This window comes from Manis pentadactyla, chromosome 5, assembly GCF_030020395.1.
Source record: "Manis pentadactyla isolate mManPen7 chromosome 5, mManPen7.hap1, whole genome shotgun sequence".
NCBI lineage: Eukaryota > Metazoa > Chordata > Mammalia > Pholidota > Manidae > Manis > Manis pentadactyla.
The window spans coordinates 22,645,374-22,933,731 of record NC_080023.1 but is presented as its reverse complement, the minus strand read 5'-3'; positions in this window follow the sequence as shown (position 1 = coordinate 22,933,731).

Sequence of the window (288,358 nt, the reverse complement as noted above, 5' to 3'; positions counted from 1 at the left end):
ATTTTTTTCAGCACTTCTTTCCACAGTCTAGGGAGACTACATATAATACATTTTTTAATGAATTTACCAACAGTATAAGATTCGACTGGCCTGTTTGCATTATATATACATTATGTATTATATATATTATATATGTATATGTGAAAAATGGTCAATACTTGCAAATTTTAATCCAGATTGCACTGTGAGCATTTTTAAGGAAAGTATCTCCATATGACTGTCTCTGCTTATCCACACAAATAAAATTATTTTGAAGTCATAACTTAATTGAATACTGTTTTAATAAATTATGTGCCCCTTTTCTCCTTTTCACAACAACCATCTCCAAATAATCCCTAGGTATTAATTTCCTAGGGCTACCATAATAAAGTATGACAAACTGGGTGGCTTAAAATGACAGAACTGTATTCTCTCATAGCTCTGGAGGTTAGTAATGAGAAATCGTGGAATCAGAAGAATTGGTTCTTTATGAAGGTTCTGAGGGAGAATCAATTCCTTGCTTCTAGCTTCTGGCAATGGCTGGCAATCTTGGTGTTTCTTGGCTTGGAGACACATCACTCCAATCTCTGTCTCCATCTTCACCAGCATTCCCCCCATGTCTTTACTTCATTTTCCTCTTGTGTGTTTGTGTGGTTGCATGGTACTTCACTCTCTTGTAAGGAATCCAGCCATATTGGGTTAGAGAAACATCCTACTCCAATCATTTTAACTTTACTAATTACATGAACCTGTTTCCTAATAGTCACATTTGGAGGTACTGGTAGTAAGGGCCTTAATATATACTTTTGGGAGGTTGCAATTCAACCAACAACACCCTAATAAGAAGAAACCTTCCTTCCTAAATGGCTCCTCTGAAGAATGAACTAGTGAGTTTCTTCCCACTCTAACCTCAAACCACACAGTTTCACCAGCCACCTGTCTCCATTTGTTACATGGAGACCATTTAAAACTATTGGGTCAACAAATTATTCTAATAGACCTATGCCATACAACATATTACCTCATATACTGATTTTATTTCTCCTGTGGCCAAACACATTGCATAGAAACAGAGAAGTTCCTAACATATAAGACTATCCAATCACACATCATGCCAGTGTCTTCTTATACAGTGAACAGAGGCTATGATGCTCTTATCCATGACTAATCCTCCTTTAAAAATCACCTGTAGACATCCATTAGCCAATATTTTGAGAGAAACAAGCAAGAGGAGATAGCTCTATCAATACTAAAGGGACTGCTTTCAAAAATGACCTTGCTTATTGAATACTCAGCATTGTAAAAGAGTAGCATTTTATAGACACACACACACTCATTCATATACACATGCTCTGGAAAATGCTGTGCAGAGAAGGAAGCTCTAGAGAATGATAACATGACTGTTAGCAGAAATGAAACTTGTTAAAATGTGACCTAGACTGACTTGCCATCAAGTCAGTGGAGCAAAATCCTCTGTGAGCCAACAGAAAGCATCGTGCCAGCATTGTACAAGACATCACCTGGTTATATGCCTCTCTAAGTATTCTTCATAACCCATGCTTAGAATCCTTATGTTTGCAATCCTTTGGTGAGAAACTTGCAACCTGATTAAGAATTTAAAAATCTAAGATGTTAAAATAAAACATACTGAATCTGCCTCCCTCAAATTGATTCCATTAAAAGATAAACATGTTAACAGTGAGCAAAAATAGAATATCATATTGTTTTAAAATCAGATCATTTTACCAACAAAATCCTTTTAATTTGCTAATATTTAACTAAGTGAAAGTATGTTGCATTCATGTTTGATAAAGTAGTTATGTAAATCCTGTATCAATTTGTTGTCTGTGCTCAGACAATTTCATTCTGCCTTGTAATCAGGTTGATGTGGAATAATTGCCTTTTCATACCCACAGTGAATCTAAATATCAATATAATCCAGCAATGAAATTCATGTAGTGTACATATTAGTTCACAAAATCCATGCAAATTTACAGGTACCAGTCTTGCTATCAGACCAATTAAACATTTTTGAACGAGGGTATATGAGTTATATCCATATAATGCAATATCTTTCTATATTACTGTATAAATTTACATTTATATATATTCATATCTAGCTAAATTATATCTACTTAGTAGTTACTATATATAAAATAGTGAGGGCCAATTAGGTGTCAGAATTTTCTCACTTTTAACAGAGGAGCTTCACACTCTTTCATTTGTTGCCATTTCAAGAAAGATTGTATTTTGAAGAAAAAAACAGACTTCAAAGGAGTTTTAAAACTATTGCTGTAGACAAGTGTTCTCATGCATTCTGTTTTCAGGAACTTTCACATTCTTTAAAATTACTGAGGACCTCAAAGAGCTTTATTTATATGTATTATATTTATTGACATTTACCAGATTAAAAATTAAAATTGATTTAAAATTAAAAATATTTAAATGATAAAATTAAAATTAAAAATATTAAAATTTAAAAATACATATTTAGCATTTAAAACTAATGATAATAAACCCACTAGATGCTAATATAAATAATATACATTCATTTTATGAAATATAACTTTATTTTCCAAAGCAAAATCTGTGAGAAGAGTGACACTGGTCTATGTTTCTTTAAATCCTCACAATTACTGGCTTAATAGAGAAAAGCTGAATGTTTATATCTGTATCTGCATTCAACATAGAGTGAGATGTTGTCTGGATTGAAGAATATAAAGAAAATGAAGCCTCACATAGGTAAGTATTTTGGAAACAGATGGAAGTCTTAAGAGCATTTTTAGATAATTATGGGTGCTCTTTTTGATACTAAACTAAAACTATCCAACAACATTTTCTTAAAGGTATGTGTATTAGAAGATAAACTGAGGCATATTAAAAATTTAAGAGTTTGAGCAAAAATCTATTCAAATCAGGCAGCATCCCATCTGGCATATGGAAAGGAGCCTTGAGTTGCTGTACAAAAGAAGACTTAAAGGCAGGAGGGAGCAGGAACAAAGAAGCTATACCAGGTATGAACTTGGGTTGTTATGACAAGGTTGCTTCAATTTAGGGGATGGTAGGGGCCAGTCAGGCAGATAACTAACTAGTGCTGATCAGGTGATTCCTGATTGGTTTAAGATTCCATTTCCGAGGGAGTTGAAACTGTAATGAAGTCCCAGTTTGATGACGTGGGACTTAGCATAAGCAACTCTGTGATTGTCTTGGTTTTAGCACTTGTGTAACATGCTAAATCTGAAATTCTGAAACCACATGAAAAAATTTCTCATGCCATGTGACATTAAAATCTATGGATTTACCTTAAAATTAAAATAGATATTTTACCCATGCATAAATTTGTGACATTATTCATTGTCACTGACTTACATAGCTTTTCAAAAAGACATTTTATTATAAAACACAAAAATTATTCATATCCACCAATAGCCTCTGGGTGTTAGGAAGTTGTCAAGTCCAGACAGGAAAATACATGTTTTCCAAAATTCTAATTATTGCTTTAAATCTTGAGTTTTATTATTGGCAACTGTAATATAATTATATGTATATTATGTATGTGTGTATATATATCCCTGTGGTTCCTGACACAGAGCTCTTAAAAAAGCTTCCATAAATAAGGCTGCTAGAGAATCTTTTGTTCTAACATTTAGTCCTTGATCTCAGTTTCCAGCACAAGGCTCCTAAAACCCTTGTAATTTCCAAAGGGATAAGAGCAGTAGAAGCATCTTTTGTTGTAACACTAAGTTCCAGGAAGATTCCAGGAACCCCAAACCATGATTGGAAGCCTGGAATTTTCAGTCTCACCATAATGCTACAGAAAGGAGAGGGGCTCGAAATGGAATTAATAACTGATTGTGCCTACCTGATGAAGCCTCCATAAAAATCCAGTAGTAGGTGATTTGAAGAACCTTCCCACTTGGTGAATGCATTCACATACCATGAGGGAGACACACCCCAACTCCATGGGGACAGAAACCCTATACTTGGTACCACCCCAGAGCTCACCCTATGTATCTCTTCATTTGGCTGTTCATTTGCATCCCTTATTATATCCATTGTTATATAATAAACTGGTAAGCATATTTCCCTGAGTTCCGTGAGCTGTGCTAGCAATTAATCTAATCCAAGAGGAAGGAGATCATGGAAACCTCTGATTTGAAGCCACGTGGGACAGAATTTGTGAATAGCTTGGGGACCAACTTCTTGCCATTGGCATCTGAAGTGGAGGCCATCTTGTGGGACTGAGCTCTTATCCTGTAGAATCTGATTCTATCTCCAGGCGGATAGTGTCCCAGAGAATTTCTTAGTGTGGGAAAATGTCACACATGCCTTGTGTAAGGAGTGTTGTGGGTGTGATAGTAGTGTGAAAGTAAAAGAGAAATACAAGAGGACAGTTTTTCCTAATCAGCACCAACTACTGACAGTTCTTTTCCTTGAAACCACAGGCTCACCGTGTTCATTTATGAGGTAATGTCAGCCAAATACTCAAAGCTGAATAGCTGTATTTTGTCCTTCAGTTGTGTTTCCCCAAAATAGTATTCTTGGAAAAAATTGCCTAGTACAGCCTGCAATACAATCACATAGTAATTTTCATTGAATAAACAATGCCCTCTGGTCAGCAGCAGCAGTTTTATGTGTACTTCCCATTTCATCACACAGAATACCTTAGGAGTTAAGGTTTTATAAAAGAAAATTCACAGCTCCATAAAGGGAATTCTTAAGTGTAACTAGTACCAGTGTGTGTGTGTGTGTGTGTGTGTGTGTGTGTGTGTGTGTATGTGTGCATGCCTGCCAGGAGGTGTTCCTGCAAAAGTGTGGCAGTGAAGGATATAGTGACTAGTCCATTTTAGTGTCACTGTTTTAAGGTGTGCTTAGGAAACAGAAGTCTTACCTACTAATTGCTTCTGTCATCAGGGAAAATGTCAACACAATGATGAAGGCAAATACATCTTAGTCCTATTGTTAAATAGTTTTGACATCACCTTGCATACCCCTCAAAGGGGCACTCACCTAGAGGTCAGTGGACCATGCTGTGAGAACCACTGCATAAACCAGTGGTCCTCAGAGGAGATACAGATGAAATCTGCATCTGCTTGTATTTACACATGTATGATATTAAACTATACTCCTTACTGAACCAAAATGATCCCTTCTAAAATGAGGTCTCTGGTTTAAATATTTTATTTTTTCCTGCTATTTCAGGTACATTGACTTGAATTATGTTTCTCCTGTTCATTATTTTCCAAATTATAATATATATATATATATATATATATTCTTCTTTGCCCATCATACCGGTCACTATGTACTGATAACCATTTAAAACTTTGGCTTTTCACTCTTGGCCTCATTAACTGCAGAAGTTCTCATTATGTCTTTAACCCATAGAGGATCAGGCACAAATTTTTCTTGACAATTTGAACATATATTTAAGAAACTGTATGAAAAAAGTTTAATTAAAAGAAAAAGCATGGTCATTTTAGAACCTAAACTGCCAGAAGACTTAATTCTTTCCAAAATTTTAAATTAAACTGAAATTCAAGTAGTAATAACCTTAGCCCTTAATGGATATTATTCCAGGAACAAATTTAGGCATACAGAAAAATCAATTTGTCTTCAAGAGTTGAATAAATTTGAAGTTAATCTCAGAAAATTATTCTGAAATGATATTAGATTAGATTCAAAAAGGTCTTTATTTTTAAAATCAAGATATATACACATATATGCATATGTATTATATGTATATAAATACACATATACATATACACACATACACTATGCACATATCCATACATACATACTTAGGCATGTGTGTCTTTATATATGTGTATCTATCTGTCATCTATCTACCTATCTATCTATCTATCTATCTATTTATCATCTATCATTGGTCTCTATTGTCTATCCGATTCATTTCCATCACAGGAGTCTGTTTTTAATTTTAGAAAACTTTTCTGGGACTAACTATTCATTTAATTAGTCCTAGTTCTATAAAATGCAACATCACTGTAAATTTGATCTATATCTCTTGGTTACTATAATTATATTATTAGTAGATCTATTGGATGAAAATTAGATAATGATATCCTGCAAATTTTAATTAAAAAATCTATCATTTGCTCATTTAAACTAGATAGACTAGTTTAAGATGATTATGCTAGACTAGGTTTTATGCTTACAGAAATTGTGTCAGGAACTGTTTTTGACACTTGGACTAAAGCATTATGAAGACAGATGTGTCCCCCCTCTTACCTTTCTCCTATTTTACTGGTGTGGGGGAGGCAGAAGATAATAACTATCTAAACAAATGAACAAACAAGATGATTTCAGAAGTGGTAAGTAATAAATGAAGAAGAAAATAAAAATGAGAGCTGAAAATAAAACTGAAGTCTGGGGAGAATGGTCTAATTTAAATGGTCAAAGAAAGCATCTCTTCAGTGTTATATTCAAACTGAAACCTGAGTGGTGAGAAATTAGCTTTATAGGGATCAAGAAGAGAGAGTTGGAGTCTGAGGCTTGCGGTGTCTAGAAAGATCAGAACAGAGAAGTGGACATAACAGACATTAAGGTCATTTTTACATTGATATAAGATGAATAAGTGGTAAGGAAGGGTCCATATTACACTTAAAGAGGGTTTAGTGAAGAACTGATTTATAAAGCCTGAGAAAATGTATAGAGCTCTTCCCAGTTTGCAGGTGAACTGGAATAGAGAAATAGGGAGTAAACTGGAGGATAATGTGGCATTGATAGACTAGTTTAAGATGATTGTGCTAGTCTATGCTTACAGGAATTGTAGTAGGCTGAAAACGGTTCCCCCAACATGTCCACATTTCTGATGGTTAATTTTATGTGTCAACTTGACTGGGCCATGGATGCTCTGATATTTGGTTAAACTTTATTCTGGGTATTTCTAGATGAGAAGAACATTTGAAACCATAGATCTGAGTAAAGCAGATTGTTCCCCACCAGTGTGGAAGAGCCTTATCCAATCTGCAGAGGACCTGATTAGAACAAAATGTTGAGTAAGGGGAATTCACTCTGTGCTTGACTGTCTTTGAGCTGGCATGTGCATTTTCTGCTGCTTCAGATTTGGACTAAGACTGGATCTTACATCATCTTCAGGCCTTCAGACACTGACTGGAACTATACCATCAGCTCTGTTCAGTCTTCAGCTTGCCAACTACAGATCTTGGGACTTCTCAGTATCCATGATTATGTGAGTCAATTCCTTATCTTATGTACATATACATATTATGTACATATACATATATAGATATATACATAACACACACCCCACACAAACATACACCATGCATATCTTATTAGTTCTGTTTCTCTGAAAAACTCTAATACAACAACTTAATCCCCTTTAAATATATTACTTATGATACAGACTTTGTAGACAAGACAAATTAAAAATCTTCAGAAAGTAGCTTGGATTATCTCAGTGGGCCCAAAATAATAATCACCAGGGTCCTTATAAAAGGAAAGAAGGAAGGTCAGTGGTACAAACTGAATTTTGTGTCTCCCCAAAATTCATATATTAAATAATAACATCCAATTTAATGATATCGGAAGGACAGCCTTTAGGAGGCAATTAAGTCATGAGGGCAGAGTCTCATGATTGGGATTAGTGTCCTTATAAAAGAGACCCAGAAAGCTCTGTTACCCCTTCCACCACGTGAAGACACAGCAAGAAGATAGCTATTTATGAACCAGGAAGTGGGCTCTCACCAGACACCAAATCTGCTTGTGCCTTTATTTTGGACTTCCCAACTACCAAAATTGTAAGAAATATATTTCTGTTGTTTAAAAACCACTACCCAATTGATGACATTTTTTGTTATAGCAGCCTGAACAGACTAAGACAGAAATTGGTACTGAAAAGTGGGATGTCACTATAACAAATACTTTAAAATTGGAAGTAAATTTGGAACTGCGTAATGGATAGAAGTTGGAAGAATTTTGAGGTGATGGCTAGAAAAAGCCTACATTGCTGTGAATGGGCCATTAAGGACAATTCTGACGAAGACCCGAAAGGAGAAGAGCAGAATTGTAGAGCAGGCCTCAGTCTTCTTAGAGAGTACCTAAGTAATGCTGAAAAGAACACGGGTAGAAATTTGGACAGCAAACGCCATTCTGAGGTGGTCCCAAATGGAGATAAGGACTACGTTATTGAAAACTGGGGGAAAGGCCATTCTTGTTATAGGTCCTTGTTAAGGACCATTTGATAAGATTAGTGTAGATCAGCTTTCTAACAGAACCTAAGATATATTCCCCAAGACAATGGAAGATTGACCCTAAATACAATTCATTGTTCTTCAGAGCTGCCCGTCTCATCCAAAGCCCAGAGTGTAAGGCCTTGAGGGTATAGGAGTCATCTGAGCCTGGGAACCTTGATCATGTTCCCTAGAACCAGCTCACATTGTGGGTACCTTTACCTGCACAGAGGTGTGGCTCCAGCAGGCCCTTGTGTGGCACTGGCTCTCCTTTCAGAGAGCACAAGCAGCAAACTTTGGTGGTGTCTGCAGTGCTATCTCAGAGTGCAAGGAACTGGGGGTGGTGCTGCCTTCCCCTCGATGTTAAAGAACAGGGCCACTGCAGAGGGCTCACTGGGGCAATCTGTAGCACAGCCTCCTGCATGACCCCGGTTGAGAAGAGCAGTAAAGGCAGAATTGCTGCCTGAGAGAGCCACAGGGACATGACTCCATCCCAGAAGAGCTGGGTAGATAGGACTGTAACCTCAGTAGGTCTGGAGGGCAGAGTACCAAGCCCAAAAGGATTATTCTCAAGCTATAAGTTTTAATTAAACTACCTCCTTTAGGTTTTGGACTTAACTGGGACACAATCCTGTATTTCTCTTTCCTATCTCTGCCTTTTGGAATGGCAATGTTTACCCTATGCCTGTCCCACCATTGTGTTTTGGAAGCACATACCAATTTGGGTGCATGGGCTCACAGAGAAGAATTTGCCTCAGGATGACTCTTACCTGAATTTACACCCACATCTGATTTCATTGATATTTAGAGAGACTTTGGATTTAGACATTAAAGTTGATGCTGGAAACTATTAGAGCTATTGGGATGGAATTAATATATTTTGCATGTAAGAAGTATATGAATTTTGGGGGCTAGAGGTAGATTCAGTGTTTATGTTCTCCCTAAATTCATATGTTAAATCCCAATGCCAAATATGATAGTATTTGGAGTTGGGGTCTTGGGAAGGTAATTAGACCATGGAGTCCTCATGAATGGCATTAGTGCCTTTATACAAGAGGCTCCAGGGAGATACTTCACCTCTTCTATCATTTGAGGACACAGGGAGAAGACAGCCGTTTATGAACCAGGAAGCCAGCACCTTTATCGTGGACTTCCCAACCTCCAGAACTGTAAGAAATAAATGTCTCTTTATAGCCACCTAGTTTATGATACTTTGTTATAGCAGCCTGAGCAGACTAAAAAGTCAGAGTCATAGAAGAAAATATAGCAATGGAAATAGAGGTTGGAGTGATTTGCCCATGAGCCTAGGATTGGGGGCGATCTCTAGGAGAGAAGCAGACAGAGAAACAGATTCTTCCCTACAGCCTCCAGAAGTTTTCTTGGTTTTATTCAGTTTTAGTCAAGTAAAATTGAATTTGGACTTCTGATCCCCAGAATTCTTAGATAAAATATTTCTGTTTAAGTTATGACTTAAAATAATTAGATATTTGTACAGCAATAACAGGAAGCAAACACAAGTATCATCTAGTAAAGAGGAAGAAATTACTAATTCATAATAGAGGATTGTGTGTAAAATTACAATATTTCCAGAATTTCTCATCTGGTCTTAGTGCATCATCATATCAACAGGTGTTTCCAAGGGGTGGAGAATAGTCCATCTCCATATCAATAGGTAATTACAAGGGGAGGTGAGGGCATATATGGATTTGAGAGATTGGGTGGGGCACCTTTTTCTGCAGCCAGGTCATGAGAGACACAAGCTGTCAGAAGTGGCTGGCTGCTTATAAGCAATAAATGGGTTCTCCCACTTTACTTCTCCCTTTGAGTAATTTCGGTTTCAAAGGTAGTTTGTCCCAGGATTTTCCCCCATCTGGCAGTAGTTGGCAGGACTTCTGAACCCAAAAACCTATCTCCATGGATTAGACTTTTGGGTGGGCTTCGCCTAGAGATGGTGGGGAGATACCTGAAATCCCTCCTGTGGATGGTGGGGATGCCACAGTGGCTGCAGTGGTAGAGGGTGCAGCTTCAACCAGGAGCCCCCTACTGTGGAGCTTCCAACTGGGGAGCACCTAGTGGGGAACTGGACTAGGGTAAAGCACCTCCTAGAGGGGTGGGGCCTTCACCAAAATTGGGGAAGGGTGGAGACACCAGAAGCTGTGGAATTAGCCTCCTGTGAGATAGAAGTCTGCTTAGAGGCCCTGAGTGGCTGTATAGCAGGCAGGAGTGTGGATGTCTTTTTCTCAAGATAGTAGAAAGGGTTATCAAGGATAGAGAGAGAATTTTGGAGGAGAGAGGCACACTTCAGCATCAATTGGAGGAGCTCGGCAATTACCAATGGTATGCCCTTAAGAAAGACATACAGTTTTGAGAAGACAGTCAAATTTTTGGAAGATATGTTAGCACCTAGAGAGGAAGCAGCCAGAGAATCTGTGTTGCAGGAGGCCATGGGAGAGCAGGAGGAAAGAGCAGTGCCTTCAGCCCTGGGGATGATAGAGGAGATGTCACAGGATAACAAGGGGGTGGGACCAAGGACCAAACTGTTGCAGACGCCACCACCCAAGGCACCAGCCTCTCCCATATTAAAGGCCAGCCCAGATGTAATTAAGAAAACAAAAAATGCAACAACCAATGGGCTCCTCAGGGGCAAGGGCTGACCCCAACCCAGGTTGTGGAGCAATCCATGCTTTGCCCCAATTCCCAGGATGAGCTGGTAGATATGAGCATCCAGTTTCAGCAGAAGCCAGGAGAACTTCTGCCTACATAGCTTTTGCATCTACGGGATATGCGGGTGGAAAACATTGTTATGTTGGATTCAGAAATGGGTATACTGGCTTCCCTTATGATCCACCCTTCCCTGTGGCTGTGGTTGCAAAGTTCCTGTCACACCTCAGGGAATCAGGTGCTTCAGGATTGGCTGACAGCCTTCATCAGGGCAGTTTGGCCTAATCAGGGTGATTTACCGTACTTAACAACTAGCTGGAAAATGTATGCAGAGCTTCAGCAGCTGTTACGGGAGATCCGCATGAGAAATATCATCTATAATATGGACCTCCAAGACCCTGAAGAGGAGTTGTTCACCACAGGAATGGGAAATTTGGTCCTCCATTCAGGTCCCTCATCTCTCTTTGGATCCCTAGTGACAATTCTTGCCCCCCACATAGGGAAACCCATAAGTGAAGCTATTTGTACTTTAGCAGATCTTGGGGAGGTTGAAACAATAAGGTCACAGAAGGAAGTATGGGCTACAAATGAAAGAAGAGGTACAAAGGGCACCACGAAGGTCTTGAAGACTCAGATATGGATTGATTTGAAAACTTGATGGGCAGCCCAATGGGATCTTGTTAGAACTGTGGCACCAATTAAAGCCAGAGCAACAGTGCCAGTCGCTGAGGTCCAGGATATGGAAGCTGGAGGCAAAGCCCCAGGTCTGGCCTATGTCCCTGCAAGACTTCCTGGGAGACAGTATTCAGGATCCACCTGGCCTCTCACCCCCACAGGATAATTGGGCTTCATGGATAGACTGAGTGGGGAGTGAAGACCCCACCATAGGGGATGAGGTGGGGACTGGAGGCCACACACAGAATTAGCAATTCATTGGTTCCCCATGAATGTATAATGTGTCATGGTGCTGATGGACACAGAAGCTGAATGTTCTCTGATTCATGGCAACCCTGAGCATTTTCCTGGGACCCCTGCTGTGATAGAGGGCTATGGGGGTAAGGCAATTAGAATGGAGAGAACTCAAATCCCATTGGGGATAGGGTGTTTACCCCCAAAGGAGTATACTGTTTACATTTCTCCATCCCCTCATATATTCTGGAGGTAGATGTCATGCAGGACCTGTGGTTACAGACCACTGCAGGTGAGTTCCAACTGAGGGTATGTGTGGTAAAGTCAGTTCTGAGGGGACATGCTAAGCACCCACCTGTAGCTCCGCCTGTACCTTGGTGGGTGACAAATACTAAGCAGTATAAATTGCCTGGGGGGCACAAGGAAATTGGAGAAACTCTATAGGAGTTGGAAAAGGTGGGGATCATAAAGTCCAACCATACTCCTTTTAATTCCCCAGTGTGGCCAGTGAAAAAGCCAGATGGCTCCTGGCATATGACTGTGGACTACAAGGAATTGAATAAAGTCACACCCCCTTTGCATGCTGCTGTCCTCTCTATAGCAGCCCTTATGGACACAGTCATGAACTAGGATCTAGGGATGTACCATTTTGTTTTGCATCTTGCCAATGCTTTCTTCTCTGTTGACAAAGCACTGGAAAGTCAGAAACAATTTGCCTTCATGTGAGAGGGCTGGCCGTAGACATTCACTGTCCTTCCACAGGGATACCTCCACATTCCCACCATTTGTCACAGACTTGCAGTGCAGGACATGGCCACAGTGTAGAAACTGCAAATGGTGCAGTGTGTAAAATTTTAGGGGGTTTGTCTGGTTGGTTAAAACTAAAGTTATTCCTGAAGCCATCATAAACAAGGTCCAGGCCTTCCCTACCTCTACCACTATGGCAATATTATAAGAGTTTTTGGGTCTTGGGGTTAATGGAGAGTGCTTATCCAAAACTTGGCACAAAATCTGAAGCCCTTTTACTGGTTGGTACAAAAGGGCATCAGGTGGGACTGGGATGAGACATGTGCAGCTGCTTTTACTGCTGCTAAGCGAGCAGTCAACGCTGTACAGGCCTGAGTGTAATGGACTCATCAAGGCCCTGTGAGCTAGATGTTCATGCAATGAAAGATGGTTATGAATTGGATCTTTGGCAGCTGCCTGAACAGACACGCCAAACTATTGGATTCTGGTCACAACTGTGGAAAGGAGCAGAGGTCCAGTACACCTTGTTAGAGAAGCAACTGGCTGCCATGTACCACACCTTGATGGCTATGGAGCCCATCACTGGAACAGCTCTGATCAAGGTAATACCTGCCTATCCCATTGCAGTTGAGTGTGAGACCGGACCCAAAGGCCACAGAGTGGTGTGGCACAGATGCCTACACTGGCCAAATGGGACACATATTTTCAGCAGCATAGCACCCTCTCTACTAGCCCTGTAAGTGGAGAACTCCAATGCTTGACTTATACCAGTGGAAAGCAGGAAGAACTTGCTTTTGAGCCACTGGTAGCCAGAGTCCTTATCAGGAGGGAAAAGCCCCTACCTATACCTGAAGATGCTTGGTGTATAGACAGCTCCAGTCATGCGCAGTGTCCAAAGTAGACTGCTGTGGCTTTGCATCTTAAGACTGAGACAATATGGATGGAGAATGGAGAGGGGAAGAGCAGCCAATGGGCTGAGTCATGAGCATTATGGCTCATGATCACCCAGGAGCTCTCCCCTGTAATTGTCTGCACTGACAGCTGGGCCATTTATCAGGCTTGACCCTGTGGCTACCGACATGATAGCATGCCAACTGGATGGTTGGTCACTGGCCCCTTTGGGAGCAAGAGTTGTGGCAAGACCTGTGGGCCACTGGTCAGACTAAGACAGTTATCATTTATCATGTGTCTGGCCATTTGCCTTTGGCGTCCCCAGGGAATAATGAAGTAGACACTTTGGCCCAGGTGCTTTGGCTAGAAGGAAAGCCTGTCTCTGATGTAGTCCAATGATTACATCAGTGTTTGTTGTACTTGGGACAAAAGACAATGTGGAATGTAGCCCATCCGTGGGGCATGGCTTTGACCTTTGAAGAAGTCAGCAGAGCCCAGAAGGGGTGACTTGTGTGCTGTAAGAGGGACTTATATGGAGTCCTGCAGCAGAATGGGACAATAGGAAGGGGGCCAACACCCCCTGTCAGGTGGCAGGTGGACTATATTGGGCCTCTGCCCATATCTGATTATCGGTATGCCATGACTTGTGTGGGCACAGCTACTGGACTGTTGGTTGCTTTTCCTGCACATTGTGCAGATCAGCAAAGCACCAAAAGGGGCCTACCACATCTCTTTGCAGCCTATGGCCAGCTGCAGGTGATTGAATATGATCAAGGCACCCACTTTACTGGACATGAGTTAAAAGAACGGGTGCAGCAATTAGGAATAAAGTAGAAGTTTCATGTGCCATATAACCTTATCAGGGCAGCATGGTAGAGAGGTATAGTGGTTTATTAGAATCTGGCCTAAAGTCAGACACCAATAGTCTACGGGGCTGGTCATTTTGCTTGTGGGCAGTGCTATGGCATTTGAATGAGAAGCCCTGAAAAGGAACCTTGAGCCCTGTGGACATGCTAACACACATTGGTGCCTCTCCTGTACAAGTGTATGTGCAAACCAAAGAGGAGTTTTTGAAGCCAGGATATGGCCAGTAGAGCAACATCCTGCTGCCAGCCCCAACTGCATTAAACCTTGGAGACACTGTTGAATAGACGTGGTCCTGGACATTTTGACACATGGACCAGAAATGGCTGGCCCTTCTGGAATCTTGGGGAAAGGCCTGGAAGCTGGCCTCTTATATATTCCTGGAGTAACAGTAGAGCGGCCCCCAAAGCTCTTGGTAGTAACATCTTGAGGTAAGAGCATCTTATGTGGAAGTTTTGTTTTATCTTTATGGCCAGTTCATGTACCTCCCCTAGCAATATGTATTGAACCATCTGTAACTCCCATTTCCATCTGGTGGAAGTCTGGTATACTAAACCAAGACCAGATCCCATTCCTGCTACTGTCCTATCACTGGACCACTCTCTTGCATGCATCCTACCTGCTGGACAAGACTTGCCTATTCTGGTGTCATTAAAACATTTATCTTATCTCCCTTAAGGTTATTTTCTTCTATAGTCCCTGTGGCCTGGATGTACCCCCTGGCTGCAGCTGCCATGCAATGATTGCTCTGAACTCCTTAGCTGTTTTCATCTACTGATCATCTGTGGAATGGGCACGCTATTGACCTCATCAGCATAGGAATTTGACCCAGCTGAATCCTCTGGTTTGAGGATTATCATTACTGCTTTTGCTAATTTATGTTACTAGTCTGGTTACAATGCTCCAGTTTTCTCACTCAGGGGCCATTGTGGAAGATGGGGAGCAAGTAGATTATGAGGCGAGATTTCTGGAGGAATGGGCTGTGGGTAAAATTGCAGTATTTCCAGAATCCCTTGTCTGGCCTTAGTGCTTTTCAATATCAATAGGTGTTTCCAAGGGGTGGAGAGGATTAGTTCATTTCTGTATCAATAGGTAATTACAAGGACAAGTAAGGGCTTATCTGGACCTGAGAGGTTGGGTGGGGCTCTTTTTTCTGCAGCCAAGTCATGAGAGACACGGGCAAGCAGAAGTGAATGACTGCTTATAAGCAATACATGGGTTTTTCTCACATTACTTCTCCCTTTGACTGATTTCAGTTTTGAAGGTATTTTGCTCTGGGATTTTTCTCCCCAGAGTTACAAGGATACTAATATTAATGAAGCCCACAAAAAGACAAGGAGGTGTGATATAATACAAAGTTAAAGATACGGACTTTGGTAGGAATGAGGACATTTTATCCAATGTAAAGAAGGAAAAGCAGATAGTATAACTGGCTTGTAGATAGATTTGATGGTGTAAAGATGACAGAATTCCAGTTGAAATACATTTAGTTTTTTTATGAATTACAAATGAGAGGGGAAAGGAATAAAAAATAATTGAAGAGAGAAGAGTAAATATGAGATAATACTTTCACAATATAGGAAAGTTTGCAAACTAGGGTCAGTGCTGTAAACTAAATGTTGGTGAGTAGGTTTGTGTTTCCCAAGAAAAGTGAATCATCACATTTAATACAAGATGTCCCATTCAGTTCTGTAAGTGCCTTTAAAAAATCTGTAGTGTCCAATGTCCTATATATCAATTCATTGAATTCAGCAGAATTTGTCCAGCTCCTGATATGAGCTAGGTAGTTTTCATGATCTTGAAGTTACCAAGATAGTGATATGATTATTGCTTTCATATTTTCACAGTTCAGTGGGTGAGAGGAAGTAGATGGTAATTTGAAAAAGGAATTATGAATCTTGTGTCTTATTACACCCAAGGGGAGAACATAACCCAAGAATAGCTTACTAACAAAGAGGACAGAAGCTTTGCAGAACAGATTTGCCTTTCTACAGTGTCTTGAAGGAAAATAATAATAGGGGAGTAAGAAGAATTGGGATAAGAGGTTTTCATATAATATTATTCTTACAATGCTATTCAGTTTGTATGGTGGGATTTGAGGACTACTAATCCTATAAATCATACTTACTATCTAGTTTTTATAAGATATGTTTTTTCTGGGCTCTAGGAATATTTATGCTTTAACCTTAAAGAGAGAATTTGCTTCTTCCTGATTTCCCTAATTTACTAACTGAAGTGACATTTTCCCCTAACTTCTTTCTAAGAAAAATTGCAACTCTTTCTTTCATTTATTCATTTCAAAGTAACTCACTGACTGTTCACTTTTTTCCACTAGAATGGAAAAGAAAAGGTGAGGAAATTTACATGTGTGAGCTGTAGTCCATTGTGTTTATAATGTATCCTTTTGATCTGTAACATTTTTTAATCTATGAAAAGGAATCCTACTTCATAATGAAATTGCTTAGGGTCAAAAATTCAAAACCAAAAATATTCACAAGAAAGCACACAGAGCTGTAGCAATTAAAATGGCATAGTAATAAAGAATCACATTGTGATACTATTCTTAAAGTAAAAAGACCACACATTATACTAGATCATTAATTTTACAGGAAAAGATTCACACATCCTTTTTCTTTGCTATATGCCTGCAGTTAAATTTCTGCAGGTTAGAAAATAATTTGTGACTGAATAGATATAATTTACTCAACAGCAATTTCTTTTGTTGCTATTATTAAGGATTTTTAAGAATCTTTATTGTTATTTATTTTTATTTTTTCTATTTTTTATTAAGGTATTATTGATATACACTCTTATGAAGGTTTCACATGAAAAAACAATGTGGTTACTACATTTACCCATATTATTAAGTCCCCACCCATACCCTATTGCAGTCACTGTTCATTTGTGTAGTAAGATGCCACAGATTCATTATTTGCCTTCTCTATGCTACATTGTTTTCCCCGTGACCCCTTACATACACAATGTGTACTAAACATAATACCCCTCAATCCCCTTCTTCCTCCCTCCTCACCTGCCCTCCCACACCCCTCCCCTTGGTAACCTCTAGTCCCTTCTTGGAGTCTGTGAGTTTGCTGCTGTTTTGTTCCTTCAGTTTTGTTTCATGGTCATACTCCACAAATGAGGTAAATCATTTGGCACTTGTCTTTCTCTGCCTGTCTTATTTCACTGAGTGTAATATCCTCCAGCTCCATCCATGTTGTTGCAAATGGTAAGATTTGTTTCTTTCTTATGGCTGAATAGTATTCCATTGTGTATATGTACCACCTCATCTTTATCCATTCATCTACTGATGGACAATTAGGTTGATTCCATATTTTGGTTATCATAAATACTGCTGCGAAAAACATAGGGGTGCAGATGTCTTTTTGAATCTGAGAAGTTGTATTCTTTGCATAAATTCCAAGGAGTGGGATTCCTGGGTCAAATGGTATTTCTATTTTTAGTTTTTTAAGGAACCTCCATATTGCTTTCCACAATGGTTGAACTAGCTTACATTTCCACCAGCAGTGTAGGAGGGTTCCCCTTTCTCCGCATCCTCACCAGCATTTCTTATTCTTAGTCTTTTTGATGCTGGCGGTCCTTACTGGTGTGAGGTGATATCTCATTGTGGTTTTAATTTGCATTTCCCTGATAATTAGTGATGTGGAGCATCTTTTCATGTGCCTGTTGGCCATCTGAATTTCTTCTTTGGAGAACTGTCTCTTCATATCCTCTGCCCATTTTTTTAATCCAGTTATTTGCTTTTTGTGTGTTGAGGCATGAGAGTTCTTTATATATTTTGGATGTTAACCCCTTGTCGGAAAAGTCATACACAAATATATTCTCCCTTACCATAGAATGCCTTTTTGTTCTGTTGATGGTGTCCTTTTCTGTACAGAGCTTTTTATCTTGATGTAGTCCCATTAGTTCATTTTTGCTTTTGTTTCCCTTGCTCGAGGAGATGCATTCAGGATGAAGTTGTTCGTGTTTATATTCAGGAGATTTTTGCCGATGTTGTTTTCTAAGAGTTTTATGGTTTCATGACTTACATTCAGGTCTTTGATCCATTTCAAGTTTATGTTGTTATTTTTTAATTAGAAAAAGAATACATATTTGTAACAACTCAAGGAATACAGATATTTATAAGTTAAATGTCAATGGTCTTACCTTCTCCCTCCCTTCATCTCTCTTAACCTGAGGTATGCTAAACAGTATCAGCAGTTTGGATTTCTGCTTTCAAAAAAATGTTTAACCTTGTACAAAGATGATAAGTTATAGGTATAAGTGACAAAGATAATATGGCTATTTAGATACACATATGGTTTATTTTCCTTTTTTCCCACTTTTTATATTCTATAAAAAACAATTTATCCACTGCTGAATAATAGACGTACTTCTAGGTCAGTACATGAACAACAGATTAATTTATTTGATTGCTGTATTTTCTAATAATAGATGTAGCATAACTTATTTAACAATTCCATATCACTTGATATTTCCAGATAGAAAACTTCAATGAATATCTTTGTATAAATGCAGTAATCTAGATGTGTTTTTTGTTTGTTTTTGTAGCCAAATTTACTTTTTGTAGATACTGACATATTCTTTTACCAAAAGTTTGTTCCAGTAAAATACACTTAATCAGAAATGTGTTTTCCCTCATACACTTAAAAGCCATGAATGCTACCAATCTTTAAATTACTTGCTAATATAATAGGTTTTTAAAAAGGTAGTCTTTTTACTATTTTAATTTTCTTTTCTCTAAATACCACAGATGTTGACCAGTTTTCTAATTTGATTTTTTAACTATGTTTTCTTTTTTTGTGTAAACTAACAATTTGTAAGCTATATTCATTTTTATGGAATCTATATTTTTAGTGAATTTTCAAAATTTCTCTTTATGTTTGTGAATTTAGCTCCTGGTTTATTATGTCTATATTTAACTTTGTATAATATACAAATATTTTATGTAAGAATAAATAACTATATTACCTTGGTGTTCTCTAAGATTTAGTTTACACAACTCAAGAATACATATCAATATTATTCTTAATTTTCTATTTATTTGTAAATTTTTCCAACACTTGTTATAAAAAAACATTTGTATATCTTAAATTTTAAAATAATACAATGACAATTCTTATAAGATCTACATTCAGTAACTTAATATTTTATTATATATTTTTTACTTATTATATTTGCTGAACCACTTAAAAATAAATTGCAGAAATCTTTACATTCATCCCAAAACACATACATCTCCTAAAACAAAGGAATTTTTTAGTAGTTTATTTAGTCAGTTGCTCTATTTTACCAAAAAAATCAACAATTATTCCTAACATCATCTACTATCAATCTTAAATTATCTCCTTTTATTCTCAAAATTTATAGTTTTTTTTCCCCTAAATCAGGGTACAACTGTTAGTGATATTTGGTCACTTTTTAAAGAGAATGACCACTAGATCCTTTTAAGGAAAGGCCCACTTACTTTTCCCCTTTGAAGTTCTCAGATAATATATGGAGTAGTTCTTTAGCATTGTTCAGATTTCCATTTTCTGAAACATTTTAATCATTGGTTTAAGCATCCATTTCTCTCTCTCTTAACACAAACTCATACACACACACAGACTCACAGATTTTCATTATGTATTTAATCTTTTATAATCAATTACAGAAATGATAATAATAATATTACTAATGTTGTAATTCAAATGTGCCAGATTCAGGCCATAGGAGACATTTTAGACTTGGCCTATTCTTTTTCTTTTGTAATGTCTTCTTGTTAATTTTTGAGTTCTTCCTTATTTTCTGACATAAGATGCCCCAACATTACCTAGCACTTTTCTTTTCCTGGTCTTAAGAAGTAGCCATTTCTCTAAGGAGCCTTGACTTTTTTCAGTGGGGAATGATTCTTAAAACTAACATATCTTCTTTCTGATTCATTGATACTACCTTATTTTTGTTGCTGATATTTCTTTCCTTCACCTCCAGATCTGTAAGGATATTTACTATGACCAGGTGCTTTGTTTAATTCCAGAGGTGGGGCCTCCCCACCAACACTACCACCACTGGCCCATGCACTTTTCAAACCTCTTCCTTAAAATGTCCTGGGATGAGGAGCCTGACCCAGAGGTGTTAGAATTATTTTCAGTATTTTCCATCTTGATTTGTATTAATTCTTCCTTTTCCATGCTATCCCCACCTGTCTCCCTGTTTTGTGTGGACACTATAGTATGGCCAGTCTCAGAAGGTCCACTTACATGAAAAATAACTTGTTTGGAAATCATTATCTCCAAATTATCTGCAGCTGTGAGTTATGTGTGATTTTGCTTGCTGTCCTCATCACTCAGCATTTTCTGCTGCTCTTTATTTGCTGGTTTGTATGTTAGAGATATTCCACTTGATATGAATATTTTATCCAGCAGGATATATCTTTTTGGGTTGTATATATATTTGGTTAAAAGTATCTATCTGTTTCTATACTTTATTCTTTCACCCTGATCTAGTACCATGTTCTTCTAATTTTTGCAGTAGATTATTGCTATTGTAATATGTGCTTCTCAGGTACCTTCTCCCTTGTTTTCTTTTCTTCAAAACGTACTTGACAATTTTCAAATAATTTTTATGACATGAACTCTTAAATCATTCAATCTAATTTTTAGAAATTCTTATTGCAAATGCATTGAATACATAGATGGATTTGTAAAAGCTGAAGTATTCAATTTTTCCCCTTCTTAATTATTATACATCACTTCCAGGTTAAGTTTTATGCCCTTCAGTAAAATTTTCATAGTGTGATTCATGCAAGTAAGTTACTTTTGTTTTTGAATTTATCTCTACATGTTTAGTTTTTTTAGTTATAATAAATGGGATATTTTCCCATTGCATTTATAAACAAATTATAAAGTGAGGTGTTAAAATGAAAAGGTAGTCATTTTTATATATTTACCTACTACTTAATTAAAATTATCTCTTATTAAGAGAGAATTATTTATTGTTAATTACCTTAGCTTTTATGTCATGGCACTCACTATGCAAATATAGCTTTTATACTGAGGGGAAAAAAATAATTTTTCTTAAAAAATTCTATACATAAAAGTCAATCATTTACTATAACGTACAGGTGTTATTGAAAAAAATGTATGGAGTCTTGACATAATAATTTCTTAAAGATAAAAAGAATTGACCAATAAAGGCACTGCTACAATTCACACATTTATTTTTCATGCTATATTTACCTATATATCAAAAATAACTTCCAGTTTATTTATTTTCACAAAAATATTATTTGGATTTGGTAAATATTTATAAAGTGTAAAAATATAAAAGGAATAAAAGAAACTTCAGAAATATCATCAGATTGAATTGTAAAATCAATTTAGTGCTTTTTCATTTAATAATGCACATATTCACATTCACACCAATTTTTTTTAAAGTATTCGTGTTAAATGATAAAAGATTTCATTCAAAATTGACAGAGAAAAAAATAACATAAACTACAATTTGAGAGAATAAAGAATCATCTGGGGAGAAACATATGAAACAGTTATATGTATTTAAAATTGTCATAGCTACATGTAGGAAAATGAAGACTGTAAGTATAAAACAAATTTCAGTGGAACTATGGATATAACCAGAATGGTTTTTTTTAATGCACTTAAATAGAGCAAGATGGAGGACCAAGGAAGTAGGCCAATTCTAATTGTTGAAGAAAACTTTGATAGTATTGTTAAAAGTCAAAGTGCTATGTGAAGCATAAATGGAGATATTTCTGATCCATGAACTGAAAAATTTCATGATCTTCATGTTAGACATAGAGAATCCTTTTGCCCCATTATCTTTTTCATTTAAATAAGGCAAATTCTAAAAAGAGAACATATGCCCCGACCAAACTGCCAAAATTGTATTATTGAGATAATTTCCTTGTGCATAAATTTGCATACATTTTTGCTGAAGATTAAGTTGCTATAAAAAGCCAAATTTCTACTATTGAAAATTTTTATAATTGTGAAAAATAGTGAAAAATTAGGCATATCATAACATATGTGATTAAACATGGCAAAGATGTCAGTTCTTCCCAAACTGATTTATAGGTTTAATGAAATTCCTATCAAATTGTCAGCAAGGTTTTATGAAAACTTAGACAAGCTTCTTCTAGAACTTATATGGAATGGCATAAACCCTGGGATAGCTAATTCTTAATAAAGAAGAAAAATGAGAAGAACCACTCCATAAGACATGAAGTCCTACTCTATAGCTACAGTAGTCATGACAATGTAGTATTAGTGTAGGAATTTAGACACATATGTAGGGAAGAATTAAAAAACCCAAAATAGACCTACACAACATGCTGCACTGACAAAGTTGCAAAAACAATTTGAAAAAGGATAGTTTTTCAAAAATGATGCAGAAATTGGACATCTATTGGCAAAACAAAACAAATTAAATCTCAATCTAACTTCACATATTATACAAAAATTAAACAGATCATGGACTTAAATGTAAAGCTACTACATTTTGGAAAAATTACATAGGAGAAAAATCTCCAGAGTCCACAGCTAAATAAAGAGTTCTTAAACTTGACATCAAATGTATTATCCATAAAAGGAAAACTGATAAATTGGACTTCATCAGAATTAAATTATTTTGCTCAAGAAAAGGTCCTGATAAAAGAATGAAAAAGTCAAATTAAAAATTAAGAGAATATGCTTTAAAACCACATTTCCAACAAAGAGCTTCTCTCTAGAATATATACATATTTTCAAACATTGAAAACTCAACAGTAGAAAAACAAATGTACAATTAGTAAATGGGCCACAGATATAAACAGAAATTTTACTGAACAGTATATACATATGGCAAATAAATATGTGAAAAGATGCTCAGTATCATTAACCATTAGGGAAATACAAATTAAGCCACAATGATATATTAGTACACAATCACTAAAATGGCTAAAAGAAAAGACAGTGACAACACTAAATACTGATGAATATGTGGAGAAATTTGATAACTTATTGTTGGTGGGAATGTAAAATGGTATAGCCACTCTGAAAAACAGTTTGGCATTTTCTTGTATTAACCCTGTAACCACAGCACCTGGAAATTATAATTTTGAGTATTTATCCCAGAGCAAAGAAAAAATGTTTTTACTTAAAAATTCATACACAAATGTTCACAGCACATTTCAAACAGTTCCAATCTGAAAACCATACAGAATTCATTTGATGATTGTTTGGTTAAACAAACTGTGGTACATCCATACTATAGAATATTTCTCAACTACTAAAAGGAGTGAATTATTGATATACACAGTAATGTGGGTAAATTCCAACAGGATTATGGTCAGTGAAAAATGATAATAACACCAATGACACCTTTGAAAATGGTAGAGTAGGGAACTCTATAAGGCAAAAAATAAGTTAAGCTGAGTAGCTTCATGGTCAAAAAAACATTAAGCAAACACACTATTCATATCCACCTAGGGAAACAAATAACAGTCAAGGAAAACAATAGGTTAAACATCCTGAGAAAAAGAGGATAAGGCAGGAGATATTTTGGAAGAATATTCTGGAAGTAAAAGATAAAGCAGAACTATAAACTGCCCAGCAAACAGTCCAGAGGCAATATACAAAGACAGGAGAAGGAGTTTAGCTTGTTTTTGCTTTTTGGTTTTCATTTTTTTAAACTCCAAGTAGTTAAAGAAATCAAGTTCATCACATCACTAGTTGACTACAAGTGTAATGGAACAGGAATTTCAGTGGTCACATATGACAAAGAACATGGACTTTAGCTAGGAAATCGTTAGAAAATTAAGTAAACAATAACCCATTAACCACCGAAACAGCAAACCATGGAAGAAGTGAGAATATTATTTCCATAGTTGATAATTATTTAAAATATCCCATTTTCAAAGAAAAATTATGAGAATGTAGAGAAATTTGAATCCTCATACATTCTTGCTAGTGTGAATACAAAATAGCACATTCACTGTGGAAAACGTGTGGTGATTTCTCAAAAAAGTAAACATAGATTACCATATGTCCCAGCAATCCCATTATTGGGGACAGACTCACAAGAATTGAAAACAGACATTTAAAAAAAGACATACACAAATGTTTTAGCAGCAAATTTTACAATTATCAAAAGGTGGAAGGAAGAATTTCAAATGTTTTTAAACTGATGAATTATAAACAAAATGCATTATGTCAAGTCATTGGAATATTACTTAGTCACAGAAAAAAATAAAGTACTAATATATGCTGTAAGTGAAACTTGAAAATATGCTAAGTGAGATTATTGATTTGAGACCTATATTCTTTTCTAATATAGATCTTGAGAGGCATAAAATTTTCTCTTAGTAGCTTTAGCTGATACCACACATTTTGGCAGGTTGTGTTTTTATTCTCTTCATTTCAAAGCTCTGAATTCCTCTTTAATGTATTATTTGAGCAAAAGTTCATTTAGAATTGTGTAATTGAGTTTCCAAATATTTGGGAACTTTCCAGAGATCTTTCGGCTACTGATTTCACCTACTGTGGTCAAGATCACACTTTGTGTTATTTAAATCACTTAAAAATTCTGTTGAAAATGTTACTATGGCAAAATATATATTTTATACTACAAAATGCTTATGTACACTTGAAAAATACGCTTTCTGCTGTTGGTGATGGAGTCTTTTATAAATTTTAATTAGGTGAAGTTCATTAGTAGTATTGTTCAAATCTTCTAAATAATTACTGATTTTTCTGTCTAATTTTCCAGCAATTACTAATAAATAATGTTGAAATCTCTTACTGTAATTAAGGATTTGCCTATTTAATATCACAAATCTATAATATTTTTTCAGTTATTTTTAAATCCTTTTATTAGGTCATCACACTCAGGAATGTTTTGACCTCTGGATAATTTGATTCATATACGAAATATTTTTTATCCTTCATAATACTCTTTTCTCTGAAATTTATTTTATCTGAAATTATTTTAGCCATTTTATATTTCTCTTGATTAGTGTTAATATGATAAGCCTTTTCCAGACAACTATCTCAAATTATTTGTAGCTTTACATGTTTATTTCTTATAGAAAGCCCAGAATTGGGTGTTCCTTTTTTTAAATCAATTTTGATAATCCAGTCATTAAATAATATGGTTAGACCATGCACATTGAATGTGATTGGGTTTAGCATACTATTTTTCAGTTTGTTTTCTATTTGTCCCATCTTTTGTTGTTATTCTTATTGTCTTCTTTTTTACCTCCTTTCGACTTAGTTTTTATGATTTTATTTTATCACCTCTTTTGATTTATTAGCTATCTATATTAGTTGCTTTACAGTTCATAATATACATATTTAACTTTACACACTATACCTTCAAGTAAACTTATACTACTTAAGCTATATTATAAACAAAATCTTACAATCCATTTCCTCACTTTTTGACTTTGTTCTATTTGGTTTTACACTTTTCTCTTTACATGTCTTGATCCCCACAATACAATATTATTATTTTGCTTAAAATATGGGAAAATATTTTATACTCAGCCATTTATTTGCCACTTTCTTTCCCATTTATTTACATTTCATGTGTTCTTCATTATTTTTTTTTTTGAGAGGTATCTCTCATATTTATTGATCAAATGGTTGTTAACAACAATAAAATTCTGTATAGGGGACTCAATGCACAATCATTAATCAACCCCAAGCCTAATTCTCGTCAGTCTCCAATCTTCTGAAGCATAACGAACAAGTTCTTACATGGTGAACAAATTCTTACATAGTGAATAAGTTCTTACATGGTGAACAGTGCAAGGGCAGTCATATCACAGAAACTTTCGGTTTTGATCACACATCATGAAATATAAACAATCATGTCAGATATGATTATTCGTTTGATTTTTATACCTGATTTATATGTGAATCCCACATTTTTCCCTTATTATTATTATTATTTTTTTTAAATAAAATGCTGAAGTGGTAGGTAGATACAAGATAAAGTTAGAAAACATAATTTAGTGCTGTAAGAGGGCAAATGTAGATGATCAGGCCTGTGCCTATAGACTAAGTATTAATCCAAGCTAGATAAGGGCAACAAAACATCCACGGATGCAGAAGATTTCTCTCAAAACAGGGGGGTTGAGGTTCTAAGCCTCACCTCTGTTGATCCCCAATTTCTCACCTGATGGCCCCCCTGCGACTGTGCCTGTCTTAGGTTGTTCCTCCCTTGAGGAATCTTACCCGTCTCTGGCTAACCAGTCATCTTCCGGGGCCATACAGGGAAATGTAAAGTTAGTAAGCGAGAGAGAAGCAATATTGTTTGAAAAGGTTAGCTTTTTACTTCTTTGCAGATTTATGCCCTGTGGCTTCTATGCCCAGCATTTGTCTTGAGGTATCTTTACCACTTGGAAGAATTATGATACTCGGTAATTTTCTATATGAGGCACGAATGCTACTAAAGGGTTGTAATTAGGAAGGAAGAAGAAAAGCTATAGAAGTAGCAGGCAGAAGAAAACATGGGAAGATTGATTATTTCTTTGACATATCTTCTTGTAGAGTAACATAAGCATGTATAGGTTTTAAACTACTAATTAAATTGCGTACACACTTTAACAGAATAGGAATACAGCTACATAACAAAAGCAGACCTACAATTACCAGCCATCTCCAGTGAAACCAAGGACACCAGTCAGGTACCCTAGGCATTTGTGAAAACTTATCAATGATATGATGGATATTGTCTAACTGAATTTGAAGTTTGAGAAAAATCAGACAAATTAAAACAACACATCCTTGGGAACTGTTCACATCCCATATGTTCTTTTAACAGTAGATAGTCTATAGTTGCACGATTTCGGAGCACTGCAACTTGCATTTCTCCTAATTCTTGGTTGAGTTCTGACAGTATAGATTCAGTCAAATTTGTTGTTTTACTGTATGCACAGGCCAGCTTAGATATCTCCTTCTTCATTCCAATGGCAAGTCCAGGAACCGGTGGGATGAATGCAGCTACAACTGCAACAGCACCAGGATCTGTGCTGAAGTTTTTTGATGATCATCTTCTGGAATGACTCTTCCGGAGGTTGTTGATGTTAGAAGTTCTTCATATCGTATCTTAATTCATTTTCTGGGTAGCCAAATTAGGCTTTGATCCTCTGTTAGTCCATTCTTGGGTTCTGTGATTCTGCTGCTGTTTTGTTCCTTCAGTTTTTTCTTTGTTCTTTTACACCACAGATGAGTGAAATCATTTGGCATTTCATTAATTTTATAGATCTAAATTTACATATAGATGGAAATTTATGATTTTCCTTCTGTGAAAGGATTCTCTTTAATATTTACTGTATTAAATATAGTGAATTTTTTCAGATTTTCTATATCTAAAAACATTTTTATTTCCCCTTTGTTTTTGAAAGATATTTTTTGCTGGTTATGGAATTCTAAGTTGACTTTTTTCCATTTTTTAAATTGATGTTCTACTGTGTTTTGATTTGCATTGTTTATGACAGCAAATCTGTAGTTATCTTCAGCTTTGTTCTTCTGTACATGTGTTTGTCCAGAATACTTTGTTCCTCTGTATGTGTGTGCATGTGTGCACATGTATATATATATTCTATATGTTAAATATTTTGTAATCTTTATGCAGTTTTGTTACTACTTTTTTGCTAGGAGTATGTTAAGCTTATTGGATCTGTGGTTTTATAATTTCAAACAAATCAGAAAATCTTTCAGCCGTTATATCTTCATATATTTTTTCTGTTCCAATCTCCATTCCAGGAAGTTTAATAAAACATTAATATGCATGAAGTTTTTTCTCAGCTTGTATCGTTTTTCTTTTTTTTTTTTTTAGGACTTTATGTTTTGTTTTGGAAACTTTCTATTATTATGTTTTCAAGCTCAGTAATATTTTCTTTTACAATGTACAATCTCACCATCTCATCTAAGCATTGTAATTTTTTTAAATCTCAGGTATGATTTTCCTCTCTAAAAGTTCAGTCTGTTTTTGTAATTTCTTCCATATATCTACTTAATACATTTAATCTTTGCCCTTCTTTATTGGCATATGGGTTACAGTTATAACTGTCTTAATATGCTTTTCTACTAATTTATCATATACTTTATTTCTGAGTATTTTTTATTGTTTTTTTCTTATTATCATTAAATGTATTTTCATATTTATTCCATGTTTAATAGTCATTGAATTACAAGCACTGTGAATTTTATTACATTGAGAGCAGGATACTTTTGTATGTCTTTTCAGTTCTTGAGTTTAACTCCATAACACAATTAATTTACTTAGAGAATGTTTGAGCCTTTTGAGACTTGCTTTTAAACTTTCTTAGATGTGATCAGAGTAGACTTTCGCTCTGGGGTTAATTTTGTTATACTACTGAAGCAATAAATAACCTTTTTGTCTATTGTATTCACTGGCCCATGAATTATGTTTCCAACTCTGGCTAGTAGGAACATTAATTATTCTTAACTCTTGACAAGCACCAGGATTTCATCCTCTGTTCATTTTTGGTAGACTTTTCCATGGCTTTGGTAGTTCCCTATCCATATGCACTGATCAGTACTCAGTTGAAGACTTAAAGTGTACTCTCTAGGGATGTCTGGAGCTCTTTCTCTGTGTAGCTTTTCCTCTCTGGAACTGTCCCTTATAAATTCTATCTGTCTTTCCTTCCATTGAATTCCAAAATCAAACTTTTAGCTAAGGGAGACTGTCAGGCTCTGAGTTCATCTTCCCTGATCCAGTGCCAGGAACCTGTCTCCAATTAGTAAGGTGAGTCTGTTTTACATATCACCTCATTTCTTTCCCTTGTCTAAGTGATCATTGTCCTAAACTATACTATATCTTTTTTAAAAAGTATATTTTATATGCAGCATTAGCACTGTTTCAGCCAGGAATAAAATGGGTCCTTATTATATCAATTTTACTGGAAGAACTTGTCACTTTAAAGAGTCGTATTGCAGTACTGTATGAAGACCATCTGGGAGAAGAATATACTAGACAGAAAAACCAACTGGTGAAAAAGTTCAGAGGTGGATATGGAATTTACATGTTTGAGGAAGAAAGAAAGTGTGATGGAAAGATTTCAAGCAATGGGTGAGAAGAGAATGAAATAGAATGAGCAAGCAATGTTCTAAGACTATGATAAGAAATGTGGGCCAGTGTACAATTAATATTAGTTGTAACTTTCCTGTTAGTAAATTCTAATACACTTTTGACTGTCCTAGAGAGATTAAGTATTTTATGAATTTTCTGGTTTACTATTTTTAAGAATATGCTGTACATATCTTTTAAGTGTATTTACTTGATAATGTGTGTCTTGCCTGAAGGTTTCAGCCTCAGGCAAATTCACTATGGATTCTGTAAGGCCAAGAAATGACAATAGAACATTCTTGGGGTATAAAGGATTAAACCTGGCTTTATTCTCATGGTGGTAGGTTAAACACTAGGATCATGTCCACATTGAGCAGTCTCCAGGTCTCTAATCCACCTCTGCCTCTGCCTCCACCCAGAGCACTGGGCAGAGGTCTTAATACAGGGCCTCAGTCATTAACAGCTCATTGTCTATGGGCATGGGAGCAGTGGCTACTTTCTCCCTAGCAGTAGGCCAATTACATCTTCAAGTAGTTTAGGGTAAAGTGAGGGTAATGGCCGTAGGAAGTTCCATTTTCCTCACATGTGCCATATGTAACTATAAATAGATCCTCAATTGTATTTATTTTTTGATGCTGTGGAAATATTATTTATCGGAATTCTTATTTTTGTAGAGCACAAATTTCTCTAAGTGCTATGAAAGAAGTGCCTTTTTATACTTCTCATATATGCAAGAAACTTGATAAAGAACTTTGCAAAATTTGACAAAAATATGAGATATTAGCATGACAATATCAACTGTTATGGATTGAATTGTGTTTCCCCAAAATTCATAGTTTGAAGCCTAACTATCAGTGTGACTATATTTGGTGATAAGGTCTTTAAGGCGATAACTAAGATCACATGAGTTCACTGCCAATCCAACGGGATTGGTTTCCTTACAAGAAAATTAAAAGACACTGAATGCATGGGCACTCAGAGAAAACACCTTGTGAGGACACAGGGAGAAGGCAGCCATCTGAAGCCAAGGAGAGAGGCCTCAAGAGAAGCCAAACCTACCTTGATCTTAGACTTCCAGCTTCCAGAACTGTGAGAAAATGAATTTCTGCTGTTGAAAAGCCATTCAGTCTGTGATATTTGTTATGGTAGCTTTAGCAGACTAATACAACAGCAGTGAGTTGTGAATTTTGAAAAAATCCTTATGAAAAAAGGAAACATGTTAGTGGAAAGACTGCATTATCTATAATCACTTTGGAAAATGAAACTATGAAATCTTTCTAATATGAGTGTGAAGCCAAAACATATAGGGAAAGGTATTATGGAGGCATATGAGGTAGTTATTTAATTTAACAAGTTATTTATCTGGATTTTGTAATACTTGTATTTATATATCTTTTTAAAATGTGCAATTTTTGCTTTTTGCCCTTATTATAAATACTCACTTTCATAATTAAGTATTCATTTATAATTTTGAATTATTTCTCTTGAAGTTGCTTTCCCAAATTTTGTATACTTCAGATTTTACATAATCTGAACCTACCCCTGATAAAAAGTTCTGGCTTTGAAGCCAGAGTGACCTGAATCTGAATCTTCAGTATTTACTTCCTGTAACTTGGGAAGTATTTCAAAGATATATAACAATACCTACAGCATGGGATTGCTGTATTAATTAAATGACATGACAAATATACAATGCCTAGCAAAGTTTGCTCCTTCCCATCATTTGGTGGGTCTCAAAATATAACAGATTATATATATATATATATATATATATATGTATATATATATACACACACACATGTATAGAAAAACACACACACACACACACACACATATATATATATATATACCCACACACCTATATCTGCTAAATAATATATTTTCATGGAAAAATAAATAATAAACATTTATTAACATATTTTTAACAATATTTTGGTATTTCTAATACAGTTAGGACCAGAAGAATTTTGTTAAAAGGAAAAACATGAAGTTACTAGAATCCTGATGAATACGATCAAAGAAAAAAAGAGAGAAAACAGAAAAATAAAAACCCAGAAACTGATGATACAATTTTGTTCTGCATTAGCCCAGTCTGGGACAGAAATTAGCCATATAATCTCTGACAAACTAAGGAAATGGAAACAAGTGCTTCTCCTCATAGTGCATCTTCTCTGATCAAGGGTTCACCCACTACACATTATGTTCAACAGAACTATTTAGGTCAAATTCCTATTCTATAGGATTATACAAAATAATAAGAGAAAACTGTCTCTATGCATACTTGCTTGTTCTCTCGTTTAAACACAAATTCAAATGCTCCTTTCATATTTATGTGAAGACAGTTTGATCCACAGTTTAGGTTTCTAGGATTCAGTGGCCAATCTATAGCGACCTTACCCATGCAATTGCTGTCTCAAATTCTTTACTGTGTTATTTTGTTCACTTTTACTTTATTTCCTGATTATTTTCCTTTTAAGAAAAATTTCAGGTACAGGCTCAACATTTCTTGTATTTCAATCTTTTATGAGTTCTCCATCCACATTTTCTTATTTTTCTCCTTCATGAGTTTACTCCCGGTTGGCATCTTCTCTCATGCTCTAGAATATATATATATGTTTTAGATGAATTGGAAAATATGAAGAGAATAAAATTAAAATGGCATTACATTCAAAAACTGGAGAAGATAATAGAAGGAGACATTTTAAAATTAAATGCAAACAGCAGTTCACAGAGTACAAACAAAAGGGAAGAGGACAATCTCTAGCAACCAAGACCAGAAGGGAAACTAAAAGGTCAATGCATGGAGTGTACAACCAGGTTAGCAAACACTTGTCTCTCCCCTGGGCAGAGAAGTAAATAGAAAATTCACAGGAGACTTGATCAGTAAAGGAACGCTAAATAAAATTGCTACTTGGAAGCCAAAATATCACGGTTTCCATCAAAAGATAGTTTTCATTTTAAAAATCACTTGAAAGCACCTGAGGCTATATCCACTAAAATTTCTGAAAAGCAATGGTTCACATAGGGTCCAAGAAATTGTTAAGAAATCAGGTTCTTTGCTACAAGAGATGTGAATTTAAATTGACTTTTTTGATCTTTACTAGCTGTGTGACCTGTTGAAAATTAATCAACCTCTCTGACCCTCAGTTTCCCATCAATTAGTAACTGCACATCTCTCACTAGGTCATCATATAGATTGAGTTCATGAAAATTGCTAACATTAGAACATATAGTAAAACCTTAACAAATTGTACTTATTTTCTACAGAGGCTAGATGGCCAAGCTGGCAGTCTGTTTTCCGGACTGATAAATGAGAAGAAAGCATGACCTGAACAAAGATTTTCATTTTTATTTTGAAAGTACACACAAATATAGATGACTCATCTATACTGGAAAGTAGCCTTCTTCGGTTCTTACATGGTTCCGGATTTTCACACAAAAGTGAATTAGAGAAATAAACAACTTCTGGGTAAAATCCAAGTACATATAGTCATTTGAAATTTCAGAATAAAGTTAGGATTGGCCTGAACTATCTTTTTTTCTTCCTATGATACCTTAAAATATATTCAGTCAACTCCAATGGGCCACAGAAATAAATCTGATGAATGAAATGCACAAAATGATCAGCCAAGATCCTTAGTTCCTGTCAAACATTCACGTTCATCTTCCATCAAACTTTTTACCAGAGCTCATACCAAATAGTCACCTTTCAATATATAAGATTTATTTTCTCTTCTCTCTTCTGTATGCTTGCCATATAATAGCAAGAGACAGAACAGGAATTCCTAGCTTAGGTAATCTTAAATGGGACAGTATGTTTCTGGATAAATGGGAGCCATCACTGGTTCATGAAATGTAGAGGTCTTCACACTGACGTTCAGCGTGATGCACAAAGTCATGCTCTACTGTAGTCAGACCATCTGTAGAAAAGCTGTCTGCCAAATCAGCTTTAGATCTCTGATGTGTCAAGGTACTGAACTTTCTTTTACTAAGGACATGCTGAATGTTTTTTTACTATTTTTATTTCCTTCACTATGCTAGACCATGAAGGAATATAAAAGACACGCATGGTGCACCCCTCAAAGGACATATGATGTCTTCGTATGGATATGGATAACAGGAATAGAACAAATGGAAATTATGTGAGGGTGATATTAAGTAGAGCTGTGAATAAATGAACAAAAAAAAAAAAGGAAAAATTACATATAAGAAATTCATTAGGCAAATAAGTCCCACAGAACAGCAGTTCTTAAACTTAAGTGCACATCAGAATCACCTGGGAGGATTGATAGGTTTCTGATCCTGATAAATCATACATGTTTCCAATACCTGAGACTGGTTTTTGATGTTTGCCCTGTCTCTTCAAACTCTGCTTTTTGCCATTTAATATACATTGCGATTTTTTTCTTGATAGCTGGACATATAGTAGGTAAAAGCAGAGCAACTTATGTGAAGAGGGCTTTAGTAATGCAGAGGAAAAGTGTGGTGTGAGGGGCAGTGTCCTGTACCCCGTGACTAGGACTCAGCATTCCAGCGCCCTGTGCCTCTGGACTGTGGACGTCACCAGTGCCCCTGAGGGACTCACTGCCACCACACGTCCGCGGGACAGGACGGCTAGAGTACCTGCGGGTGGGTACTTTCCTTTCCCCAGGTAGCTGAGGCTCTGATAAGCTCCCCAAGCCCCATGAGCTTAGGCTCTGGTGAAATACTTTCTTTTGTGAGCAGCCCTTGTTAATAAGAACAGTGTGCTCTGGTGTTTTTCATAATGGTGACTTTTCTACTCTCCCTGCCAGAAACATAAGAATTTGTCTCTGATATTTGCTGAAAGAACCTGGTTGAGCTCCTGCAGGTAAAATACGCACAAGTGGGGTGGGGACTCTCGGTCCACCTGCAGATTCTGACTCTAACACACTGAGCCTCAGGCAATTTATCAGTGAAGTTTAGGTTTTCCTCCCCAGCCTTGGTTCCATGGAGGTTTCTGCTGCTGTGTTTCTGCTCTGGTGATGTCTGGCTCTCTGTATCTGTTTGTCTGTCTGTTCCGTTTAGGGGTCCTCAATTTGCCCTGTTACGTCACTTCTTTTAAGAATCTAACAAGCGTTGTTGATTTTTCAGTGTGTTCCTCTTTTTACTTGTTGTTTCCATGAAGCAGGGACTTCCAAGCTCCTTACACACCAGATGGGAAATAGGAGGTCCTAATCCAGCAGTTTAAAATGCAAATATTACCGCACCATTTCCCCCACCTAACACCTTTCAATGGTTTTCTATTTCTTGAGAATTAAATCCAAACTCTTTAGCATGACATGTTCTATGCATGCCTGCTTGTCCTACTTTTATACATACCCATCTAACTTCTTACAAGCCAGTCTCACAGAAATATTTCTAATTATCTGAACTCATCCTCATTTTCTCACCCTTTTGCTTGTCTCATTTCCTGGTGACTCAGTCCCAGTTGGTCAAATTGGAACAGTGTGGAGAGAATATCAAATATTGCTGAATTCAGGGTTACATAGAGACATGAGCAAAGAAAAATGGGAAAGACCCTAAGATTTAAATATAAAGTTAGACTAGAAAGAGGAGAAAAGTGGAAAACACAATTACAATCACTTTTAAAAGATTTTTTTCTTGATAGCTGGACATACACTAGGTAAAAGCAACTGAGTCTGGTTTTTAATGTTTGCTCTGTCTCTTCAAACTCGGCTTTTGCCATTTAATATACATTGTGATTTTTTTCTTGATGGCTGGACATACACTAGGTAAAAGCAGAGCAACTTATGTGAAGAGGGCTTTACTAATGTGGAGGAAAAGTGTGGTGTGAGGGACAGTGTCCTGTACCCCGTGACTAGGACTCAGCATTCCAGCGCCCTGTGCCTCTGGACTGTGGACGTCACCAGTGCTCCTGAGGGCCTCACCGCCACCACCACACATCAGTGGGACAGGATGGCTAAAACCTAGAACTGGCAGTTAAAAACTCTGTGGAATCATAACGAATATAAGGATGAACTATTTAGGAGTCAGGCTATTGATGTTTTTACTTAACTGGAGGAAGTGAGTTAGACCAGAGTTAAGGCAGTTCCTTCTTACCTGATGATTGCATGAATAATCTCACGTATTAATTAAAAATAAGTTATATGAAATACATAACAACTTATGTGTTAGCATGGAAGATATTACTGGGACTTTCTGCTAAAGGATGACAGGAAAAAATTGTGAAGGAAATCTGGAAAGTGAAACATTTCTTTACATTTCAGAGAGCAACTGCAAAGAAAGCATGCAGTGAGTAGAGAACTCCACTCCTTACAAGACAAAAAATAATTATAAATTTACTTAAGCTTTGGGAGATTTATTCCATCATATAAAAAATGGAAATTATATCTATTTACATATTCTTGTAGGTCACAAAAGGATCAATTAATTAATGCTTATAAAAGCATCTCATAAATCATAGAAAATTTTACATATGTTAGCAAAATTCTATTACTATTGACAATTAATTATAGTAAATCTTAAAGGACAATTTATATTTTGTTTATTGCTATTTGTCCAGGGTCTTTCCCTGTGCCACATCTATAGTAGATGTTAGACAAAAACATTAAATAAATGGGAAGTATTTTCTGACTATATTTCTATAGTGAAACTAATAATAAGTAGTTGAATTTTTTGTATTCTTTTTTTTTAATGAATTGCAGTTGACATTCAATACTATATTATAGTGTTATTTTATGGTATGTTAATAATGTTAAGTGTACTACAGAGTGATTCAATGTTTATATACATTTTGAAATGCTCACCATAATGTCTAGTTACCATAAAAAGTTATTACAATATTATTCACTATATTCCTTACACTGTAGTTAATATCCCCATTACTTATTTGCTATGTAACTGGAAGTTTGTATTTCTTTCTCTCCTTTATCCATTTCCTCATTCCCTCGACATCTCCCCTCTGGCAACTACCAGTTTATTCTCTGCATTTATGAATCTGTCTTTTTTGTTGTTGATGTTTGCACATCTGTTTTGATTTTTAGATTCTGCATATAAGTGAAATCATTTGGCATTTGTCTTGCTCTGTCTGGCTTATTTCACTGAGCATAATACCTTCCAAGTCAGTTCATGCTGTAACAAATGGAAAAATCTCTCTTTTTATGATTAATATTCTACTGTATATATGCACCACATATTCTTTATCCATTCATCTATATAGTAGGTAGTTTAAATTAGTGATGAAATCTAAAGAATGTAGTTCATGGAAGTTCATAAATGACCTATATTTTAGTCAAAACAAAGTCAGCATTTTTCCTGAAAACTTCTTTTCTGCTAGGATTTTCTCTTTTTTTTAGAGATTAACCATTAAGTGATTCTGGTATTTGAAACAAAATACACAAATATATGCTCACATAATCAGAATCAGCTTTTTAAAAACTTCTACAAATAAAAGAGAATAATAATAAATAATAATTACTATAGAATTGCCATTTTTATTCATCTTGTGAACTTACTACTTTGGTTTTAAAAGTTCAGTTTTACCACCCCAAAGGCTCCACTCCAAAACTACTAGACTAATATCTGAATTCAGCAAAGTTGCAGGATACAAAATTAATACAAAGAAATCTATTGCTTTCCTATACACTAATGATGAGCTAGCAGAAAGAGAAATCATGAAAACAATTTCATTCACAATTGCATCAAAAAGAATAAAATACCTAGGAATAAACCTAACCAAGGAAGTGAAAGACCAATACCCTGAAAACTACAAGACACTCCTAAGAGAAATTAAAGAGGACACTAACAAATGGAAATTCATCCCATGCTCTTGGCTAGGAAGAATTAATATTGTCAAAATGGCCAGCCTGCCTAAAGCAATCTACAAATTCAATGAAATCCCTATCAAAATACCAACAGCATTCTTCAACAAACTGGAACAAATAGTTCTAAAATTCATATGAAACCACAAAAGACCCTGAATAGCCAAAGCAATCCTGAGAAGGAAGAATAAAGCAGGGGGGATCTCGCTTCCCAACTTCAAGCTCTACTACAAAGCCACAGTAATCAAGACGATTTGGTACTGGCACAAGAACAGACCCACAGACCAGTGGAACACAATAGAGAGTCCAGATATTAACCCAAACATATACGGTCAATTAATATACAATAAGGGGCCATGGATATACAAAGGGGAAATGACAGACTCTTCAACAGCTGGTGTTGGTAAAAATGGACAGCTACATGAACGAGAATGAAACTGGATCATTGTCTAACCCATATGCAAAAGTAAATTCGAAATGGATTAAAGACCTGAATGTAAGTCATGAAACCATAAAACTCTTAGAAAAGAACATAGGTAAAAATCTCTTGGACATAAACATGAGCAACTTCTTCATGAACATATCTCCCCGGGCAAGGGAAACAAAAGCAAAGATGAACAAGTGGGACTATATCAAGCTGAAAAGCTTCTGTACAACAAAGGACATCATCAATAGAACATAAAGACATCCTACAGTATGGGAGAATATATTCATAAATGACAGATCTGATAAAGGATTGACATTCAAAATATATAAAGAGCTCACACACCACAACAAACAAAAAGCAAATAATCCAATTAAAAAATGGGCAAAGATTCTGAACAGACACTTCTCCAAAGAAGAAATTAAGATGGCCAGCAGGCACATGAAAAGATACTCCACATTACTAATTATCAGGGAAATGCAAATTAAAACCACAATGAGCTATCACCTCACACCAGTAAGGATGGTCACCATCCAAAAGACAAACAACAACAAATGTTGGCGAGGATGTGGAGAAAGGGGAACCCTCCTACACTGCTGGTGGGAATATAAGCTAGTTCAACCATTGTGGAAAGCAATATGGAAGTTCCTCAAAAAACTAAAAATAGAAGTACCATTTGACCCAGGAATTCCATTCCTAGAATGTGGGAGCCCAGTTCAAAAAAGATATATGCACCCCTATGTTTATCGCAACACTATGTACAATAGCCAAGAAGTGGAAGCAACCAAAGTGTCCATCAGTAGATGAATGGATAAAGAAGATGTGGTACATATACACAATGGAATATTATTCAGCCATAAGAAGAAAACAAATCTTACCATTTGCAACAATATGGATGGATCTGGAGGATATTATGCTCAATGAAATAAGCCAGAAGGAAAAAGACAAGTATCAAATGATTTCACTCATGTGTGGAGTATAAGAACAAAAAAAAAAAACTGAAGGAACAAAACAGCAACAAACTCACAGAACCCAAGCATGAACTAACAGTTACCAATGGGAAAGAGACTGGGGAGGATGGGTGGGAAAGGAGGGACAAGGGGGGAAAAGGGGCATTACAATTAGCGCATATAATGTATAGGGCAGGACACAGGGAGGGCTGTGCAACAAAGACAAGACAAGTAGTGATTCTACAGCATCTTACTACGCTGATGGAAGGTGACTGTAATGGGGTATGTTGGGGGGACTTGATGATGGGGGGAGTCTAGTAACCATGATGTCACTCATGTAATTGTAGATTAATGATACCAGAAAAAAAAGTTCAACAGTTTTACCTTGTATGCTCATTCTTTATCTTCATATACTTTTATTCTTCACTTTAAAGGACAATTCTCGATTTAGGATTCCTGGAACAGTGATCGAGAATTCATTCTGTGATTGACTAAGGAGATAGCAAAACTCACTTCATATATGAAAATCATCATATTTTCTTAGACTACATAGAGAAGCCAAGTGTGTTGTTGATTTTGTCAGACCCTTTTCTTTGAATACCAATATTTCTTAATTGTGTTCCATGGGCTTCTGAAACAGAAAGCAGTGCACAAATATAGCTTTAGAGACACTTCTCCTATGATAATGGTGTGAAAGCTAACCAATTAGAGAACATCAGATTGGCATATATTACCTTGCTTTTATTGACTCTGTCATTAGCATTTAATCTATTACCTTAGTAGGGAGCTCTAAATAGATGTTACATTATTTATTTTGTGTAGTTTTAAGAATCTCTTTTTTTTTTTTTGTAGATAATTATTTTTTATTGAAGGGTAGTTGACACACAATATTACATTAGTTTCAGGTGTACAACACAGTGATTCAACATTTATATACATGATAATTCTAGGTACCAGCTATCACCATACCAAGTTGTTACAATATTTTGACTATATTCCTTATGCTATACATTACATCCCGGTTACTTATTTATTTTACAATTGGAAGTGTGCACTTTTTTTTTTTTGTGAGGGCATCTCTCATATTTATTGATCAAATGGTTGTTAACAACAATAAAATTCTGTATAGGGGAGTCAATGCTCAATGCACAATCATTAATCCACCCCAAGCCTAATTTTCGTCAGTCTCCAATCTTCTGAAGCATAATGAACAAGTTCTTACATGGAGAACAAATTCTTACATAGTGAAGAATCTCTTCTTTTTAACATACATTTTCATGTAATTTTTGTTTAAAGCAATTTCTTTTCTATTTGTTTTCAATAATTCTTCATAAGAAATGCAAACATAATTGCCAAAGGAGATTAAATATGGATAAATATTATTATATAATATATACTAATAAATGTTGCTAAATATTAAACATACTAAAATATAGTAATATTTTAAAGGAGAAGTATAAAATTATCGACTATAGATATGTAAGAGGGAAGTGTGCAGGGCACATTGCAGTGGCTTTTGGTAGATGAAGAGAAAAGCAGTTAAGAAAAAGAAAGTAATATCATTATTAAGATACCTGAAAAGTCCCTGTCTGAGCTGGAAATTCCATTCATACCCAAAAAGTGATATGTCATTTATCTTCAACAAATCTTCACGGCCACATTTCCCCAAGGAGCTAAGTTTCCAACTGTAGAGGTCAGACCTACCCAGCCTTATGTCACTCAGTCATCATTGAAATGCTGCATGAATTAGACCAGCTCATACTTAGAACCATTATTCTTGGTACTCAGACATGGTAGTATTTCTTTCCCAATGAGATAGTGTCTGACCTTTTGACTCATCCCAATGTGATGCCAAGTCAGACTGATGCAGGAGTTCTAAACTCCAAATGGTTAAGCCTCTTAGATTTAAAGTAAATAGTCTGATGTCAGATTTATAGAAAAAAAGATCTTTAAGGCTGTAATAACAAAGAGAGCACTCCTTATAAAGCCAAAAAAGTGAAACCATTAAGTCACTTTGTCATTCTTATTGTAATCACAATGAAAGTCTTTGACTGTCAAAAAAAAAGAAAAGTAGAAAAATGCATTTATTTGAAATCTCTGATTCCAACTTCACAAGCCCCTGTGATACAGTGGGTTTTAGTCCAAAAAAAATCACATTTCAATGTACTATCTATATAAAATAATATAGTATAATTCCAAATCCTTTAAATTTGACAAATGAACCATTTTGGCTATTCAGTGTAGAACTAGAGATATACACACATATGTATATACACACACATGAATGTGTTTGTGCATGTAAATATAAAAATTGAATAGCATATTACCAAAAGATTTTTTGTATTATATTTGAACAAATATATAGGATTCTTCTTGTAGAGGTTATAGTACAAAAAGACCAAGTCTACTATTCAAAGGGGAGGAAGACAAGAAAAACAAAAAAGAAATGGAAAAGAAAGAATTCAGATCATTATTTTCTCTTATTATCTGATGATAGAATATTGAAACTATTCAACTAAGATTCTGACCATGCTATATTATTTTGGGTATATACGTGTATTTATCTTTTCTCAGTTTTGAGTCACCCTGAAAAAAATCTCCCTTGAATATAGGTCATAATAAACAGAAAAGGAAATAAGTTGGTATACATACACTAAATCACTGCAACACTCTGAAAAATTGTGGGAGGAAAGACTAGAAACTTGGCTGGGAAACACAGAGTGTGAGGGCTACATGAGGTTACAGCAGAAAAGTGCCGGGAGAATGCTCCTGAGGTTAAAGTTTAACTAGGGGAATTGGGCTGTTCAGAAACAAAGGTGCTCTTCATGCTACACTTAGGATAGGCACTTCAGAAGAACTCACTAACAATGCTTAGCATGCTATGTACTACGTAGAGCTGTAAGAAAAGCAGACCCCGAGTGTCACAAGGCACTTTGGCTCTTGTCACCTGCCTGGGTCTCCTCTCACCTTCTTTAAGCTGATCCCCTTTCACACCGCAGCACGGGTAGAAAAGCAACGAAAAATGTGTGTGTTTCTCTGTCCATCTGCTCATAGTCTGCTTAGCCTAATTCATTTCCTTTGTTGGTCAAAAAGTTGCTAACATTTATACCTTTTTCTTTGTTGTTGTGAACACATGGTGAGGTTTTTTGGTTTGGTTTGGTTTGGTTTGGGTTTTGGGGTTTTGTTTTATTTGTGTGGGCTTTTCTCTTCTTTCTTTCTTTCTTTATTTCTTTTTTTTTGGATACCTCCCTCAAAACTAACAAGAAGAAAGGTGGGTCCCTTACTGTCTCCTAAGCAGTTGCTCCATCCCCAGTTCTTTACTCTAGGGTAGACTGTACCTTTAACTGAGCCTCAGTATTTCATGCAGAAGCTGCGGATCTGTGGTGGGACTAAAGTCACTCTGGCAAAGTGACCTTTCTTCCCTTACTTCACCTTCAAATGACAGGAGTTGAAAGCCAAGAGAGGAAATGTTAACTTGGCCAGAAGCAGAAAACGATTAACTTTTCTAGAATAAAAGTCAAGCTTAATTTACTTTACTGCAAATGAGCCAATCTCAGATGCTTTCTTCCCAAACATGAATACAGGTATAACCTACTTTTTGAAAATTCACTTTATGCCACTAGGCTTTTATATGAGACTCACATTACTACCTGTTTTCACCAACCCAAAGACACCTGAAGAGAATCGTCACTTTTACAAGCAAAGGGGAAAGAGTGTTCAGCATCTGTTTTGCAGTCAGCCATCAGAGAGGCAGGGGGCACCCCCAGCAGCAAGACTGGACCTGCCAAGCTCCTTCCCCAGAAACTAACCTCAGCCAGAGCTTTGAACAGTGTCTGTGACCATCTCTACTTTATCTCGATTTACTTTATGTACCCATAAGCAAGCTGTGTCCTAAGGTATCAGGAAAGCCTAAGAGAAATGATTTTCAAAAATTTTCAAAAATGCTTTCCATGTGAATTAATGGTAATTGCTTCTTCTCTGAGGTTTCATGACAACACTATACTTTGGGATAATGAGGGAAACCTGTACCCTGGTACCAAAGCCCAAATGAAGTGGGGCTGACAGAATGGAGCTCCCTTCTTGTGACTACTGACTGGGCGAGTTGGTGTGAAGCCCTGTCCTAAGACAGACTCTTTTCCAGATAAGGTCCGTGTGATTTGGCATACCTCATTTCCTTGCAGAAATTCAGCCAGCACATTTAGCAGAAATGTATGTAAGAGGACAAAGGATAGAATGCTTGAGAAGGGGGGATATTTGAAGGTCCTAGTCCTCCTTCCTCTTTTTCTCCAATTTGCACTTTTCCAAGCAACCCTTCCTTTAACTTCCTGGCAACCTCCCACAGGCAGCACGTGGCGCACACATGCACAGGCCCGTTCCTCCCATATTAGAACCTTCTGAAAGTAGATTACAATCTTCACCACAGGAACCTGTCTTTGTGCCCTCATCTCCTTGCATTTCAGAATTGGCCTGTACGTCATGCACTGCAGTGTTACAAAGAGAAATGTGAAAAAGAGAAAACACTACTTTCTCTGTTCTGTACTCAGAGACTATCTCATTTTACTGCCCTTTCAAAGGCAAGCTTGTAAATGTAGCTGAGGAAATAAATTAACAAAACATGATATGTAACCAGCCATTCTTTACTTATTGACCACGCATGTAATCGGTTCTTTGTTTTGCAAAGTCACTCGCTGGTTTCGATTCTCAAAATTTCTTTACAAAAGAAAAATAGATCAAACAATTCCTGTGGTTTCACCAGTTGTATAATTAAGAAACTGTCAATATGTGCACACAAATTAATAGTTTTCTCTCACATCTTTTTGCCTGATTATTTAATCATAATATGGATTTGTACTGTTCAAAGAGTTGGTTTGAAAGCCATAAAATCATTTTAAATATCATTATATTAGTAAATGATTTAATTTCAAAACCATGAAAATTATCTTTGAAATGTCATAGCAAGTAGCCTATGAAATTTAAAACTAAAAAAACTCAGTCATTGTTCTCAGCAGACCCAGAAATCAGACTGTATATCTTAGATATTATTTCATCTGTATCTTACTGGTTAGCAGCCAAGAATCCCTGATCACAATTATGATACCCATCGCAGTATGAGATGATAAAATAGATATAATATGATCCTATCTGGTCCACATATATTCCTGGGTAGTATAGCTTTCCATGACAGAAATGGTCCCCTTAAAGGTAAGAAAAGGAAAAAATATATATGCAATATATATATATATATGAAAATAATATCTATGTAAATGTAATTATATATGTAAAATGCATATATACATAAATATAAACATACATATATATAAATATATATGTATGTTTATATACTGTTTAGTAGGGTTCCTCTTCACTCTAGTTTTAGAAAATACTTAAGGCCACTTTTAAGAAAATATAAAGTGATAAAATAAGAAAACAAGCATAACACAGGTAGCACCAGAACTGAGGCTTAGAAATAGATGTATTAAAACCACATAGCACAGCACTTCCTCCCATGCTATTGTGTCTATTCTCCACTACTGACAAAATATGTACATAGGCAAATATATATGGACAGATTGACTCTTTCCTTTCATTTGTTAGCTTCCCATAGGAATGTTTTTACCTGTAAACCTTGAGGTGTTATTCACTTCAACAATAAACTTTCAAAATAACTGATATTTTATCATATAAAATTCTACCTTCAATCTAGTTGAAATTCCCTGGATTTATACCATAAGTAACAGTTCCTTAAATTGTCAGAGTAAATTAAACCTCTCATATAGCCACTGTGAAATATTATCTTTTAGGGTTTTTTTGTTTTGTTTTGTTTTGTTGCTAATAAGGAAACAGATTATTGAAATAATATGCTCATAGAAATTTGATGTTGAATTTATACGTTTTATTGGGGTAGATTACAGGTTTGTTTCAACACATTCTACTAATAAATTGTGAGATGTACAATGAGAAAGACTGTGGCACTGTTCATGGGCAACAAAATTTTAAATTTACAACTAAAAATATAAACAAAAACAGTAATCACAAATGAATAAACCAGATGAATGTGGCTGTTAAAAGATACACAGTTTAGTATCAACTAACTAGGGATTGAGCCTGAGCTCCACCAATTGCTAATTCTATATATTAGAATTCCTTTCTATACATATATAAGTGATCTTTCCATCTTCTTTGGAGCCATACCACTCCCTGGAGAATGAATTTGTGGTAGATTTGGAGTCTTCCTCTGGGAGTAGACCCTACTCTGGAGAGAGAATTTATGACATCCTTATTTCTGGAAGTTGCTGCTTCTAGTCAGGTAAGAGAAGCTCTGAGAAGGCTTCTTTCTGCATCTGTTGAATCTTCAATGTGTTCATCTTAAAATAATCTCATACCAGCTATGGGATTCCAAATTGTTTCCCACAGAATTGTTTATGACCTTTGGTCTCATCAACTTTAAGTGAATATACTAATATCATCTGTCTTGTGAACTAATTCTTGCAAACAGCTTAGCATTATTCTGGGAGTCTATTTTGTTAAAACTAGGCAAACATTTTTCCTTCAGGAGACTAATAAAAATGGCCTTGTGCATTGCTTACAGTAATTTCTGTATAGAAATAAAATGAGTTTCATCATAATATTTCATGATTATTGTTTATTAGTATTATTTATGATTATTGATTATTGTTTATATTTCTTTAAAAATTTTTCACATTCCTTATCTCATTTGAGCCTTCTAACATGTGTGGGATATGCTTATGTAGGGTAGTCTATCTTAAAATAGCTATGTCTGAGAAAGAATGCATCATTCCCTCATTCTGTTTTTACTTCAATATTTCCCCATTTGGTAATACAGATCTTCTTTGATGTATGATGGGGTTACATCCCAATAAACCAATTATAAGTTCAAACTATCAAAAGTCAAAATTTCATTTAATACATTATAACCTACTGAACCTCATAGCTTAGCCTAACCTACCTGTAATGTACTCAGAACACTTAGGTCAGCCTGCAGTTGGAAAAATCATCTAACAAAAAGTTTATTTTTATACTAAAATTTTTACTCTCTCATGTAATGTTTTGACTACTGTACTAAAAGTGAAAAGCAGAATGATTGTATGGGTATAGATGGTTGTAAGTGCATTGGTTGTTTACCCTCATGATCATGTGGCTGACTGGGAGTTTTGGCTCACTGCTACTGCCCAGCATCATGTAAGATTGTCCACCCAAATATTGCTAGCGTGGGGGAGATTAAGATTCAAAATTTTAAGTATGGCTTCTACAGAATATGTATCACTTTCACACCATAATAAAGTTGAAAATTTGTTAATCAAGTCATTATATATTGCGGACCATCTGTATTACCATTATTCACTCAGTCACCCCAACGAGAAACCTAGCATATATTCTTGATTCCTCTTTTTCTCTCTCATCTCCTAAATTCAATCAAGACACATTCAGCTGTTTCAGTTTGTATCTATAAATATTATCTGTACATGTGTGAATTTATATAAAAAATATGTGCTCACTCTATTCTCTCTCCAAACTACTATGGACCTAGTTTAGGTGAATAAATTTTCACCAAAATGATCACAATAACATCTTAATCGTTAACCTTTCAATCCATTGATCACAGAATTCGTTTTCTACATGACGAGCTATGGACTCTATTTGACATGAACAGTCTTCTATTTTTCTGTGCTTATCTCTCCAGTCATATTGTTCCATGACTTACTATTTATTCATTTTTTGCAACAAATATTAAGCATCTAATATGCTTCAGGCATTGTTCTTGGTGTTTAAGGTATCTATTCATCTATCAATCTATCTATCATAATATCTGTTGAATGAGTGAATGAGTTTCTATGCAGAATTCTTAGTATTCTTAGTACATATTATAAACAAAGAGAAGTACCTGGATGACAAGTAACAGTTTCCTAAAGTTTTTGCCCCAAAATGGCAAAAATTACCAGATCAAGTTTTATAGGTGAGTATTGATCATTTTTGTTCTGGAAAACGTTTCATACATAGGAAATGTGAGGATTATGTCTAATTAATCATCTACTCTGATGTTGATAGAAAAGCTGGATGAGGATATTATGAAAAATTAAACACTTCCTCATTCTCACCTGTCCAACAGTAAACTTAAAAAAAGATGTCATGTCCACATGTGTTTTAACCCAAGATTGTAAGATGCATCAGTATTCAAATTGTGTTCATGCAGCCCATATTGTTGGCCTTATATTGCTGCCTCTGTCCAGAATTGCTCTCAACAGCCAAACCAATAAAAGAAGAAAATCCCAAACAAATTTCAGGAGGTTTAACCATGTAGAAAATGCAAGAAAATATATGGATTATCTATTTGGAATAAGAAAATTTGGTAAGACACTGTGGGACAGATCAGTAAACAATTAGGAAGAATTATAGAAAATAATTATAAAGAATCCGTGCTTACACTGTAATTTGATATATTATAAATATGGTATGAAATCTGAGAGATAACTATTCAGTAAGTGGCACTAAGCCAAGGGATTTTCTATGCGTATGAGAAGAAGAAATTAATTTCCTATTTTTTACTGTACACAAACATTGTATTATCAGGCTGACTAGTAAATTATTTAATCAAGAAAAGCAAAAAAATTTAATTTCAAGAATAAAATAGTAGCTAATGATTATGGTCTTAGTTCAGCAAGAAACTAAGAGCACAAAACAAAACAAAACAAAAAGAACATTACTTTAACCTCATTAAAATTAAAATATATTCCACAAAAGATACAGAAAAAAGTGAAAATGCAAATCAAGTAATTGTATGCAATGTTTACAACTTCTAAATACTAATAACAAAAGAGTAGTTATCAAAATAGGCAAAAGGAGTGTCTGGTGGTAGGTAATACACCAATAAGCACATGAAAAGTGTTCATTCCAGTTGTAATTGAGAAAGCACAATTTAAAAATCACGTTAAGATAACATTTTCTATTATCAAAGTTAAAAAATGGAAAACCTTTGACAGTAATAACTAATGGTAAATACGTATTATAGCAAAAGCCCTCATACACTATTATTTGGAGATTAAATTGATATAAACACTTTAATGAACGTATCAATATTAGTTAAGTAGAAGATATATATATCCTTTAAGCCAGCAATTCTCTCCTAGATCTATATCCTAACAAAGCTAAAGTTTATGTGTCTGTAGGAACATGTTTAAGAATGTCCATTGCAGCATGAGTTTCATAACAATAAAAATGAATCACAACAAAAAAGCAGGGATATATAATATATGAATACATTTAGTATGTTTTATGTAGTGTATGTACGTTATCTGTTCTTGCATGGGAATTCTATATAGCCTGTTACTTGAATTATTCATTGTTACATGTTTTAACATGGGCTATCTCAAAGACTTTCTATTGACTAAAATTTGTAAAAGTTGCTGAAAATAATAGAAATGTTTGTCATCATTTAAAATATATGATACTATGAAAATAATACTAAGCATTTTTATGAATACATAAAGTTGTGTTATTTTTGTAAATTTTTAAATGCTGTACTCTACTCTCCATTCAGTATCTAAGAGAATGCTTAGCTTATAGTCCACATGCAACAAATATTTGTTTATGTAAACAAGTTATGACATAATTAAAAAATAAACAACCAATGTGGGATCTAGTTAATTCTGGGAGAAAAGAAATAATGTGATGATATGATAAAGAGGTGCCCAGGTGGTCTTTTCCTCCTATATCTGTAGGCTTAGTTTTAGTGAATACACACACACATACATATATAATATAATCTGACACAATAATAGAAGATTTGCTGTGTGGTATGAATATTTCTGTATTTCAATTTGTTAGAAATTTTTGAAATTCACAGTAAAAGGCATTAAAGTATAAAGGCAAATAAATATTTAGAATAAAAAGAAATGAAGGGAAAACTGATTTCAGTATTCTGTGAAAACCTAGAACATATCATAAACTAAAGAGGGTTGACTAAAAAGTAGTATTTGTTTTAACAGAAACTAGAAGGAGCCTGCCTGATATAATATAGGTTTACTTGCTGAGTAAGAGATGAAGGAACACATATCTATGTCCTCTTCTAAATATAGTTTGTTTTTCAAATCCATCCACTATATTCTTTTTATGAGCCATACTCCTATCAAAGTAACATAGTAAAAATCAATAGAAACTAACATTTTTCCTTAAAAAGATTTATTTTTTCTATACAGGAGTAAGAATTCCATAATACAAAATAAAAATTTCAAATTAAAGGTTTTAAACATATATCTGCATGTGTGCATGTGTATATATGTGTGTGCTCTCTCTTGAATAATTCCTGAAATTGAGAATCCAGCCAGTGCATGCCTGGCTCACCCAACAATTTTTCTTTAGTCCACAGCAGAATCATAGCACTACTAGTTTGGCAACAAATATATCAACTTCCTTAAATGTCCTTTAAAAATCTCTAGCAAAAAAACATTTTAAGTCATTCTATGGCATACTCTGTTTCATAGTGGAAGCCTTTTCTCTGTTTATAGTGTAATTAACTTAGGACATCAACAAACTTCTTAATGTTTGGATATAGTCATATTATGTATTTTTTCATTCACTTATAATTTAGATTATAAAAAATAAGTAGGTGTGTTTGCATCTCAGAGCAAATTGGAAGCAAAACAAATTACATGATTTCAGATTTGTTTGTTAATTTTTAATTAGTGTCATCAAAGTACTTGATCCTGACATTTAAGTACTTCAGCTAGTTGATGATTCACTCAACATATTAACAACAGGATAATAAGTGCTAGGAGCCCAGAGCACAAGTAGAGATTTCTATTTCTTTATAGGTAAGCACACAAATAAAAAGCCAATAATTAAATCAGTTGTTATTTAGAAGTTCATTCCAAATTCCAAAATCGAAAAAAATGGTTTAATAAATAAAATAATAATTGTAAAGGTATATAATAGCTTGACTAAAAAATATTTGTTGAAAAGAAAAATTAGATTGCACGTTTTTCTAGCACCATTTTGGACTTTAGATGTTTATGTTATTTAAATATAATGTCTTTTGAAATCCTATAAAAATACTATTTTTACCATGTGCTATACAAATACCATATCCACAGGGGAGAAATGGTTCTTTAGTTAATCACAGGATTAATTTATAGTTTACTTCTCTGAACACCAATTGAGCACCTATTAGACATCAGATCATGTCCCAAGTATTGGAAAGACAATGAGATGAATCCTAATCATTGGTGCCTGGAGGAACTTGACCTCATGTGAGAAACAAGTGTTTAAAAAGATTATTCCAAAGTAATCAGACACAAGCTGTGAGAATCTATACACAGCTACTATAAAAGTGAGAAGGAGAAAAATTTAATCTAGACAGAAAACATTGGCTCGCATATGGGAAGCCTTCCTTATCAAAATTTTAACATGATATTGGGCTGAAAATGGTTGTGTGGCTTTATATCAGATTTCCACCCCATTCCTATTACTCAATCAGCCAAAACTTAGGCAGAATTTTCATCTGTTCTTTTCAGTATATATAATTTTCTGCCAATGTTTTCTCTCCTCTAATTAGAAAGTCTCTAATTATAAATTTCTCAGATCTCATTTGTTCTGACACAGATTCTTTTCCATCTTAGAAGCCCCTTGACCACCACTCTGATTCATGAGTTAACTGTTACTCTGTCTCCTAATATTTCTATGTCCTTCTTCAGATTATGCACCATTCTCATTAATCTAATCACAGTTCTAATCACTGAGCAGGAAATCATTTTTTAATCCATTTCATTTTTTTCTCACTAATATCTGGTCAGATACCTCAGATATTTACATTTTTGATACAGAAGATATTTCATTTGGTGTTTAAAGTATGTTCTAGAATGAACAAGATGACAAAACAGTTTTAGAAGTAATAGCTCATCCACTGATCTGCATGGTAATAGCTATACTACCAATTGCTCTTCTCCCCACTCCCCCCCAGGGTTTATGGCACTTTTAATTTCAATCCATACAAATTTAACATAATCAATGGTTATTATGAGACTGTTAGTTGATTTGTAAAATTTCTGACATAAAAAATTAGACTGATGATTTTATATGTATAAAATTTTTATACATATAAAAAGTGATTTTGTATGTATAAAGTTTTACATGTATAAAAATTAATTATTTTTGGAGTAGTTTGAGATTCAAAGCAAAATTACTGAGAGAAAGTACAGAAACTTCCTAGACATCATAATCTACTTCTCTCCAGAGTTGTGCATTTGTCAAAATTTATGAACCTACACTGATACATCCAAATCACCCTGAAGTTCATAGTTTACCTTAGGAACCCATTGCTTTTACACCTGTCAATGATTAATTTTCAAGTACAGGCAAATTAAAACCATGCAGGCCTAATGTACCACACATAAAAATTTGTCTTCATGTCAATTTGCCCTTTGTATTTAATTTGCCTTAATTTTTTAAAAGACACAAATGTTAAGAATGTGCATGAAGCTTAAGAAATAATATTCACCATTTAATTTATTTTATGCACATAAAACAAGCATAAATATTATTGAAGGATTAGTAAATTCTCTATACTTTTTAAAGTGTTTTGTGATAATGAATTTTCCATTATTCAATATTTCACTAAAAGGTCTAATTAAAATGATTTACAAATTCTAATTAGGTTCCAGGAAGACAGGCATCATGCAGTTCCTAACGACAATGAAGTAAAATGGAATGGGTAAAAAGCAAGAACACATGATGAAGGAAGTATAAAGATCCATTTTAACTGATAAAGAGTATATTACTCTGCTCAGGTTGCATAACATAATACCATGGACTGGGTGGCTTTATAAACAAAAATTAATTTTCTCACAGTTCTGGAGGCTGGAATTGCAAGATCAAAGTATCAGCAGGGGTGGTGTCTGGTGAAACTATTAAAGTAGGTAGATAGCCAGATATCAGCAGGGAAGGGAGAGGGGAAGTTCCTTTAGCAGGTGTTCACATTCATCTAGACTCTTGTTTATATTCTATAAATTCTGTGTAAGCTGTTCTCATGGGATGTAGACTGAGCATATAGATAACAGACTTGCCAAAACTGGCAAGTTCCAATGTGGGGGAGGAACTGACTCAAACTTCATCCCCAAATCTATTAACATAGTAAAATCATGCCCTTCTGTCATTAACATAGTAAAAATCATACATCTAGATGCCATGACAGTTCCAAGGAGAACAAAATATAGCTAAAAATCCCCCACCCAACTTGATGGAGCAAGAGCAAACCCCAAGAAGACACCACCTGGTCCTTTTGAAACTTAATCTCACTAAGTGAATATTCATCTCCCTTTATATAAAAAAGGCTCCCCTGTTATTCCCTTGGCATGGCCCTCTTTGCGTCTGCCCAGGCCCACACTCTCAGGCACATATCTTCTCCTTTCTTTAAACTCTCAATTTCCAAATAAACTCTCAATGTTCAATGGATTTTCTTTCCATTCTTGAATTCTCTCTCACAAGGAGACCAAGGACCCATCTCTGGTAATAAAACCTCTCTCCTTAGATTGCAGATAGCTGCCTTCTTTCTATATCTTCACATGGCCTTTCCTCTGTGCTCTTGTGGAGAGAGAGCTCTATTATATGTTCCTCTTCTTTTCATGATATCAGTCCTATTTTATTAGGGACCCACCTTTATGACTTCATTTAGCCTTAATTTCCTCCTTAAAGTCACTATCTCCAAATGCAGTCACATTAGAAATAGGGGTTTACCATATGAATTTTAGAAATACACAGTTCAGTCCATAAGAGGGAGGTTTTGATCTCATGAAATGTCTTGAATATTTAAATTTTAGAAAAAGTAAACATAAACTTAAAATACAATGCAGGTTGCATTAGATAAAACCCTTTCTACACATTAATGTGCTATATCTACCTTATTATTCCTAACATATTCATAATGCAAATGTCCACCAGCAAGAAACCACTGTTCTTCTATTGTCCTCTAAAGGGTTGTAAGCAGGGTCCTTATTTAGAGGAACCAAAAAGAAAATTTATAGGTTCGATTGTGATTCTAGTTGGAATATGACTGGACCTCTTTAAACAACTATTTTCTTAATGTGTCTGCCTTGCAATAATGTTGCACTGCATATATGCTACAAATAAAAAGCCATCTTCAAAAGTATGAGCAACTGTAATGGATAAGTAATTCATTTATCCAGTATCTCTTTCATTCAAGGAGTCATATTCCTTCCAGTCAATATAAGTTCTGTTCATTCAATGGGACTGAAATCAGCTGCTTCTTTCCCCATTCCTAGCATTACATCATTGATAGCAATATGACCCAGAAATGGACCATCTCCCTCATACTCCTTTTCCCTTATAAATCACTTGTTCATGTATCAGTACTAATCAATTCCAATCCCTTAAGATTTGAATGATAATGTCAGTGACGCTTGCCTGTGCACCTGTGTTTAGCTGGCATGTCAGCTGACTACAGTATAAGCTAATGTAGCCTCATTCACAAATCTGCAGGTTGTCAGGCTGTCAGCTGGAGCAACAAGGGCAACTGAGTCACCACATGCCTCTTGTCATCCAGCAGGCCATCCCAGGCTTATTCGCAGGGTAGCACAGGAGTTTTAAGAACAGCAAGAGGGAAAATCTGATGTGTAAGCACTTTTTAAGTCTGCTTGTATATTATTTGTTGACCAGTAGCCAAATCAAATGACGTGGTGTACTCTAGATCACTGTGGGAAGGGGTCACCCAAAGTATTGATACAAAGAGTTGTGAACAGTGTGGGACATTACTGCAATCATACACCATAGCAGGGAAGAGCTGGACTCATTTTGAAGCATTTTGCCTAGAATAGAGGGTACATGTCAGAGAAAGCTTTGAATTTTAGAAAAAGTAAACATAAACTTAAAATACAATGCAGGGTACATGTCAGGTAAATGGATTGGAGCTAAATAAAGAAACCAAATAGCAAAACGTTAGATTAAGAAATGCTGAGATTATCAGTGGAGAGCTACAAAATTAGAGGGAGCTCAATCCAGAAGACTGCTTTTGGGGAGGAAGAAATTTCCTCTACCAAGGTTCTTCTAACTGGTCTAAAAATCAAGGTAACAGACAAATGAACAGAAGAAAAAAAACCACAAAATTTAATTACATATGTACAGGGAAGCCATAGATGTGGATTCCGAAGACAGGGAGAATGAGGTATATATGTCATCCTGAACCAAGGAGAAGGGGTAAGGGTCAGAGACCTTAAAGGAAAGGGAAGTAATTCAAGAGAATATGAAAAGAGTAAATGTTTGGTAAACAAATTTTTGCTGGGCCACACAGAAACAATGGGCGAGGCACAGAGGAATTTCGATGGACAGCCATACCCCTCCCTGTCTACCACTCCTAGTTTACATGACAATATAGTTATCTCAGGAAATAACTCTTTCAGAGCCAGTCCTCTATCTAAATTCTTTTATGCAGTTGTGGGTTGAGAAGTCAAAGTATCTTCCTGAGTCTTTTGGGCCTTGATGGTTCTCAGATCTGAAATAATCTTCAGGTAATAATGGCACATCTTGGGGCAGCCTGCTCTTGGACCCTACACTGCCCTCATTTCTGATATCTACCACATGTTAGAGGATTCCCAAGGCCACCCTGAGACTCACTAATTTGCTAAATTGACTCATAGAACTCACATTCTATTAAAACCTGTAAAGAACTCAGTTCTATATATAAAGCTGTTATACCTATGGTTATGGTTTATTACAGCTAAAACCTATAGATTTATATCCACCTAGGGAAGAAGTACTTAAAACAGAGTCCTGGAAAGCTCCAGCTATGGAATTTCCAGTTATTATTTCCCTGTAGAGATGTAAACAGTGTTATTTTTCCATTAAGGTTGTATGATTATGAACACAGAGGGTTACCCATCAGGGAAGCTCTCCTGAGCCCTGGTATCCATATTTTTATTATGGCTCCAAAACATAAGAATGGCTGACTGCCCACATGACTGTTCTCAGACTCTGGCCCCTCAGAAGATCAAGGAGAGACCACACAAATATGAGCAGGTCTGGAAGTATGGATCCACAGGGCGGTAGAATAATAAACCTAACACCCTTAAGGTTGCACAAATCAAACGGTTTATTTTGCAATTTCCTTTCACACAACCCTCAAAGGAGGGTTTATGCATATCTGAAAATCACCCATATCATGGATCAATGCATCTCATACCAGTCATGATGGATGTTTCGGGTCTGGGCTGTCCCAATCAGCCTTTCGTCTTCCTCAAGGGGAATGTGTTGCAGCAGAAACAGTTCCAATGAAGTGCTGAATCCGTGATGGAGCAGAACTGTGGGCAGATGAGCAGGAGTAAGCCTCAGAGCACACATCTGTTGTCCAGTGTCAGAGCCCTCTGGGACGAGCTTGCCACAGGAGCCCTGTGTCCAGTCCCTCATATAGTCCAGTCCATCTATCTGGGAGTTGGAGATAAGAGGGGGCAGTCCACACGTGGTGTTATCCAGTTCGGGTGTTTCCTAGCATGCTTGACATATGGAGTTACCTGGTTTGGGCATTCACTGGCACGCCTTTTCGGGTGGGGTATGTTTACAGAGGCAGTCAGTGAGGCAAGCCTGACACAAACAACTCCATATTGGATGCCCACATCACACATGACCCAAAAGTCCCACCATAAATCACATTAGAATTTCAAGGACCCCAGGCAAACATAGATGGTCCTATTAAGCATGATACACATCCCACTGGTTCTGTTTTTATGGAGAACCCTGACAAATATAGAAACTGTAATGATTTTAAGGAGACCACTTAGGAAATAACGTGGAGATTAGTGCATTGTGGTAGGTAGAATAATGGCTTCACAAAGATGTCCCAGTTCTAAGCTCCTAAACCTGTGAATATGGTAAAAGGGACTTTGAAGATGTGATAAAAATTTAGAAACCTTTAGATGGGGGATTTTCCTGCATCATATGGATGAACCCAATCTAGCCATATTAGATCACATTAATCTCCATTTAAAAGTAGAGAATCTCTCCTAGATGAGACAGGTTAGAGAAATTCAAAGTGAAGGAGATCTGATCCTCCATTAATGACTTTGATAATGGAGGAAGTGTTAGGTAGAAAGATAAACATGAGCAGTTGGGGAAAGGGAAAGATAAGGTATAAGGAAAAAACACTGCCCAAACTGCCAAGGTAGGGACCTCATAAGAAGACAATAAAGGCTTTGCAGGGAGGTGACTTCTTGCCTTTCGGAACCAGGCCAAACCAGTCCCAACCAGGTCCCAAACTACAAACTGCCCAAAACCATGCCTCATCAAAATCTAATCAAAATAAAATTTTATTTTTTGCTTCCCATACCCTTGGGCTTCCCACACCCTTGGGCTCTTGTATAAGCATCTTGGGAAAAGGAACACCAAGAAAATGGGTGTATAACTAAAGCTGTCAATCAAATGACCTCACCCTGTCAATCAAAAATAGTGTCTCCCAACTAGGTTATGATAAATAGACCCTCCCCTAAAAGTTCAGGGCCTTTGTCTACTGTGACTCTGGTCTGCTTCTTCCTTGGAGTATATGGAAATAAAGCTTTCACTCGGCCTCACTGTTGTGTCTATGCCTTTCAATTCTCTGTTGCAGTAGGGACAAGAACCAAGGATAACGAACAACCTGTAACAGAAGAAGGGCATGAGCCATGAAGTGTGGCAGTCTCGGGAAGTTGAGAACCCTAAGTTTTTAGCCTGCAGGAAAATGGGGACCTCAGTCCTACAATTACAGGGAATTTAATTCTGCTAACAACCCAGCTGAGCAGAAAATAAATTCTTCCTTAGAGCCTTCAGAAGGGAGCACAGCCCTACTGTAATCTTTATTTTTACCCATTTACAAATATGTCCTACTTCCAACTTATAAACACCAAGTTAAATTTTTTTTTAAGTTATTTTAAGCCACTAAGTTTGTGGTAACTTATTGTGACAGCAACTGAAAACCGAATGAAGGTGTCAGTCTTGGAATGTATACCACATTCATTTAAGAAGCTGATTTTCTAAAATTAAATATTAGTGGTATAATATGTATTAAATCTTTTTCCCCTGTTCCTGGCACAGAGCTCCTAAAACACTTTGATTTTCCTTAGAGATAGCAGTGTCTTTTGTTATTCATAAGGAGTCCCTTCTCAGCACACCTGGGTTTCTACTAATGACATGACCTAATGTGGATACCCTAGATAGTTTCCTATGAGGCTGGGTCACCACAAAGACCAGTGATTAGATGATTGAAAATTTCAACCTCACCCTAACCTCTGGGAATGGAGATGTGGGGCTTCCCAAGCTCTTTATATAAGAGATGCTTGAACAAAGAGATTTTATGAGCTTCTTGTTTGGTGAATTTGTCCACATGCTGAAAGGATGAAGCACCCCAGTTCTGTGATCTCTGGACCTCACCCTATGTATCTCTTTATCTGGCTATTCATGTGTATCCTTTATAATAAACTGGTAAATGTAAATAAATGTTCCTCTGAGTTCTGTGAGCAAATTAAGTGCACACATAAAAGAGATCATGGGAACCTCCTATTTAAGCTGGTCAATCAGAAGCATTTATGAAAATCTGGCCTTGTGATTGGTGGTTGAAATGGGGTGGGCACAATCTCATTGGACTGCATCCTTGACCTATAAGATCTCTTGCTATCTCTTGGCACATAGTGTCAGATTTGAGTTAGATTTCAGGAAACGCATTCAGTGTCTGCTGAGAATTGGAGAATTGCTTAGTGTTATTGACAAATACAGCTAAGTATCTATGTACTGAAGTTCATAGATAGTCATATGTAATATATCTGGAAACCTTCTAAAATCTTCTAATTCATATATACCAAAGCAGCGTATTTGTTTCCACATACAGAAACTTAGAAAATATAGCTGATAGGTGTTAAATATAAGATCAGTAAAGAATAATAATGACATTTTGATATAGATGCTGGGCAGTTTTCTCTGCTCCTCTGTGGGGAGTTGAGTGTTTTCTCCTTGGTTCTTGTCCCCACTGCAACAAAGAATTAAAGGGCAGAGGCACAGCAGTGAAGCAGAGTTAAGATTTTATATGAATACACTCTGGGAAGGAGCAGACCAGAATCAAGGTAGACAAAGGCAGGTTTACTTGAATAAGGCATAGAGGAAGGAAAAACAGATGGAGGAAAGGCAGGCTTATTGAACTCCTGCTCAGCAATGGGCGTATCCCTTGCCAACTCCTAAAGTCAGGGTCATCTGGCATCCAGTGACCTTTTGAATCTGCACAGTGTGGGAAACAAGTCCCTACTACCCCAGGATTTAGGGCTGCTGCATAGCACTGGATGGAGTGAGATTATGTTCTGAGAACTTCCCAAAGGCAAAGAGAGGACATTTTCAGGTAGGCTATTAAGAGCATGATTGTACAGCTGCAATCCTGTCAGGATCACTCAGGCAATGGGAACTTGCAAGTTCAAATCAGAGCTCTCAGCAACCCCTCCCTAGTTATCTGGAGTAGAACAGAGACATTGACACACTCAAGAAAGGTGAGCATGGGCAACCTTAGAGAGGAGGTGCATTTAAGGGTTTAGAGTTTGGGGTTTTATAGGGCTTTTTGGGTAAAGGTTAACATAAGACATGCTGGTCTTTGGAACGTCAACTGATTAACTCATTAACTGTGAGTCCTTTCTGACTCTCTGGTTTTATCTGGCTAACATTTTAGGTCCCATTTAGTGTGCTTTACTGGTTTTTTTCTCCTTCTACCAGCTCATGTCTATTTTTCTGCCTAATACCTCTACTCTCCTCTCCAATCTCCTTATGTCCAGATTGTTTTTCACTCCAGGTCCTGCTCTAGAGCCAAATCTTGATGATTTTTCTTCTAAACCAATGGCATAAACCCATTCATTTGTTCCAGTAATTACTATAGGGATGACATTAACCTATATTTAATCTAATCTCTCTGTGTATTTCTCTATCTAAAGGGATTAGGTCACAGGTGGACCCAACTTGGAACATTCATCCTGATATTTAGTTATTGGAGTAAGATAAACTCTTTCTTCTTCTGAGTGGTTTGCTATAAAAATGTGTGGACTGCAGCATTTGAAATCATTTCACCGCCACAGAAAAAGCCACCTGCATCTGAAACACTCATATAGAAAAAGGCAGCATCAGATGACAGAGCAAAATTGTGTTAAAGATCAGAACTAAATAATGAAACACAAAAACAAAAATTCTAAGGCAAGCATTAAACTCTGAAATAACTTCTCATTATTTAAACTGGTTTCACTTGGGTTTTCACTTATTTCTAACAGAAAGCAATTTCACTTTATTTTTAAGAGAATTAGGTACTGCATGATTTGAAACTGTTGGGAAGAAAGAAATTTCCTTTACTCCTCAAGTTTCTTCTAGCTAGTCCAAGAAAAAAAGTGATATGAGACAGATAACAGGAGAAAAAAACGAAGTTTAATTACATACACTCAGGGAACCCATAGACATAGATTCCAAATGCAGTCAGGGAGAATGGGGTGTATATGTCGTCCTGAACCAAGGAGGATGGGTTAGGGGTCTGAGACTTCAAATAGAAAAGGAAGCAATTCACAGGAATATGAAAGAGTACATGTTTGGCAAACAAATGTCTGCTGGGCCATGCAGAAACAACAGGGCAGGAACAGAGGGGAATTTTAACAGATTTAGCCAAACTCCCTCCCTGTCTTCCACACCTAGTTTACATAGAATATAGTCATCTATGGTGACAGCTGTCCTGGAGCAGTTCCTCCATCTAAATACTTTCTCTGCAGTTGTTGGGTGGTGGGAATATCAAAGTGTCTTTTTGAGTCTTGGGCCTTGATTATTTTCAGCTCATATGTCTCAATGGCACATTTTGGGGCAACCTTTCATTGGTCCCTATAGAACTTTAGGGTAATCCTCAATAGCTGGACTTATACATAATAAATTAATAAATGCTGGGCATTTATTGTATAATGACAGTCACAGCAATAATTTAAAAAAATGACAAAGGTAATTAATTCTAAGTAGTTGAAAGGCTTCCCACCTCTAACGTTCTATGCTTCTCCTCAGGCACCATCTTATCCAGGAAACTTTCCCTGGCTCCTTAGGCTAGGCTGAAGCCTGGTTCTGTACTAATAATGCACTGTGTGTATTAATGCTGTATAATTCAATGTAAATTGGAAGTCTCTTTTGCTATAGTTATCTCTTGTGCTTGAATATACTGAACTACATTAGGATACCAAGCACCTATTGTTGTCTGACATCTGGAAGGTGTTTAACAAATATTGGTTGAACTGAATTACCATGAAAAAGTGAGTATAACCCACTTTACATTTGTTGTATTAAGTGAATCATCTCATGCATAGCTATTTTGGAACCCAATCTATAAAGCATGCTACCAGTCCCTGAAGTCTGGTGTAACTCTGGGGAGAAAATAAGTTCCCAGCCAGGGGCAAATTACCTTTAAAGCTGATATTAGTCAGAGAAATAAATAAAATTCTATTGCTTATAAGCAGTTGTCCACTTCTGCTTGCCATGTCTCTTGCAACCCAGCTGTGAAAAGGGGCTCCACCAAACCTCCGATCCAGATATTCCCTTGCTCCTCCCACCTTTGTAATCACCTAATGATATGGAGATGGACTACTTCTCTTCACCCCTTGGAAACACCTGTTGATATGGAAATGCACTAAGGCCAGGTGAGAGATTCTGGAAATACTGAATTTTATCAACAACCCCTCCAGAAATCTCACCTAACCATCTATCCACTCCCTATCTTCTGCAATGTTTCCTGTGCAAGAAAACTGGACCACTATAACCAGACTAATAATATACAATAACAGCAATGAAATCATGGTGATCCTCAAGCCAGATAATTCAGCTAGGTTTAAAGTCCTATGAAGATTAAGTCCATACCTCACCAATTCCACAGGCACCAGGAGCTGAACGGGTAGGGAGTTCAGAGTAATCATCATTCAGCAGCTGCAGCCAAGGGGCAGGTCCACGTCAAAGGGACTGAGAAGAAAATTACCTTAAGGGTGCAAAGATACATGTTTTAAGGATGCTAGCAAAGGCAAATCTTGTCCATCAGGTAGGATGCATGCAAGAGAGTGGTCCTGTGGTAGGACAGTAGAAGGAATGGGCAGATGTAAACATTGGGCTATACCAGAGGCAGGCTTTCGTTGTAGCCAGCACACTGGGGCCAACGTGTCTGTTTTGTCATTGCCTGGGGATGCCAAAGGCAAATGGCCAGTCACATGATAGACAATAACTGTCTTAGTCTGATCAGATTTCCCATAGGTCTTGCCACAACTCTTGCCCCCAAAGGGTCCCTCCTGTGTCCATCAGCACCAGGACACATTGTACATTCACAGGATTCCAATAAATTGCTAATTCTACATTTGGTCTCCAGCCCCAAACACATCCCCCAAGTTGGGGTCTTGACCTCCACCTTAGTCAAACAGCAATGCCAGTTATCCTCTTATGAATGTGAGGGCCCAGGTGGAGCCTGAGTACTTTCCCCCAGGAAGTCTTGCAGGGACATAGGCCAGACATGGGGCTGTGCCTCCAGCTTCTGAGTCCTGGACCTCAGGGACTGGAACTGCTGCTCTGACATTAATTGGTGCTACAGTTCTAAGAAGATCCCATTGGGCTGCCCATCAAGTTTTTCTTTCACTACTCTGGAATTTATCAAATCAACCCACATCTGGGTCCTCAAGACCTTCATGGAACCTTTAGCTCCTCTCCTTTCAGTCATGGCCTCTACTTCCTTTCGTGCTTATATTATTTCAACCTCCCCCAGATATGCTAAATTATGAGTAGCCTCACTTATGGGTTGTCCTATGTGGGGAGCAAGAGTAGTCACTCGGGACCCAAAGAGACTGTATGAAGCACCAGATTTCTCATTCCTGTGGTGAACAACTCCTAATCAGGGTCTTGGGGGCCCATATTGTAGATGATATTTCTCATACCCAGCTCCCATAACACCTGCTGGAGCTCTGTATACATTTTCCAGTTAGTGGGTAATTATGGTAAATCACCCTGATTAGGCCAGAGCTCCCTGATGGCTGCTATCAGCCAATCCATAAATGCCTGACTCCCTGTGGTATGATAAGCACTTTGCAACTGCTGCCGGAGGGAAGGGTGAGTTGTCAGGGAAGCCAGTGGACCCTTTTCAGAACCTGACATAACAATATTTTCCACCCCTATATCCAAGAGATGCATATGCCATGTAGGCAGAGGTTCCGATGGCTTCTGCTGATACCAGATGCTCAGGTCTACCAGCTCATCCTGGATGAGCATACAGGGTTGAGCATGGAGTACTCCACAACATGGGGAGAGGGCTGCTCCTCCCCGTGAGAAGCCTGTGGTTGTTGCATTTTTATTTTCTTAATTACAACTGATTGAGCCTTCAACTCAAGAGAGATTTGTGCCTCAGGGCCCTCGGTAACACTTCTGCCCTCATCCTCACACAGCATCTCCTCTATCTTCTCCATGGCTGAAGGCACTGCTCTTTCCTCCCGCTCTCCCATGGCCTCCTGCAATGCACATTCTCCTGCTGCCTCCTCCCTCGCTGCTAATGTAACTTCCAGGATCATAACCTGTCTTCTCAATAACTGTCTCTCTTTCTTAAGGTCATCCCCAAAGTCTTTACCCAGCTATTCCATGTGACACTGAAGTATATCTCTCTCCTGCTGAAGTGTGTCTCTGTCTTTGATAACTCTTTCCACAATCTTGAGAAAAATGCCGCACAATCCCAGCTGCTACACGGTCACTCAGGGCCTCCAAGCAGTCTTCTGTCTCATGGAGGACTAATTTCACAGCTTCTGGTGTCTCCACCCTTCCCCCATCTAGGAGGTGCTTTACCCTAGACCAATTTCCCACCAAGGCCTATGCAAGTGGAAGCCCAATGGTTAGGGGGCTCCCAGGTAAAGCTGCATACTCCACCACTGCAGCCACTGTGGCCTCCCCATCAACAGGGGGTTTTCCAGGTATCTCCCCACCATCCCTAGGGAAAGCCTGCCCAAGCATCGTACCCATGAAGACAGCTTTTGGGTTCATAGGTTCTGCTGACTACTGCCAGAGGTAACTCCATGGAGAATATAAGTTCCCAGCCAGGGCAAACTACCTCTGAAGCCAAAATAGTCAAAGGGAGAAATAAAATGAGAGAAACCATTTATTGTCTGCAAGTAGTTGCCCACTTCTGCTTGCCTGTGTCACTCGTGACCTGGCTATAAAAAGGGGTCCCACAAAATCTCTGGTCCAGATATACCCTTGCTTCCTAGACCCTTGTAATCACCTGTTGATATGGAGATGGACTACTTCTCTCCACCCCTTGGAAACACCTGTTGATACAGAGATGCACTAAGGCCAGGTGAGAGATTCTGGGAACATTGCAATTTTACCCACACTTGCCTTGGCCCTTCTGAAGCAAAGAAACCCTGTGATATTTATCTGGGACTTTGGAGATGGCTGTTTCTCTTATAGTATATCTGATAGATAGCCAGACGTGAGCAGACTTTGGCCAGGGTTTGCATTCAGCTAGAGACTTGCTTACATTCTACCATTCTATGTAAGCTGTTTTGGCAGGATGAAGGGAGTGAGAATATAGTTTACAGACTGGCAAAATGCACTAGTTCCAACATGAAGGAGATACTGAATCAAAATTCACCACAAAATAGATTACATACTCATTGAGATAGTAAAACTCATGCCTCTGTGTCATCAACATAGTAAAAATCACACCATCCTGTGCCATGACAGTTCTAGTGAAAACCAAATACAGTCCAAACTCCCCTCACCCAACATGAGAATGCAGGAAGTCCAAACTCCACAAACCTCCACATGTTCCCTTTGAAACCTATCCCCACTTAGTGAATGTTCATCTTCTTTTACGTACAAAAGGCTCCCTATTGTTTCCTCAGTATGATCCCCTCTGAGTCGGCCCACCCTCAACTTGGGCATGTACTTTTGTCTTTCTCTGAACTTTTATTCTCCAAATAAACTTTTAATGCTCAACCACTTTTTGTGTCTCTTCTTGAACTCTTTCTCACAAAGAAACCTAGGTCCAGTCTCCAGTAACATTTCCACACTGAGCATTTTACAACTAATTCCATAGTCTTTTAATTCAGCCAGATTATTCAGAGAGGCATCAAGAGTCTTCAGAGGCATCATTGATCATCACACTCACATATACGTCCCACTTTGGAGAATGTCTCTAAGCACACTGTAGTTCTGTGTTGCTTATTTAAAACAACAATATTTTGGATTAAAGGAGAGTTAGATAAGAGGAAAGGAAGTTCTCATCAAGTGACATGAATCTATAAAACTGAGTGTTTTTTACTTGGGGTTTATTTTCTTTTATTCTATCATTTCTACCACCTTCTCTTTATTCAAACAAACCAACCAACAGTTGAAAAATTCCATGTACTGAATAAAAGGAAGGTCATTCAACTAAGAATAAAAAAGGAGAGTGATGTATCATACTTCTTCCAGCATGAAACATTAGCAATTCCAAATTCAGGATTCAAATGTGATTTTTTTTTTATGTTATTTATTTTTTTTTATTTTGGTATCATTAATCTACAATTACATGAAGGACATTATATTTACTAGGCTCCCCCCTTCACCAAGTCCCCCCCACATCCCCGTTCACAGTCACTGTCCATCAACATAGTAAGATGCTACTTAGAATCACTACTTGTCTTCTCTGTGTTGCACAGCCCTCCCCGTGCCCCCCAACACTATACATGCTAATCGTAATGACCCCTTTCTTTTCTTCCAGCCCTTATCCCTCCCTTCCCACTCGTCCTCCCCAGTCCCTTTCCCTTTGGTAACTGTTAGTCCATTCTTGGTTTCTGTGCTTCTGCTGCTGTTTTGTTCCTTCAGTTTTCTTTTGTTCTTATACTCCACATGTGAGTGAAATCATTTGGTACTTGTCTTTCTCCACCTGGCTTATTTCACTTGAGCATAATACCTCTAGCTCCATTCATGTTGTTGCGAATGGTAGGATTTGTTTTTTTCTTATGACTGAGTAATATTCCATTGTGTATATGTACCACATCTTCTTTATCCATTCATCTACTGATGGACATTTAGGTTGCTTCCATATCTTGGCTATTGTAAATAGTGCAGCGATAAACATAGGGGTGCATCTGTCTTTTTCAAACTGGAGTGCTGCGTTCTTAGGGTAAATTCCTAGAAGTGGAATTCCTGGGTCAAATGGTATTTCTATTTTGAGCATTTTGAGCATACTGCTTTCCATAATGGTTGAACTAATTTACATTCCCACCAGCAGTGTAAGAGGGTTCCCCTTTCTCTACAACCTCGCCAGCATTTGTTGTTGTTTGTCTTTTGGATGGTAGCCTTCCTTACTGGTGGGAGATGATATCTCATTGTGGTTTTAATTTGCATTTCTCTGATGACAAGCGATGTGGAGCATCTTTTCATGTGTCTGTTGGCCATCTGGATTTCTTCTTTAGAGAACTGTCTATTCAGCTCCTCTGCCCATCTTTTAATTGGATTATTTGCTTTTTGTTTGTTGAGGTGGGTGAGCTCTTTATATATTTTGGAAGTCAACCCTTTATCGGATCTGTCATTTTCAAATATATTCTCCCATACTGTAGGATACCTTTTTGTTCTATTGATGGTGTCCTTTGCTGTACAGAAGCTTTTCAGCTTGATATAGTCCCATTTGTTAATTTTTGCATTTGTTTCCCTTGTCCAGAGAGATATGTTCAAGAAGAGGTCACTGATGTTTATGTCTAAGAGATTTTTGCCTATGTTTTTCGAAAAGTTTTATGGTTTCATGACTTACATTCAAGTCTTTGATCCATTTCGAATTTACTTTTGTGTATGGGGTTGGACAGTTATCCAGTTTCATTCTCTTACATGTAGCTGTCCAGTTCTGCTAGCACCATCTGATGAAGAGACTGTCGTTTCCCCATTATATGTCCATGGCCCCTTTCTCGAATATAAGTTGACCATATATATTTGGGTTAAAGTTTGGAGTCTCTATTCTGTTCCATTGGTCTGTGGCTCTCTTCTTGTGCCAGTACCAAATTGTCTTGATTACTGTAGCTTTGTACTAGAGCTTGAAGTTGGGGAGTGAGATCCCCCCCACTTTATTCTTCCTTCTCAGGATCGCTTTAGCTATTCGGGGTCTTTGGTGTTTCCATATGAATTTTTGAACTATTTGTTCCAGTTCATTGAAGAATGCTGTTGGTAATTTGATAGAGATTGCATCGAATCTGTATATTGCTTTGGGCAGGATGGCCATTTTGACGATATTAATTCTTCCTAGCCAAGAGCATGGGATGAGTTTCCATTTGTTAGTGACCTCTTTAATTTCTCTTAAGATTGTCTTATAGTTTTCAGGGTATAGGTTTTTCACTTCCTTGGTTAGGTTTATTCCTAGGTATTTTATTCTTTTTGATGATAATGTGAATGAAATTGTCTTCCTGATTTCTCTTTCTATTAGTTTATTGTTAGTGTACAGGAAAGCCACAGATTTCTGTGTATTAATTTTGTATCCTGCAACTTTGCTGAATTCCTATATTAGCTCTAGTAGTTTCAGAGTGGAGTGTTTAGGGTTTTTTATGTACAATATCATGTCATCTGCAAATAGTGACAGTTTAACTTCTTTACCAATCTAGATTCCTTTTATTTCTTTGTTTTGTCTAATTGCCATGGCTAGGACCTCCAGTACTACGTATGGGGATAGTGGGCATCCCTGTTTTGTTCCCAATCACAGATGAAAAGCTTTCAGCTTTTCACTGTTCAGTATGATGTTGGCTGTAGGTTTATCATATATGGCCTTTATTATGTTGAGGTACTTGCCCTATATACCCATTTTGTTGAGAGTTTTTATCATGAATGGATGTTGAATTTTATCGAATGCTCTTTCAGCATCTATGGAGATGATCATGTGGTTTTTGTCTTTCTTTTTGTTGATGTGGTAGATGATGTTGATGGATTTTCGAATGTTGTACCATCCTTGCATCCCTGGGATGAATTCCACTTGTTCATGGTGTATGATCCTTTTGATGTATTTTTTAATTCGGTTTGCTAGTATTTTATTGAGTATTTTTGCATCTATGCTCATCAGGGATATTGGTCTGTAGTTTTCTTTTTTGGTGGGGCCTTTGCCTGGTTTTGGTATTAGGGTGATATTGGCTTCATAGAATGAGTTTGGAAGTATTCCCGCCTCTTCGATTTTTTCGAAAACTTTAAGGAGAATGGGTATTATGTCTACTCTGTATGACTGCTAAAATTCCGAGGTAAATCCATCTGTCCCTGGGGTTTTGTTCTTTGGTAGTTTTTTGATTACCACTTCAATTTCATTGCTGGTAATTTGTCTGTTCAGGTTTTCTGTTTCTTTCTGGGTCAGTCTTGGAAGGTTGTATTTTTCTAGGAAGTTGTCCATTTCTCCTTGGTTTCCCAGCTTATTAGCGTATAGGTTTTCATAGTACTCTCTAGTAATTCTTTGTATTTCTGTGGGATCTGTCATGATTTTTCTTTCTTGTTTCTGATTCTGTTGATGTGTGTTGATTCTCTTTTTCTCTTAATAATTCTGGCTAGAGGCTTATCTATTTTGTTTATTTTCTTGAAGCACCAGCTCTTGGTTTCATTGATTTTGCTATTGTTTTATTCTTCTCAAGCTTATTTATTTCTTCTCTGATCTTTATTATGTCTCTCCTTCTGCTGACCTTAGGCCTCTTTTGTTCTTTTTCTAATTTCTATAATTGCGACATTAGACCATTCATTTGGGATTGTTCTTCCTTCTTTAAGTATGCCTGGATTGCTATATACTTTCCTCTTAAGACTGCTTTTGCTGTATCCCACAGTAGTTGGGACTTTCTGTTGTTGTTGTTGTTTGTTTCCATATATTGTTGTATCTCCATTTTGATTTGGTCATTGATCCATTGATTATTTAGGAGTGTGTTGTTAAGCCTCCATGTGTTTGTGAGCCTCTTTGCTTTCTTTGTACAGTTTATTTCTTTTTTTATGCCTTTGTGGTCTGAAAACTTGTTTGGTAGGATTTCAATCTTTTGGAATTTACCAAGGCTCTTTTGGTGGCCTAGTATGTGGTCTATTTTGGAGAATGTTCCATGTCCACTTAAGAAGAACATGTTTCCTGTTGCTTTTGGATGTAGAGTTCTGTAGATGTCTATTAGGTCCACCTGTACTAGTGTGTTGTTCAGTGCCGATGTGTCCTTACTTATTTTCTGTCTGGTGGATCTGTCCTTTGGAGTGAGTGGTGTGTTGAAGTCTCCTAGAATGAACGCATTGCATTCTATTTCCTCCTTTAATTCTGTGAGTATTTGTTTCACATATGTTGATGCTCCTGTATTGGGTGCATATATATTTATAATGGTTATATCTTCTTGTTGGACTGAGCCCTTTATTATTAAGTAATGTCCTTCTTTATCTTTTGTTACTTTCTTCATTTTGAAGTCTACTTTGTCTGATACTAGTATTGCAACACCTGCTTTTTTCTGTCTGTTGTTTGCATGAAATATCTTTTTCCATCCCTTGACTTTTAGTCTGTGCATGTCTTTGGGTTTGAGGTGAGTGTCTTGTAAGCAGCATATGGATGGATCTTGCTTTTTTATCCATTCTATTACTCCGTGTCTTTTGATTGACGCATTCAGTCCATTTACATTTAGGGTGATTATTGAAAGGTATGTACTTATTTCCATTGCAGGCTTTAAGTTTGTGGTTACCAAAGGTTCAAGGTTACCTTCTTTCCTATCTTGCTGTCTAAATTAATTCGCTTATTGAGCTATTATAAACACAGTCTGATGATTCTTTATTTCTCTCCCTTCTTATTCCTCCTCCTCCTTCATATGTTGGGTGTTTTGTTCTGTGCTCTTTTTAGGAGTGCTCCCATCTAGAGCAGTCACTGTAAGGTGCCCTGTAGAGGTGGTTTGTGGGAGGCAAATTCCCTCAACTTTTGCTTGTCTGGGAATTGTTTAATCCCTCTTTCATATTTAAATGATAATCATGCTGGATACAGTAATCTTGTTTCGAGGCCCTTCTGTTTCATTGCATTAAGTATATCATGCCATTCTCTTCTGGCCTGTAGGGTTTCTGTTGAGAAGTCTGATGATATCCTGATGGGTTTTCCTTTGTAGGTGTCCTTTTTTTTCTCTCTGGCTGCCTTTAATACTTTGTCCTTGTCTTTGATCTTTGCCATTTTAATCATTATGTATCTTAGTGTTGCCCTCCTTGGATCCCTTGTCATGGGAGTTCTGTGTACCTCTGTGGTCTGAGAGGTCATTTCCTCCCCTAGTTTGGGGAAGTTTTGGGCAATTATTTCTTCAAAGACACTTTCTATCCCTTTTTCTCTCTCTTCTTCTTCTGGTACCCCTATAATGCGGATATTGTTCTGTTTCGATTGGTTGCTCAGTTCTCTTAAAATTCTTTCATTCCTGGAGATCCTTTTATCTCTCTCTGCATCAGCTTCTCTGCATTCCTGTTCTCTGTTTTATAGTCCATTAATGGTCTCTTGCATCTTGTCCATTCTGTTTTGAAGTCCTTCCAGAGCTTGTTTTATTTCTGTATTCTGCCTCCTTAGATCTTGCATAGTTCTCTGCAAGTCCATCAGCATGGTTATGACTTTTGTTTTGAATTCTTTTTCAGGAAGACTGGTTAAATCTATCTCCCCAGGTTCCTTCTCAGGGGAAGATGTAGCAGATGTCGAAGCTGTCTGGGTTAGTCTTGTCTGGATCAAATTTTTTGCCTTTTCATGTTGATAGGTACAGTGGTGAGCTATTGGCTTTCTGTGAGCTGGGAGAGCTAAGGCTTTCCACTTGCTCCTGGCCTCTTTACTGGGACAACTGTGACCCCTAGTGGCTTGTGTTGGGCAATTGCGTGTAGTCTGGGTCTCTGTATCTTGCCCAGCTAGTATGTAGGAAGCTCCCTTGCTGTGGGTGAGGCCAGCCTCAGGCTGCTGCTCTGCTATGGCGGGGCCCTGGAGGGGTAATGGACAGGGCTGTTTGGCTGTTTACCTCCGTGAGGGGTCTCAGAGCTGTTGCCCAGGGGGTTAGTGCGCCCAGAGTTCCCTGGAATTTCCAGCTTCTGGACTGTGACCCAGAATGCTTCCATCAAATTGTGATATCCCTGTCCCTTTAAGACTTTCAAAAAGCACTCGCTTTTCTTTGCCACAGGGGCGCCAGCTTCAGGACCTGCTCAAAGATCTTGCTGCCCTGTTTCCCTAGTATCCAGCATCCCACTCACGCACTGTGTATGCGCTCTGGTGCGTATGGCTGGGGCTGGGTATTTAGCAGTCCTGGGCTCCCTCTCCCTCCCCGCTCCGACTCCTCTCCTCCCGCCAGGAGCTGGGGTGAGAGGTGCTCGGGCCCTCCGGGCTGCGGCTTGTATCTTACCCTTTTCACCAGGCACTGGGTTCTCACAGGTGTGGATGTAGTCTGGCTGTTGTCCTTTGTCTTCTGGTCTCTCTTTTAGGATTAGTTGTATTTGTTGTATTTTCAAAAATATATATGGTTTTGGGAGGAGATTCCCACTGTCCTACTCACGCTGCCATCTTGGCTCCACCTTCTCAAATATGATTTAATAGTTTTTACAACCATACATTAAAGGCCAATATCTTAGCTAGGTAAAAATGACATAATCATATAGATCTATTCTGAACTAGTAATGAAAATATAGATGTGAATAATATAGAGCTAGGATTTCAGAAGCCAAGGTCAAGATAGGAAAGGGAGATGGTTAGAAATCTAGTTTAAAAAAATTTATAAAGTACTTACCTGAATTTTTCATTGAATGTTATTCTCACATTTTATACATATATATATTACTAATGCTTTTTATTCTTCTTTGTATATGCTTTTTCTTAGTTTTTTAATAAACTTTTACAGCTGCTTCTAATAGAATGATTATACTCTTTTTTATTTATACTGAGAAATTTCTTTTACCTTGAGTTTATTTACATATTTTATAAGATTCAGTGACCTACCTGGCTAATTTTCCTTCATGTTTAAAAATATTTTAAATTGTAAAGTAACACATAAAAGCAAAATAAAATAATGACTCAGTTAAATATTTTGAGTTTATGTATGAGGAAAGGAAAGAACGTCCCCAAATTCACATTACACCTTTTGCCTAAGTCATTTTTTCATAACTATCTAGTATTTACTATTTTTTTAACTAAATCTCTCCACATTTAAACAGAGGCTTATATTTTCCCAAACCAGCTTCCTTTCTCCTTTAAGTTGTCAATAAATCCATAAAGCCAAAGGAATAATATAATATAATTTATAAGATAAAACATTCCAATGGTAAACCATGGAATCATATATAAAGGCTTGACTTAGAGAGGAAGATTTTAAGTGGCATGAAACAGAATGAAACAATCACACTTTATCTTTATCAAATCTCCAGAAAAAATGCTATAATAAATGTTGAGCCAATAATTTTGGCACCAACATTTAAGAAAAAACTGCCTTCGTTTTCTTTCCGTTTTAATACTTTTAATGGAATATAAAGGCAGAGCTATTTGCCAATGAGAAAGGCTATGTTAATTAAATCTTGTTTTGAAGAAAGTTATGTATAAAATTGTGTTTTAGAAAAAGGATTTTCCAAATTGTAATGAAGTATACCCATATTTGGACTGATTAGCTTCTGCTATAAATTAATTTGTTCATTTCACTCCTTTGCTTTACCTCACCTCACCTCAACTTTTAGTTGTTCTCCTCTCCCCACAGTCCTTGAACCTTGACTCACTCTTGATTTAAGAAAGTATTAAAATGAGGAGCAACCCTTCTTTACTGGGCTGTCCTGAGAATTGACTGACCTCAGGGAAAAAGATGACAAGATCAACTGTCAGATCGTGCATCTGTTCATGCCACTCCCCATATCTTTTCTTCCTAGCCTAATTTAGTCCTCCCTAACAAGTGAGCTTTCTGCCTAAGTGACTGTTGAGATTAGCACAGACCTTACCCTTGGAGGGTTCTTCCTATTGCAATAGTCTCCTCTTCCAATTTTAGTAGTTCATTTTAGTAAAGCCTCTCCTTACCTAAGCCTCTCCTCTCCCTACCCATCTGGATTTGTTTTTCACTTGGAAGTCCCTAAGGTATCTCTTAGTCAATTACACGCTATAGTCCAGAAAATAATGCACTAGTTTCTCAGAACAATAAATTAACACTCCAACATCTAATTTTTTAAAAAAGATTTACTTTGTGCCAAGTTCTTAACACAAAGTTTCTATAGAGCTGCCTGCAGCCCTAAGATGTATACATGTCTATTAGCCCTTTTTTAAAGATGAGAAAACTGATGGGTTTATCACCCAGTTAGATGGGAGTCCTAACACATGTGCTCAGCCACTGTACTATATTTACTCCTAACTTCCCTCAAATAATCTGCTCATTTTTTTCATCCTCCCAGTTGTTTTATCCAGTAGAAAAATACTGCATACCATCACAGAAAACACTATGTGACATAATTCTTCTAAAATTCATTTTTAATTTTAGATTTGAAAGTTGAACTTTAATTCAGCTGTTAAAGTTACAGCACTTTATTTTACCTTACATACTTGATGTTGAACTCCTTTAGAGTAGTCTGCAAATTTAGAAAATCTATATGCATATTTACACAAAATGAAATGCAAATTTGCCTACCTAATACTTTCATAAACATCTGGTAGCTTTAAGACAGAAATGGTGGTATTAAGAGCCTACTTATTTGCTATGACTTATCCATGGGTTTCATATCAATTGATAAATATTAACCTAATAATTCTAAGTTTGGAGTTATTGATGCAATTTTTCTTCCTCCTATAAAATTTTCTTAGATTAAAAAATTCAGAAAAGTAAGCAATAATATAACAATTTAGATACCAAATGACTATATTAGAAATACCAATACAATTTTTTAAAAACAGTTCAAACCTTTTAAAACAAAGAAATAAGGCATTACAGGTAAAAGGGAAGTCTCCATTTTTCTCAATGATATACTTCTCTACCTAGATCCAGCTTGGTTTTCATAAATTTGTGAGGTTTTTTTTTTTTTTCATCAATTTTAAAACATGTCTATGCTTGCATAAGAAGGGCATGTCATTTCTTCATATGCTTTAAAAAATTGCATCTAAGCTCTCTTACTGTAACTCACTTTTTCTACTCAACACTGGGTTTTGGCAGTCTATCCACATTGAAATAACAATTTGACCATTTTGAATGCTGTGTGATAATATATGGTACAAATAGATTTAAAAATAATTGTCTGTGATTAGACTGATGGACATTTTCCCTCAGTGACTGGCTATGAAAAGCACTGTAGCAATGGATATCATTATGCCTATGTTTTGTTACAATTATTCAATTCTTGTCCCCAGTTTCACTTTTCAAGGCTTCAGTTACCTGCAGTCAACTGCAGTCTCAAAGCAAATGATTGTCCTTCTGATGTATCATCAGATGGTCAGTACTAACCTACTGCTGTACTGGGGAGGGAAAAATTTCCTCTTCCCTTCAAGGTTCTCTTGGCTGGTCTAAGAATTAACCAGACATTAAACAGACTAACAGGAGAAAATAACAAAGTTTAATTACATGAGCATGGAGGCCCAGTAATAAAACTGAGAGCTAAGGAAATAATCAAGGCATGCAGTTTTTATGCCTTTTAGATAAAGAGACCATAACTCTGTGAAAAAATGACAGAACAAAGGAAACATGTTTGGGAACTCCAATTAGTAAGGCATTCCATACAGAATTTGGGCTGTAGTAAATTAGTAAAACTACAAGGTGCATTTATGTAGTCTTCTCAACTCTGAATTCCCTCTCTGGTGATAAGAGCATCTCTTTACTTCCTGCTACAGGGAGGGTACTTTTCACATGGGAAATTTATTTGTTTTTTGGAGACAAAGGGGATATCAGAGTATGCTTCTCACATTGGCTGTTTCATAAGTAACTGTTAATTCAGAATAATCAATATGCCAAAGTAGCACATTTTCGGGTGACGTGTCCTTGGCCTCTACACATAACACTACATCACAATGCCTACATCATTCACCTCAGTTCATCTCATCACATAAGCATTTTATCATCTCATATCACAAGAAGAAGAACAAATTTAATACAATACATATTCTGAAAGACATCACATTCACATAATTTTTCTTAAAGTATATTATTAGTTAGTATTGCTAATCTCTTACTGTGGCTAATTTATAAATCAGGTTTATCATAGGTATGTATGAATAGGAAAAAAACCGTATATAGAGAGTTCAGTACTATCCACCATTTCAGGGTCTTGGAATGCATCCCCCATGGATAACAGAGGTAGTGTATTTCTAAAAAGGAATTTAAATCATAGGGTGATAGTGGGTTTAATTGCTTCCATCCCAAATTCATGTGTTTAATACCCACCCTAAGCACCTCAGAATGTGACCTTATTTGGAGATAAGGCCTTCAGAGAAAAGTCAAACTAAAATGAGGTCATTAGGGCAGACTTTAATCCAAAATGACTGGTGTCCTTATAAAAAGGGGAAACATGGACATAGACACATGCACACAGGGAGAACATCACTTTAAGATGAAGGCAGAGATGAAATGATGCCTCTACAGGCCAAGGACCACCAAAGATGGCCAGCCAACCACCAGAAGGGGAGAGACATGGAGCAGATCCTTCCTCATCACCCTCAGAAGTAGCCAACCATGCCAGCACCTTGGTCTTGGACTTCTAGCCTTTAGAATGGTAAGACAATAAATTTCTGTTGTGTAAACCACTCAGCAGTACATTGTTATGGCAGCTCTAGAACACTGATATATAGGGTATGTGCATTTTTTCAACTTTACTAGACACTATCAAATATCCTTTAAACCAATTTTCACTTCTACAAGCAGTGTTCTTGTGTTTTTTTTTTTTTCCCTCAATGTCCATTTGGAATAACTTAACTCACCAAAGAAATGACTAGGCCTAGAAGCTCTTACCTGGTAGGCATTCTTAAATGATAGGCTGGTAATGAAAGGGTGTTTCTCTCTCTCTTGCCATCCATTTTAGTACTCCATAAAGCAGAATCAGGAGATGTAAGATAGGAAGTTTGTGTTGTTTCATGACATTAAGTTTACAATCATTTGTTACAGCATCAACAGAAAATAGATACAGTACTCAATGCTGATTCCTTTTGTTTGTAAGTGATGGAAACACATTTCAGTCTAGTTTAAAATAAAAGTAATTTATTACTCAATACCAAGTTCAGAAAAGTGCCTGAGGAATAACTGGAATCATAGATTCAAATGCCTTAGCTACTCTCCATCTCTTGCTCTGTTATTTCTCTGAGTATCAGCTTCCTTCTCTTTTCCCACGTAACTTAAAGCAGATCTCTACCCTACAACCCAACAAATATGGCCAAAGGCACTGGTACTTGGATTGGCTAAATTTTTTTTCAAAGCCATTTACAACAAGGGCAAAGTGGCTAGATGCTACTAACATCCTTGCTCCTTAGGAAGCCCTAGAGATGAACTGAAGAGAGTTACAATATGTAGTTTGGAAAGCCACTCAATTGTTGGATGCCCAGTTATTTTTTTACCTTAATTGGGTAAAGATAAAGCTTACTTCACAGCCTCCATCGGTCTATTGAAGATAGCTACAATTAGAAAAATAAAATAATTAAAAATAACATTGATCAGGCCATTTAAAATAATCTGGACCATAGAACTATCAAAAGCAAAGCTCTCCTACTGCCCTAGTTCTTTTTTGCTGCCTTAGCAAATTGCCACACACTCAGTGGCTTAAGCAGCATAGATTTATTATCTCACAGCTATGTAGGTCAGTGGACTTGGCTTGTCTGCCCCAGGCTTACAAAGTTGAAATCAAGGTGTTGGCAAGGTTTGGAGGCTCTAGGGGAGAATCAGTTTCCAGGGATATTCAAGTTGTTGTCAGACTGAGCTCTCTGTGATTACAGGAATTAGGTCCCTGTTTGCTGGCTGTCTGTGGAAAGTCTTTCTCACTTCTTAGGGCCTCCTTCCTTCATATTCAAGGCCAGTGATTCCAGTCCAGTCCTTTTCATGCTTTGAATCTTTCCTCTGTCTACCTTTTCTGCTGCATATCTCTGGCTCATCTTTTCTGCCTTCCTCTGAACTAATGTGTGTATTACACCGGTGTCCATTTTTATCTTAAAGGCATCTTAAATTTTTTCAGTAGTTGCATACGTCTGTGATTGTTAAATTATTTATTTCATTGCAATTTATGGTTATTTGTATTACATATTTAATTATAATGCTAGTGAAGACTATATTGATGTTTCAATGTGCTTCTGTAGGAAATTACAGTGTTCTTTATTTTTCAGATTGAGATGTATAGAAAATGCCCATTCTTCTTTGGCTTCACAAGACTAACATAGCTTTAAAATGTTAAAAGGAGTTACGTGAGCATAGAGATGGGCTCCAAAGAACTCTTGAATCTTAGTACTGAAGTAAACTCTGAGAAAGGAATAATAGCCAACAAAAAGAAAAGAGACTCCTCCGGGGCAAAGAGAACTTACTTCCTAGCCAAAAACTGATGGAATCCATAGAGAAAAGGAATGCCACTCAGACAATGGTATGCTTTTTTAAATTTTTTTTGGAAATAAACCATTGTCCTGTTTTGTCATTTTTAATAAATGAATAGATTGAATCTGTTTAAACATAATGCGGTTCTAGTCTCCCAGACAATAGCATATGGAACATTTAATAATAAGATGATATAAATAAGGAAAAGTGGTTCTCACTTGGCCATATGGTTTCATTTTGTCTGAAAATATTATTTTTGCTCAAAGCTGTGTTATTCTTTCTAGATTTCAGGATAGTTTGTTTCCTTTGTTAGTCATATTTAACACTTCTCCAGAATATTTATATACATGGAAAAGCATTGTGATGATTTTATTAAAACATTCTGGTAATAAATACATCAATGGGAGTTAAGAAGAGAAGATGTCAAGAAACTGAAAAACTGTGGGTGGCTTTCTTCAGAAGTCCCGTGGAGCTGCGTAACATCAGCAGAGGGTAGTTACACATGGAGGATGATTATTGCAGATGTCTGAAAGCTAAACAAAGAGACACACACTCTACTAACTCATTCTTACAGTTAAAAGATGGTCTCACTTCCTCCCTAACCCCTACAAATGTTCTGAAATATGTTCAAAGGATAAACTACTCTATACAAAAGATCTATTATCAATAATATCAGCCTTGGTTTTGTAGACTCTACTATGAACTGTTCTTTTAAAAAAATTATTAATATTCTTTTAGTTGAGATATAATTGACATATAACATTGTGTAAGTTTAAGGTGTGAGGAGTGTTGATTTGAAACATGTCAGCCTTCATCCCAGGGGTAATGAGGCCCACCTACAATTATGCCTTTTAATATTTTTCACTTGCAAGTGATACACAGTCTTTAGTGAGGTGGGAAATATGCTCCGTTTTACTAAGTAGCTAATACAGGATATAATCTGAAGGAAATCATTGACAGATGGATTGGAAGAAAAGAATGACTCCTTTTAAAAATGTGAATAATCTTCAATCCTGGGGTGACATTAAATTCTCAACAATAGATTCTGAAGTTGTGGGAAATTTTTTTTTTAATTAAGTATTGTGGATTAAACTCTTCTTGTAACCATAAACGTTTCCATTATAGATAATATTTATATTTCATCTGATAGCCTTCCAAATTTTACACTCTTTAAAGCTTACTTTAATATAGTAAATCTCTATTGTGTTTACATGGAAAAAGTCTACAAAATATGTTCTTAATTAAGAAGAGCAAGGTATGCAGAGAAGGCTACTAATTGTACAGGGAAAAAAAACATGTATGTATGGGTGAAAGCTTTTATATGCAAGCAAATATCTGGAAGCTTTTGTAATAATTTGTATCAATCAGGGTCCAAACAAGAAATAGATGACACATTCAAAATAATTTGAAGAAGGTTCATTTACAAGGAAATTAATTACTTAGATGTGAATGGGTATAGAAAACTGAAAGACAGGGATGGTGAAAGATTCTTGACTATCAGCAGGAGGACTGTTATTGCCCCCAAGGCTGAAGGGATAAGGGAAAAGAAGGCTTCCAAATGCTAGAAAGAGGAAGAATCTTGTAAAACAGGCTGTCTTTTAAGGGACCGAGACAATCTAAGTCACTCTCACTGGTGGGCATCAAGATGAATAAGGACCTTGACCCCACTCTCCTTTCTCCATTCTCCAACCAGGACAGACAAACACAACCCAACAAAATCAGTCCTGAGAGCCCGAGTGTCCAGGTTCCATCATTCACATGCATCATCTTCTCAGAGCAAAGAGAAGGCAGGAGGAGATAGAGAGCTGGTCTAGAGAAGCAAATGGAAAAAAATCTACTATACGGCTATTAACTTGACTTCACCAGATGTCTTGTAAAAGGCTAGCTTTCTCCTCTACCCTTGTAGTTCATGCTTATTGAATAATAATTGCTCCTAAGTGTTTACCAGTAAAGAATTAACTACAACATAGTGACTAACCTCTTTCAGAATGCTCTTCACCATTTGTCCTCTGTGAATTTAGTTACTCCACTGAAATTAAGTCTGGAATTGTACCTAATAAACAAAACATTTTAACTTTACTTATATATATATATATAAATATATATATATATATATATACACTGTTAAATGATTTAGAAATATTTCACAATTTCTCCAGGGAAAGCAGGAGGAATTGGTCTTGTTAAGAAAATCGAATTGGTTTACCAATCTGTTTGTGTATGTGGGCATGATTCCCTTGTCAGTAGTAAACAGGGTGGTTACCTAATTGGTTAATCCGTTTTATAGAAAAGTACATCATACATGCTAAATAGTCTAGGCAGAATCTGAATCCAACTTTATTGAGAACTCTAAGAGATTAAGAGATTTAATTGAAAGAAACTTGGTTTTAAACCTCACCTCTGTCACCTAAATTTTATATTTTTGGCAATTTCTGAGAAAATAATTAATATAAACTAAAGCATATTTTTTCATGCAAAATGCAGTTTAGATTTTTGTCTGTTTCTCTTTCATACATATACACACAGACTCACACATGCAGGTGAGTTCTCACAGCCTAACTTTAGAGTCATTATCTGGAAATTCCAGCATCTGTCAGAGTAGAAGCTGGTTGTACTGGTCTTGCTCATGATGTAGTGTAAGTGCCATGCTCGGTAAGGCATTGAAGTCTTCATTAGGTTTGTTTGTTGGACTGGACTACTGAAAATATTTTGGCAAATGCCACCCAAACAGTTTGGAAATTAAATAATGAAATAATTTTTGTCCTTGGTAAAGTTTTGAGGTATAATTTATCTCTTTCTTCTTGTAATATTTCTTCCATTTTCTTCTGTCCTGAAAATTATGGGCTTTGATCTGCCTTTTTTAACTGAGGCACTTTTGGCAGGAAGAAAAAGCAGAAGTTGTCTGCATGACACTCTCCTTTGATATTCGTTTTCTAAAGCCAAAATCCACTGGAACAATTGGTCTGGGTTTCCTAGAGGAAGAAGAGAGTGAAACATAACAAAACAAAACGAAACATGAACAGAAAGGAAGGATTTCTTTAAGGCTAAACACAAAATGAGGAGCCTGGAGAAAGTGAGGTGGGGCACAGTTCTATGGTTAGGACAGGACAATCCATAGGGGGAAATCAATACAGCGATTTTCTAGGAAAGTATCAAGAATTCCAAGTGGAAAAATGGCATGGTTTTCATCCTTGGCAAATATTTATGATCAGAGAAGCAGCAGGGCTGAGAGAACTAAGGAAACCATGTGAAATGAACCTGTAGGTTTTGTAGAGGGAATTAGTGCACTCTAATGACCAATAACTACAGGGGACATCCCAGGATGTTTTTGCTGCTGCGTATGGCCAAAGATGGATTTTCTACCTGTCCCACAAGAAGGAAACACATAGTTAAAATAGGATTGTTTTAAAAATAATTAGGTTGAAATTAAGATAAATATTTCTTTCTTGTGGAAAGTGAACCTTATCTCATACATTTGTATCAAATACAGAGTCTGTGCCTGTGGCTTGAGGGCTTTAAAAAATGAAATGATACAAGTAAGTAAAAATATCAGTTTAGGTCAATATGTTCTCTCCAAGAAAAGACTTAATGGGAGAATCTAAGCTTTGGAGATACTGACCTACAGTGGTGCCTCAACAATCTTACACTGAATTTTAGATACACCATACAGGTTTAATTATGCTTTTTGTTATGTTTTGTTTTTAATTTTTTTATTAAGATATCATTAATACACAATCTTATGAAGATTTCACATGAGCAACATTGTGGTTACTACATTCATCCATATTATCAAGTCCCCCTTCTCCCTACCCCATTGTAGTCACTGTCCAACAATGTGCCTTTTTGGTTTTAACTGTGCAGTTTTTCATGTTAAACAAAAATCTCTCCCATACTCTCTGGTGATTTTCTTCAAGTATAACTTTATATTGTTTCTTTGCATTTCTTTTTTTAAAATGCAACTTTATTGAGGTACAAATGACATACAATATACAGAACACATTTAAAGGTACACTGGTAAGATTTGAAATATGTATGTACTGTGAACTTATCATTAAAGTCAGGATAATGAACACAGCTAGCACTCCCAAAAGTTTCCTCATTCCACTTTGTGATGTCTCTTTCCTGTCTTCTATACCCATTTATCATCCCACCTGCACACTCCTCCCCAGGTAGCAACTACCTGCTTCCAACCATGATAGATTAGTTTGCATTTTCCAGGATTTTATATGGATGTGTCATATAATAGACACTGTTTTTGTTATACTCCTTTCCCTTTTTATAATAACTTTAAAATTCATCCATTTTCTTATATGAAGCAATGGTTAAAATTTTATTAAAAATAAAGAGGTTATGAACATTTGTATGCAAGTCTGTGTATACACATATGCTTTCAATTCTCCTAGAAGTAGAATGGCTACATTATATAGTAGGTATACATTTAACACTCTAAGAAAATGTGAAACTTTTCTTTAAAATGGTTTTAATATTTCATATTTCCACTGGATATACATGATAAGTCCATACACTGATGCTCAAGTTTAGTTATTTCAGTGTGAAGCTCAGTTTTAATGACAGTGATTTCAGAAGGTAAGAGACTAACAGGACAAAAATCATTTCTTATTACCCATTTTTGATTGGGGTCTCAGAGAAGGTAAGAAAATCTCTTTGTTTCCATAACATCACAGAATCATGGACAACCCCAAAGGCATTCCAGATATCAGTATAAATATTCATATTTTGTCCTGAAAACTGTCATTCTTGTGTAGAGGCAGGGAGCTCTGCTTGTTGGGTGGGTGTAGCTTGTGGGAGGTTTCCCCTTTGAGACAGGTCATATTAGGTAGTAAAAGCATCACCAGCTTGAAACTTCCCTTTTCCATTTCTACAGTATGAGCCATCAACAAACAAGATCACATCAGGATTAGTTAAAGGGGCATCTCATAAATCAGAACTCAGTGTCACAAAACAGGATGTATTACCTTGCAGCTGTGGAGCTCTCCTTTGTCAGGTAGAGGTAGTAATTTAGCAGAATTAAAGATGTTACAACTTCTAAATTGTAGATTAGATGGTGAAAACAGAAGGATCTCATAGAAAGTCTACTTGCAGAGAATTGTTGAGTCAGTTTAGAGTTAAGAATACTTTGGACAGTGTTTGGAGTTTGCAAATACACTTCATATCCCTGGGTCTAATCTGCTGAGATTTCCACTAACTTTGCAGCTATAGCTATAACCTTAAAATATCAGGGATAGACATGAGCAACTGAATAAAGTTTTATGCTGTAACAGGCAAGAGGCCTGTGTTTATTACTATGTTCTTGTGTAAACATTCTCAGTGATTGATTACCCTTTTCATGCCCAAATAAAGTAAAAGGTTTTGAACAGTTAGATGAACATTAGGAACCCTTACCCTGCAATAACCAGTCAGACCTAGAAATTCACAAAGCTGTCACATAGTTGTGGGTCTAGGAAATTCCTGGGTTAGCTTAATTCTTTTTGGAGACACCTGAATTTCTTCAGTGTGTTTAGATCATGACTTAAGTAATGAAGGTGTCCAGAAATAGTTGTAATTTTTCCTTAGAGACTTCATGTCCCCTTTCAGCTAACTTACAACAAATAAATGGTATCTTTTATGGATGCCTTTTTGGTAACTGAGCATAACAAAAGGTCATCTCCATAATGTAAAAGGGTCAATTTCCTAGGGAATTGGAAGGTGCTTTAATCTTGGTGAAGTATTTGAGAGCCATATGTAGGAGTCTTAGTTAACCTGAGGCATAACTGTCCAGGTATATTATTGATAATTCCAGGTAAAGGCAAATAGATATTGGCTGTTTGAGTCTCCAGGAATGCTGGAAAAGACTGAACATAGGTCTATAACAATGAACCATTTTGAGTCTGGTGGAACTTGTGACAAAGGGTGTTGAGGTTTGGAACTGGGAACAAGGAATGACTATTTTGTTAATAGCTCTCAGGTCCTGGATCAGTCACCATCCCCACCCATTTGGTTTCCAGACTGGCAAGATCAGTGTGTCACAGGAACTAGTACAGAGAGTGATCAACCCTGGACAATTTGGTCTGCCACTATGGGTGTGAGAACTTGTATGAGGCTTTCAAGGATATCAAAGTAATTTGGGGAGAGATTTAGTTATATCTATCTGAGTCTTTATAGGTTATGTACTTTTTATTCTACCAATTTCAGTATTAAAAGAAGCCCACAGATTTTCAAGCACCTCAGTTAAACCAGGGGACTTGTTGAAATTCTTCCTCTTCTATATCAAGGACATACTTTAAGGAACATAAAAGATCAGGGTCAGTTTGGTCAGGAAACTCTAAGGTGAGATCTCCAGTGGAGACAGAACATATTAGCCCTTCAAATTTAGGAAGTAGATTTCTTCCTAATAGACTGTTTGGGGCTGTATCACATAGCACAAAGGAATGTTTTTCAGTAAATGTCCCAGAGTCATTTGTACTCATTGAGATAGAAATCCTCTCAGAACTTTATTAGATACCCCCATTACAGAAACTTTTTTACTCCAAGGAATTTGTTGTCCTATGAGGGGTTTGAAGTAGAATTCATAGCTCTGAGTTAAAATTTGGCTAGGTTCCCCATTAATTTTAACTTCAGTGTTCCCTTGGCTGTTTAAGGGAATTATTAGTACAGTTTGCCAGAGAATCCACTTGACTCCTGTCACTGTGCTATGCACGCACATGGGAGCCCTCCTCTGCAGAAAGATATTAGGGCCTTCCAAGACTATCCCTTTTTTAGTGTCCTGGCTGATTATAACTGAGACATGGATCTTTGAACCCCAGTTTTGTTGATGGATCCCTAGGGGGACACAATGTGGGAGGCCCAGGTATGTTTTGGGTCTCCCACTATGGAGCTGTTGCAGCTGGAAAACTAATAGCTTGTCAGATTTTCATTTCCCATCTTGCTCCAGGGGCCTTTCAAAATGCTCAGCTAGCATCATGATTTCAGTCAGGCCAGTAGTCTCCATCCTATTTTATGCCTTTTTATCAATTCACTAAACTCAGGAAATAATCCATTTACAAAGAGGACAAGTAGAGCAGGCTGGGTGACTTCATTTATTACATGGAACCTGGAATGCCGTTGAAAAAGGGCCTCCAAATGGGCTTTAAATCTGCCACCGATTCATCTTTTGTTTGTTTGTAAGCATGTGTAATAGACCAATCGGTGTGGGCAGAGAAGACTCTAGTCGTGGCTGGTAAACGTCCAGCTGCAGTTTTTTCAAGCCTGTCTGTTCCCTGAGATATCAAAGACTCAAGATTTCCAGTATCATCCCCAGAGTTTTGCTATTTTGCTTCCTGCATCCATTTCTGGGCTTTACTAGGTCCTCCAGCCAACATGGGTACAAGCCAAGAACATCTGGAAGCCCTGAGTCATGGGCTCTAATAATGACTCCACATCCTTCAAAAGACTTTTAGGATTCCTCCCTAGGTTTAGAAAATTATTTGACTATAGCCCTTAGTTTAGTCTTTGACCAAGGAATGCAGGATAACTGAGGAGGTTCATCTGCAATTTTAAGTAGTTTTATTTTAAAAAGAAACTGTCTAACAGTCTCTTCAGAGTGGAAAGGAAATTCATATAGAGAATTAGGAAGGGGTGAAGACTCAGGTGTGAGAGGATAGAGGGGAGCAGCTGGAGTCACAGTGGTCCTGTCATCTGTGGTTTTAGGTTCCTCACGTTTCTTTAACTTTTTACTGTATTTTATAATGTGTCTTTTAATGAAGCTATTTTGGAATCTTGACGTCTTTTGGAAGCTTTTGCATGCCAATTAAAGTAGGCAGTCTATTCTGTGGTTCAATTTGGTATCCTTTGCTCTCACGTGTATTTCTTAAATGGGTGATCTTGTCTAATTGAAATGTTTCCCACATTGGCCTTTGTAATTCTAGGTTATTTTTAGAAAAAAATAAGTTGTCATTTTGCTACATATTTGCAGCTTCCGGGACTACAGTCCTTATACATGAAATAAGCAGGTGGGCTGGAAGGTGAAATACTCAGTTATTTGGATATAAAGAATCCCATTCCTTTCCGGTAGGCCTTTGGGTTTCTTGGAGACAAACTAATACCTAAAAGAGTATCACAGGAGTCTTCTTAAGGTGGTGAACTCCCTAACAACCTTTAAATGCTCAACCTGTGAACAACAGTGTTCTCAGCCTTTCTGACTTCCAAGGTTCCTATTAGGAACTCGGACTTAGTAAATATTCACCTGAGGACTCCCACGATGTTGTCGGGCAGCTGCATCTGGGGAGGTTTCTCCCTGCACACCAGGTGAAACCTCGACCTTAGTGGGGGAGGATTCCTGCCTCTGAACAAGAAAGAATTCTCGAGCAGGTCAGACAAGTGTAGGTAATGAAGGAATTCATTAAAGAAGAGCAGCAGGGAATTACAGTTGCCTTGCAGGCAGCAGAGAACAGGGAAGCGCAGAGGGAAAGTTCTTGGCTTAGGGCAGATTCCCTTGCCAACTTCTAAAGCCAGGGTCACCTGGCATCCTGTGTCTGCTGGGATCTGCCTGGCATGGGAACTAGCCCCTACCACCCCTGGATTTGGAGTGAGATTATGATCTGAGAATTTTGCAAAGAAAGGAGATTTTCAGGTAGGCTACTAAGAGCAGATTGCCCCACTGCAGTTCTGTCCAGGGCACCTAGGTGACGGGGAACTTGGAGGCCCAAATCTGAGCTCTCAGCAGCCCCTCCCTACTTATCAGGAGTAAAGGAGACAGAGTGAAGACTTGGAAATAGAATGAAATAGCAAAGAGACAAAACACAGTAATTTGAGCAGTGAGGAAGCTTTATTTAAAAGCACACACTTAAAGAAAGGAAAGTGTGGGCATCCTCAGAAAAGAGGTGTGCTGAAAGGCTGGGATTTTGTCTATGGCTTTCAAGAAGAGGCAGAGGGTGGAGGTGGGTTGTTGGGCATAGGCTTGACTTGTGGTCTGTTGATGTGTCTCTCTAGTGAAGGACACTATGTCCTCATCCACAGTCAGTCCTCTAGATGATTCTGTAAGATACACTTAACACAAGGGATTTATTGATCCTGTTCTTCTCCAAGACAGTGATTATCTTCAAGCAGTGGAGACATGACCGTTAGGACTGCTTGCCCTGTCTTAATATTGGGTGGGTTATTGTCTGATTACCAAAGAATATGTTAGGTATCTTACTTCTCAATTCTCTGCTTTTTAAAATGAAATATTAGCCTTAAGATGACATCCCTCCTTTTCTTGCTATACTGTTTATATCAGAGCATTTTTCATCATAGTCAGGAAACGTTAATCATGATACCATCCCACATCCTCCTCTACCTCAATGGGACCCAGTCCAGCCCAAATTGGTCCAAATCAGATCCCAGACTCAGTCCAGTTTTTAAGTTGGATCTCTGAGGACTTGGTTTCAGCCCTGTTTGGCTTCAGTTCTATCACTAGTGCCATAAACCAGGGACCTGGGTGGAGTCCCAGTCTACCCGTACATTGGGTGAAGGCATACAGATCTCAGTCCCAGCTGTGGGTTCCAAAGTGTCACTCTATCTTTTTCAAAAGTATAAATAAATAACTTTTTTTCCTTTCTCTTAAACCAATTATGGCCTACATGATTTAATTAATGAACACCATATTGAACATCTACTATTTGACTGATACTATGCTATTAGTTGGTATACAAATTATACCAAAGTTTTGAGTCATGGACTTCAAAAAGAAAATATATGACTCCATTTTTTTCTACTTGACTATTTTGTTTATTTGTGCATAACTCAGGGATGTGTTTGTATGGAATAGGACATATATTTATGGGTGTATGCATCTTTCACTGAAGGTAGAGAGATTTTCCCACAAATTATTGGTACATTTTTTTTTAAACCTCAAATTGAAAAAATTGAATTAATCAAACTACTCAGGGTACCTTATCATTATTGTGCCATTTAAGTTCTCTCTCTCCTTTTGCTTCTCCGTCCCTTTTCCAGTTCCTCTTTTCGTCCCTCCTTCCTTCATTTTCTAGACATTTTTCTTCCCTTCCTCTCCAGAGATGAAAATTTTAATGTTTATTATGCATTTTTGTTTATGTGCTCTTTTAAAATATATATTGATTATATGTAAGTATTTTTTAAATTTATGTAAGTGATACTGTGCTTTGTATCTTCTGGGTTTTTTGTTTGTTTGTTTTTTGCTTTTACTCAGAGCTGTGTTATAAGATCCAGCCATGCTCTGTTTGAGTGTGTTTATTCCTTTCTTCTACTGCTATATGATATACATCCACACTTTTCTCCATCTGTTTCCAAGCGATGGGCACCCTGGTTGCCTGAATCTCTTTCCACCAGTCAGGACACTACACTGAACATTTTAATAAGTGCCCCCTTCTGGACCTGTGTAAGAAGTTCTACATTATGGATTCCCAGGAGCAGAATTGCTGCGGTAAAATGTATGTGAAAGAGTAATTTGTATCTTGGCCTATGGCCATCCAGAATAGATTCCACAGTCTACAGTGCCACCAACAGTGCTTGAAGTTAGTGTCTTCCAACACCCAATGTACATACTTAGAACTATCCAGCTTTTAAATCTTTGCCAGAGAAATAGGAATTAGCTAACATCTCATTGTCACTTGCATTTACATGATTCTGCATTCTAATGATTTTGTGTATCCTTTCATATGTTTATTAATACTTCGGTATTTCTCTTCTCTATATAACTTATACTTGATGATCTTTGCTCATTTTCCATAGAAATTGCTCTACAATTCTTATGGATTTGTTGTACCTCCTTTTTTTGGTGGGGGTGTTGGTACTCAACCATTGCCAACTTTGTATATACAAATATTGTCTCCCATTTTGGCATCCTTCAAATTATTGTATCTAGGATGTTCTTCACAGACATACGTTATTAATTGTAATGTAATTCAATTCATCTTTTTTAAAAAGCCTTATTTATGAGAAGTCTCACAGAAGAATTCCTTCTCCCGGGGGTAGATTATTTTCCACATTTTCTTCTACTAACCTTATAGTTTTTTCTTTTACTTTCAGGTAATTAATCCAACAAGAGCTACCTGGTGTCATAAAGGTACAGTTTTTGTTTTCTTCACATTGTGAGACAATTTTTATAGATTGAACAACCTGCTTTTGTCCTTTTGATTTGCAGTAACATATTTATGGAGTTTTATTTCCCTTACATATGGCTGTCTCTAAGTCCTTTCATCAGTTCCATCTATTTATCTGTTCTTCAACCAAATGGCACTGTTTTTATTACTAGGGCTTCCTAGTATGTCTCAGTTATTTATTCTCTGGTATAGAAAAATGTTATTAATTTTTATAGTTTGCTCTTCTATGGCTTAGGCTTCCTTGTATATTTTTTCAATGCTATCCTTTCCTTAAGTCATCTGGGAGTTCATCTATCTGATAGTGCATGCCATCAATTTCTTCCCTACTGTATCCTTGTTATTATAAGCTCCATATATTTTGTTTCTATTTCAGCCATTACATGTTTTATGTATAATATTTCAAATTATCTATTTTTATTACTAATATCTTAATTTTCATCTTAAAAATGTTTGCCTGTCTGTTGCAATAATTCTGCCTCAAACCTTTCTGTTGGTCAATGTCTTTCACAGTGTTTGTCCTCCTCAGATATCTACCTTTTGGCCTGTGGGCTTAAGTTACCTTCAGGTTATCAGATATGGGCTGAAATGAAGGTTAAGTATGGCATTGAGGAAAGACCCTCTTTTTGGTGATGATCTTAGCCAGTTTGAACATTCCCATTTATCATTCCCTCAGAAAAGTCTCACGATCAGGGTTGAAACAGTAATGCCCACGTTGTACTAATGCATATCTGGTTTTGTTAACTCCAGGCTTTTTCAGTGCACTGACAGAAGTTCAGGGACACTAGCATAGACCAGCCTAGGCTAATTGTGGTGAGGTTTTATTGTGAAGGAATAAGGCTACCAAGAGCCAAGGCAAGAACAAAACCTAAAACCTTTTCTCCAAGCTGTCTTCTCTCTTCAAGTTTCAGGTGCCTTCTTTTCCAGATTGCAGCTCTGCACTGTCTAAACACCTCAATGTCCAAGACAAGATTTCGTCTTCCTATAATTGTCTTAATTGTGTTGTTTGGTTACTCATATTCTATTGTTATAAATATGACTTTTCTTTTGATTGATTTATTTTTGAAGTCCATGTTTCCTTCTTATCTTTACTTTCCCTAGAATTGAGTTTTAGGGAGGGAGTCATAAGGGCTTTGTGTCTTTGCACAAAACTTGAATTTTCTCCTTAATCATCTTTCTTATGATGTCTGTGGCAACAAGCCAAGGCAGAAAAAATAGTTTATTTCATTATATACTCTTAGGCCTTTCATAAATTTGAATTCATTCTATTTAACTTTATTAAGTTTACCTTTTATTCCCAAATTGTGCTTTTGTTCTTATTTTTATTTTCATATTATTCTTGTTCTCATAGTACATGATACGCCATGGAGAAACTAAGGTACAATAGCAACAATAATAAGTATAATGAGTATTTTGTTCTCAAGGATTATCTAATTTAGTTCCCATATCAACCTATTAGTTTACATATTATTTTTACTATTTTTTCAAGTGAAGAAATTATTAGAGAAATCACTTTCTGGATCCCAGAGCTTGATTCAGAATAAGCTATGAATTGCCCCAGAATCTGAACTTGTAGCTGAACTATCATCTGATTTTCTGATGCTAAGTAAATGTTGGCAAACATTTACTGGTAAAAGCAAGAGCATTACAGAATAAGAAACTAAAAGAGAAAAAAAAAGGAAAAAGGGAAAAGTTCATTTCCTCTACCTAATTTTGCTACATATCACAAAATCTTTCTAAGCCCTTCCTTCCCCCCCAGAATGCATCCATTTCACCTTGTTTATTCTATCTCATGCTAACTTCTGGGCCAACACCAGTAGCATATGCAAATACAGACTTGACCTACTGGTCCTGATGAAGATGAAGGCTTTATGGTGAGATCCAGGACCAATTAATTGTATTACTGATGCCCTGTTGTCTCTATACATGTTTACAGAGTATTGGATGCTGATGGGCTCTGCTGTTCTATCACTGAGTGTCATATGTATTATTCATCATGCGTGGAGTAAACTGAAAATTAATACATCAATATTACTGATAATCCTCTCTTCTCTTCTACATGCCAATATGCAATTTGGGGATTCTTTGTGATGCATGCCCAAAGCACATAGCACATTGTGCAAGAGTTCTGCATTCTGAAATATATATGCATGCCCTGTAAATCTGAAACATAGCTATTGTGAGTCTTGTAATTCAGCAATTATTTCTTCCAAGACCCCATAAATAAAAATGTGGAAGTTTACCTATATGCTTTTTTGAAAATTGTGAAGTTGTTATAACTAGTAAACTATTTATTTTAAAAGAACTGTTATTGAACTTAAAGCAACAGCTTCTTATATGTGCAGAAATTTACCCTCTTGACAATGCAATTTAAAAATGGACGTTTTTAGAATTTGACTGGCAAAATATTTAGGAAGGGATTTTTCTAAAAGAAATAAAACTCCCAGACCTTACATAACTCTTTGTACCTGAGAATTAATTTTTACAAAAGGCAGAGGGGGGGTGGGGGGCTTTTTCTTACCTTAAATAGATAATGGTAGCATATTGTTTATTACATAAAAATCTAAAATTTAAGTTAAAACATATCTGCTCTTTTTGATCAGTATCATCTTTCACCATTCATTAATATTCTATCACCATCAATTAAGATTCATTGAATACCTAAAGCATCTATGCCCCTCTAACAAGAGATCTGGTCCCTCTGGAATACTCATTTTGATCAAGATTCAGATAAGTTACTATTATAATTGTGAGGTCATAATTAATTACAGGAATGATATGAATTATGTATTTACAAGAAACAGTACTTCCTGAATTCCAATTATGTATAAGGCAGAGTCTGGCACACCTATTGTTCTCGTATCTAGCTGAGATTACAATTGAAATTAAGGAGGTGAAAAAATACAAAGGCATTGAGAGGGGCTAGAGATGGAAACCTAAAATAGCACCTTTGTCAAAGTGACTTTAAATTAGGGTGATAGGCAAGAAATATGTAAACAGACATATGGAAATAGCCAAGTTGATTAAAAAATGGGTTTCTGAATTAATGCCATTTGGAGGCTAATGTTAGATTCTGATTCTGTTCTGACATATTAGGAAATGTGTCATATTTGCACCCGAGACCATTTAGATATCCTTTATCTAATGGTACCCAGGTTTCCTAGCAAAGCTTTTTTATTCCTGAGAGTCCAAAAGACTACAGCACAAAGCCCCAAGTCACCTCTTAATAGAGATTCATCCCCAGTATGACCAAGGCACGATTATTTCAGCTCCCTGCTGTGCTTGGCATTGTGAGTCACTGTTGTTCACTCTCCCTGAAGTTGTAGAGTTTTCTTTCTTTTTTTCCATTAACAAGAGGACATTTCAATTCAGATGGTGTCCTGTTAGTCACCGAGGTGGCATTACCACTAACTTGAGCACTTAGAAATGGTTACAGTCAAGTTGTAGATCACAATCCTCATACCAAACGATATAACTGTGAGAGAGAGACTGGGAATTTCCTGGGAAAGGAAAGGTGTGAAGTAGCTCTACTGCAAGGCAAGACTCTTCTGTAACTGAAAACCTCCTCCGTGTATTGACTGAACCCCAAACGGACCTTTCCTATTGACAAGCTAAAGGTATTCTGAGAATGCAGCAGTCAAGTAACAAAAACTCATTTCTTCTAAACTGAAATGAATTGCTAAAGCTCCTGCTGAAAGAGTGACCTCCTCAGAAGACAGGGCAGAAGAATTTAGCTCTGCTCTTCCTCCAGCTGTGTACAGTTAGCAGAACTATCAGACATTCCTCATGTCACGAGGAAGAGCCCTGTTTGGCAAAAAGTGGAGAATATGTTTAACATGGAAGTGCAATCCCGTGGAGAAGGCCATTCTTAGCCATTATGATATCACTAAATACCTGTTACTGCTCACTCGGTCATTCAACTTCATCATTCCCCAAATAATTCTGATATTTGTAAAGATATACATTGATACCTGCATGAATTTCACTTAACATTGTGCCTTTAACATAAGTGTAAAAATATAATAAAGTGATTTCTTGTTCCTTCGTGTAATACATTTATTTACCAGATGTTTGTACTATGCCATAGTCTGATGGACAGTGTCTCTAAGTTGACATTTCTTCCTGCTGTTTTGCACAAGGTGGCCGAAAAAGGTGAAAAAAAAAAAGTGACAGTTTAGCATTTCAGCATTCCCGATCCAACTCAAAGCAATGTTTAGAATTTCATTGACATTTTTTCTATTGTATGTATGAACATGGATTCTCAGTATCAATGATGATTTTCCATTTTCATCCAAGGAACATTGCCTCTGATATTCTTTAAAAAAAAATAATTACATAAAACTGTATCATAAAAAAATAACCAGCTTGCCATACACAAATCCAGCAGAACAATAGCATTATATATATTTAATCTTTGTGCAGTTGCCTAATTTTACAATGAAGGGATATGTCTTGGTGGGTTTGACTATGTTTTCCATATTTTATAATTGCTTCCCAAATATCCAAGAAGACAGGCATGTACTGTCAGACTGGGGAATGGGAAATGGGATAGATCTATTTCATCAAAATATGTAGTAAAGGTAAAAAGTCAATCATCAGGAAAATACTTGTAAATCAGTTATTGAATGCTGAATTTTGGTATGGGCTGCCTATATATAATAGTCTACACAGAATCTGGACTACAGCTCTTTTAAGTGCAAAGCTCTCAAATTAGAATTTTGAGATTTTTTCATGATTACCACTCTGGCTCTTAAAATTATATGCCTCCTCTTGCTTACTACATTAATTAGATAGCTTAGATACCATTCCCAAATTCCAGTTAAGTAACTTTCCCATGCAGGGTACTCACTGAATCTATATCAGTCACCCCACGGTTGAATGTCATGGAATGACACATGATTTTAGCTATTCTTTTTCCTTTCCGTCTTTAAAATTGTAAGATGGACAAGGACGACCATCAGCAAAAGTAATTTGAAGGTAATATTAGGCACTATTATTTGTTCTAATAATTATGCTTCCACAGAGAAGGTCACCTCGATAACATTTAAAGTGGAAATGAAACTGAAATTTTTGGGGGAGGATACACCAGTGACAGTGAAGAGATTCAGGGCTCCTGAGGAAAGTGTTCATCTGAGTGGAAAGCAAATAAGGAAAGTCAGTCTACCCAATCCTTTTTCTTCCAGAGGTGAAGTGATGCTTATGATGGTGAGTATCATATAGTTTGATCTTGAGCTCTCTTGACATGATTTTTGAGACAAATTAGCAGTAAAGTGGTATGGTCAGGAGAAAGGCATTGAGGAGAATCAGGGAAGGCTAATTTAATTGCCTTTGTTCCTCAGTGACATAGCTTAAATTGAGCTTGCATTTCTGAGAGCACAGGGATATTTGCATGCTTGGATTTTCATAAATGGGAAATGAACTCAAAGCACTTGGCCTATAGATAATATATCACTTTATATTTGAAGGACAAAAAATACAAGAGGGAGTCGAGGGAATCTGAAAATTCCTCTTCTTTCTCCATTTTCTCCTGATTTTTTGGGGAGATAGTGATGAAGTTCAATTTAAGTGTAAGATAAAACATAATATATATAATACAAAGGTAAAAAAAAAAGCAGATAGCCAAAATACATACACTAAGCACATGTTCTTGAAGAAAAATAAGAACTCTTCGCTATAGGTAAAGGAAATCATTTCACTTCCTGATAATTATTTTATTAAAGTATTAAGCAAAGACATAAAGATCCTTTGAAACTGGTTTGCGTCCAGATAAATTCTGTCACTAAAATGTTATGTGGAAGCCACTTTGTCTATATGACTGAAATAATGAAGAATCAGGGAAATACCAGGGTAATGATTTTAAGCTGTACTAGGAAAATAGGGAGAAATTTAAAATTCTCCAATTATGTTCTAAGGTTGAAAAACTTGGAACTCTTTCTGCTACAAATCTAGTAGTATTATGACTTCCTGGAGGTGGATATAATAAAACACATTAAAAAGACAATTTATATACCCTTTGCTTCCAAATCCTCCAGTAAATTCAAACCTTATGTGAGTTGATTTTTTCTGCATTTCTTAGAGCTTGTTGTCACTTAAGTCTCTTATCTGATTATTATTTGAGATTTTATTAATGTTCAATTGCATCTAAGTAATGAAAAGTTAATAAAGCTATTATAAATATAATGAAAACTATAACTTTGCTATAGAGGTAAATAATTAAGTGTTTGTGAAATGCCGAATCATAATTCTGTAGAGTTTATGAGCAATATAAATTTATACAATTCAAATAAATGAAACATCAATAAATGTGAGCTATTCTTGCAGCTTGAAGAAAAAACAATAAATGGCATTTTTTTTCTGCTGTAGTTGGAATCAATTAAGAGACACAGGGATCAGGCAGATGGAGGTCAAAAGAGCACAAAGAACACTGATAAACCTTAAACTGGAGTAAATGCCTCTCAGTCTATTAGCCTTGTGTGCTTGCTTAGACAACACCCTGAAAGTGAACTTGCCCACCTAGTTTCAGTCTTTGCTGGGAACTTACAACATGCCTTCTTGAGGCCTGCCCTGTAATGCTATAAGGAAGGTACTGCAGAGAGCATGTGCTTTCTTTAGCAGGTGTAACAGACAGAGGATGGGGCTGGGTCACACCTGTTAATTCTCTTTTTTCAGTCTTTCCGATGACAAAAGTTACTCTCTTATGTGGGCAAAAGTGAATCTAAAGACAGAAAAAAATTCATATACTTTTATTATTATTATTGCTACTATAATTTATTGCAATTTAAAAAATGATAGGAATAGGAATATTCTTGAGATTTCTAAACATACCCATATTTGGAAAGAGGTAGATGAACTTTCTGAATATTTTCAGCTTCAGTGATGTGGTCTCAGTTTGACTACTAAAATAGTAATAGGACAATAACTACTTCATATTACCTCCTCACATGAGCATTCTTTTAACTTTATTGTAAAAGAAGACAATTAATAAATATTTTAGCCATTGTTATTTAATGCTCAACACCTAGTCATATAACTTTATGTTCGTTTGTTGGGCTGATAAAACACTTAAAAGTTGTTCCTATCATCTGTTCTCATAGGGCTTTGCTTCTCTTCTATATTTGATGCATTGAGGAAAGGAGAGACAAAGGCATTCAGAAGACTGCGAGGAAGCCTCTGTTGCTTCACTAAGAACAGTTGAAATAAAACTTATTCCTCAAGTGAGATTTCGAATAGAGATGAAAAAAATTGTATTCTGTTCAAAGAAATGCTAGGATAGAAGTCTCATTTCCCGATATTTTTTTGAGTGGTAGAGATAAGTTTCAATTGTGCAATATTATGAAAAGTATAAAACAAAAGATAACAGTGAAGCACTTTAGGTTTATTAAACTCACAGTGGCCACATTGAATTGCAAAAGCATGGGGCAGATACAGCAATCATCTTTTATGTTGTTTGTAAAGCTCATTCAAGCTAAACAGATAGGGCAAATTCATATTGCTTGAGTAGACGTCTAGTGCAAAGTGAATGGTGCATGGGTAACACATACCCAGATGACTGTTCAACTAACTGACACCTTTCTGAGAAATGATGTTGCTGTACCGTAGACTTTCAGGTGGCAAGATAGCTGAGGCAAAATTCTAGCTATTACTGGATTAAATTTTTAAGATACTGTTATACTGACCTATAAAAAACACTTGTTTTCATGTTCTTGGTTATATATTAAATATTCCAGGATTTATATTAAAGTGAGTAAAGATTGAGGAGTATTCAAGTCTACAGATGGAATCATGAGAGCCACAATCAGACCAAAGGTCTCTGTAGTGATGACACATCTATTCTATTTTTCATATATTCCATTTTGGAGGTTACTTTGCAGAACCATTTAGCTGCAATACTAACTGACATTTTCCAACCTAGTCTTTATCAGGAGAGGAGATGATATTTTGTCCTCCACCTCCTTTTCCTTTGTTTTAGACATCAGTTTAAAACATCTGAGCAAGGAAGTATTATTTATTGGAATGCCTCAGAAACTTCAGTTTTTTTTATACATACATATATATCTTTCACTATACCCTTTTCAATACCTACCAGTATTCATCAGCACACATATACAAACACACACTTACAAATATTTTTTTCATAGATTAAAAAAATTACTTTGAAGCTTGAAAGTCCACATAGTTTGGATTACTTTTGATTTGGAAAGGATTCACTGTTATCTTTTCTTCTTAATTGATTAAATAAGATCAAAATATAATGTATCAGAGCCAAAATTAATGACTCAGGAGTAGAATGCAATTATTGTATTATTTTGCCCAGTTTAATACCATGTGATACTGTAACATGTTAAAACTAGTGATTCTTTTTTCATTTTCAATATTTTCTGAATTTGGATCATTTTTTTAAAAAGCTTATCTATTTCACTTCCTGTCTTGAAATTCAGAAAACTTGAGATGATCCCTGATAAAGAAATTATAAATTATTATCTTTATTTTTAAGAAAATTATGAATGCCTGCCTGTTGCAATTTCAAATAGTCATTAATCTAACTGTCTAAAAATAAATAGATTTATGCAGTTGTGTGTGCTGGACCTTCAGTCTGCCTGTTTACAAATTTCTTTGGTGTCTCCTATTATTAGCTCCCAGACATTATATTAAGCAGAATGCAAACGTAAGTCAAATGAAACGTCTAGCTTGTGGCCCTCTCCTCCTTCTCTGCCTCTGGGAGAGAAATGTTATTCTTGCAGTCTTTTAAGGCTATCCTACTTTTGGCCCTTGCTCTGGGGTCCTTCACTTAGCCTATTAACATCAGTTCAGTCTTGTTGAGTATTGATTTCTCAGGCACCTCAGCTTCATCCAGTGTCAGCGTCCAATAGCACTATGTCCAAATGTAAGAACAGTTTGCCGTAAGCCTTAACTGTCATTGAAATCTCTAGGGCAATATCCAAAGGTGACAGGCCACTACTCCTCTATATCCTTCCTTGAAATGGCACAGAATTGGTTGGATCCCCACTGAACAGTGAGTACACTGCTCAGGGAATTATCTACACTTGAGTGTCTTATATGATATAAACTGCAGCAACAAAGAATTTAATAGAAAGTGATGTAAAACTGGAGACACACGTTCCAAGCCCAAGGCTATCCCAATTCTTAATATGATCCTTGGCAGTTAGTTAAATCCTTTCAGGTTAAAATGCTTCTTTTGCAAAGAGAAGAGAGGTGGAAAATTTACAATAGCTATCATGTATTGAGTACTAACCATACCTAGACTTCTCTACATTATTTATATTCATTATATCATTTAATCTTAACAAATGTATGAGAGGTGTATTATTATTATTTCATTTTATAGTTGAAGAAACTGAGTCCTAGAGAAACTAAAATACTCTCATGAGCATATGTGTAGTAAATGGTGGAGGCAGAACACAAATTCACGGCTGTGCATTCAAAGTTTGTGCTATAGGAATAAAACTCTAATTATGTTAGCATTCCATGATTGTTGGGTATTTGCGTAGTGCATATTGGCAGTGGGAAGAGATAATGGGTCTTCATCACAATGTAACCTAGAATCTCTTGCAGCACTTACATGCTTTAAGACAGGAACAATATCTTTTGATAGACTATAGGTTATCTATATCCATCTTTTAGATTAGAAGCTTATTGTAGTCATATTTATGGAATAAATATAGCACAGGGCTTAGTATATTATGTTGCCTGAATATAATTTGGGGATAATTGAAAAAGGCAAGGAAATCATCCCTGGTGAAATTTGTAAATGACTGTGCAGAGAACCATTATCATTTATGAGGATTTATTGCTCAGAGAGTAAATAATACCACTGATAGCATTTCCCCAGAGAATAGAAGATCAAATCTGTTGCAAAGTAAGTGCCAATGCTTTCTCTCAAAAAACACAGTGAAAGAGACAGAAGTAATAAATGATGCCCCATTTATTGCAATGCTTATGACCCTCCTGGCTGCTTAAAAGCAAAGGTACAGCATTTAACTCTTTCATTGTGGTCGAACCATTACCCCTCTCTGCTGCATACGGCTGCCTTTAATTCTCAGAGCATAGCTGGATGAGGTTATTTGTCTGGGTAAATCATCCCCATACATTTACACCTGCCATTTCTGGAATAGAGAGAAATGTTTGCTAATTGTATGTAATAAGTTTCTATTGATTTTGTAATAATGATGATGATAAAAATCTCCATGGTATAAATTGCAGCAATACTGTGTTCATGTCAATTAGAAAAATGACAGGCACTTTGAAATAAATGTTTGTGAGTATCTGATATTTCAGATTGCATGCTGAAAATTGTAACTTGTGGACCTATATTACAGAGCTAACCCCAAAATCCAAGGTGCAGATTTTAACAGATTTCATTCCACCTTTTGCTCCCTTACAGCATATAAATTGAAAGCTAAGCAACTTGTCATTCAAATGAGTTATTAAAAATTGAGACCCTGGATCTCACCACTTTAGAATCTGGTGGTGTCAGCATATATTAAGAACAATTTTTGAAACACGAAGAGCTATTGGTCAAATGTTCACCATATATACTGGTGTTGCCATTTTAATTAATTCGTGTCCTTTTTTAAATAGTCATTTGTTATATGAAATAAATTATTGTTCTAGTCACCTAGCAATATCTGTTCCTTATTTGATAGCTATTACATAGCTTTAATAATCATTTGACATTTAGCATTTCCTATGTAACAATAGAATGCAATGATTCATATTTTCAAAAGCATTATAAAATCCTAGAGGGAAGTCATTATGTTGTACATTCATTCTATTAATTGATTAACTAATCTGACTCAAGGTTATAACATAGTAGGATAAGTAAACAGAAGATTGCCGAACCAAAATTCACACTTAGTAGGTAGAGCAGTACATATTTGTTAACTGTTTTTTTTTTTGTTTGTTTTGGTAAATTTGGCATAAAATGAAATGATATAATAAAACACAATACAGTGCCAATAATAAAGTAGATAATATCATTGATATGGTTTCCCTTTATTCCTGTCCATAATTTTATTTTCTCATAAGAAGTGTGTGTATGGACAACATACACATGCAATTTTCTCTCTCAACAAGAGGTTTGTTTTCATGTATGCACAACAGACACGCCAGGATGGTGTCATTACAGGTAGTATATGTAATAAGCCTTGTGTATGCTAAATTCTATCTGAAACAGTCAACTCTGAAACCCATATAAGCAGGCTAAGAAAGAAGAATCTCCATGCTTTCTATTGTGAAAAGAACATCACAATGAATTGCTTTCTTGGGGGATAATGTAACACAGGTCCAGCTTCAGGAATAAAAAAGAAGAAAAAAGAAAAAAAAATCATGCTGTCTTCTCATTTTGCATTTTACAATGATTTGTCCAAATTTTGTTTGGTTGATTGCACTGAATTGTCTTGTTTTTGAAAAACAGCAGCAGATTAAAGGAAAGCTCTCTGCAGGAGTAAAATCATGCTTCTGGGAAGAAAAGCAGAAAAGGAGAGAAAGCACTATTAATATGGCTAGGTCTCTGATTACTCTCCTTACAATTTGTTTTTGTAGAGCTCAGTGGCGGCTTTTTGAACTCACTTTGTTGGCCACTAACACTTAATAGGTTACCAAGTAATCAAAGCCATCTTTATCACACAAAATTAAAATATACCGACTACAAGGAAACAAGCTAATAAACAAATGCATACACAGAGGTCAGAGACACTTGAGAATTAATTCCAATTCTCCATATGCCTTGTGTGCAATAATTCACAGTAAATGATAATCTATTACAGTCTAAGTCCTTAGAAAATAAAAGCCTAGTTGGTGCTTGACTTACATGAGCAAAACAAGCTTACGGTACATGGGTCTGTGTTGTTTGGCAAGTAGTCAATAAAACTGTACCTTATGACTTTCTCTCCTAAAGGTTCTAATCAAAACAATTTATTTCAGGCATGTAAACCCTGCTTTTCAGACGGTAGCTGTTGTCAGCATATACAACAGCAGCAATCGCTGATGCAGTTTTTGAATGGAGAGTCTCAGAGCTCCCCCGTCTGTCACAGTAATGGCTGGATTTCAAACCAGATCAATACAGCACGTCAACTGTAGTGCAAGGATTTTCCCCCTAACCTTTATAATAGCAATTTCCCTGCATCCAATCTAACCCAGCATATAAACAATATCTGAAGATATTATGCAAAGGACCTGGAGCTGAGAGCTCAGAGGACATTAGCTACTGGTTCACTAATTGCTGGAGGGCATGGATTCAGACCTTATAGTCCATTTGCCATCTTCAACTTCAGCCAAGAAAAGAGAACATCTTTTTCATGCTGGATGTTAAGTTTGCTCAACTCTGTGAGCATAGGACGATGGGTAAAGACAAGAAAGACATCTGTATACAAAGCCACGTTTTATTTTTGTGTGAGAGTACTCTGGCTGCCCTCGTTGGTTCTCTGAATGTATTTCCCTCTCATCAGCAATGGGAGAAGAGAATTGAATGTGATGTGTTTGTCGTAGTAAAAGATATAACTAGATCCTGGGGGGAGACAAAGTGTTTTGCTTAGTTTCTGCTCCAGTTCTCTACTGAGAAATAAAAACGAGAGGATTCAATTCTTTTCCTTGCGGTGGACTTGGAGCTGTCATGACTCACTGTTCAAAGCCACAGTGAGCTGATTGTTGTGTATCACTGCCCCTTAGTGGTTGGCCAACAGCAAACCTTTTAAACACCTGCCGAACATCACAGGTTTATTGGCAAATAGAGCATGCAGGCCCCCCTGTCTGTTTCGTACAGCAGGCAACAGAGACTTAAGAGCGCTTCTCTGCCTTTCTAAGATGATGTTTTGTTCCTCCGTTTTAGTGTCAGGCAGAGGAAAGTGCAGGTACTCTGGGGTCACAGGGATCTGGGATTATACTTCCCTACTGTCAAAGCCTAGAAAAGTTACTTAACCCCTCTCCGCTTCTTTATTTTCTCCCTCCAGAACAGATTTAGCAATTACCTACCTAAACCACTGCTATAGGAGTAATTGTGAGAAGGCAGGCGAATGACTAAGCAACAGCATCTGTCAAGGCTTAGGCCCTGTGAGGACTGTAACTGTTTCAAAATAAAGTGTGTGAAACATGTGATCCTCCCACTATTTTGTAAGACAAGAAAATGTAAGCATGTCATGTAAACATGACTGTAGTCACTATGGAATTACAAATACAGACTGCCTGGCTGGGTAACCCCAGGAAAAATATAACACAGTGGTTCCTGCTTTCAATCCAGTTATACAACAGTTAGGTTGTTCTGGTTTGTGGGTTAGATTATGGTTATGTGAAATAAGATTTTATTTCAATTCCCACGTATTTGTTGGTAGCCTAGTTCTCTGTGTAGTCAGTGTTCAAAGAAAAAAGTGGGTGATATCAGTGGTTTCAAGCAGCAGCTCTAAGTGAGTAGAAAAGACAGTTATAAGCTTACCTAGATAGAATTAGACTGCTAAATTAAAGATATATAGTAAGTACTGTAGGTATTGTGGGGTTTCAGAAGACAATCACCTGCAATCTCAGAATATTTTTCATAGAGAAGGTGATATTTGCACTGATACTTGAAGTAGGTATGTTAGAATTGGATAAACAAGAGGACAACATTATAAATAGGTATACTAGCAAAGGTAAGAATTAAGATATATAAATATATATATACACATATATGTTATATATATATTAGTGAAAGAGTAAATTAAAAATTGTTCAAAAGCCACGTTAGGAATAATGACCAATAAAGGTGAACAGGAAAGATTGTGAAGATCCTTGAATCTTCTCCTGAAGTTTTACATACTATATACTGTCAGCAAAAGGAGTTTTGAGGGAACATATGTTATGTTTTAGAAAATTTTATTTATTTTGGCTTAAGAAGGCAATATTTAAAAATGTATTTGCCCACTAGCATCTTTTACATCAAAGCCAAATACCTTGTATCTATTTTCAAGACCATGCATCCTTATATACAATGCTCACTTAACTCCTCTTTAAAATGTGGCCATTTTTATTGCTAACTCTTGTAATTCCTTTTCAACAACCAAATCTTCCATTTAGTCTCTCATTTGATTCTTGCATTCCTAATATTAGCTGTATGTGAATACTGTTCTCCACTAAGTCATCATACTCTGTCCAGACTGTAACTGGTCATCGGAGACACTTTGCACATCTAACTGGGATCATTTGAAATCCCTAATTTCATTACAATTAAAATACAAACATTTATTCATGTTGCATAAACTACTGATGTAGTCATATTAAACCTTTGGTCATGTTATGAAGATGTAGAAATCATCAAGTAACACAGACAAAAATGATAATCCCCAAAGAGCCAAAGGATGATATGTCAGCTAAACCTACACGTTCACCCGACTGTTGCTATTAATATCATCGCTACTACTCAGACTCAAGACCTGACCAGTTTCCTTGGGCTACTGCACTGGCTCTAATCAGCTTAAACACAAGACAGTCAACTGAACCTTTGGTTTAAAACTTTCTTTTGATTCCTAATTTCATTACAATTAAAATACAAACTTTCATTCACGTCTCATTCGGTCTTTCTAACATTGCCCAACATAGTGATTACCCCTGCTCTATACAGTCACGCTGCTTTAGCCAGACAGGATTTCCTGTCTTCTAACGACAGAACTCTTTTCTACCACAAAGCCTTTGCTCTCTCTCTCTTACCTTTCCTGGAACATTGATCCCCTGCGTATTTGAATGGCTCATCCCTTCACTTCATCAAGGTCTCTTTTTTTTTTCTTTTTTTCTTTTGATATCATTAATGTACAATTACATGAGCAATATTATGATTACTAGACTCCCCTGTTATCAAGTCCTCCCCCACAAACCCCATTACAGTCACTGTCCATCAGCATAGTAAGATCTGTAAAATCACTACTTGTCTTCTCTGTGACCTCCCTGTGCCTCCCCCCACATTATACATGCTAATCGTAATGCCTTCTTTCTTTTCCCCATCCTTATCCCTCCCTTCCCACCCGTTTTTCCCAGTCCCTTTCCCTTTGGTAACTGTTAGTCCATTCTTGGGTTCTGTGATTCTGCAGCTGTTTTGTTCCTTCGGTTTTTTTCTTTGTTCTTATCCTCCACATATGACTGAAATCATTTGGTAATTGTCTTTCACCACCTGGCTTATTTCACTGAGCATAATACCCTCTAGCTCCACCCATGTTGTTGCAAATGGTAGGATTCGTTTTCTTCTTATGGCTGAATAATATTCCATTGTGTATATGTACCACATCTTCTTTATCCATTCATCTACTGATGGACACTTAGGTTGCTTCCATTTCTTGGCTATTGTATATAGTGCTGTGATAAACATAGGGGTGCATCTGTCTTTTTCAAACTGGGCTGCTGCATTCTTAGGGTAAATTCCTAGGAATGGAATTCCTGGGTCAAATGGTATTTCTACTTTTAGTTTCTTGAGGAACCTCCATACTGCTTTCCACAATGGTTAAACTATTTTCATTCCCACCAGTAGTGTAGGAGGGTTCCCCCTTCTCCACATCCTCGCCAACAATTGTTATTGTTTGTCTTTTGTATGGTGGCCGTCCTTACTGGTGTGAGGTGATATCTCATTGTGGTTTTAATTTGCATTTCTATGATGATTAGTGATGTGGTGTACCTTTTCATGTGCCTGCTGGCCATCTGAATTTCTTCTTTGGACAAGTGTCTGTTCAGCTCTTCTGAACAGCTTTTCATTTTTTGAGGTGTGTGAGCTCTTTATATAATTTGAATATCAACCCCTTATTGGATATGTTATGTATGAATATATTCTCCTGTACTGTAGGATGCCTTTTTGTTCCACTGATGGTGTCCTTTGCTGTACAGAAGCTTTTAGTTTGGTATAGTCCCACTTATTCATTTTTGCTTTTGTTTCTTTTGCCCAGGGAGATATGTTCATGAAGAAGTCACTCATGTTTATGTCCAAGAGATTTTTGCCTATGTTTTTTTCTAAGACTTTTATGGTTTCATGACTTACATTCAGGACTTTGATACATTTGGGTTTACTTTTGTGTATGGGGTTAGAGAACAATCTATTTTCATTCTCTTACATGTAGCTGTCCAGGTTTGCCAACAGCAGCTGTTGAAGGGGATGTCATTTCCCCAATGTATATACATGGCTCCTTTATCATATATTAATTGACCATATTTGCTTGGGTTTATATATGAGCTCTCTAGTCTGTTCCATTGGTCTATGTGTCTGTTCTTGTGCCAGTACCAAATTGTCTTGATTACTGTGGCTTTGTAGTAGATCTTGAAGTTGGGGAGCATAATTCTCAGGATTGCTTTGGCTATTCAGGGTATTTTGTGGTTCCATATGAATTTTAGAACTATTTTCTCTCATCAAAGAATGCTGTTGGTATTTTGATAGGGATTATATTGAATCTGTAGGATGCTTTAGGCAGGATGGCCATTTGAATATGTTAATTCTTCCTACCCAAGGGCATGGGATGAATTTCCATTTATTAGAGTCCTCTTTAATTTTTTTTTTGGATTTATTGTGATATTTACTTTATTGAAGTGATCAGGAACCAAACTCACAATATCTCCAATGTATACCAAGATTAGCATATACTTTCTGGAAAATATATATATAATACTCATGTGTGCACATGTGCCCATAAGTGCACACCCATGTGTGTGGCCATATATACCTATTAAGAGATTATACTCAACTCACTTTGATAATTATATTCTATTTATCTGCATTATAACATAGAATTAAAACCTTTCTCTTATTTCTTATTGTCTTAATATGCCATCTGCAGAATTTAAATAATAATTCTGCTAAAATTTCCATGCAAATGGAGAATTACATAGTTTTGGTTAGCGGAAAGAACATGGACTCTGGAATTCTTAGAAAAACAGGTTCCCAGTAAAGGACTCATGACTACCTATTATGGAAACTTTCTCTGCCTCAGATGATATTGTCTGTTTGCTTGTTTTGTTTGTTTGTTTGCTTGTTTTGGTATCATTAATCTACAGTGACATGAGGAACATTATGTTTACTAGGCTCCCCCTTTCATCAAGTCCCCCCCACAAACCCCATTACAGTCACTGTCCATCAGCATAGTAAGATGCTGTAAAATCACTACTTGTCTTCTCTGTGTTGTACAGCCCTCCCTGTGCCACACCCCCACATTATACATGCTAATTGAAATGCCCCCTTTCTTTTACCCTATCCTTATCCCTCTCCTCCCACCCATCCTCCCAGTCCATTACCCTTTGGGAAATGTTAGTCCATTCTTGGGTTCTGTGATTCTGCAGCTATTTTGTTTCTTCAGTTTTTCTTTGTTCTTATACTCCACATATGAGTGAAATCATTTGGTAATTGTCTTTCACCACCTGGCTTATTTCACTGAGCATAATACCCCCTAGCTCCATCCATGTTGTTGCAAATGGTAGGATTTGTTTTCTTCTTATGGCTGAATAATATTCCATGGTGTATATGTACCATGTCTTCTTTATCCATTCACCTACTGATGGACACTTAGGTTGCTTCCATTTCTTGGCTATTGTAAATAGTGCTGTGATAAACATAGGGGTGCATCTGTCTTTTTCAAACTGGGTTACGGGATTCTTAGGGTAAATTCCTAGGAGTGGAATTCCTGAGTCAAATGGTATTTATATTTTGAGCTTTTTGAGGAAACTTCATACTGCTTCCCACAATGGTTGAACTAATTTACATTCCCACCAGTAGTGTAGGAGGGTTCCCCTTTCTCCACAACCTTGCCAGCATTTGTTGTTGTTTGTCTTTTGGATAGTGGTGATCCTTATTGGGGTGAGGTGATGTCTCATTGTGGTTTTAATTTGCATTTCTCTGATGACTAGTGATGTGGAGCATCTTTTCATGTATCTGTTGACCATCTGAATTTCTTCTTTGGAGACTGTTCAGCTCCTCTGCCAATTTTTTAATTGGATTATTTGCTTTTTGTTGTTGAGGTGCATGAGCTCTTTATATATTTTAGATGTCAACCCTTTAACAGATCTGTCATTTATGAATATATTCTCCCATACTGTAGGATACCTTTTTGTTCCATTGATGGTGTCCTTTGCTATACAGAAGCTTTTCAGCTTGATATAGTACCATTTGTTCAATTTTGCTTCTGTTTCCCTTGCCCGGGGAGATATATTCATGAAGAAGTCACTCATGTTTATGTCCAAGAGATTTTTGCCTATATTTTTTACTAAGAGTTTTATGGTTTCATAACTTACGTTCAGGTCTTTGATCCATTTTGAATCTACTTTTGTGTATGGGGTTGACAATGATCCAGTTTCATTCTCTTACATGTAGCTGTCCAGTTTTGCCAACACCAACTATTGAAGAGGCTGTCATTTCCCCATTATATGTCCATGGCTACTTTATTGTATATTAATTGACCATATATATTTGGGTTAATGTCTGGAGTCTCTATTCTGTTCCACTGGTCTGTGGGTCTGTTCTTGTGCCAGTACCAAATTGTCTTGATTACTGTGGCTTTGTAATAGAGCTTGAAGTTGGGGAGCGAGATCGCCCCACTTTTTCTTCCTTCTCAGGATTGATTTGGCTATTCGGGGTCTTTGGTGGTTCCATATGAATTTTTTAACTATTTGTTCCAGTTCATTGAAGAATGCTGTTGGTAATTTGATAGGAATTACATTGAATGTGTAAATTGCTTTGGGCAGGATGGTCATTTTGACAATATTAATTCTTCCTAGCCAAGAGCATTGGATGAGTTTCCACTTGTTAGTGTTCTCTTTAATTTCTCTTAAGAGTATTTTGTAGTTTTCAGGGTATAGATTTTTCATTTCCTTGGTTAGGTTTCTTCCTAGGTATTTTATTGTTTTAGATGCTATTGTGAATGGAATTGTTTTGGTTATTTCTCTTTCTATTAGTTCATTTTTAGTGTATAGGAAAGCCACAGATTTCTGTGTATTAATTTTGTTTCCTGCAAATTTGCTGAATTCCAATATTAGTTCTAGTAGTTTCGGAGTAAAGTCTTTAAGGTTTTTTATGTACAATATCATGTCATCTACAAATAGTGACAGTTTGACTTCTTCTTTACCAATCCGGGTGTGTTGTATTTCTTTGTTTTGTCTAATTGCCATGATTAGGAACTCCAGCACTATGTTGAATAACAGTGGGGAGAGTGGGCATCCCTGTCTAGTTCCCGATCTCAGAGGAAAAGCTTTCAGCTTCTCATTGTTCAGTGTGATGTTGGCTGTGGGTTTGTCATATACGGCCTTTATTTTGTTGAGGTACTTGCCCTCTACACCCATTTTGTTGAGAGTTTTTATTATGAATGGATGTTGAATTTTGCTGAATGCTTTTTCAGCATCTATGGAGATGATCATGTGATTTTTGTCCTTCTTTTTGTTTATGTGGTGGATGATGTTGATGAATTTTCGAATGTTGTACCATCCTTGCATTCCTGAGATGATTCCCACTTGGTCATGGTGTATGATCCTCTTGATGTATTTTTGAATTCCATTTGCTAATATTTTGTTGAAGATTTTTGCATCTATGTTCATCAGGGATATTGGTCTGTAATTTTCTTTTTTGCTGTGGTATTTGCCTGGTTTTGGTATTAGGGTGATGTTGGCTTCATAGAATGAGTATGGGCGTATTCCCTCCTCTTCTATTTTTTGGAAAACTTTAAGGAGGATGGGTATTATGTCTTCTCTGTATGTGTGATAAAATTCCGAGGTAAATCCATCTGGCCCAGGGGTTTTGCTCTTGGGTAGTTTTATGATTACCGTTTCAATTTCATTGCTGGTAATTGGTCTGTTTAGATTTTCTGTTTCTTTCTGGGTCAGTCTTGGAAGGTTGTATTTTTCTAGGAAGTTGTCCATTTCTTCTAGGTTTTCCAGCTTTTTAGCATATAGGTTTTCATTGTATTCTCTAATAATTGTTTGTATTTCTGTGGGTTCCATCGTGATTTTTCCTTTCTTGTTTCTGATTCTGTTGATGTGTGTTGATTCTCTTTTTCTCTTAATAATTCTGGCTAGAGGCTTAGCTTTTTTGTTTATTTTCTCGAAGAACCAGCTCTTGGTTTCATTGATTTTTTCTATTGTTTTATTAATCTCAATTTTATTTATTTCTTCTTTGATCTTTATTTTGTCCCTCCTGCTGACTTTAGGCCTCACTTGCTCTTCTTTTTCCAATTTCAATAACTGTGACTTCAGACTATTCATTTGGGAGTGTTATTCCTTCTTTAAATAGGCCTGGATTCCTATATACTTTCCTCTTAAGACTGCTTTTGCTGTATCCCACAGTACTTGGGGCTTTGTGTTGTTGTTGTCGTTTGTTTCCATATATTGCTGGTTCTCCATTTTGATTTGGTCATTGATCCATTGATTATTTAGGAGCATGTTGTTTAGCCTCCATGTGTTTGTGAGCCTTTTTGCTTTCTTTGTACTAGTCATTTCTAGTTTTATGCCATTGTGGTCTGAAAAGTTGGTTGGTAGGATTTCAGTCTTTTGGAATTTACTGAGGCTCTTTTTGTGGCCTAGAATGTGGTCTATTCTGAAGAATGTTCCATGTGCACTTGAGAAAAATGTGTATCCTGTTGATTTTGGATGTAGAGTTCTGTAGATGTCTATTAGGTCCATCTGTTCTAGTGTGTTGTTCAGTGCCTCTGTGTCCTTACTTATTTTCTATCTGGTGGATGTGTCCTTTGGAGTGAGTGGTGTGTTGAAGTCTCCTAAAATGAATGCATTGCATTCTATTTCCCCCTTTATTTCTGTTAGTATTTGTTTCACATATGTAGGTGATCCTGTGTTGGGTGCATATATATTTATAATAGTTATATCCTCGTCTTGGACTGACCCCTTTATCATTCCATAATGTCCTTCTTTGTCTCTTGTTACTTTAATTGTTTTGATGTCTATTTTGTCTGATAAAAGTACTGCAACTCCTGCTTTTTTCTCCCTATTTGTTGCATGAAATATCTTTTTCCATCCCTTGACTTTAAGTCTGTGCATGTCTTTGGGTTTGAGGTGAGTCTCTTGTAGGCAGCATATAGATAGGTCTTGCTTTTTTATCCATTCATTGACTGTATGTCTTTTGATTGGTGCACTCAGACCATTTACATTTAGGGTGATTATCAATAGGTATGACGTTATTGCCATTGCAGGCTTTAGATTCGTGGTTACCAAAGGTTCAAGGGTAATTCCCTTACTATCTGACATTCTAATTTAACTCACTTCCTATGCTATTACAAACACAACCTAAAGGTTCTTTTTTTCTTTTTCCTCGTTTTTCTTCCTCCTCTATTCTTTAGGTATCATATTCTGTACTCTTTGTCTATCCCTTGATTTACTTTGTCTGTAGTTGATTTGTTTTGCATCTGCTTAGTAATTAATTGTTCTACTTTGCTGTTGTTTTAATTCCCCTGGTGACATCTATTTAGCCTTAGGAATACCTCCATCTATAGCAGTGCCTCCAAAATGCACTGTAGAGGTGGTTTGTGGGAAGTAAATTCTCTCAGCTTTTGTTTATGTGAAAATTTTTTAAACTCTCCTTCAAATTTAAATGATAACCTTGCCAGGTAGAGTATTGGTTCAAGGCCCTCTGCTTCATTGCATTAAAGTATAATGCCACTTCCTTATGGCCTGTAAGGTTTCTGGTGAGAAATCTGATGATAGCCTGATGGGTTTTCCTTTGTAAGTGGTCTTTTTTCTCTCTCTAGCTGATTTAAAAGTCTGTCTTTATCCTTGATGTTTGCCATTTTAATTATTATATGTCTTGATGTTGTCTTTCTTGAGTCCCTTGTGTTGGGAGATTCATCAAGGTTTCTATACAAAGACTTCTGTGGGGAGACTGGTCCTGACCATACAACTTAAGGTTCCTCCTTTTATGATCTCATCTTTTTCTATTTCCTATCAGAGCATGCCATCTTATTTCTTTTGGGGCACTTATTGAAGTAATATATTTTTGTAACTCTTACCTATTTACTTATTATAGCCTGTTGTCTAAGTGAGTTCAGTCTATTTTATTTACTTCTGCTTTCCCAGTACTATAAATAGTGCAGGTATGTGTGTTTGTTAAATAGTTGTTGATTGAGTGAATAAATGAGTAACTCACTAAATACTAAGTCACTAAGTCAGGTGAGAATAAAAATGAAATTAAAATCACTAAGATGCTAAAGCTAACAGGTAGAACAAAAGAGAGGGAGATTATCAAATGAGGAAAGCTTGATATCACACATGTCAACAATGTAATGAGAACAAAGAAAGGAGACTGGGTTAGTGTCCAAACAGCCATATTTATAGTCAAGGATCATTTAAGTGAAGAAAATGCCAGTGGATAAGCAGGAGCAGGAGCTCTGGGGAAACAACCCGCATAAGCAGCCTACCTTGTGTAATCAGAATGGGCTGGAGGAAGAGGTGAGGTGTGCTGAAGTAGCCCAGCAGTGGCATCTGGAAAGTCACTGTAGCATTACAGTATCTCCCCCCAAGCCTTATAGCAGAGTTCTGGCAAATGCAGGGGCAGGGATTATCTGTAAGAAACCCTGCGTTTAGGATACATGGTCCTAATATTAACAAGCTGGGGTTTAGTACTAGGACTCTGTTCCCTTGCAGAGAAATGAGAGAAAGCAGACTATGAGGTGAGGACCAAAGTCCTGAAAATAAAAATTTTTTAAAATTATTATTCATGTTGCTATGATAAGAATTCTGTAAGGTGGGTAAGTCTAAAGCCAATAAAATCCAAATGAAGAAACAAGGTCAGAATTAGACTAATGGTAAGAATCAGGTGGTTCAGATAAAAAGGTAATATTTGCATTCTAGTTCTTTTTCTTAATTTTTTGATTCCTGTAACAAATGAGAATATTGTCTGTAAATGACTAAAATATAATAAAACATTATCAGTGACAAACTTTTGCACAGACACTCTTTCATTTAGCTGCAAAACTTATAGGAAGAGCTGTTTGCTGGGAAAATGGATTGGTGGAGTCCAGAATGCTAATATAAATGCTGATCTACAGAATCTATGAGAACCACATGACATGAATAGTAACACAGGGTACTGCAGGTTTTATGCAGGAAAAAAATGCCTGTGATTAGAGATAAATTCATGGGGAATAAAGAATGTGAAATTCTGTTCAAGGCAGAATTACAGACTTGGTACAGGAAAATAGATTAAGGTTGAGAAAATAGAAGATAAAAAGAGATTTGGCAAGAGGCTGAAATGCTTTTAAATCCATGCAAATAACTGACAGGGGGAAGTGAATAGGTTGGAAGGATAAAACAAAGTGTTTTAGAACAAGACAAAGACCAGATACAGGGACAAACCTTAGAAAACTGCCTTTATCCTGATGTGTAAGTTATCTAAGAGTACAATTTGACTTGAGAACGTTCCCTGTAATGAACAATAAAAACAATAACCAAGAAAATAACATTAATTGAGCAAGTAAGAAAAAATCAGAGTGGCCCTGCTTAGCAGTATTATGCAAATGAATGGAGGAATTTCTGCTTGGAAACAAAAGAAAGAATTCATTATAAATCTTGAGTGGAGAATGTAAGGGAAGATTTTTATTTCGTGCAGTTTAAAACACTTGCATAAGACAGGTACTGATTTTAATGTGCACTTTTGAAAGGTGGTCTCCAGACCAAGATCAAATGCTCATGGTTTCACCAAAGAGAAACAACCCTCATTTCTGAGAGGCATGGTGGTATCTCTAGCACCTCTATTGCTGAAACACTGTTTACTTTGTGGCTTATCCCCCAAGCCATTCAACATGGAAGATATTAATCTGGAATTTCTGTGAATGTGCTTTTGCTATGGGGAGATTGATGATTTGTGAATAATTTTAAAATAAAACAAACTGAAGAAGAGCAGGGTCTGTTGCTGTCATCATTTTTTTCAAAGGAGTCCTCAACATAAAAATATCAAAAACATTGAATGGCTATCAGTTTATGATATAGAAGTTTAATATAATGTTTGTAGATCATAACATATATTGCCTGCATAGATAGCTATTCTATATGATCAATATATTATTATCTGTAAGCATTAGTTTATGTTTTTACATAACCATTGGTCATCATTCATATACATATAATAATGTGGAATTGTGCATAAATGGTGAATCCACAGTGAGTAGTGGATTATTTTGATACCTACGTATGTGATGCAGTAAAGGGTCATCAATAAAGGTACTCAGTGGATAAATAAAAACATACTGTTTTCTTTCCTTTCACAAACATTCCTAAACATAAATGATGGCTGTCCCTAATACAACCAGTTTAACTGTTTTGCTCAAATAACACTTCAGTTAATGTCTTCATCAATTAAGGATAATATAGTTTTATCAGTCATTTAACTATTATTTCAAGAGTTTGGGATTAAAGTATTAACTGCCTTATGCATATTTTATGGTTCTACTTTGCTGGATTTTATTTTTCTTGGAATGGCCAGAAATAATATTCATCTGGAAAAATCTCACCTCTCTAAGGGCATACATCCCATGAAGAAAAATGAAGGTCTTGATTCAGCCATCTGTAAAACCATATAGCTAATTAAACTGAACTGCTATTGTGCTGTCATGGTGTGATAATTTATCATGGCACAAGGCTAAAATCTTAGCATAAAAAAGCTTTCTCTTCTTAGTGTGTAAAACTGCTGAAGTGGTCATGGTATTGATTAAAAAACTAAAGCAGAGGTATCCATTAATTTTTTTGTCAAATACTGGACTTAGAGAGTGGGTAATAAGTTTAACCAATTACAACATAAATACATTTATTTGTTCAGAGAAATACCTTGGAATTCTGGAACAAACATTTTAAGATTGTATCTTTGCCTATATCAATTAAAACAAATATCTTCATATCCTCCACATTGCAGAGGAAACTTAGGTAGAATTTCCTGAGGGGCCTCTACTGTATAAGCTGAGAAGATTCTGCTAATTTTCTGTTACCCAAATAGGAATTTGGGCAGACTTCTGCAGATTTTCTCATAGTTTAACATTTTCCCTATAACACATCCCTCAGTTTTTAAACTCTAAACTTTCTCTTATGTGTGTGCCTCTCTATAATGATTTTCAGGCAGTGTTTAAATAGGAAATATATTTATTTCCCCTGAAATGTTTCTAACAAAATGGTGTGAGAGAAAATTATTGAGCTATATTTCAAGAATAAGTGGTAGAATATCATACTTAAATGTGGAAATTTTGAAAAACTTATGGATTGTCAACAATTTGAAAGTGTGTTTTGCATGTTGCGGGCCTAAGAAAGGCACTCTAGTAAAACATATCATATGAGCAATTCCTCCAACATACTGTTATTACTGGAGCATGATTTGACTGTGCCTTTATATTTAGCCCTTGTTTTTATCTAGTACGATGAGTTTCAAAGAAGTTGAGAAAGTACTGAAGAAAATTGTATGAAAGGAAACAAAGCAGATGTGATAGTAATTTCCAAGGAGAGGAACGTATCTCTCTATATAAAAAACCTGTTTGTTAATAACCACATTAACATTTCAGAGACCAAATAACAATGCTTTAAAGCAATTTACTTTTTACCTGGTAGTTTGAGTCTTTTTTTTCAGCATTTTACGAAGTTAACTTATATTTTTGGATATTATTTCAACATTTTAGATATACACGTAACACTTTATAATATTTCTCATCTAAACTAATGAGAAACTGGGAACCTATGAGGATTTCAGAGCAGAAAATCTGACTTTCAGTAAAGAATTACTAACTTTACCTGTGCGATGCCTATGCAAGTCCTTCTGATACCCTGAATTGTCTGTCCTATAGACTCATGGATCATTTTCCTTGGAATCTAGGTCACTTTTTTAGGCATATTTCAGCCTCTTCTAGACTGTTCTTATTGCTACATGATCAAGAACAATACTGTATCTTAGCAAGATATATTTATCTATATATCTGTAGGAGATTGGACAGTGTAGATAGGAAGATCTCTGAGCATCGATGTTCATTTAAAACAATAGCCTCCTCTAATATTGACCTAGAGTTCATGATAATGGCTTATTTTCCTATAAGACTTTGTAAATTTGGATAAGACATTCATTCATAGAGAAATGATGTCATCTGGAAAGCAAGAGGAGGTATACATGACCACACTCAGGTAAAATCTAAGAAAATGTACACAGAAACTACTCATGAGAATATAACAATTTAACTTCATATTTTGAATAAATGGTAAAATTAACTGATGGTAAATTTAAAATGTTTACTTTTAACAAAAATTCATATGTTAAAAATAAACAAAAATGTTTACTTTTAACCATTCATTCAAGAACATGCTAGATTTGAAGAGAAGCCTTTATTATGAATGTCAAATGAATACAAAAATGTATTACATGTTATTGGCATTACCAGTTGTGAGGAACTTTCCATAGATGTCTGTACTTTTTCAAGTACGTATCTTTATCAGGCATAGCAGCTTGCAGAAGAAGGAAAGAATAAACTATTTCTTGATTATGCAAAGAATGACATTATCTTCTTATATGCTTTTCAATAATGCGTCAAAATCAAGCTAAAGAAGGAAAAATGCTTAAAGCCTTTAAAAAAATTTGTCGTATTAAGACATCATTGTGTAATACAGATAATAATGACTCATAGTCTAACACCTCTCCCCCCATAACTTGTTCTTCAAACCCGACTTTATTTCTTTTCTTTTTTTCTTTCCTTCCTTCCTTTCCCTCTCTTCTCTCTGTCCTTCTCCCTCTCTTTGCTATAATTCCATAGCTTGGAAACAGAAACCCTATCCTTAACACTGAAAGTAAATTTTTAACTCTTCTTCTGCATCATATGGCTGTCAAAAACAAGGTTCTGTTTTTTTATGCAAATATTCAAATAAAATTAACCCCAGTATTTGAATTGTTGTTACTTGTGGTAAATGAACTTTTATAAGTGTTTTAAAGTTTACCATGAGGAGTATTTCATCCAAATAAAGACAGACTAAGTTTTAATATCCCCTCTGTTTGGCTGGAAATCTCTAAAACAATTTCCTAATGGAAAATTGTTAAGGGCACTTGATGAATGATTTAGTATAGTTACACTAGATGAATTAGTACATCTTGGAGTGCTCAAAGAGTTTTACTGGACAGGAATATTAACTTCATCTTGTCCACATTTATAATCTCCTTTCTGTTTTCTTTGAGTTCTCAGATCAGTGGTTTTCAAGTTGGTTTAACAGCTGTAAGTCACAGTGTTATTTGTGGAACACCACTAAAATGCTGAAATACTGAGCATTAAACTCCAAATATAAAATTCTGTGGTATATGAGGTACCATCATACATGCATATGGGACTGATATATAACAAAAGCCAATACTCTAAGATAAATGTATTGGAAAAGAAACATAAAATTAAAAACAAATACATATCCATTGGGAATTTTTTTCTATAAATTGGGAAAAGACTATTACCCAGTTATAGCAGCAGAACACCTTGATCCTGCTAATGGAACATGTTCCGAAAACCATCTTCCTACATTAACAGACTTTGAAAAAAGACCAAGGAAGTAAAGAATATCGCATGACTATAAGCAACATAAAAACTAGCTGGCTATTTAAATGTATAAAATTCACGGCACTTAGAATGATTTATGATCTAAATCAGATGTTTTAAGTAAAGATGAGATTAATTCCATCTGTTCTTTAATAGTATGTGTGCACATTTAGACATTCCATGAGTAATAGCGTAGAGAAAAACTGACACATGAAAAGCAGTGGTCAACTAATTTTATCCTTTTGCCAAAAGATAAAATAAAATAAAACAAAAATCTAATAAATATGCATGGACTCACAAAATAACTTAAATACATTTTTTGTTTGTTTTTGTTTTGTTTTTTTATTTTGCTATCATTAATCTACAATTACATGAAAAACATTGTTTACTAGGCTCCCCCCTTCACCAAGTCCCCCCCACATACCCCTTCACAGTCACTGTCCATCAGCATAATAAGATGCTGTAGAATCACTACTTGTCTTCTATGTGTTGCACAGCCCTCCCTGTGCCCTGCCACACACATTATACATGCTAATCGTAATGCCACCTTTCTTTTTTCCCACCCTTATCCCTCCCTTCCCACCCATTCTCTCCAGTCTCTTTCCCTTTGGTAACTGTTAGTCCATTCTTGGGTTCTGTGATTGTGCTGCTGTTTTGTTCCTTTGGTTTTTCTTTGTTCTTATACTCCACATATGAGTGAAATCATTTGGTACTTGTCTTTCTCCTCCTGGCTTATTTCACTGAGCACAATACCCTCTAGCTCCATCCATGTTGTTGCAAATGATAGGATTTGTTTTCTTCTTATGGCTGAATAATATTCCATGGTGTATATGTGCCATGTCTTCTTTATCCATTCATCTACTGATGGACACTTAGGTTGCTTCCATTTATTGGCTATTGTAAATAGTGCTGCAATAAACATAGGGGTGCATCTGTCTTTTTCAAACTGGGCTGCTGCATTCTTAGGGTAAATTCCTAGAAGTGGAATTCCTGGGTCAAATGGTATTTCTATTTTGAGCTTTTTGAGGAACCTCCATATTGCTTTCCACAATGGTTGAACTAATTTACATTCCCACCAGTAGTGTAGGAGGGTTCCCCTTTCTCCACAACCTCGCCAACATTTGTTTTTGTTTGTCTTTTGGATGGTGGCGATCCTTACTGGGGTGAGGTGATATCTCATTGTGGTTTTAATTTGCATTTCTCTGATGACTAGTGATGTGGAGCATCTTTCATTGTGTTTGTTGGTCATCTGAATTTCTTCTTTGGAGAAGTGTCTATTTAGCTCCTCTGCCCTTTTTTAATTGGATTATTCACTTTTTGTTTGTTGAGGTGCATGAACTCTTTATATGTTTTGGATGAAATACATTTTTTAAAAGAAATGTCTGTCACAATATGCAAAGAGTGCAGGGGAGACATATTCTCATAGACAGCTATTTTGGGATTGATTAAGGGTATAAGACGTTCTCAAATTGTCACAAAGTCACAGAAGAATATTCTGGCAAAAATCCACAGTCTTGTCCCTTCTAGAAAGGTTGGAAAATTTATGAAAATTTTTCTAAAGTTGAGCTTTCCTTTATCAGTGGTCTATCTTGGGCTCAACTTCTCAAGATGGTGATTGAGTAATCAAGAAATTCAGTACTTGTGCACATAGGTAGAAAAGAGATTAAGTATACACACACACAAATGAGAATAAGACAGAATTACAGCTATCTGACCCAAAAGAATATCTGAAAGTAAGTAATTTAATTTTATAAATGATGATGCTGAGGCTTAGAAAGGGCATGTGATATTTCCAAAACATCAGTGTGAAAAGGGATCTAGGCTCCAAGTCTCTGCCTCCCAATGTTACCTCTAATTTCCCAGATGATGAACACCATGTGAATTTTATATTAGACTTCCACATCAGACAATTCCATTTTTTTCTGCTCTTGGCATGTAGAGGCTAATAATGGAAAACTGTTCTACAACTCTGTTGTTCTGAAAATTAGCATTAGAATTTTAAGAGAGGCACTGTACACATACAAGATTCTCTAATGTGTGAATGGACATTTCTTCAAAAAAAGATACACAAATAGCCAATAAGCACATGAAAAAATGCCCAACATATTTAATCATTAGCAAAATGCAAACCAAAACTACAATGAGACACCGCCTCACCCCCATTAGTGTGGCTTATATCAAAAAAAAAAAAGAAAAAGAAAAGAAATGAGTAAGTTTTGGTGAAGATGTGGAGGAATTAGAACCCTTAAACACTATTGGTAGGAATGTAAAGTGATACAGATACTTTGAAAAACAATATGATGGTTCCTCAAAAATTTAAAAACAGGAAATACCATAGGATGCAGCAATTTTGCTTGTAGGAATATACTCAAAAAAATTTAAAGCATAATGTCAGAGACACTGTACACTCATATTTACAGTGGCATTCATTAAGAGTAACAAATATGGGGAAGCAACCCAAGTATCCAGTAACAAATGAATGGAAAAGTGTAATGCAGTATGTGCATATAGTGGAATATTATTCAACCTTAAAAAGGAAGGGGATTCTGACAATGCCACAACATGGATGAACTTGGAGGACATTATGCTAAGTAAACCATAGCCAAATAAAAACACTGTCTGAATCCCCTTTATGAAGTATTTAGAGTAGTCAAAATCATATAGACAGAAGTAGAATGGTGGTCACCAGGGGCTGGGCAAAGAAAGAAAGAGAGACTTATTGTTTAAACACATAGAGCATCAGTTTTACAAGATAAAAAGTGTAATGGCATGGATGATGGTGATGGCTACATAACATTACGAATGTATTTAATACCGCTGAACTGCACACTTAAAAGTAGTTAAGATGGCAAATTTTATGTTATTGTATTTTACCAAGAATAAAAGATCCTGTGATTCATGTCAAGAACCAAGAAATCAAATAAAACACAGTCTCTGCCCACAGGAGCGTACGGCTTATTAGTGGGAAAAATGCAAATACAGAAATAACTGGAATACAGTAAAGCAACCTCAGATGTGGGGCTTCAGTCTGGTGACTTCCCCTTCCATCACCCTGTCTCTAACTATAAGCAATAGGTGGTGACTGACACCTCTGACAAGGGGCTGGTGTGTCTAGCTACAATGGGCCATTGACAGATGCACCTGCCTTTTAGGTTCTCAGTCTACCTGGATCCATTGTTCAGAATGTGTGTGGGTTCATATAGCAAGATAATTTTACAATATGAAAATACAGACTATCACAAAAATCCTCTCATAATTTTAATTAGGTTTGAGTTTTGTTTGATAAGCATATACTTTCCAAACACCTTGTCCTAAATGTCCTTTTTTTAAAAACCTGACATTTTAAAGAATGACAGTTGTAATGTGGGAATATACATTCATATTGTTATACTTTCTTATTCTTCATCAACATTGACTAATGTCATCTAAGAGATATTTTCCAAACTGAAGGATTGATCTGTAAATAACGATTAGAGAGTTTTAAATGCAGCTTTACTCCAAAATAGTTTAATAACAGGAAAGTGGAATTTTATGTTAAAATTGAGATAAAATTCCACTTGAATTTTGACCTCATCAAAAAGTTGCAGTATACTCAAATAGACATTATATAAATTTCACTCACAGGGTAAAGGGGAGGGCTAACAGTCTTTTTTTCAATATATCTGTATTTGGAAGTATAAATTATTCCATTGAAAAAAACGCTCAGAATAGCTTACATGTGGCAAGTTCAGGATGGGATTTCAGTGTATTTCCTACATTTATTTCAGTCTCACTTTTACAATTTTCAAGAGAGAAATATAGGCCACTCTCATAGTAGGTCTTGTTATCTGGATATCTGACTGCAAAGCTTCAAAATTTTACTAGCTGTGGTCTGAGACACAAAACAAAATAAACAAAAAAACTTAAACTAGATTTGGATAAGTAGAAAGGATAGCACATCGAAGTGTGACTTCAAGATGGCACTATGAGGGGTTCCGCAAAACAACTCCTCAGTGTGAATGGGGAAATGGGGAAAAAAAAGTCTCTGGAAATGGTTTTAAGGGCATTCAAGAAACAAAATCTCAGTAAGAACATCAAAAGTCTGTGGCAGTTAAGACCAGCCCACCCCTTCCCATTCATCTCCCCTGCAACACACCCGTACACCTCAGCATGGTGGAAGCACCACTGAGGGCATGTGTGGCCAGGAAGATGGAGGCTTTCTTGTTCCCCTCTCCCAACCAAGGGCTATGGTGTTGACTTGACAGGGGCAGTACACCATTTCTCAGGTCCCTCATCTTTGTGTAGCAGAGGCTGAACTCCAGGTGAGCAACACTGAGAGGTCAGGAGCATCTGAGGTGAAGGCTTTACCCCAGGTAAGCGGGCCTAGAACACTGAGTTGGAGAATACCACACACCGTCTTCAGTTGGAGGTTGCATGCTGGGAGAAGCAAGCAGAGCATATCAGAGGCTCCCACACCCACCCTGAGCACCGTCCTGGTAAAGTAGGATGTCACTCTGAGAGAAGTGGGACAGTCCCTATTCCTAACTCATAGATTTTGCCCACTTGGAGAGATGGGACAGAGGAACAGAGAATTCTCCAAGTCTCACCAAAAAAATTAACTTTATTTTGAACAGAGTATGGTTCAATCTAATGGCAGTATAAAAAATAGTGGAGATTTTGGAGGTAAGCAATTACAAGGAGTTTGGCAGCTCTGTGAAGTATAGCAAACTAAGCCACAGGCCATTTAGTTCACCAGAGACAACCAGGTGAAGAACAGTCTTCTAGGAGTCAGAACAAATCCCAAAGGCTGGTCTCAAAATTAACCCTCAAAAGTAGGGGCAACCCAAATATTTATTAACTGATATATAGAAAATAAAATGTTTACTCTTAAAATGGGATATTATTTTGCAATCAAAAGGAATGAAGCAATGATGCATACTGCACCATGGGTGAGCCTTGAAAGCACTATGCTAAGTTAAAAAAGCAAGTTACAGAATACTACATATTGTATGCTTCCATTTATATGAAATATCTAGGATAGACAAATCTATAAAGACAGAAAGTGGACTCGTGGTTGCATAAGGCTGGCAGTGTTATGGTTGGGGGATGTGGGAAATAACTGTTATTGGGTGTAAGATTTATTTTTGGGGTGATGAAAATATTCTAAAATTGATATAGTACTATTATACAACTGTGAATATACGAAAAATAATTGAATTACATACTTTAAACACGTGAATTGCATGGTATATAAATTATATCTTGATAAATATGAGATTTCTCATATCTTAAAAGTTATGCAAACATTAAGTACATATTTGGTGGTGCCCATTATCACTGGAATGACTGAAGAAATAGGCTCTGAGAAAGATCAGGAAGAAAAGGTGGCAAGGCTCTGGGAATCAGAGCTGGAATAAAATCATAACATCTAAGGCTGTTCATAACTGGTCAATACAATCTGTTCGGCCACTACCAGTTCTCCTGGATATTACGTACAAGAACTTCTGTCATTGGTACCACCTTCCAAAGAGATTCTCTACTCTTCTTGTTGTTTATATCTCTAGCTCTTATGTCAAAGCACTGAATGACTCATCTGGTTGATTAAGCTTACATTTACATGCCAACCAGCACAGGATGTGTAAATGCAAAGACTTTTGCTCTCTTGTATTAGGAGTCAGCTCTTGGTCCTTATCAAGTGAGAGTTCTTCAGGCATAAGAAAGGGACTCAGATATTGTACAAAGATGACAAACATACACATATAAATAAATATAAAATATACTACATAAACATATACTGTATTATATAATTATATGTTAAAAGTGAAAATGATGCATAAACTTACCATATATAAGGCACTATTTCAAGAGCACTGTGTATTATAACTCACTTACTCTTTGCATCAACTATGTGAAGAAGGTACTCTTATTATCATCCATTGTTTTCCAGATGAGAAAATTGAGATTCAGAGAGATAATGTAAAATTCCCATGCTCATTTAGCTAGTGCCTCTAGAGACCATACTTTAACCACTGGTACATTGAACTCCCTCCTTATGAATAACAAAGGTCTTTTGATTCAGCTCAGCTCTCCCCGATGGATCATGAGCCATACTCAGAAATAATGCTTTTTCTGTTGGACGTACTAACTGAACAATAGCCAGATTAATTTAGCATTCTACTATTTTATCCTCTCAGGGACTGTGTTTGATGCAGGGGGGTGCTCGGGGGAGGGAGTAAGAAGCAAAAGTGAGTACAATGTAACCGCTGCTCTGGAGCAGCTTGCAGTATAAATGGAGTCATGCTAAAAGAGTATACAAAGTAAATGAGGACTAAATTTCAAGAAATAGAAATACCACTATGTAATACCATATAGTAATACATTATGTTAAAAGTAAATGTATAATGACTGATTTAAGTGTGAGTTTAAAAACTTGAACCTATGCCACCTTACTCCCTTCCTGGGTCCTCTAAGACAATACCTGAAGTACCCCTGAGGAAACCCTCAGCTCTCCTAAATTTCAGTTTGAAAATCCTAGATTTTGATAAATTCAGAGAGCAATATAAAAATAAAGATTTATGATGCTTTCTAGGAGTTAGCATTTAGTTAAGGGGAGCCTAAAAACAATCTTTAAAGAGGATGACATTTGAGATAAGCTTTGATAGATATAGATGGACAGTGGTGATAAACTGAGAACTGTTATGACCATAGACTCCAGACAGTGCTCAGGAAACAGTGGATGATCTACTTTTGTTTGAACATAGATTATATATACAGGTGCACCAGGAAATAAATTCAGTCAGATAACTTGTCTCAATGTTATGGGCCATGAGTTGCCAATGTAAAGCTTTTATATTAAGCTGGGAAGTAACAGGAAATCATTGTTTGTCAATTGGAGAGTGATAAGATTTATTTTTTCCCACAAGAAGGGTCCAAGAGGTTTATTAGACAGCCCACAGCAGGATACAAAAATGACTGATGATGGTAACAACCATATTCTTCAGCCAAGTGCCACCTGGCTCTATGACACTATTTTGCAGGACATCCCTAGGCTCACATTTTCTGATGGGCTGCCAAGAAATGAATCCCCTCAAGACCCAGACACAAAGAGATCCCAGACACCATGGGAAAGGAGAGCACTCAGAAAGTCCTGCTTCTCTTATCAATATGGGAAGGAGGTGAGAAGGAAATCACAGGACTATTTGAATTTCCAAACTTAGTAAGGGAAACAAACGTGGAGGCAGGGTTTCCTGGGTCTGGGGTAGAGCACAGGGGACAGGAGAGGTGAAAGGGCAGTGGCTAGGACCTGACAACAGGTTTGTCTCTTCTACGTCTTTCTCCCACCTCTCTGCTTGAGGGCGAGGTGGATGACTATACCACTGGCCCTGTTGTAGTAAGCCAGCAATTGAGATCCTGGATGAAGGTGTCCTCATACTGCAGCTCTTGTTTCCCTGCAGACATATCCATGGCTGCGTGAATCTGCACCTCGGTGACAGAGCCCTGGTCTATGATGGGGAGGGTGAAGACCAGCACTTGACCCTTCAATTTCCATTCCAACTTCTACTGCATGTTGGGCACCTGGACTTTGATGGACACTGGACCCTTATTTCTGAGTAGGAACTCCTCCTCCAGCATGAGGTTGTCCTTCATCTTCAGTTTCCTGGAGATGGGCTCATTTTCCATGGAAGACATGGGGTGAACAAGGGACATTAGGGCAGGAGCCACAGGCGGAATGGGCACAAAGATTGTTGGCACAATCATGCAGAGTGGATGGAGTGCCATGATAAGAGCATCCAAGTGGGGCTTGGGCACCTCATTGAGCCTAGGGAGGGGATAGTGTGCAACTTGGGGGCAATCCCCAAGCCTGGGAGTCATCAGACCATGGATGTCACTGAAGCTGGTGTGTGATGCATACTGAGGACACAGCTGTGGAGCAGACACGAGGCAGCACCATAGGTGGTTGTGACAATAAGCTGACAGGTGGAATTGATCTGGGATACTGGTGGCTGAAGATGGGCGTGGTGGCTGCTGGGGGTTCTCAATAGACTTGCTGGGGACAGTCATCTCTTTGTTATCATCATCCAGTGCCAGGGCCTTGGCGTTGGGGATGGTGGCCTGCGTAGGCTCCTAGAAGGTGATCCTGTTCTGGGATTGCCTGCTGGGTCAGGGTCAAGCTACCCGAATGACCAACATCAAAGGGAGAGAGCTAAGATGAGAATGATATGCACTATATATTATGTTTTAGGGTATCAATCTTTTTTCTTTTTTTTAAGTTTAGGATGGTTTCAAGTGGTAACTGGAGAAATAAAGACCAGCTGTAAGACTAAGAAAACCACTAATGAGATATTTAAATGGGAAAAAAAGGGAAAAAGGATATTTGCTGGATGGGTGAAAAAATTAATGAAGGAATAAACATATACATGATGTAGTGTGGAGGCAGAATCTACATAATTTGATCAGTTTTCAAAATATGAGGGAAAAAAATGCTAGCTTCAAGAATGTATTTGGAATGCTGTTGAAAAGATCTAGGAAGATGCTTGTATAATTAAAAGAAATCGAGAAGATGGAAAAGGCAGTGACAGTTTTGAGGTGGAAATAATGTATTTGATCTATTTAGATAAAGATTATGTTAGGGTATCTTTGAGGTGATGTCAAACAATTAAAGTTACAATTCTAAACTGTAGGAGATTTTCAGATTATATATACACAGAGAATATAAATTAAACTGTGGAAATAGATTCAGAATATAAACAGAAGATACTAAACAAGAGAGAAAATTCTGAGGACAGAGTTTTACAGAATGAGTAATTCTCAGTCAGGGATAAAAATATGAAAAAGAGCAGAATAATTAGATAGAAGACAAGACTCAACTTTGTCACGACCCTAGAAGCCAGCAAAGAGAGTTTAGAGAATTGATTTGCAAAATTGGAAAAAAGCATCAAATATTACAGAAATTAAGGTCTCTATGCAACAGTGTTTAGCTCTGCTAAATAATGAACATCATTCAGATTGTTTAAAGTCTTTATCAAAGAACCATTAGCAATGCCATATTGGAAAACAGAAGAATCCCTCTAGTTAATTATGAGACCTGTAGGCTGCAGAAACCTTACTTTATGGGTATGATTAACCCAACTGCATAATTTCTTCATTGAGTTTATATTAGGTCATATGGAATTTTTCTGCAGTTTAAGCAAGAGTAACATTAACATTTTTAGAAAGATATGCTTAAACAAATATGCAGTTTTCTGAAGATATTTGAGAGCAGTGTTATTTCACACAGATGAGATCTAGGTATTCAAACACAATAGACTTTTGGTAATTGTTTCTCAATAATATCCAAAACATTTTGACGATGACCAGTGGCTCTTATGTTAAAATGCTGAGACATTCTATTTATTCTATTTCTCTTTGCTTGAAATAGCAATAACTTGCTAAGTACTTTCTACTTAGATATTATGCTTCTATACTAATTATACCATGTTTAAGGATTATGAAGAAAAACAAAATTAAAATGTAGCCAACATGTAAATATTTTTAGGCCAAAAGGAAGAAAACACAAATATCTATCACATACACACACACATACAAAAATAGAGCTAAAATTTCAAATTTTTGTTTTATTGCCTAATATTTAGCAGAGTGTAGATAAATTCAATATTCCAAGTCCACTGTGAGGATTGAAATAATATATATGTAAACATGAATTGCAAATTGTAAAATACTCTAAAGCCATTGGTATATTAATCTTCTTAAAATGTGAATAAAGCAAGAGGAGAAAGTATTTATTCATATAACATAGTAGGTCATGAAATAGAAAACACTACTAATAATGACTTCAAATTTTATAGTACCTCATAGTTCTCATTTTGTCTTGGTTGGTGTTCACATCGACCCCTTGAACAAATAAACTAGATATTATTACTTTTCTAATTTTTTAAATGGCAATTCCAATATTTACAGGTAGTCATTGTCAAACATTATGTAATTATCAAGATGGAAGGTAACAAAACTATGCTGGATCTAGTATCAGTGTTTTGTGTCTCCAAAGTAACTTTGCCAAGTTTACAAGTCAAGTGACAGTGATTATACTGTGATCATTTGCTATCTACCATATACAGTATTTCTTGAAATCATATTTATGATGGGATGTCTTCTATCAAAGCCAATAAATTATTTGTCAAAACAAAGTTATTAAAATTGACCTTAAGACATTTTATTTAATTCAATAAAGATTTATTGATAACTTAGGATGTTCAAGTTAGATGTTTAAGACACTGTGATGAACTAAAAATCAATGGTGTATGTTACCCTTTGCTATCTCCACTCCTCCACTATCACAGGAATTTATAAGTTAGTAAATAAGTATTTATAAATCACTAATAATATGAAGCAGACTTGCATAATTAGGGAAATAAATATTCACACAAATGTTAAGGGAATGAGGAGGATATAAATGAGAAATATATTCTGATGGAAGTGATGTGGAAGGTGTCTTAGATCAGGTAAAATTTAACAATGGCATTGAAGGGGGATAGAAATGTAGATAGGACCATAAATGATAGAGGTTATGTAGGGCACTCTTAATGGCCTTACTCAAGTGAAAACTTCAAAAATTTGAGGTTTACTCAGATAATTCACCACATCTATCCACAGAATTGGGAGTGGTGTGTTGAGCTAAAAGCAGCATAAATTTTGAAAGAAATGTTTTGATCAATAGTTATGGATTCATGCATGTGGGGTCAGTCACATCAAATAATGGGAAGTGTCCATTTGAATAGAAAAAAATTCAAATTAAATAGATAGGAATAAGACAACACTTAATTGTGCAACAAATTGTTCTAAACAAATAAAAGGTTATATGATTGCCTTGAAACACAAACTAGATGAACTCCTTCTCAGATCTTCCTTTTTCCTGCTAAAAAGGAAAGGAGACTTTTATCTGACATCATAGGAGCCGTCATTTATCTTTTCTTAACCATGAGGCAAAAATACAGCTTTTTGAAAAACTGAGCATAAATCAGAAAATATTAGGTAGCAGCATAATTTAGCAAACCTGGAAATATTTCAGGACTTTAGGTAACTATGTCCCAGGTCTTCTGATTACCTTTGGAGATTTATTATCAGATTTATTATCATTCTGAGTTTTGCAGATTTTGTATGCTTTAAAAAACTGCATTCAGTCTCATAGAATTGAATTGCTTTTTTTTTAAAGAATGATATGGAAGTTAGAATTTCATATTAAAGGAAAAATTTTTGTGCCTTTTTAATGTTATACTATACTCTTTTCATAAATAACAGATGGCACCCATTCAATTTGGGTGTTCTATGTTGATACTTCCTGACTCTTCTGATATTATGAGGAAACCAAATATTGCTTTTCCTAAAGCTCCTTTGCATCAGCTAGCTCCTTTGCCCAGTAACTTCTTTGGCTCTCTATTGTTCAACCACACTGAAACCTCTTTCTGACTATTAAAACCCTGCATAATATGGCCACATCTTTCTTAATAAATTATACCCTCTGGCAGGTCTTTACATTCACATGATTTCCAATCATATTATTTCCACGCCATTTTCAGGGAAGGTCAAGCCTACCTCTGCATTTGGTAGTCTATTCCTCTGGTCTCTACTATCTAATTCCTCCAGTTACTCAAGACCTAGCTCTGCTTCAAGAGGCCTTTGTAAAAGATTTATTAGCAGACCACTATATTAAGGGCACAGCACACTCAAATACTTCTCTTCAAGAATCATATATTTGATCATAGCACATTAAAAGAATAAATAGGTAAGTTTGCTAATATTTAGACTTCTATGGTGAAAGAATTCTGTGGCATGGAGGTGATGGCAAAACAAAGCCATCTATACAGGAATGGCAATATTCCAGGAGGCAGAGGGTCTGTTTTCAGGCAGGATGTTGGAAAACAAGAGTGCTGAGTGCTCTTGCCACACTATCCCTAATACCACAAGCTAGTGCTAGCAGCAGGCTCTTGCACACAGCTCACCACAGCATAATTCCTGTACATCCGAGACTCAAACTAGGACCATTACCAGGAGGCTCAAGTCATCAACCATAAGGAAGCACTTCACTGGTAATAATATGAGGCATCCATAAGACAGATTCTTCCAGAAACTGAAGGACACGTGACCTCACCAGATGGCCAGATCAATCTGAATCTGTACATTCATTATGGATTTTTTCATTATTTCTACAAACAATTGCTGAGGACAGGCCCAAAGATAATCTCTAGTTACATCATTTTCTGTGCTTCAAGTTTTCTTACAGTCTCCATTCATGTGCTGAGAACACTGCATGTCGGATGCTGTCAGCCCTATAACATTTTATTTGCCCTAAATGAAACTTTTCCAAAGTTTCCCTCTTTGCTCTTCTCTTTTTAGCCCACAAGTATCCTGTCCCCATCACTTCCCAAACAAATATATTCTAGAGTCCAATAGCAGATTCAGCTCTAAAGTAGCCTCATCCGCACTAGGTTTTCAATAAAAAAACTAAACTCCTGAGCTGCCTGGCTTCCTTGTCTGGGAATCTTGGGCAAGATAATAAATCTTATCAAATCTTAGTTACTGTATGTAAAGGGGACTTGTACTGCTTGCCTTCTCACATGATTTTATGAGAGTGCAAAGGAAAAGCATGTGAAAGCAGCCTGTTAGCCATAATACATAATAAGTATGTTATTACAAAAAAAAAACAATTAAAAAATGAAAAATAATACTTGTTTTACCTTCAATTTTTATTTGAAAAATAACATCCTCGAATTAGCTTGGATTTTTCACAGTGCATAGTGGAGTATGTAAACTTGTACTTAATACACAATAAGAATGGTTTGATTCTTGATCAAATGAAAGTTAAAATACTGTATTGTCAGACAGGACAAAAAACCTCCCCAAACCCATTTTCTAGACTCACAACAGAAACAGAGAAATATCTCATTCTCTGAAATGCAAACAGAATATGTGTGTGGCACGTGTGGATCTGTATATGTTAACAGTCATTTATGTTCTACTCAAAAACTTACAGTGAAAAATCTACGAAGTTCCACATTTCACCAGTCAGGGCCTGGCAACAAGTACTATCTGACCCCAAATCTGTCCACCAGGGAAGGATTCCCTGACATGGATATTTGCAAGCAGGAAGTTTATTGAGAAGTCCGTTGGGATCAGCTCTGCGGGGAAATAAAGGAAGTTGGAATGACTAGAAGGAGGTGCCGTTGCCATTGTTCCTCAAGGTCTCTGAACCTCAGTGGCCCTTCGAGCTGTCTCACAGAGAAACAGCGACTGGGCCTCCTATTATGTCATCAACCACTCATTGGATGTCCCCAGGAAGGAAGCACTCAACTTGGGCCAGGTCTCTTCAGGCAATTTTTCCAAAAGGGACTTACTTAGAAACATTTGGACCCAACACTTGCAGAAGCCCAAGGAATTTTGTTTCAGTTATGAAAGGAGTAAAAGGTGTCTTACCCCAGCAAGGAAAGTCTCAGTAACCAGGAAAGCATGAATCAGTTTGTTTCACAGGATGAGAGCTGGAAATACCTCCTCTAGGATTCTAATGTGGTCTGGAGTTTTATGGTTTCATGACTTACATTCAGGTTTTTAATCCACTTCGAATTTACTTTTGTGTATGGGGTTAGACAATGATCCAGTTTCATTCTCTTACATGTAGCTGTCCAGTTTTGCCAACACCAACTATTGAAGAGGCTGTCATTTCCCCATTGTATGTCCATGGCTACTTTATTGTATATTAACTGACCATATATATTTGGGTTAATGTCTGGACTCTCTATTCTGTTCCACTGGTCTTTGGGTCTGCTCTTGTGCCAGTACCAAATTGTCTTGATTACTGTGGCTTTGTAGTAGAGCTTGAAGTTGGGGAGCAAGATCCCCTCCCCCACTTTATTCTTTCTTCTCAGAATTGCTTTGGCTATTTGGGGTCTTAGGTGGTTCCATATGAATTTTTGAACTATTTGTTTCAGTTCATTGAAGAATGTTGTTGGTAATTTGATAGGGATTGCATTGCATCTGTAGATTGCTTTGGGCAGGATGGCCATTTTGGCAATATCAATTCTTCCTAGCCAAGAGCATGGGATGAGTTTCCATTTGTTAGCATCCTCTTCAATTTCTCTTAAGAGTGTCCTGTTGTTTTTTTCCAGAGTATAGGTTTTTCACTTCCTTGGTTAGGTTTATTCCTAGGTATTTTATTCTTTTTGATGCAATTGTGAATGGAATTGTTTTCCTGATTTCTCTTTCTATTAATTCATTGTTAGTGTATAGGAAAGCCACAGATTTCTGTGTATTAATTTTGTATCCTGCAAATTTGCTGAGTTCCAATATTAGTTCTAGTAGTTTTGGAGTGGATTCTTTAGGGTTTTTTATGTACAATATCATGTCATCTGCAAATAGCGACAGTTTGACTTCTTCTTTACAATCTGGATTCCTTGTATTTCTCTGTTTTGTCTAATTGCCATGGCTACAACCTCCAGTACTATGTTGAATAGCAGTGGGGAAAGTGGGCATCCCTGTCTTGCTCCCGATTGTAAAGGAAAAGCTTTCAGCTTCTCGCTGTTCAGTATGATGTTGGCTGTCGGTTTATTACATATGGCCTTTATTATGTTGTATAATAAATATTATGTAAATAAATAAATATTTATTATACTATATAAATAAATATTATATAAATAAATATAAAAATGTATATTTTTTATTATTTTATTGAGAGTTTTTATCATGAATGGATGTTGAATTTTGTCGAATGCTTTTTCAGCATCTATGGAGATGATCATGTGGTTTTTGTCCTTCTTTTTGTTTATGTGATGGATGATGTTAATGGATTTTTTAATGTTGTACCATCCTTGCATCCCTGAGATGAATCCCACTTGGTCATGGTAGATGATCCTCTTGATGTATTTTTGAAATTGGTTTGCTAATATGTTGTTCAGTATTTTTACATCTACGTTCTTCAGGGATATTGGTCTGTAATTTTCTTTTTTGGTGGGGTCTTTGCCTGGTTTTGGTATTAATGTGATGCTGGCTTCATAGAATGAGTTTGGGAGTATCCCCTCCTCTTCTATTTTTTGGAAAACTTCAAGGAGAATGGGTATTATGTCTTCTCTGTGTGTGTGATAAAATTCCATGGTAAGTCCATCTGGCCCAGGCATTTTGCTCTTGGGTAGTTTTTTGATTACCAATTCAATTTCATTGCTGGTAATTGGTCTGTTTAGATTTTCTGTTTCTTCCTTGGTCAGTCTTGGAAGGTTGTATTTTTCTAGGAAGTTGTCCATTTCTTCTACGTTTTCCAGCTTGTTAGCATATAGGTTTTCATAGTATTCTCTACTAATTCTTTGTATTTCTGTGGGGTCCATCGTGATTTTTCCTTTCTCGTTTCTGATTCTGTTGATGTGTGTTGATTCTCTTTTTCTCTTAATAAGTCTGGCTAGAGGCTTAGCTTTTTTGTTTATTTTCTCGAAGAACCAGCTCTTGGTTTCATTGATTTTTTCTATTCTTTTATTCTTCTCAATTTTCTTTATTTCTTCTCTGATCTTTATTATGTCCCTCCTTCTGCTGACTTTAGGCCTCATTTTTTCATTTTCTAATTTCAATAGCTGTGACTTTAGACTACTCATTTGGGATTGTTCTTCCTTCTTTAAATAGGCCTTGATTCCTATATACTTTCCTCTTAAGACTGCTTTTGCTGTGTCCCACAGAAGTTGGGGCTTTGTGTTGTTGTCATTTGTTTCCATATATTGTTTGATCTCTATTTTAAATTGGTCATTGATCCATTGATTATTTAGGAGCATATTGTTAAGCCTCCGTGTGTTTGTGAGCCTTTTTTGCTTTCTTTGTACAATTTATTTTTAGTTTTATACCTTTGTGGTATGAGAAGTTGGTTGGTAGAATTTCAATCTTTTTGAATTTACTGAGGCTCTTTTTGTGGCCTAGTATATGATCTATTCTGGAGAATGTTCCATGTGCAATTGAGAAAAATGTGTATCCTGTTGCTTTTGGGTATAGAGTCCTGTAGATGTCTACTAGGTCCATCTGTTCTAGTGTGTTGTTCAGTGCCTCTGTGTCCTTACTTATTTTCTGTCTGGTGGATCTGTCCTTTGGGGTGAGTGGTGTGTTGAAGTATGCTAGAATGAATGCATTGAATTCTATTTCCTCCTTTAATTCTGTTAGTATTTGTTTCACATATGCTGGTGTTCCTGTGTTGGGTGCATATATATTTTTAATGGTTATATCCTCTTGTTGGACTGAACCCTTTATCATTATGTAATGTCCTTCTTTGTCTCTTGTTACTTTCTTTGTTTTGAAGTCTATTTTGTCTGATATTAGTACTGCAACACCTGCTTTTTTCTTCCTGTGGTTTGCGTGAAATATCTTTTTCCATCCCTTGACTTTTAGTCTGTGCGTGTCTTTAGGTTTGAGGTGAGTCTCTTGTAAGCAGCATATAGATGATTTTGCTTTTTTATCCATTCTATTACTCTGTATCTTTTGATTGGTACATTCAGTCCATTTACATTTAGGGTGATTATTGAAAGAATTGTACTTATTACCGTTGCAGGCTTTAGATTCATGGTTACCAATGGTTCAAGGTTAGCTTCTTTAGTATCTTACAGCCTAACTTAACTCGCTTATTGAGCTATTATAAACACTGGTGATTCTTTATTTCTCTCCCTTCTTATTCCTCCTCCATTCTTTATATGTTGGGTGTTTTATTCTGTGCTCTTTTGTGTTTACTTTGACTGTTTTTGTGAATAGTTGATTTTATTTTTTGCCTTTAGTTAGTATTTGGTTGGTCTGCTTTCTTTGCTGTGATTTTATTTTCTCTGGTGACATCTCTTTAGCCTTAGGAGTGCTTCCATCTAGAGCAGTCCCTCTAAAATACCCTGTAGAGGTGGTTTGTGGGAGGCAAATTCCCTTAACTTTTGCTTGTCTGGGAATTGTTTAATCCCTCCTTCATATTTAAATGATAATCATGCTGGATACAGTGTTCTTGGTTGAAGGCCCTTCTGTTTCATTGCATTAAATATATCATGCCATTCTCTTCTGGCCTGTAAGGTTTCTGCTGAGAAGTCTGATGATAGCCTGATGGGTTTCCCTTTGTAGGTGACCTTTTTTCTCTCCCTGGCTGCCTTTAATATTCTGTCCTTGTCCTTGATCTTTGCCATTTTAATTATTATGTCTCTTGGTGTTGTCCTCCTTGGGTCCCTTCTGTTGGGAGTTCTGTGGGCTTCCTGGTGTGATCAACTATTTCCTCCCCCATTTTGGGGAAGTTTTCAGCAATTATTTCTTCAAAGACACTTTCTTTCCCTTTTTTCTGTTCTTCCTCTGGTACCCCTATAATGCGGATATTGTTCCGTTTCTATTGGTCACACAGTTCTCTTAATATTCTTTCATATCTGGAGATCTTTTTCTCTCTCTGTGCATCAGCTTCTCTGCATTCCTGTTCTCTGATTTCTATTCCATTAACGACCTCTTGCATTTCATCCATTCTGCTATTAACTCCTTCCAGGATTGTTTTATTTCTGTATTCTCCCCCCCCAACTTTATCCATTAGCTCTTGCATATTTCTGTGTAGCTCCATCAGCATGGTTATGACGTTTATTTTGAATTCTTTTTCAAGAAGATTGGTTAAGTCTATCTCCCCAGGCTCCTCCTCAGGTGTTGTCTCTGTGATTTTGGTCTGGATCAAATTCTTCTGCCTTTTCATGGTGACAGAGGTAGTCTTAGGCAGTTGGTGTGTGTGTCAGCTGGGAGAACAAAGTCTGTTCCTGCTTGCCGGTCACCTTCTTCTGTGAGAATGGTGACCCTTAGCGGCTTTTGCTTGGCAGCTGTGCACTGATGGGGCCTCTAAGTCTTTCCTGGGCAACCGCAGAGGCAGCTCTGTGCAGCTGCTGTGGTGTGGCCGGCCTCAGGCTGCTGCTTCACTATGGCAGTCTGTGCCAGAGGGGGAACGGGCGGGAGGCTATTTATTGCCATGAGGGGCCTCAGAGCTGTGCTGCAGCCCAGAGGGCTAGGGTGCCCGTAGTTCCCCAGGATTCCCAATTGCTGGGCTGAGTGTGCCAGGATGCTTCCATCCAGCTGTGGGGTCCCTGTCCCTTTAAGACTTTCAAAAAGCATGGGCTTTTCTTTTGTCCCAGGGGCGCCGGCTGTGGGGACCCACTCGCAGATTTTACTGTTCCATATCCCTAGTATCCAGCACACCACACTGTGTGTCTGCGCTCCTGGTGTGGATGACTAGGGATGGGTATTTGGCAGTCCTGGGCTCCCTCTCCCTCCGGCTCCGACTCCTCTCCTCCCGCCAGAGCTGGGGTGAGGGGCGCTTGGGTCCCACTAGGCCACGGCTTGTATCTTACCGCCTTTGTGAGGCACTGAGTTCTTGCAGGTGTAGATGTAACCTGGCTGTTATACTGTATCATCTGGTCTCTCATTTAGGAATGGTTGTATTTGTTGTATTTTCAAAAATATATATGGTTTTGGGAGGAGATTTCCACTGCCCTACTCACACCACCATCTTGCTAATCTCTGTGTGTCTCATTTTTATATAATAATTATTCATAGAGGTGCTATTCTACTGTGATATGGTGCTATTCACCATGATCATGCAAATTTTGTAAAAGTATGATGTCACAAACTCCCATAAACCCTCTTAAAATGAAATTCATCATAATTTATGGAGCTATTACTTATTTCCAATGAAAATTATCTGGGTAGTTTAGAGATGCTCCTTTATGCTGAAAAATTTGGTTGAGTTTATTAATTTTCTCCAATTCTCTAATTCCAATTGGCCATTTTCCTTTTTATCATTTGTTTTCTTATCCAAAACTATACCTCTGATGGTAGTGTGTCTTAGTGAAGTGTATGCATGTAACTGAGAAGTGTTAAAAGCATCATGGATAGACAAGTCAAATGAGAAGTTCCATATCACTGCATACACGGGCCAATATCTTTAACTACTGAATGTTCCATAAATACGTGATTAAATACAGGATACAATGTTAAATTTAAATTTCAGATAGATGACTAATATTATCTTAGTATAAATATATCCCAAATAGTGTGCATGGCACATTTATACTAAAAAAGAAAAAAGAAATTCTTTATTTGAAACTGGCATCCTGTATTTTATTTTCTAATTCAGACAACCCTGTCCACAAATGAATGACATTATATCAGAAATGAAAATTTTGACTTTCCCTTCACATTTTTTCTAGCTCTAGGTATCTCAATCTCAGTGCTATTGTGCTATTGAGATTTTTGTTTGCTGTGGTTGCCTGTCCTATGCATGAATTCCTGGTCTCTACCCAGTATATTCCACTACCACACAATCAGTTGTGCCAATAGAAAAATGTTTACAGATGTCACTTAATTTCCTCTGGGAGCAAAATGGCTCCAGTTAAGAACCATTTATCTGCAAAGAAGAGTTAGTGATAAAACTGATTTAACATCAAGGTTAACAGGCCAAATCTTCCTCTTTAGGTTAGGTAATTATAGCAAACAAACAAAACACAAGTGGAGAGATTTAACCTAGTTGTCCTTTATTTAGTGTGTAACAAAAGTTTCTAGCTAACATATTTCTGAAACATTTGATTGCTTAAAAGCATACCACGAAAAAGCCTTCTGTTCTATGATCCTACCGGGAAAGCTATTGACTTGAGATCTATGAGCAGCACACTTCTGGTCAAAATATTTAGTCTGACAGAAGATACATATACAGGAGATGCTTGCTCTACACATTTCTACATGCACATGTGGCCTACTGAGATGCAAATACATTAGTTTGTGCCTCATTTGTTTGTGTTTTAGCCGTGCTAAAACTTGTGTGATAAGCTAATGTACAATTTAAGATGATGAAAATAGCAAGAATGCCTGGGATGTCTATTTTAATTCAGTGAAATAAACATCTGTGGAATAAGGAAAAATGATAGAAGCAAGGGATAAGATGGGGTTTGTTTCTGTTCATGATACTATCAAAGAAGAGCATGTAAACTCCAGGACACAGATTCATGTTTCCCCCTTTGTTGTATTTCCTGAACCTAGAAAAGTACCTGGCCATTGGTACTCAACATTATGTTTATAATGAATGATAGAATGCATGAGTGAAAGGCAGCAGCACGTGAATTAGGCACACTACCTGATTAGACATAGGACATTGTTTAGCAGACATTACTTTGCTTACAAGGTTGAAATGATTAAAAGAAAAATAAAACTCAATGTATTTAATAAGTGATTAAGCTCTTATTAGAATTAGTATTAGTGTTCATTGAGACATAGTGCAGGGTTGTAATTTCATCCAGCCAAGCTAAGTTTACTAAGTGTTATTCTGCAACTCTTCGAATTTAGGTGTTAGGAATGTTAGGAGGGTGTTGTGTATTTTCCTCGGTTCTTGTCCCCACCCCCACAAAGAATTAAAGGACAGAGACACAATGATGAAGCAGAGTAGAAGTTTTATTAAAGTTATGTACTTGAAGAGAGAGAAAGTGAGGGCAACCTCAGGGAGGAGAGGTGCCCTGAAAGTTTTAAGTTTAATTTAAAGAGAGAAAGTGCACACTTGGAGGAAGGGGAGTGTGAGCTACCTCATAGAAGACGCACTGAGAGATTGGGAAAGTTTTATTAAAGTAACGCACTTGGAATGTGCAGGCAACCTCAGAGAGAGGAGTGAGTCTAAGGGTTTAGGGTCTGGGGTTTTATAGGTGGTTGAGGGTTTTCAGGAAAGCAACAAAGGGCCCAGTGCAAACCTGCCAAAATGTCCCAGAATGTTCCTCTTTGGTAAGACATTAAGTTTCTTCTTTTAACTTAACCCAAGAAATTTACTGCTTTGATTTCTTTCCAGGATATCAGCTTCTGTCTGGAAACATATCAATCAAAACTGTCTGCCCTGTCTCTAAGATGGGCTGAGCCACCGTCTGCTTGATCAAAATGCTATTTTAGCTTTAAGATAGATTTATTCTTGAATAAGCTGGGTCTTTGAGCAGGCTAAAGTAAATCTTACAATGGTTATGTTCTAATTGACACGGTGACAACATAGCCTGTGCTGAGATACTTTTATTTATCTAGGGGGTATTCAGCATTCCAGGCCCAGTTGCTCCTGACCTTCTGAGCTTTCTATTTTTAACTGGTTAACTCTTTGAGTTTATTTGAGTGGGCTTTACTGGCCTTATTCTCTTTCCACCCCGCTCATATCTATTTTCCTTCCTAATAGGAATAGATAAGATATAAATATCACATGAATTTACTCATTAACGACTAAGTAACTTCCATATGAAGAGATGAGACAGAGAACGGTGCAAGAGAAAGAGAAAGATGAAAGACAAAAAGATAAGAATGAAGTTATTTAGGGGAAAAAATCATGTTCTTCATCTTAAATATTGCAAAACAAATAAATAAATAATACCAAATTTTGCCTTAAAAATGCCTGGACAGAGTTCTGGATCTACTGCTGTTTGCCTAAAGCTGATAGGATTTTTGTTGTGCCTAGCAATTTTGCATAATATACCAATTAACTATGCTCTAGCTTTAAATATATTACAGGCAAGTCATTTCTCAAATACTAATGCTAATGAGGTTGATGAAGCCAGTTTTATCATTTTGAAAACATCTGTTGGGGCATAACTAATTGGAAAAGAAATAGTGATCAAAATTCCTGAAACATCTTCATCATATATTATAATGAAGAAGTAATTATCCTATAGAAATATAAAATACATAAGAGCACAATTATGTTTTTTTAATTATCCTGAATTCAATACAAATATCCAAAGACAAAAAAATCAAACATACCCAAATGGATTAAAAATCCTGGCTGTTGTTCTATTTTCCTCATTCACACCTAAATTAGAACAGGCATTGTATATTTTCAATAGCAGAGGAGGGAATGTCTTCATCCCCATGAACTATATTTGTGCTTTTATTTTTAGTCCAGTACCGCAAGATATTACCAGCTTAGGAGAAAGGAAGTATGGTGTGAAATTGTCAAATCTCCTGGTGATACCATCTTGTGAGAGTCTCTTAAACTGAGAGCCTCACTTTCCTCATCTGTAAAATGGGAATAACTGACTTCTCAGATGAAACATGGTGAAGTTTATAAATATTTAGGATTATGTTTGGCATATGGAATTGATGAGAAGTTACTGTTATGTGGTTTTTCAAACAATTTCAATCTAGATATGAAAATATTCTTTTCATTTTAAATAAACACTTTCTGATACTGTGTAAAACCTTATGGTTTGATATATCAAGGTGTTTCTTGGGCTTTTTAATGATATAATATTGCAAATATAATCTTAGAAATAGATAAGGCATTGATGTTGCTGTTTGTTGGACCCTAAATCAATTTAAGTCAATACTTTTAGTTCAAAACAACTGGAATTTATGGAGCAAGTATTAATTGCCAAAATTTACACTATGTAGTTAAAGGCCATGTAGATAAAGATGAGTAAAATTCTACTGAACTCAGTCTTCGTGATAAGACAAAAGCAATCATTTTACTTTAATATGCAGAGCAATTTAGCTCCTCTCTTTAGACTATAAAATCTAGATCCTGGGCTTGGCACACCCCAAAGGCACATCTGAGTGTGTGTGTGTGTGTGCATTTGTATGCATGTTGTGCTTTCTTTTGTTCTTTAATAATGCAAACTGTCTTTATGAAGATTAATGTTATCTCTATTCCTAAAGCAACTAATGAAAACAGAGGCAGCTTTCAAAACATCATTTCTTTGTCATTCAATTACATATCAACAAATGCCTTCGTTTAATCAACAAATGTTTACTGAGCACCTAATTGACATTCTGATAAAAACTGGGAGATATACAGATAAGTAAAATAGGAATAACTCCACCCTTTCAGAGTTCAGACTCTACTGGATACACACACAATTACACATAGGCCCTTCTACTATGGTCTTGCAAATTAATGTAAAGATTGCTCTCCATCTCACAACTTTAAATTTTAGCAAAAGGAAAGAAGAAAAAATAAAATATTTGCACACACTCCAGATATCTCTGTAAACCTCTCATGAGAAAACATCCATTCGTTTGTACAGTAAGTATTTATTGTGCAGCTTATATTTGCCAGACATTTTGCTGAATACTGGTTATAAAGAGACAAAAAGACTCTGTCCTTGGCTCAAGTTGAGCTCATTCCAGGGACACACACCTACCTTCTGGTAAAGAAAATCAAACCTCTGAGTTTGATTCCCTGCTCCTATCTCTATCACCTCCCACTTACATAAATATTCTTATGTAACCCTCAACCGTTGAGAGTCATTGCTTTTCAAGAGGGAGCTAGACAATGAAAATAATAAAAGCAATACGACACTAGAGTATTATGATAGAAACGTTAGCAAACTCAACAGGGTCACAAGTGTTTGTTTGAATTTTATCTTGTAGAAGGAAGATGTTTAACATACCTGAAATAAATAAATGGACCTTTGAAATAAAATTTAGAAAATAAGTAAAATATTCTAGTCTACTTTAGGCTGTTGGTGGTGAAGAAGGGTGAGGCATTTAGAAAGTAGGAGTTATGCTGTTTGAAGCAAAACAAAATACAAAATATAAGACAATATGGCACTTTTCGAGAACCCCAAGTGGTCTGGGGTATGGAGAAAATTTTTAAAGAGTGGAGAAATAGACATAAGCCTAATTTTAAACACACACACAAACACACACACACACACACCTATGCATTCATTTATACAATGGGCCTAAAGTGTGAGGGCTTTTTCCCATGGGTGATATTGAATTGTTTCAGATTAGTAATGAAACGAACTCATGTTTTTGAAAGGCTTCAGTGGCAGCAACATGGAAGCTGCATTAGAGGAACAGAAAATTGCACGCCAAAATTGCTGATGGTAATTGAAACAGTCCTGAGGAGTCAATCATGAGACTGTCAAAAAGAGGCAACCTAAACTTTCAAAAATCTTATTAGATTTACTCATAGACAAATGTAATAAATAAAAACATTTTGTTCTTTTATACATAATAACAGCAAAAGTACACTTGAAAGACCTCTATGCCAGATCCGGCATGTACTTGCTGAGGGCTTGGCATACAGAATCTGTAGGAAACAGTTCTCTGGTTTCTGTCTTTGCCAATGTAAATACAGAATGGAAAAACCATTGCCAAACGTTCATTTGAACCAGACTTTGCCTGTAAACATTGCAGTTGAGAAATGTCTTGCTATGCTATATTCTTATTCACAGCTTACTAAACAAAAGGTCAAATATTTTATTTTCATTTTGTCATATAACACCTGCAGAAAATTTTAAGCAACTGGCAACTTGTGCATAAAAATTTTAAACTTAAAGGTATCTGCTTATCCAAAGGCTAATAAATATGTAAGTTGTGTCTGAATGTGAATTTTGCTTACTTATCAAGATTCTTGGACTGTTAGTTTAATCCATAAGGTAGTAAAATTCTCTAGGCTATTTTTCTTGCTATATTAAGAATGTTCCTGACACAAATACTAATTCAGCACAAAGATAATAATTCCAAGGAGTAATTCCAGGAGAAAAGAAGTTTGGATACAAGAGAAAAGTGCTGAATTTCTAGTGAATTTGGAAAATATTTCAAAAGTGTAGCAAAGCTTGGGCATATCTAAGGCTATTACTTAAAGTGTAGTCCTTAAAAGTGACCAAATATTTTTAAATTAATCTCTTCTGTTTCAATGATTATTAGAAATATTTTAAGACCATTTGAATGTGGAATCAGTATCATATAATCTGCGTACATACATGGGACCTGATCACTTTCTCAAAGAGTAACTTTAAACAATGACATGAAACCCTCACCCTTAAAAAAAAAAGAAAAGAACAGAAAAAATGTAGGCTTATATGACAAAGCAAAATAAAATAGTAGTCTATTTTTCTCCTAGCTATTACTAGGGTCAGTTGTTTATTAATAGATTAATCAAATTCAAACAATCCTGCCTCTATCACAAAATATCTTATCATTTCTTGTCAGATTTCAGTGTCACTTTTTAATCCCTTTCAATACCATCTCTTTCACCAGCATTGGAACTCATTACTTTTCCTTAGTCTCCTTCATGTATTTTTTTTTTCTTTTTTCACATTTTAAAAATACACAATTACAGTGACTAATGCTTCTTTTATAGATATACCATCTGGTCAATATCACCCATTCAACCTATAGAAACACAGAAATCCACTCAACTTTGGAAAAGAACTCACAATTTACCCAATTATGTAGTTGATGCCGGAATCCCACCCATACCAAAAATTCACTCAAAGAATTTCTTGTTTTTTTTTCTTAACCTTTGATGACAGTGAACTTAGTTTCCCTAAAAACAGTTATTTCCACCTTTAAATAGTAACTTAAAAATCTTTTGCTTATACAGAAATGAAATTGTTCTTCTTGTAACTTATATGTCACATACAAGATGACTTAAACAGCAGAAATTTAGTTCTCATATTTCTTGAAGCTGGAAGTCCAGCATTGACCTGCTGGCAAAGTAAATTTCATTTCAGGCCTCTTCTCTTGCCTTATAGGTGGCTACCATCTCACTATGTGCTTGTATGACCTCCTCTGCACATTGGGAAGAGAGGTGAGAGAGAGAGAGGGGAGGGCATGCTCTCTGGTGTATTTTCTTATAAAGACTGTAATCTCCACAGGTCAAGGGCCCCACTCTTATGATCCTATTTAACCTTAGTTACTTTCTTACTCCAAATATAGCCACACTGGGGATTGAGGATTCAGCATATGAATTTTGGAGTGACATAAAAATTCAGTTCACAAATCACTTGAAGTCTATATGGAAAGGTCTATCCCAGATACCCTATAACTACAGTTATTTAAAACATAGTATCAGCAAATTTTTGCTTCCACATCCCTCCCAGTAGCTGTAATTGGTCTTCTAAAGACAGCTCATTGGTACATTTTCTTCAGGATTATCGACTGATTCACATGTTTCTTTTCCATTTGAACTCCTGTGAAAAGTTCTGAGCACCACTTTTCCGGCCCCATTTACCCATAACAAAGAATAACTAAGTATAAAAGAAAACAGTTTAGTGAAGTTTCACTAGACAATATCTCACAAAAAAATGAAATTTGTCATGGAAGGCAATCTAAAAGAAGGCTCCCCCTGCGCTGTATAAAAGATAAAGGTGCCATGTCTTGGGAATATTGATGAGAAAAGGATGAAAATGCTCACTCTAAGAAGCTGTTTTCTTCCAAACCAAAGTTGGTAGCTGGCAGACTAGAATCTTAGTTTACATCCCAGACATTAAACCTGCGCTATAAATATACCTAATGGGGTTTTCAATAGTTTTGTTTATCTCCCTGAGGACAGAAGAAATCAGCTGCTTAGAAATGTCAGATCTTAAACCTTGTTTCTGTGAGTTGTCTTTATTTATGTCCCATCTTGTGTTTCTCTGACACACATACAAAAGTCAACTTCAGAAAGCTATTTGTCATATTTGAAATTCTTAAGTAGTTAAGCTTTAGTTTGAAGAACCACCTGGAAAAGTGTAGACAGGCAATACACCCAGCACATTAAAGTCAGACTATGAATACCTAACATTTTTTACATTACAATTCTGTTTTCCAGAAAACAGCAAATCTGGCATTATATAACATCATAAATATAACACTGTGTTATATAACATTATAAGATGTCATGTTATTCATGTTCTACTGTGAAATGATTTTGTTTGTGCATACCATTGTATTATTTTTTAATAACTGTAGAAATTATATGATATAGTTAAGTTTATATGTACAGAGATTCTGGGTAATTAATAAAATTAGTTTTGAGCCTCAAACAATAATACATGTGTCTGATCATACATTATCAAAACCAGGGTGTTTTTGGTTTAAGCTGATGCCCTCATTTGTATTCTTGGACTGTAACAACCATTATTATCATTGATTTATCCTCCTTAAGCTGCATATCTTAGATACTGAGTCATAGAATATTATAGTTGTAAGTGCCTTGGAGTAAAACTTCAAATGTCTGATTGTCCCCTGGAAAAATGAGGTCATGAAACTAGTGAGTGGCAATGCCCAGGAATGAACCCTGTATTTCTATCTCTTAATACAATAACTGCCCTGGACGCTGGACCCAAATTTCTAAACCCTATTATACAAATTTGTTTTCTTGTTTCCCAAAGTCATTTACCATCTTCTAAATTACCATAAAATTATTTATATATTGCTTATTTTGATGGTTTCTTTGCCCTTATGCAATGTAAATGCAAAAAGGCAGGACTTTTTATTTGTCATATTTTTACTGATATAGTCCAATTATCTAGTTTATGCTCAATAAACATCTATTTAGTGAATGAATATTCCTTAAAAATATCCCAAATTGTAGGGACCATTCAGTTTGTTTCATTCCACATGTATTTATTTGTTGCCTACTTGCTCCATGTATTGTCCTACACACTCTATTAAAGATAATAAAGAAAACCAACATGGCTTCTTTCATGATACTTATAATGTATTGAGAAGGCCAAAGTAAATGTAACAACTAATAGGCAATTAAACCTAATAATTACTGAAATTAAGACAAATAACAAAACAGTGGGGGCTAACTTCTTACTATGATCAGAAAAGGTTGAAAATTGAGGAATGAAGAGATGACACACAGGCAAAAGGAAGATTCAAGTCAGGCCACATGGACTTCAAGTCATTACCAGTAATTTTGTATTTCTGTACTTACATGTCCGTCCACATGTATAAAGTATTGTATTTAAAACATGTTAAGTATGCCATTATGTAAATGGCATAGCAAACATAATTTAAATGGTACCAGTGGAGATAAGATGACTATGAAGGATGGTTCTCTCTTCTCTATTTTCTGTCATATCTTGGGGATTTCTCTTATGCATGACCTACCTAAAATAGACTAAAATTTACGTATCACTCTAACTCCCTTCAGTCATTTAATGTTTTAAATCGCTTCATGATGTCACTTTTTAAAAAAAATTCCCTGTTGTTTCATTTACTTCATTTTCATTTTTAAAAACATTTATCCTTTGGTTAACATAGGTAGCTTACTGCATACAACTGATACCCATGTCAAAGCCAGAGAAATATTTCATATGTTGCTTTTAATGTACTCCTGGGGTAACCTTGAATGTATTTTCTGTTTAGTTAAGGTATGGGAGTAGTTATTCAATCCATCTGCTAAAAAGTGTCTAGCTTTTGGAAGATTGGATGGATTCTGATTATGTTCATACTAACAACCTTGCATTTTTTAAGTCCTTTTATTTGCTATGAACAATTGACTACTGTATTAGTTTTCAAAAACTGCCATTAAAAAATTTCATAAACTGGGTGATGGACACTGTAATGTTTTTATATACATGAGGAAACTGATTCAGAAGTTCATTTTCTTTCTCAAAGTCATACAGCTGGAATTAAACTCAGGTTTCCTAACCCCCAAAACAGGGGGTTGTTCTTCTTTGTTGTTCTTCTAATTGAGCTTTATGTCAGGAGGCAATTTTATGACAAATGTAAAGAAAATGAAGTAAATATGAATATCCCCATTTAGGTAGAATTATTAAATATGTATCATGTGGTCTATGAAGTAAAATTCAAGAATGGAAACAAAACAGAAGAAGACTAAGATTGTTTTGTGATGTGCATCAGTAAGTTAAAATAAATGTTTTATAAAGCACACACACAAAAAAAAATAAGCCTAAACAAGCAAACAAAGATAGGAAGAATAATAGTTTAATCCTTTATACTATTTCTCTATATTTGATTTCACTCTGAAGGAGCTTTATAAGATTGAAATATTGGACAATTAAACAGATTTATCAAATTTCTGTGATATTTCTTTTAAATAAAAACTTGAAAATGAACTATAACATTCATAATATAAAAAAACCAATATATATATATATATGAAGACAGACATTTCATTAGAATTTATGAAAAAATAATCATAACAAAACAGATAAAAAATCTAAATTAAAATCTAACAATGGTTAATCCACTTTCTAGTAAAATATAAGTAATATTTTTGAAATCGCTTCTCATACTCATTGGCTTCACACCAATACGAAAGATGCACCTTGATTATTTTGGCCAAATGTATTAACATCTCTGTGACTCAATTTATAGTAATGTTAGTATTGATGTAAATTATCCTATTTATTTTCAAATTCTAAAATTATGTGGCTGTATATGATAATGTCCAGATGTAAGAGAAGAAATTTCTCCTCTATATTGCCATCACCGTAGAGTATCAGTCACTTCAAGCTCATACAAGTCATTTGTGGAAAATGATTGAGCTCTTGTCATTTCTGTTTCTTGAGTTCTTATATTTTCTATCTTTTTGTTGAAATTTTCATTTTCTTCATTCGTTGTTTTCCTGACCTCAAGAAGCATCTTTATGACGATTATTTTCAACTCTTCATCAGGTAAATCTCTGATCTCTATTTCCTTAAAAATGATTGTTGATACCTTTAAAAAGCTGAATTGAAATTGGCAAAGATCTCAATTTATTTAATCACTGATGAAAGACGGTCAGGAACTTTGAAGATACTTGACCAAAATTTCAGCTATAGCTTGGCATCTCTGGGTGGCAGTCATCTGCTCCTGTCTAAGCCCATGAATCCTATGGGTGGCTGTGATGTTGAGGACAGTTGTCAGTTGATTCCAGGTATCCTCTAATCAATTGAGTTTGTGTAATTGGACAGATCTGAAGAAAAAAGAACAGGGAGCATAGGTACATGGATGAACTCTGGACTTCCTGCTCTTTGAAAGACAATGTGAAGAAAATAAGATTTAGACTGCCATAGACTGGGATAAAATATTTGCAAAGACAAATCTGAAAAAGGATTGTTATGTGAAATATACAAAGAAGATTTAAAACTAAATGATAAGAAAATAATCATGTGTCTCAGTGTGGTTCTCTTTGGAATCATCTGCTCCTCCTGGAATTGGATATCAATTTCTTTCCCCATGTTAGGGAATTTTCTGCCATGATTTCTTTGAATAAACTTTCTGTCCCTTTCTCTTCTTCTGGGATTACTCTAATGTGAATATTCATCTACTTGATGGTGACCGTTAAGCCTTTTAAGCTATCTTCCCTCTTTTCCTCCTTTTCTCTCTGCTCCTCTGATTTGTTGACTTCCCCTGCCTTATCTTAGAGACCACTGATCCTTTCTTCTACCTGATCTGGTCTGATACTGAACCCCCCTATTGAATTTTTCCATTCAATTATTGTATTCTTCAGCTCTTGTCATTTCTGTTTCTTGAGTTCTTATATTTTCTATCTTTCTGCTGAAATTTTAATTTTCTTCATTCGTTGTTTTCCTGACCTCAAGAAGCATCTTTATGACGATTATTTTCAACTCTTCATCAGGTAAATCACTGAGCTCTGTTTCCTTAAGGTCTTTTTCTCAGGTTTTGTCTTGTTCTTTCATTTAGAATAGATTCTTCTTCTTCTTTTCATTTTCCTTAACTCTCTTTGTTCTTTTCTATGCATTAGATAGTACGGCCACCTCTCCCAGTCTTAACGGAGTGTGGTCTTGTGTACGAGACTAACTTTATTTTGTTCAGCTTGGTTGGATATCAAGCTGTCTTCTTTGTTCTTATTGACTCCCAGTAATTGAGATTGTGCCAAGACCTCTTTTAATGTATTTTCTCATTCTCCTGATGTGTAGGAGTCACTCAGCTGTTTTTCTGGATATGTTTCAAAAGGAAATGTGTAGCTGTATGTGCTATATGTCTTTAGGAAGAGATGAGCTCAAGATCCTCCTATGTCACCATCTTAGATTAGAAATTATGTGACATATGAGAATTTTCTAAAAATTACTGAATACTAATTTCTTGGATAAAGATGTATCTAGAATTGTTTTAAACATTCGCTGCAGACTGACATTATTACTATGTGCATTTTCCAAAATAATAAATGGAAGTTCTAAAGCAATTAATTGTTCCAAATAGAATCTGTATAACTGTGATGGAATTGCAGTTTGCAACAACTTCCTTTGATTGTTCTGAATACTTACTGAGCAATTAATTTCACCCAACATGGTGGCAGGGAGTGAACAACCCTAGGTCATTAGCTAAGTATCTGATGAATAATCAACCATGATATCCATGATATTCACAAGTTCTGACAAATATGTCTTAATTTCTACCTGGTCATTCAAGGCCCTCAAAATTCAAATGTAACTCCCACAGTTCAAAAATCACTGCAACAAGTTCAGCCATTTTCCCCACCACACACAAAACTTGTGATTTTCAATCTCATGTAATTTTCTTCATGGTCCTTTTGTAAGAATTGAGCCAATGCTAACGTTATTACCTTAATGGTCAAAACATTTTATAGACCTTTGCAACTCTATACTGCTTAGAAGGAATCAAATTTTACTTTCATATTTTATGAAAATAAAATACAATTGACTGCATATAGTTGTTTTTAACATAGCTATCATATACAGCTATTTTAAATAGTAGATAGCTGTTTTTAATATGGTAATCATACAAACTTTTTAACTTCTATGTTGATTTCAGGAAAAGCAAAATGCTGTTTATATGCCCCAGCTGTACTCTGAGTAGATTTAGCTACTTTCACTTTAATTCTAGTCCCATTAAGAAACACCCTTCAGAAAACAGCAGAGACTTGGAGTTAAACAGGATAATAGTGGAAAAGTGGTGCCACCTGCTACCAGCGGCAGTCTAACTGCATCTAATAAGTTGCCATTAGGCTGCAGCTTCAGGTTATTTATATTTTCAGTGTGTTCTAATATTTAGTTTTCCTTAATTTTGAATCAAAATTTGGCTCCCTGGCATATCTACCTACTGATCATGGCTTTTCCAGTCTGCATCAGTGCAAAATTTACTCCTCTGTACAACTGAACCCCAGTGATTTGAAATTGTGTGACATGCTTCTAAGCTGAAGGCCTTCAGATTCTTCCTCTGCGTCTTATTATGAGCTATTATATCTTAGGCCCTTTTCTGATTTACCTGCTAGAGATTCTTATGTTTGCCGAGGTCCTCCGTATCATAGGGTGCTCTTTACCAAAACAGTACAAAATATAGCAAGACTTCTTTTAATGTATCAAGAAAATACACCTTAATAATGTTCAGGGAGTTTGCGATACTTTGCAATTGTACTGACACACTCTTGAATTATACAAATATTAATTCAAAATGATCACGTAGCTTTTTAAACCCCTCACAAGAAAAGCTATCAAGTGACCTCTCTGCCCCCATAACGGAAAATATTAATAAGTGAAAAGATAAAAAGTACAGTTGTGACTGACCAATATTATTTTCCATGTTCACTTACTGCTCTCTTTACATTGGTGTCTGGGCAGCGAAATTTAAACTGTATGTTTAAAGAGGGAACGACCACTAAGACATGCCAGCCCCTGCTTGTGACATCTATTTCGGAACTCCACTTTTAGTACAGGACAACTCTATCCCAACATAATAACAAGTGGGCTGTAAATTCTTAATCACAGAAATGAGGGATTTTTAAAAAATATCTGGGCCTAGTAAAATGGCCAGGTCAAGCCTGCAGAGCCAGCTAGCCAGAGAGCCAGCTGAGCTATTCATATCGAGCCATGCTTTCAGCTGTAGTTTGGCACCTCTGGGAGGCAATCATCTGCTCCTGTCTGAGCCCATGAATCCTATGGCTGGCTATGATGTTGAGGACAGTGTCAGTTGACCCCAGGTATCCCCTAATCAACTGAGTTTGTGTAATTGGCCAGATCTGAAGAGAAGGAGCAGGGTGAGTAGGTGCATGGACGAACTCTGTACCTCCACAACTCCTCAGGTCTCAGCGGATTAAAACACCCTTCTGAGCCTCAGTCCCCACAGCCTTCTTGTTCCCCAAAACACACAGAAATTGTGCCTGTCCCCTTTTAAGATTGGAAAATTAATAGTTATACCTAGAATATAGATAGAGTTATAGATATATACTTGGTGAACTGCTGTAGATGATTTTGTTATTATTTCAAGTTAGTTTGATTTTACTTTAAGTCCTTTACTTTTTCTTGATAACAACTACCATGGTACATGACAATTAACCTTAAATTTGCCCCTGTGATGTTTTCCAACCTCTTGAGATACCAGACCCAGACCCTCATTTCTAAACCTAATTACAACCTGAATTACCTGTGACTAAGAGAAGGGGTTGGATAGACAGAATAAGGAATTATTTCAGTATTTATGAGTTTTTGTTTTATATTTTTAAATATTTAATGCTTCTCTCATGCTTCTCTTCAGTTTGCTCTTTTCTTAGATATATGTTGTTTTTCATCTTTCTTCTGAGACTCTATTTTTCCTAAGGTTTAATCATTTTTATGGCTTTCAATATTGACTAAAAAGGAAGACACATGAACACAATATTTCTTGTACTTAACATTTGACAAAAATGAAGTGTTTAATGATTTACCATTATGCTACCAGCTTGAATGTTATTTCTCCAGGAAAACCAATATTTCAAGAGCAATATAAGGGATCAGGAAGAATATGAAACTTTAGCTAATGTGCCAGTATTCGCAGTCACAGTCTCCTGACTGCGGGAGATATTACTGCTAGTGGCTGGAATGTATGTGGCCTGTAAACACAAGTGCTCTTAATAATGGCTTTACTATACTAGCGGTCCTTTGGCTCATTTGACGGTCTTAGGTCAGAGGAGTCTCATGATGCTTAAAGAAGGCTATTTTCTCCTGATATCTCGTATGTGGAAGTTATTTTTAGTGTGATTTCTTTTTATTTCTCTCTAACTTCCTTTTATGACTTCCGACACATCCTTTGGTGTCACACAGGAGCAAAAATCGAATTCTTCTTTCACAAGATTATATATATTTTCACGACTAAACCTTCACATAACATAACCTAAAGATTTTCTTTTATTTGTACTTCATTCTTTAATGCAATATTTGCATTACTATTATGAAACAAATAAAACAATATCACTTAGTTTTAAGAGAACATACTTTGGGCCTAATTCTCTGGGAGTTTCACTGCTTACAAACTGTTATTTTGGGCCAATTATTTAACCTTCACTGTGTGAATGTTCTTCCCTGCAAAATGAAAATAATGGGATAATCATAATAATACTCTTCTAATTGGATTGGCAGGAGGATTAAATGATTGCTCCCAATAACTGCCAACATATTTTATTTTTAAATTCACATAAAACATTTAAAAAATTGACTTATATTGAGTCATAAAGCATGTCTCAAACATTTTTTAAAAAACTGAAAACATTAGGTTATGATCTCTGACATCAGGAGGATTTAATAAAAAACCAATAACAAATACACACTTTGAAAATTCTTGGATAAATATTTGGAAATTAAGTAATAAATTTCTAAATAACCTGTTAAGTGGACTAAAATTAATTGGATGTCTAGTGATAATTGAAGTTGTAAGTATTTTGAATTGAAAGATAAAACATATATATATACATCATAACTGTAGAAAGGCATTAAGATCACAAAAAAAAATATTTTCTTCAAATACATCTATTTAAAGAGAAGAAAGACTGAAAGTCAACTATCTAAGCATCCATTGCAAAAAGTTAGGAAAGTAATAGCAAATTAATTTTTAAAAAGGAGGAAAATAATGATAAATAGCATAAATTAGTAACCAGAAAAAAATAGAATCACTAAACCAAGGTTTAATTGCTTGAAAAGAATAATAAAATAATCTCTGCATTTATGCATAACTGAATTCCTAGCCCAAGTACCTTCATTCAGAGGCCTCTTTAACCAAGCCCATAAGCAGTGGTCTCAGCTGAGACCTCTATAGCAGGGGACTAGAAAAGGCCACTTGGAAAGCACTTTTTCTACTTTGACTCACTGCTCAGCACTTCTCTAGTCTAGTTCATCCTCTTTTTCCTCTCCCTAGCCCAGGTCCAAAAACCTTCAGGAACCTCTTATTTGGTACTCCAGAAGTGGGAAGATCCCTAACTTCTGTGCTGATACACCTGACTCTTCACCAGCACTCATTTCGTTCAGGGAAATGGTAAAAGCGAGTTTTCTCCAGTTTAGCTTATTCCTCACATAATTGCAGGACATGATTAAGTCTTGACTCTTACTACCATTTTGGCTCATTGTCTCACCTGGCTAGCACCCACCTGGCAGCTAAGGTCATTTCTCCCCAGCTCAGCAGTGTGCTAGACATGGATTCTAAGAGAAGGAATGGAAAAACATAAATGCTATTACAACTCAGATTTGAAACTTGCACAGTGTTGCTTTTGGTGTCCAGGCAAGTCACCAGGCTTTCCTGGATTGAAGATTTAACAAGGGGAGTAAAACACTGTCTTTAATGGAGGAACTGCAATAAATTGTGGACATTTTTACACACTCTACAGTGTCACTCTAGGAACTGCACTATTATGGCACAATTCACGGGTCTATTGTCTGTCCTTTCCTCTTTGATATTTCTCGTTGTTCAGGTGTGCCATGAGTGAAGTACTGTTAACTTCTTGAAATACGCTAATAACTAAAGGTGTAACCGCAGTGTAGCCTTAAAATACTGGGGCCAGAAGACTTAAGTCATAGCATGTCCATACAATAAAGAGAACTGAAAGTGAGGGCTCAAATTAATGGCCCCAAAACTGCAAAAGGGGAATTTTAGATTCAAGAAGATAGTTATATACCTATCTTCTTGCTAATCTTCTTCTATATTATCCCAAAAGAAAGAATTACAACAGAGATGGAAGATTAGGAACCCAGATTCAAATGTATCATGTTGAAGACATTTGTAGCAATTGCAATATTTTGAAAACAGAACAGACATGCAAAAATTGAAGGAGATACAGGATGATTAAAATATCAGAAGTGTTAAAAGGAGAAGGCTTTTAGGATATTTTATAATCATACAATTTAATTTTAAGTCCTATCCCTTCATTTTTTTAACCTACTTTATTCACTAATTTTTTAATATTTTACTTTTATACTCCATCATACTGAAACTATATTTTTTCTTTCTCCTTAAATTGATACAAGTAAGTGAACTGTTATTTTTAGTAGGAATGAAAAAGAAACTGAACTATGTGTTTCACATATGTTACTGACTTAGAGATGCACTTGCCAGCCTGTGTGTATGTTTGTGTGCACACGTATCTGTGCGTATGGAGAGGTAGAAAACATTGGAAGGAAGTGGAATGGAGAATATTGATCCTCATAACAGGCTGTCTGCTTTCAATTCTAAAAAGGTTCTGATTTTGCTTTTCCTATCAAGCAATACTTTTACCAAGGCAGATTTATTTAGTTTAGCACTTGATTGCAGGATAAGGTAGAGTATTTGGGGACACTTTTAAGAGTGTTTTGTTTCCCAGTAGCATATATTTACTAAATAAAAATTATGTTGACATTAACTCAAACCAAATTAATTTTTTGGACTTTTGGACTTACTAGAGTGTAAATGTGAGCACATTGCAATTTAGTTTCTTCATTAGGAAAGTGGTGATAATAAGAGTAACACTATTTTAATATTTTTGTGAATTTTAAATTTGATAGAGTATGCAAAAAACAAAACTTTTCATGGTGCCTCACAAAAAGATAAACATTACCTACTCATCACTAATGTCATTGTGATTACCATCATAATCACCATCACTGTAATTAAAAAGTAATCTAATACCATAATGCAAAGTATAGACTTTGGAATCCACCACTCCATTCAAATCCTAGTAAATAGCTGGCAACTGTAGATAATTTAATTAAGTCACCTGTATCTTAGTTTTCTCATCTATACATGGGAATCATAATATTACCAAATTATTATTGTTGTTTGAGTAATAAATTAAGGTGATAGATGTATGATTCTTAGAAAAATGCCAGAAACAGCAAATACTCCAAAAATATAAGCTATTATTATTCGATCTAGAACAATAGAATTTGGTTTGTATCATCATTACTTTGCATTATGGTATTAGATAACTATCTAATTAATGATTATGATGCTAATCATGATGACATTAGTGATGAGTAGGTAACATTTATTATGCATTTATTTTTTTGTGAGGCACCATGAAAAGTTCTGATTTTTGCCTACTCTATTTGGCTTTGACGTAACTGTAATAGACTGCATTCATGAGGTTTTTGTCATTTTTCTCTCTGAGAAGACATCTGAGTATTCCTTTAATTTCTAGATTTATTTGGTGATTACACATTAGGTACAAAATAAAAACATACAACTTGCAAATAAATGAACCAAAAATTGTGATAGCACTTAATTGTATGATTTTGTTGATTAGAGTTAATTAGTAATTTTCTCTTAAATATTAGATACTTCATCTTCATTCTTTTATTCAACATTTATCTACTTAAAATGTGAATGAGACAGTGAAGCCATTATAGGAACTATAATTTCCACATCTATTTCCTCATTGAACATATATTCTAGGGAAGTAGTCAAACATTAATACCGTGTAAAAATATTTATTTGATGTTTAGTTCCATTTTCCTAGTGATGTTGATTAAGTAAAGAAAAACACACAATTCCAATTTAGGCTCAAATTTAAAAGACCTCTGGAATATCTCCAGACTTCCTCACCTTAATTTTCCTCTTGAACCAATCACTTATGAAGTTATCCCACAGCATAGTTCCCAACTATGTCTTCACAACATTCACCTTTTATTGCAATAATATTGTAATTGTGTACATGCCTCCCTCTCTTTAGATCATATTTTCAATGGGGGCATTGGCCCCTAGAATTAGCTTCATGGAATTACCAACTGCGGCATGGACTTCAAGAAAGTAAATGGTTTCACTAAATGGAATTAAAGAGATACCATGATTCATCCATGATTTAGGGCTCAAAATACAGTGATAATTACTCCTGTTGAAAGAGTAATTTTCATGTGAGAAATAAAACTTGCACTGTGTTCAGAAAATGAAGTCACATTCTCTGCTGCTAAAGAAGGGTCACCAGGAGTTCCACGAGCCAGTTGGCTCACAATTTGCATATAATCTGATTACATGAAATACACTTTTCACTTCTTTACATAAATAATTTGTGTTGTTTTGTTGACATATTATAATTCTCCTAGTTCAAGGAACAGATATTTGATAAGGAGATAGTATTCACAGATCTTGGAAAAACCAGAATATATTCTTTCAAATGATTTCAGAATAGAAAAAAGGAAAATAAAATACTCACAAGCAACAATTTTTTAACTTCTCAATTCTGCTCAGCATTTTATTTTTTTTAATTAATTTTATTTTGGTATCATTAATCTACAATTATATGAAGGACATTATGTTTACTAGGTTTCCCCCTTCATCAAGTCCCCCCCACATAGCCGTTCACAGTCACTATCCATCAGCGTAGTAAGATGCTGTAAAATCACCACTTGTGTTCTCTGTGTTGCACAACCCTCCCCGTGCCCCCCCACACTATACATGTTAATCGTAATGCCCCCTTTCTTTTTTCCCGCCCATATCCCTCCCTTCCCACCTGACTTCCCCAGTCCCTTTCCCTTTGGTAACTGTTAGTCCATTCTTGGGTTCTGTGATTCTGCTGCTGTTTTTTTCCTTCACTTTTCTTTTGTTCTTATACTCCACAAATGAGTGAAATCATTTGCTACTTGTCTTTCTCCACCTGGCTTATTTCACTGAGCATAATACCCTATAGCTCCATCCATGTTGTTGCAAATGGTAGGATCTGTTTTTTTTTTATAGCTGAGTAATATTCCATTGTGTATATGTACCACATCTTCTTTATCCATTCATCTACTGATGGACATTTAGGTTGCTTCCATATCTTGGATATTTTAAATAGTGCAGCAATAAACATAGGGGTGTATCTGTATTTTTCAAATTGGAGTGCTGCATTCTTAGGGTAAATTCCTAGAAGTGGAATTCCTGGGTCAAATGGTAAGTCTATTTTAAGCATTTTGAGGAACCTCCATACTGCTTTCCACAATGGTTGAACTAATTTACATTCCCTCCAGCAGTGTAGGAGGGTTCCGCTTTCTCCACAGCCTTGCCAACATTTGATGTTGTTTGTATTTTGGATGGTAGCCAACTTTACTGCTGTGAGATGATATCTCATTGTGGTTTTAATTTGCATTTCTTTGATGACAAGCGACGTGGAGCATCTTTTCACGTGTCTGTTGGCCATCTGAATTTCTTCTTTAGAGAACTGTCTATTCAGCTCCTCTGCCCACTTTTTAATTGGATTATTTGCTTTTTATTTGTTGAGGTGTGTGAGCTCTTTATATATAATGGATGTCAACCCTTTATTGGATCTGTCATTTATGAATATATTCTCCCATACTGTAGGGTACCTTTTTGTTCTATTGATGGTGTTCTTTGCTGTAAAGAAGCTTTTCAGCTTGATATAGTCCCATTTGTTCATTTTTGCTTTTGTTTCCCTTGCGCTGGGAGATATGTTCAAGAAGAGGTCACTCATGTTTATGTCTAAGAGATATTGGCCTATATTTTTTTCTAAGAGTTTTATGGTTTCATGACTTACATTCAGGTCTTTGATCCATTTCGAATTTACTTTTGTGTATGGGGTTAGACAGTGATCCAGTTTCATTCTCTAACATGTAGTTGTCCAGTTTTGCCAGCACCATCTGTTGAAGAGACTGTCATTTCCACATTGTATGTCCATGGCCCCTTTATCAAATATTAGGTGACCATATATGTTTGGGTTAATGTTTGGAGTCTCTATTCTTTTCCATTGGTCTGTGGCTCTGTTCTTGTGCCAGTACCAAACTTGATTACTGTGGCTTTATAGTAGAGCTTGAAGTTGGGGAGTGAGATCCCCCCCCACTTTATTCTTCCTTCTCAGGATTGCTTTAGCTATTCGGGATCTTTGGTGTTTCCATATGAATTTTTGAACTATTTGTTCCACTTCATTGAAGAATGCTGTTGGTAGTTTGATAGGGATTGCATCGAATCTGTATATTGCTTTGGGCAAGATGGCCATTTTGACGATATTAATTCTTCCTAGCCAGGAGCATGGGTTGAGTTTCCATTTGTTAGTGACCTCATTAATTTCTCTTAAGAGTATCTTATAGTTTACAGGGTAAAGGTCTTTCACTTCCTTGTTTAGGTTTATTCCTAGGTATTTTATTCTTTTTGATGCAATTGTGAATGGAATTGTTTTCATGATTTCTCTTTCTATTGCTTCATTGTTAGAATATAGGAAAGCCACAGATTTCTGTGTGTTAATTTGTATCCTGCAACTTTGCTGTATTCCGATATCAGTTCTAGTAGTTTTAGAATGGAGTCTTTAGGGTTTTTTATGTACAATATCATGTCTTCTGCAAATAGTGACAGTTTAACTTCTTCTTTACCAATCTGGATTCCTTGTATTTCTTTGTTTTGTCTGATTGCCATGGCTAGGACCTCCAGTACTATGTTGAATAACAGTGGGAAGAGTGGGCATCCCTGTCTTGTTCCTGATCGCAGAGGAAAAGCTTTCAGCTTCTTGCTGTTCAGTATGATGTTGGCTGTGGGTTTATCATATATGGCCTTTATTATGTTGAGTTACTTGCCCTCTATAAACATTTTGTTGAGAGTTTTTATCATGAATGGAGGTTGAATTTTGTCCAATGCTTTTTCAGCATCTATGGAGACGATCATGTGGTTTTTGTCCTTTTTGTTGATGTGGTGGATGATGTTGATGGATTTTTGAATGTTGTACCATCCTTGTATCCCTGGGATGAATCCCACTTGGTCATGGTATATGATCCTTTTGATGTATTTTTGAATTCGGTTTCCTAATATTTTGTTGAGTATTTTTGCATCTATGTTCATCAGGGATATTGGTCTGTAGTTTTCTTTTTTGGTGGGGTCTTTGTCTGGTTTTGGTATTAGGGTGATGTTGGCTTCATAGAATGAGTTTGGGAGTATCCCCTCCTCTTCTATTTTTTTGGAAAACTTTAAGGAGAATGGGTATTATGTCTTCTCTGTATGTCTGATAAAATTCTGAGGTAAATCCATCTGGCCCGGGGTTTTTTTTCTTTGGTAGTTTTTTTATTACCGCTTCAATTTTGTTACTGGTAATTGGTCTGTTTAGATTTTCTGTTTCTTTCTGGGTCAGTCTTGGAAGATTGTATTTTTCTAGGAAGTTGCCCATTTCTCCTAGGTTTCCCAGCTTGTTAGCATATAGGTTTTCATAGTACTCTCTAATAATTCTTTGTATTTCTGTGGGGTCTGTCGTGATTTTTCCTTTCTCGTTTCTGATACTGTTGATGTGTGTTGACTCTCTTTTCCTCCTAATAAGTCTGGCTAGAGGCTTATCTATTTTGTTTATTTTCTCGAAGAACCAGCTCTTGGTTTCATTGATTTTTGCTATTGTTTTATTCTTCTCAATTTTATTTATTTCTTCTCTGATCTTTATTATGTCCCTCCTTCTGCTGACTTTAGGCCTCATTTGATCTTCTTTTTCCAATTTTGATAATTGTGATGTTAGACTATTCATTTGGGTTTGTTATTCATACTTTAAATATGCCTGGATTGCTATATACTTTCCTCTTAAGACTCCTTTTGCTGTATCCCAGAGTAGTTGAGGCTTTGTGTTGTTGTTGTCTTTTGTTTCCATATATTGCTGGATCTCCATATTAATTTGTTCATTGATCCATTTATTATTTAGGAGCATGTTGTTAAGCCTCCATGTGTTTGTGAGCCTTTTTCATTTCTTTGTACAATTTATTTCTGGTTTTATGCCTTTGTGGTCTGAAAAGTTGGTTGGTAGGATTTCAAAATTTTGGAATTTACTGAGGCTCTCTTTGTGGCCTAGTATGTGGTGTATTCTGGAGAATGTTCCATGTGCACTTGAGAAGAATGTGTATCCTGTTGCTTTTGGATGTAGAGTTCTGTAGATGTCTGTTAGGTACATCTGTTTCAGTGTGTTGTTCAGTGCCTCTGTGTCCTTACTTATTTTCTGTCTGGTGGATCTGTCCTTTGGAGTGAGTGGTGCGGTGAAGTATGCTCGAATGAATGCATTGAATTCTATTTCCTCCTTTAATTCTGTTAGTATTTGTTTCACATATGTTGGTGCTCCTGTATTGGGTGCATACATATTTATAATGGTTATATCCTCTTGTTGGACTGAGCCCTTTATCATTATGTAATGTCCTTCTTTATCTTTTGTTACTTTCTTTATTTTGAAGTCTATTTTGTCTGATACTAGTATTGCAACACCTGCTTTTTTCTCTCTGTTGTTTGCATGAAATGTCTTTTTCCATCCCTTGACTTTAAGTCTGTGCATGTCTTTGGGTTTGAGGTGAGTCTCTTTTAAGCAGTATATGGATGGGTCTTGCTTTTTTATCCATTCTATTACTCTGTGTCTTTTGATTGGTGCATTCAGTCCATTTACATTTAGGGTGATTATTGAAAGGTATGTACTTATTTCCATTGCAGGCTTAAAGTTTGTGGTTACCACAGGTTCAAGGTTAGCTTCTTTACTATTTTACTGTCTAACTTAACTCGCTTATTGAGCTATTGTAAACATGGTCTGATGATTCTTTATTTCTCTCCCTTCTTATTCCTCCTCCTCCCTTCTTCATATGTTTGGTGTTTTGTTCTGTGCTCTTTTTAGGAGTTCTCCCATCTAGAGCAGTCCCTGTAAGATGCCCTGTAGAGGTGGTTTGTGGGAGGCAAATTCCCTCAACTTTTGCTTGTCTAGGAATTGTTTAATCCCTCCTTCATATTTAAATGATAACCATGCTGGATACAGTATTCTTGGTTCAATGCCCTTCTGTTTCATTGCATTAAGTATATCATGCCATTCTCTTCTGGCCTGTAAGGTTTCTGTTGAGAAGTCTGATGATAGCCTGATGGGTTTCCCTTTGTAGGTGACCTTTTTTTTTTCTCTCTAGCTGCCTTTAATACTTTGTCCTTGTCTTTGATATTTGCCATTTTAATTATTATGTGTCTTGGTTTTGCCCTCCTTGGATCCCTTGTCATGGGAATTCTGTGTATCTCTGTCATCTGAGAAGCCATGTCCTCCCCTAGTTTGGGGAAGTTTTCACAATTACGTCTTCAAAGACACTTCCTATCCCTTTTTCTCTCTTCTTCTTCTGGCACCCCTATAATGCAGATATTGTTCCATTTCAATTGGTCACACAGTTCTCTTAAAGTTCTTTCATTCCTGGAGATCCTTTTATCACTCTCTGCATCAGCTTCTCTGCATTCCTGTTCTCTGTTTTTAGTCCATTAATGGTCTCTTGCATCTCGTCCATTCTTCTTGAAGTCCTTCCAGAGATTGTTTTATTTCTGTATTCTCCCTCCTTAGTTCTTGCATATTTCTCTGCAAGTCCATCAGCATGGTTATGACTTTTGTTTTGAATTCTTTTTCAGGAAGACTGGTTAAATCTATCTCCCCATGTTCCTTCTCATGGAAAGATGTAGAAGATGTCAAAGCTGTCTGGGTTAGTCTTGTCTGGATGAAAGTTTTTTACCTTTTCATGTTGATAGGTGCATTGGTAAGCTATTGATGCATATGTCAGCTGGGAGAGCCTAGACATTTTCCAATTGCTCGTGGCCTTTCTTTACTGAGACAACTGCGACCCCTAGTGGCTTGTGTTGGGCAATTGCGTGTAGACTGGGTCTCTGTATCTTGCCCGGCCAGTATGGAGGATGCTCCATTTCTGTGGGCGTGGCCAGCCTCAGGCTGCTGCTCTGCTATGGCGGGGCCCCGGAGGGGTAATGGACAGGGGGGCTGTTTGGCTGTTTACCTCTATGAGGGGTCTCAGAGCTGTTGCCCAGGGGGTTAATGTGCCCGGAGTTCCCTGGAATTTCCAGCTGCTGAACTTTGACCCAGGATGCTTCCGTCCAGCCGTGGGGTCCCTGTCCCTTTAAGACTTTCAAAAAGCACTCGCTTTTCTTTGTCCCAGGACTGCCGGCTGCAGGACCCACTCATAGGTCTTACTGTCCTGCTTCCCTACTTTCCAGCTCCCCACGCATGCAGTTTGTGTCCGTACTCTGGTGCGGATGGCTGGGGCTGGGTGTTTAGCAGTCCTGGGCTCCCTCTCCCTCCCCTGCTCCAACTCCTCTCCTCCCGCCGGGAGCTGGGGTGAAGGACCTTGGGTCCCGCCGGGCCGGGGCTTGTATCTTACCCCTTTCACCAGGCGCTGGGTTCTCTCAGGTGTGGATGTAGTCTGGCTGTTGTCCTGTGTCTTCTGGTCTCTCTTTTAGGGATAGTTGTATTTGTTGTATTTTCAAAATATATATGTTTTTGGGAGGAGATTCCCACTGTCATACTCATGCTGCCATCTTGGCTCCGCCCCCGCAACAATTTTTTTTCAACTCTTAGTGTGAAAATAGTTTGACCCACATTATTAAAGGGTTTATTGATTTTTCTTAGAGAAGCAACATGACTAAAAGTTTCATTTATGGCATTTTCAGAATAGTAGTTTATTTCACTTATATCATGATACCTATGAGAATTTTAAAGACTTCCCAAAGGCTGTGAGATAAAACCTAAAATCAAAACAACCGTCTTGAGGTTTTATAAATATTATCCATCTTCCCACTTTTCATTATATACTCTACTATGAGTTTTTCTCTTGACTTCATTTTTTAAACATCTTAAGAATGATTTGAGAATAAATCATATCAATAATAGTAATAAAATAAAATAAAATAAAAATACCTTCTGCTGTTTACATCAAGCAGAGTGTGTCTAGTTCTCTGGTTGTATTATTTTTAATATTTCTAATGGTATTTTTTTATTCTTTTTTTTTTGGCAGAATTCATAGCCAAACCATACAGATCATGTCAATAGTTTGTAATTTGTCATTTATCTAATGATTAAATTGTTTATTTCAAAAAGAAAATGAAATAGCTTTTTAAGTTAGTAGGCTGCACTAAAGGTTTATACATTTAACTCTAAACATGTAAACTGGCATAATTACTTTATCAACAGAGTGACAAAGTATTCACCATACCAAGGCTTTAAATGGAATGAATTGAACCATATTAAGTCTGTAAATGTCTCTATTTCCTTTTCCTCTAGAATTTGTGTATTTTTTATTTTTTTTACTTAATGCTAATCTTAGTATTTTCAAATTGTAATAATCATAAAACATGCCTGTGTAATCCTTATCTAGTTTTTTAATCTTCTCTGCAACATTTCTGCCAACTGACTGATAAACTATTTCCCAAACACAGTGTATTTTTATTTATCTGAACTAAAATGTATTTTGTACAGTAAAAATCTGAGTCCCTATAATTTTTTCCAGTAGCAAAGTTTATTTGCCCATGTTTTGATTTATTAATGCATTCAAATATAATTATTGATTACCAAGACCTGGGATCATAATAGTGAGCACGATAGACTGGGTTCCTGTACCCGTGAAAATTAAAATTTAGTGAGAGATTATTGATCATATGGTTCACAAGAGAATGAGAAATAACAACTGTGACAAATGCTATGAAGGTTTAGGTACTTCAAGACTGAGAGGTAGAAATGAAGTTAATAGAGTGAATTGGAAAAGGAGGTGTCAGTGCAAAAAAATAGCATTTTTGAAGTTCCTTTTAGAATGAGAGACAGTGCATAGAATTGAGAGATGAGATAAAAATATGCATACAGAAGGGCCATGAAGAGTCGTCAAAGAGAACTTCAAGTTTCTCTTTGGTGGAACTCAACTGAGAGTTGTAGTAGCATAACACAAATAAACTCAGTACAAAAATTGTAAAGAAAAATAATAAATGTAAAATCAGAAAGCAACGACATAGGAAGCTTAAAAAGCACAGAAAGGATTAATCAACACAAAAGTTTATTTTTTGGCAAGACTAAAAACAGTGGACAAACCTCTGAAAACACCAACCAAGAAAAAAGAAAAGAATTCACTAGTCATTACCATTATAAATTAAGAAGAAATCATAACACAGTTCAGCATACATTATAAAGATAATAAAAGAATTCTATCAAAAATTTATGGCAATAAGTTTCACAAAGTAGATAAAATAAAAATAGTTATATGGGAATCTAACTTGCTAACATCTAATCTGATTTAAGATGAAACGGAATACCTAAATAATATTGATAAACTTATTATACATACTGATATAATATCATAACATCTTACTATAAAGAAAATCAGCCCAGGTTTCAAAGGATATTTATACCAAATTTTCAAGGCAAATATCAATTTGATCTTTTGCAGAAAAAGAGTGAACACTCTGCATCTCATTTTATGAGGCTAATATAACTTTGATTTTCAATACTAGACTAAAAGAGTGTGAATAATAGTAGTTATAAGCTTACTTGATCTATAGATGCACACATCCTAAATAAATTCTGTAAAATTTCCAAATAACACAATTTAGAAAGTGAGGCAATCAGTGAGTTAATGCCTTCATTCTACAGTCAGCTTGCTTTCTTTGGAAATAAAATAAGGTTCAAATTTTTTATCTTAGCAAAGAGGAGGAGGAAAATGCAGGAAAGAGGATGGCCCAATAGAGAAATCCTATAAAATCCATATTTTTAGAAATCCCATAAAGTTCATAAAATCCTATTCTGAAGATCTGGAGTGTAGAGATTAAATCCTGATGTTTTTAGAGTTCTCCCAGCTAGTAGTTCTTAATTGGGCCAAAAATACTGGCTTTATTGAACCAAGATATTTCTGAAATCTTAGATATTTTCCCAGAAGTCCAGGAGCCTTTTGTTTCTAAATGACAGAAGTTAGTCACACACACAAACACACACACACACACACACACACACATACACACACACATTTAAGCCTGAGTGTAAAACAACTATCATGTGGAACCAGTGAATTTAGTCCTGCATTGAAACAATGCAGGAAAATCCCAATATGACTCTCTGCCAGGTATGCTTGTTTCATTTTCCTCATCTTTTTTGTATTAGCAAGTTGAATTTTGCTATTTTTATTTTTATTTTAGTATTTTTAAAATACTTCCCATACTGGGATTGTCTTAGATAGGTAAGTATGTTTAAATATTATATTTTTTAATGTTATTAACTCTTTTAAGAGATTGAAGTACAAAAATATGATCATCTCAACAGATTCAGGAAAAGCTTTTCATAAAATGTAATATGTTTTCATAATTAAGAAAGATAAACAAAAGCATGAATGAACCAGGAACTTCAGAATCTAAATGTCATGAGGGCAAAGGAACTGGGCCTATTTCCTTTATTGATGTATCTCAGGCACCTGGACATGTTCCTTACACATAGAAGATAATCAATCAAATTTTATTGAACAAATAAGCTTTATATTTGATGTGCAGTACCTATACAACTTTCAATCTGAATAAACAACAACTTAAGTGGGTAAATGTTTGAAACATTTCTTTAAAGTAGAGAATACCTTCTACCTCCTATTCAGTTTTGCACTGGAGGCTTTACACAACCCCAAAAATAAAACTAAATAAATCCATAGGAAATGGAAAGAGGAAAATAAAATTGTTATTATTTGTCATTAATAATTTTCTACATGGAAACACAGATATGCATACAATTAATTATAAATTGTTGAGAATATCAGAGGGCTCACTGGATATGATTTAAAAAGCCAATTTTACTTCAGAACATCAGCAACAAATATTTGAAAAACAGATTATGTATTATTTATAATAGCAATAAGCTATATTTTTCTGGCAATAAATTTAGAAAATAATATTTAAAAAATGTTCACAGAGAATAATAAAACTGTAATAAAGGACATTAGAGAAGACCTAATAAGGAAATGGAGAGATGTTTCATGTTCAAAAGATTTAAAATCATACAATATTATTTTCCCCAGCTGAAAATAGAACCCTCTAAAGTGATCAGTAAAATACTTACAGTGAATATCCCAGGTTGGTTCTAAAAGTTAGGGTAAATAGCATGGCATGGTATTGGTAGAAGGATAGAAAAACTGATCAATGGACCAGAAAACAGAGAGCCAAAATAGACCTAAATGTATACACAAATCTGATAGATGACAGGTAGCAGGATATATCATTAGGAAGACAACAATTCAATGAAGACTTTTTTTTTTTTTTCGAGAGGGCATCTCTCATATTTATTGATCAAATGGTTGTTAACAACAATAAAATTCTGTATAGGGGACTCAATGTACAATAATTAATCAACCCCAAGCCTAATTCTCAACAGTCTCCAATTTTCTGAAGCATAATGAACAAGTTCTTACATGGTGAACAAATTCTTACATAGTGAATAAGTTACATGGTGAACAGTGCAAGGGCAGTCATCACAGAAACTTTCGGTTTTGATCATGCATTATGAACTATAAACAATCAGGTCAAATATGAATCTTCGTTTGATTTTTTATACTTGATTTATATGTGAATCCCACATTTCTCCCTTGTTATTATTATTATTATTATGTTCATGTTTAATAAAATGCTGAAATGGTAGATGCAAGATAAAGGTAGAAAACATAGTTTAGTGCTGTAAGAGGGCAAATGTAGATGATCAGGTGTGTGCCTGTAGACTATGTGTTAATCCAACTAGACAAGGGCAACAAAACATCCACGGATGCAGAAGATTTCTCTCAAAACAGGGGGGGTGAGATTCTAAGCCTCACCTCTGTTGATCCCCAATTTCTCACCTGATGGCCCCCCTGCAACTGTGCCTGCCTTAGGTTGTTCCTCCCTTGAGGAATCTTACCCGTCTCTGGCTAACCAGTCATCTTCCGGGGCCATACAGGGAAATGTGAAGTTGGTAAGTGAGAGAGAAGCGATATTGTGTGAAAAGGTTAGCTTTTTACTTCTTTGCAGATTTATGCCATCTGGCTTTTATGCCCCGCATTTGACTTGAGGTATCTTTACCACTTGGAAGAATTATGATACTCAATAATTTCGATATGAGGCACGAATTCTACTTAAGGGTTATAATTAGGATGGAAGAAAAGCTGTAGAAGTAGCAGATGGAAGAAAACATGGGAAGATTGATTATTTCTTTGACATATCTTCTTGTAGAGTAACATAAGCATGTATAGGTTTTAAACTACTAATTAAATTGTGCACACACATTAACATAATAGGAATACAGCTACATAACCAAAGCAGACCTACAATTACCAGCCATCTCCAGTGAAACCAAGAAAACCAGTTAGGCACCCTAGGCATTTGTGAAAACTTATCAATGATATGATGGATATTGTCTAACTGAATTTGAATAGTTTGAGAAAAATCAGACAAATTAAAACAACACATTCCTGGGAACTGTTCACATCCCATATGTTCTTTTAACAGTAGATAGTCTGTAGTCGCAAGATTTTGGAGCGCTGCAACTTGCACTTCTCCTAATTCTTGGTTGAGTTCCGACAGTATAGATCCAGGCAAATTTGTTGTTTTACTGTATGCACAGGCCAGCTTAGATATCTCCTTCTTCATTCCAAAGACAAGTCCAGGAACCGGTGGGATGAATGCAGCTACAACTGCAACAGCGCCAGGATCTTTGTTGAAGTTTTTTGATTACCATCTTCTGGAATGACTCTTCCAGAGAATGTTGATGTTGAAAGTTCTTCTTCATATCGTATCTTAATTCGTTTTCCGGGAGGCCAAATTAGGCTTTGATTCTCTGTATAAACACAAACAAACCCTTTGCCCACCCTTTGATATGCCCTTTATATCATCATGAAGAACTTACTGGAGATCACCACACAGGAAATGCATTTTTTTTTAAGAGAAAGGAATATTATCAGAAAAATGTACTTCCATAACTGATCGTCTGACACTCTTTAAATCATCAAAATTAAGGATATTTAAACCACGCATTAATTGTTGATTTACAGTTAGTTTTATCCTATCAGGGAGTAATCCCCCTTTTCATACTTTTTTAAATTGTTATCCTTAATCTACAATTACATGAAGAATATTATGTTTACTAGGCTCTCCCCTATACCAGGTCCCGCCCACAAACCCCTTTACAGTCACTGTCTATCAGCATACCAAAATGTTGTAGAATCACTACTTGTCTTCTCTGTGTTGTACAGCCCTCCCCTTTCTCCCACCCCACCCCCATTATGCATGCTAATCCTAATACCCCCTTTCTTCTTCACCCCCCTTATCCCTCCCTACCCACCCATCCACCCCAAACCCTTTCCATTTGGTACCTGTCAGTCCATTTTTGGGTTCTGTGATTCTGCTGCTGTTTTGTTCCTTCAGTTTTTCCTTTGTTCTTATACTCCACAGATGAGTGAAATCATTTGGTATTTCTCTTTCTCTGCTTGGCTTATTTCACTGAGCATAATACCCTCTAGCTCCGTCCATGTTGCAAATGGTAGGCTTGGTTTTCTTCTTATGGCTGAGTAATATTCCATTGTGTATATGTACCGCATCTTCTTTATCCATTCATCTACCGATGGACACTTAGATTACTTTCAATTCTTCGCTATTGTAAATAGTGCTGCGATAAACATAGGGGTGCATCTTTCTTTTTCAAACTTGAGTGCTGCGTTCTTAGGGTAAATTCCTAGGAGTGGAATTCCTGGGTCAAATGGTAAGTCTATCTTGAGCATTTTGAGGAACCTCCATACTGCTTTCCACAATGGTTGAACTAATTTACATTCCCACCAGCAGTGTAGGAGGGTTCCCCTTTCTCCACAACCTCGCCAACATTTGTTGTTGTTTGTCTTTTGGATGGCAGCCATCCTTACTGGTGTGAGGTGATACTTCATTGTGGTTTTAATTTGCATTTCTCTGATAATTAGTGATGTGGAGCATCTTTTCATGTGTCTGTTGGCCATCTGTATTTCTTTTTTGGAGAACTGTCTGTTCAGCTCCTCTGCCCATTTTTTAATTGGATTATTTGTTTTTTGTTTGTTGAGATGGGTGAGCTCTATATATATTTTGGACATCAAGTCTTTATCAGATCTGTATTTACAAATATATACTCCCATACTGTAGGGTTCCTTTTTGTTCTATTGATGGTGTCTTTTGCTGTACAGGAGCATTTCAGCTTAATATAGTCCCACTTGTTCATTTTTGCTGTTGTTTTCCTTGCCCGGGGAGATATGTTCTACAAGAGGTCACTCATGTTTATGTCTAAGAGGTTTTTGCCTATGTTGTTTTCTAAGGGTTTTATGGTTTCATGACTTACATTCAGGTCTTTGATCAATTTTGAATTTACTTTTGTGTATGGGGTTAGACAGTGATCCAGTTTCATTCTCCTACATGTAGCTGTCCAGTTTTGCCAGCACCACCTGTTGAAGAGACTGTCATTTCGCCATTGTATGTCCATGGCTCCTTTATCAAATATTAATTGACCATATATGTCTGGGTTAATGTCTGAATTCTCTAATCTGTTCCACTGGTCTGTGGCTCTGTTCTTGTGCCAGTACCAAATTGTCTTGATTACTATGGCTTTGTAGTAGATCTTGAAGTTGGGGAGTGAGATCCCCCCTACTTTATTCTTCTTTCTCAGGATTGCTTTGGCTATTCGGAGTCTTTGATGTTTCCATATGAACTTTTGAATTATTTGTTCCAGTTCGTTGAAGAATGTTGCTGGTAATTTGATAGGGATTACATCAACTCTGTATATTGCTTTGGGCAGGATGGCCATTTTGACGATATTAATTCTTCCTAGCCAGGAGCATGGGATGAGTTTCCATTTGTTAGTGACCCCTTTAATTTCTCTTAAGAGTGACTTGTAGTTTTCAGGGTATAAGTCTTTCACTTGTTTGGTTAGGTTCATTCCTAGGTATTTTATTCTTTTTGATGCAATTGTGAATGGAATTGTTTTCACGATTTCTCTTTCTATTGGTACATTTTTAGTATATTGGAAAGCCACAGATTTTTGTGTGTTAATTTTGTATCCTGCAACTTTGCTGTATTCCGATATCAGTTCTAGTAGTTTTGGAATGGAGTCTTTAGGGTTTTTTATGTACAGTATCATGTCATCTGCAAATAGTGACAGTTTAACTTCTTCTTTACCAATCTGGATTCATTGTATTTCTTTGTTTTGTATGATTGCTGTGGTAGGACCTCCAGTACTATGTTAAATAACAGTGGGGAGAGTGGGCATCCCTGTCTTGTTCCCTATCTCAGAGGAAAAGCTTTCAGCTTCTCGCTGTTCAGTATAATGTTGGCTGGGGTTTTATCATATATGGACTTTATTATGTTGAGGTACTTGCCTTTTATACCCATTTTGCTGATAGTTTTTATCATGAATGGATGTTGAATTTTGTCAAATGCTTTTACAGCATCTATGGAGATGATCATGTGGTTTTTGTCTTTCTTTTTGTTGATGTGATGGGTGATTTTCGCATGTTGTGCCATCCTTGTATCCCTGGGTGAATCCCACTTGGTCATTGTCTATGATCCATTTGATATATTTTTTAATTCGTTTTGCTAATATTTTATTGAATATTTTTGCATCTACATTCAGCAGGGATATTGGTCTGTAGTTTTCTTTTTTGGTGGGGTCTTTGCCTGGTTTTGGCATTAGGGTGATATTGGCTTCATAGAATGAGTTTGGGAGTATTCCCTCCTCTTCTACTTTTTGGAAAAATTTAAGGAGAATGGGTATTATGTCTTCTCTGTGTGTTTGATAAAATTACGAGGTAATTCCGTCCAGCCCGAGGGTTTTGTTCTTGGTTAGTTTTTTTATTACCTTTTCAATTTCTTTGCTTTGAATTGGTTTGTTTAACTTTTGTGTTTCTTCCTTGGTTAGTCTTGGAAGGCTGTATTTTTCTAGAAAGTTGTCCATTTCTTCTAGGTTTTCCTGCTTGTTGGCATATAGGTTTTCATAGTAGTCTTTAATAATTCTTTGTATTTCTGTGGAGTCTGTCGTGATTTTTCCGTTCTCATTTCTGATTCTGTTGATTCTCTTTTTCTCTTAATAAGTTTGGCCAGAGGCTTATCTATTTTGTTTATTTTCTCAAAGAACCAGCTCATGGTTTCGTTGATTTTAGCTATTGTTTTATTCTTCTCAATTTTGTTTATTTCTTCTCTGATCTTTTTTATGTCCCTCCTTCTGCTGACTTTAGGCCTCATTTGTTCTTCCTTTTCCAGTTTTGATAATTGTGATGTTAGACTATTCATTTGGGATTGTTCTTCCTTCTTCAAGTGTGCCTGGATCGCTATATACTTTCCTCTTAAGACCCCTTTCGCTGCATCCCACAGTACTTGGGGCTTTGTGTTGCTGTTGTCATTTGTTTCCATATATTCCTTGATCTCTATTTTAATTTGTTTGTTGATCCATTGATTATTTAGGAGCATGTTGTTAATCCTCCATGTGTTTGTGAGCCTTTTTGTTTTCTTTGTAGGATTTATTTCTAGTTTTTACCTTTGTGGTCTGAAAAATTGGTTGGTAGAATTTCAATATTTTGGAATTTTCTGAGGCTCTTTTTGTGGCCTAGTATGTGGTCTATTCTGGAGAACATTCCATGTGCACTTGAGAAGAATGTATATCCTCTTGCTTTTGCATGTAGAGTTCTATAGAGTCTATTAGGTCCATCTGTTCTACTGTGTTTTTCAGTGCCTCCATGTCCTTACTTATTTTCTGCCCGGTGGATCTATCCTTTCGGGTGAGTTGTGTGTTGAAGTCTCCTAAAATGATTGCATTGCAGTCTATTTCCCCTTTAGTTCTGTTAGTATTTGTTTCACATATGCTGGTGCTCCTGTGTTGGGTGCATATATATTTAGAATGGTTATATCATCTTGTTGGACTGAGCCCTTTATCATTATGCAGTGTCCTTCTTTATCTCTTGTTACTTTCTTTGTTTTTAAGTCTATTTTGTCTGATATTAGTACTGCAACCCCTGCTTTCTTCTCGCTGTTGTTTGCTTGAAATATGTTTTTCCATCCCTTGACTTTTAGTCTGTGCTTGTCTTTGGGTTTGAGGTGGGTTTCTTGTAAGCAGCATATAGATGGGTCCTGCTTTATTATCCATTCTATTACTCTGTGTCCTTTTATTGGTGCATTCAGTACATTTACATTTAGGGTGACTATTAAAACATATGTACTTATTGCCATTGCAAGCTTTAAATTCATGGTTACAAATGGTTCAAGGTTAGTGTCTTTAGTATCTTACTGTCTAACTTAGCTCGCTTATTGAGCTGTTATATACACTTTTCTTCTCTCCCTTCTTATTCCTCCTCCTCCATTCTTCATATTTGGGTGTTTGGTTCTGTGCTCTTTTTAGGAGTGCTCCCATCTAGAGCAGGCCCTGTAAAATGCCCTGTTGAGGTGGTTTTTGGGAGGCAAATTCCCTCAGCTTTTGCTTGTCTGGGAATTGTTTAATCCCTCCATCATATTTAAATGATAATCGTGCTGGATACAGTATCCTTGGTTCAAGGCCCTTCTGTTTTATTGTATTAAATATATCATGCCATTCTCTTCTGGCCTGTAGGGTTTCTGTCGAGAAGTCTGATGATAGCCTGATAGGTTTTCCTTTATAGGTGTCCTTTTTCTCTCTAGCTGCCTTTAAAACTCTTTCCTTGTCCTTGATCTTTGCCATTTTAATTATTATGTGTCTTGTTGTTGTTTTCCTTGGGTCCTTTCTGTTGGGAGTTCTGTGTATTTCTGTGGTCTGTTCGATTATTTCCTCCCCCAGTTTGGGTAAGTTTTCAGCAATTATTTCTTCAAAGACACTTTCCATGCCTTTTCCTCTCTCTTCTTCTTCTGGTACCCCTGTAATACGGATATTGTTTCTTTTGGATTGGTCACACAGTTCTCTTAATATTGTTTCATTCCTGGAGATCCTTTTATCTCTCTCTATGTTAGCTTCTATGCGTTCCTGTTCTCTGGTTTCTATTCCATCAATTGCCTCTTGCATCTTATCCATTCTGCTTATAAATCCTTCCAGAGTTTGTTTCACTTCTGTAATCTCCTTCCTGGCATCTCTGATCTCCCTCCGGACTACATCCCTTAGCTCTTGCATATTTCTCTGCATCTCCATCAGCATGTTTATGATTTTTATTTTGAATTCTTTTTCAGGAAGACTGGTTAGATTTGTCTCCTTCTCTGGTGTTGTCTCTGTGATCTTTGTCTGCCTGTAGCTTTGCCTTTTCATGGTGATAGGAATAGTTTGCAGAGCTGGTACGAGTGACGGCTGGAAGAACTTCCCTTCTTATTGGTTTGTGGCCCTCCTCTCCTGGGAGAACAGCGACCTCTAGTGGCTTGTGCTGGGCAGCTGCGCGCAGACAGGGCTTCTGATTCCTGCCCGGCTGCCCCTTTGCGAGGCACTGGGTTCTCGCAGGTATGGATGTGTTCTAGATGTTTTCCTGTGTCTTCTGGTCTCTATTCTAGGAAGAGTTGTCTTTGTTATATTTTCATAAATATATGTGGTTTTGGGAGGAGATTTCCGCTGCTCTACCCATGCCACCATCTTGGCTCCACCCTCTGAAGACTGTTTTTCCACTAAAGGTTTTTTAGAGGGCAAAATGGGTATTGGAAGCGTGCTCTACATGGTAAATACAATGTTCATATGTTGCTTCCATAATTGCCTGGTTCCCTGTTGTGCTCCATTGGTCTATCTTTTTGCTGATCTTACAGAGTTATCTGGAATCATTTTATGTTTTGTTATCACATCTTATCCTTTATTTGAATTGCTTAATTTCTTTCATCACTTTGTTACTCAGAGCAATCTGCCTGCAATAGTAAAAAAAACAAATTTCAGAAAGCATGTCTATTAGAATAGCATTACATTTTTGTTTGAATTCTTGGGCAGCATTCACTAAATAACAGACTAGAAAATTAATAAGCTAAGGTTTACTACTTGGGGGAATCAGAAATGGCACTTTGTGAACACTCTGAAATTGGGTGAACTCTTTGTTTCATTCTTTTATATGTCTATGTATATTTTTCCAGGGACCCACAATGTGTTTTTAGTGTATATTTGACCTACTCACTTGGATGTTATTTTGTTCATTCTGAATTAGAATATTTTAAGGCAGATATCCTTTACCTGAGTCTTCCAAATGCTGTTGCAATTCTTTTTTAATGAAAACTTCATTCACTCCCATGTAAAATAGCTTCTTAGAGTGTTAATGACCCTGTTTTCAAAGATAAAGTACTCTGGTGGCCTTAATTTCTTTGTCTTTAAAATGAGAGGATGAACATACCTTTTACTAGGTTTATTTTAAGCTCTGACATTTGGCTTCTCTTCTGTATATTAAATCTTTACTCCTCATGGGATTTTTGCATCTACCTTAATAAGTGATTCTTGTTAAAACCAGGAATATACATCACTAAAAAAGGTGAAATACATATATTATTAGCTCTTTGTTACCCAATGATTTTTAAGAGGAAAAAGACCAGTAGAGCTGATAATGAATAATTTCCTGTGATTCCTTTATTGAAGTTTATAAAGCTGTAGCCCTGAAACCATGTTTCACACAGAAAAATAGATGTTAACATAATCATCATAAAGATATCTGTATCTATTTTTTGTAACATGCTCACAGAGCATGGAATTTTTAGTTTCATAGATCCTTCAAATCCTAAGGACTAAGAGTAAATATGTGATTCAAAGAAGCCCATACTTATTAGTATAAGTCTGTGAACTTTGAAAATTGTGGAAGACAGTGTTAAAATAATTTCACAAACCCAAATTTAATTAACTTCTTCTGAGATCAATGTGCTTTTTCTCAGTTAATCTATTTCCATAATGTGCCTAGGAGGCAAGTAGAATTTTTTTATCCTTCCTAGTTATTAAAAAAGAATGATTAACTTTTGAGTATTATTTATAAAAAATATTAAATGTTTGTGCCCAGATTGGTTTAGATAGATGTCAGCTTCAGAACCCATGGAATTATCTGAGAGCTGGCAGGTAATGTCAAATGCTGTGACATTCCCATTACATTTGAGAATGAAACAGCATAATCAACTGAAAATTTTTCAGACAATAATCTCTATAAAGATCAATTAATGAACTACCTGCCAAGAATGGAATCCTTGATGATATTTTTCAGATCTCCTATCTCAAAAGAAGCTCCACCCTATGCCATCTTTTTAGCATGGTAATTTAATAAAAGGCAATTTTTTTCATGGAAAAATGTTCAAACTTTATCCAAGAGTGTGTGACATACTAGATGCTGAGTCAGATTTGGACATTTATAAATGGATTGTTTTACCATCTAGGAGCTAGAGCATTCTTCCCTTTGAAATTGTATAATATACATAAGCCACTATACCTCATCTTTTAAATTTGTGTAAATAAAATACATCTTAATTTTTTTTCTAGGTTTTGAAGATGCATGGACATTGAAAAGAATCTAAAGCTTTAGGGTCCAGTACAACTTTCACTTGAATTAAAGACCCGGAAGGCCAGTCTTTCCAGAGGTGAGATATGGAAAAATTCTCTGTGAGGTAAAGGGAAGTTTGTCACTGACTCTGCCCTATATTCATAAATTAAGAGTTGATTTAAACAGAAATTATCCCATAATCATTCATTCAACTTCTCCATTTTAAAGATGAAGAAAATATCACCCTCCTTTCTGTCTTCACTCTCTCTCCTATATAAGATTAAATACAACATGTGTCCAATAAAAACCACTAAAACCACAAGTTCTGCTTCATCCCTTCACATATTTACCAAACTTAACCCTCTGTACATAATTCTCTTAAGTCTTGGCTCTTAGCAAAATAATAAGCCATCTATATAATTAAACTTCCAGAAGGAGTTAGGCCTAAGAATAAATAAAATAAGGTCAGTGTGATTGTGTTGCCCATTTTAATCTCTCAGTTGTTTCATTAATCAACAGCATTCTGTTATTACAGTGGATTAAACCTGTTGCTAGGCACTGGTCATACTTAAAGAATTTCTATATGACTCTGTAAAGGAAAGGTCAAAAGGAAGCTGTATGGTTGTTAGAGAGGAAGAAAGGCAATGTGATTTCATTTAGATATTGGAACATTACAATAGAGTAAAATCACAGCATTCTGCACTTAAGTTATTGACGGTCTTATCTTCTATATTGGAGATATTTACCATGCTCATTTATTGTCAGACTCAACTTTATCTGTCAAGAAAAATCAGTAACTTTCTGAGAAACTGGCAATAATTTAAAATTGTTACTATACCCAGCCTAACTTACAACAAATAGGTTGCCGGACTAAAATGGAATCCAGCACTTAAGAAATATTTGTTGAATTAACAATGGAGGTTATGTCTTTCACCTCTAAAGCTACATTTTAGATATTTTGCTTCTCCCCTGCTTATTACCTAACTCACACAGACACAATCATAAATGAGAAAAGATATACTCTGGCAGGGCCCCAAATTAAAACTTTCAATGTCTCCATAAATACCTTAAATAAAATATTGGAATTCAAAAATAATAGGTTACAAATAAAATTAATATATGTCCATTTGGTGAATTAAAAAATGGAAATTCACAAGAAGAAGACATAGGCAGATATATAATTTCATGATTTAAAATCATTATTAATCATAAAAAGTTAGAAAAAGGAAAAGTGGGAAAGTTTGAGTACATCTACATTACAAATTAAATACAGTCAAACAGCAAATTGGAAAAATATTGCTATAGATATGCATCACTCAGAAAATTAAATTCTTAATAAAAAAGAATAATGGGCAATGAGCAAACACCAGTTGGTGCAACTCCACTCATGCAAACAACCTCAAAGACCACAAATAGTGAACTCATTAAAATATTCAACATGACTTATAATTAAAGAAACGTAAAATATGCTGCTTGTGGGAAGACAAATCTATGGAAATTTTCTAGAGGGAACTTGGCAACATATGTCCAAATCATTAAAATATCCATACTCTTTGACCCAATGATTCCATTTTAGGAATATATCCTAAGGAAATAATCATAGATGTGCACAATGAATTATGTATAAGGATGTTTATTGCAGCATTATTAATAGCAAAACCTTGGAAGCAAGCACAATGTATAATATTAATAGACTAGTTGAGTAAATTATTACAGAATAACAAAACCCAATAATACAGTGCAATATTATGCATTCCTCATAGCATACTAAAAATGTTACAAAATTCATGAAAATGAAAATACATAATAAAATTGTCAAATCCACATCCTAATTTTAAAAAAATTATGCATCTATACAAAAAGAAACATATATACACATATTCCTAAAGGAAAATACACAATTTGATATTTCACATTAATATGTGTTGTCCTTATTGGTGGTGCTTTCTTTCTATTCGTTCATTTCTGCATTTTTATAAAAATTGTACATTAAATTTATATTAATTCTGTTACAAAAAACAGAAAAAATGTGCTTTCATTTTATAAGTACATCAAACAAAAAAATTGTCATCCTGAGACAATGAAATATGAATATGATATTAATATAGTACAAAATGGATGAACTACTGAAGAAAGTACAAATCATAAACTGATTACTTATTTGTGGATAATTACTAAAAACATTATTTTTAGAAATGTAGATGAAATTGCCAGTTGCAATTGTAATAAGCCAAATTACAATAGTTAAATTTATCTATTCATGGAGGGTGCAGCCAACATGGCGGCATGAGTAAGACAGTGGGAATCTCCTCCCAAAAACATATATATTTTTGAAAATACAACAAATACAACTAATCCTAAAAGAGAGACCAGAAGACACAGGAGAACAGCCAGACTACATCCACGCATGCGAGAGACCAGCGCCTGGTGAAAGGGGTAAGATACAACCACCAGCCTGGCGGTAAACCGAGCACGCCTTCCCCCAGATCCCGGCGGGAGGGAGAGGGAGCCCAGGAGTGCTAAACACCCAGCCCCAGCCACCCGAACCAGAGCGCAGACACAGTGCATGCGTGGAGGGCTGGAAACCAGGGAAACAGGGCAGCAAGACCTCTGAGCAGGTTCTGAAGCTGATGCCCCTGTGACAAAGAAAAGCGAGTGCTTTTTGAAAGTCTTAAAGGGACAGGGACATAACAGCTGGAAGGAAACAACACAGGTCACAGCCCAGTGGCTGGAAATTACAGGTAAAACCAGGTGCACTAACCCCCTGGGCAACAGCTCTGAGACCCTCATGGAGGTAAACAGCCAAACAGCCCCCCTGTCCATTACCCCTCTGGCGCTGCGAAAACAGAGAAGCAGCCTAAGGCAGACCACGCCGACAGAAAGGGAAATTCCTCCATACCGGCCGGACAAGACACAAAGACCCACTCTACACGCAATTACCCAACACAAGCCACGAGGGGTCACAGTTGTCCAAGTAAAGAAAGGCCAGTAGCAAGTGAAAAGTTTGGCCCTCCCAGCTGACAGTCAATAGCACCTGTCAAAATGAAAAGGCAAAAAAATATGATCCAGACAAGACTAACGCAGACAGCTTTGGCATCTGCTACATCTTCCCCTGAGAAGGAACATGGGGAGATAGATATAACCAGTCGTCCTGAAAAAGAATTCAAAACAAAAGTCATAACCATGTTGATGGACTTGCAGAAAAATATGCAAGAACTAAGGAAGGAGAATACAGAAATAAAACAAGCTCTGGAAGGACTTCAAAACAGAATGGATGAGATGCAAGAGACCATTAATGGACTAGAAAACAGAGAACAGGAACGCAGAGAAGCTGATGCAGAGAGAGATAAAAGGATCTCCAGGAATGAAAGAATTCTAAGAGAGGTGAGTGACCAATCTACACAGAACAATATCCGCATTATAGGGGTACCAGAAGAACAAGAGAGAGAAAAACGGATAGACAGTGTCTTTGAAGAAATAATTGCTGAAAACTTCCCCAAACTAGGGGAAGAAATGGCCTCTCAGACCACAGAGGTACACAGAACTCCCATGACAAGAGATCCAAGGAGGGCAACACCAAGACACAAAATAATTAAAATGGCAAAGATCAAAGACAAGGACAAAGTATTAAAGGCAGCAGGAGAGAAAAAAAAGGTTACCTACAAAGGAAAACCCATCAGGCTACCATCAGACTTCTCAATAGAAACCTTACAGGCCAGAAGAGAATGGCATGATATACTTAATGCAATGAAACAGAAGGGCCTCGAACCAAGACTACTGTATCCAGCACGAATATCATTTAAATATGAAAGAGGGATTAAACAATTCCCAGACAAGCAAAAGTTGAGGGAATTTGACTCCTACAAACCACCTCGACAGGGCTTCTTACAGGGAATGCCCAAGATGGGACAACTCCTAAAAAGAGCACAGAACAAAACACCCAACATATGAAGAAGGGAGGAGGAGGAATAAGAAGGGAGAGAAATAAAGAATCATCAGACCGCGTTTATAATAGCTCAACAAGCGAGTTAAGTTAGACAGTAAGATAGTAAAGAAGCCAACGCTGAACCTCTGGTAACCAGAAACTTAAAGCATGCAATGGCAATAAGTACATACCTTTCAATAATCACCCTAAATGTAAATGGATGGAATACACTAATCAAAAGACACAGAGTAACAGAATGGATAAAAAAGCAAGATCCGTCCATATGCTGTTTACAAGACACTCATCTCAAACCCAAAGACATGCACAGACTTAAAATCAAGGGATGGAAAAAGATATTTCATGCAAACAACAGAGAGAAGAAAGCAGGTGTTGAAATTCTGGTATCAGACAAAACAGACTTCAAAATAAAGAAAGCAACAAAAGACAAAAAAGGACATTACATAATGATAAAGGGCTCAGTCCAACAAGAGGATATAACCATTATAAATATATATGCACCCAATACAGGAGCACCAACATACCTGAAAAAAATACTAACAGAACTAAAGGAGGAAATAGAAAGCAATGCGTTCATTCTAGGAGACTTCAACACACCACTCACTCCAAAGGACAGATCCACCAGACAGAAAATAAGTAAGGACACAGAGGCACTGAACAACACACAAGAACAGATGGACCTAATAGACATCTACAGAACTCTACATCCAAAAGCAACAGGATACACAATCTTCTCAAGTGCACATGAAACATTCTCCAGAATAGACCACATACTAGGCCACAAAAAGAGCCTCAGTAAATTCCAAAAGATTGAAATCCTACCAACCAACTTTTCAGACCACAAAGGCATAAAACTAGAAATAAACTGTACAAAGAAAGCAAAAAGGCTCACAAACATATGAAGGCTTAACAACACACTCCTAAATAATCAATGGACCAATGACCAAATCAAAATGGAGATCCAGCAATATATGGAAACAAATGACAACAACAACACAAAGCCCTAACTACTGTGGGACGCAGCAAAAGCAGTCTTAGGAGGAAAGTATATAGCAATCCAAGCATATTTAAAAAAGGAAGAACAATCCCAAATGAATGGTCTAAAGTCACAATTATCGAAATTGGAAAAAGAAGAACAAATAAGGCCTAAGGTCAGCAGAAGGAGGGACATAATAAATATCAGAGAAAAATTAATAAAGTTGAGAAGAACAAAACAATAGAAAAAATTAATGACACCAAGAGCTGGTTCTTTGAGAAAATAAACAAAATAGATAAGCCTCTAGCCAGACTTATTAAGAGGAAAAGAGAGTCAACACAAATCAACAGTATCAGAAATGAGAAAGGAAAAATCATGACGGACAACACAGAAATACAAAGAATTATTAGAGAATACTATGAAAACCTATATGCTAACAAGCTGGGAAACCCAGGAGAAATGGACAACTTCCTAAAAAATACAACCTTCCCAGACTGACCCAGAAAGAAACAGAAAATCTAAACAGACCAATAACCAACAGCGAAATTGAAGCAGTAATCAAAAAACTACCAAAGAAAAAAACCCCCGGGCCAGATGGATTTACCTCAGAATTTTATCAGACATATAGGGAAGACATAAAACCCATTCCCCTTAAAGTTTTCCAAAAAATGGAAGAAGAGGGGATACTCCGAAACTCATTCTATGAAGCTAACATCACCCTAATACCAAAAACAGGCAAAGACCCCACCAAAAAAGAAAACTACAGACCAATATCCCTGATGAACGTAGATGCAAAAATACTCAACAAAATATTTGCAAACCGAATTCAAAAATACATCAAAATGATCGTGCACCATGACCAAGTGGGATTCATCCCAGGGATGTAAGGATGGTACAAAATTCGAAAAGTCCATTAACATCATCCACCACATCAACAAAAGGAAAGACAAAAACCACATGATCATCTCCATAGATGCTGAAAAAGCATTTGACAAAGTTCAACATCCGTTCATGATAAAAACTCTCAGCAAAATGGGAATAGAGGGGAAGTACCTCAACAGAATAAAGGCCATTTATGAGAAACCCACAGCCAACAATATATTGAACAGCGAGAAGCTGAAAGCATTCCCTCTGAGATCGGGAACTAGACGGGGATGCCCACTCTCCCCACTGTTATTTAACGTAGTGCTGGAGGTCCTAGCCACAGCAATCAGACAAAACAAAACAATACAAGGAATCCAGATTGGTAAAGAAGAAGTTAAACTGTCACTATTTGCAGATGTCAGGATATGATACTGTACATAAAAAACCCTGAAGACTCCACCCCAAAACTACTAGAACTGATATCGGAATACAGCAAAGTTGCAGGATACAAAATCAACACACAGAAATCTGTGGCTTTCCTATACACTAACAATGAACTAAGAGAAAGAGAAATCAGGAAAACAACTCCATTCACAATTGCATCAGAAAAAATAAAATACCTAGGAATAAACCTAACCAAAGAAGTGAAAGACTTATACTCTGGAAACTACAAGTCACTCTTAAGAGAAATTAAAGGGGACACTAACAGATGGAAACTCATCCCATGCTCGTGGCTAGGAAGAATTAATATCGTCAAAATGGCCATCCAGCCCAAAGCAATATACAGATTTGATGCAATCCCTATGAAACTACCAGCAACATTCTTCAATAAACTGGAACAAATAATTCAAAAATTCATATGGAAACACCAAAGACCCCGAATAGCCAAAGCAATCCTGAGAAAGAAGAATAAAGTAGGAGGGATCTCACTCCCCAACTTCAAGCTCTACTATACAGCCATAGTAATCAAGACAATTTGGTACTGGCACAAGAACAGAGCCACAGACCAATGGAACAGACTAGACAATCCAGACATTAACCCAGACATATATGGTCAATTAATATTTGATAAAGGAGCCATGGACATACAATGGCAAAATGACAGACATACAAAAGTAAACTCAAAATGGATCAAAGACCTGAATGTAAGTCATGAAACCATTAAACTTGTGGATAAAAACATAGGCAAAAACCTCTTAGACATAAACATGAGTGACCTCTTCTTGAACATATCCCCCCGGGAAAGGAAAACAACAGCAAAAATGAACAAGTGGAACTATATTAAACTGAAAAGCTTCTGTACAGCAAAAGACACCATCAATAGAACAAAAAGGAACCCTACAGTATGGGAGAATATATTTGAAAATGACACATCCGATAAAGGCTTGACGTCCAGAATATATAAAGAGCTCACATGCCTCAACAAACAAAAAGAAATAACCCAATTAAAAAATGGGCAGAGGAACTGAACACACAGTTCTCCAAAAAAGAAATACAGATGGCCAACAGACACATGAAAAGATGCTCCACATCGCTAGTTATAAGAGAAATGCAAATTAAAACTACAATGAGGTATCACCTCACACCAGTAAGGATGGCCGCCATCCAAAAGACAAACAACAACAAATGTTGGCGAGGCTGTGGAGAAAGGGGAACCCTCCTACACTGCTGGTGGGAATGTAATTAGTTCAACCATTGTGGAAAGCAGTATGGAGGTACATCAAAATGCCTAAAGCAGACTTACCATTTGACCCAGGAATTGCACTCCTAGGAATTTACCCTAAGAATGCAGCAATCATGTTTGAGAAAGACAGATGCACCCCTATGTTTATTGCATCACTATTTACAATAGCCAAGAATTGGAAGCAACCTAAATGTCCATGGATAGATGAATGGATAAAGCAGATGTGGTACATATACACAATGGAATACTACTCAGCCATAAGAAAAGGGCAAATCCTACCATTTGCAGCAACATGGATTGAGCTGGAGGGTATTATGCTCAGTGAAATAAGCCAAGTGGAGAAAGTGAAATACCAAATTATTTCACTCCTCTGTGGAGTATAAGAACTAAGGAAAAACTGAAGGAACAAAACAGCAGCAGAATCACAGAACTCAAGAATGGACTAACAGGTACCAAAGGGAAAGGGATGGGGAGGATGGGTGGGATAATGGGGGCGGAAGAAGAAGGGGGGTATTAATATTAGCATGCATAGGGGGGTGGGAGAAAGGGGAGGGCTGTACAACACAGAGAAGACAAGTAGGATTCTACAACATTTTGCTATGCTGATGGACAGTGACTGTAAAGGGTTTTATAGGGGGGATCTGGTATAGGGGAGAGCCTAGTAAGGATAATATTCATCATATAAGTGTAAATTAATGATAAAGAAAAAAAGAAAGCAGTTCCTGTGTTGTGACCTCCACAATGGTATAAAGGGCATATCAAAGTGTAGGCAAAGGGTCTGTTTGTGTTTATACAGAGGATCAAAGCCTAATTTGGCTACCCAGAAAATGAACTAAGCTATGATATGAAAAAAAACTTCCAACATCAGCACTTTCTGGAAGATGCATACCAGAAGATGATCATCAAAAAACCCCAACAAAGATCCACGTGCTGCTACAGCTGTAGATGCCCTCATCCCACCGGTTCCTGTACTTGCCATGGGAATGAAGAAGGAGATATCTAAGCTGGCCTGTGCATACAGTAAAACAACAAATTTGACTGGATCTATACTGTTGGAACTCAACCAAGAATTAGGAGATGTGCAAATTGTAGCACTCCAAAATCTTACAACTACCGAGTATCTACTGTTAAAAGAACGTATGGGATGTGAACATTCCCTAGGAATGGGTTGTTTTAATTTGTCTGATTTCTCTCAGACTGTTCAAGTTCAGTTGGACAATATCCATCATATCATAGATAAGTTTTCACAAATGCCTAAGGTGCCTAACTGGTTTTCTTGGTTTCACTGGAGATGGCTGGTATTTACAGGTATGCTTTGGTTATGTAACTATACTCCTATTATGTTAATGTGTGCGTGCAATTTAAGTAGTAGCTTAAAACCTATACATGCTGAAGTTACTCTACAAGAAGATATGTCAAAGAAATAATCAATCTTCCCATGTTTTCTTCTGCCTGCTACTTCTATAGCTTTTCTTCTTCCTTCCTAATTACAACCCTTAAATAGAATTCGTGCCTCATATCGAATTTACCGAGTATCATAATTCTTCCAGGTGGTAAAGACACCTCAAGACAAATGCTGGGTATAGAAGCCACAGGGCATAAATATGCAAAGAAGTAAAAAGCTAACCTTTTCAAACAGTAAGGCTTCTCTCTCACGTACCAACTTTACATTTCCCTGTATGGCCCTGGAAGATGACTGGTTAGCCAGAGACGGGTAAGATTCCTCAAGGGAGGAACAACCTAAGACAGGCACAGTCGCAGGGGGGCCATCAGGTGAGAAATTGGGGATCAACAGAGGTGAGGCTTAGAACCTCACCCCCCCTGTTCTGAGAGAAATCTTCTGCATACGTGGATGTTTTATTGCCCTTGTCTAGCTTGGATTAACACATAGTCTACAGGCACACACCTGATCATCTACATTTGCTCTCTTACAACACTAAACTATGTTTTCTACCTTTATCTTGTATCTACCTACCACTTCAGCATTTTATTAAAAATAATAATAATAGAGGGAGAAATGTGGTATCCACATATAAATCAAGTATAAAAATCAAATGAGTATTCATATTTGAACTGACTGTTTATAGTTCATAATGCATGAGCAAAACCGAAAGTTTCTGTGATGACTGCCCTTGTACTGTTCACCATGTAACTTATTCACTATGTAACAATTTGTTCTCCATGTAAGAACTTGTTTGTTATGCTTCCGAAGATTGGAGACTGACGAAAATTAGGCTTGGGGTGGATTAATGATTGTGCATTGAGCATTGACTCCCGTATACAGAATTTTATTGTTTTTAACAACCATTTGATCAATAAATATGAGAGATGCCCTCTCAAAAAAAAAAAAATTTATCTATTCATGTAATATTAAGATAGCCATAGATTTAATAGTATAACTGAAGGGATATTTATATCTCATATTGAGTTATATATTTGAAAAACATAACTGCTTGTGTCTATAAACATTTATTAGTATCTATTAAGTATATTTTAAATTATATATTAAATAATTTTCCAAAGGATGTATTTGTAAAAATCAAATTCTCTAGTAGTGATGCACTAAAACTATATATATTATTTTTGAATTCATGTGAACCTCACCCCTTGAGAATTTAAAAATATGTTCCCAATTAGTTATGGTTTCAAAAATGAAATCAAGTATGTTTTAGTAAAATACTTAAAATAAATACAGGAATTCAAATTTCAATATGATAAAGCAAATAGTCCTACTTATATCATTGCTATTCTGCAAGTATGTCTCTGAAAAAGAAAATTGGGGTCAATTAGCAGTATTTTTAAAAATTTGAATTATTTTTAAAAATTATTCTGAGTGTGGAATGTCTCTAAGTAGGATAATGGAGATGGGAAAACCTCCCTGAAGATGGAGCAACAGACAAAGAAGAGCAATGGCATGGGTGTTTCTCTCAGGGAGCAGAATCAGATCTTTCCCCATCCTATGTGATGGGGCTTTTGCAACATCTGCTCATGGTATCTGAGTTTCTGGGGACCAGGTTACCACTCCTTTGTTTTCCAAATCTCAGCATGTATTGTAATAAATTGCTCTTGCGATTTTAAAATGATACAGGCATTCTCAACAGGAATCTGGCTATCTAGTTAAATTTGGTGTGTGCATACCTATGATCTGAAAGTCCTGCATCTGGGAACATATTCTTGATGAAGGAATATTAAATTATGTTAATCAAACTTTATTTGCCATAGAAGGAATCACGGCAGTTGTGTCACCATTGACATAAGCAGTTGTGAGTAGTAACTGTAAAAGAAGTCCGTGAACTGTAAAACCTGGTGCAAGCATTCGTGGAGTTCTATGCAACAGATAGGAGGAAAAGTATTGCTACATATGAACTGAATGGATAGATCTTAATCACATTTTGAGAAGTGAAAAAAAGTAAGAAACATGAGACCTTCCAGACAAAACGAATTACTTATGTACACTACATTAACACAAACTAAATGACACATGTAAAATAGCACAAATGCATTAAATATATTAAGGTGATTGCTTAGGAGGAAGGAATAAGAAAACAAACAGGGGAGATTAAAGGAAATACATGAAAAAAGAAGGATGGTGTTGTCTGAATTAATGATTATAATGCATCATGAATTTAAGTGTATGATGACCTTAATCCCAGACACCCACAGGTATAAAACAAAACTCCATACAATTTAAAAGTAAGCCAGCTAGTTCATATAGATAATACATGAAGTAAAAATCAGTTAATCCTCAATCAATGGAAAGGGAATGGATTGAAAATTCCTGGGAACTGGAATGCCAGCATTTCAATGTGTATGTAATTCATGCTAATAAGACATCAGGGTACAAGCTCATGCCTGGACATAAGGCAAGCCTCTCTTTTTATTGGCAAAGAGGGTATCAGTTGGAACCCCCAGGTCTGTTTTCAGGGCTTCCCTTTACTATCTACTGGTTGGGTGTTCTTGGGCAGATGCCTTAGCTGCTGTGACTATTGGTAAGTAAAATATACTGCACATATTTGTTCTATGAAGTTAACTTAAAATAAAGAAAAACAAACTACTGAACACCTCCCATGTACCAAGCAACTTGCTTCAATCTCTGGTACCAAAGAAAAAGTTGCCAATGATCCAGTAGAGAAGACCAACAAGTACATCGATATGATGGAGTAGGAGAGTGCTAGCGAAGCCCCCACAAAGGAACCAATACCGTCCTAGATAGGAAATGGAAGTTTTATTAAAACTTGAGTTGAGGTCTGGAGAATGGCTACAAATTAAACTCGGAATATGGGATATGGGATGTGTGTGTAAGAGATACCTACGGTAAGAGTTAATTCAAAAGAAGACACAAAATAGGAATATTTTGCAAGTAGAAATGTGCCATTAAAGTTTTAGTGGCTGTTACTCACAATAAATATTATTGTTATCAACAGCAGAAGCAACAAGAGTTAGAAATGTGTAGCATGGCTAAGGAGAATTTTTGTATGCCCTCTGCTGCTTAAAGATCCCATTGCTAGCTCCTTCTTGGATACTAATGAATGGATAACCTATAATACTACAGGTTGTCTTCGTGTCTTGCCTGTGTTTAATCCACAGCTCAGTTTTCATGTCTTCCAAATTGTCTTGATTTCTTAGTCAGAAAATTAGTATTTTTAGTTGCTTAAACTGGAATGAGTTACCCTTTGAAAACAAAATAAAACATATGACTTGCAGAGAGTTCCACTATGAACACGTTGTGCTTGTGTGTTCACAGTTGTATGTGTGCTCTCTGTGTGTGCGTGTGTGCATTTGTGTGTGTGCTTACGTTTTTTCCCTTACCCGAAGAGAATCTACAACTTGTAAATTATCTGGTTCAGCATATCTTTCCATTTCAATTCTCTAGAGGCTTCTCAGTGGGGAAATTAAAATCTGTAGACATACATTGAACCAAACATCAAACTGTCATGTAATGTCTTATTTCTGTCATCAAAGACACTACTGTAAAACCAAGGACATGAATTACAATAGATGCCATACTTTTTATAAATTAGGATAGCATTCATTTTGTACTTATGGTACTTTACATATCAGAAGCTATAAGAAATTATCTTGTGAAATAGCATGTAATAAAATAAGAAAATGCCTCATGTAGAGTGTTTTATTATAATTGACACTATAATACAGATTATGTGTCACATTAAAATTTAAAATTCAAGAAATAAAGTATATCAAGTGGAATATTGTTTTAATAAACTATTGATTAAAAATGTTCTTCAAAATGACACACTTTAAGAACAGAAAGACTTTAATAAACTTAAATTATGCATCTGCACTCTGTGCAGAGGATATGTGAGTATTTAAAAACTACCCAACCCTGAACTTTAATTTGCTTCACTTTACCTCTCTTTTTATCCATGGGATGCTAAGACTCAATGCAAAACCATTTTATGCTCCTTTCTATCTATACCACTTTTCTATTCTTCCTAAGCAAGTCAAACCCCTGTTTATTGTAACTCCTAAGTGCATAATGGTAAAGTCATTAAAAAGCAGAAGCTTTCAGCAGAAAATTTAGGCACTAAAAGTGTTCTGGGTAGGGCATTACCGAACCATCACGACCAGATGGTACCTGTTCTATTTTCAATTCTTGTATGAAATAATTCACACTCTTTATCATATACTCTCAGGTATTTAATTACTCTGACTAGAACCTTAATGTTTCTAGATTTCTCAAAATATATTTCCTGTAGCAACTACATCAAAATCACTTGAGATGCTTATTAAAAACTCAAATTACAGGTACCCATTCTAAATTTACTAAGTCAAATATCTGAAGATTGGATAAAATAATCTGCCATTTAATAAGATCCCTAGACAATTCTCATGAATTGATATGTTTGGGAAAATGCTATGCTGGGAGTATTGTATTCATGTTCTATTCTGCGTCCTCTCTTCCTTCCCCTCAACTCACCTTTTGAATGCACATTTTGGGAAATGATCTACTGTGTATGCAAATTATATTTAATTAGCAACTAATTCCTAATTTTGAAGAATCTGCCAGTGCATTTGGAAGGAGGTAAGCATGTATATGCATTGTTTTGTTTATTTTGCTTTTTATTTTAGTTACTTTAATTAAAAGCCTTGAAATGATTAAATGAAAAATATAGATATTTGGATGTCAATAATTTAAGCACTTGAAAAGGGACTATTAGACAAAATCTTTTCAAAAGACTTTATGCTACTTTTGCAAAGTTGGACCTAATAAGTAATTTGCCTCAGGCTGCTCAGGTAGCAAACAGCAGAGTTGTATATCAAATCCAACTGTGTGTGGCTTCAAGGCCAGTATTCATGTTTCTGTGCTGGGTTATCAATGGTCTCCCACCTACAGTAAAGTATGCTTCCTCTATTCAATATAAATGAGGATATAAAATAGTTTAAGAGCTCTGCTCTTAGGACAGCAGCATGAGGAGTTGCCTGCAATGGCTCTGCAGCAAAATAAACAAAACTGCTTATAAAGAGCATTTAAAAAACATATTTAAATATTTTTATTTAAAATTTTCATTTAGATATTTAAAAAATAATAATTTAATGACTCTGGGATTATACTAATGGTATATAGCAAATGAATAATCTATTCAAGAAAATCTACTAAAGCCTGGTAAGGACATTGAGTCTTAGGCATTTGACCAATGACTTATTTCTGCTCTCCCTTCTCTCAGGTTTACTTGAATTTAGTGCCACTCCAGAAAAGCATAGACAAGAAAAGTGGGCTTCATTTCTGTTCAGCACCCAATCAAGTGTTATCTTACCTCACACGAGGGGTAGGCCATTGGCATTTCTCATCCTGATTTGAAAAGACTGAATTCCTCTTCAGTACAGCAAAGAGGTCAGAGGCTTCCTTCCTTCCCCCAGTTCCATACATAAGATGGAAGACTCCACCCCAGTCATGGAAGCTGAGTCTACTCAGGCCCCATCACCCTTATCCCAGCTTTCTCAGAGGGCAAACGTTCCACACCAGGAGGCAAGCCCTTAAAACCAGAGGTTACATATAACCTGCCCTGCCCAGTACCCAAAGTGGTAACTCAGAGATTTTTCCCAGGGGCAGAGGCAGCCCATTTCATAGAGATCACACTTCCTCCTCTTGCCTTGTCCAAGAGATCTGAATCTAAACCAAAAGACAAAAAGAAGAAAAAAAATAGACATCTAAGAACTGTAAGACAATTTCAAAAGTTTTAATGTATGCCATTAGAACACCAGAGAAGTGATAAATTGAGAACAAGCAGAAGAAATATTTGAAGTAATAATGATCAAGAACATTCTAAAACTAATGACAGATCACAAACCACCAATACAGGAAGCTCAGAGAATGCCAAGCAAAATAAATCCCCCACCAAATAAAAACAAAAACAAAAATAAATAAACCAAGCATAGCATACTCAAACTGCAGGAAACTAAAGACAGAGAAAATCATGAAAAAAGTTGGGGTGTCAGGGCTATACTTATGCTTTTTATTACCTACTGAGGAATAAGGATAATAATTGCATTGGGCTACGTATTGGAAGCAATGCAAGAACAGAGTGAAGGGTTTAAAGTGTTGGGGATAAAAAATCACCAAATTAGAATTCTGTATCCAGTAAAATTAACTTTCAAATGTAAAGGAGAAACACAGACTTTCTTAGACAAAGAACAACTGAATAAATTCATCACTGGCAGATCTGCCCTGCAAGAAATTTTAAAAGAAGTTCATAAGTCACAAACATTAGAAGTGAAAGAGCAGCCTATAGATGTTAAACTGATCCTGTAAACGTTAAAATATTAACCAAATACCATGAACAAATCTATATCCACAAATTTCAAAAATGAGGTGAAATGTAGCAACTCCTTGAAAGACACCAACTACCAAAACTCACACAAAGTTCAATGGATATCTATTAAATAAATTAATCAATAACTAAGAATATTCCAAAAGGACAGTCACCAGACCAATTAAAAAAATAGGCTAAGAATCTGAACAGACACATTGCCAAAGAAGATATACCAGCGGCACATGAGGATAAAAAGACACTTCACATCATTTGTCTTTAGGAAAATGCAATTTGAGACAACTGTGTGATACCAATACACACCAATTAGTATGAGCAAAATCTAATACTGACCGTTGTAATTGCTGAAGGTGATGCAACGCAACCAGAGCTCACATTCATTGCAGGTAGGAATACAATATCGCAGTCACTTTGGAAGTCGGTTTAGCAGTTTCTTAAAAGGCTAAACAATTTAAGCCAGCATTTGTGCTCCTACATATTTACCCAATGATTTGAAAATTTTTGTCCACACTAAAACATACGCAAATATAGAGTGCTTATTAGTAATTCTCAATCTGGAAGGATCCGAGATGCCTTTCAATAGGTAAATGGAGAATAGTTGGTATATCCATGTAATACAATATTATTCAGTGAGAAAAGCATAGTACCAACAGAAATAATCAAGGCACAAAATAAAATACCCAATATGGTTACATTTATGCAGATATGAAATAGAGAAAAGTATCCTCTGGTGTGAAAAGCTAGTATGTTTCTTGAGAGAGGAGTGAAGGGGTAGAGATTGCAAAAGACACAAGTGGATCATAAGAATTTCGTTACTCTTTTCCTAAATTGTGCTTCTATGAGTGTGTTCATTTTGCAACGATTAATTTAGCTTCTCACCTATAATTTTCTAGTTTAGTGTATGTCAATTGTACTCCTATAAACATTTTTTTTTTAGATAATTATTTTTTATTGAAGGGTAGTTGACACACAGTATTATATTAGTTTCAGGTGTACAACACAGTGATTCAACATTTATATACATGATAATTCTAGGTACCAGCTATCACCATACCAAGTTGTTACAATATTTTGACTATATTCCTTATGCTATACATTACATCCCAGTTACTTATTTATTTTACAATTGGAAGTGTGTGTATATATATATATTTTTGTGAGGGCATCTCTCATATTTATTGATCAGATGGTTGTTAACAACAATAAAATTCTGTATAGGGGAGTCAATGCTCAATGCACAATCATTAATCCACCCCAAGCCTAATTTTTGTCAGTCTCCAATCTTCTGAAGCATAACGAACAAGTTCTTACATGGAGTACAAATTCTTACATAGTGAATAAGTTACACGGTGAACATTACAAGGGCAGTCATCACAGAAGCTTTCGGTTTTGCTCATGCATTATGAACTATAAACAGTCAGTTCAAATATGAATACTCATTTGATTTTTATACTTGATTTATATGTGGATACCACATTTCTCTCTTTATTATTATTATTTTTAATAAAATGCTGAAGTGGTAGGTAGATACAAGATAAAGGTAGAAAACATAGTTTGGTGTTATAAGAGAGCAAATGTAGATGATCAGGTGTGTGCCTGTAGACTATGTGTTAATCCAAGCTAGACAAGGGCAATAAAACATCCACGTATGCAGAAGATTTCTCTCAGAACAGGGGGGGTGAGGTTCTAAGCCTCACCTCTGTTGATCCCCATTTTCTCACCTGATGGCCCCCCTGCGACTGTGCCTGTCTTAGGTTGTTCCTCCCTTGAGGAATCTTACCCGTCTCTGGCTAACCAGTCATCTTCCGGGGCTCCTATAAACATTTTTAAGGTAGATTATTCATTTGTTGGCTTTGTATCCTTGGGCAATTGTCTTAACCTCTGGTAGTGTAGATTTGTTTGATATGTAAAACTGTTATGATACCATAAAGTTGTTTGGAGGATTATTTAAATATGAAGTACTTAACACAAATATTAGTAAATATAAAAAAATGCTGAATAAGTAGCAGCTACATTTTAAAACTGAAAAGGTTATTCTAACTACAAACCTTTTTTTACACCCTTATTTTTCAATGAACCTAACAATTTGCATACAAATGGAATCGGTCTCACTTAAGTGAGAATTGTGCTGTCAGAAAATAACCATTTATTCTGTGAATACTTGCCAAGAATGTACTGTGTCAACAGAATTATTCTAGTACCCAGGATATAGTAGTAACCAGAGCAATAAGTCTCTCTGTGGAGCTTAAATTCTCATGGGAGGGACACATTTCAAACATAAAAAAAAATAGACACATTACCTTACATTTTGTAAGGTAAAAATTACTAAGAGGAAAAACATAATAGGATAAAAAGTTATGTCCCTTTTTCAAAAGTAAAAATGAGTTGTAATTTTAATAGAAAGGACAGGCAAGCATTACATTAAGAGAGACACAAATTTGTGCAATCTGAATGAGATAAAAAAAAACTAGGGAAAAAGCAACGCAGTCCAAGAAGTCAATTGGAATAGTCTGAAACTCATAGGATGTACTGATAGATTAGATGTGTGTTAGGGAAAGAAATGATGAGTCAAGGATGTCTGTCGCTGAAAGTTTTGGCTTGAGAAATTGCAAGAATGCACTTGCTATTAATTGAAATGGAAAGGGGTGGGGAAAAACTTATCTATCCTCACAGTGCTCAAAGTCAAACAAAATCTAGATGAAGTGGTAGAGACTGCTATGCTGGCCACTTTTGCTCTTTTGCCTCTGGTGAAGGACTAGATTTACAGTTCCATCTGGATGCTAATATTTTAAATGCAAAGTGAGGAAGTGGTCTGATATGGATGGGATAATCATGGAGTCTCAACTGCCATCGTGGAAACTCTCATTTATTCCCAGGTTTATATTATGGTGCCCATGATAAATTAAGTCTTGTGTTCCCCAATTTGAAGATATTTTGTTTTATTCAGGCAAGAGACTAAATAAACCTCAAGTGCCCTGTTAAGTGTCTGTGTGTGTGTGTGTAAAGGAAGCAAGAGGTGGGGAGAGCCCCCCCAGCAGTAGCATAAGGAAGGAGATCTGAGATCATTCCAGGTTTGGGGGTTTTGTTTGTTTTTTAGTAGTAGGTTATATTTTGAAATAGTTTCAAAACCTACAGTGAAGTTACTAGAATTATACCAGAAAGTCATATACACCCATTTCAGATTCAAGATTGCTCCATTTTCATTTTACCATTATTTCTGTATTTTAATTTTATACATATATAAATATTATTATTTTTTGGAATAATGGTAAGTTAGAAACATCACACATCCTTAACTCTAAATAATTTAATGTGTATTTCTTAAGGAAAATCACATATTCTCATCAAACCACAATTAAGTTTAAAAAAGTAGGAAGTATCAGGAAATTATCTCATCCAGAGAAAATATTCAGATTTAATTAATTTTCACAATACTGTCCTTCATAGCTATTTGTTTTGCTTTTCCAGGATCAAATCCAGAATCACATATTGCATTAGTTGTCACATGTCTTTCATGGCAGTCTTTGTGTCTATTGATTTTAACATTTTGGAAGAGGACAGGCCAGTTATTTTGTAGAACTGTCCCCCACCTTGGGTCTCTTTGGTGCTTCTTCATGATCAGATTCCCTGGGTGATGTTCTTCCTCAGAGTATTTCATTTGACACGTGATGGTGTTTGCCCCAGTTTTGGCAATGCTGGGATTCGTGTATTGGTTCAGGTGTTACTCCGCACATTTCTCAGTGCTGCTATTACTGTTTTTCCTTTGAAACTAGTAAGGAGCTTGTGGGGAGATATTCTGAAACTAGTAAGCATCCTTCCTGGTCAAATTTACTCTCTAGGTGTTGTATCCATTGGCGATTTATCACTCCTATTACTTGTGATACTGTAAGGGGTATTTATTGATTCATTTATCTACACATATCAGTATGAATTCATGGATTATTATTATTCAGTAGTTCATAATCCACTCCTTTTGTTATTTACTCTGATGCTCAAGTATTTCCAGATACAGCCAAAGGGAGCCCTGGCATACTGGCTTGGGTCATTTTGTACAATGTAACAGTATATTCCAGGTTCGTTATTGCTCTTTTCCACTCCTGGAAATAATAACCATTTCTCCACTAAGCCCTGGATCCTTCTAATGTGGCATGATAGTCAGAAACCAAAATCTGAATAAGTGTGCTTATTTCTTCTTTTCTTTCTTGCTCTGCTCTTATTTTTCTCTTTTTCTCTTCTCTTTCTCTTTTTTCTTCTCTAATATGTATATTATATATGTGGACATATATATATATGTGTGTGTGTGTGTGTGTGTGTGTGTGTGTATACATATGTATATATGTTGATACTTCTAATCTCAATCTAAAATGATATATTATACATTAGTTTTCCCCTTTTTCAGTTTTGAAATTCTCTTCCTTAACAGTGAGAAACATAGATCCTATTATCTTCAGTTTATTAACTAGAGTTTGCTATTCACTTGTTTAATAGGGTAAAAGTTGCACAAATTCATATTCATAAACTAATTGTGTGATTTAATGAGTTTTGACAAGTGTGATTTAATGAGTTTTGAATTCATTTAATTCAATGAATATAACAAGATAAAGAAAATCTCCCTCAAATCAAAGAATTCCCTCCCTAGCTGTAGACAATAACCCTTATTTCCCCCAACCCAGAAGCAAGCACAGGTCAATTTTTTCACCATAGATAAGTTTTACCTACTTTAAAACTTCATATAAGGGAAATCGTACCATATAGATCCTTTGTCTATGGTTTACTTTATTCACAAAAACATCTCTGAAATTGATATATGCTGTAAAAGGATTCAGTCTGTTCCTGTGAATAGCTGAGTAGCATTCTATCATATGAAAATAGTGAGCACCCATTTTCTTGCTGATATTTTCTTAATTACAGTTTTTCAATATTATAAATAAATCTCCTGTTAAAATTTATGAATGCATCTTATTTTCTTAACATGTATTTTTATTTTTTCTTGCCCAAGTCCTGAAGAGTGTAACTACTAGGTGAAAGGGTACCTGTATGTTTAACTTTAGAGGAAACTGCCAAACTTTCTCCCAAGGAGTTGTGCTATTTCATACTGTGACCAGCAATGCATGAGAACTCACGTTACTTGAAACCTATGCCAATATTTGGTATTGACAGTCTTTAAAAAATTCTGGTCATTAAAGTGAAAATACAATGGTTTAACAATTTTTATTTCCTTCTTGACTAATGATATTAACCATATTTTTATGAACTTCTTGTCCATTTATATATTTTCCTTTAAGATGGTATTGTTCAAAACTTTTGCTCAATTATTTACTGAACTGTTTGGATTTTAACTCTTGAATTGTAGGAGATCTTAAATATATATTCTGGATCTGTTATCAGATATATGTTTCCCATCTGTCGTATGCCTACTTGTGTTCTCAATGGTTATCCTTTGATGATCAAAACTTTCTAATATTGATAAAGTGTATTTATAACTTTGTGGTAATTGTTTTATTCTGTCTAAGAATCCTTCATGTACCCTTTGGTTAACTTTCAGCCACTTGTTGTCACATGAGCTTTACACTTTTAATTTTACATTTAGGTCATGATTCATATAACTTTATGTGTGACGTCAAATATAAATCAAGGTTGACTTTTCTCCATATGAACATCCATTTGTTCCCACACCATTTGTTGAAAACTCCTTCATTTCCCATTGAATTGTTGTGGTACTTCTATTGAAAAATCAATTGAACTTTTAAGTGGTGGTTTATATCTGGGCTCTATTCTCTTCCATTGATCTGTTTGTCTATACTTATTCCAGTACCGTCGTGTCTGTAGCTTCACTGTTAGCTGTGAAATCTGATCGTGTAAAACTTCCAGTTAAGTTCAACTTTTTCAAGACTCTTTTGACTATATTAAATGTATTCATTTATTACTTTTAGAATAATCTTATCATTTTCTACTAAAACACCTGCTGAGGTTTTGGTTTAGATTTGGTTGACTCTAAAGATCAATTTGGAAGAATTATCATTTTAACAACATTCGGTGTGCCAGTCTTTCTAGAAGACCATATTTCTAGATTTATTTGGTCTTTCATTAGTCTCAGAAACATTTTACAGTTTTGAGAAGATGCCTTGCTTTGAATGTTGTTAACTTTATTTCTAAGTATTTCAGGTTTTCTGATGCTATTGAAAAATAGATGTTTTTATTTCATTTTCTAATGGTTTGTCACTAAAATACAGTTGACTTTTTCATAGAGCCCATGTCCCGGAAGCTTGCTATATCAAATGCATAGAACTGGTAGAGTTTTGTTTTGGTAGATTCCTTAGGAATTTTTTCCACACTAAAAAAATATCTTGCCTGATACTATAGGCAGTTTGACTTTTTATCTAACTTCTTTTTCTGCTTTATTGCATTAGGTAGAACATCCAGTACAATGTTGAATGGAAGTTATAAAAGGTGGCATCCATGCATTTTTCTTAATGTAGAGGGAAAGCATTTAGTCTTTCACAATTAAATATGATGTTATTTGTAGGATTTATTATCGACGAGATCTTTATTACTTTGACGAGGTGCCAATCTACTTGTTTTTAGCCTTTAAGTTTTATCACAAATGGATGATCATTGGGTTGAGTTATTTGCATGGTTTATTTCTTTAATCTGTAATATAGTTAATTAATGTCACTTGTGTTAAATGTTAAATTAGCTTTGAATTCCTGAGATTGATTACTGAATTAAATTTATGATCTCCATATTTATGATTACTAGTTCAAAATTTTCTTTTCTTTCAGTGTCTTTGTCAGATGGTGACATCAGGAAATATGGGCCCTATAAAATAAATGGGGAGTATTTTCTCCTTTTTCTCTATAATTTATAGCTACATTTCAGAAGAATTGACATTCTCATAAACATGTTCTCATAATACATGAAAACAGTTTGTCATTAATTGTGAATTTTAATAAATCTTTATTACATTTCTTATAAAGTCCAGCAAAACTTTGTTAGACTTATTTTTAGTTAATTGTTATTCTCTGATGTTACTTTAAATTGTGACAAATTATTTTTAGTTGTTTGTTGCTGATATAAAGAAATTCACTTGAACTTTTTACATTATGTTCTGCTATCTAGATAAACTCTACAATTATATATAATAATGTTTATAAATGCATTTTTCTAAGTAAATGGTCATATATGGCACAAACAGTGATAGTATTATTCCTTCCTTTCCAGTCCTCATGCATGTAATTTCTTTTTATTGAATTATTCATGCTAAGGCCAACAAAGCATTTGCAACTTGAGGTCATGAAAATTTGCTCCCTTATATATTTCTTGATTTTAAATGGAACATCTTGACATTGACTCATATTTGTTGATTTTTAAAGATAATACTTTTGCATAAGTAAGTTCCCTCCCATTTCTAATGTACTGTTTTTACCATGAATTTATGATAAAATGTGTTGTGTTTGTATCCATGAATTTTTACTTTCATTTGTTAATTTAGGAACTTTATCTTCCTAAACATTGTTGGGTTTGAATGTATCACTAGTTAAAATATTTTTAATTCTAAGTACTATTACTGTAATTTTTGAAAAAATATTATTCCATTATCTTCTTATATCTAATGGTGTACGTCAAACAAAATAAAACTCTGATGTAGATCTGATCCTTGTACTCTTGTAAATGAAATTATGGGTCTCTGGGAAATTCTTATTTTAAAATTATTTTAGTCTTTTCTAAAATTTTAAAATATCAGTATAATATATGTAGATCTAAGTTTTTGTCTCTTTAGCACACTCTGTGCCCTTTTGAAGACCTTTTACACTTATTTCTAGTAAATTTATATCCATTATCTCTAAATATCTCTTCCACTATATTTTGGATAAGCTTTTTGTGGTTAACACCTTTGAATTTAATTGTGTTTAGAATACAGCATTTAATTTCATATTTTTTATATTTTTGGAGACTTCATTAGTCTAATATTTGATGAAATATATAAGTGTTCCATGACTTTTAAAGCATGGGTGTTTTAGGTCTAGTAAGACAACTGTGTATTTCAAAATATCTAGGATCATATTCAGTTAGCCTATCAATTACTAAGAGAGTTGATCATTCCCTGCTGTATCTATTGATTTGTCACTCTCTTCATGTAATAATTCTATATACATATTTTTAAATATATTCAATTTAAAAATGCATTCATCTACCTGGCAAATTGTGCATTTAGAAATATGTAGCATTTATTCTATATTGTATTTTGCTCTTTAGCCTATTCTCTGATATAAATTATTAGAGCAACTCTTTCATTTCATACTTGCTATGTTACAAGCCTTCTGATAGGGCTCTTAGTATGAGCATGAAAGCCAGCGCCTACATCCTCCAGGGATCTAGGGTTTAATAAAAAAGATATACAAAACCTAACCTGAGCAATTAGACTGTGTATTTATATTTGAAAGTTTGTACAAGAAAATAAAGAAAACCATAGATACATGCCATTTTCCATCTAGCAACTACATGTCATAGAGTCATAAAAGTCATACATATATATTGCCATATGATTACCAATCTCCTTTATAAGAGATAAATAATATTGTATTTCAGTAATACAGCTCTAAATCTCCACTGAATTCAACATCGATATTCAAAAATATGAATTAGTAGGGAAACCCTTCCTGGTCAGCTTAAGGTACTTAGACCTTAAGTATTCAAAATATCTGCATATACAAAAATGTGAAAAAAATTCATTTCATTAGATTTTAATACTTTAATCTTGTGTTTATTATTCCCTCTGATTGTTTGAAGTATGCAAATCTTGCTGATGATGTGGAAACATAAATATATGATCTTGTAGATACATATGCATAATAATAAGGAGCTTATCTCTATGGATACACTCAAAGTCATAAAAACAGACTATTTATGTATGTTTTTCTTAAGAGTTAATCTGAAAAAGCTCTCAAATTAGAAAGCAGGAATACCAGCAAAGAAACATATCACTTCTCAGAGTCCTCATTACAAATAATATAAGACCTCTTATATGTTTTTCTTTTTCCTAAGACTAATGGGCCCTACAGAGAGAGGCCTACGAAAGAGAGAACTCACTAGTTACTTAAGCAAGATAAAACAGAAGTCCTATCTACTACAATGTGTCAAATAAATGCCTATAAATGACTACTATATGTCAAAAAAAAAAGAGGAAGTGCCTTTCCATCAATGAATAGATATTAAAACAATAGTCCATATTGAGATCATATGTTCATGCAGAAGCTCTTCTTATGAAGAATTTATTGAAATGTTTTCTTTATGAAGTACTGTGGTGGGCAAACTACATGCTGAAACAGTAAGTGAAAGACTGAATAATTATTTAAGACCTTATACAAGAGTTATTTTTAAGAAAAGAAAGAAATCCTTAAGACAAGTGCACTATGATTTTCTAAAATTTCATAAATTCATAATAATCCTACAACCTGCTCAATTACTTAAAGGAATAAAAATGAATCTCAGTGTTTGTTAATCTAACAACTAAGAAATGCATACTTGGAGGACAGAACACAATTTGAGGTATTAATGACAAACTGCCTTATTCTTTTTTTTAAGGTATCATTGATATATAATCTGATGAAGGTTTCACATGACAACATTATGTTTACAATATTCACCAAGTCCCCTGTCCAAACCCCATTGTAGTCACTGTCCATCAGCATAGTAAGATGCTATGGAGTCACTGCTTGTCTTCTCTGTGCTATACTGCCTTCCCCATTGTGTGTGCTGATCATAATACCCCTTAGTCCCCTTCTCCATCCCTCTGCATTCACCCTCCAGAACCCCTTCCTTTAGGTAACCACTAGTCCCTTCTTGGAGTCCGTGAGTCTGCTTCAGTTTTGCTCTGCTGTTACACACCACAAATGAGTGAAATCATTTGGTACTTGTCTTTCTCTGCCTGGCTTATTTCACTGAGCATAATACCCTCTAGCTTCATCCATGTTGTTGCAAATGATAGGATTTGTTTCTTCTTATGGCTGAATAATATTCCATTGTGAATATGTATGACCTCTACTTTATCCATCCATCTACCGAGGGGCACTTAGGTTGCTTTCATGTCTTGGTTATTATAAATAGAACTATTATAAAGATAGGGGTGCATATGTCTCTTTGAATCAGGGATCTTGTCTTCTTCAGGTAAATTCCTAGGAGTGGAATTACTGGGTCAAATGGTATTTTTATTTTTAGTTTTTTGAGGAACTCCATATTGCTTTCTATAATAGTTGAGCTAATTTACATTCCCACCACAGTGTAGGGGGCGGTCCCCTTTCTCTGCACCCTCACCAGCTCTTCTTTGTCTTTTGGATGTTGGCCATCCTAACAAGGTGATATCTAATTGTGGTTTTAACATGTATTTACCTGTTAATTAGCAATGTGGAGCATCTTTTCATGTGCCTGTTGGCCATCCAAATTTCTTCTTTGGAGAAGTGCCTGTTCAGATCCTCCCCCCATTTTTTAATTGGGTTATTTGCTTTTTGGGAGTTGAGGCATGTGAGTTCTTTATATATTTTGTATGTTAACTCCTTATCAGATATGTCATCTATGAATATATTCTCTCATATTGTAAGCTGCCTTCCTGTTCTGCTGATGGTGTCCTTTGCTGTACAGAAGATTTTTAATTTGATGTAGTCCTATTTGTTCACTTTTGCTTTTGTTTCCCTTGCCCAAGAAGATGTGTTCAGGAAAAAGTTTCTCTTGTTTATACCCAAGAGATTTTTGCCTATATTTTCTTCTAAGACTTTTATGGTTTCATGACTTATATTCAGGTCTGTGATCCATTATGCGTTTATATTTGTGTATGGAGTTAGACAATAATCCAGTTTCATTCTCTTACATGTAGTTGTCTAGTTTTGCCAATACCAGTTGTTGAAGAGGCTATTTCCCCATTGTATGTCCATGGCTCCTTTATTGTGTACTAATTGGCCGTTTATGTGTGGATTTATATCTGGGCTCTCTATTCTGTTCTCTTGATCTATGGGTCTGTTCTTGTGCAGTACCAAATTGTTTTGGTTACTGTGACTTTGTAGTAGAGTTTGAAGATGGGGAGTGTAATCCACCCAGCTTTGTTCTTCCATCTCAGGATTGCTTTCACTATTTGGGGTTTTTTGTGGTTCCATGTGGATTTTACAACTATTTGTTTTAGTTATTTTATAATGCTATTGGTATTTTGATAAGGATAGCATCAAATCTGTAGATTGTTTTAGGTAGAATGGCTCTTTTGACAATATTAATTCTTCCTATTCATGAGCATGGGGTGTATTTCCATTTATTTGTGTCTTTCTTAATTTCTTTCCTGAGTGTCTTGTAGTTTTCAGGTATAGGTCTTTCACCTCATTGATTAGTTTTATTCCTAGGAATTTTAGTCTTTTTGATGCAATTGTAAATGGAATTATTTTCCTGATTTCCCTTTCTGCTAGTTCATCATTGGTATATGAGAATGCAACAGATTTCTGTGTATTAATTTTGCATCCTGCAAATTTACTAAATTCAGTTTTTACCTATATTAGCTTTGGGTTTGATTCTTTAGGGTTTTTTATGAACAATATCATGTCATCTGCAAAAAGTGACACCTTAACTTCCACCTTACCAATCTGGATACCTTTCATTTCTTTTTGTGAGGGGATGATTGCCATGGTTAGGACCTCCAGGACTATATTGAAGAAAAGTGGTGAGAGTGGGTATCCTTGTCTTGTTCCCAATCTTAGAGGAAAAGCTCTCAGCTTTTTGCTGTTAAGTATGATGTTGACCATGGGTTTGTTGTATATGGTCTTTATTATGTTGAGGTACTTGCTCTCTATCACCATTTTGTTGAGTGCTTTATCATGAATGGATGTTGAATTTTGTTGAATGCTTTTTCAGCACCTATTGAGGTGATCATGTGATTTTTGTCCTTCTTTATGTTGATGTGGGGTATGATGTTGATGGATCTTCAAAAACTGTAATATCCTTGCATCCCTGGAATAAATCCCACTTGATCATGATGGATGATCTTTTTGATGTCCTTTTGAATTTGGTTTTGCTAATATTTTGTTGAGTATTTTTGCATCTATGTTCACCAGGGATATTGATCTGTAATTTTCTTTTTTTGTGGTGTCTTTGCCTGGTTTTGGTTTTAGGGTGATGCTGGCCTCACAGAATGAGTTTGGATGTGTTCCCTCCTCTTCTACTTTTTTGGAAAACTTTAAGGAGAATGGGCATTAGTTTCTCTCTAAATGTATGATAAAATTCAATAGTTAAGCCATCTAATCTAGGCATTTTGTTCTTAGGTAGTTTTTTGATTAGTAATTCAATTTTATTGCTGGAAATTGGTCTGTTCAGATTTTCTGTTTCTTCCTGGGTCAGTCTTGGAAGGTTGTATTTGTCTAGAAAGATGTCCATCTCTTATAGGTTATCCATTTTCTTAGCATGTAGTTTTTTATAGTATTCTCTAATAATTCTTTGTATTTCTGTGGTGTCTATAGTGATATTATTTTTCTTATTTCTGATTCTGCTTAAGTGTGTACACTCTCTAATTTTCTTGATATGCCTTGCTAGAGATTTATTTCTTCTGTTTATTTTCTTGAAGAACCAGCTCCTGGTTTCATTAATTTTTTCTATTGTTTTATTCTTCTCCATTTCATTTATTTCTGCTCTGATCTTTATCCTGTCACTCCTTCTATTGACTTTGGCCTTCATTTATTCTTCTTTTTCCAGTTTCATTAATTGTGAGTTTAGACTGTTCATTTGGGATTGTTCTTCTTTCTTGAGGTAAGCCTGTATTACAATATACTTTTCTCTTAGAACTACTTTCACAGAATTCCACAGGTTTTGGGTGTTGAGTTGTTGTTTTCACTTGTCTACATATATCGCCTGTTCTCATCTGTAGAGATGGTTTGTGGGAGGGAAATTCTCTCAATTTTTTCTTATCTGCAAATTATTTAATTCCTAATTCAAATTTAAATGATAATCTTACTGGATAGAATGTTCTTGGTTTGAGGCCTTTCTGCTTCATTGCATTAAATATATCATGCCACTCCTTTCTGGCCTATAACATTTCTGCTATGAAGTCTGATGATAGCCTGATGGGTTTTCCTTTACATGTGATCTTTTTTTCTCTCTCTGGCTGCTTTTAGTACACTCTCCTTTTCCTTTCTCTTTGTCATTTTAATTATTATAAGTCTTGGTGTTGTCTTCCTTGGGTCCCTTGGGTTGGGAGATCTCTGCACTTCCTTGACATGAGAGACTATTTCCTTCCCCAGATTGAGGAAGTTTTCAGCAGTTATTTCCTTATATGGACTTTCTATCCCTTTTTCTCTCTCTTCTTCTGGTACCACTATAATACATATATTGTTCCATTTGGATTGGTTGCAAAGTTCTCTTATTATTCTTTCATTCCAGAGATCCTTTTATTACCATCTCCTCTACCTCATTTAAATACTTCCATTGTATGTTTCATTTCAAATACTCTATCTTGCAAAGTTTGTAAGTCTTTCTTGAAGTCCTCCCTGAGATCTTGAATATTTTTCTGTAGCTCCATGTGCATGTCTATGATTTTTATTTTGAAATCTTAATCAAGAAAATTGGTGACTTCAGTTTCACTGATCCCTCTTTATTGCATTTTTTTCTAGTAATTTTGATCAGACTAAATTCCTTTGCCATTTCATACTTTTAATGATTACTATGGAATTATAACTTTGTGTAGGCGGCACCCTCTAATGCCCAGAAGCTCTACTCTCTGAAGATGCCCAACACCTGGAATGATGGCAGGGGTCACAGGCTAGCAGCACCAGCACCTGCCTGGAGGAAAAAGTTCTTTCCTGCTTCCAGGCTGCAGTACCTGCCTCCACTGCCAGGCATGCAAGGATGAGCCTCTGTGTTACACCTCTGTAGCTGACATAGGAGATCTTACACTCTGGTGGGCCTGGTGCAATGGTGGGGTCAGCAAGTGTGTGGACCTGTGCCTGCTGGGAGGAAGGAGTAGCAGGCCTCATACTGCATTTGGGGCTCTATGGTGCTGCATTGCTAGCAATGGGGGGTAGAATGTCTGAAGCGCCTGAAAGTGTCCAACCTGCTGGGCTGAATGTGCTTTCTCCAGAGCAGCAAGCTCTGTGTAATCCTTGCCCCTTTAGCACCCATTTCACTGTTGGGAATTCTTTCAAAGTGACCACCTTTCTTTTGTCCCAGGGCAGCCAGTTGTGGCTACCTGTTTTCCACAAGTGGCTGGAATCTCATTCTCTGAGTATTCTGCTTGTCTTTGCTTTCCAATCCTCCTAATCTCCAGAGCACCATGTAATGTGGGTTCATACTACCAGAGCAGATCTCCAGGGGTGGGTGTTGAGAAGTTCTGGGTTTCTACTCCTTCCCTACTCCATTTCTCTTCCTGCCACCTGTGAGCTGGGGTTGGGGGTGGGCTTGAGTCCAGTCACATCCCAACTTTGCTACTTTACCCTTTTCTGTGAGGTCTCCTCTTTTCTCCAGATGTAGGCAGTCTCAGTCTTCAGGTCACACTTTCAGAATTAGTTGTATTTGCTGTATTTTTGTGTTATATATGGTTTTGGGAGGAGGTTTCCACTGCATTTGTCATGCTGCCATCTTTTTCCCCCAACTGCTTTATTTTGTTAATTAAATTATTAATGTCACATGAATGTTTCTGTATAGTCATACACAAACTAAATTTGATATCTAATAAGGCTTTCTTAGATAAGCCAATCCAAAAATTATTGATAAAAACATGACTTTTTAAATAAATCAAAAACAAGAAGATATAAATAATAAGCTGTTCTCAAGTAGACAACACACACTATTCTTTATTTGGCTAAGTATAACTATGCCCCTAGAGTAAACCATTTTAATTCATACTTTATAACATTTTTCTTGACCTATTTCCTCTTAAATGTATATGGTGGTCATTTCTGCTTATCATGTATTTGGTTTTACTACTTCTTGGTGTAGAATTTACCTCTTTCTCTGTCTTTATCAGCTATCCTTTCTACCTCTAAATCCAGTTCAAATTCAGCCTGCTCCTCAATGAATCTTCTGCCAAGTTCTTTTTTTCTTCTCTGTAAGTTAATTTCCTCTTTCTTTGGTTTTTAAAAAGTGATTTTGTCACAATTCTTGCAACCCTGAACCAAGATCTGGTGGTGATATTTCAGATTTACTAACCAGACTGAAAGTTCCTTGAGAGCATGCAAAGGTCTGATCCCAAGATAATCAAGGCTTTTTTGTTTATAGTAATACTTTATAACTAACATCAGGATTTCACATAAACTCATTGCTCAGAAATGCCTGCTTTTCATTCACAGTGGGCTAATAGTCAAAATTATTTAGGTATTGCTACTAGAATATCCTCAAATTATGATTAATAGTCAAGTTTTACCAAATACAATTTCCTTCTAAGAAATAGTATATCATTTCCTTCTCCAAAAAAGAAGAAAGCTTTCCTTGTGACAGAGCAAAGGGGAATACAACTCTCATAAGCATGATTTAAGAAGAGTAATCATTTTAGCTGAGAAAGATAGTGCATGATCTAATAAAATTTACTATAACAAAGCTATTTCTAGAGATTTCAAGATTGAATACACATATACATGCTCACACATGCTTTCTTCTTTTTTATTATAAATTCAAGTTTATGATTTTTAATAAACTCTAATTTCTTTAAGACTCTAAATGTGTAGTCCTTTAAAAAAATTACTACATTCAGTTACTATAAACTGTTCTGCTTAATTACCAGGAAATGGTATTGCAAGGCATAAAATGAAGGGAATTCCAACTTTTAAAATATTATTTAAGCTTTTCAGTATATATAACTTGCATATATCAATGTGGATAAAAAACTCTGTACTGCAAATCTCAACAATGCTGGTAATTTTTTTTAATGATAAATTAACAATGAAATTGTTTACTGCCGACAGTGCTTGAGGTATGTTAGCCCATAACTGTTTTTGTATATATTTATTTTTTGGACTATATATTTTTTCTTTAGAAAAATGAATAACCTTTATTCGTAGGTAATGTCTATTAATAATGTTTTTAACATAGTACTCTTGATTTTCAGGGACATACCCAAACCAAGCATTCATAGTTGAATCAAAATATCAAAAAGGAATCTTTCCTTTTGCCAGCTTCAGAGGATAATGGCAACAGGTTTTGAAAAAATTCACATACACAAGGAAAAATTACATTTTAAGAAGTAAGACTGATACATAACCTTTCTACAATTCTGAATTCTTATAGTCATACCAACTCATCAGATCTTAAACTCCATGTGTTCCTTGCATCTCAACTAACTAAATGATAATAATAGTTATTCAAAAGACATCTAAAAATCTCTACACTGTGAATCCACTTTTGTAAGACTTTCCTTGCCCTTATTTTTCCATAACATTTCTCAGAAAATCCAATTTCTCAGATTGGATTTCAGAAAATGCAATCAAAATCAGAAAATTAAACATTTTGATTAAGAAGTAAACACTCTGTTAATCTGTAAAAAAGAAATTCAAAATCAAGTTTAGGTAATAATGTGTTGTTTGTGGGAAGTCTGGGAAACATAACTCTTTTAAGTTTTGCAACACTTTGAAAACAGTTTCAAACTGATGTCGAGCACACTAAAAACAGTATTATCTACCCTTCAACATTTTAAATACATACTTGAGAACTTGACCGTCAGAAAAAAATGGTGATTTCTAACTCATGTCTAAATCTGACATTCAAATTGAACATATTCTATTAAATACTCTGACAATAATTTTCAAACTCAGGAAGATGTTAAAACTAATTAAGTGTTTTATATAATCTAAGAATAAATAAATTTAGAGTAAGAAATTTTCCTGTGGGTAATATATATAAAGAATGAATACAGTGAAATTGGGTACAGAAAATTGTAACTTGTCATCTAATTTGACTGCACAAAGATTTAAAAAATAATCTTGTGTGTATTTGTTCCATATTCAAAATAGCTGGGTCTGCTGATTGGCAAGATCCAAAATATTGAATCTAAGCATAATTAGATTTTGCCTCAAAATCTTCTAAAAGAATTTGGAAAAATTGTTTACTTCACTGTGATTTTTAAAAATCACTTCTGAAATATAATTTTTAAAACTAGATAGATTATATATTGTTTCCTTTACTATTTATTTTCTTGATAAAACAATATTCCACAACCTTCAGTATATTTAATATCATTTTTTTCTGCTTTGCTGTCAGAGGAGCAATGTCTTACTTTCTTTCATTCCCCCTTTTTGCCTTCCATCCTTCCTTCCTTTCTTTTATCTTAGTAAAGCCTAATGAAAAAAGTTACTTTATTAAATAAAAACTGTCTTTATTTCTGCCACTCATTTTATAATTTGGAATATTCCAGATCATAGTGCACAGTTTCTAACATCAAACTTCAGAATTATCAGAAATATATTTGAGTCATGAAGCCTGTGGATTTATATTGCCTTATTAAAAAATGCTTTGTTGAGACCCCCAATTTCTCAGGCATATCTGCCGTAGGAAAGAGTTCATGTGCAAGTGGAGCAATGAAAAGCTGGTTTTCCTAAAACAGTGTTTCTAAATGGAGATGATTTTGTCCCCCTTCCAGGAAGCATTTGGAAATATAGGGAGACATTTTTGAGCGTCACGGCTTAGAGAGCAGTGCAGCTGGATAGTGGGTAGAGACCAAGATATCGCAAAATATCCAGTGTACAGGACAGAGCCCTACAGCAAAAAATAACAGAGTCCAAAATGTCAATAGGGCTGAGATCAAAAAGATTCTAAAACAATTTGTGCTAGAGAAGTTTTCATGAACACTTGGGGATCCATAAATCCCATTTTGAAGACTTGGATGGGGTCACTCCAACAGTTTAATTTTCATCAGTTCATTGACTTCTATTTGAGGGTGAAGGACAAATACTTGCATGGCCAAAACTCACTGATAGAAAAGCTAGGGGGACATACAGGAAAGGCAAAACTTGGCAGCGAACATACACATTCACCTGTAATATACCAAATACCATACATACTCAGAGTAATCTCACACGGTGGGTGAATATGAAACATAAAACAAAAACAGTGCACCTTCATTGCCTAAGAATGTAGTCACATTGTCTCACCTGGATCTACCCTGCCCTGCACTCTTATCACCTTCCTTTCCCTGCTTTCTTCTCCATGACCCACCCTTTCTTCCTCTTATATCTCAATGCAATTATTCTGACCTCCATTGCCTGAGAGTCTTAATTTCTGCTCCTCAGAAGTTATATGCAATATCATATAATAAATTAAATAATTAATTTAGATTTTACACTAACCTTACATTAAGGAGACTTCTAGAGGCTCAATGCCTTGATTTTTAAAAAAGAGACTGTAATGAAGAGAATTTCATATAATATGGTAGCTAGTAGAGAAAATGTTGCAAACAGGCACTTTCACATCCCATCAGTAAGAATCTATGACATGAAAAGTACATCAGATGATTTTTAGTGGGAAAAAAAAAAGTTACATCTTTCTGAGAAGTTAAAGAGGACTCTACCATCTGTTAAGTCCCAATTCTGCTCAAAGCTATTTACATGAGTGGTATATTTGAGATGAACTGGAGAGGAAGATAAATTATTAACGTGGTTTCTGCTGTTCTTTAAAGAAAATAATTCAGTTCTAACTTCAGCTGTTTGGAACAGACACACACACATGCACATACGCACACACACACTTCCTTAACTTTTACCTTTTAACAAAGGGTCTAAGAGAAAGCTTTGCTCAAAAAAATTATTAGAAATATTTTGGCATGAAATAACTACAAAAGTCCATTCTCATTGCTTATTTCTTGTATATTACTCCAAACACTTTCCTTATCAAATGTTAATATTGTTGCCTTTTATAGGGACCAATATTTTTGAAACTCTAGATTGCAAACATATTAAAATTAATAGGGGTTATACATTTAGTTCAAAGAAAGCATATACCCCAACCTATTTGTTATGAGATACAGTTCATCTACTCTTCACTAGAATATCTCGGAAGATACATCTAATGCATCAAAAGGAAACCATCCATGATGCAATGCCGTTTATTTTCATATAGCAACACACACACCAGGGATCATAAAATCCTTTGTAATAAGTGTAAGTCATTAAGAAAAAGGGGGAAAAAAAGACATTTTGCAGTGAGATAAAAAGCCGGTATAGGGTAATTCTGCACCCTAATGTATTTACAATAAAAGTAAAAACTAAAGAAATCTCTTCAAGATTGTGGAACCTAATAGAGACTTTCACCTCAATAAATCCAATATTCCCTTCCTTTTCTTCTAAAGTTGATGTTATTCTTTAGTCATTGCAGAGTTCTATGAAGATTAAAAGAAAAAAAGATAAAACAATGACTCCTTTTACTTCTTTGAATATTCTTCTTTTTAAAAACCTTTTCCCATAACAGTGCTCAAAGAACTGTCTGAACTCCACTTGTACTCAACAAAATGACACTCATTTTGTTGAGTTGACCCCAATCTCTTACTTAGATGATGTGGCAGCAAAGTGGTAAATATGTGAAGAGATAAATATGTGAATTTTTCCACCCAGATTAATACAATTTTATTTCAATTTCCTTAAGTTAACAAAAAATAAATCAGATTTTAAGTTATTATTTGTTCTGATAATACTCCTTGTTAAAATTCTTATTTGTAAGACTGCACCTCTGACCCTATTAAATATTCAGACATGTAATACATATCTATGGAATCCACAGAATCAAATAAGATATGTAATTATAAAGTTTTCCTCTTGATTTTCACTATTTTTGTATTCCATTGCAACTAGTGTAAAAAACAATTTCCTTGCTTTGGTTGTGAGGCTCAGGCTAACTTTCTCAGTATCATTTCTTTCCTGCACGAATTAAATGTAGTGGTTTTTTTCTCCTTTGAAAACTGAACTCTTTCTCATGGAATAGTCATCTGTGTCCACAATTTCGACTTTACTTTTATGATGATATCTCCTTAAATTACGTACTTTCAATTAATCTCTCTCCTAAGATCAGTGTAACCCAAGACCCAGATTTAAAAATGTTATGCATCTTCTCTTCCTAAATATCATTACTTTGGTGATTTTCTCCACCATCTGCCAAAAAGTATAAGCTTGCAATTCAAGACTGTGTTGACATGACAAAGAGCTCAATTAATATTTATCAGTGATTAAATATTCCCCATTCCTAAACCTGTTTCTTGCATATCCTCTTACTTCTCCACCCTAAATGTATCAGAAAGCTGTAATTTATGGCCATCAAATCAAGGTTTCTGGAATAAGTTAACTAGGTTCAAATCTTGTATACAGTGTCCAGTAAATATGTAGCGTGGGAGACGTGGCCTAAATGCCTGTGCTTCCTTCTGCTCATCTAGGAAATGGGAATAAGAATAAGAATGATATTGCGCACTCAGGTTGACTAAATGAGATAATACGTGCAAAGCACTTAGAGCAGTATCTGGTGTAAAATAGGTGTAAGAGTGGGGAATGTTTAATCATTGGTAAATTTTAACTGAGCACTTTGTTATGTCAACACAGTCTAGAATTGCAATGCTATAAAAGTATAGTTGAATTCTATTTTCATATTTTATCCTTTTTCTTAAATACATTTTACTGACTCATATTTTCTGGAAAGTTTTCCGTTTTATTTAAAATGTACTACCTTGATTTAACAAATAAATCCTATACTACTAGTATTGTTACAGGGCCTAAAACAACTGAAAAAAATTTTTGTCATTAAATTAATATAGTCTCAGTAACAAACACTCCAAATATAACATGGAAAGACTCAGAGATCAATGTTAAGGGCATGGAGATTTAAAAATTTCTAAATAAAACATGTGATAGACATAATCCAATAGTACCTTAAAATAATAGTATATTATGTGTCTCTGAAACTCAGGGTGGAGTTCGAGGCTTGGGAAATAAACTAGAAAGATACAAATATGTGAAACCTTGAGACTGCATCATTGAAAGCAGAAGAGAGAAGGGGGAGGATAGAAACCTTCAGCATTCCTATAATTAAAATCCTAGTTGAAGAGGGGAGAAAGTAAGAGAAGACTGAGAATGAAAAGCCAGTGAGGCACAAGTCAAATAAAGTAAGTGAAGCATAATGGAAACTTAATTTGCCCTGGAATGCTGCTGAGAAATTACAATGAGCACATAAAATTGGCATCTGGGTTCTGAAAGATGTGGTCCTTGGTATCATTCATAAGATCATGAAGACTATTTTTATGGAGCTATGGAGATGAAAGTCTGATGGGGGAGGACTTGTGTTCAGACAAATATTATGAGAAACAAAGATGAAACCACACCCTGTCAGTAGAGAAATATGAGATCAACATCTTTTCTTATTGTTAGACAATATGAGTAATAATATTCATTAAATCAATAAGCTAAAGAAAAAGAGCAAAAAGCCAGATCATCTTTACAGATGCCAAAGAGTCTTTGCTGGTATTTAGTACATACTTTCTGATTTGCAGGTCATTGTAATAAGCTATTCCATAAAAGCTCTGTGAGATAAGGGCTGTACACCGATTAAATCTAAATTCATTATATTCTAATTTAAAATCCCAATATCTTGCTGTAACAAGGCCAAATTATATTTGAGTCCATGTGTGAAAAAATTTCCATCAGAATTGCCAAGAAAATTGCAGGAGTGAAGACTAATGAGGAGGGATTAGTATGATGTGGATGTAAAAGTATATAAATAAACTATTATGTTATGGAGAATATGTAAGTAGATTTTTAAACAGAATGGAAAGCTTTTTAAAAGATGTGTGTGTGTGTGTGTGTGTATAACTTCATATGTGTTTATTCATTTGTATACAAAATGATGGTGTTTCAAGATTGTGTGAAAAGGTAGAAAATTGACCAAATTATATGTGGACATTTGGTTTGCTGTTCTGAATAAAATAAAAAAATTTTTGCTGAGTAACAAATATTCTAAATGTAAAAGAGCAATATCATAATTAGAGAATTAGCCAAAATTATGCCTGTTCACTAATCTTATATGACAGGGGAGATTTCTTGCACAATGTCTAAAAGGAAATTTTACAGCATTTGAGCATGTCAATATTTAATGTGCACAAGAAAAAGGTGCATATAGAGAATGTGAAAGCAAGCATAAACTGAGCATTCACTTCATATATGCTCTTCCTGCTTACTACACCTAATAGCAAAGAGAATTACAAATCAAAAAAAAAATAGACAAGGAAACCAATAATAAAGTTGGACAAAAAATACTAACAGACAACTTATAAATTAGGTATATAGACACCAAGAAATATTTGCCCAATCCAATATGCAAAACTGAAAACAATCATAAGTTCCAAATACAGCAGGTGCAAAAAAGAAATCAACAAATCTCTGTACTGCTGCTGTAGATGTAGAACAGTATGTTTCTGAATTCCTTGAAATAAAGTTGTAGGTTTACAGTAAGCACAAGTTAAGAAAAGATTATTTGCCTCACATATTCTACATTTAAGAATATTCTATTTTATAATGGCAATAAAAACAGAAACATAATTACTACAAAATTATATTAGATAGAACAACTATTACAAAGAATTTAAACCTAGGCAATTAAAAATTGCTAAAATAAAATAGGCTAATCTATAAGATAAATTGCTAGATATAAATGTAAAATGTAGGGGATATTTGATCATGAGCATGAAAAAATATGTATTATATATTAGTAAATTTGGCAATTTCTAATTTACATTCATATTCATAAGTTCTTCTTACATGTGCATATGCATATGCATATGTCAGAGATAAATCCTCGAATTAACACTTTATATTAGATTTAAAGACTGATTTTAATTGGTTCTGAGGTTTTCTATATCATTCACATATCTATAATAAATATGTACTGATTTTATGATCTGAAAACATTAAAGTCCATTCAAAATAGTAAAAATAATAATGTTTAAGAGAGATGTTCTTTTTCTTTTGCCATGCAAATATGTCCTTTCATTAATTTTTATTTCTTTTCATGACTCTATATAATTATTTCAGTGTGCATTCACATCTGTGTGTATGTGTGTATATATCAAGTGAACTGCAAACTGCAGTTGAAAAAGGAATTGCCCTTTGTAATAGATTCCCAATTTCCACTTGAGATCATTCTATAGTCTACAAACCAGCAAGGAGTTCCTGATAAATACCTATTCTTTAAGTCTTTTATAAATCCTCTAATAATTATTGCATTGTTAAAGATATGAAACTTTAGATTTACATTTTATTTTTATATAGACATATGGTTGGAATTGGTGAAAATGGGCCTTCCCTGCTTTTAGAAGGTGAAAGCAACATGCAGTCCTATATTCCATGGCTTGCCTGTTACACTACCGAGCTTCTTGTCAAAGAACAAATCACGATGAATCCCATTTCCATCTTTGTGTGTTATCACAAAAAGTTTACACTTAGTTTGACAGTTTAAGAGCTTACACTGTCCTAACACTGTTTGACAATGTGAGCACTGCTTGCATAGAACTTTCTCTTTCTTTCAAGAAAGCTGGAATTTATAAAGTTAGTTATATTTCTCAAGGGTCAATTCAGGGATTTTCCAGGGAAAACCTCTGAAAATTGGTTCTTTGCTTATCTTGAATTAACTGTGTACAAGATAAGATAGTTGTACCTAGTAAACAGATTTAAGAAACAGGACTTGAACATCAAAATCTAATATTAAGAAAGAAAGAAGGAGAGAAAAAGAAAGAGAAAGGGAAGGAAGGAGGGAGGGATGGAAGGAAAGAAAGAAAAGACCTTTCAGAACAAAAAGAACTCCTTTAGATATAATAAAATTTCATTCCAGGTGTCAAAAAAGTCAAATTAAACCACTCAGCAACTGAAAATATGTTAAAAAGACCAAAATTAAAAACAAAAATAACGGAGCATTATTAACACCCTATTAATGATCTCAAACTTCATAAAACAGTTTTTGAGAACTATGATGTACAGAATAGTTATAAATCACCTGATCTTTTCTGTGTATTATCTTGTTTATTTGAGCATTCACTCTTCTCCCTCATCAGGATGCAAATTCTGTAAGGCAGCCGTGAACTTGTCAGTCTCTTAGCAATTAGCAGACATATACTTAATGGTGTAATTTACATATCTATATTTTAACTTGATTTATCCTCAATGTGAATTATATTTTTAAATTTTATTCTCAGAAATTCTAAATTGTTTTGTGAGGCCACCTCACCCTAACTTCCAAATTCTTACAAATTATCTATTTTCCCCTTTATGAATATTTTGTTCATAGAAATGAAAATGATCACATCAAAGTTAAAAATTTTAAAGCTTGGTCTTAAATCATTTAAACATTTTGAATATTCTAATTAATTACAATGATCTGCTGTATAACAAATAGCATTCAAGATCCTTGTTGATCTGCAGGTTCTGTTATTCGCTGATAGGGTTTCTCAAAACTTTTTCTGTGGACATCCAATGTACCCAAAGGAACATAGTGTGCCGGATCCTGGTACAGCTGCACAACTACCACCATTCTTACCTGAATTTAAAAGGTTAGGGGGAACTAGTAAATGGCATTCTACTATACTTAGTAGTAAATTAAATGAACTATATCTGGCATGAGTTGTCCTTAGATATTCCAAGCAGCAACATTTTGTTCACTATTTAAGTATTTAGTCCCCCCAACTTCTTTGTTGACAAGTGGAACCCCAGGCATTAGGCATAAATTTTGATATAGGCCAGTCCAAGGTGCTGGCCTAGTTTCCAAATGCAGAGCTAAAATAAATAAATAAAAATGTGCTTGAGGGACAACAAAGCCAAGCCAAAAAAAAAAAAAAATTGCAGTCTGAAGAAGGAGAGAGTGTTAAAGTGGCAAGAAGGAAAATGCAAATAAGATTAGAGAGGAATTTGATTTCTAGGTATAGAGTAGGCCATGCTAGTTATCTTTGAAGATCCTGGTTTGGAGTCTTCCTAATTTTGTAGGTACATGTCAGCAGCTTAATTTTACTTCTTCCCACCTTTCTTCCAGGAATATAATCGGAAGCATAAGGAGAAGAAAATTTCTAGAGTTTGGCCAGGAGACAATAAAAACATAAGTTCTAAATTGTATGCACAGGTAATCAAAAGCAACTAAGGCAGAAATGAAGCCAGAAGAAACAGCAGTGTAGCCATGAGGAAAAGGATGAAGGTGATCCTCACCAGGGGCAGATATCAGAAATGTTTGAACATATTCAGTATCAGAAAAAGAGAATTTAATTCAGGCTGCATGGTGGGGCAGACAGAATTCCCTCCTGTCTCATTTTGTTGGTGAACAATATCTATTTATTTGTTAATTGTTTTTCATATTATTTCATACAATAAAATGCACAAATCTATACAATTTTTATTATTTTTGTCTATTTCATTCTTTCTCTGAAAGGATAGAGTGACTTACTAACAGAGCTCATTTCCAAATCTCTTCTGTGTATGGCTAAAAACTTTGCCTCCTCTCTGTTTGTGTCAGATTTATCACCTTCATATTCAAACAGTGTTTTGTTTTAGGATGCTTCAGTCATCTTTGCTTCCTCGAAAACTCAGACTTTAATTTCAAAATATTATTGTTATATTTAATTTCAGGTATCTAATTATCTTGCTTCAGTATTTTTTCTTAAATGTAAGGATTGAATGGGTTCATATGGCTCAAAAATCATGCATTCCATAAAACTCACTATGAGAGAATCATCTGGACAGAAACTTAGAACAGAATGTTATATAAGTAAATATCTTAGAAAGAAGGGAGAAAAAAATTTAAAAGAAGTTCAATAGTTCTAGCAAACAATACTATACTACATGTGGTAGAGAAGGAAAGAACTCAACTTGAAATGAAGGTACAGTTGTTTCAAAAATCAACTCAACTTTCCTAAAAGTAGAGAAACAGCACAGAGAAATTAAATACTAGAGGTATATCCGATTAGTATAGAAATATATATATATATATAGTTCAAGGTCTGGAAACTTTAACATTGAGGAAAAACAATCAATGTTTAAGGATCAAATAGCAGATACATTAATTGTCACCAGGCCAGTAAGGTCACAGGTTTCAGAATCATCAATAGGAGATTACCAGAAGGAGTAGTGGTAGCTATGTCATTAAGGTTGCCATCTTTAAAGTGAATATTATAGAAGAAAAATAACAACAATTATCTGTTAGGTATATATATGTATATCACCCACCATATTTTATCCCCACAACAACCTGATGAGTAGATGCTATAACTAATTTAATTGAAGAAGTGGAAAATGAGCAACACAGAGGATAAATAGTATGCCTCAGTTGTAGCCAGTGAATGAGAGTTGGTTCTATATAGTCTCACTCCAGAATTAAGTCCTTAATGCAACATATGGAATGATATGCTATCATTGAGTCAATGATTGAGTGTAATTTACATGAATCCACTTATTTCTCTAAGGTTCAATTCATTGCTTTAGTTAATTTATTGCTGGGATCAATTCTGATCTTGACCTTCTTGTAGAATTCTACAGATGTATTTAAAATAAAAACATACAGAATGAATGATTCCTCCAATAAATGCAAAGGTTTTTACCAGGCAATATATGATTGCTGTCAACTGCTCCTAATGCTTTTGACAAATAGCAAATTACTAGCAGACAAGCAAACAGATGGTTTCAAAATGGACTGGTGACAGATGATAAATGACAAAAATCTAAGATCAAGTCATACCCAATCTCACACCTGCTGTTGAGTCAGCCCTGAGTTAGTGAGTTTAAGTTTTACAGAAAGAAAACAGAAGACCACTCTTCTGTCATTATGTCACTCTATTAATTTAACAACAGACACCAATTTGGGAGTCCTCTTCACTTTATCCTGCTTTTTTCAGGTTCCCTGGAATAACATACCTAAAAGCAAAGAAACAAACAAAAAACAACTTAATTTGATTAGTGTGTTAAACTTCCATTAATGGCATTAAACAGCATTCTTATTCTGTAACTAGATATTTCAATCTTTCTTCCCCACTATGGTTTAAATTTCATAGTGGAAGAGACTGTGTTCTTTTCTTTTTTGTTCTCTCTTTTTGCCTAGCAAAACACTTATATAATAGATGATCAATAAATACTTGTTGAATGAAAGAATACACAAATCCTAGGTGCACAATAAATATTTGCCAACAGGATTCATAATATTTTAACAGAAAGAATTTCAAATTAAAAAAATTTTAATTTTAAATTAAAAAATACATTAAAAATTAGAAAGATTTCCAACATTAAAATTTTTTCTATTAATCATTAATTTGCATAAAATCTTAATAATCAAATAAGTGCTCATCATTATCAGTGTCTCTGTCCATTCTTCCAACTTATCACTTTCTTACTATAGATAGTCTTATTTCCTTGTCGTCACCCTCACACCCTGGCTAACCTGGTGTTTCCCACTTACTGTTTTACTCGGTACTTTAAGACTTATGTAGAATGCCTGTCCTGTTTTTAAGGCTAAGAACAATCTCATGAATATGTTATAGTTATTGTAAAAATAAACAATTTAGTACACAATATATAAAATACATAAAATAATGCTTTTGGTGTTCTATGCAGCAAAGAAACAACACTAAATTTCTGTTATAATTTGCCTCAATGTGAAACAAGATAATGCGTAAGAATTCTCTACATAAACTGTCATATAAATGAGTATGTGCAAGAATGGGGGACAGTTCATGATGGCAGCACAGCAAGATACTGTACTCACCTCCTCCCTTGGACACACTAAATCTATCGCTGCATATAGAACAAGTCCTTCTGCAAAAGACCTAAAAACTGGCTGAGCAGCTTCCTCCACAAGGATGGAAGGGGACTATTAAGACATTAGGAGAGGAACAGCTGTGGTCTCATCAAAAACCCCACCCTTGGGGCAGTGACCCACAATCAAGAGGGATCTCACAAACACAGAGCTTCTCCCTAAGGAGTGAAAAGTTTGTGCCCCACATTAGGCATCCCAACCCTTGGGACCTGCAGCAGACAGATGAAGCCCCCAAAGGTCTGGCTGTGAAAACCAATGGGGCTTATATCCAGGAGACCCCAAGAGTTGTAGAGAACTGAGATTCTACTCTTAAAGGGCTCACATGCAGACCCACTTATTAGAGGACCCAGCACACATGCACACACACACACACACACACACACACATACACACACACACGCACACACACACACACACACACACACACACACACACACATACACGCACACACACACACGCACACACACAAATACAGTGGTTTGAAAAGCACCTAAACCATAGGTGAAGGATATTAATTTGCTAATCCTAAAGTTTCTGCCAAAGGGACATGGGGTATAAGAAGAGGGAACTAGCAAGTGCCATTTGTGGGATCTCCCTCTCCCTTTCCAGTACCAGCAAGTACAAGCAGTCACAGCACTTTCCCACTCACATGCTGAAACTAACAGGAATGCCCTGGCCCTTTGCTCCCCTGCTGCCTCACTAGAGCTGAGGAATGTACACAGTCCACACAAGGGATGCCCCTTGAACACCTGGCTTTCATTGACGGGGGCATGAATTTCTAGGCCTCATGGAACTTAAACAATTGAAGAGAATTCTTGCCAGTATAACTACACCATGGCCCTACACAGACAGCACACTGAAGGATAACCCCAGCCTTCCTATGGAAAGGGCCTATTTATTTTTCTTGGACCTTTAGCCAAATGTCAAGCTTCAAGTTTCCCCCATATATAGAGGCTACAGCAATGCTCTCCGGAAATGTAGGTTGGGAAATGCCATCTTTGTGCTCTCTCTCAGCCTTGCTACAACTCACTGGTACCTCCTGGAAAGGAGATAATATACTTGTCACAAGTCCCAATTTTTGCAACAATTGCTGAGGAAATACCTCCAGATCACCTGGTCTGGAGTCCAGCAGGGTTTACAATTGTGGTCTCACAGGATTGCATATATTTACATACTATAAAATCAGCTGCATGAGGGTCCGGCTTATAGTAAGCCTGAATGTAAATGCTGATTGAAATCCTTCCTTTTTTAACACTGCCGGGTCTTGACATACCCTCAGCCCTGGGACTTAATCAAGTATAAATCAGGCTGCTTAGACAATTACATAGGCTCAAGGGACAACCAAGAGCTGGAAAACATTGAAGTTTCATCTTTTACACAAGGCCACTCCTTCAATACTGGGAGAGCTAGCTTTTTTCCCTAATACATAAAAACAAACATAGAGCCAAGGAAACTGAGAAAACAGAAGAATATGTTCCAAATAAAGGAACAAAATAAAACTCCAGGAGAAAAACTTAATGAAACAGAGATAAGTAATATAAATGATAAAGGCTTCAAAGTAATGCTCATAAAGATGTTCACTGAACTTGTGATAAGAATGGCTGAATTCAGTGAGAACTTCAACAAAGAGATAGAAAATATAAGAAAGTACCAAACAGAAGTCACAGAGCTGAAGAAAACAGTAACTGAACTGAAAAATACACTAAAGGGGTTCAACAGCAGACTAGATGAAGCAGAAGAAAGAAACAGTGATCTGGAATTCAAGGTAGTAGAACTCACCCAGAGTAGCACAAAGGAAAAAGATGATCATCAAGCAGGACAACACCCATACTATGGAAGGGTAGTTCTCAGAAGTAAGACAGATAAAAGGACATAACATTTATTTGAAAAATATAGTAACTGAAAACTTCCCAAATCTGGGGAAAGGAACAGATATCTAGATCCAGGAAGCACTGACATTTCCTAATAAGATGATCCCAGTGAGATCCTCACCCAGAAACATCATAGTTACAGTGTCAAAGTTAAATATAAAGAGAAATATACATAAAATATATTCAGTATATAAAATATATATAAAAGCATCAAGAGAAAACCAACTTGTTACATTCAAGGGAAACATCATAAGACTACCAGCATAACTTTTCAGCAGAAATTTTTCATATCAGAAGGGAGTAGCATGATATATTCAAAGTGTTGATAGGAAAAAAACTTCCAACCAAGAATATTCTACCTGACAAGATTGTCATTCAGAACTGGAGAAATACAAGAGTTTTCCACACAAGCAAAGTTAAAGGAATTAATCACCTCTAAGTCAGTATTACAAGAAATGCTAAAGAGACTTCTTTAAGTTGAAGAAAAAGGTCACTCATTAATAACAAGAAAACATATGAAAATAAAAACTCTCACTGAGGAAGGGAAGTTTATAGGAAAGATAGTGTATCAGTCACTTATAAAGAGGGTTAAAATAGAAGAAATGCTAATAACTACCATAATTACTTAAGGGATATACAAAGTAAAAAGATGTAAAATGTGACATCAAAAATAAAACATGGGAGGGGGGAATAAAAATGTAGTTGTAGAAATGTGCCCAAAGTTACTTGCTGTCAACTTAAAAAAGACTGTTATTTGTGAGCCTCATGGTAACCACAAAGCAAAAACCTATAGTAGATACAAAAAGATAATTAGAAAGAAATCTAAGTATAACACTAAAAAAATCATCAAAGATTAGGGAACAGATCAAGGGACGAAGAAAGGAACACAGAGAGGAACTACAAAACATTCAGGGAACAATGAACACAACAGCAATAAGTATATACCTATCAACAATCACCTTAAATGTCAGCATACTAAATTGTCCAATCTAAAACATTGTTTCATGATCTATTCTGGTGAAATTCATGTACACTTGAAAGAACATGTATTATGCATTGTTGGGTGGAGCTTTCTATATATGTTAGAATAGTTGTTCTATAGTGTCACTCAAAATTTTCTTATCTTTTCCTATTTTTCTGTCATCAAAAATGAGATATTGAAGCCTCTACTATTGAATTACCTATTTGTCTCTATGTTTTTCAGTTTTTGCTTCATGTATCTTGGGACTGTGCTAAGTTATATGTGTTTATAACTGTTATAGCTTTCTAAAAGGTTACATTTTTAATCATTATAAAATGTCCTGCCTCATCTCTAGTAACATTGTTTTCTTTAAAATCTGTTGTTCCTTAATTTAATATAGCCATTCTGGCTTTCTAATGGATATTGTTTGCCTGATACAGCTTTTCCCATCTGATTTTTTAAATTTTGAACCTATTTATTTCTTTGAATCTAAAGTGTGTCTCTTGAAGACAGAATATAGGTAGAACTTTTTAATAATTCAATCTAATGAATTTTTTCTTGTTCCTTTCAAGATTTGTCTTTTTCTTTTAACACTTTTACAATGATGTGTTTGGATGCAGATCTCTTTGTATTTATCCAATTTGGATTTTGTTAAGGGTCCTGGGCATGGAAATTAATGTTTTGAATCATATTTTGGATATTTCCAGCTATTATTTCTTCAAATACTTTTCTATTTTTCCAGTAGGCAGAATAATGTCCCTTCCTCAAATAAGTTGACTTCCTAATCCCCAGGACCTGTGAATAGTTACCTTAACATGGTAAAAGGACTTAGCCAGTATGGTTAAATTAAAGATTTTGACATGGGTAAATTACTCTGGATTATCTGAGTGGCATCAATGTAATCACAGGGGTTCTTTTAAGTGAAAGAAGAAGGGAAACACAAAAAAGTCAGAGAAGTAGATGTAACAATAGAGGCAGAAGTCTGAAGGAAGAGACTTGCTGGCTCTGGCTCATAAGACAAGGAATGCAGGATCCTTTAGAACATGAAAAAGACAAGGAAACAGGTTTCTTTGTAGAGCTTCCAGCCCTACTGACACCTTGAATTTAATTTCAAAGAATACATTTTGGACTTCTAACCTCCAGGAATGTAAAATTACAAATTTCTATTTTTTTTAAGTCACTAAGTTTCTGATGATTTGCTATAATTGCAATAGGGAACTAATACAGTACATTTTTCTCTTTCCATTTCTTATGGTACTCCTATTTTATGTATGTTGGTATTCTTAATTGTGTCCCTATATCTCTGAGACTATTCATTTTCCTTCCTTTTGTTCCTCAGTTCTTTGGATTGTATAATCTCTGTTGACTATCTTAAACTATACTGTTTCTTTTTGTTAATAGTAAAATTTACTTTTGAATCTATCTAGTCAATTTTTCCATTTCAATGATTGTACTTGTAAACTCAATAATTTCTGTTTGTTCTTTATGATGTTTTTTAAATTAATTTTGTGTATCTGATGAGACTTTACAGTTTCAATTTCCTTTCCTTCTTTAAGCATTTTTTTTAGTTCTTTGAATATTTATCATAGCTTCTTTGAAGTTGATTTCTGCTAAATCAAACACCAGGGTCATGTATAGGCATTTCTGTTGCCTGCTTATTCTTCTGTGTATTGATTATACTTTGTTTCCTGGGCTGTCTAGTACTTTTCAATGAAAACTGAATATTTTAGATAACATATTATTTCAACTCTAGTGACCCTCCATGCCTTCCTGAGCTTCATAGTGTTGTTTGCTTATTAGTGGGAATAAATTAAGGAGGGTGATCCTGACCTCTTCAGCTTACTTGTCTGAATTTAGCATCTGCTATACAGAGCTGGGGTGAGAGGAAAGTATGAAAAATTCTGGTGACTCCCATCTCAGGAGCTGGAAGAAGAGAAATCCTACTTTACTGGCGATCTCCATCCCAAAGGGAGTTTCCATTATGCTGAGGTGGGGAGGGGGAAAATAAAGGAGTAGGCTGTGGCTCAAATACCATAGGCTCACTGCTCCTATGGGAATTTAGTAGATTTTCTTCAATAAGTGTGCATTTTCTGCATGTCCTTATGATAATTTCCAGAAAATTTGAATGGTTATTTTTAAATAATTGTTTTTTTGCATTAATATTGTTTGTCTGGGAACTTCTCATACCATCATTCATTAAGTAAATGCTCAAAAGATTATTTTAAGTTCCACAGAAAGTTGAGTGTCCTAAAAATTTACCTATTTTAAGACAGTATTGTGTATATAAATACTTCATTATCTGGTGAGCAATTTAATTCTTAAATGATTCTAACTTTCCTTTATTCGTACATATTCTTAAATATTCTAACATCTTTGAAAATTAAGGTGTTCCTTTTGCTTTGTTTAACTCTAAGAAATAAATGAGTTTATTTTAAAAGCAACATATTCTTTGTCTACCTACTATTATCTATTTGTATATTTATATGTCTATATTTAATGTGTTCACATATATAAGGAGAAATAAGAATGTTAGTTATGAAGAACTGCCTTTTCTTAGAAAGCAGATATGTAATAATTAGTTTCAAATGTCTATTAAAGTACCAGAATATACACTAACAATAATAAAAAGTTGGATAATTTGAGTGTAAGACCATTATCTTTTCTGAGCCATCAAATGTGTTTACCTCAAGATGCCAGGGCTTTTCCAAATATATTTTCTAATATTTTATTATTTCAACTGGTTTAGAAATAACTAATATTTTACTGATTAATTATAATTAGAGAAAATAGAGAAATTATGGTTGGTAAAGTAATTGTTTCCTTGAAAGAAAAATAAAGTGTTTTATATTGTGTACCAACACAATCAATTAGTACATCAATTAGGAGAACTTCTCATCTATTTTTTAAAATCTCATTATTTTGTTTCCTTATGCTTTTCAATAAGTCACTTTTAGAAGAACTGCTTGAAAAAATTTTTTTAAATTGGAATTCATTAGACCTTTTTGAAAAATGGGAACTAAAACTAATTATTTTGCGGGAAGCTCACTTTGTAATAAAAAGTGCATGAAGTTTATTCAGGTTTAAATTTTAAAACTCAGAAAAATCAGACGAGTATCTTTTATATTCTTAATTTGAAAGAACTAGAGGGCTACGAGGATTTCTAGTAAGGGCACTAATGAAAGATGGACTTCTTAAGTTTAATGGTTAAATAAAATATCAAATGTAGTTGCTGCTTTCAAAATAATTATGCCAGGCAGAAAAACAAAGATATGTTACTAGAGTCTTTCACCAAGTTTCATACATTTAAATTACCCACCAGAGAGAAGCTGACTTGATTGTCTCTCTGAGATGTCAGGGAAGTATCCACTGGCTGTATTTATTAAAAACTAGATTATAAAATATATACATATAAAATGAACTCAAGGCTAAGAGGTTGTTTAGCTATTTGTGTAATTTTAATGCGTCCTGCAGTAGATTTGTGAGGGATTATCCAATGCCATAAAATCTTTCACAGTCTTAAACATGGCACATTACCTTAGAAGCTATGGCTCAGATTTTGAATTGATCCAGATGAAAAGAAGCTGCAGTAGGAAACATAATGAGAGGAATCCGTGTCCAAAAAAGCACTAGAGGCAGGAGAGTGGAAATGAATCTTCTGCAAGAAAAGAGTAACTTTTTCTTTAGTCCCTGTCTTGATATCCATTTCTCATAACTTTGATAATATGCCAAATCAGATCAAAAGTTCTTTTTTATTTCACTTTCATCCAATTGTAAATTTTTAATGTTCGTAATACTCTAACTAGTTACATGTGTCTTTGTCAGCATTTTCTAAAAACTTCTCTTCAGTGTTTAATAGATCTGTTACTCTGGGGCACACTGATAGTTACTTAATTGGTGGGAGAGTTTGGTGTGTGAATTATGTGTATGATTTTGCTTATGTGTTAGAAGAGGAAGAGGTGAGGAAGAATACATACTAGTAAAAATCAATAATTCAAAATCTAGCATGTTAGAAAATTCCTTTCCCAATTCTTTCACTTACATATACACTTTATTTGCCCTACGCTTATCACCAAGTTACATTATCAAAGAAGACTATCTTCAGCTAAAGACCTATTATAGTATACTGATTTTGGAATAGTAGCTTCTCAATCTTTCCAATTTATTTATATATGTATAATTATATATCTATATATATGTATATATATAAAATATTCTCTACAAAACAAAGTTTTATGGCTTCACTTTACAATAATTATGCTTTTGTTCTGTTAATTGGGAAAATATTCATTGACCAAACTCTATATAAATAAATGTATTTTATTAAATATAATATCTACAAACATTTGAAAAAATATTTTCCTATATATGAGGTGGTGGATGTATTAGTTATCTGGATGGGAGGAATCCTTTCATTATGTGTGTGTATATATATAATATATATAATGTACATTTAAATATCTTACAGTCTGTCAGTTATACCTCAATAAAGATGAAAAATATCTATTACACTTATGTATACCACATGACTTCTCTTTCAGTCTTCAGGCAATCCTTAGTGTATACATGGATTTAAAACTCCTAGAAAAAAACCTTGCCCCTCAGCATCCCTAGTACATAGGATGTGGACCACTGGTTTAAAATAGTGATAATTTTGAAACAAGAACATTTCTTCAAAGGAAATTTCACTTGAAAGGATAACTTAAAACAGTAAATGGAGCTAGGTTGCTCTGTCTGGATTCTTGAATTTCTGTCTAGAAATTCATCTTCCCTGCTCCATTATACACCCCCACCTCCTTTCTTTTCCCCTGAGTTTCTCTTTGCACACTAAGGGAACAGCAATGAACCAACTTCAATGATTTATAAGATGTATTCATGTAGGTACAACCAGATCAAAGGACTCTTGCTAAAGCATAAATATTTAACTGAGTAGATGTGAGATTACAACTTTAAACATAAAGTTCAAAGAACTTGAATTTCTCTACTAAATCTTACCTTTGGAATTTTTAAAACAGTTTTCCTCAAAAGTACCCACAAGATTTGAAATTATAGAAAAGAATTGTTGCATGTTTAGTTGAACTCCATTTCATGACAGAACATATAGTAGTTGGTTGCCTGATCTAGAGGGGTGAACTTTGAGTTATTATCAATTATTATTATTCCATTATTCAACTTTTTACCAAAAATGAATACTTGGATGTTCTAATAATATTTGCTCTGGTCAATTCACTTTTCATTAGGTCTAAAATGTAAGGAGTTATATATATTTTTTCTCTACATTAAAAATTGGATTCAGGAAATTTAGCTGTTTTTCATCCCATTAGAAGCTTACTTATGATTATTTATTAACATCATGGACTTATTGATTATTTTTTGTTTATTTTTGTTTTGTTTTGAGATAATACTGTGCTCTGTGCTTTACATATGATCTTATTTACTTATTTCAATAATCTTGTAATTAAACATTATTATAAGAGGCATTTTTAGGTAAGGAAACGAACATTCAGCAGTGAAAATAATTTACCCAAAGTCTCAGAGTGTTTGAAGTGAGAAGTCAGGTTCAAACCCAGACCTCATACTAGAGCCCTGGTTCTCAGTCATTTATCAAAACATCTAACAGTATATATACTTTTTATTTTTTTATTTTATTTTTTATTTTGGTATCATTAATCTACAATTACATGAGGAACATTATGTTTACTAGACTCCCCCCATAACCAAGTTCCCCCCACATACCCCATTACAGTCACTGTCCATCAGCATAGTAAGATGTTGTAGAACCACTACTTGTCTTCCCTGTGTTGTACAGCCCTCCTGTATAGGTTGTATAGCCCACACTTTATACGTGCTAATCATAATGCCCCCTTTCTTTCTCCCCCCCTCCTTATCCCTCCCTTCCCATCCCTCCTCCACAGTCTCTTTCCCTTTGGTAACTGTTAGTCTATTCTAACAGTATATTTTTAAATATGCATTTCTCATAGGAGGGTTTAAGGCTGAATAACATTTATTCCACATTTTCCCATAAAAGAATATTTAATATTTAATAAAAAATAAATAATAGAGAAAGATAAATAAAATCATCCACATGTATTCTAGGATTGAGATATTAGTTCCATGAATGATTAGAACAATGTGATAGATGTTGAAATTATGAAGCAAGTAAATTTAAAAATAGGTAAGGTGTTAATATCATCTACACTATGAACTCACTCCATATTTCCAACAGCACTCTCAGTATTCTCACCTACTTTCTGATACTCTAACTTTAGGGCTAGACCAGTCATGAAATCATAGAGGCGTGAAGAACTGTGGTGCTTGGTACCAAGGAACTAATGGGACATATTAATTTAGAATCAAAACTAGACAGAGGATCGAACAGATGTAATATTATGCATGATTATACAGAGAGAAGAATAGAAATGATAACAAAAGACATCAGAGAAATGAAGCAAAAGTTGAAGTTCAATTTAAGCAGTGGGTTTTAAATATGGCCAGGAACTGGTTTAGTGGTTTCCTACATCTTTCCTGGGTTGGGAAAAAGAGAAACAAAAAACAAAACAATAACTTACTGTGCTTCCCCAGCTCAGAAAATTTGCCAACATCCAGACTAGATCACCAGTCCTCAAACTCAGTACATGCAATTTTACCATTGTGATTTTTCCAGCTCTATCTTCCTGGGATACTTTTTCTCCTTGACCTCTTCAGCTATGTATAATGGCGATCTCTCAAGAGCTAGTTTGAGATTTATACTTGACAGAAGTATTCCCTATTTCAATTATTCTCCTACAAAGTTGACCTTGCTTTTCTTTTAACTTAATACTTTGACTTTACTTCTTTCATCATTAAAAGATTGTCTATCCATTATGATTATGGTTATATTTATGGTAATATCATTTTTAGTATATCTGGTTTTAAATAATCTAGCATGAATTTGGTTATCAATGTTTGCATCTGCTTTGTTCTCTGCTAAATAATATGCTCTGAATGATAAAGACTATACTTAAACTATCTTTGTATCTACAAGAGAGCAATGTCAAATAATATTAATCAAATATGCATCTTGAAAATTGTAAGTTTTCTCAGATTTCTTCCTTAATGAACGTGGTATGACCTAAAAATGTAATTGACCACTGTCTCGTTTGGACTGAATTTTCACATTAACTTTTTTCCTCTCCAAATAAATATTACATGCAGATATAAACACACACTTGTTACATTGGGTAAAAATAGTTACATTAATGACTTGTTTCAATAGGCCAAACTATAAAATTAATCAAATATCTATTTATTTTTGACACACCATTCTTATTTTGTTCATAATCATGGCCTTGTAATGTCACTCCAAACTACTCATAAAATCAAAAATAAAATTTCAGGTACCTATGGTAATTAAACATGATTCAGTTATTTTAAACGACTTGCTGTGTGCAGAACATTATCACAGATTCTGTGAGAAATATAAAAGCAAAATGAAAAATTTTCTGCTCTTGATAAGTAAAAAGTCTGACTTGAGGATGAATAGGAATTCAAAGATAAAGTGGAATGACACACCACATAATTTAAATATTAAGTTTTATGGTTTGTATCTACAAATAGTGAAGTTCAACATAAACTCCATGTGAAAAGCTCTGCAAGTAGATTAAACTAGTTCGCATAACAAAAGCAATACTGATTTTTTTCAGCAATGTCAGTGCTTCTCTTCATATTCATGTCAATATTTGCTATTATAAAATTACCCTCCTAAGTACAGATTTCTGAAGTTAAATCAAATAAATATTTTATCTGAAGTTTAAAAAAAACATAAAAGAACAATTTGTTGCCCTATTTTACCAATGGCCAAGGCACTTTACAAAAGAATTTAAAAAAACTACATGTATAGGTTATTTTATCGTGATTTACTTATAACTTCTTTATCCAGCAGAATAGAAATGGCTAATTATTATCCAGTGCAATGTTCATAATACTTAAAGCTCTGTGCTATATACAGTGTTAGAATTGAAGGAAAGTTTACAAACATTTCACTCAACTAATATTAAGTTCAGCCTGTCCTAACTTATTTTGCTTTATGGAAAACTTAAATTTATACATACAAAGGAAAATCCCCTCAAAATTGTGTAAATTGGAAATGAGTAGAGTACTTCTATGTATATCACAATTAAGAGAATATATAATAAAGAGGGGTCAAAGCTAGGGAAAATGTAATAAAAGAACAAATAACACAGCTATGAATTTGACACAAAATCAAATGAATTGAAATGATTTTTGTGAAACACTTATGCTTCCAGAATATCAGGATAGAAAGCCAGTCAATATATATAGAGTTCAAAATACTAAGATGGCTATGTTTGGCAGAATATGTGTCTAACTATTCATCAGAATCACTTAGGAAATTATGTTCAAATATAAGAATATAAGCTCCTAGATCTCACTCAAGTTAACTTGCACCTATTGACTGCACTATACTACAGTCATTTTCTCAAAAGCTCAATAATTCTAAGTAAATAAATAATAATTAAAAGATCTTAATATCTGTTCGAAATAGGTTATCTTTTACACATGAGGAACAGAAGGCTCACTCAACCTGGGAGTGAATCTCCATCTTCTTTCCTGGAATCACTTCCTCTTTCTTATTTTTAAGTTTTAAACTGACAGCCTTGTTTCATGATCTCTTTTATTTCTATCTGTAGCACTATGGTCTATGTGACCTCATCAAGCCACAAAGATTTTTAATACCATTGAATTCTCTGTCCTCTAGAGCCCATATCATTTTCACCACTTTGATGAAACTTTTATTGTTCTTCATGTTTCAGTAATGAATCAAAAATGCCAGGTGAATTTACTCAATTCTTTATTTAAACAAAATCTACTTAAATCCACTATTGGTGTAATCATGACTTTTCCAATTACAACCACCAAATATCAATTTCATACATCTCTCAACTCTGCAGCTGATCTTGCCCCTCTCCAGTGCTCCACTCAGAGGTGCAACAAAGCGTGCTTCACTTGATCCCCTCTACCCATCAAATAAAATGAAATAAGATAGAAACGTGCACCTAAGAAATTTGCACATGCACACAGAATTTAATTAAATGTTGGGGAAATTGGAGGAAGGACAGGTTTAAATCACAGCAAAACTACTTTAAATACAATATTAAGAAACTTCCTGTTCATAAAGTCATTTACCAGTTTGCTACTGGAAATTTGTTTCTTGACCATGCCCCACCCCCAACCCCACTCCAGATTCCAAATGCCAGTCATGGCCTATGGTTCCAATTTGTCTAATACAATTTCCTTTCCTCGTTGCTCCATATCCTTCAGCTTCAAAATCATAGTCCTTAGGTTATCTTTTTATTTCTTTCCAAATAATATCTTCTGGATCTCATTGTCTAGATTCAAAGTGGTTTGGCAAGACATTTTACTCAAAAAAAGATTGTATTTCATCTAAAATAATATTGATGCCAGATGAGAAAGCAGTATGATTTTTACCTACTATTTATTTAACTTTTCTCTTAAGTCATTTATCAGAGATGGCCAACAACTTAATTGTAGAATTAGGTCTCTATATCTCTTCAGTGAATAATGTATTGTATGTATATATATATATCACATACATGTATAATCATATTTTAATTTTCTTAATTATTATCTTTCTAAAAACTCCCTAAATCTAGCTGACCTTTTCTTTTTAGAATAAAAATAATCATTAAAACACAGCCAATTACTCTTTATTGCCAACATAGGTTATGATTTATAGATCACATTTGTTTCAATTCCAGGCAAATGCTCCATTGAATTTGGAATTAAAAATCTTTGTTTAGGGCATCAAATAATAGTAGAATAAATAAGCAGGCAAATTTAAAATATATTAGCCAAAAATTATCTTTATTTTTTAATAATGTGAGAAAATAAAGCTAATAATGTGAGAAAATAATAATTAAGTAGAAACTTAAAATGATGTGGGGATGCTTTAGAGTTTCAGTCAGTGAAGTGATATTTAAGTGGAAATGAATCTATATTTTGGTATACAGAACCTGGAGTTTAATGTCAGTCCTAATTTATATAACTTCATGACAAAGATAATTTCCATTACTTATTTATACTTCTGATATATAGCACAAGACTTGTACTGATTTATAGTGATATGCATGATAAATAAATAGGAGATAGTTGAAAAATCAAGACCAGAGCTCATAGGAGAAGCAAATATGTTAACAATGAAAGTTCATCTTTTGATTCTATGCTTCTTGGAGGCTAACACCAAAACAGGAAAACTCCCTGCTATGTCCTTCCAAGTGGGCACGTTATGTGCCAGTTGCTTTCAAAGGACAAATCTAACAAATCCCTAAAACCAGTCTCTAAACTTACAGAGTGGACATTGTAAAAATATCCCTCAATAACTTTCAAGATTCTTGGAAACTGTGACTAAAACCAGTTAAGCCTACTGGGTTGTATACCCTGCTCAGGAAAACTCTTCCTCCCCAATGACTGGATGTGCTTTAAAATTTTGGTACTGGATCACTGCTATCCTAATCAGTTACTCATTGTTGAGTTGTGGAATTTGGACTGGGAGACATGAAACACTGGGTATGACTGGAACTGAACTTGGTCTATGGCAGCTGCCTGATGATTTCAACAGATTTTTCCAAAATTGTTTGCTCAGCTCTACTTGTTAGGCTTTCTTCATGTCTATGATTTACTACATTTCCTTGTTTATGAATTCAATCTACTACTGAACTTTAACTAATACAAGGACACAAATTAGATAAAAATTTAAGATTTGGTACAGTGGGCAAAGGATATAAATATGAGCTTTTATTAGGAGTGGTAGATCAAGCAAGGGTCTCGACATTATCAGAGAAGAGTTAGATGATTTAATTTCCATGTAATGTTTTAGAGATATCTCTTATTTCAGTGAAGCTGAACAGACACTAGGAATTCTAAATGAAACCAAGCTTCTAAAGAAAATGTAATTAGCAATGTGTACAGAGCCAGAATAGTTCCATGGACATAAGTTTGGTAACCATGAGAGAAAATCAGCATTAATGAACAGTAATCATGAAAATCTTATCAGCTGAAGCATTTAAAATAAAACAATTAAGAAGCTTTCATTTCATTAAACAACCACAATCACTCTTGATATCATTTTGAAGCTTTTAAAAAAGAGTTCTCTCTTTAACCTTAATGTAAGCAGTAAACAGCTCTTTCCTAGCCAAAGGCACCAATACCGCTCCCCTGTGACCCCCGACACTGCTGCAGGGGCTGAGCAGATCCAGAGAGTAGAGTTCTGGACACTAGAGGGCGCCATATACAAATATGAAATGCCAAAGGAACCTGGTTCAGAGTAAAATTAATATAACTCTGGAGAAAGATTTAAATGACATGGACCTCATGACTCTACCTGAAAGGGAGTTCAAAATAAAAATCATCAACATGCTAATGGAGTTACAGAAAGATATCCAAGAACTCAGGAATGAATACCAGTTGGAGATACAATCACTGAAGAGCACAATGGAGGGTATTAAAACCATACTGGATACAGTGTAGGAGACAATAAATGAAATAGAAACTATAGAAGAGGAATACAAAGAAGCTGAGGCACAGAGAGAAAATAGGACCTCTAAGAATGAAAGAATATTGAGAACACTGTGTGACCAATCGAAATGGAACAATATTCACATTAGAGGGGTACCAGAAGAAGAAGAGAGAGAGAAAGGGATAGAAAGTGTCTTTGAGGAGGTAGTTGCTGAAAACTTCACCAGCCTGGAGAAGGAGATAGTCTCTAAGGCCATGGAGATCCACAGACTCCCAACACAAGGGATCCAAGGAAGACAACACCAAGACATATGGTAATTAAAATGGCAAAGATCAAGGATAAGGACAGACTGTTAAAAGCAGCCAGAGAGAGAAATAAGATCACATACAAAGGAAAGCGCATCAGGCTAATATCAGACTTCTCAGCAGAAACCTTACAGGCCAGAAGGTAGTGGCATGATGTGTTTAGTGCAATGAAGCATAAGGGCCTGGAAACAGGATTGCTTTATCTGGCAAGACTATTATTTAAATTTGAAGGAGGGATTAAACAATTTCCAGATAAGCAAAAGCTGAGAGAATTTACCTCCCACAAACCATCTCTACAGTCTATTTTGGAGGACTGCTATAAATGGAAATGTTCCTAAGGTTTAATAGTTGTCACCAGAGGTAATAAAACCATAGTAAAGAAAGTATAAAAGCCAATTACTAAGCAAATGCAAAATTAAATTAACTATCCCCAAAGTCAATCAAGGGACAGACAAAGAATACAGAATATGATACCTAATATATAAAGAATGGAGGAGGAAAAAAAAGGGAGAGAAAAAAAGAACCTTGAGATTGTGTTTGTAACAGATATTAAGTTAGTTAAGTTAGACACTCAGATAGTAAGAAAATTAACCTTGAACCTTTGGTAACCACGAATCTAAAGCGCGCAACGGTAATAAGTACATACTTATTGATAATCACTCTAAATGTATATGGATGAATGCACCAATCAAAGTACATAGAGTCACCGAATGGATAAAAAAACAAGACCCATCTATATGCTGCTTACAAGAGATTCACTTTAAACCAAAGACATACACAGACTAAAAGTGAAGGGATGGAAAAAGATATTACATGCAACTAACAGAAAGAAATAAGCAGGAGTTGCAGTACTTGTATCAGACAAAATAGACTTGAAAACAAAGAAAGTAACAAGAGACAAAGAAGGACATTACATAATGATAAAGGGGTCAATCCAACAAGAAGATATAACCATTATAAATATCTGTGCTCCCAACACAGGAGCACCCACATATGTGAAACAAATGTTAACAGAATTAAAAGGGGAAACAGAAAGCAATGCATTCATTCTAGGAGACTTCAACACTCCACTCACTCTGAAGGACAAATCAACCAGAAAAAAGATAAGTAAGGAGACAGAGACACTGAACAACACAATAGAACAGATGGAACTAGCAGACATCTACAGAACTCTACACCCAAAAGCAACAGAATACACATTCTTCTCAAGTGCACATGGAACATTTTCAAGAATAGATCATATACTAGGCCACAAAAAGAGCCTCAGTGAATTCAAAAAGATTGAAATTGTATCAACCAGTTTCTCAGACCATAAAGGTGTGAAACTAGAAATAAATTATGTGAAAAAAATGAAAAAGTCCACAAACACATGGAGGCTTCACAACATGCTCTTAAATAACCAATGGATCAATGACCAAATAAAAACAGAGATCAAAAGCAATATATGGAGACAAATGACAACAATAATTCAACACCACAAAATCTGTGGGACGCAGCCAAGGCTGTGCTAAGAGGAAAGTGTATTGCAATACAGGCCTACCTCAAGAAAGAAGAACAATCCCGTATAAGCAGTGTAAACTCACAATTAATGAAAGTACAAAAAGAACAACAAATGAGGCCCAAAGTCAGTAGAAGGTGGGGCATAATAAAGATTAGAGCATAAATAAATAAAATCGAGAAGAATAAAACAACAGAATCAATGAAAACAGGAGTTGGTTCTTCGAGAAAATAAACAAAATAGATAAACCCCTAGCCAGACTTATCAAGAAAAAAAGGGAGCCTACACACATAAACAGAATCAGAAATGAGAAAGGAAAAATCACTACAGACACCACAGAAATAGAAAGAATTATTAGAGAATACTATGAAAAATTATATGCTAACAAACTGGATAACCTAGAAGAAATGGACAACTTTCTGGAAAAATACAACCTTCAAGGCTGACCAAGGAAGAAAGAGAAAATCTAAACAAACCAATTAACAGCCAAGAAATTGAACTGGTAATCAAAAACATACATAAGAACAAAACACCTGGATGAGATGGCTTCACCACTGAATTTTATCAAACATTTAGTGAAGACCTAATACCCATTCTCCTTAAAGTTTTCCAAGAAAATAGAAGAGGAGGGAATACTTCCAAACTCATTCTATGAGGCCAGCATCACTCTAATACCAAAACTAGGCAAAGACACCACAGAAAAGAAAATTACAGACCAATATCCCTGATGAACATAGATGCAAAAATATTCAACAAAATATTAGCAAACCAAATTCAAAAATACATCAAAAAGATCATCCATAATGATCAAGTAGGATTTATGCCAGGGATGCAAGGATGTTACATCATTCGAAAATCCATCAACATCATCCACTACATCAACAAAAAGAAGGAAAAATACCACATAATAAACTCCATAAATGCTGAGAAAGCATTTGACAAAAAAAAAATTCAACGTCCATTCATGATAAAAACTCTCAACAAAATGGGTATAGAGGGCAAGTACCTCAACATAATAAAGGCCATATATGACAAACCCTCAGCCAACATTATACTTAACAGTGAGAAGCTGAAAGCTTTTCCTTCAAGATTGGGAATAAGAAGAGGATGCACTCTCTCCCCACTTCTATTCAACATAGTACTGGTTGTCCTAGCCATGGCAATCAGATAACACAAAGAAATAAAAGGCATCAAGATTGGTATGGAAGAAGTAAAACTGTCACTATTTGCAGATGATATGGTATTGTACATAAAAAACCCTAAAGAATCCACTCAAAAACTACTAGATCTAATATCTGAATTGAGCAAAGTTGCAGGATACAAAATTAATGCACAGAAATCTGTGGCATTCCTATACACTAACGATGAACTAGCAGAGAGAGAAATCAGGAAAACAACTCCATTCACAATTGCATCAAAAAGAATAAAATACCTAGGAATAAACCTAACCAAGGAAGCGAAAGACCTATACTCTGAAAACTATAAGACACTCATGAGAGATATTAAAGAAGATACCAACAAATGGAAACTTATCCCATGCTCATGGATAGGAAGAATTAATATTGTCAAAATGGCCATCTTGCCTAAAGCAATCTATAAATTCAATGCAATTCCTATCAAATTACCAACAACATTCTTCAACAAACTAGAGAAAATCATCCTAAAATTCATATGGAACCACGAAAGACCTCAAATAGCCACAGCAATCCTGAGAAGGAAGAATAAAGTAGGGGGAATTATGCTCCCCAATTTCAAGCTGTACAACAAAGCCACAGTAATCAAGGCAATCTGGTACTGGCACAAGAACAGACCCATAGACCAATGGAACAGACTAGAGAGCCCTGATATAAATGAAACCATATATGGTCAATTAATGTATGATAAAGGAGCCATGGACATACAATGGGGAAATGAAAGCCACTTCAACAGCTGGTGTTGGCAAAATTGGACAGCTACATGCAAGAGAATGAAACTGGATTATTGTTTAACCCCATAAACAAATGTAAACTCGAAATGGAGTAAAGACTTGAATTTAAGTCTTTAAATATAATTTTAAAAATTTAAATCAAAAAATTTAAATTTAAATCAAAAAAACCATAAAACTCTTAGAAGACAACATAGGCAAACATCTGAGTATAAGCATGAGCAACTTTTTTCTGAATTCATCTCCTCGAGCAAGGGAAACAAAAGCAAAAATGAACTCATGGGACTATATCAAACTAAAAAGTTTTTGTACAGCAAAGGACATCATCAACAAAACAAAAAAGCAACCTACAGTATGGGAGTATATATTTGTAAATAACATGTCTGACAAGGTGTTAACATCCAAAATATATGAAGAACTTTCATGCCTCAACACCCAAAAAGCAAATAACCTGATTAACAAATGGGCAGAGGATATGAAGAGACAGTTCTCCGAAGAAGAAATTCAGATGGCTAACAGACACATGAAACGATGATCCACATCACAATTCATCAGGGAAATGCAAATTAAAACCACAATGAAATATCACCTCACACCGGTAAGGATCGCCACAATCCAAAAGACTAAGAACAACAAATGTTTGCGAGGATGCGGAGAAAGGGGAACCCTCCTACACTGCTGGTGTGCATGTAAGCTAGTTCAACCATTGTGGAAAGCAATATGGAGGTTCCTCAAAAAACTAAAAATAAAAATACCAATTGTCCCCATAATCACACTCCTTGGAATTACCCAAAGAATACAACTTCTCAGATTCAAAAAGACATATGCACCCCTATGTTTATCGCAGCACTATTTACAAGAGCCAAGATATGGAAGCAAGCTAAGTGTCCATCAGTAGACGAATAGATAAAGATGAGGTGGTACATATACACAATGGAATACTATTCAGCCATAAGAAAGAAACAAATTCTACCATTTACAACAACATGGACGGAGCTGGAGGACATTATGTTCAGTGAAATAAGCCAGGTGGAGAAAGACAAATGCCAAATGATTTCCCTTATTTCTGGAGTATAACAATGAAGCGAAACTGAAGGAACAAAATGGCAGCAGACTCAGAGACTCCAAGAAGGGACTAGTGGTTACCAAAGGGGAGGGGTGTGGGAGGTGGGTGGTAAGGGAGGGAGAATGGGATTGAGGGGTATTATGTTTAGTACACGTGGTGTGGGGGATCACAGGGAGAAAAGTGTAGCACAGAGAAGGCACATAGTGGATCTGTGGCATCTTACTACACTGATGGACAATGACTGCATTGGGGTATGGGTGGGGACTTGATAGTATTGGTAAATGTAGTAACCACATTGTTTTTTCATGTGAAACCTTCGTAAGAGTGTATATCAATCATACCTTAATAAAAAATTCAAAAACAGAAAACAAACAAACAAAATAAAGTCAAAATGCAGGAAAAAAAAGAAAGAAAGAGCACCTGGGTTAATCCAGTTTCAGTAAAAAAAAAAAAATGCAAATCTGTGTAGATACAGAATAGCAAAAAACAATGAATAGAGCAGGAAGTGGAAAAATTCACAGCAACCACAACCTGCATTAGCAGGAAGAGTATAATGAGGGACTGAGATCTTTCATGTTTACTTTGTACACATCTCTACAGCTTGACTATTTTGTAATACAACTACTAAAAATACAAACAAAAAGAGTAAAGAAAAATAGGAAATTACAGAAAAATTTATGACGTATTTATTTTCAAAAGGTGTACATTTTGAGGTAACTTCAATTTTCCTGTCCTTTCCCTATGTGTCTGTGCATGTGTTAAAGACGTATGCACTTTGTTTCTTATGCAGACTATCAACTTTTGTTGTTTTCAGTCTCAAAAGGCCAAAGGATGCTTTGAATTGTTGAAATGTGCTAAGTGTTATAATGGAATTTTAGGCTTCATTTATGTCTTAATAACTCTTGGTAGAGTTATCTTTTGAGCATCAAAATGTCGTTGAAAAACTCAATACATTACTACAGCAAATAACTTTCTAAAGTTTTGATTGGCTTGCAATTCTCAGCTATTTCATCTGTGCTTTTGGTAAGATGTATGTGAGAGCTGAGATTTGTTATATTCTACTTTGTTTATGCAGGTCCTGGGAGGCAATCCCAGTTGGAATGTTATCAAAGATATCCGTATGGCAATAATGATAATCCTTCAGCATCTAGATTCATTCTCTGTTTTAGTCCACTAATGAATACTCTGGAGAAAACTGGTAATTTTTGAGAGAACAAATTAACCTTAGAGCACAGCTACTTATAATGTTCATTTTACTGGACACTTATGAAGTAGAATAAATTTAAATACAGTTTAATCGACCCTTCTCAGCCTGGTAGACATCAAACAGCTAGGACATAAATATAATGGTAATTAGCCTAAATTGATGTTAAGATTTTGTTTTCTTTACATACGTACTGAAAATATCACATCAGGGATCCTATTTCCAAGCAAATATAGAGAATATAGGAATCAGGCGGCAGTCTTGTACTGTATACCACTTGTGTCACAGTAGTTCAGAGGTGGTTCTTCCTGGCAACGAAACCTGATTTTTAATTACGCTGTCGTTTCTAGCATATAATGGCCATGACTTGTTCAACATGAACTCCAGGATGTGAACTGCATTGTGTTTCCCTCCTGCCTTCATTTCACTGCAGAATTGACAAAGTGTAACTCTCTGTCCCACTAATAGGGCAGCATGAAAACTAATTAGTATTCTCTGTTTTCAAATATTTGTATCCTCTTGCCTCTCTGCCTAAAAAAGCCTGACAGAGTCTCTTCATTATCTCATTATGCTATAATTATTGCATACTCAATTGCCAGATCCTGAGAGTAATTCATTTATGCCGTGCATCAATATAAACTTGTGCCTTTAGAACTAGTTTTAACCAATTTATAAAAATTCCAATTTAGATCACAGTTATTTGTTTCCTGGTGGTTCAATATGTGATAATCTTTTCTTTTATTAAAATGAGAAAAATATAAATCAATATACTAACTATTCTGGTTTTTAAAGCCTTGTGGAATTTTTTTTTTTCCATTTACTCACCCCACATGCAGAAAAGACCAAAGAGAATCTTTTGATAGTTCTCTGCACTCCTGCTCACTCCTGCTCTATCCAGGCTGCCGTTTGGTTCTTCTCATTCAGTAAACTCTTGTGAAAAGCATACATCTCTCTTCCTCTATGTGGTGTAGTGATGATCACATTGGCAGTTATTCTACAATTTTACCCAATTTAATTAAATTCAATACATTCAATTTTTTAAAAGAATCTATTTTATAATGTTCAGCAGAATGGTTTATAAATGGCATACACTAAATATATACTTATAAAAGTGGCTTTTCAATGAATTGAGTATCCATTCCCATTTTCACATGTAAGTAGTTTCACATTCCTTTTAATTTATTCACTTCCCTTACCTAATTTTCCAGGCCATATAGATTATCAATGGAACAGTTAGGTCAAAAGTTTTAAGTGTGCAAATATTAACTATGTTAACATTTAGAAACTTAATATTTCCATTGAATCAAGGTCATTTCTTTGAACCACATAAACCAACTTCCTTTTCTCTCTTTATTGTGTCCTCCAACCTTCAAATCTTCAAGTTTATTGTGTCCATTGTAGTTTTACCCAGTTTTAGACATATTCTGAATTTCTTCATCAGGTATTCAAACCAAGTACTTCCCAATGCCATAGAGGTACCCAGGAAGAAAAATTCCACAAACAAATAAAAATAACAAAAAAGTAAAAACAAACAAACAGAGCAACACTAAAAGAGGCCTCCCACAAGGAAATCCAGAACATCTTAGACTCCTCCTCCAGGAAACTTCTTTCTCTTACCACCACCTTAGTCCAAAACACCATAGTTTCTTAATGACTTCTATGCTTCTACTGTACCGCCTAATAATTCACTTTCCATATAATAATATTTTTTAAGTGTAAACTAGATCATGTTGTCTTCTTGCTCATAACATTCTAATAGTTTTCCATCATGTTAGCGTACAATTCAAACTCTGCATCCTGGCCTCTAAAGCCAGAATCCTGAACCTGTCTACTTCTAAAACTGCATATCCTATTAGTTTCCACATTGCCTGGTATACTGCCACAATGATGGCCATATTTATGTTCTTTGAAATCTCCCAAACTGTTTCAGTTACCCATTTAATTCTTGGAATCCCTTTGTAATGGCTAATATTTTGTCTATTTATTTACATCTTTATTGCCTTCGTAAACTAATCAAGTTAACCTTTGCCAACACTTATTACCATTGTCCCTTCAATGCCTAGAAAATTGCTAGGCACTCTATAAATAGTTGCTTAGTGAACAAATGCATGGATTATTGGTTTATTGATACTATATCTTAATTAGCAATGCAAAACTATCTACAAGAGCTTGATAACAAAAGGTTGAAACCGAGAATATCTAAATAAATAACTTTACCATTCATTTGTAACTAATGATATACTAAAAGCTTCTATTTAAGGAAATTATATTGTATTCTAGTCACTCTGGTTAAGTGCTAAATAATATGTATTTAGTGTAATCTTTAAAACAATCTAAAAGTTAATGACTATTGTAATGTCCATTTTTTTAAAGGAAATTGAGTCATGCTTTGGGAAAGACAATTTCCCAGAATTATGTAATGAGAACTGAGAATCATCACAGACTTCAATATGACTTCAGAGTCCTTATATGTAACAATTATGCTTAATATATTTATTAGTCTGAAAGTCCTATGAAAATGTAATGCATATCACCAGCTATCACAAGGTCAGTACTGTAATAACCAATCTGTTTTCTTACAAACTTTCAATGATATCTTTATCACATGCAAAATTCCTGCCTAAATACCAATATGTTTCACAATTTAGTGTTTCATTTATCTGTCTCTCCATGTTTATAGCAGTATTTTAATCATAGAACCTTTATTAATACTTTTTCAAAACTGATAGATCACATCAAATCTTAATTATTCTCTTGTCCAAAATATGCTTTCTTCATTTTACCCATTTTTAATCAGATAAACATTTGTATTATTAAGTGAAATACCAAGCTAAAATTCCATTGAGATTTTAATTTTGATTCTATTACTTTTCTCTAGTTTGATATTTTATATGATCTATATGATGTTGACTCTTTCCATCCATGGATTTGGGACAAACTATTTTATGAAAATATAATTTGAAAATTCTTTAGTAAAGTTTTAGTTCTTATAAAGCTTCTGTACAGCTTTCTTTGGCTTATTCTTAATATCTTTTGTTATTGTGAAAGAAAAGTGTTTTTCAGTTGTGTTAATGTATTTTCTACTTTATCAAATATATAAGCCATTTATATTTGTATTCTATACATTCTTGTATGGAGTGACCAAGACAGCCTTAACATTTCCGTCAGCCTGACTAGACTTTAGATAGACTTTTCCTTGTCTGTATTCCCTGACCTGCCTTCTTTTACAAGACTTCTTTTAGAAGACTTACAGATCCTTTCTCTCATCCCGTTGGGAAATGATTTTTAAAACTTCTTGCCAGTTACAACCCAAGAATGTATTTCTCAAGAACCTGAGAACCATCCCTTTGAAATATAATCATTAAGCAAGATAGTGTCCTACTATGGCCCCTAAATTAAAGGACACAAGCTTAAGTAAAATTTATTCTAGGACTGACAGATTTATTTGATCTAATATGATATAAAATATACATGTATATATATACACACACACACACACATGCACACACACACATATGTATATAAAAAACAAGTGTATTAAGTGATGTAAAGGAAGCAATTAAGAAACTCTTAAACACTCATTCTTAATTCAAGCAATTAAACATGATCTTTAATATAATGAAAAATACGTCTGTGTTAAACTAATAGTAAACAGTTAACCTAGTGAAAATTTAATGACATTTTCATAAATAAAGAATCAAGACAAGAAGCACCTGTATTATTATTTTATAACAGTGTCCTGGAAAAATTAGGCTAAGTAATACTACCTGAAATAGGAAATTAAGCTGTAAACATTAGAGAAAGGAGAGATAAGATGTTAAGACAAAATATGGAGAAAATCTAAATTAGAATTGGCAATTTATAAAGAAATATACAAAAGTCAATTGTCTTCCTATATTCCTTCTATAACCACTTAGGAGATATGAATATTCCTAGTAATAGTGACAAAATATAAAATCAAAAACTATTAGTATTCCTATTTTTAAAAGATCATTTCATCTAAAAATATTATGGGTATAGTAATAATAGTTTTTATTACAATTATTAACATTTACTGAATGCTCACAAAACGTTAGACACATGATAAAATGTTCTTTTAGAATAATTTGCTCAAATATTTTTAAAAGCATGTGATTATGGCACTATTATTTGCTCTATTTGATGGACGAGGGCTAGATTAAAGAGATGAAGCCCCTTGCACAAAAAGACACACCTGCTGAATGCCAGCACTGAGGCATGAACTCATTTTGCTGGTCACTACCCAATACTGACGTCCTTAGTGGAAATGGCTAGTTACCAACTCAATGCCTGTCTCCTCTTTTCTTTAAGAATAGACACAGGACTCTGGGATGAGAAATTAACTGTTAGGAAAAATGTACCTACTGTGGTCAGACTCAGCTAGTACATGTATTTTTTCTTTCCCTTTCTTCTTCTAACTGCCCAATATAAAAATGAGATTTTGAAAGTGGGGCAGTTTTCCTGTGGCTATCAAACATGAGGATAAGCTAGCTGCAGTGACAAGAATCAGTACCAAAGGCAAGAAAATGGACAAGGCTTTTCATAGACTTCATTGGAAGGAAGAGTAGTTATAAACTTGACTGGAAGGAAATTTGGGAATGAAGATACACAATAGTTAAGATATTTTATTTACTACTGGTATCTTTCCAAAATTCTGTATAATAATAATAATAATACCCTTAATTAAATAAAGTGATGGAATATTATACCAATATTAAAATATGTTTTGAAGATTAATAAATAGCTTAGGGAAATGTTTATAATACATTCTTTTGTGGAAAAAATGCAAAGCTGCTAACTAAGATTTACTAAAATATATTTAAAGTGTGTGTTATGAGCATTCTAATATAACATTTTTAATGGTGATGGGAGAACTTTTTATATTTATATTTTTTAATATTTCAAATGATTGGTAATAAGCACACATGACTTTCATAATAGGTAAAATATTTCTTCAAGAGCTAGCCTCTAAACTCATTAGATAATTCAATCAAAGTATCTTTTGGTTTAGACAGGATCATAATGCTATTTTCTACTGAATTCACAGCAATGTGGAGAAACTCTTTTTTTTTTCTTTTCAGTCATGTAGATGTCTTTATATTGAAAAATAAGATAAAGTTGAAGGTCAGCAAAATCCCATCAGCCACAGTGGCTGCTAACTTAAGCATAAGAATTTACAGAAAGCAAATCTTTGAAAGTGTGGGTCAAAAAATAAAATTAAAATTTACTTATTATTCCCAGAGCAGTAAAAATAAAGGTAGAATAACATTGAAAGTCAGTCCTCATTGAAAAAAATATACATGGCCTCAGGGTATAGCAAAAAATTCTTCTAGATCAGGAGGCACAGCATTTGGTTCTGCATCCCAGTCTGCTATTAATTAGCTACTTAATTTTTTATAACAAGCATATATTCACTGAGCTTTATTACTGCTTCCCTATTATAAGAAGAACAATGATATTTGCCTCATCTATATATTGCATCCTTTACTGTGAGTACTAATGGAACAATGTGCACAACACTACTATGTCACAATAAGTTCTTTCAAGCATAGTTTTTAATGTTATGTAGCCAGTAAGGCAGATGATACTCTTTTCCCCGCCAACCCTCCATACCTACCCCAATGATTTATCATGTCATAGGAAAAGCAAAGCATCTTAAACCAAACCCTGAAAAGTGCTATTTAATATGTCCCTTACAGCTCGGCCCATGCAGCCTATTACCTCATGGCTAGCTCACCGCTCTACACTCATCTCCACCTGAGCCAGTCCTTGAACATAGCATGAATACTCTGCTTCAAAAGTTTGATTTACCATTTCCTCTGAAATGCTCTGACCTCAGAACTCTAAATGTACTCACCTTCAACACTTCAAGTCTCTAACCTGATGTTTTCTTATTATTGAGATATCTACTCACCATATTTGTCAAAATGGCCTCTTTCTCTTGGTCATCTCAATCTACTTTTATGCGTATTTTTTCCTCCACAGAGATCATTGTGAATCACTATTTTAATGATTTTACTTGTTTGTTTAGCCTGTGTCGCACAACTTCAATGTAAGCTTTATATCATGAGGATATTTTTTGTGCCTGAAATACAGGAGGCATTCCATAAACATGTAAGAATGAATGGACAAAAATAAGGGATTTTCCACTCAACCTTCCCTTACCAGAGGAATGAGAAAATGAATATGCAGTTCTCCTAGCAACCTTCTAGCAAGGTATAACCATATAAGCTTGTGGGCAATGAGACATAAATGGGTATTTGGTGGGGAGATAATCTTTTGCAAATAAAAATTAAACCTTCTCAGAGAAAGAGGTTTCCAGATTTCTTACTTTCTTCCTTGTGTGGGATAAGAACATGAAATAGGAAGGCTAAGTTTTCATCTTGTGATTTTAGAGATAAAAGTCACACACTAAGTAAGAATGGAAGACAACAATATAAAAAAAAAAAGTCAAAATATTTGATGATATTTCTTAACTCCTAATGGTAAATTTTAGCCAGTAATTATTAACTCCTTCAAACTGAACCTCATGGACATCTGTATTTAATGGGAGAATACTCCAGTTGTCAGGGATGATGCATCTTGGTTGCACTAAGAGCTTCTGAAACCACTCACAAAGGAAGATATTTTGGCCAAGAGTCACTGAAATCAGACTAAGGCATATGACCATGTATTTTCTCTCCTCAAATAGATGACAACTATTTTCAGCTTATAGAAAAAAGAGTCACCCACTTGTTTGAACAGAAAAAGCACAATCTGGTATCTTCTAAGTGTCTAGTATCTTTTAAGACAAGGTACCAGGAGCAGTCAGGATTTTGCAATAATCCTGTGGGAGATCAGGGATGCAAGTAGAAAGAGACAATGATGACTGCTTCTCAGTAAAGAAGAAGGAAAGCTCATTTCTAATTTCTTTATGCATCAATACAGCCAATGAAAGGAAGTATACTGAAGAATATCTAAAACCTAAGGGTAAAAATAGCTTTGGCTCACCAAAGACAAACCAATTATCCAAACAGTGCATCTTAAATATTCCTTTGAAAATAATATTGAAAAAAATACCCCAAATAGCAACAATAAAAGATAAAAAGCATGTGAGCAATAGAACTATGAAATATTATGTGAGAAAAGTCACATACAACAGTGAAAAAAGCACATCAACTGGCAGCTAATGCTGTTCCCTTCTTAATTTCCACCCATCAATGCTGTTTATGAACAGAATGTCCCTTAGGATAGCATAGAGGAAAGAGCCTGGCCTCTGAAATCGAACAGACATGATTCAAATCCTTGCTTCTCTTTGCATCAATTGTGGTTTTAGACACATTTTCCTGTGTGTCTCCAGTTTAGCACCCCAAAATTGGGCATTATCAAACCCACCTCTTATGCTGTGATTATTAAGTGGTACAATGGATATAAATAAATGTCTTGTAAATTGTTATTCTCCTTTGATAAGCTGTTACCAGGGAGTGGGGGCTCAGGGGAATTAGTACATCCTCGGTCACTTTGTTATTCATTTACTATTCTACTGAAATATATGGCCTAAAGCTATAAGTGGTCCCAGGAGCCCTTGTAGATCCATGATCTACAAGGTTCTGCATTTTCCAATTGTATTATCTGTGTGAGGCTAGATTTTCTTCATACATTTTAGCCAAAAGAATAAGCACATTCCTTCAGATTGAATGGATATGTACATATGAGAGTCCAGTTGTCTTTTATACAGCCAGATATAAAAGAGATTTGTAAAACTGTAAAAAATAAAGTTTTTATCAATTTATTTTATTTTGGTTTTTTGAAATAAATTTTCTATAAAATATGTCACAGGTATTACTATGTAAGTTTATTATCATTTTTAAATATATTAAATTTTTAAATTTTTCTCAGTTATAATTTCTAAGACAAAAAAAGTTAATGTATTTAAACTACAAAACAAAAACACTTTGGGTATTTTCAGTATTTTTTTGGAGTACAAGGTTTGAGACCAAAAGGTTTGAGAACTACTGACCTGTCTGCTCCCTATAGCCATATAAGATGGACCTGTGCTGATTCTTAGGTGAAAAAAATCCAGGTTGCATATTTACATACATATATATTCAAAAATATATGTTAAATAAATCAGTAACTTATTTGGTTAACAGTATTCCTCTAATTTGAATTCTATGTTTTTATGGTCTGAAATTGTCTTTGCCATGGAATCCCAAAGAACAATTATGTGAATCTGATGGTGTATAGTATCATTAGAATTGTGCAAGAAAACCATGAAAATATGTAGGTATTTGCTACCCACCTCTTAATCTGTTCTGGACCTAAACATCGGTAGGCCAGAGCCTCAGTCAATAATGAGAATGTTTGCAGGCCTGACAATAAAGGGCAATATTGTACATAATTATAGTGTAAGCTTCTGTAATAAATACTATTATGTTAAAACCAAAAGACAGAAAGAAAAAAAAAAAACCACAAAAGACCAGAGAAGTAAGTAAATGCTTATCACAATAAGAGAAACATAATATTCTAAGATAGTGGCCTGGTAGAGTATTATAGCAAGTATGCTTAAAATCTTTATATGACTAGGAAAAATTGAATTTCATCTCCAAGTAGTTTTTGGATAAGAGGCCATAAAAAATTATTTCTTTGTTATTTTTAGTCCCAAAAGGTGAGCCATACAAATTAAGTGACATACATATTGACAGATGGGTTTTCTTTCTATTCAGTTTGATTCATTATACAAATTTCATTGCAAGCAGAAACTGAATCAATTTGATATAATGGTACTGTTAAAATTACAAAATTGTCTCTAAAGCTGTTGGGCTGACTAATCTCCATTTTCTTGTCAGATGCTTCCTCCAGGCTTACTTCTCCACCTTGCCCTGGGCTGCTGGAGTGGGCATGGGGAAGGGTGGGAGCGGCCCTGGGGTTTGATTTCCATGGGCTGCATAGTCCCCCATATATCAGCTCCTCCATCTTCAATTTTGGTGTAAGCAACGGAGGTGGTAATAGAGAACTGGTGAGCTGGCAAGAAACAGAGAGAGGAGAGATAGTGGGAGAGAGGGAGACAGAGAGACAGAGAGAGGGAGGGAATTGGTCCCTTCTCCTTGTTGCCAGGCCATGATTTTTATTGTGATTATGGTTGCTTTTCCTCCACCTTGAGGATCAAACTCGCATAGCTGCCGCTCTCGCCAGATGCCAGGTTCCAGTCCGTTACCTGCTTTATATTTCTCCTTTGGGCACACAGGTAGTAAAGGTGTCCAGAATGTACTGCGGCCGGAATGCTTCACCATCCCTTGTTGCATCCTTTAGTTCTACCTCCATCTCTGTAAATAAACCTTACTTTAAATTTCATTAAACTTTCTTTAATTAACATTTTGGGCGAGTCCAGTTAATTGGTAAAGCTATTGTTTCAGATTCTTCCATAATCCAGTGTGATTTTCAGACACTACGGGAGATTTTCTACCCATTAAGCTGTTATTTGGTAAACTGAACTATTAATGAAAATTCATTAAGGGCATAAACAATTCCCACTATAAGGAATCAGGATTAGTATTTGTTGGACTAGCCAATCAAACCAACCAACCAGACTATTTGATATCATTGATCTACAGTACATAAAGAGCAAAGCTTTTGCTAAGTTTTAAATTTTCCTATGTTTCAAGCAAAGTAGATAATACGCAATGTTGGAATGACCATGAACAAATCAGTAAACAAAAAGTGAATGCTAACTCAATTAATCTGTATTTTTACTAAATAGAGAAATAAAGGGACAAGATAACATGGGTTCCTTGATGGTGCAAGTCATCTTTAAGAAACTGAAGAGGGATATTGTCAAATACCGTTCAGTTTTTTTTTTTTAACTAAACTAACAGCAATAATGATATTAAGTACTTTATATATATTGATTTATTTTAGCCTCTTAAAAACTAAGTGAGTTTAGGCTTTATTCCTTCTCCTTTTTTTGCCAAGGGCTTGGTCGCAGAGAGATTAAGTAACTTGTAATTAAATGATAAGTTACGTAGCAGATGGCTGGTCTGGAAATACAACAAGAGTTAACAGTAACTAAATTGGACTTTGCATGTGTCCTTTTTTTTAAACTTCCTTTAATAAAAATAAAAATCGAATTTCCAAAGAGATTAAGAAATTGACTTTTTGAGATAAAACTAAAATTTTACCACCTATAAGTCAATTTTATTTTACTTTTACTCTATTATATATTAGTTGATGTAATTTTCACTGAAATGTTATTTTAAGCTGCCCATCTATGATTTTATTTAATTTCAGGAGAACAAAAAAATAATTATCAATGTAACTGTGTCACAATTAAAGATAAATGAAAGAACAAATAAAAGACTCATGGACACCAAAGAAATAGCTACACGAATGGCATTCCTTACTCATCCTTTCTACATTGTTGCCACTGTTGACTCATCAGATATTCATAAAATGACTGGGGTGTATGTGTCCCTAAGTTGGTGTTTTAAAAGGAAAAACATGTGAACAAAATAACGGCATCTGTGATTATCATGAAAGAGAACTTAAGATAAAATAGAAGCAAATGTTCCAAATCTAGAAAATGAGGAAGCATGTTTCAGAGTTCAGCTTAGACCTAAAGGAAGAAGAGGTCTTGCCTATATGGAAGTGGGGTTGGCAGAGAGAGGAAATACTCCAAGGACACAATGAATAGCACAAAGACCTCAGGGAGGGGAGTTTAAATTTTGTGAAGGTAAAATTTATCATTGTTTCTGGAATTAGGAATGTTCTTGATACTGAGGCCTAGCTCCTATATTTTTAGAAGGAAAATAGATAATTTTTTATAGTCAATGTAAGATTTGGAAATTTAAGAACTCTCCTTCAAGTCTCTAATGCCGAAGTCATATTTCCCACCTGTGTGAAGTCATTATCTTTCATTTTACATATTCCCCCATCCTGGAGGCAGAATGCAAGACAAAGGGAACTGAGTGAAGGTATCATAGTGTGGCAAATTTACCTTGAAAACACTCTTGAAGGAAATATGTCAAAAATTCTCCCTAAGCATATATATCCATGGAAAAACTGAGTAGCAAATGGAGAAAGGGGTATATTTTAAGATGAAATCACAATACAGTTATGAGAACTACAACTAATGTATATCTATTAGAAATATGGCACATAATATATGTAATCCAAGAACCTTCCAGTATTGTTACTTTAATCCACATTTTATAATAAGAAGAAACTGAGAAGTTACATAATTTGCCCACGTTTTAAATGTGACATAGCTCTGCGAGCTGGCATTAAGGACATGAGCTGTCTGGCTCCACGGTCCTTACCCTTTTCCTTCTACCTCTTAGAGATCATAGCGTGGTCTTCATAAAACTAAGTCCAGTGCCAACATGGGAAAGAACAAAAAACGGTAGGAGTTGTGGATTAAAGATCGAAAGTATATAGAAATGAATCATATTTAAAGTGAATAGATTTATCTTCCATTGGATTTAAAAATTTTGTCCAAAATTTACTGTTTTTACAAAGAGATTTTGTAATAAAACTAGATAAATGTATTTATCTATAATGAGCTTGTGAGGCAGGATTCAGTGAAATAAGGGAAACAAGAATATATATATATACATACATATATATATATATATGTATACATACACACATACATACATATACATCGACTTCCAGTCTCAGAGAATGAATGTTCCTTAAAAGCTAGTTCTACATAGCCTTGAATACCTGCTATGTGAGATATTTTTGAACTGTTGAAAGTGGACTCAATTTTATAGCTTATACTATAATTACTATGCCAAGTAATTAAGCACAATATAAACATTATTCAAAGTTAATAAAACCTAAAAACAGGCATCGTGATCCTGATTTTACAAGTGTTAGATATGCCAAATACTTTATATCAAGTATCTCAATAAATCACACACTATTAGTAAGGATGCTAATGATAATAGTGATGGCAATGATGATGATAATGGCTATAATACTATCTATTTTACAGGTGAGGAACTTGGGTAAACATCTCCATCCACCACATCCGGTATGTTGAACTTAACAAACTAAAAGTTTGAGGGATAACTCTGAGACTCAGAATTCCCAGAATATTCCCTTAGGAAACTGCAAATTGAACATTTTTTAACATGGAAATATTTTCTGGCTTCCATGTCACTGTAGTGACCAGCCAATGAATACAAGGAAATGTTATCTTCATATCTGGGGTTTAAAAGACAACTCCAAGCAATGGCACCATGAGACCCAACTATCATCCATCTGTGGCAATTAGACTAATGGCCTCCATTCTAAGAACTATTGCTTTGGCATTTCATTTATTTCATTACTCAAGCTCATTTTTCCAGCTGTGATCATATGCTGGCTGGGATATGCATAAGTGAAAAACAGGGAGTTCTAAATAACATAATACATGTACTAGTTTGAAAGTCAATACCTTGGAGAGTTCATGGGAAATTGCTTCTTGTTTAGAAATATTTTAATGACTTTGGCCCTGAAATGCTCTTAGGTGGCCAATTCAAGCAAGACCTGATGATATTAAATGAAAGAGCAAAAAATTAGTTGGTTTTGAACATAATAATGAGTATAAATAAATTTCTAAATGGAATTTCCTATGTTTGGGATGTTAAACAAATGTAACTGACAATCTAGAACTCCTGTGTTACTTCAGTTTTTATGTGATCTTTATGTTTTGTTTAATTCAATCAGACTACATTCATCTCCTCTCCTTTTTTATTTTCTATGTGGCATGCACACAGCATGTGCTAACTCTTCCATACGCCTGCCTGCCTATGCTAGCACTATGGATAATACATTTGCTCTCCTTGAATTAGTCCACAGCTTTCACTTTACTACTCATTTCATATTATGATTTGTTTAAAATGTACCCTGTGAATAAAATAATATAATTAAATTGATTATACATACAAAGTGATTTAATTGATATAGAGCTATATTGTTGAATATATATTTACATGTATCATAATAAATATAAATAGGAACATAGGAATTATCACCAAGGAAACATTATCAATTCATTTCGGAAAAGAAAATGAAAGGATTGAATTTTTCTTTGCCACTTTTAAAGATTGAAAAAAATAGCATGTTTGAATTTCACAAGTGTATCTGAAGGCCACAGATCATTATTTATAGGGGAAGCTAGTTCAACCAAGCCTTGTAAAGACAATGCCTTTATTATAATTTACATAAGCACACATTTAGTCCAGATTTGAAAATGAATACATGGGTAAATTAGTACAGTGTAAATTTTCCTAATATATGTCACATATTGGAACAGCTATTCTCAATAAAGAATGTATATCCTCTAGGATTTGTTGAAGAATTATGACCCACAAAGAATTCAGATATGCCCTGCCCTCACCATCCTTTATTGGAGGCCATTGCTACTTCTCTTAGGAGCATGCCATGTGTTCAGGGGGTCATACCAGGGAGGGGGTTAACTGTGGAACTACTCAGACTAAACCACATTTGAAAGAGGAAAAACACTGTCAGCATCTTCTATAGGCCTTTTGGGATATTGCTGAAGAAACTGTTTTGAAAGTGAAAAGTACTGATGTTCATAAGGATTCCTGCAGCATTCTCACTCCACAGAGGACCAGATAAACTGATCCAACCACTGTTGGATTAATCCAACAACTCACTGTTGAAAAGCAGAGCTAAACTTTATATGGATTCATGTTCAGTATTTATGTGGTTTCTGTTGTGATAGTGGTTATTTTTCAATTACTTAAATGATAATGTAATAACTGCTAGTTGCAAAATATTCAAGAATAAAAAAGACCACTCAAAAGTTCCCTTCCTCAATATCATATGCTACTTTTAGGATAATTTTTTGTATGTATATATTCATAAACAAAGAGATGAACAATGTTGGATAACAAATATGATTTATGTATACATATGGATATATATACACATACACATGAATTTTCACAAATGACAATGGACTATAGAATTTGTTTCATAATTTACTGTTGTTTTTCCTTAATAACATGACAGGGATGTCTCTTTATATTTGTACATATAAAACATTCCACAATATTAATGTACAATAGGAGGGAAGGAGTATGGTTCTTAAAAGTGCTAACTGACTTCAATGCTTACTCAGTTGTTGATTCTAGAGGCAGGGTTTTTGTGTTCAAACCCAAGCTCGGTCCCTTACTAGCTATGCTAATTCATTTTTAAGCTATGTGTGCCTAGGTTTCCTTATCTGTAAAATGATAACACAACTACATCACACCATTGTTTTGAGGATTAAATGGCTAATTCGTTCATTCACCTTATTTAACAAATGTTTACTAAGCCTCACTATATGCCAATAGATCTAGGCACTCTTGATTCTTCACTGAACAAAGTTGACAAATATATACTTTTTTCTCTCATGGAATTTACACTATAGCAAGGGGTTAGAGAAAATTTAAAAAGTAAAATAACTATGTAAGTTACCTGTATGTTCCAATAACAACTAGGCACAGTAGCAAAAAAAAGGTGGAGCAGAGTAGGAGGCAGTCAGCCTCTGCATGATGGGAGAACTTTCAACTTAAGTAGGTGCTTAGGACAGGCATTTTAGGGAAGGTGTTGTGAGTAATATCTTGAAAGTGGTGAGTTATGAGAATATTTAGGGACAAGTTTCTTGGTCGGATAGTACAGACAATACAAACCCTCAGTGCAGTTCAGTGCATGAACTCCCCAAGCAAGACCAAGGAGGGCAGCTGACCAGAACATCGTGACTGAAGGACAAAGCAGTAGATTAGGTTGTAAAAACACAGAGTACAGGGAGGACAAATAAGGAATGACTTTGTAGAACACTGAAAGAACTTGGGAGCCATTGCACAACAGATCAGAGAGGCATCATGAAAAATTCCTTTGACTGCTTCCTGGATAATATGGATAATAACATGTGGTAGGTGAAGAGAGCAAGTATAGAAATGCAAAGCAAGTTAGGAGACTACTAATACTAATCTAATCTAGATTAGAATTGATGGTGGCTCAGGAAAATATATAAGCAGAGGAAAGTGGTTGGAAGTCATTGGATTTGCATATAATTTAAAGGTCAAGATAACAGGATATGCTGATGAACTAAATCTGGGGTGTGGGAAAAAGCAAGGATTCAGGGATGACTTCAAGTATGTTGGCATTAATACCCGGGATGATGGAGTTGTCATCAAATGGAAATGGGGAAACTCCTGGAGAAGCAGATTTAGCAGAGAAAATGAAGAGTTATATTTAAGTCGTGTTAAATTGGCAGACTACTTAACATTCCCATGGAGATATTAAAAAGCCAGTTGTCAAATAATATAATTCACATTTATAAATGACTCTCAGAGACACTCTGATTAAGCTGATTTTGTTGGATTATGCAACAGACTCCTAAAGGTGATGATCATGATGCCTCATGTACATGAGTACTAGGTTAGCTGATGTAAAATTTGTTGCCACATTTCTAGCTTCCATCTATGTGCACGGCTGAAATGTTATGGACAGGTTACTGAGTGTTGGTAGTTGTCTTGAGTACCCACACAAATGCCATATATTGCTTTATTAAGTTCAATCAGAAACACTAAATTCCTATCACATCAAAGTGTTAGGCCTACTTTACCAGAAACATAGAAAACAGAAGGAATCACCCTCATCACTCATGCAGACTCTGGGAGAGCTTTTATGCTCTGCTGGAATCCACACAGATCAAGAAAAATAATAAGCCTGAGCCAGTTGTAGCAAAGGCCTCTCTCTGAGCTTAGTGACTTGATGTGGCAAAGCCATTAACAATGAAACATCTGTGAAAAAGTTCTCAAGAACAGAAAAGCAGTTACTTGTATTGACCACTCCCACTAGAGAGACTTTCATCGTCACTGTCCACTTAAGGTGCCCTGAAATTTTGTGTTGCTAAATGAAATTGACATGTTTTATTCTACACCTTTCTTGACCTAATAGCATTATTTGGCACAGTTGATATTTTTCTGCTTGAAATATTCTCATTTCCCATCTGGATCATCATTCTCTCTTGGCTGCTTCTCCTTCTCAGTATCTTTACTGATCCACTAGTCTCACCTCCACTACCTAACTGCTCTTCTTTCAAAAGCATGGTAGCCTTCTAAATTTCTCCACCCAAAGCAATTGGTGCTTATTTCCCCCTTTTATGATTTGTTCAATTCATAAATAAATCTTATTCATAAACAAAACAAATTTTAACCCTGATCTGAAAGTACACCCTGAATCCATCCCTTTCCCCAGTACCCACTCCTGTCTTGGGCTAAGCAATTACCAGCTTTTACTTAGGTTCATGTAACAGATTTATAAAAGGATTTATAAAGGGATTTCCTCCTACTCTCCTTACTCTCCTTCCTAATAGTTGAGTCTTAACATAACAACAGAGTGGACACAATACCTTTAAAAATGTAAGTCAGGTGATTTCACTGGTTTGCTTGAAATCTGTCAGCAGTTTTCATTTAGTTCATGCAAGGCTCTATATAAACTGACATTACCTCCTATTGCTTCAAGGCTTGTTCATGAAGCTTCACCCACACCCACACTGAAATATCTCAAAGTGTCATCACAGCTGAAATGCCCCAGAATATTTGCACTTGCTGTTGTCTCTGCACAGAATGCTCCTCCTGATAAAGTTATGTGATACATTTCCCATTTCCTCCAATCATCTGGTCATCTGTTCTCTTCCCAGCAATTTCTTAAGACCAAACATAAGATGGCAGTCTCCTCCCAGCCTGTCTTTTTTTGCTTTATTTTATTTTACTCAGTAGTGGTCTTCTCCATGAGAAATATCATGTGTGTAAATTTTTAGTAGCTTGTCATTTTTCTCTGACTGGAATGCAACTTCCATAGAAGTAAGGACTTTGTTCCCAATAAAGAATTGTTAAACTACTGAATAAATTCTTCTTTAAAATGGTGCCTGTGTTTACTCAACAGGGAATTACTCTCTTCTAATTTTCTCTTCAGTAAAATGTTCCTAAGCTTATTATTAGATTGAATATCCAGATGGCAAGGTAAGTTATGAAATGTTTGTCCCCTCTGCCTATCTACATAAGACACAAAGCAGTGTCATAGCTACTTGAAGCTCCCTCAAGACTCCATATTTTCTCCTTGATTAGGGAGGATTTAAAAATCATATTGTAATGTGGAGTATGATAGTGTTTGTATTAAAAACCAGTAGATACATGAAAGTTTAAATATGATATAAAATGTCTGTTATTTACTCACCCTCAATCTTCTCCATCAGCATAACTATTTTTGTGGTCATAGCTAACATTTACTGAAAATTTGCTGTATGATATACACTGCTCTCAATTCTCAGTGTGTACTGCCCTGCTTAATCCTCTCAACAACTCCACATAGTAGGTACCTCCTACCTATTTTGTGGATTACTTTCTCTATTTTACAGATGATGTAATAAACAAAGTACTTTGGCTCAGATTTTTTGTAACTAAACATCCAATCTGAAAGAGGTCAGTGGTTAACAAGAACTCAAATAATGAGCACTAATCTTTATTACAAATCCATAGCTATTGGAAGAGAAGAGGGGGTTGGTTCAAGATCCCCAATTCACCTTCTCTCATGGACACACCAATGTTTAACTGAATTTGGAAAATTTCCTCTGAAAAAAGAAATACAAAAACCAGCAGAAAAACACCTTCACATCAAGGAAAGGGAAAAGAAACATCGAAGTAGGAAAGGTTGAGAGGCAATGTAACTCTGGGAAAAAATATGCTCCCAGACCTGGGTAAATTACCTTAGAAGCTGAAATCAAAGGGAGAAATAAAGCTGGAGAAATCTGTTTAATGCTTACAAGCAGTTGTCCACTTCTGCAAGCCCGTGTCTCTCGCTACCTGGCTGCAAAAAACGGATCCTACCCAACCTTGCTGGTCCAGATATGCCCTCACTCCCCAAAGTAACCACCTACTGATATGGACATGCACTAAGGCCACGTGAGATGTTTTGGAAATATTGTAATTTTACCCACACACAACCTTTCCATAAACCCCTCTTCCTGGCTCCTTTATACTTTCATCCCCTCTTCCCCTGCATGAGAACCCCAAATTGGGAGGGAACTCAAAACCCAAGGCTTCTCCATGAGGAGTGACAGGTTCATACCCCATATCAGACACCCCAGATTTTAAGACCTGCACCTGAGAGATGAACCCCTAAAACACATAGTTTTGAAACCAGCCAGGCTTGTGCCCAGGAGGCCAGTCATGCTGTGACAAATGGAGAAAGAGCTGTTAAAGGGCTCACAAGGGAACTCACTCATACCTGGGCAAAAGAGGCTTTTTTCCTAATTTTAAAGCATTGGACTGAGAGGCAGGGGCCTGCTGGAATTCTTCCCAGGGATAAAGGCCAGTGGGTACTCATTTGTGCTCTGTCTCAGGCTTACTAAAGCCAGTGGGTAAGTTTTCTTTTTTTTTTTTAATGCTTGGCTTTTACATTTTTATTTTTAACTCTAGACCGTTTTTTTTTTTTCTCTTTAGTGGGTGCCAACTTTACACTCCAACTGGTGAGTAGCATCTTCATGCTCTCTCTCTGCCAGTGGGTATCATCTTTTTCCTTCTTTCTTCTTGTCTTCTTTTTTCTGTGTTTTTTTTTTCTTTCTTTCTTTCTTTTTAACAGATGCCATCTTGCGTTCGTACTCTGCCTTGGTGTACTGTATCTTCTGGTCACCAGTATCTTCCAGAGGGGAGCTTCTCCATGTGTCTCGTGGCCCAGTTTTTGTGGCTTCAACCCAGAGGAAACTCTCTGATTGTCTGGCTCTGGAAGCCCCGGGGCTTGCCTCCTAAATCTCATGGGACTGTAACAATCAGAGAAACAGTTCTTGGCAGACTACCACCCCGAGGGCACTGCAGAGAGAGCAGACTGAAACACAGCCCCAATCATTTGAGAAACAGGCCTATTTTGGGTGTCCAGGAGCTTTGGCCTGAGGGGTAGGCTTCTGATTTGGCACAATTCAAGTAGCCTATAAAGGTATTCAGGGAATGGAGGCAGTGAATTCAATCTTAATGCTGCCCTCGGCTTCGTTCCAGCTCACTGCTCTCTTCCAGAAAGAAGCTGACACCCTTGTCTGGCACTCTGATTGTTGTGACTGCTGCCAGAGGATACCTCCAGATAGCTTGTCTCTGGAGGCTGGTGGGGCTTTTGTTTGCAGCTTCACAAAAAAATTGCCGTTGCATTTTTTAGAAGCTGTTGTGTGAGAGACTGGTTTCCAAACAGCCTAAATCTAGGTGCTGGTGGAAATCCTTCCCTTTGGGACATTTGACAGGTCTTGGCACATCCTCAACTACTGGGAACTATTAAAAATAAAATATGGTGCTTGGACAATCACAAAGATTTGAGAGATGAGCTTGGACAGGGTTGAACAGTAAGTTTCATCTCTGATGCAAGACTGCTCCTTCAAAACTGAGAGAGGAGACTGTCTCATCTAAAGCACAGAAACAGACACAGGAAGTCCAGCAAAAGGATGTAACAGAGGAATGCATTCCGAGTGAAAGAACAAGATAAGAAGTCTAAGTAAACAGAGACAAGTGATTTACCAGATAAAACAGAAGAGGACACCCACTGTGGGGCTGGGGAAATGGCCAGCTCAGCTCAGCACATCCTCAGCTGTCTGGGGACAAACTGACATGGCAAGAGAAGCACACTTCACTTGAACTTTTAACAATTGCCAATTCTGTGTTAATTACGTTTCAACAGTCTTATGCCAATGCCAACTGAAAAGCCCTAAGTATTAATCAGTTGTGTAATTCTGAATCTTGGTTGTGCCAAATATCTGTTTAGCAAGACTTATTGGGAAACAAAGTAGTCATTTCAATCTTCTAAATATTGAATTGGCTCACCTAATCACCCATTTTGTCATCAATTGTTCACTGGCTTGTAAATCAGTAGATTTGGGGACCAGGTATATCCATCTAAAATATGCTTCCATTTCACTTGCTTTCTCACTGGCTGCCATGCTTTGCAAAATATTTAGGCACTAGGTCAATAAGCCCTATTTAAGGGCTAACAGTTAGCAAGACCCAGCAAATAGTAAGCAACATCTAAGATACAATTTCCAGAGGTATTCACTATGAAAAATGACATGAATCATCAGCATTACACAAATAACACAGGTTGAAGCTCCTAATGAAAGCACCCCATATAATACACACTGTGAAGTATCTCTTGCAAAAGGAAATGATAACTCACCCTGTCCAATTCATGGAAGAAGAACAGAAGTGATGACAAGGTCAGAAACTGGCATCATTCTTACAGAACTTCTTTCCAGAAATTACTTATTGCCAGAAAGGCAAAACTAAATAAACACAGTAAGAAAATAAATAGAAAAAACTGTATTCAAGATATTAGCCCCATCTATCCACAAAATTCTGACATTATAATTGCACTCGTCATCCTCTTGATTAAAAAAAGTAGGGTTTACAAAACGTAATGGTCTAAAACTACTTCTAGGTTTATTTGTCATAAAGTCTGGTATATGGGTCAGTGTGACTCAAAAGTAAATGTGTAAGATATCTCTAAAATATTTAATGCCATCTCTTCTACTGCAAATTTGAGATTCCTCCAAATGACGGACATAAGCTAAACATCTCGATTTCACTGAAGTATTGATCAAATCTATCCACTTTCTGATTAGCAGTTTTGGCTTCTGGAGACATATCTGTGTAATCTGATGATTTTTGCATCTTGATGATTTGCATGCAGTTAAGACAATATATGGACTTTAATCTCTTTTTAACACAAAGCCACATTTTGTTCACAGTCATAGCTTACCTCATAGAAGAAAAGGGTTGTTGTTCCAGTTTCTTAGTAATGTCATGGTGATTATAGGTGAGGTTTAGTGACAAGGCCTCATGAATGATATTGCACTTGCAATAATTCTCAAGAAATAATAGACACAGAGTCACTGAAAGTTAGGAGCCTGGTTTTGTTGGCATGTGTCTTTCAGGGATATGTCAACTTAACAAAACTCATAAGACTGAGAAAATCAGAAATCCCGATTTATGAAGTTAAAAGAAGACTCACAAGAAAGAAAAGGGGGATTACTCCATGATAGGATAAAACTAACTGTAAATCAACGATTAATGCATGCTTTAAATATTCTTAATTTTTATCACTTAAAGGGTGTCAGATGATCGGCTATGGAGGTACACTTTTCTGATAATATTCCTTTCTCTTAAAAAAAAAAAAAAAGCAGTTCTGTGTGGTGACCTCCAATGAGTTCTACACAATGGTATAAAGGGCAGATCAAAGTGTGGGCAAAGGGTCTGTTTGTGTTTATACAGAGGATCAAAGCCTAATTTGGCTACCCAGAAAATGAACTAAGATACGATATGAAGAAGAACTTCCAACATCAGCACTCTCTGGAAGAGTCATACTAGAAGATGATCATCAAAAAACCTCAACAAAGATCCAGGCGATGCTGCAGTTGTAGCTGCATTCATCCTACCGGTTCCTGGACTTGCCATTGGAATGAGGAAGGAGATATCTAAGCTGGCCTGTGCATACAGCAAAACAACAAATTTGACTGGATCTACACTGTTGGAACTCAACCAAGAATTAGGAGAAGTGCAAGTTGTAGCGCTCCAAAATCTTACAACTACAGACTATCTACTGTTAAAAGAACATATGGGATGTGAACAGTTCCCAGGAATGGGCTGTTTTAATTTGTCTGATTTCTCTCAGACTGTTCAAGTACAGTTGGACAATATCCACCGTATCATAGACAAATTTTCACAAATGCCTAGGGTGCCTAACTGGTTTTCTTGGCCTCACTGGAGATGGCTGGTAATTATAGATCTGCTTTGGTTATGTAACTGTATTCCTATTATGTTAATGTGTGTGCGCAATTTAATTAGTAGTTTAAAACCTATACATGCTTAAATTATTCTACAAGAAGATATGTCAAAGAAATAATCAATCTTCCCATGTTTTCTTCCATCTACTACCTCTATAGCTTTTCTTCTTCCTTCCTAATTACAGCCCTTTAGTAGCATTCGTGCCTCATATCGAATTTACCGAGTATCATAATTCCTCCAAGTGGTAAAGATACCTCAAGACAAATGCTGGGCATAGAAGCCACAGGGCATTAATATGCAAAGAAGTAAAAAGCTAACCTTTTCAAACAATATGGCTTCTCTCTCACTTACCAACTTTACATCTCCCTGTATGGCCCTGGAAGATCACTGGTTAGCCAGAGACGGGTAAGATTCCTCAAGGGAGGAACAACCTAAGACAGGCACAGTCACAGGGGGGCCATCAGGTGAGAAATTGGGGATCAACTGAGGTGAGGCTTAGAACCTCACCCCCCCTGTTCTGAGAGAAATATTTTGCATACGTGGATGTTTTCTTGCCCTTGTCTAGCTTGGATTAACACATAGTCTACAGGCACACACCTGATCATCTACATTTGCTCTCTTACAACACTAAACTAAGTTTTCTACCTTTATCTTACATCTACCTACCACTTCAGCATTTTATTAAAAATAATAATAATAAAGGGAGAAATATATTTTATGTGGGATCCACATATTAATTAAGTATAAAAATCTAACGAATATTCATATTTGACCTGATTGTTTATAGTTCATAATGCGTGATCAAAACCGAAAGTTTCTGTAATGACTGCCCTTGCACTGTTCACCATGTAAGAACTTATTCATTATACTTCAGAAGATTGGAGACTGTTGAGAATTAGGCTTGGGGTTGATTAATGATTGTTCATTGAGTCCCCTATGCAGAGTTTTATTGTTGTTAACAACCATTTGATCAATAAATATAAAATATGCCCTCTCAAAAAAAAAAAAAAAAGAAGACTCACAGTGTCAAATGCACTGGATATTTGCATCAGCCCCTAGCATACTTTATTTTTGCAAGAGACATACGCAGGGATACAAATTACCAGATTTATTGAGGTACTCAGAATCCTGACCAGAGGAGTTATTTTTATGATTCTAATGTCAGAATGCTGAGTTCTAATAGCCTGATGCAGCCTTCTTACCCAGCAGAACCTGTATGTGGGCAAATAATCATGCCAGCCCAACAAAGTGTGTACTCAGTTAGCTTAGCAGTTCCACCCTTGGCATTTGGTATTGCCCTTTTCTATTCTGTCTAGCCTGACTGTTGTCTTCTGTTTACACAGTGTTCCTCCTAGCAAGATGACTACAATTACTGATCATGTTATCATGGCATCTATTCCTTATTTTTGAGATGCCTTGGTTGGAATTCTGAGATTCTGTAGATCTTGTCCTATAGCTATGTTTTTGTACAATTACTGACCTTTCATTCAGAATCCTTTCATTCCAAAAGTATTTACTGAGCATTTGTTGAAAATGACTATTTTAGCCCCTAGGAGTAAAACGCTATTCCTTAGGAAGATAAAGACAGTCCGTGTCTTCATAAACTTCAAAGTCTAAAGGAGAATATAGAAATTAAACATTGTTAACATAAAGTACACTGAACAGTACACTTGGAAAAGTTCCTGGCACTCTTAGAACATCAGCAAAGTTCTCTCAGAAAATATATTTACCTTGACAGTGAGAAATGAGAATAAACTATTAATTTTCTGTTACAGATCGTCTGTTCACTTACTGTGTATGGATTTGATTGGTTTAGCACTCTCAGGGCACGTTAATTTCTCTTATCTGCAAATTCATTGCACCTCATAGTTGCACCCTCTTTGGAATGGACAAAATTAAATTACATCTGATGATCTATATTATAAAAATAAAAGAAATACACTTATGTAAAGCACCTATACAGCATCTAGCATAAGCAGCCTTTCAAAAAGCCATCGTTAATGGTGTTTAAAAAGGATTCTTACACAGTGTAAGATATTACTTGGCTTAATTCGTGCACACACAAATTTTTCCTCAGCTCCTCTCTCCATTCAAGGCCTCATCATTTCATCCTCTGCAGGACACCTCTCAATTCAGTTTTTAAACAACAGCATCACTATCAAAACTATTTCTACTTTCAAAGAGAGGAGATTTGAGGAATTTCATAAAAGCCTTATTATCCAGATGCTTTGAAATTAAGCTCAAGTCTCTAACATTTCAATAATCAGAAGTTTTTCTTGTGCTTTATTAACATTAAAGGCTTTAAGGCATAAAAGTTCAGATTAGTGAGGATGTAAAGATAGCAGTTCTATTTTTTCTTTATTGAAGTATTGTTGATATACAATCTTGTCTTGGTTTCAAGTATATAGCACTGTATTTCAACAGTTCTATTTTAGTGAGGAGTCAGAGAGGAAGTGTGACAGACCTAGGGTCATCTCACAAGCCTGCTCATTTCCAGCCTCATGACTGCTTGCATTCCCAGTTCCTCTCATTCTAGCCATGCATCACTCTTGCTTGTCAACCACTGTGCAAGTTACATGCACTTCCAGAATCCCTGACATTCATGCATTGACTTCTTTATTTTTATTTTTTTATTAAGGTATCATTGATATACACTCTTATGAAGGTTTCACATGAAAAAAGTTGTGGTTACTACATTCACCCATATAATCAAGTACCCCCCACACCCCATTGCAGTCAATGTCCATCAGTGTAGTAAGATGCTACAGTAAGATTTCTGTGCTACACTGTCTTCCCCATGACCCCCCCACACACCATATGTGTCAATCATAATGCCCCTCGATCCCCTTCTCCCTCCCTCCCCACACACCCTCTCCCACCCCTCCCCTTTGGTAACCACTAATCCCTTCTTGGAGTCTGTGAGTCTGCTGCTATTTTGTTCCTTCAGTTTTGCTTCTTTGTTACACCACACAAAGGAGGGAAATCATTTGGTACTGATCTTTCTCCACCTGCTTATTTCACTCACACTGACTTCTTTATAATTTGATATTCATTACAATTGTCTGGCTACATAAAAAATATGAATATGGTTGTCAAAATGAGGATTAGAGAGCAAGAATATGATTTGATGTTTAAACCTGGTCAGTACACTTCAATACCTTAACTCTGAAGTTTTTGTTACAATTCAGCCTAACCTATATGCTTTTAAACTATGACAAAATTCCAGATGCCTCTCACATCTTCTTGATTTTTAAGTCTCTCTACTCTAGCTGCACACTTTCTGTTTCTCACTTTTAGCTGTGAGAGTCTCTGAGTTTATACAGCATATCCTTGATATTTATGAGGACATATTTGGAAGTCTTTGTATATTTTTTTGAATATTGAAATTGAGCCCCAAATTCTCTTTCAAATTTTATTTCTGCCTGGCAGTATATAAACTGATTGTATTATGTAAACCTTAAGACTTTTCAAATTTTACTAACATTTTATAATTTGATGAGAACATTTTCACCCTGCTGGGGCCTTTCTTAAAATATCTTAACTAATTGCTGTTTCTTAATGTCAGAGTTTACATGGAGATTCTGTTCCTTTCTAGTATCTTAGCCTCCATAAAATTTGACTCATTCTCAATTTAGTTATTTTTTTAATCTAAATTTCACCTTAAAAGAATCACTCTTCTAGACACCTTTGAATTTTCATCTCCATTACATAATTTTAGTTTTCTTCTTATTAATGAATGCATTGATTGGTTGGGATTATTTTGCACTAAGATACGAATAAATTCTTTTTCTGGTGTGTGTGTGGGGGTGGGGTTGTTTTAACTGGATTTCTTAGTGAGAATTATGGCAAAAATACTTATACTAGGTGGAGCCTCTAAACTTCTTTATTGATAAATGACATGATCCTAAATACCAAACACACAAAATGGAATGAAGTTTGTGTTTCATGTCATGGAATACTGGAGTCATTCAATGTAGATAAATGTATACTTTGTACATATTATATACATGTATATGTATAATGTATGCATATATATTAATAGCTTCAATATTTATATTTGTATATAAATATTTAGTGTATATATACATATATACACACAAACACAACTATATATTTGCAATTGTCAGTGACTCTAGTAAGCAAGAATTTCTTCACTACTCCAAACTGCATCTTTCCTTCTGAGCTCCCACAATTCCTTTTATTTTCATCTTCAAATGTTCCCATGCATGTATTTTATTTCTTTAACTTGGAAATATGCTCCTTCAAGACAGACTACTAATTTAGTTTTAAATTCCCTCATGGTATAGAGCATATTGTGAGCACTTGATAAAAATCCTGCTAGTTAGTACATTTTACTCCAGAGAAATAATAAATAGATTTCAAAACTAAAAAGTAGAAAAATATATAAAGGAATAAAATTATACACATTTCTTCAGACTTCATATTAAGAAAAAATATTACTTTTTTTCCTTAAAGTTTGGAACAGTGTTGTCACATTTGATGAACATTTTATTTACATTTCAATATTCTACTCTCATGTTCCTATGGATTGACCTAAGTTGAGCACAGTAAGTGGGTTGTAAACATATGAATAAAATACCTATAAAGTTTAGTGAAGAATTTAACATTTCATGCTAGAGGCCAGGAAGAACTGTGAGGAAACTGTGGTAACTCCCAGAAGGAATCACTATGGAGACACTTCAGACACAAATCATGTGGAACTGGAAGATCTTCCCCCAAGAAAGAGTATGTACGTGTGATCATGGAGCAATGGTGAAAATGGTAGAGGGCAGTATGTGCTTTCATTTTATCTTGATTTGACTATCATGTCAAAAAAAGGAGCCACTGGGACTTCCTGCCGGAAGCTCATCTGGAGATTAAGACCCTCATGTTCCTGTGACACAGATATTTGCTACTTTGCTGTAAAAATAGAGTATGAATATATATTCTGGTAAAAAGTTAAAATGTAATGTCTAAGGTCTAATTTGGTGACAATTTAAAGTACCATTTCTCTCCCTACCGCCTGCTAAAGTAACCATTTTATTAATTTGCTTTGCTTTGTATCCTTCCAGAACTTTATTATATATATAATGTATACATATACATATATATCATGTATATATATATACATATATAGATATATACCTTAAATATGAGGTATTATTTATTTATATAATATGGATTAGTATTATAAAGGTCATTTTTTTTTTTACCATTTACCCCTTGTTCAGCATAATAGCTTATCTTTTTAACTGGCATAGTTCTTGGTGAGAACTGTTCAATGTACAGTTTCAATGAAAGTGTGGTTAGAAAATGTTGGCTTGTTTGAGGGTTCTGCAGGCAGGTAACCAACTCCTATTCTGTCCCCAGGAATCATGTCAGTTCTCTCCGTTCTGGGTAATACAACCTGGGTGTGACACGAGCCTCCTACACCCACTTTGGTTGCAGAAATGTAGGCGGGACTTGAGTCACCTCGCCACACCCTCGGTGTGCTTCAACAGGGAGATTTGAGGCTGTTATTCAGTGTGGAGTTTTATTTTCAGAAATGAAAAGCTTCCTATAATAAATAATTCTCTTTTCTTTTCCTTTTACCCCTTAATTTAAACTGAGAAATAATCTTTAAAAAGTTCACTGCTGAGCCTTTGTTCATGTAATCTGACAATCTGGATTTTTCAACTGAAACTTAATAAATGTCATGATAAGGAAATAATACATTTATATAATAATTTGTAACTTATTTAATATGAATAGTCATTTCTGCAAATAATTTAGTGCTGCATTGCTACATAGGGTATCAGGTAATATAGAAAAATCATTGAACTTCTGCAACCCATTACCAGCTGTTTTATCTCCTACCAGCCTACGTTTTAAGTAATAAAGTTAAATCAGTAGTATATTCACTGAACTGTTTTACACTAAAAGATTCCAGAAAATGAAGCTTATCATATGGACACAACAGGCATTTAAGCTTTCTCCCACTTTTTCTCATTACTTAATAACTTAATATTATACATGGAATGAGACCATCAGCATTATCCTGCTGTCAAAGGAATCTAATTTGACCCCAACCAACTTTATCAGCTTCACTCACCCGACTTCATTCTAACCACTCACTCTAAATCACAGAACTGGCTCTATAAATGTGACCATAATATCTCTGTTTCATGACACTAAATATGCATTAAAAAGTAATATTTATAAATTTGACTTGTCAGATTATTTCTGCCATCATTTACAACCTGTATAAAGTAACAGAGTGATAATATAATTCCACCACATCCCTCAAAATAACACAAAATTAGCTTTATAAATATTCTGTTTTACTATTTTGATTAAATATTTTTTAGGCTAAATGTTTTAAATCACTGATTTTAATAAAATATAACTCACATAAGACTTGTTTTATAAGAGAACACACATTTCAGTTGAATCTATGGGATCTGCATTTGATTACCTTTTCATAACTAGCTCTCACTTTTTATATAGATAACATTTCAGCCCTTGGTGGAAAAAGGGACTCATTATTTTAAAGACAGTATGTGTTTCATTAATAGGTTCATTAGGCATTTTCAAATAGAATAAAAGTAATAGGTGAAATGTTCATTATTGCTTAATCACCCTAATTAACCAATATTCTTTTGGTGCAGTTCCATCAGTAGACTCATCGAAAACCTCCATTGCTGTTCCTGTCACTCTATTTCTGCAGACTCATGTGAAAGTTCTTATTAAAACTAATTTTTTTTATGCACTGACAATCATGTTTAAAAGTCAGCAGGAAATGTAAATCATCCAATTATTCCTATTGAGGAAACAGCATGGAAGTGTTGATAGATTTTGAATGATGATTTGTGCAGCTTCTCATCTCTGCAACGTGTGAGCCTCTGATTACTTGATTCAGTTTGGAATCTGCTGTTTTTTCCCTTTGGTTTGTAGAAGATTATTTTTTCCTACACACTCAAGAATACATAGGATGATGGGTAGCAAATCCAGGAGAAAAAATGAAAATAAATTATGGTATAAATTATAGTAAGGTATCTGTTCTTGAAACAGATGGGGTTTATCAATCTGGAGTAATTATCAATACCTTTTTAAAATTGATGTCAACTAAGCCACTTTCTGTGTCAGAATTTTCTCTAGTCAGATTTATTAGAGATGTTAGAGTACACAAAATAATGATCATCTCCTTAATTGAAACAGCCAGAAACCAAAACCCATACTCCTCCACCCTCTGACATAGACATCAGGGGGAAAACTGCTCATTAAAAATCTGGAGAAGAGGATAAAAATTGGTGTCATTCTCTGAAAAGTTGAAAACTCAGTGTGATACACAACTTAGAGACTTTTAATAAAGCACTTCTGTAGATAGTACAGCTGTTGCTTTGAAATGCAACATTATTTTCTGTATTGTCTTAATGTTAGTCTTTGATGATGAATAAAGAAAACAGCCAATTTAAAACTCAGGGATGTCCTTCAAGAACAGGGAAAGCTGAGTGGCACACTGAGAGCAAATTAGAGCAAAGTAAATGTCACCAGAACACTCCAGATGTTTCAGAGAACTTTCTCAATAGATCCGTTCTATTCCTACTGGGAGCAGGAGCTAAGCTGGCTCAAAATTCTCCCAAAGATGCTGGGCACAAACAAATCTACTTCTTAAAAACATTATAGTCTATGTTCTAGTTTTATTTGAAGCTCTTGAACAGAGAAGAAGATTCCATTCGCAGACTAAACTGTGTCCTCAGGAAAGCAGACACAACCTCTGGTCTTGGTATTACTTGAATATTGGCACACAGGCTCAGGCTGCCCATCGACTAAACAAAAGAAAGTCTCCATTTAAGAGACTTCCAGAGGACCTTACTCTGGCCTTATTCTAGCTATGACTCCTGCTCACCACAGTTAGCAGGCCATGGAATTAAGAAGCCATGCACACTCCGAGCCTACATGCCTCCCTTTCTTGCCCCAGATACCCAAGGACCTTGAATAAACTGCTTAAATAGTCTTACACCTTCTTTCAGTAATCCCCTGGCATCTTTCTAACTCCATCTTCCCAAGGACACATCATGCACCTAGTGGCCACATGCCTGCAAGAATGGCTAAGGGGTGGTTGTTCTTCTGGAACTGTGGCTAAAGCTTGGCTATATGAACACCTTCAGAGTGTAGGAAATGAGAGTAGTAAAAGAAGACAAGTGGAATCTTGAGTCAGAGGTCAGAGAATGATGGCCAGTTCTTGCAGTGCCCTTTTTTGTATGGAAATCTCTCTAAACTTGGCCCTGGATTTTGAGATTGTTATTGACACATACTTATCAGGGTAAAAGATGAGATATATTTTTTAATAGTTGATTACCTTGATTTATAACTTCAAATAATTTAGACTTATGGTATATGAACCCCCATTCATAATCTTTTTCAACCTATAAACATTAACACTGGGCCTGTTGAGGTTACTGAATTCCCCCCCCCCAGACCTCAATCTCAAAGGCAATGCCATTCATAGTTGATATGGTCATTTAAGATGAATCTTTATTTTTAAACACAAAAGTCTTTATTATTTTTTTCTTCTCTGAGATATTAACATATATGAAGATGGGTTTTGTCAAGAAACTGTTCAGTTACTTTTATCATTTTTCCCTCCCTCTGTATTTGTTTGTTTATTTTTTCTTTCCCCTTTTCTCTCTGTTGTCTCATTGTCTTATTAACAGGTTCTTCTTTCTCCATCAACCAAGGAGTGAGTAGGTCTGGATAACTTGCCCTGTTCTGGTCTTTTCTATTGTTCTCTCACAAAAATAAAAGAAGGAAAAGGAGAAGGAAGAGGAAAATGAGAAGTAGAAGAAGAAGAAGGAGTTGGAGTATGAGGAAGAAGAGATGCAGTAGTTGTCTCTATAATGTGAACAACTGCCTCTGTCTACTTCTATATTGAACTGCTAATATAAGACATTATTAAGGACTACCATACTTTAAATCCCCAAACAAAGACTCCCTTTGAATATATCACTGTTCTTCAAACTCATATATATTTATTTGTTGAGTACTCACTATATTCAGAACTGTGGGATGTATTCTTTGGAGGAGATGAGTTAAAAATAATATATATTGTTTCATCCACCACTCTATTTCATGCCAGTTCTTATCATTAACTTTCCTATTTTTGTTTTATGACCCCAATATATGATTCTTTCTGTTCCTTCATAACCAAATTCCAAAGGTGAGTTCATCTTCTTTTTTTGTATATATGTTCTTTTTTCTTCCACTTCATCCAAAATACTTCTTCAACATATTGTTATTGAAATTGCATCCTGTCTCTTCCCTTTCTATAGGTAAGCAATATAATTATTAACACTCTTAAAATTTCACTTTCAAACACACTGAAAAAATGTGTTTACTGTGGCTCACTCTCAACTGTCCATTCCTGTCAGATTCCAGTTGTTATCAGTTAAAGACAGGTATGATCACCAAAGCCAAATTCATTAGTCAAGTTAAGAAGCTAATGGTCAATGGCTTAATTTTTTTTCTTTTTCCAGTCAATCCATAGTCAAGCATAGTATTTGTTTAAATTTTCTCTTTAAAAAAAAGAAATGTCTAAATCCAAATGCTTTTTGTCTATCCTTACCCTACCAATTTCCTTATCATCAGATCAATCATGTTAGAACCTTCCTGGAAGATTCTAGAAATCATGTTCAGGCTTTAAGACCTGGTTTGATTCCTGAGCCTTCATATGCTCACCATGTCTGCCTGGTTCCTGCTATGCTATTGGCCTCTTCAGAATAACTGGCATTCTGGCTTGTCTAATTTCCTGATGTTCTAATTGTTCACATTGTTTCAATGCCTAAAATACAATTCACTTGATTAGAATCATGCTATGTTTTGTCACAGTTTGGTTCCTCTGGAAATAAAGTCTGAGAGAGTTTGAGGTGCATGATATTTATTAGGGATCAATACTTCTAAGAGGATAGAAAAGAAAACAAGATTTGTGAAAGGAAGAAATGAAACTTCTATGCCAACCCAACAGGGCATCAGTCAACTTAATGGGAAGCTCTAGTGTTGCTCATCAGACTTGTGTTGCAGCAAACAAAATAGGCAGGCTTCTGTGCCTCTGCTTCTCTCAATCACCTGATGCAGATTGCCTTGGGATGTACTACCTATATTTATAAATAGCGTGATACTTGAAAAAATATTGAAAGATGAATAAGAAGTTGGAAGATGGGAAAATGTTTATAGATTAAAGAAACAAGCTGTGAAAACCTGGTATAAAGAAACCTGACATAAATGGAAAATAAACATTGTTGAAAGTTGGTGATATAATGTATAATAATGAAATGTGGTAGAGAAGGTTTAAAAGAGAACAGAAGCTAAACTGATGACATACAACATTTACTGAGATTTTCTATGTGTTAGTCCTGTTTTAAGTGCTTCACATGTAATAAGTTTAAACACTATTACTATAGGGATAATGAGATAATGTATGCAAACCATTTATTTCTGGGAAATAATGTCTCCAAATTATAATACCTAATACTTACAGATAGCTTGGAGAATCAGGTGGAAGGACTAAGTAAAAAAGCAGAAATATGAATACACACAGTAGTCTACCCTTATCATCATGAGTTTTGTAACCCTTATGACTAAAACAAATGTTTGAACACCATCTGATACTGAAGTCAAAATTGGGAAGGTAAAGGCACATGAATAGACATGTGGTTTCCACAACTTACTCATAGGACTAAAATGTTAGATATGTCACAACATATTTCTATACAGTAATATTTAGAGCAACAAATGCAAAAGAAATATTTAGACATATAATCACAAATACTATTAATATGTAAAGATGGAATATTTAAAGTATTCAAGTAAACCTCAAAGAGGCAAAAAATAAGAACCAAAGGAATAAGAGCCAAAGGAATGAAACAGAAAACAAATGATAAAATGGTATACTTCAGTGCTAACATAACAATTATTTTAAATGTAAATAGTGTATATATATATATATCAAAAGGCAGTCATTGTGAACATGATTAACAAAGAAGGGGGGGCAGTTGAGACAATTATATACTGCTTAAAAGAAACTAATTTCAAATTCAAGGACATAAATACTTTGAAAATAAAGTATGGGAAAAACATACTGTGCAAACGATAATCTAAGAATCACAGGAGTAGCTATATCTAATATATGATAAAGTAGGGCACACAGTAAAGAAAGTGACTAGATAAAAAGAGAGACAACCTAACAATAAAAGGATCCATCAGGAAAATATAATGATCCTAAATGTTTGCACATCTAATAATATAGAATTAAAATAGAAGCAGAATCTGATAGAGGTGATAAAAAGGAGAAAACAGACAAATCCACAATTATGGTTGGGGGTCTTCAACACCCTCTTCTTAGCAACTGAAAGAACAAAAATCAGCAAGAATATAGAACTGCACAACACAATCAACAAATTGGATCAAATCAATATGTACAGAATCCTCCACCAAAAATAGCAAAATACATTATTTTTTTTTTTGTTCCAAGTACCCATGGAACATACCCTAAGATAAGCCATATCCTAGGTCATAAAACAAACTTCAACGAATGTAAAATAATTGAAATCATACAGAGTAAGCACTCTGACCATAATGGGACCAAAGTAAAATCCAGTAAGAGAAAGAGAACAGGAACATTCCTGAACATGTGGAAATGAAACACACTTCTAAGGAATCCAAGGATAAAGAGATCTTGAAGGAAATTAAAAATGCACAGAATGGAAATGAAAATAAAACACAACTTATCGAAGCATGTGGGGCACAGCTAAGTCAGTATTGAAAAGCAAATAAGGAAATTTATAGCACAGGTTTAAAATAGAAATGAAGAGAAGACTCATATTAATAACCAAAGAAGACCCAAATAAAGTAGAAAAAGGAGAGTAGAATGAAACCAGAGCAAATACACTGCAGACAATAATAAAGATAAGGGCAGAAATCAATGTAACAAAAATAGGAAAACAATGGCAAACCAAACTAAAGTTGTTTCTTCCAAAAAAATGAATAAAATTAATAAAACTCTAGAATGACTAATATGCAAATCACCAGTATCATAGGGGATATTACTATAGGTCCTATAGTCATTAAATGAATAATAAGGGGAACTATGTATAAATGTATGCTCATAAATTCAACAATTTAGAAGAAATAAATCCTTTGAAAACCACAAACTCTCCAAAGTCAATCAAGAAGAAATAATCTGAATATCCCTATAACCATTAAAATAATTGCATATTTATTTTTTAAGTTACAGAAGAAAAAGTTACCATACCAAGATGGTTTTACGGAAGAACTTTACCAAACGATTAGTAAGGAATTAACACCAGTTCTATACACAGTCTCTTTCAAAGAATAGAGGAAGATTTCAAATTCATTGTATGAAGCAGGGCTTATCTTAATATCAAAAACAATCAAAGAGGTACAAAAACAAACAACTACAGACAAATATCTGTCAAGAACTTAGACAACATTGTTAACAAAATATTAGCAAATACAATTCAGCAATATACAAAAATAATTTTACACCATGACCAAGGTTTATTCCAGAAATGAAAAGATAATTCAACATTTGAAAATCTGATACATAATATCAGTAAACTAAAGAACAAAATTTATAATTCTATAGATTAATTCAGTATAAACATTTAACAAAATTCAATATCAATTTTGATAAATATTCTCAGTGTTATTTATTATACCATTATAAGGAAATTTCCTTACCTTGATAAAAAGCATCTAAAGTAACCTACAGCTAAAATTACACTTAATGGTGAAAGACTGAATGTTTTCCCTTTAAGATCAAGAAAAAGGCAAAGATATTTGCTCTGACCACTCTTATTCACATAATACTGGATATTCTAGCCACTGCAATATGGCAAGAAAATGAAATAGAAGAAATGCTGATTAGAAAGCAATAAACCATTTCTGTTTGCAGATGACATGTTTGTTATGTAAAAAAAACAAAGAAATTGAAAAGAACAAACAAAAACTCAACCAATAAATGAGCTCAGAAAGTTTGTAGGATAAAAGGTCAACAGACATTCTAAGATTTATTGCATTTCTACTTAATGACAATACCCATGTGGAAACTGAAATTAAAACACAAAACCATATCATTCCAAAAAACATATACATAGGTATATACTTAAAAAAACATATATAGGATATGAATACTGAGAACTGGAATATACCAGTTAAGGAAATGAAAGAAAACATAAATACACAGAGAAACATAGTGTGGTCATATATGGGAAAACCCAACCTAAAAAGAAAAAAACAGTTCTCTCAAAACTGGCCGGTGATCTAAAGTAATCCCTATCAATATCTCAGAAAGATTATTTGTAGGCATATAAAACTTATTCCAAAATTTACTTGGAAAGGCACAAGTCTGAAAATACCTAAAACTGTCTTAATAAAGTGGATAGAATCACTTTACCCAATCTTAAAGGAAGCAGAATATAGAGAACTAAGAAATGAACTCACAGAAATATAGCTAATTTATTTTTGGCAGGGGTGCAAAAGCAATTCAAAACAGGAAGGATTGACTTTTTATAAAATGATGCTAGAGTAATTGGGCATCTACAGAGAAAAAATTAATGCTGACTTAAATATCATACCTTATCCAAAAATCAACTCAAAGTGAATCATAGACTTATATTGAAAAATAAATAAATGAATGTTCAAGAAAACCATGGGAGAAAATCTTTAGAATCTAGAACTAGGCAAATATTATTGAACTTGTTATGAAAAGCATGAACCATAAAAAGAAAAATCCATAAGTTGGATCTCATCAAAATTAAAAATCTTTCTCTGTTAAATCTCACACAAAAAGCATGAAAAGACAAGTTCCAGACAAGGAAAATATTTGCAAACCACCTATCTGTCACAAGGACGAGACTATATCCAACCTTCAAATCTTAACAGTAAACATATCAAACAATCCAAACAATAAATGGGCAAAAGACATGAACAGACATCTTACTGAAGATAATATACAGATGTCAAATAAGCTTGTGAGGAGATGTTCAACATCATTAGACATTAGGAAAATGCAAATTAGTATCAATGAGATATCAATACCCATTTTTAGAATGTCAATAATTAAAAAAACAGTGACAAAATTCTGGTGAATATCTATCTGGAGAAACTAGATTATTCATGCAGTACTGGTGGGAATATAAAAACATACAGGCATGCTAAAAAACTGTTGTCAGTTTATTTATTTTTTTAATAAAGAAAATAAGAAAGAAAAAAATTAAGGAAAGAAGGGAGGTGCAATTATCCTAAAAATCCAGGGATTGGACTCAAGAGAAATGTAGATTTATATTTATACAAAAATCTGTGCATGACTGTTCATACAAGTTTTTAATAGTAGCCCAAATCTGGAATCAGTACAGATATCCTTCAACAGATGAGTAGGTAAAGATTCCTTGGTACACACATACCACAGAATACCATCCAGCCATAAAAATGACCAAACTTTTCATACACAACAATTTGGATAAGTTTGAAGGGAATTATGTGAAGGACTGGAAATACATGAATGCAGTTATGAAACAGCCAGAGTAGGATATTCATGGTGATGGAACTGTCCAGTATCTCAATCATACATGAACCTATACAGTTAATAAAATTGTATAGAACTAAATCCACACACACAAATGGGTATAAAAAAAACTGAGTAAATAAAAAATACATTGGTGGATTATATCACTAACAATACTCCGGCTGTAGTATTATACTATAGTTTTAAAAAGTATATGTAGGTAAAGTGTATATGAAATTACTCTGCATTATTTCTTACTATTACATGTGAATCTACCATTATCAATATCATTAAATCATTATCAATAAAACTGCATTAAAAGTAAAATAATTATAAATTTGCAAAATGGCTTCTATGAGCATTTTTGTTATTATGTTTCTGGTTATGAAGGGATATGAAGTTCTAATTATGGAAAAATATAAACTCATAAGAAATAACTGTATTATCCCTTAGCCTGTGGAAGATTAAGCAAAGGAGTTAATTTAAAGTGAGGGGGTAGGCATAGATTCATGAGATGAGCTACCAGCCAATCATATAAGACCACTAGCTGTGAAGTTTTCCAGGAAAGCCTAGAGATACATCTCTGCTAAATGTTTAAACTAGTATTTCTTAACACATATGAAGAAAAATACTAATTATACAAGATATAAACAGATGTTAAGAGATAAATATTGCACAATTGGATGCTGAAATAATAAAAGTTAAACATTTCTTTAATCCAGGAATTTACATAGACTAATGCTACTGTTCATTTTTAAGCCCCTAAGAGGGAAAGATAAAATGTAAATCCTAAAAAATTGCATATGCGTATGTGTGTGTGTATATCTACAGCACTTTTCAGGACTGGTATTCTTCAGAATTTATTTTTGCAAGAGCTGGTCTAAATCAAAACTGACCAGCACAGTTCCTAAGGTAACTTTTACCATACATTTTACTTCAGTTATCCAATTGACTGAACTTACACCTTACGAGATACATAAAATATTTGTAGTGGCTCTTTTTTGTTTGTTTCATAAAGATCTACAGAAGAGAAAATACAAGTTCTCCTCAATTAAAAAATCATGTACAAGATATTCTGTAAGTACCTTTTAACTGACTTTTCTCTTAGTAAATATATATTGTAGCTAGTTGGCTTCTTGATAATATGTAGGTCAATAGTTAAATTCAAATATAATCTTATTTTTGACACAATCCAAAAAGAGAGAAGCTCATAGTACTCTATGACAAAAGTATTATTTTTCTACTTTTGCATGTCCTTATACTTTTATTTAAATTTGATAATCCATGATATTAAAATTTCTTTGTGATCTGGAGCAATTCACTAAAACCGTGATTCCCTTAGGTCATCTTGTTCCAAGCACATTGTTATTTATTCTCATTTCACTGCAGTGATTTGATTTAGCATAATGCTGATCTGACTCTATTTTTGACTCTGATTTTTATTGCGGGCATGTGTCAGCTTATTCCTGAAGTGTTTTTGCATAAGCTCCTCTCAAATATTCACTGTCCTATTTTGTGGTCTCTTTTCAAAAGGCAACACTTCCATTGAGAGCAATGGCCCTGACTTAGTTCTTTACATTTCTCACCAATCAGGAAGCAAGTTACATTTCTTGTGGAATGAACTATTCAAGCAAACTCCCATGAAGAGAGCAAACTCACGGTTCATTAATATTCGGGCCTGCTGCAGATGAGAGGCTTCTCCTAAAGTAAGCACATTAATCTTATCTTTTCTTATGAACACACTTCACCAGCACCCTAAGCCAAGTCACGTGGCTTTCTCTGTTTCAGGGATGGAAAGTTGCAATGCAGAGACAAAGAGTTCTTTTCTCCCAGTCAGGTTCTCTTGATTGCTTTTTATACTGAATGTTCAATTGTTATACGAGTTAACTTTAATATTGGCAGAGAACTTACAGACAAATGTGTAACTTGTATTCAAAGTTGAATTTATATTTCCCCCAGACACTAATACATTCCTCATTAGGCTTACTGGAAAATAGTCACAGAATTTCTTCTTCCAGAAGCTGCCATCTATATTGTTTTATAAAGAAATTTCAAGGAAAGATCCTATTATTAAGTACATTATTTTATTCCTGCCACCATTAATCTCTTATTCTTCACAACTCAGTATCTGCTGACCTTTCTCCTCCTTTAAAAACTAATAATCAATATTAATAAATCAGAATGTTTATTCCTATATCAGGTAAAAAAATTGCTGGGTGAACTATCATTGTATTCTTAGCTCACACCTAATTAGATTCAGCCAATAGGAAATACAGAGGAGATTAAAATGAAGGCAAAGGAAAGAGAAGAATTTGGCCTCCCATTTTGTGTGCTGTTCCTGGCAGGATCCCTAGGACCATCAACACCTCATCCAAGCAGCAGCATTTGCTAAAGCATCATGAGTTAAATCCAGTCTCCAGCATCTTTCAGCACTTCCAGAATCAGCCACGTGACATCCTGTCAGAGGTTCCAGCAGCAGCCAGCTACAACCCCTGCAATAGAGTCTACTGAACTTCTAAATTCTGCTAATCCCAATTTCACTCCCTTTTTCTCTATCTCCAGAATTGAGAGTTGTTTATGTAGTCATTTTCTCTGAGTTACTCAGTGTTCCTTTTATGTATTCAGGTCTCTAACACCTGTGCATTTAGTGCCTGCATTAAAGGATCTCTGTTGAAATAATTAAGATGGTTTTCATTCCCCAACTTGGTGCTGACAAAAAAAAAAAAAGGATTTTGCAAGAAAAGGCAATAGAAATATATAAAATATAAAAATTTCTAAACATAAAAAATAAAGTTCTTATAGTATTAAGAAAAGTTTCTTCAGCTGGTTTATCCCTAGTTCCAGGCATTTGTGAGCCATGTTGGCCCTTTTCTCAGAATGATAACTTTTTTCTCCTTTCTAAGAATGTCAGTGAGAGAATTAGAATTTAAAAATTAGACCAAAGCCACACTTGTTTGGTTATTGGTCTTCATCTTCCATTTGGATGTATAGGCATGGTACAATATTACCAGAAAATATTGACTTTGAATGTTGGAAATGGGGTTCATTTGGGGCTGAACCTAGTTGGCATGTGTGTGCTGATGTTCACATCTTTTTTATGTATCTAACATTAGTTTTATAAATCCATATACAATCCAAGATGTGCATTAGTAAAATTACATGCACAGAACTTGAAATTATAAAACTAAACTTTATAGTATGGTACAGTTATTTACAAAGTTCTTTATCATGAGTTGTTGCTAATATTAAAATCATTGCTATAGTGCAATGTTAAAATTGCACTACATGGTTCCAAAAAATTGAGTAAAATGCTCTTAGGTAATTAATTTTAGTCATATTCTGAAACATCAAGATTTCAACAATTTAAAAACCATTTGTTGGCATGGAAACATGAACTTAGTTAAAACTGGATTCAATTAATTAACCTAAAACATATTGTATAACGGAGTGTTTGACTTAGAATACTTTGGAAGAAAAAGAACATTTTTCATAATTACTTTAGGTCTTTTATCTAATGGAAGTGTTTAGGTTTTATAATGGACCTATACATGCACTAATGTGCCGAATGACTGCTTTCACGGGGAGATGGTAATGAAGAAGGTTTCTGTTAAAGGAAATGCCATTTTTCTTGTGGGAATTCAGAGAACAAGACATTTAATGAATGCTACTTACTGTCTTTGCTTAACCATAGCATCCAGGAGATTTGAGGAAAATAACCACAGTGTTGTCTTTTTTTTTCCTCCTTTATAGTTCATCCCAATGGACCAGAGTTTGTGCAACATTAATGAGGGAAATCACACCATCATGAACCACAAAAATAAAATATGGGTTAGAGTAGTCTAGCTAAAACATTTGTGGTAATAATCAGAGCATTTTAGATTGTTTAAAAGTTTTTAAGCCAAAGGCTTGTGTTTTGCCTTTTTTTGTTCATTTTATCAATAGTTAGTGTTTACCAGGAGGTAAGCTCAACCTTGAACAATTTAAATAGATCCATTGGACATATCTTGCTGCCTGGCCACACAGCCACATGATCCACTCTTTCAGTAAAGGTACAATCCGGTCTGGGTCTGTACTCCGGGCTTCGAGGGAGCTGATTCCCACCCAGCTGTAGGCAGTGTGGAGCTTTGCAGGGTATCCACGTAGCTAGGCAAGGCGGATGACCAGAATTCTCTTTATTGTATGTTTGCAGTTAGAGTGGCCACATGGAAGGTTCTTGGGAGATCTGGAAGGCAGAAATGAAGCTGCAGCCACTGTGTGGCTCGTACATATTGCTGTTTATCTGCTGGCTCACCTCTTCAGCACAGGGATTGCCACTGCTCAAAGTTTTGCTGGATTCTTCAGTTTCTCTGACTTCTGGGCCGTGTGTGTGTGTGTGTGTGTGTGTGTGTGTGTGTGTGTGTGTGTGTGTGTGTGTGTGTGTGTGTGTGTGTGTGTGTGTGTGTGTGTGTGTGTGTGTGTGTGTGTTCCATGAGAAAGATCACAGGTTTTAACAGTATACCCATACACCAAACACGTTGTTTTTTGTCAGGCATAGGAGTAGGTCCACTAAAGAAAGGTATTTGCATCAGGTGATCAGACCCCACAGGGGCAGCAGAAGTCTGAGGTAAAAAAGACAGACCTGGGGGTGTGGGGGCTGGGGTTCTTGCTGTGCTTTCACTTTTCTTTGTATTAGGGTCCCATGGCACAGGGTGTTTTATCCATTTCACTGCCGATCACAACATCCTCCCCTTCCCTCTCATCACTGGGCACCTCTTCGCATCCAATCAGGCTTTGCCACAGTCCTAGGCCCTTACTGCACCCCACTAGCTCTGCAAACGCTATGCTCTCCAAATGATGGTCCTGCTCTTCCACCTTGTCTGCCAGCCTGAAAGCTAGCAGGGCAGGGGACACCCTCACGTTCTTCCCTAACCTCAGCTCTTCTTCCCACTTTCTAACTGGCACTTCAGCCCTGGGATGGGCATTGGCGTTGGGTCGAGCTGCCCACGGTAGAGCCCGTCTCCACCACTCCACTGCTTTGGTTCAGCGCACTCTGCGTGGCTCCTCAAATAAGCGCATCAAACCAGCCGGCATTGCCGGGGCATCCCTGTGCTCAAGTGGCAGTCCACAAGCATCTGACACACAGGGCCACCCCTCCCCACAGAGAGGTGGCTGGCCCACTCGGGCTTTCCGCCATGGATCCGTGCCATTTTCATCTGTCTCCTGGCTGGCTCACCTATTGTTGGTTTGTAAACTCTGGAGCTTCCCGAGATGCAATCAGAACTGGCCCCATACCGAGAAGGCAAGGAAAGACTGAAGAAAGAGGCAGCCCACTCCAGGCTGGAAGGTGGGAGGCTTAATAAGTAAGGGAACTTACATATGAGGCTTGTGGTGGGCAGTGTCAAGTCAAGTAGATCACCTCACCTGCCTGCCAGAACCTTGAAAGTTTATTTGGAGGCCTTTTCTGGGCTGTTACCATACACCATCCAGATGGCCTCAACAGTATTGCTGTCTCAAGGCTGTGTCCTTGATACTTTGAAGGGGAATTAAGTGAAATGACTAGTGGATTTCTTGGCATTGGAGAGAAATGTCCTCAGAGCTCCTTACGCTCATATTGGTCTTATTTATAGAGTTTGATTTGTATTTTTCTTTCCATAATGTTATGTGAACATTTAGTTTCATATTAAAGTATCATTTACACATAATTTCTTTACACCAGAGAGTCTATTTAAATTTGCATCCAATCTTACAATCTTTGTAAAGCGTATCCCTCAGGACCTACTGGGAAGTAAGTGAAATGGTATATCTATGTGTTTCACTGTGGATTTAAGACAAGTGCTACAAAATTTTAGAAAAAGATAGTCGTAAGTATTATTTAATATGTTTTTGCGTAATTTCAAAGACCATTCTTCTTTCTTCTTGTGGAAACCTATTCACAACTGGCATGTTGGGAGGTATTATAGATGCAAAGAAAATTAAGGCTTCACACTTGGGGTTGAGTAGCTCACAGGTTAGGAGAGACAGACAATAAAACAAAAATGAACATAAATATTAGTGGCCTGTTCAAAGTGTTCTTAGACTACAGGGTCAGGTTGCTTATTTGAGCTTATGTTGAGGAGGGGGTCTAGTGAAAAGCCATTTGTGCTGAGTCTTATAGGCTCGATTGGAGGTAATGCGGCAGACTAAGAGAGATGACAGCAAAGAACTCCAAGTAAAAGACATGTTCAAAAGTGTAACAATGATAAGTAGAAAATGGAGGGGGCAGATAATGTGATTGTAAATTTATTATAATGAGAAAAGAGAAACCAAGTAATAGGATTATGTATCCTAAGCCAAGAAATCTATTTATGTAAAAGAAGACCATTGAGACACTTTAATGATGGGAATGGCATTATCAGGGAGACCCCCTATGAGAAAGCTGGAATCTGGGTTGCAGAGGATGAAACAGGAATTCAGGAGGCCATTTAGGAGACTGTGGCAATAATCCAGATACAACATGATAGGAAACTGAAATAAGGTTGTGGTGGATGTATCCTTCCATTTCAGAATGTTGCAATAGACTAGAAAGTACATATAAAAATAAAAGAAATTTATTGGCACAGATTGAAAAGTATGTGTTTAAATGAAGACCATAATCACCAATGTTTATAAAGTACTTACAATAGAAACCAATAACTCTTTTAAATGCACCTCCATATAACTCAATTAATTCTCAGCATAACTCTATAAGATAATAAACTGTTACAATCTCAATTTTTAAAGATTAAAGATAATTACATATGTCACAGAGGGTAAGCAATTTGCCCAGTGTCACCCAGCTAGCCAGATTGGGCTGTCATTAGAATCTAGATTGTCTGATGCAGAGTCCATGCTTTCCACCCCAGGTACTATACTAATAGCCAAGTTTGCCTGAGTGCTTTCCATGTGTCAGATACCGCAATAAGCACAATAATCCTCTGTGTTAATTGCTTTTCTTGCCCCCATTTTACATATGAAGAAATTACAAATAAGTGCATCTGAAAAATAACTGATAAAATAATTTTAAAAGTTAATAAAAGAATTAATCATTTTAGCACCTGAGCAAAATAACACAAATGGGAAATGAGGAAACCAGGATTTAATGACATGTCTCTATCATTCCAAATCAGTGCCCTTATGGAATTCTACCTCAGAAAACAAATGTGCTATGTTCTATGCCAGATTTTGATATACAATAAGGAATAAAATAGAGTGGTGCCAACTAGCTTATCACCTAGTAAAACAGACAGAATGAACATTTGAGTGCACTGTATGATATAATATTAGAAAAGAAAAGCCTTGTTAGAAAGAAAAATGAAAGAGGATTAAAACCTTTATCAAAGTCCTGCTTACATTCTTATTTATGTATTTGTAAACATGGATTTTCTTTGTGAATCTCCTATTATGTAAGTTAAAAAATGTCTATCAGAGCCAGAGAAAAGCAATTCTTTTCTTTGAATTATTTGGAAAACTTTCTTCATGGCTTGAGATAACTCTACTTATCATTCTTCAATTCAGTTAAACATATACCTGTGGACCCCCAATTTGATACTGAAGTTCAAAATATATATTTTATTCTTAAGGACCTGAAACCTTAATTAAGAGGCTATTGTTTACTTTTGTATTGAAATTAGTTTCAAGAACAGCATAAATTTTTGGATTATTAAAAGAAGAGGAATATAATCCTATTGAGAGGATTAGGAAAGATTGAGCACATAACTTTCAACATAGTCCTCTATAACCAAGAGATTATTTCAGTAGGAATAGTAGGAAAGGGCTTTTTTCCTCCTTTTTTTTTCAAGTGGAAGGGATAATATGGAGAAAGATAAAGAGATGGCAAAAAGTGCATCATGCTCAGTAAACAAAAAGCATTTTATTTGGTTGGTGCTAAATAAAAGAGTGAAAGATGTTATAAAATGTTAAGTGAGGAAGTGCTGAACAGGACACTGGCTACAAGGCTATGTCATTTGTACATTTCTCTAGTAGGAAAGATTTTAGAGGATTTCAGGTAGGCAGTAGATCTGACATGATTATTAGCACAGGGTTTATATCTATTATCAATCTCATAACATTTTTAGTATAACCTTGTTGAGGGTCTACTACGAGCACAGTGGTGATACAAATAAGTCATTCTCCCTAATCAATGCATAATCTAGTTTTTGAGTCAAGAGAGACTTTAAGAATAATAATGATATAATGGCTTGCAGCAATTCCACACAATTAGATAGATTCTTAAATAATTATGGCATGTTACTGCTAAAAATGATTAATTCAAGTCTGAAATATTGACTATTTACATCATGAAAGCATAAACAATTGTATTTGTTTCTTTTCCCTTTGGCAATGACTATGTGATCAATTAAAATTGCTTATGACATTTTATTTCTTTGTAGCTGCTTCAGAAACCCAGCTTTTAGGTAATTATATAAGACAAGTTGGGAAGGAGATTATTGGTAAAGATGACCAAAATTATTGAAGTGATTGTATCCAGAATTTTCCACTAGCAGACACATAATCCATTTATTAACTTTTCCTATATAGTTTAGTTTGGTGGAATTCAGCAAAAATGATGTGAAATTGAAGATTGTTTAAAAATGTGTCTTAGTATGGTACACAAATAGCCTTTCACTGGGAATACAGCACGGAACAAGAAAGACAAAAATCCATGCTGTCATAGAGCTTATGTTTTAGTGGAAGGGCAGGCAGACCATTAACACACAAATTCTACATACATATATACATGTACATTCATATGTGTGTTATTACCTATCTATCTATCTATCTACCTATCTATATTAGTAAGGGTTTGCCAGAGAAAGAAAAGAGATAGGACATAAAACGACTTACTATAAGAAATTGGTACTCCATTTTTGTCCTATATACTAAATGAGTAAGTGGAATTTAAAATTAAAAATACAATGCTGTCTAAATCAGCACTTTAAAAAATGAAATATTTAGATATTAATCCAATAAAATGTTTATAAGAACTATATGAGAAATACTACAGAACTCTGATGAATGAAAGTAAAGAACTAAATAAATGGAGAGATATTCCACAAGTGTTTACTTTTAATGACATTTAAGTTATTGATTTTGGCAATAACAAATTGCCAAAAATCAACTGATTCTAATTGGGAAAAGATTCAGAATAGCTAACACAGAGTCAACTATTTGAAAGAGAAGAACAAAGTTGGAGGAGTGACACTACTTGACTTCAACACTTTTTATAAAGCTATGGAAATCAAGACAGTGTGGTATTAGTGAATGAACAGACACATAGATCAATAGAACACAATAGAGAGCCCAGAAGTAGACCCACATAAATATAGTCAATGTATCTGTGATAATGAGAAAAGGCAACACTGGAGCAAAAACAATATTTTCAACAAATGGTGCTAGAACAACTGAACATCCACATGAAAAACTTGAGTCTAGACACAGACCCTAACCTTTAACAACATTAACTCAAAATGGATCACAAACCTAAATGCAAAATACAATACTATAAAATTCCTAGAAGATGAAATAGGAGAAAACCTAAATGATATTGGATATGTTAATGATTATTTGTATACAACACCAAAAGCATGATCCATGAAATAAATAACTGATAACATGAAAGTTATTTTTTAAAAAAAGCTTGTGCTCTGTGAAAGACAATATAAAGGAAGCTAGAGAAGAAGCCAAGTCATGGGGAAAATATTTGAAAAATAAACATCTAATAAAGGATTGTTATCCAAATATACAAAAACCTCTTAAAACTTAACAATAAAAAAACACAACCAGATTAAAAAATGGGCCATAGACCTTAAGAGATACCTCACTAAAGATCATACAAATGGCAAAGAAACATGTGTAAAGATTCTTACTACATATGTCATCAAGGCAATGCAAATTAAAATAATAATGAGATATTGCTGTACAACTTTTAGAATGGACAAAATCTAGAACACTGACAACATCAAATGCAGGGAAGGATGTGAAGCAACAGGAACTCTCATTTATTGCTGGTGACACAGCCATCTTGAAGAATAGTTTAGCAGTTTCTAACAAAACTAAACATACTCTTACCATATGATCCAGCAATGTGCTCCTTGGTTAATTAGCCAAAGGAGTTAAAAACTTATGTCCACACAAAAAGCTGCACGTAGATGTTTTTAGCAGCTTTATTCATAATTGCCCAAATTTGAAATCAGCTCTTGGGGAGTAAGAATATTCCTCTATCTTTCTTCTAGCTGATTTAAGAATCAAATCAACATGAGACATATTCACAGGAGAAAAAATAACAGTTCAACTGTGTACACACAGAGTCTATGGACATAAGATTCCAAAGACAAGTCAGGGAAAATGACATATATATGTTATGCTGAACTAAAGAGAAGGGGGAAAGGGTCTAGACCTTCAAAGGGAAAGGGAAGCAATTCAAAGGAATGTGAAAGAGTAAATATTTGGTAAACAAATGTTTGCTGAGACAAATAGAAACAAGGGGACATAGGAATTTTAACAGATTTAACCACACCCCTTCCTGAATACCACCATTAGTTCATATTATAATGTAGTTGTCTATGGCGGGAATAATAGCTCTCTTCCTGAAGCAGGTTCTCTATCTAAATTATTTTTATGCAGCTGCAGTGGGGGGCAGGGGGAGGTCAAAGTTTCTTTCTGAGTCTCTTTGGGCCTTGATTATTTTCAACTCTGACATAATCTGAATGCCAAAGTGGCATATTTTGGTGCAGCCTGCTCAAGATGTTCTTCACTAAATGAATGGACAAATAATCAGTAGTAATTCATCCAAACAATGGAATATTTATCAGCACTGAAAAGAAATGAGCTATCAAGCCATGAAAAGACATGAAGTAACCATAAATGCGTATTACTAAGTAAAAAAAGCCAATCTGAAAAGGCTACATACTGTATGGAATTCTGGTAATAATAAAACTATGGAGACATTGAAAGGTCAGAGTTGCCAGGGACTGAGGGATGATGGGAACCATAAATAGAACACATGAGATTTTTAGGGCAATGAAAATACTCTGTATGATATTCTAATGATGGGTATATATCATTATACATTTATCCAAACACAAAGAATGTAGAACAAGAGTGAACCTTAACACAAACTATATCAATGTAGGTTCCTCAGTTGTAACAAACGAACCACTCTGGTGGGGGATGTTAATAATGGGGAGACCATGCATATGCAGGGAAAGGGGATATATGGGAAATCTCTGTACCTCAGTTGTGGCATGAATCTTGAGCTAAAAAATATTAAGTCATAAAAATATGTTTAAAATAATTTTCAACAATATGTGAGGAGAGAGCTGATTGCTAATTCTTTTTTTTCTCTCTTTCCTTCTTTCTGTTTTGCTGATCTAATGTCAAGCTTGCTATTTCTTCCCTAATGTGGCAGTAATAAATGTGGCTGTGCCTAGCAGGGGGCCTGAGGGTTCTCTGTCAGCTATATCGTTATTCTCTGCAGGAATATTTAAAATCATTCCTACAACTCTAAATCTCTAAGCATTTTCATATTGCTTTGTGACTGGATTTGAAATATAACTATCAATGACCTTTTTAGAATCAAATGAAGAAAACTTTTCAGTGAAATTGCCCCTTGCCAGTGAAAGGGTTCAGGACAAGCCTTCCCAAAATGTTTCATTTTGGCATGTGGACTATTTTGAACTAAAGGCAACTGAAATCTGGTGGGCTCAAGAGACTCTTTTACTCCTCCCTTAACTACCTACAAAAACTTATAAACTGAGGTCTTTCCTAAAATAAATGTTATTACCAGAGATAAATTTTATCTGATTCTTCTACCCTTCAAGGTTCTTCTAGCTGATCTAAAAAATCAACATGAGACAGAAGAACAGGAGAAAAAACAAATTTTAATTATGCATATGCACAGGGAGCACATAGACAAGAGATTCCAAAGACAGATAGTAAGGCATATATGTCATCCTGAATCAAGGAGAATAAGGAAGTCATCTGGGATTTCAAAGGGAGAGGGAAGCAGTTTAAAGGAAGATGAAAGAAAATGTTTGAGGCATAAATATGTGCTGGGCCACACAGAAACAATGGGACATAGAGGGAATTTTAACAGACTTGGCTAAATTCCCCCTGTTGCTCTGGGAAGAGGGGGTTCCCTGCCCTGGGCAAGTTCACTATTAATTCAGTAAGGTTGAATAATGACAACGGAACCCTGTGGGTAAAAAGGGGCACATACCAAGCTTTATTCCTACTGCAATAGGATGAGCACCGTCCGGACTCCCATCTGTCCGTCTCAGTTTCCGGCCGGGCTATACCCTCTTCTCCAGGCCCTGCCTTCACTGGTGGCTTCATCTCTTACTCCCTCCTGCTTCCCAGCTTCTCTCTCCCAGCCTCCTCTCTCTACTGCTTCCCAGCTTGGGGTCTCTGCTATGTCTGTTTCCTGCTTGCTTCTAGGGCTCCCTAAGCTCTCTGCTTCTCCTTCCAGCAAACTCTGTGGGCCTGTCTCTATGGTGATTGGCAGCCACCATGTCCAATTACATCCAGGCACTTGTGTGTTTCCTCCCCATCCCTCCCCAGGGCTGATACTTCTGTGTCTGAAGTTTGCTCCAGGTGTAGTTCTATCACCTGTAAAGTTTTCTGCCAAGGGGTATGTAAACAGGCTAAGTATGTATACAGTGGGTGATACTAGAATCAGGTGAGACGAGAATCCTGGCTGTAATATTTCTTACACCTCCCTATCTACCATTCCTGGTTCATATTAATGATATAGTTACCCATGGCAGTAGCTCTTTCCCTGGAGCAGGTCTTCCATTTAACTTTTTATGTAATTGGGTGGGGAAGGTCAAAGTTCCCAAGTTTGTTGGGCCTTGACTGTCTTCAACTAGAAATAGTCTTCATGTCAACATGGCACATCTTGGAGCAGCCTGCCCCTGGCCCCTGCAGAGACAGCATCTAATCACCAGCCGTCTGCTCAATACTGCCCTGTGCACTGCTCTCTTTCCCTTTTAAACCACAATCCTTATCCCATTCCTTGGCTCAGGATGGCACATAGACCTCATTTTACCTTCCTGTCCTTGAACATCTCATGCATGTGAGGTTCCTGTATATATGAAATTGAATTGATTTTCTGCTGTGAATCTGTCTCGTGTCAATTTAATTTTTAGATATATAGGAACCAAGGGCAGGCTACCCCAAAATGTGCCACTTTCGTATATTGATTACTTTGAATTGAAACAACCGGAGAAACAGCAGAAGCAGAGGGATTCTCTGAACCCCTCCACCCACCTTGAAACCAGGAAATAAATCTCCCTGTAAAAGGTACCCTCCCTGCACCTGGGTCATAGAAGGCATTCTTATCACCAGAGATAGGGAGCGTGATGTGGAGAATGCTGCATAAATAAATATTGTTACTTTTTTACTAATTTTACTACTCCAGCCCAAAATGCTGTTTAGAATTCCTTACTAAATGAAGCTCCAATTCTAAGTTTTCTTTGTCCTGTCAATTCTTCACAGATTTATGTTTTTTGTCTAAAATGTATAAAAAGCTGCCTGTCTTGGTCATTTTTTGGGGTCTCAGTTTTATTATTGGGCCTGTTAATCCTGTTAATCTGTCTCATGTCAATTTCATTCTTAGACCAGCTAGAAGAACCTTGAAGTGCAGAGGAAATTTCTTCCTTCCCAACAATCAGCTAGAAGAACCTTGAAGTGTAGAAGAAAATTTTTCCTTCACAGCTCTTGTAACTAAGACTATATTCTATGGAGTTGAAAGCCTACTCTTACCGATCGTCTTGAGCATGTTTTTCTCTGATGCATTATTTTCAAGAGAATAGTGAACTCAAATGGTCGTGGTGTTTAGAGCAGAGTGTCTATCTGACTCATAGTGATTTTGGGGGGCTATAGGTAATGCTGAGGAGGAAAAGTTTTCCCATACTCTTCAATGTTCTTCTAGCTAGTCTAAGAAACAAACTGATCTGAGACAATAGGAGAAAATTAAACAAACCTGATAACATGTGTGCCCCCTGAATACATGGGAGGGATCCAGGAAAGCTGAATAACTCTCTGAAATGGCTAAGGCCATCCAACTTAAATACTGTCTTCAGTTAAAGACAAAAGAAGATGTTGGGGTGGGGAGTCAGTTATGGAAGGTCACCAGGAAAAGGACAGCAACCAAGAATAAAATTGTTACGTATAGTTAAAGTCAGCCTTCTCCATTGAGGACACTTTCTAGAGATTTAGGGTCATCCTCTCTTCCTGGTATAGAAAGCGAGACACCCTTACAAATGGAGATTTCCTTAGTACATGTAAATGCCTCTTACAAAAGGGTAACTTCTACTTGGTTTTCAGAGCTTCTCTTGTGTCTGCAGTTTCTTAGAAAATAACCAGCTTGAAATAATAATGTCAAAGAGGCATGTCATGGGGTGGCAGACTTTGTTCCCCTATGATTGTCAACCAGACACTTCTAGAAACTATTCTTCATTACCCTAAAAAAATGAAGAGATCTGAAAACAAACTGCCTTCCCATTTCTTTACCCTGCCTACAAAGCCAAAATGAACAGTTAGTTAATAGGAATCCTACCAAGATAAACCTATTTATGTCCCTTCTCTACATTTTAGAGTGTGAAGCTTGACACAATAATTCCTTCTCAATCTGATGGTGGGGCTCTAAAAATGTGAGTATGGGCCACTCTCTTGTAATGAGAAGTCCCTCCACAGTGGACAGGAATAAAGTTGACCGTTAAAGAGAGAGAGAGAGAGGGAGGGAGGAGGAAGGAAGGGAGAGAGAGTACTCAAAATCCAGATTCCAGTTGCTAAGGCTTCCTCTCCAGAGTTCATTCTCCAGTTCTTCTTTCTTCCTTAGATACTGTTAGAGTGGCAGTTAGTTAGACATGAGCAGGAGAAAGGGGCCAGACTGTCAACAAGGAAGACTCCTCCCTGGCCAACTGCTAAGCCCTCCTTAGTTCCCAGTTCCACAGTCAAGGACACGGACACCTGGTTTTATTAGGAGGTCCAGACAGTCAAGGACGCCTAGATTGTCATGAGGCCCAGGACCATAGGTGCCTCCCTGATTCCAGGGCATCCACAACATCTGAAGACCTTTTCCAAAATTAACTCCACATCATTAAAATAACATCTAAATCTAATTTAGCATTGCAGTTTTGGCCCCACTGTGGGCTTCACGTAGGTACTTATGTGTAGGTAAGGTACCTGCACCCTGAGAAAATGATTATATAACCTAGAGCTGTCTTATCAAAGGACATAAGGCACAGGGCAGAACTTCTGTCATCTTAAGTAAAAATAAAAGCCAACCCCATCCCTCACAGCCAGGCTACTTCTGGTTTCCAGACAGTCAGCTCTCCTATCTTGAAAGTGTACTTTTTCACTTTAACACAATAAATTCCTTTCTCCTTTTTTTTTTCTTGCTATCTGGTCTCTTGCCTGAATTCTTTCCTTCGAGAAAATAAGAATTGAAACACAATGCATTCCACAGGTAACAATACCGTTCCAATAATCTTCAAATAAATTCCCATTCTCTTTCTCTCTTTTTTTTTTTTCTTGGCCATTTTCAGACTTATATTTCAGTAAGATGTGACCAAGAAGTACTCTTTTAATATATCATCCTATAATGGTGTTGAGACTTTCCACCTCTTTTAATGACTGAGTAATAGTTTGGTTTTAGAATATCTGTTATACAGATGCCAGGGAACATTTTATTCATTCTCATTTCCTTTCTTACATATATCCCATGAAATAGCCAAATTCTCTATCCATGCATTTTGTAAATGTGAATAATAAATCTAATAATTTTCTACCACTGATTAAATCACATTTTACAAATTGATGTAGGAAATAGAGGAGAATTCTAGCCACAGCTACTGATGAATTTAGGCATATCACTTTATTTCTCTTGTCTAAATTATCTTTAAGGTCTACTGCAGCCACATCAATAGATGCTTCTTTATCCACTATGAAATAAAATTAAATTTTGTGGTTCCCTCTGGTGGCCCCACAGGCAAAGGGCTATGCAAGCCACAGAGGCCCAAGTCAGCTAGGTCAGCTCCTGCTGTGCTGTGAAAATGCCCTGTAGCCAATCTTGCCTGTGTCATAAGATTCACATTCCCTCATGCCTCACCTATGACCAGAGAAAAACCATCCTGGAATGCTCAAAAGAAGGTAAACCAGTCTGGTTTTTGTGTCCCTAGCAGAATCCTAATCATTGCTTCCTCTCACACAGGGATGGCATCAGAATATCCATTATCTGTTTTTTAGGTCACTGCCCTGATGTATTTATTGACATGACCTTATCCTTGCATCCACCCCCTATTGTAAAAGATGTGTTTAAGATGTTCCCAAACAAAGGGGCTTTGGAGCAGTTTATCAGAACACGGTGTGATGGGCTGTTCTCAGGCCATGTTCCTCAGGAAGACGTTGAATACACTTTTTCTTAAATGCAACAGTCATGTTGATTTCAGTTGGCAACACTGTGCAAAATCTACAGTAATACAATATAAAAGGATTAATCATCACCATGCTTTTTAAAATAGTCATAACACGCTGATATTTATAGAATGCTACAAGCACAACTGAGTTAAAATGCCCAAGGAGGGTTGTAAAGAGTTTTCTGAGTATAATTGTATTAAGTGTTGTAAAAATTTCAATCACTTGATTTATAATCTATATTTTCCATGTATTGGAGAGGAAAAACATCTCCTCTACTTTTCAAGTTACTTCTGACTGGTATAAGAATCAAGTGACATGAGACAAATTAACAAAAGAAAGTCAAATTTAATTATGTATGAACAGGGAATCCATGCACACATGGGATTCCAAAGATAGTGAGGGAAAATGAAGTATATATGTTGTCCTGAACTGAGGAGAAGGTAAGGATCTGAGACTTCAGAGGGAAAGGGAAGCAACTCAGGAAGATGAAAGAGCAAATGTTTGGTGAATAAATGTTTGCTGGGTCACACAGAAA